This window comes from Mauremys reevesii, linkage group 1 (genome assembly GCF_016161935.1).
Source record: "Mauremys reevesii isolate NIE-2019 linkage group 1, ASM1616193v1, whole genome shotgun sequence".
Classification (NCBI taxonomy): Eukaryota; Metazoa; Chordata; order Testudines; family Geoemydidae; genus Mauremys; species Mauremys reevesii.
The window spans coordinates 140,645,612-140,933,969 of record NC_052623.1 but is presented as its reverse complement, the minus strand read 5'-3'; the positions used below and the strand labels follow the sequence as shown (position 1 = coordinate 140,933,969).

General features: G+C 43.3%; 2 protein-coding genes and 2 long non-coding RNA genes across 15 annotated transcripts; 2 read left to right on the top strand and 2 right to left on the bottom strand.

Moving 5' to 3' along the window:
• Window positions 1-46,264: 46,264 nt before the first annotated feature.
• LOC120391446 lies at window positions 46,265-62,064 on the top strand. Its single transcript, XR_005591325.1, has 3 exons — window positions 46,265-46,315; window positions 53,587-54,017; window positions 61,709-62,064. It is a non-coding gene; the product is annotated as an uncharacterized LOC120391446 (long non-coding RNA).
• Window positions 62,065-80,318: 18,254 nt separating this feature from the next.
• Window positions 80,319-233,281, bottom strand: REPS2 (RALBP1 associated Eps domain containing 2). 9 transcript variants are annotated; one of them, XM_039515106.1, is made up of 20 exons: window positions 232,612-233,008; window positions 183,914-184,037; window positions 180,634-180,782; window positions 176,280-176,403; window positions 171,775-171,872; window positions 166,755-166,890; window positions 161,510-161,573; window positions 159,653-159,795; window positions 154,702-154,796; window positions 142,724-142,801; window positions 141,200-141,266; window positions 139,136-139,210; window positions 132,286-132,328; window positions 128,270-128,406; window positions 110,651-110,712; window positions 109,120-109,200; window positions 93,504-93,587; window positions 86,060-86,205; window positions 82,990-83,095; window positions 80,319-81,336 (listed from the first exon to the last, which is right to left on the bottom strand). In XM_039515106.1, exons 1-20 carry the CDS (start codon window positions 232,819-232,821, stop codon window positions 81,268-81,270), a joined length of 2,091 nt encoding a protein of 696 aa, XP_039371040.1. In that variant the 5' UTR covers window positions 232,822-233,008; the 3' UTR covers window positions 80,319-81,267. The 9 variants fall into 9 exon arrangements, 8 of the variants coding, with proteins under 8 accessions (XP_039371040.1, XP_039371019.1, XP_039371009.1 ...); XM_039515085.1 differs by having other exon boundaries at window positions 176,280-176,406; window positions 232,612-233,007; XM_039515075.1 differs by having other exon boundaries at window positions 82,990-83,098; window positions 109,120-109,197; window positions 176,280-176,406; window positions 232,612-233,005.
• Window positions 233,282-250,644: 17,363 nt separating this feature from the next.
• LOC120395975 lies at window positions 250,645-270,988 on the bottom strand. Of its 2 annotated transcripts, none has more exons than XR_005592907.1 (5): window positions 270,928-270,988; window positions 257,441-257,473; window positions 252,632-252,680; window positions 251,591-251,643; window positions 250,645-250,861 (listed from the first exon to the last, which is right to left on the bottom strand). It is a non-coding gene; the product is annotated as an uncharacterized LOC120395975 (long non-coding RNA). The 2 variants fall into 2 exon arrangements; XR_005592906.1 differs by lacking the exon at window positions 250,645-250,861 and adding an exon at window positions 251,148-251,276.
• Window positions 270,989-272,597: 1,609 nt separating this feature from the next.
• RBBP7 (RB binding protein 7, chromatin remodeling factor) lies at window positions 272,598-286,844 on the top strand. 3 transcript variants are annotated; one of them, XR_005589186.1, is made up of 13 exons: window positions 272,598-272,855; window positions 273,203-273,347; window positions 273,914-274,059; window positions 275,774-275,947; window positions 276,413-276,528; window positions 279,329-279,489; window positions 281,398-281,524; window positions 281,720-281,797; window positions 283,115-283,191; window positions 283,802-283,859; window positions 283,927-284,043; window positions 285,121-285,231; window positions 286,319-286,337. XR_005589186.1 is itself a non-coding variant. In XM_039504072.1 (12 exons), exons 1-12 carry the CDS (start codon window positions 272,840-272,842, stop codon window positions 286,385-286,387), a joined length of 1,278 nt encoding a protein of 425 aa, XP_039360006.1. In that variant the 5' UTR covers window positions 272,599-272,839; the 3' UTR covers window positions 286,388-286,844. The 3 variants fall into 3 exon arrangements, 1 of the variants encoding a protein (XP_039360006.1); XR_005589185.1 differs by having other exon boundaries at window positions 283,802-284,043; XM_039504072.1 differs by lacking the exon at window positions 283,927-284,043 and having other exon boundaries at window positions 272,599-272,855; window positions 286,319-286,844.
• Window positions 286,845-288,358: the final 1,514 nt, after the last annotated feature.

Genomic DNA, 288,358 nt, shown 5'->3' with positions numbered 1-288,358 from the left:
AAACCATATCTAGGTCGGTGTCAGGCTGATTAAGACATGAGGTAGCAGTTAATAGTAAAAGTATAAGATTAAATTTAAACTCTCCCACAACTCCTTTTCAAAACTCTTCTTTTGCACAGATATCACCATGTGGTTATGACAGGGCCAACTGCCCCACTACCCAGGGTATTAGGAAGCTTGTTCTGATATGCACTCATTTATGATGCTCATTATGAGCATCCCTAGATCCCGTTCAAGTCACGGGAACTGCAGTTACTCAGCAGCTCTGAAGATCAGGGCCTTTTTATCCAAGTCTGAGGCGCCCTTGAAGTCGGTGATGCACAGGGCAGACATGCAGAGCTGTTCAGGTGGGAATCAAACTGTACTGTCTCAAACAGATCTTCCTATCCTATTGTGGAAATATGCCATGACAAATGCTGCCATAAAACACAGAGAGGCATTTAGGAGTTGAACATTAGAACTAAGACAAGGTCCCCTATTGCTTAAATGAGAAGTCAGAATGAGGCAGAAAGGGAGTTCACAGTATGGGGAGTAGGAGGTCCAAGAAAGTTCAGAGTATTGGCAACTCCAAGCGTTCAAACATCATGAGGCAGGACTCCCAAAATTCATGTGATTTTTAACATAATCACGAGATTCTTTTGAAAACTTTGGTTCCTTTAGATTTGCCTCTGAGGCTTTATCATGCATTTAGGTCACATTTTCAAGTTCTCTCTCTGCGACCACCAGGGCTAAACTTTTTTTTAAAATGAAAATTGAGATTCTCACAGAAACAGTTGACTTCAAGAGATGGGGCTTTAGGAAAGACATCAAATATCACAAGTAGGGCTGTCAAGCAACTAAAAAAATTAATTGCAATTAATCGTGTGGTTAAAAAATTAATCACAATTAATTGCACTGTTAAATAATAAAATACCATTTATTTAAATATTTTTGGATGTTTTCCACATTTTTAAATATATTGATTTAAATTACAACACAGAATTCAAAGTGTGCAGTGCTTATATTTATTTTTGATTACAAGTATTTGCACTGTAAAAAACCAAAAGAAATAGTATTTTTCAATTCACCTAATACAAGTACTGTAGTGCAATCTCTTTATCATGAAAGTTGAACTTACAAATGTAGAATTATGTACAAAAAAAACTGCATTCAAAAATAAAACACTGTAACATTTTAGAGCCTACAAGTCCACTCAGTCCTACTTCTTGTTCAGCCAATCGCTCAGACAAACAATTTTGTTTACATTTGCAGGAGATATGCTGCCCGCTTCTTGTTTGCAATATCACCGGAAAGTGAAAACAGGTGTTCTCATGGCACTATTTTAGCTGGCGTCGCAAGATATTTACATGCCAGATGCGCTAAAGATTCATATGTCCCTTCATGCTTCAACTACCATTCCAGAGGGCATACGTCCATGCTGATGACGGGTTCTGCTTAATAACAATCCAAAATAGTGTGGACTGATGCATGTTCATTATGTTCATGTTTCATTATCTGAGTCAGATGTCACCAGCAGATGGTTGTTTTTATTTAATTTATTTATTTATTGGTGGTTTGGGTTCTGTAGTTTCCACATTGCTCTTTTAAGACTTCTGAAAGAATGCTCCACACCTCATCCCTCTCAGATTTTGGACGGCACTTCAGATTTTTAAACCTTGGGTTGAGTGCTGTAGCCATTTTTAGAAATCTTACATTGGTGTCTTCTTTGCGTTTTGCCAAATCTGCAGTGAAAGTGTTCTTAAAATGAACATGTGCTGGGTCATCATCCGAGACTGCTATAGCATTAAATATATGGCAGAATGTGGGTAAAACAGAGCAGAGGACATACAATTCTCCCCCAAGGAGTTCAGTCACAAATTTAATTAACATATTATTTTTTTAACGAGCGTCATCAGCATGGAAGCATGTCCTCTGGAATGGTGGCCAAAGCATGAAGGGGCATATGAATATTTAGCATATCTGGCGCATAAATACCTTGCAATGCCGGCTACAAAAGTGCCATGCAAATGCTTCTTCTTACTTTCTGGTGACATTGTAAATAAGAAAAAGGCAGCATTATCTCCTGTAAATGTATACAAACATTTTTGTCTTCACAATTGGCTGAACAAGAAGTAGGACTGAGTGGACTTCTAGTCTCTAAAGTTTTACATTGTTTTGGTTTTGAGTGCAGTTATGTAACAAAAAAAAATCTACATTTGTAAATTGCACTTTCATGATAAAGAGATTGCACTATAGTACTTGTATGAGGTGAATTGAAATATACTATTTCTTTTTGCATTTTTACAGTGCAAATATTTGTAATAAAAAATAATATATACTTTGTATTCTGTGTTGTAATGGAAATCAATATATGTAAAAATGTAGAAAAACATCCAAAATATTTAATAAATTTCAATTGGTATTCTACTGTTTAACAGTGTGATTAAAACTACGATTAATCCCGATTAATTTTTTTTAGTTAATTGTGTGAGTTAACTGCAATTAATCAAACAGCCCTAATCACCAGACATGCGATAAAATCATAAGAAATGGCAACACTGAATTAGATCCCCGGACTCTAACAAAAGAGTAGACCTAAAAAGGAAGGGTGTAGGTTGTTGATACAAGTGAAGTCAGGGCAATTCTCTCTATAAATCCTGTCTGAGCCAATGATTCTCTCTATGATCTTTGGCGAGTTATTTGATCTTAGTTTGTTCCTCTATCAACTCAGCTGGAAAACTGGGTTTAAAAGGGAGAGAGAGAGAGAGAGAGCAGGAACTGACTGAAAACCAGATGCTGAGTATGAGCTAAGCCTTTCCAGGTAAATAAATTATTTTAAATAAAAAAGTTATGTTAGATTCACTTCACATTTCATTTGGTATATTTAGTGCTGGCCCAGCGCCCATTTACCCTGCACGGCTGAATATGACAACACTTGAGAGAAAGGATGTGGTGCCAAATCAATAGTGAGGACCATCAATCCTTGTAGGGAATATCATCCGACTGCCAAAGACAACACAATGATAACTGGGAGTTCAACACACTTTTCCAACCCTGCCCGAGGCTTAGGCCAAATTCAAGGCCAATTTGTCCCCTTCTATGCAGAAATATGAGAAGGATACAGGGGGACTCAAGAAACCCCAGGAATTTAGTGCAACAGAGTGCCCTGATGCAGAAGGCCATGAGTGAGGCTCTCCAGGGATCCCTAATCACAGGGAGGGCTGGGCTCTGTGCTGCTTCTATGGGTACTCTTAACCCTGGTAGTAAGGGTCACACTGGAGCCATGCTGCCAGCAGATAGGCAACCCTTTCTAAATCCTGCCAGGGTCCAAAATAACCCAGCGCTGCTCAGCCCCCCCTCACAGAGAGAGGACAGCCTGACTCCGAGACAGTGGCTAGTTTTAGCTTCAGTTTTGAGCTCAGGAGCTGAGAGAGGCAGGACAGCTCAAGGAGTCTCTGATCAACTCCCATCCCCACAAAGGGAGACTTTGAGCTGCTTTGGGATCTAGTGCATGGCTGGGGCAGTTCCTACCCACTGAGGGGCTAAGCAGCCCTGGTAGGGTGACCAGATGTCCCAATTTTAAAGGGACAGTCCTGATATTTGGGGCTTTTTCTTATATAGGTTCCTATTACCCCCCACCCCCTGTCCTGATTTTTCACACTTGCTGTCTGGTCACCCTAAGCCCTGGCTCATTATGACCCAGCTAACTGCCTGTCTATATCATCCCATGCAGAGGCCTCCCTATTGGCAGCAGCAGGAGTTTCTAGCCATTCTATCTTCACCCCTTACTCCAAGCAGGCTGGGAAATGCTGCCAGTGGGCTCTGGCAGCCTCACTGCTGTAGTCCATAGGGTAGGACCTGTTAGAGGCTCACCCCAGATTTCCCGGAGCTGGGGGTGATGCTAGTTTTTACTTTAATATAACTACGTAGTTATTGTGTTCCTTGCCAAATGAAAGGTAGCTGTGGTTTCAGATTCCCCAGGGGTGTTTTCGAGTGGGGAAGAACACACTTGTAAAGGAGACATGGGGAATTTACATTTTAGAGTTCTGAAATCTAGGAGTGAATAAAACTTCAGGTGGGGGCTTGAGCCATATGTTTTGCATATTATAGAAAGGATCCCTTAGATGTAGTAATGAACCCAAGCCCTTTTACTCTCATTTAAATAAAAACCCTACTTCTACTGACCGGTCTTTCCGTTCAGGTAGTAGAGGTCTGTGATTTTTGGAGCAGAAGGTCACAAGGCCAGTTCCCCACTCTTCATGGTGCACATGTAATTAAAGCTGAGCAAAAAACTGATTTTATTTTTTTTTGGATCACTAGCTGAACTAAAGTCCGGCTTCCCCTCACAAAATTACGGTAGTTTTGGGTCAACTCAAAACAGAAATTTTTGTTTCTCACATGAACAAAACAGAAAGAGAAAATCCTTGCAGGTAAAACAAAACATTTCCTCTGACCCTGAACTAATTTGATTCATTTTCAGGCATTTTTCCATCCTTTTTGTTTTTTAAATAAATCTAGCTAAATGTAAACAAAACATCATTTCAAGACAAAGTCAAAATGTTTTATTTCAAATACATGGAAACAAAATTTGACTTTTTTTTAAGTCACAGTTGAAAATACTTGCTGAATTTGACCCGAATTTGCAAATAGTTTTGGTCAACTTGGAACTACATTCTTCAGAAAATAAACTATGGGTCTGTATTTTTGCCCAGCTCTACATGTGATCACAAATCATTCGAAGGTGCATGGACAAAACTTTCAGTTTGCACCTACATTAGTCCTACCCCCTAGCATTCTTTGTTCCATGAGCATTGCAATTTATTCCTCAAAAAAACTGCAGTTGAGAAATATTGATAAAATCGTATTTAATCAGTTATAAATGTTTTATCAGAAATGTTATTTGGCTTACAGACTACTAACTGTGTATATTTCTACAGCAAGTAGGCTAAACCCTAGGTTGTTCCACACTCATAGCTTGGCTGAGAATTGTAATATCATAAAAGGAGGTGGAATAGATTTTAAACCTTCACCCTACAAAGTGGCCTGTGTATCTCAATGTCCATTGCCTCTCTAAAATGGCAATGGGAATCTAGGATACTCAGCACCTGATAGGATTGGACACGATGGCCACAATTCTTCAAAGAAATCTACCACGTCATAAGAATCTGCCTGCCTTGACAAGTCCCATTAACTCTGATACTTTACAGTTGCAAGTGTAGCCAAGCCCAGAGGGGTAGCCGTGTTTGTCACTTTTTACAGATCAAGACTAAGAGTCCTGTGGCACCTTATAGACTAATAGAAGTATTGGAGCATAAGCGTCTGATGAAGTGGGTATTCACCCACGAAAGCTTATGTTCCAATTCTTCTGTTAGTCTATAAGGTGCCACAGGACTTTTTGTCGCTACTTGCAGCTGTAGAGCACTTTAAGTTAAACCAGCCTTCGGAGAGCACACTAGGGAAAGCGCTCCAGTCTGTCCACACTGACAGCAGAAAGTGAACTGGTGTGGCTACATTTGCAGCACTTGCAGCTGCATTGGGAGCAGTGCATTATGGGCAGCTATCCCAGCATTCAAGTGGCTGCAACGTGCTTTTCAAATGGGGGGAGGGGAGTGTGACAGGGAGTGTGGGGGGAGAGAGAGGGGATTTTTGGGGTGCTGAGTGTGTCAGCACTCTGTCTTGTAAGTTCAGACTCCCCTCCCTCTACGGCTTCTCCCTCCTCACTCAAAGCAAACATTAGCTGTTTATTTTTTTCTCAGACCAGATAAGCAGCCAGCGCTCCGAAACAGAGCTTTGAAAGGGCACTTCTGCATCCTGAGTTCACAACACAGACAAGAGAGGCCACTTCAGTTAAAGGGATTATGGGATGTTTCCAGAGGTCAATTAGAGTGTTGTAATGTTACTTCTCATTTACACTGACACTGAAGCATCTCACCCAATACGCAACAGCTGTTAATCCTCTTGCAGAGGTGGAGTACCAGGAGCGCTCCAGCCAGGGAGTCAGAGCGCTCTACGTGTCTTGCCAGTGTGGACGGGGAGTAAGAGAGTGCTCTGAGAGGCTTTATTGCAGTATAATGTGCAAGTGAAGCCAAGGCCTTCACTAGGACTCTGCACAGTGTGACAAAGTTCTGTCCTTGACTCCATGGGTCCTGCGTTTCCTGGCAGATTTTTTGCTAGCCTCAGAGGCTCACTGTGACCCTCCACATAGCCCTTCTCTCTCTAGAGGCAAGGGTCACAGCTTGCTGAGCCATTTTCATCATAAGCCAACAATGGAGGTGAGGAGAAGCAATTCTCCCTTGCACAGTCTCTCTTGTCTCCCAGTCTCCATGATTAATCAGGGAGGGGAGGGGGGAGCCCAGGCCCACCCTTTACTCCAGGCTCCAGCCCAGAGACCCTAAAATTAGCAGCTATGGTAGCTGACTTTTTGGAAATAGTCCATGTACATTTCCCTGGGCCACTTCCCCACAGCAGCCCCCACTCAATATCTCCTTCACCATTACCTCAGGGCCTCCTTCCTTACACCTGATATGGATTCATACTGCTTCGTTCCTCCAACAGCACAGCTCACTGACTAACTGGGAGGCTTTTAACTAGTTCCAGCCAGCCCTTGATTGACTTCAGGTGTCCCAATCAATGTAGCTATCTCCACTGCCTTCTAGAAAGATCTTAATTGGCCCCAGGTGTCTTGATTAACCTGGAGCAACTGCCATTTGGTTACCATGGTACCAGGGATTTGTTTAGCCTGGGGCTAACATACCTGTTCCTCACCACTTTACTGTAGCCATCTGGCCTTGCCCCATCACAACAGGAATAAGCCCTAAGTAAAAAAGGGGGAAAGCTTCATGCTAATGAATAAGATAAACAATATGAAATTTCTGATTAAAATTTTAAAATTTTATTCTGGTAACAGCATGAGCAAGTGAAGGGGCTGGGCACAGTTATAGTTTTTGAACACCCTACACTACTACCAAGGTCATCCCCAGGGGGGTACGGGGCCTGGGGTGGAAGTGACCCGTCACTTCCAGGACCGACCATGCCAGTCAATCGTACCGGCCCGCCGGGCCCCCCAAAGTGCAGGGCCTGTAGTGGTCACCCCAATTCACTGTACCCAAGGGACAGCTCTGACTACTACTCAAGTTGAGTACTGATGTCAGTGCTAGATTCCCCAGAAAGGACAAGGCAGAGAGCCTGCATTCTCCACAACAAATAGAGAAGCGAGGTATGTGTGTGGAGGGAATAAACACTACACTGTCTTCAGGGGTGCACAGAAACTATGCTTCTGAAGGTCTGCAGACCTGAGGCACAATGCCGTCTGGTGCTCCCATGGGAGGTATGTGTCCATTACACCCCCTACTGCGGCTTAAGGCACAGTCAAATATAGAAGAATACAGAGAGAACAGAGAGTGCATTAAGTTACCCCAGGGATACCATAGGCCAGCCATTTGATGCAACCAGTGAAGTGAAAGATGGGGAGGCGTTTCTCCCTCTTTCTCCCCCACCGCCGTAGCAATGCAAATATGAGCTGGGCTTTGGACAGTGGCAGCACAGATTAGACTTTGGCTGACTTTGCAATGTCCATGCAGACTGGATTGACTAGTGAAGCACAGAGACTTAATGGGATATACTTTTAAATTACTTTTTCCAAAAATCAAGATTTATTAGGGTCGTGTAAAGCTACATCTTGCAGTCCAGATGCAGGGAAATCTTCCCACTGACTTTGGGGGAGGGGGAGCGTGGTTGTATGCAGGGCCGACTCTAGGTTTTTTGCCGCTCCAAGCAAAAACCAAAAACCTCCAGGAGCGCAACTGCTGAAGTGTCTGGAATGTCTGAAATTGTGCCACCCCAAGCACGTTCTTGGTTTGCTGGTGCCTAGAGCCAGTCCTGGTTGTATGAATGAATATGGACTATAGTATCTGGCCCACAATTACTGCTTTTCATGTTTCAAAGTTATTGTAACAGTGCTGATGTGTAAGTGTAAAGCTGCATGAAACTACAAATTCTCACTGCCTGTGTAAGTGTGTATTCTGATGAGCATTTATAAGTTTCATCTAGGGGAAAGTCTCTCTGGGCTTGTCTAATATAGAGAGTTAGTGTGTGGCAAGTTGGGGTGTTAGTTTATAGCACTCTAGCGTGTTGCACATTGATGATGTATGGCGCCTGCTACTGTGAGCTAAAAGTTCTGTAGTGCACTTTGACCTACTGCTGTTTGACACACATGCGCACAGCTATTGGGGCAAAACTGGGAGAAGAGAGAGAAATACAACATTCTCTTTTTTGCAGTAAAAAAAAAAACTCTTACAAGCAGAAAGCTGCTATTTTGCAACTCTCAGCAAAATTGAGACATTCTTCATTGTGAAAATGTCATCGTTTCACCTAGGGCAAATTCACGGAAATTTGCAACAAGAAGGAAAATTTTCATGTCCATGAATTTGCCCCAGCTGAAATGTGACATTTTCACAGAGGAGTGTACCATTTTCTCTCAGCAAAAGAGATTTGTGACAAAACAAGAGTTCTCCCGCTGTAGGCCTTCCATTTTATTCTTTAAAATGTACCTTGGAAAGTCTAACATACTCATAGAAACCTCTTTCTTTCTGAGTTTGCCAACAATTTGAAGCTTCATTATACCTTGTTATTAGTATTTACTATTTTTTTATTGCAGCGATACCTAGGGGCTCTTGTCATAGAGCACAATGACATTATGTTAGGCACTGTACAAATACCGAATAAAGATGGACTTTGCCCCAAACAGCTTACATGCCAAGTGTAATACAAGAGACATCAGGTCAGGGGAGTACAAAGAAACAATGAGACAAGATGGGTCAGTATGACGGGCAATTGTCACAGCAACCTAAGGTACCTATGGATATCATGGAAATTTGTATTTATTTCTATTACAGTAATGCCAAAGGAGTCATTATCTCATTATGCTTGTGTAACCTACCACAGTACAGACATATAGTAGTATATATTTTCCAAAAGTAACTAGTGATTGAGTGCCTGCCATATCCTTTAAGGCACTTCTTTTTCAGAAAGTGTCAAGCACTTAGCCTCTGAAAAATCAGGCCTTCTAAAGATGTTTCAAGGTGGGCGCCCAAAGTCACTAGTTGCTTTTGAAAATTTAGACCATAGCGAAAGGCCATCCCTGCTGCAGACTCCTTACAGTCTAATTCACAATAAGATGCAACCAGTGGTTGTAGCAAAGCAATGGATGGCATACAGAGAAAGGATGAGTGTACCATCAATCAGAAATATGTGGTTACACAGACTAGTTGTGAGCACACATAGTGATATTTGGATACAACTTTTAATACTTTAAAATATATAAATTAAGCTTTAAAAGAGATTCTATGTACAGCAATTTTAATCTACAATGGTGGATACAATCGTTATTTAAGTGCCAACATTTGGTGTGAGGTGCAATTTTAGGATAGATTACGTAAATTGCAGATAGTTGGACACGAGGGCTGGTGCAAAGCTTCACCACATTTGGGAAAACTCCAGGAGGGATTTATATCAGGGGACTAAATCCCTCTGAGGTCCTTTTTAGCAAAGGGTCAAGTGTTTACATTGCACTATCCTGCCACGTCATACTTGTATTTCCGCTCTGTTGCTGTTGGACTGAGAGTTTGTTTGGGGCCCACAGGTATCTATATCTTAGGCTATGTCTACACTGTGTGTAGTGAGGCAATGTGGCTAGAGGGGAGGGACCAGGCTGTGCTCGCCCCTTCCACGAGCAGTCAGGAGGCGGAACAGGAAGTATAAAGGGTGGGGCCTGGAGCTCAGTTGGGCTGCAGCTGCTGAAGGAGACAGATGCCTTCTGAGCTGGCAGACTGCAGTGGGCTCCCACTGAGCTGAGGACTGTCCAGAGCTGCTGAAGCCACCTGCTGACAGAGGCATCGAGGAGTTGCTGGGACTGCCACTGGCCTTCTACTCAGATGAACCGGAGGACCAAGTACAACCTGAAGGGAAGGTAGGAAGTGGTCCAGGGGCAGCCAACACTAGTCTGGCTGCATTGCTGCCAGAGACCTGGTCAGTGTGTTGCGGCTGGAGTCCCCGCTGACGCAGTGGTGGAATACCTCGCTGCTGTTAGAGCCCTGGGCTAGGACATGGTGGAGTCAGGAGGGCCCACATCCCCCTACATCTGCCACCCCACCCCTGGCATTGGTAGTTCCCTCTCTTTAGGCCATGGCGCCTGCATTTGTTGGCCATCTGCTGGAGCTAGGATGCCTGATCCTCTTGCTGCTCAGCCCTGAATACAGGTTTGAGACACAGACTCCTTACTGCCCCACCCTAACTGCAGTCCTGGACCCATAACTCTCTTCTGATCTGCCCTGATTGCAGGCTAGAGACCCCAACTGACTATCGCTCTGCCCAGACTGTCAGCCAAAGCCACATGCAGTGTGCTGCTCAGCTAATTCCCTAACAGTGGGTGATGCCCAGAGATGTAGTGAGGTGGAATGGCCTCCCACTGCCCCAGAAGGGGAGGAACCACCGCTAACCCACTGCACTGCATACCTTACAGCAGCCCAGCCATGCTGCTACAGTTGTGTTACTGTAAGGTATGTAATGTAGCTGCTCTTTGCCAGCAGGAGAGAGCTCTCCTGCCAGAAAAATAAAACCACCCCCAATGAGGGGCGGTAGCTTTGTCAGGGGGAGAGCGTCTCCCACCAACGAAGTTCTGTCCACACTGGTGCTTTTTGTTGTTAAAACTTATGTTGGTCAGGGGTGTGTTGTTTTTTTTCCTCACCTCTGAGTGACAAAAGTTTTACCGACAAAAGTGTAGTGTAAACATAGCCTTAGAACAGGGATCGGCAACCTTTGGCTTGTGGCCCGCCAGGGTGCTGGGCCGGTTTATTTACCTGCCATGTCCGGAGGTTCAGCCGATCGCGGCTCCCACTGGCCGCGGTTCGCCGCTCCAGGCCAATGGGGGTGGCGGGAATCGGTGGCCAGCACATCCCTCGGCCCACACTGCCACCCCCATGGGCCTGGGACAGCGAACCGCAGCCAGTGGGAGCTGCGATCAGCCAAACCTGCAGACGCAGCAGGTAAACAAACCAGCCCGGCCCACCAGGGGGCTTACCCTAGTGGGCCGCATGCCAAAGGTTGCCAATCCCTGCCTTAGACACTAAGGTTTGTGATTTATATAGCTGTACAATCCTTTTGCCTCCTTCCTGTGGTATTCAAACAGGGGAAAACACTATTTTGTATAACTGAACAATAAGCAACACAACAGTGTTAACCAAATTGTTTAAAAATAGTGTTATTTGATTTTAAAACAAAATAGTTGTCCAACTTTGAACTTTGTCTTGCATCTGAAGAAGTGGGTATTCACCCACGAAAGCTCATGCTGCAGAACGTCTGTTAGTCTATAAGGTGCCACAGGATTCTGTGTTGCTTTTACAGATCCAGACTAACACGGCTACCCCTCTGATACTCAACTTTGAACACTATCTTGTTTCAATTTATTTTCAGTGTAAAATCTAAAATTCTGTGCTGAGTAAGTAACTTCTCTGCTAATTAGAAAATAATCAAATATTGTAAATAAAAATATAAAATAACTTACAGACCAGGAGTCTTTTTAATGGAATGGATGTGCCTGCTTCTTCTTGCACAGTTTTTTCCAGCTGGGGATATGTTAGGCAGTTCAGGGTGCAGGGAGAGGGATAACTAGGGGCTGTGTGCAGGCAGGGTATATAGCTCAGAATGCAGGCAGGGGGAAGCTAGGTGCAGGCATGGGAGGTATCTCAGGATAAAGGTAGGTGGATAGCTAGGGGCTGGGTGCTGGGGGAGAGGGGTTCAGGGTTCCAGGAGGGGCTGTGTCCAAGGGGGGATGCTGCTGCTGCAGGGCCCAGCTGTACACTCAATCCCTAGTTGATGCAGTGGGGGCTGCTCTGCTCCTCGTGGCTGTGTGCGCAACTGGCCAGGCTGTGCTGTCCTACACGGTCACTGTGACCACTGGCAACCAATGGTTCACGGGCACCAAAGATTACATCTACCTGAGCCTGGGAGGTGGGGTGGCAGTTACCCGGCCCTTGTGGGGGAACTAACCTGGGTGCACAGAGTGCCTGGCGTCACTGCTCTTCCCTCTGAAACTCCACCCATGATGGCAGACCACCTGGGACTGTGTCACGGCCCATCTTTGGACCCTGGCCCCACAGTTTGGGAACCCTGGGCTGGAGCATCTGGAGGATGTGAACACGGAAAAGAAGTAGGGCACTTGGAACATTGCTCTATGGAATATCCTACCACACAGAGCTGGAAGAAACATGGACCAGCCAAACTGGTTACACAGCCACAGTTAGGAGTGCTATTCACATGGCAATAAAACCTCGGACCTATTACATGCCAGTTCTGTTTCTGAAAGGCTACCGGGCCTAGTCGATGGTGAGTTCTTCCTGAAGTGCTGCCACTGTTGGTCTGGCACCAGTGCAGCTCCATTGATGATGGCAACAGAGGAAGCACCAATGTAGGCCAGCAGCAGATTTTCAGAGAGAAGATCCTGTCCCTGTGTAGGCCTAGAGCCAGCTAAGAAGGAGTATACGTGCAATGTATAAAGCCATGCTATAGATACTGTCATTTATCCTTCATGTAATCACGTAAAAACCAAGATGACCATGTGGCATCCAAGGACTTCCTCACTGAAAATGTCGAAACCTAAAATTCCCTGCATTTTAGCACATTAAAATATTTCTTCTGAAGTACTGTACACAAAAGCTATATGTACCTCCTCACAGGATGAGTATCTTCACTTTTCCTCTGATGAGGAGCCCCAGGGAGTTCCACCTACTGGCACGGGCAGCAGGTTTGTAGAAATTTTGGTGGCACCCAGAACCCGCCCCCACCCAAACTCTGCCCCCCCCCAAAACTCCGCCCCCCCCACCTGCCCAAGGCTCTGGGAGGGAGTTTGGGTGAGGGAGGAGGTCTGGGGTGCAGGCTCTGGGAGGGAGTTTGGGGATGGGAGGGGGTGTGAAGGGAGGGGGTGCAGGCTCTGGGAGAGAGTTGGGGGAAGGTGGGGGTGCAGGGATGGGGCTGGGTTTGGGTGGGGCTGGGGATGAGGAGGTTTGGTGTGTGGGAGGGGGCTCAGGGCTATGGCAGAGGGGTGTGGAGTGGGGCTGGGGATGAGGGGCTCATGATGCAGGAGGGGGCTCAGGGCAGATGGTTATGGTGCGGGGGGGATGAGGGCTCTGGCTGGGGCTGGGGCTGGGGATGAGGAGTTTAGGGTGTGGGAGGGGCTTAGAGCGAGGGTAGGGGTGTAGGGGGTGACAGCTCTGTCTGGGGCTGGGGATGAGGGATTTGGGGTGTTGGAGAGGCTCAGGGCTAGAGCAGAGGGTAAGGGTGTGGGGGGGTGAGGGCTCTCTCTGGGGCTGACAGGGTTGGGGTGTGGGAGGGGCTCAGGGCTAGGGCAAAGGGTTGGGGGGATGAGGGCTCTGGCTGGGGCTGGAGATGAGGGGTTTGGGGTGCTGGAGGGGCTCAGGGCTAGGGTAGAGGGTTTAGGGTCCGGTGGGGAGTGAAAGCTCTGGCTGGGGGTGTGGGCTCTGGGGTGGGGCAGGGCTGGGGATGAGTTTAGGGTGCAGGCAGGCTGCTCTGGGACAGGGGCCAGAGAGGAGGACTCCACCCAGCCCTTTCCCTGTCGGCAGCAACGAGCTCTGGAGGAGGAGCCTCCCTTTCCCACCCCACTCCCTAGCAGCACACTCACCCCCACCGTCACTGCCTGTGCTCCTAGGGCCCCTCTCACGTCCAGGAATCTTCCTCACCTCCCCCGTGGTGGGTGCCATGGGGTGCTGCGTGCGCCTCCTCCCCTGATGTTGCCCCTGACTGTAACTTCACCAGGGGTGGGGGATGGGGCTGCCTCCTTGCCCAGCATGGGGCAGGAGCGGTGATTGGGGGGGGGGGGGGCTGTGCTGGTGGAGGGTCCTGCCGGAAAAGGGAAGGGTCTGAGGTGGAAGGGCAGGCTCAGTCAGTCTTTCCTGGCAGTCGATTTGGGGGGCACCAGGACCCTGCAACAGCACTTCTGCAGGGAGGCAGCAAGGAGCTGCACAGAAGAGGCAGGAACGCTCTGCTCCCTGTGGGGACGTGCACGGGGCCAGCAAGAGGGGACCGGGGGACACTCGAGGGAGGTGGGGGGGCAGCAGGTGGGTCGGGGGGGGGGGAGACCCAGCCCCAAACATTGGTGGAGCTGGGCCCCTGGGCTCTGAATATTGCTCTGAATTATTTTTCCAACATTGTTACACAGAAAGTGTTGTCGTTTGCTTCACAGGCTCTGCGTTAGCACACAGAGTTTGTGGTTATTTCCGTAAATAAGCACCTGCTTCAGTAGGTTCCAATATTCTATTTTAAACTCCCTTTCAGACAGGCTAATTCACTTTAGAAAGCCAAAAATCAGATTAGATCATTATCAGGACAGCATAAAATGTTTTAGCAGTTCATCTTTATGGCAGAGTTTGGATTAAGTCCAAACACTGGCAAATTCTGTAAATTTACTTTAAGTGCCCAGTGGGTTTTTTCTTTGGAAAGAGCTACAGTATATGAAAGAATTCATGAACAGTCAAGTCCATTTACTACAAAGATTTAAGATTATTTTAGCACTGTTTTGTGGAAACCTAGGTACAAAGCAACAGCCAGAAACCACTGTGCTGTGCTTAATAAGAAAACAAGTGTACTAGATTGAAAGCTGTAGGAAATTTATTTTTGATTATAATAAATCGTAAACTGATTAAGACAGGAAGGAATCATTATGATCTAGTTTGACTTTCTGCATAATACCCGCCAACACAATGAGAGAATTTTTTTTCTTTTTTGTTCAGCCGCAAAACAAAAAGCCCCCCAAAAATCAAATTCATTTTGGATCAATCCAAGATAAAAACTTCATTTTGATGAAGGAGATTCCTAAAGGAAATATTTCCATAAACAAAACACTTCAATTTTCTTGAAGTGCCAAAATTAACTGTTTATACATTTTTAAAATGTTCTCTTCCCCTCCTCGCAACCCTCCAAGACAATGTTTCATTAGACCCAACTCTGCGCTGCTCTGGGAGCAACTTTGCCCGGCTCTAATGATAACCTGTTTTAAGTGACAAGTGTTTATCTTTTGTTACAGAATGGCAGAGCCCTTAGCACTGTCGGATTAAAGATGGATTCCAGTTCTGGTGACATGATCACATATCACTGTAAGACTTCATTACCCACTTGCCAGCACACATATACAGGAAGACTTACAAATAAACAGAGCCATTTACAACAAATTGTCCTGTTTAATGGGAGCCTTCAAGATTCCAAGCCACCATTAATGGCCCACACTTTGCATAATTACAATAGGACCTCAGAGTTATATTTCATATTTCTAGTTTCAGATACAAGAATGATACATTCATACAAATTGGATGACCACACTCAGTCAGTTATAAGCTTTGTAATGATACCTTACAAGAGACCTTTTGCACGAAGCATATTCCAGTGACATATTCAAATGCATTAGCATATTTTCATAAAATTGTATAGAGTGCAATGTCACAACCTTTAACTAGCTGGCCACAAATATAAAACCTAGCCAGTTCCTTCCTTTGGCCATTATGCCTTAATCATTTTACATAGCCTGGCTCCCTCCCACCTACCTACCGGCCTACTCCAGTAGCTAAGAACACTGTTGACATAATTTCTCTTCAAGAGTTTATAGAAAGTGATCCTTCCTTCCTCCCCTTACATTGTTTCAGCATTTCTTGCACAGAATTTATTTCTATATTCAGAGGTAGATCATCAGCTTATATAAAGGAACATAAATAATACATGCCTGTCTACCTATCTCATAGAGCTGGAAGGGACCTTGAAAGGTCATCAAGTCCAGACCCCTGCCTTCACTAGCAGGACCAAGTACCGTCCCTGAAAGATTGTTTTGTGGTTTGTTTTTGTACCCCAGATCCCTAAGTGACCTTCTCGGGGGCTTGAACTCACAACCCTGGCTTTAGCAAGCCAATGCTCAAACCACTGAGCTACTGCTCCTCCCTATGGGCTTTCATTGGTGTAGAAGGAGAGAGTCTGAGCTAGTGTAAGTGGACCTATGCCAGTTTTTGCCGGCTGAGGCTCTGACACTGTATGACTGTCAAACCTCATTCAGATATAATGGCACCTTCACAGCCACGTCTGTATTGGACAATTATGCCTTTTTTTTCCTGCTGTTGGTGTGCTGCTTGTATAGCTGATCTTATATTTTATGGTATGTTTAACATTCAGATGAGTTTTTAACAACATTTAATGTGTATATGAAAAACATAAGAGCAATGTAACTGCTAAGAACAGTAGTTTATCATTTTTAGCTTCACCAAGAGCCAATCTGGCAATTTGCCAAGATCTTGAAGGCAGCAGTAAATTTGCATATAAATTACTTAGGATTTTAATCAGATATTAATAAACACAGGTTTATATAATTTATATAGATCACCCCAAGTGTAACTGCTTTACAAAGCCCATCTGCCAGTATCATTTGCTCTGAGGGCTGCAGGGAAGAAGTACTGCTTGGTAGATCCGCACTGCTTCTCCAGAGTCAACTTCTAGAGGTGCAGCTTTGGTGTTTGAAGGTGGCCACACACTAGAATGCAGCTTTGAGCAGGAGCGCCGCCTGCTTTTTTGGCGCCCTAGGCAGCGGAAGGTCCCACCCCCGAAATGGCGCCCCCGACAGAGGCAGCGTACGGTCCCGGCCCCTGAAATACCGACGACTGGGGCGGCTGCCGCCCCCCAAATGTTAGTGTCCTAGGCGACCGCCTAGGTCGCCTAATGGGTTGCACCGGCCCTGGCTTTGAGTCCACTAAAGGACTCAGAATGTATAAATTCATCATTTAATTTTTCCTTTTAAAATCATCTGTCCAGAACCAGTTGACCACAACTCCCCCCTCCCCCGCCCAATGATTTACATGTGGATCCTAGATTATGCAGACTAGGTTTAGAACACATCTTAATACACTGCATCCAGGGTAACTGTGGGAAAGCAGCAGCTGATGAAGATGGCTGAAAAGTGCAGAAGGATCTGTGCACTTCCAGAAAATGTTGCATCATTCAAGTAATTGATAACACACTATATGTGGTCCAAAATTTAGGGAGATTTATACTTTCAAGTATTAGTCCTGAAACGTTATTTGGTTGTGTTGGTAGATTTGTCCTATTGATTCCTCTCTAAAAGCTCAAGTTTTTAAATAATCTAGAACATTTTATTTTTTGCGTACATGCTGCATTTTATCCAAAAGCCTCTACCTTGTGTTTCTCAGTACCCTTAACTGTTGGGTTTATGGTGTATGTTTTGCTGTATTAAAAATAAAGGATCCTAAATAAATCAATACAGCTTTGAAATTGCTCTTGTATACGTGGGACAGAGGGACTCTAAAAAGAAACCCTGTACTATTTGGATCACTGTCAGAAGTCTTTAAAAAACAAAAAAACAAAACAAAAAAAAAACACACACAAGAAAACACCTGAACTGGTGGTGACCCATAATCCCCCTAGATATTATCCCATATTCTGCACCAGATACAACAACACTTTCCCTGCAGAAGCCTTCCTGAAAGTGGCAGGAGCCTCCCTGAAAGCCACTCTGACCCTTGGCCCACCCCTTCTCCCCGAGGCCCCACTCCCTCCCCCTTGTTGTTCACCCTTACTGCCAGTAAAAAGTGATGGGATAATGGTCCCCTGGCCCCCACATTCCAGCACCCCTGTTTCCAGGGTTAGAGTTCTTAGCTAAGCTAGGTGCAGGTAGAAGAGACATTCCCTACACTTCAGCTGCAAGCTTTTGGGTGGTAAGGACTGTCTCTTTGTTCTGGTTGTACAGCACCTAATGAAATGGAGTCCTGGTCCATGACTATGGCTCATGGCTGTTATGGTCATACAAGTAAGTGGTAATGACAAAAAAAAGACCGTATGGCCTGGTCTATACGTAAAGTTTTGCCAGTACAGCCATATTGGTTAGGGGGGTGTGCTGGGTTTTTGGGCCATCACAGCTATGTCAACAGACGCCCTAACGTAGATACTGATTTTGCTGGCATAAACTGCATCTTTGCTGATATGGCTAATTTTGCTGAGGGAACTGCTGTAAGCTATTACTGGCAAAAGGACTGTTTTGCTGGTATCAACTTAGTCTCCACTAAGAAGGTTTTGCAATATGGCTATACCAGCAAACCTTTTGAGCACAGACAAGGCCTAATCTTGTCCAGTTACAGAAAGACCACACTGGCACTCTCTCTCTCTGCTCATACAATTCTGTCAGCCTCGCTCTCTAGTTTTCCATTCCTGTATTGTTTCCTAATGCCCAGCCTGTAACTATAAGAATACAATAATTATCCTACAGACAGCGGAGAAGTTCATCTGGTGAACCATCTTCTCAAATTACAAAAAAGGTTTACAATTAGAAGCATGCCTCCGGGTCTGAGATATTATCACTCCTTCAGGGCAACTGCACCTGCATTCCCCATCCATGGTCCACCAAAGGCACCCACTCTAGGCTCCCTGCTCCTCAGCAATCACCTCTCTTGAGCAGAGACCCACCTCTCTCTCGCTCGGTCTCTTTCCTGACTGGAGTTTTTCGACACTGCACATTTCCCTGCCTTACCCTGTGATATTCCCAACAAGCCAGACTGCCTAAACAGGTCAGCGTCTGCACTTTGCTTTCTCTCCAGAGGTAATGCCCAGTATATTTGCTAGCAGTTACACATTACCCACAGCTCTTTGTAAGCAAGGACATTTATTTTTAAGGTGACAGCATCACAGAGAAACCACATTAAAAAAACAATTAAAGAACCAACATGCATGCTAAAAACTTGCCAGAAATCACCCTGTCTCCAACCTCAGGCTCTGGTAAGTGCCAGCCCATTAAAACCCACACTGGGTTTTCCCCCCATGGTTAAAGTTAATAACTTTCTCAGATTCAGTATACAAGCTTTTTCTATATACAGCTCAGGGCTTTGATTTTGGCTTCAGGAACATGTAATCAGCAGACAACGACCCACTCTTCAGGACATAGCTTCAAAAGACTGATTTATTTTTTATTTTTGCATAACCAGAGGTGGGGAATTTGCATTAACCTCTCTAGGTATTTCCCTGGAAATTCACTTCACACTTAATATCCCAAAAAGTCCATTCTTCACTGGCACAATTTCAATATAGTCCCTTGAACTCCCATGCCTCATATCACATCTCCCCCAAGAGAGGTTGCATATAGTCCCAGACCACAATAATACATAAACTTTGCATTTAATACAATAAGGTTTTCCAAGGATATCACAGGGAATTGTCATCTTTCACAGATAAGTCTAAGGTTTTTATACAGCTCCTGTCACCCCAGATAACTACACTGAAGAAACTGAGCAGAACAAACACCCAGAACACAACACCGTTTTTCTCTTTCCATTCCTATGGAGCAGCAAGCCTATTTTAAAGATATCCTCTACCTCTATTTTGGAAGTATCTATTGTGGATGAATAGATGCTCTCCAATGTATCTCCCCAGTTAAAGCAGAGTAAGAGAAGAGAAGTGTTATCTACCAACCCCTATCTAGCTATGTTCAACAAACACATTGAAATGGGAGTTAGCATTTTAATAAGTACAGTTTTGCTTTCTTCACTTCCCAATTAAGTGCTCCAGCATGCAGATTTGTGAGACCTAGACCTTCCTAAGGAAGGACACTAATCAAATAGGAAAGAGTTGGGATGTATGGCCTTCGTGAAGACAGAGGCATTATTAAAATAATTATTTTGAATCAGCCCAGGCCTCTTAATTTAATTTTCCAAAGTGGATAGGTGAGATCAGGCATAGCAAAACTAGTTTTGCTTTTTTGTTAGACATTTGCAAACAGAAATTCAATAGCTTAATAGTTTAACCCAGCTGATGTATTCAGCTCCAGTGACTAAACATACGTTAAAGAGTTGTCACAGCTGACTTAGCTGGATGTTAGATTTATTCTACCCACAGATTCTCTCTAATGCTATTTTGTCATTATAGACACGTGATCCTTTCCACTCTTCAGGGACAAGCCAAACAAAGCCCCACATTCTCCTCTCTCAGGGTTAAGCAGAAGGCTCTTCTCTCAAACTCTCTTTCCTCAGAGTTTAAGGAAAAACTCACAATTATTTCAGAAGGGACCCTTCACCAGGCATGTTCCATCAACATAGCTACTTGGCTCTCAGCCAGTCCTAGCAGTCAGCACCTACCTGCCACCCCCTCTTCCTTTTATGTGCACCAGGATGTTTTTCTGGAAGGCAAATAGGTTCCAGCTGCTTCTGGGCCTTGTCCATTAACTCTTGCTTCCTTGCACAGAGTCCTAGCCTGAAAATCTGGGCCTTGATCCACAAAGGCACTTAGACTCCACTATGATCCACAAAACTCCCAATGAACGCTTTAGGAGCCTAAACACATGCAGAGCCTAAGCTTTCAGGGTGAAAGTTCCCTTAGCACTTAAGTTTCTGCCTCTGAGCATATGCACTCTTGACTCAGTCTAGGCTTCCAGATGCCTATCTCCCGCTTAAGCCCAAGAGCAATCCACAAACTGGGGGAAGATAGGTGTTCATCCACCTAACTCACACGTGGGGTCTGATATAGTAGGTGTTCTCGGAGGCTGCCTACAGGAAAGTCTTGCCACCACAAGATTTAAACCTTCAGTAACTCAGCCAGAGGTTAGGGGTCTATTACAGGGGTGGGCGGGTGAGGGTCTGTGGCCTACAATGTGCAGGGGGTCAGACTAGATCAGTCTTTCTCAAACTGGGGTCGCCGCCTGTTTAGGGAAAGCCCCTGGCGGGCCGGGCCAGTGTGTTTACCTGCCCCGTCCGCAAGTCCAGCCGATCGTGGCTCCTACTGGCCACGGTTCGCTGCTCCAGGCCAATGGGAGCTGCTGGAAGCGGCATGGGCCAAGGGACTTACTGGCCGCCGCTTCCAGCAGCTCCCATTGGCCTGGAGCAGCGAACCATGGCCAGTGGGAGCCGCGATCGGCCGGACCTGCGGATGGGGCAGGTAAACAAACCGGCCCGGCGTGCCAGGGGCTTTCCCTACACAAGTGGTGATCCCTGTTTGAGAAACACTGGGCTAGATGATCTTTGATGGTCCCTTCTGACCTTAGAGTCTATGAGTCTAAGAGGAGGTAGTAGTGGCTACCTTATAACTTTTAACCCAGTGGTTCTCTCATTCACATGGCATGTGGGAGATCCAGATTCAATTCCCCCCTCCCCACCTGGTGAGAAGAAAGGATCTAAACAGGGGGCTCCCACTTCTCAGGAGAGTGCTCTAACCACTGGGCTTTTGTAGCTCACATTCTAAGGTGCTTGTCTCTCCCAGGCATTGTAAAAGGAGCCTAGGCACCTAATGCAGCTTTGTGGGATTGCAGCGTTGCTCCTGTGATTTTTCTAGGCACTTGAAAGTTAGGTGTTGCAATGCTCAGCATTGCAGTGCCTAAGTCTTTGTGGATCCAGACCCTGGTGCTTTCTGACTCATGGGCCAGATGGATAATGTACCCTGTGAGTCACAGGTGGAGGGAAATTCCTGTTCCCCTTTCCAGCACTTCACTTCAGCAAATACCATATGCACACCAGTTAAACAGTTTCCCAATCCTGATTTTTGCAAGTAACTAGTGGGCCAAGTTTCCCACTGCAAGAAGGTAACATATATAAGAACACTGTTGATATTCTCATCCATTCACAACCCACTGGAAATAGGAATGACAACAAGCCAACAGCCTCCTCATAATCAATTGCTTGGAAAATTTTCAACCCTGAAACTTCTGTACAAAGTAGGACACACACACACACACACACACACCCACACCCACACCCACCCTCTTCAGGGCTCAGTCTGTCTTTGAGGCACATCATGTAATAGTTTACAATTACAACCATCAATGGCAAAGAGAACCACTCCACAATAGCTCTGTAGTCAATTATAAATCATATAATTAAATAAGCGGGATTGCAATTCACTGACTAGAAACTGGGCTGTGTACTTTGTTCGCCTGATTCTAAAAAAAGAGTTGGGAATTGAGGCTACAACATATACTGCATCTGTAATTTCTGTCCTCTCGAGCAGACTGTCTAGACAGCGAATGGGTTAGAACAAGGTAAGTTTGAGGATGCAAATTTAAAATATAACCATAGCAACAACAACAAAAAACAAGAAAAAACAAACAAATTATGTCTATGCAAATTCCTCAGTGAGCTGTTAGAGGTGAGAACCCTTGTTAGCAATGAAATCTAGTGGACTAAAGATAGAGTGACCAGACAGCAAGTGTGAAAAATCAGGACGGGGGTGGGGGTGGGGGGTAATAAGAGCCACTGTAAGAAAAAGACCAAAAATCGGGATATCTGGTCATCCTAACTAAAGATACAATTTGTATTGTAACTCAAGTGACATCTGCCTTGTTTAATGGTCTGAGAGCAGGCTTGAAAGAAAAAGCCTTCATGTGGTGATTTCTTCCTATGTTTATTTATGTTGTTCTCAGCTTCCCAGCACAATAGACAACACCCGGTTTTATGCAAAAAGAACAGGAATTGGGCAAGGAATAATCTGATTGGCCGGTGAGGCTTCTGAACTAAATGACAACCAAACTGTATCTGCAATATCCAGATATTTCTCGGATTTCAATATCATTGTTCTATAGGAGTAACATAATCTTTTCACGTCTAGGCCACTGTTGCAAAATCCAGTCGTGGCTAGGGTGACCGAACATTCTAACCAGCTGCCGGGCTATGTGAAATGAGCTAGTTCAGCCCAGTTGCAGTGGGCAGATGTCCACATAAAATAGACCCACCATCACTGTTAGCACTATAACTGGGATCCCTCCTAGCAGAAGTCAAGGTGGAGGCGTATTGGAAGGACAGTGTAGTTAAAGTTGCATTCCTGATTTTTGAGCTCTATCTACCCGATAGACAGAGCACTTCAGTATGAATTTAAAGTTAAATAAAGAAGAGCATGCCAGATTGTGTGATGGTGTCTTACATCTGGCTAAGGTGCTAGACTACATCTTGTTTAACTCTTAGAATCCTAGCATTTCCCAGACTACTAGCCAAATAAATGCCTGAGGTGAATGTGTCTAGTCTCTACATATGGTTAGACAACTCTTTACCATTCATCCACTCTGCTTTTCTTTTAAAAGGCATTTCTATTGTTAGTTCTAGTAGCAACCTCCTTGAGAATCATGGCATGACATCAAAATAGGATACAGGGTCTATCTACCAAGCAGAGACATCAGTTTCAGATCACTCTAAATATGAAGAAAGGTACCTTACCTACTGATTTGTACATTGGCCAGTCTTATATCTAACTGCCCCATAGCTTACTTATAGTGATGAACTATTCCTGTTAGTCCTGTCTGCCAGTTTCAGCATCAGAAGTACCCACCTCCTCTCACATGATACTTCAAGAAATGAAATAATCATCCCTCTTGGGAGATATTTTGAGAAATCAGGTTTTAGCATGGTAGGATAGTGAATAAAGGACTAAGGATATAGCCTTCCTAAATATACATAGTTGCTGTTTTCTCATGTCTAGCCCAAACATACTATCCAAAGGTTACGTTTATTATTTCTATAGTGTCATTGCTGTGCACGGTGTTTGGCAGAGAATAATGATCCTTGTTCTGACAAGCTTACAATATAAACCCCCAATCCTGCATTCAGATTGCAAGACTGGGGCCTGAGTGACATCTAAGAAGTGACAACCTGAGAATATTGTTCTAGTTTTCAGTGAACCAGCTAATGTAACTGCACACACACATCTTGTTAAACTTTCAAAACAGATACAAATTGGAAAAAAAACATTTGTAGATTATATTGCTGTTACGTAAAGATCCCTCATTTTAAAATAAAGAAATTTAAGACAGACAATATATAAAATCTCCACAGGGAGAAAGCACAGTGTGTCTTGTTCCATAAATTCCTTGAGTTAAAATCCTTTGTAGCCATGTCCCCAAGCAGATATGCAGCAAGACTTTTATATTGAAAATTTAGTTCACAAAAAACATTCAATAACCCAAAACAGCAAATAGTAGAGTTGGGAGTTGGACCTGTCCAGTAAAGCTACATCCTATAGTGATGTAAATTATTAAAAATAAAATCAAGATTACATAGCCATATTTTCCATAGTTCATCATACTGCCATTTCCCCTAAATTAATTTTTCAGCTGCACAGGATGGCATTTTATGAATGAAGTAGCCTACTGGGGATTTTTATGACTGTATGTGTCCCACAGGGCATGGGAAGTGTTTGCATCATGGTCGGAGTCCTGAGAATCCCTCATTATTTCCAAATTATGCCTCGCTCCCAGAGAACCCATGTGTTGTGGCCAACATTCCGTCTTGCTGAGGGAGGTGTACATGCTCTTCCGAACCCACTTAATTGGTCTTGGGTTTTGCCAATGAGGCATGAAAAACACTTCCTCGTCCTAGCAACACAATACTCCTGGCATGACTCTCTGCTACCCTTCTCTTCATGTAATTGGCTATGTCTGTGCCTACTGAGTAGAAAATGCAACCGTTTTGATTTGGTACAGTTTTATGCTGATTCTCCACCCAATTTGCATAGGTCTAATGGGCTATGCAAGGTGTGAGGGACTGGAGAATAAGGCCCAAAACTTCTGCAAAACTCTCAGCCTCTGAGAGCGGAGGGGAAAACCATGACCTGAATTGAAACCCAGGTCTTCTAAATGGCATTGTGGATCATTACCCACCAGGCCAGCCCATGTATTGTGCTTTGAAAACAAGAACATTGTCTTGTGTTCAGCAATCAAATCCTTATGTTATTAAGATCATGAAGGCGCAAAACAAACCAGAGCTACTGTTAAACTGCAATCTCCAACTAATAGACTGAGAGAGAGTATGGGTATGTCTGAATTCCGAAGTAGAAAAGAACGTTTGGACCTCAGCAGCTACATCCAACGTGTTTATGCAGACATTTAAGCCTCTCTGTACAGCCCATAACTGTATTTTCATGTCACACTTATGTACCAAGGTGGTGAGTTTATACACATCGAAGCAGCAGTCTTCTGAGGTTTTATATAAGAAATCACTTAGAGCATCTAGTTAATCTTCTGATGATGCAGGATTGTTGCCTACAGTATATCCTCCAGTGCTTTGTCCAGTCACGTTTTAAGTGACTTATGGAAAAAAAATTAAGACTGAACCAGGTCACCCACAGCAGCTGATTACATCCAATGGTTCTGAATTCCATCCCCTGGAGCTCTAATGTTACATTCTCTGCATTTTTCTTGTAACTAGAGCACCTCACTAACCTAGGAGCCAGTTTTTAACTTGGACACAAAAAATATAACAGTCCTAGCTGATTCCTCCATAAAACTAGCCATATAATTCCTTTTCATTGGCCGCCACGCCAAAAGCATTTCGTATAGCCAGGTGCCTGGTTTGGGTTTGTTTTTTTTACCAGTGTGACCTGAGTCTCTCGCAGCGATCCACCCGCTCCCAGGGTTATGAGCATTTCAGACAAGCAACACGTCCAAAAGTCTGTAGAAAAACAACTAGTTCCCATTTATAATTAGTACCAAAATGGCTGCCTCTTTTCCATTCTGAGCAAAGACTTACTAGAGCTCATTACCAAGACTACATTTTTAGCAAATATACCATTGTACATTAGTATTAAAACTAAGAGGCAAAATAAAGTCTATTTTACGTGAAGCATTATATCTTACTTTTTTTATTTCTTTTGTTCAGTCACTTGCAAAATTCATTCACTTACTTACAGGCGAGCTCAGAGTCACGAGGGAGAATTAGAGAGGATTTACTGTAACTGAGGAAAAAAAGCTAAAGCATCTGCAGAGAAGAGAGGGGGAGAGAGAGGTTTCTGTGCTGGTTTAAGATTGTGTAATTGGGACTGTGCATGTATGTCAGACAATTTCTATTCTCTGAGGACTATGCATGTTGTCCAGAACCAACAACGTCATGGAAATGATAGTCTTTGCCATGTGGTTTCTCAGCCACAGTTATGATAATTAAACCTGAAGACTCATGAGCATGTTGAAAGCAGTCATGGGTTTGCAAAAGAAAGCACAATGTTGACATTTTTTAGCATCTTACATTTGTAGTTAAGGATTCAGTCTGATTACATTTGCTGGTACTAATCTTCCAGTCCCCAACACCTGGGTCTTGCAGGGGTTCTCCTGATATAATGAGGAGTGACATGCAGTACAGAGCACCAGCTCTATCTAATCTGCACTGTCATCACCACTGTCAAAGGGAAACACTACAGGCGATACTTTTAAACTTGAACTACAGTTTAGAGGGATTCAGATGTTGTTTGTTACTATTTTTACGCAGCTCCTTTAACAAAGAGACTTTGTTGCTGGAGCAGAATTGCTGCATTACAGACTGTAAAACAATCCCAACTAATTAGTATTTGGAGCTCACAGTAGAGCAGGGGAAAAAATCCTGTATGTGTTTTAAAATTAGTCATACAGGATTTATCCCAGTATATATGGGAAAGGAAATTGTCATGGTTGATAAACCTAGCCTCTGACCTACCTTTTCTTTGTATCTCCTTTGCAAAGCTCATGTAATTCTCTCTATGCAGTTTTCCCAAAATATGCTTTTGCTTTTCATACAAAAAAAAAAGTGCTAATGGCAGTGGTTCAGCTCATGAAAAAACTTTACATAACAAAACAAATGCGTGAGCAGGCAATTTTTTTCCTTAAGGAACCAGATTTCAATGTCAAGCTTCCACGGGGTTATTATAAACAACTGTGGGAAATTATGAAAAATGCATTCAATGTCCTTTTACTGTTTGGACAATGAGAAATAGAACAAAAAGAAAATCCTGCATCTCTTATCCAGAACATTGCTCTACATTTTCTTGTAGAATGATCTGGGCTAAAGCTATACTTGTATTAGCAAACCATTTTCTTTACAGGTGGAAGTTATAATGGACAGTAGACAATTCAACGCAAGCCACTGTTGCACAGATAATAATTTAGGCCCCGGTCCTGCAAAATTTTACAAATGTGTTTTACTTTTCACACTGTGCATAATCCCACTATGTCTAATGGAACTCCTCACAGTACACAAAGCTAAGCGTGTGTCTAAGTCAGTGGTCCCCAAACTGTGAGTTGCACCTCCCTAGAGGGGCGTGGAGAAATATTTGGGGGTACAGCAGTGCCTAGACCAGCCCCCCTGGGGGGCAGGGACGGAGCACCACCAAGCCCTGCTCTGCCCCCAGCTCTGCTCCGCCCCTGCCCCGCCCCCCAGTGTAGGCCCCAGCTTCAGCCCCCGACCGCATGCCCAGCCCTGGCTCCGCTCCTGGGTGAGGCTCTGCTCCCGGCCGCAGCTCTGGCCTTGGCCCCACTTCCAGTCCCCGGGAGAGCATGGACAGATTACATTACAGGTGTGGGAGAGGGGACATCACATAAAAAGTTTGGAGACCACTGGTCTAAGTCTTTTGCAGGACTGGGGCTTTAAACTAGGATTTTACAAGGCGTTTCTAATGGGTGTGCCCCTTCTCCTGCATGCAACCCTGTTAGCTTCACTGGAGTTCCATCCGGTAACAGGAGTCTGCCCACACAAAATGAGCTGCAGGATTGTGACCTTAATCTGTTGCAATTTAAGATGAAAAATTGAAAATATTTTATCCCTTGTTCCTTAGGGATCCAAGGACAAGAGCACTTGACGGTTTATGTCCTTGACATTCATTAACATTTTGGAACACACAAAGCATTTGCCATAACAAATATAATTACTGTTCAAAAGACAAAACAACTAACTACTTGTAAGTGAACTACCTGTGGGCTCTTTCCAAATTACACCACCTTCCACGAGCTTTACTGCATGTGGAGCTGTAGAGGGTACTCTCGATTCAGAGGGGTATAATGAGAGGTGGAGGTGGGGACTTCCAATGAAGGGCAGAATCAGCAATAGGACTCTTAGGGTCATAGGAATATTCCACCCATCTTCAGCCTGCCATTGGTGATGTTCGAGACACGTTCTTCCTTGATGGAAGAGTCCAGACAGCCAACAGGTACCAGTATTGTTTGAAGCCTTAGTTAAATAATTGTAGAATGAGGCTTTCTGACGCCCACTCCAAATTAACACAAATAGAGCTTTAAAATAGAAGTGCCAAGAAATCTTTTTGGCCTAATTTCTAAACGAACGTATCACAGTCAAATGACATACAGACAAAATTGGAACCTGGGCGGGGGGTGGGGGGAGAAGGAGAAATCATTCAATCCAACTAGGCCCAGCCATACTTCCCCCACAAACAAGTTCCCTGGTGGTTCCTGACTCAGGACTTGCAGTTTTGGGCTTTCCTCTACTCAGAAAGAACGTTAACCAAACCCACTCCATGCCAACCCTGGAAACAGGTCAGTATGCCCTCCCACATGCTGATGCTTGACAATAATGGGAGGGCCTATCACCAGCACGTCTCCAGATGACTGGGAAGGAGAGGAAAGAGGCACCCCCTAAGATAATGTAGTTAATGGTCCATAGGCTGACTGCCCTTGTCCCGCTTCTTGATTCTGAATACTGATCTTATTCCTGCAGACTATTTTGCTCATGAGGGGCAAGAGTCAGGTCTGCAGAACTCAAAAGGCAAAGAACAACATCTGAATCTCTCTAAACCATAGTTTAGCACCCTACACAGCAGCCAGACCTAGAGCCCAAATAGGTTCATCTGTTTCTGAGCCAACATCCATGTAACTTCTGCAGCCTGCCCAGCTCTGAAGTCTGGGGAGATTTGCCGATGGACATCCATCCAGATCAAATGTTTCACAAAAGAGTTCTATTGAGTGACAGCTGTGTGAGGTTAGCGTTCCCTTCATGATCTGTGATGAGTCTGAACCACAAACATCCACATCCTCATATTGCGGCTTATAGCCAACTCCCATTTTAACAAGGAAAATATCTGCCTCTTTAAAGAGACGCTGTCACATTGTTTCATTTTTTGAACAGAAAAAAAATCCTTGTGTAAAACTTGGGATAATAGTCCACATCAGCATTTTCTGGTGCTGTATCTCATCTTGTCTAAGCCTTTTTTTTTTATTAAGAAGATTTTGCGTAAAAAAACAAGATCCAAATTTTGCTCTCCCATACGCCCAGGTAACCCTATTTGTTTAAATAATAATCAAGAGTGGGTGTAAGAGCAACATTTGGTTTACAGTATATTTCTTTAAGGAATTTATCTGCTGCTCATTCCCTACCTGAAGCCCCTTTCTCTGTCTGGGATATAGTAGTGAATAGCTGTGAAAGTAACTATACTGTCATAGACAGAACACCATTTCTGCACACTGCAACAGGCTGGACAAGATGGACTACTTTGCCTTTTCTGCCTGTTTTTCCATCAGCCTAAAGTCAAAATTCTCATTGAGTTCTATAGGAAACTCATGGCACTACAGCAGAATGCAGCTCTTGTGGTTCTGTGAATATGCATCATGAGCAAATGAATTCTTAAGTAACAAAGATCCCATTTTTATGCAAATATTCCAAGTCATAAATGAGGGAAGGGAAACAACGATAGGTACAGAATCCTATTCAATTACATAGAGAGTGTTTTTCAAAGTTTATCAGGAAGCTTGGGCTGTTCTCTGTCACCTTTGTTCATAACGTTCTTAGAATTCAAAGGGCTCCTTAAAGTTATAGAAGGACCAGCTCTCACTGGTGACTGAGCCAAAGGAGTGAGGTCTGGGAGAGAGGATCCCTGAAGGTACTGGCCAAATTCCAAAAGACACTTGAGTGGTGAGGAAACTGAGGCAGGGAATGGCATTCATGTGTTTCTTGTTTTGCAAGGATCGGTGTATCTCTTGTGCTGTGTAAAGAGTGATTGATTTAGAAATCCCTCTGTCTTAGCTGCTTCAACTATCACAGATCCCTGAATGGTTAAACTATAAACAAGCACACCCATAAGGGTGAAGATCTAGTAAGGGTGCACATAAGCTCCTGGGGAGTCTTGGAGGGGTTGAGCACTGGTCTTGGACTAGGGAAGCTGGACCATGCAGTCTCAATGCCAAGAAGGGGTGCCACACAGGAGTCCCTGCCCAGGGAATGATCTTAGAGGCCAAAAGATAGATAGGAGCCTACCCAGACCCAAGGGCAGTTTAAAGCACATGTGTGTGGATCCAACCGCAGCAGCCTGGTGAGTGTCCAGCCAGAGGAAGCTTGACAAGACGGGCATAGAAGAGTCCAATACAGATGGACCCATAAATCCATCTTTATTTTTCCATTTAAATTGAGAAAGTGAAATGAGTCCTTTACTTGTCTGACATCTGTGTTATTAGCTAACACTTGCCATGGCAAACAGAAAATCTGAGAGTGGATTTTTAGTCACTTGAAATGAATTTGCTTCTGAAATAAGCCCCCTCCCCCAAGTTGCCTGTAGTTAAATTTCAGTAATAAAACAAAGCAGATTACAGAAGCCCAATAAGCTTCATGTGCTGCTGCCTTATTTCTGATTTAGAGAAAAACAAGGTTGACTTTGCAAGTATTAAAATGCTTTCCATTATTCCGTTAACCTTTTTTAAAGTGAAACGTCTGGTGTCCAGAATAGATAGATTTCAGTTCTATGTGGTACGTTGGCTTCAGTTGTTATGAAAACTATGTTTTTGCTGTTTAGATGAATATTTATATTACATTGGCACCCAAAATGTGTTAGGCAAGTACAAGAAGGCACAGTCCCTGTAATACCACCAAGCCCATGCTGACCAACCCGCACAATGCCCACGATAGTTGTCTTCTCTGAAGGTGAAAGTCTCAAGCCAGCATCTATGATTTATAATTAGTGCTGTTCCACTAGTGCTCCAGGGACCAGAGGTTGCATAGTGTAGATAGATTACACAGGCTGCTAATTGTGACAAGAAAGAAGGAAAACCGGTGATGGAAAGACAGAGCAGAGTCCCCTGTGCCTTGGGTCAATGATTCCTGGATATTCCAGAAGCCCCTCTGTGAGGCTGGGACTCTGGGATGGAGAAGAAGAGATTTTGGTGCAGTCATAAGTATGTGTGAGGTCGGAAGGAGGAGGGCAGGGTGGGGAAAGGGTATGATTTACATAGGAGAGGAATAAACTTATGAACTGTGAGACCCACATGGCTATTCAGCTTTCTAGGTTAGATAGATTTATACATATAAAAAGCATAAAATATAAGTGCGGTGTATAGGAATTGTAGAATATCCCTCCAAATAGTTTGTGAGCCTTCTAGTGGTAATCACTGTGTTCGGAGAAGCTGCCAGAAACTAGCCAGAGTTTCTGTATGTATGTAGCTAAGCCAGTTCAGGGCCATCATCACAATTTGAGTTCTGAGACAGGAGTAAAGCAAAGATGTATTTCTCAGCTCTGTACTGGGGGCTTGGATTACACCCCTGGGTGAGACAAAAACAGCAGAAGACCATCTAAGGGATGATTCTTTACTGCCTTGCTCCTTGTACAGTCATTCACATCTGTGCACAGTGGGTGTCAATTGCTACCAGTCTGATCGGGTAGCTTTTTACACCCACTTTGCCTAGGGATAATTGACAACACAAAGTGCAAGGCAGTGAGAATCAGGCCAAGAATTTCTATGCCTTTACAAAGGCTGAAATATTGAGAGAAGTTTTCAGATTTTTAATAATGAAGACAAAATATATGGGTGGTAACTAAATACTTTTTATACTGCAAAGCTGCCAATTGGTCACCATGTTGCTAGCATAGGTTATGGTGAAGCGCTTAACAGGGAAGATTGCGTGATAGTTGCCCTCTTCCTCCATCTTCCTCCTCCTCCTCTTGTAATATGAGAAAATAACTGCATGGTAATGAATCCAGACTTGTCCATCTCTGAAGCTCTCCAATGCCCCCTCCAGATGCTGCCTTAAATCTAGGAAGCCCTTCTGGTTAGAAGCCACAGCTCTTAAGAACGTGGGACTCTTATCAAAAGACAAGTGGCAGAGACCGTGGGAAAACAGCAGAGTCAAGAATCAAGACCACTTCACCCATCATACAGACCCACCACCTGACTTCAACATGCCACGGAATATATAGGTCACAGCAAGCTGCATCAGAACCTCACACAGGCATTGCATTCATCTACTACAGAAATGGAAAATGAAGGACAGTCCCCTATGCCAATGTGGAGAGGAGACCCAAACCATGGCACATCTAATGACTTGCTGCCTTCTCTGGAGGGACAGCCTTGATTCATTCTGGGGCACCAGAGGCCATAGAGCGGATGACAAACTTGTATGTTGATCTTTAATGTTGCTTTTCAAGAGAAAAGAAGTCTAAATATTATGGCTAGATTCACGAGGAGATGCACTTGTCAGTGATTTTTAGAATTTCTAATGTTGGATTCTCCAGCTTTGACAAATAGGGCTAAGGCAGGTGTTCCAAGCCCATTGTCACTGAGGCCTAGTCTTTAATAAAAGTTGCACTGATTTAATTAAATCTCTTTTAATCCACTACAAATCCCTAATACACAGACACGTAAACTGGTTTAACTCTTGCTTATAGCAGTTTAGCTTGCATCAGTAAATAAAGTTAAGGCAAGCTGATTTAAATGAGGGTTAAACCAGTTTAAAGGTATCTGCATTTAAGCACTTAAGTCCATATCCTGCCAACATTTACACATATGCTTAACTTTACAGGTGGCAATAGTTCTGTTAGCTTCAATGGGACTATTCACCAATGTAAAGTTATATGTATAGTTGGGGCATTAAAGACCTTATGTCAGGTGCTGCCTCTCAATAGTCATGCCTAGTGGTTAGAGCAGAAGTCAAAGTTCAATGTAAGGTCATGCCTAGGCCAAGAGTTGTGCTGGAATAGAGATCCAGGGATAAGCAGGGGTCAGATCTGAGATCAGAGTCCGGAGTGAAGCGGCCTGTCAGGGAAATCTGCTGACGGGCCAGGACGGTTTGTTTACCTGCAGCGTCTGCAGGTTTGGCCGATCGCAGCTCTCACTGGCCGAAGGTCGCCGTTCCAGGCCAATGGGGGCTGCGGGAAGCGGTGGTCAGCATATCCCTCGGCCCGCGCCACTTCCCACAGCCCCCCGTGGCCTGGAACAGCAAACCACGGCCACTGGGATCTGCAATTGGCTGAACCTGCCAACGCTGCAGGTAAACAAACCGTCCTGGCCCACCAGCAAATTTCCCTGATGGGCCACATGCCAAAGGTTGCCGATCCCTGATCCATACCATAGCCAGAACCCAGGAACAAGCCGGGGGTCAAAGCTGGGTGGTCAGAGTCCAGGGACAAGCCAAGTCAGTATCACAGCCAGGGTCCAGATACAGGCTAAAGACTGAAGTCAGAGTCCACGGAAGGTCAGAAAGCAGAGGCAATGCTGGAGTGGGTCAATAACAGGGTTGGAGCAAGGTCAACGTAGGGCAAGAACAATACTGGAACAAGAACCGGATCAAGAACAAGCTGAGATTCTCAAGAGTCTGATATTCTGCGAGGAAGCAGGAGGGTTCTTGGCCAGGTAGTGCTGCTGCACAGTGATCTGCAGCACTAGCAGGGCTGGGGAAATACCTGGGCCTGGGGGTCATCTGACCAGGCTCTACTGCCACTTCTCTGAAGACTGTCCTGCAGGCTCTGTCTGAAGAGTAAGTTAGTGCAGCTGAGTTGTTGCAGCATGGCTCAGTGGTGACTCACTGCAGCTCTGTTGGAGGGGAAAGAGAGCAAGCAGCTCTGGTTTGGCGGTGGGTTTGCCTCACACCTTAAACATCTAAATAAAAGTGGTCAGATTTCCAAGAGGTTCTGCTGAGTCTTCTTATTTGCCATTGAATTCAATGGGTTTGTGCATTCTTGGCACCTTTGAAAACCATCTTGAACAGTATTTACTTTATCAGAATATACCCACCAATTATTTTTAAACAATTTTCTGCATTGTTTTTCATTCCTCCCTCTGTCCCATTTTTCAACTTATTTTTCCATTGGAGTTTTCCCCCTCATCTCTGCCACTTTTTTCAAAGTCTCTGCAAAGCAGAGTGTCAATCTAATAACTTTGAGTTGAAGTTAAAATTTCAGTCCTACAGTGTTAAAGGAGGGGGTTGAAATTAGGCAAAAGAATTGCCTTAAAAAGCATGTATGTAAATTATATCGCCACTCCCCACAAAAATAGCTTTCAGCCCCTTTTTTAAAAAAAATAAAGAAAGAAAAACATGAATCCTATTTCTATCGCTTTAAGATTGCTCATATGTTTGCTCTACCAACTTTGACATTGTCTCTTTAAGTTTTCTGATGTGTGTAGGAGATCTAGCCGTAGGTTTTTTTGGCTTAGATACAGTCCTTCTCAAAACCCCTCTGATTATCTCACAGGAGTGGCTTATGTTTTTTCCTCACACTGACCTCGTTTCCAGCTCCAGTTGCATGAGAAAATGTGATCTTGTCAGAATCTTCCTTTGGAGAGAATTTTTATTTTACAGATCTTGACAGATTTACAATTTCATGCTTTCATTTGAAATTTCTCAGATCCTTTCTCTGATGCATTTTAACCTGACAGTTTCTCAGTCAGAGCAGCTGTATTCTCTAGTGGTTAAAGCACAGGACTGGGAGTCAGGATGTCTGGGTTCTATTTCTGGTGCTTCAGCAAACAGCAGGCTTCTCTGTCTGTGCCAGCTCTGTATATATCGTACGGAAGAAATAATATTTATCAACCTCACATCCATTAATATTTGTAAAGGGTTTTGAGCTCCTTGGCTGCAGTAGAAGATGGACTTAAAGCTGAAGCTTGCAAATGGCATTTGCCAAAGTGTAGCATTTCTGAGTAAGCCGTACGAAGTCCCTATCTTTCTGACACTGATAAACTCAATGGGCCTACAAGTATACGGGTTTGTGTTAACAGAGTCAGGCTCAAAGAGGGGTGTAACTGTAATGGTGGATCTTCAAGAGGCATTTCCTTTAGAAAGATGAAATATTCTTTTATTTATAGATTCTTAGATGATATCTTTTTTCCTAAGAAAACATTCTTATATTGGTGGGGGAGGGATGGAAAAGGTGATTAATTTTGTACTCAAGACAAATCCTCAACTGATACACAACTTAACTCCACTGAAGTCAATAGGTCCTCACCCTGGCCGAGGCACCTGCCCTTACCTATGAACTTGCAAGATCATGGCCTTCTCTTTTTTTTCCCAAATGGCCCTCAGACAGTAGGGCCGCAAACCTGCATTAAGAATAGCAGATTGGGAGAATGAGAGAGATCGATTATTGATCTATCAGGACCCTGAAACCCAAAGCACAGCGAGAGGGTAAGAACTAGAACCACCCGCCATCCCTAGTGTTATGCTTCGCTTATAAACACTTTGGGGCACAGGGTGACCAAGTGTCCGTTTTTTGAGCGGAACACCCGGTCGAAAAGCGACCCTGGTGGCTCTGGTCAACACCACCGACTGGGCCATTAAAAGTTCGGTCGGCGGTGCTGCACGGCTAAGGCAGGCTAGTCCCTACCTGTCCTGGCTCTGCGCTGCGCCCAGAAGCGGCCCTCACCCCCTCTGGAACCCCAATACCCTGCCCCAGCCCAATGAGAGTGAGTGAGGGTGTGGGAGAGCGAGCCACTGAGGGAGGGGGAATGTAGTGAGTAGGCAGCAGGGCCAGGCCTCAGGGAAGTGGGGGGCTAGGGTGTTCAGTTTTGTGCTATTAGAAAGTTAGCAACCCTTTTGGGGTAGGGACCATTTCTTTGTTACATGTTTGTATAGGGCCTTGTATGGGGCTGGAGACCCTAGGCACTTGTGCAATACCAATACTACTACTAAATAATGCAACACACCACAATACAAACACCTAGGTACAAAGGGAAGCATGGGAGTTGGAAGTCCATTGTCTAGCTGGGAGCTGAAGAAAACATCATTGCGAGGGAAACATTTCTTAAAAATAGATAGCCATTTTGACTGTCTAACTGTAAAACAATTAAAGGCAATACCTCACAGTGAAAACAACACATTTTAATAGAATCTATTTGTTGGTATTTCTAAGAAATAAGCAGAAGCAATGGACTTATTTGTCCATCGTCAGCTAGGCACAATGAAAGGAGGCAGGAAGATAAAGGAGAAGACAAAAAGAAATGCAGCCCAGTGGCGGAACAACTTAACTTTTGTTCATTTGATCGTTACAGCAAGCTAAAAGACAACGTCAGAAAGGACACCCTAACAAGGATTGTGAAGTAGCCGATCTTCAGAGACCTGAAATCTTTACATCAAGATTTGAGGATTTCAATAACTGAGTCAGAATTTATGGGTCTATTGCAGGAATGGGTGGGAGAGGTTCTGTGGCCTGTGCTGAGCAGGAGGTTGGACTAAATGATTATAATGGTCCCTTCGGGCCTTAAAGTCTGAGTATTTATTTAAAAGACTTTGAATGAGAGCTACACCAGCTCAGTACCAAACTAATTATTCAGCCTGTCACTTATATTGCCTAAGTGAATGTATTTCAACTGTACATAATCTGAAGCTCCTGGTGTTAATTTGCCATTTTTCAATCTCACCTGCAAAGTAGATTTATTATTTATTTGGTCAAAAAGCCAGCTGGTTCGAAGGGCCACTCTTCTCTTGGGAACAAAGGTGTTAGAACTAGAAGTGCTAACCCGGGCTTGAAGTGGTGTCCCTTGTATACAGGGTTTATAGTTTGGTTCAGTGGGTTTCAGCACTCACGCTATACAAATTGTTCCAGCACCCCCTGCTTGGGCAGGTGAAAGACCACAGTTATCTTGTCTAACATGAGGCAATAGTTAAACTAAGTAGGCCTACAAGAAGACTGGTCTCAGGCCGTGGACTAGGATTCAGAAGACCTGGGATTAATTCCTGGTTCAGTTACAGACTTCCTGTGTGATCTTGACAGAGTCACTTCATCTAGCCCATTCCTCATCTGCAAAAGGGGGATACCACCTTTCTACTTTGCAATGGGGTTGTGAAGATAAAATCCATTAGTAACTGTGAGATGCTGAGATACTACAGCATCTCAGCATCTCTACTACCAGCATCTCTATGGTCATAGAAATACCATATTAGACTTTTCTTATGCCAAACAATAATAAAATACTAAAACACTTGAAGTTATTAAATAAATCCCAAAATGTTTGAGATAAGGGACCTAAATGATGTTAACTTAGGTTATGGCAGTATGGGCTCTCAAATCTTTCCAGAGCAGGCTGACTAAACTGTGATTTTGCAGGGCAGGAGGGCATGGAAAAGGATATTTGATACTAGATTGATTTATTTTTAGCTGTTCCCTTTTTGGTAGCAGACCATTTACTTCTGACTTTAGCAGAATTCTGTCAAAAGGAGCAGGTGAACATGCAGAACCCCCAGAAATACTGGTATTCCCCAAACCTTAAAATGCCCTGGACAATTAGGAGTGGTTTATTCTGTATTTGTAAATAGGATTATTCCCTCTGGGCTAAATCTTCCAATCACCATCCTCAAATGCAAAGCCTATTTAACCAGGGATAGTCCAGGGCATCTCACATGGGGTGGGTCCTTCCCCTCCTGGCAGTGGAGTTACAAGGGAGCAGTTTTATTTCTGCTAGTGCAACACTGAGGCTGCAATAGCTCCTGCCCCTCCTGTGCCCCTACTCCAAGACGACAGTGGCCTGTCAATCAGTATAGTGGTAAATCACCCATCACTTTTGTCCCCCAAGCTGCCCACCTCTCCCACCACTCAAGCCTTGCTGCCTCTGCTCATGTAGGATGCCTACTGAGTGGGGCTTCTGAGGGAGAATGGAAACCTTCTGCAGCCTCCCCAAATCCTGCTCCACACTGGTTCCCCTACACTAGGTTTCCTCCACGTAGAAGGCGGCATATTTTTTTTGGTTGTAATTATACCTTCATTTCAATACTAAGTTCAGACAAAAAGAACAGGAGTACTTGTGGCACCTTAGAGACTAACAAATTTATGAGCATAAGCTTTCGTGGGCTACAGCCCACTTCATCGGATGCATAGAATGGAACATACAGTAAGGAGATATATATATACACATACAGAGAATATGAAAAGGTGGGAGTTGCCCTACCAACTCTAAGACGCTAATTAATTAAGATGAGCAATTATCAGCAGGAGAAAAAAAACTTCTGTAGTGATAATCAAGATGGCCCATTTCAGACAGTTTGACAAGAAGGTGTGAGGATTCTTAGCATGGGGAAATGATTTCACTGTGTGTAACGGCTCAGATCTTGGGAGATAGACCTGTCCTCGCTTACAGACAGCAATGCCCCTCTGCCATGTACATTGGCCAAACCGGACAGTCTCTACGCAAAAGAATAAATGGACACAAATCTGACATCAGGAATCATAACATTAAAAAAAACAGTAGAACACTTCAACCTCTCTGGTCACTCAGTAACAGATTTAAAAGGTGGCAATTTTGCAACAGAAAAGCTTCAAAAACAGACTCCAATAAGAAACTGCTGAAATTGATTAATACGCAAACTAGATACCCTCGATTTAGGCTTGAATAGAGACTGGGAATGGCTGATCCATTACACACATTGAATCTATTTCCCCACGTTAAGTATCCTCACACCTTCTTGTCAAACTGTCTGAAATGGATCATCTTGATTAACACTACAAAAGTTTTTTTCCCTCCTGCTGATAATAGCCTTTCTTAATTAATTAGCCTCTTAGAGTTGGTAGGGCAACTCCCACCTTTTCATATTCTCTGTGTGTGTATATATATCTCCTTACTGTATGTTTCATTCTATGCATCTGATGAAGTGGGCTGTAGCCCACAAAAGCTCATGCTCAAATAAATTTGTTAGTCTCTAAGGTGCCACAAGTACTCCTCTTCTTTTTTGGATACAGACTAACCCGGCTGCTACTCTGAAACCTAAGTTCAGACATTTATAGATGTCTTGTTTTATAGACAGACTTTTTTTTAGCATTATTGAGATGCTCCCCCATAAGCATTCACAGGAATCTGCTCTTCCTTATTCTATTGTTTCTAGCAGAGGTGTCGAATCCTGAAGGCTTTCTGCTGTCTTCCCAGTTCTGAATTCTCCCCTCCTTATTACTTATACTTAGAAATGGGCCCAAGCCACAGAGCTGAATCTAGTATCTGGATCTGAATTTTCCCCAACATCTGAGCAGTATTCAGTGCCAGGAATTTGGTTTGGCCTTCTCAGGAGCTGAGGCCAGCTATGAAGGTTGGATCCTGATGAGAGTTTTCCTAATGGTCAGAGGGAGTTTGGATCCAGAGTTTGGGTCAATCCCACTTACATTTATTAAAATAATAAAAATCAATATTCTTATAGTAGATTTATTCTGAGTTTACTATGTGGATGGTCCTCTTTCCCACCCTCCATTCTTTTCTAATTAATTTAATCAAAGTAAGTTTTCTACAGTTGCCCTCTAATTTGGTTACATTTCCTGACCCCTCTAATTTCTGTTTACCTCACTACTTTTGCTGCTCCTTGTTCTGAAAAATTCTTTAATGTTCTATTCATAGGCCACCCATCCAGCTTCTCCACGAGCATTAAAGGGGGTGAAATATAACAGATGATTCACTTTTTGACCATGTAAAGGTGGACAGCTTCTTCCCACCAACCCATGTGCAATTCCCTTTCAATAATACATGCAGCCAACTCAAAGCTCCTCTTCTAGATAACTTACAACTACTATCACCCGTTTCCCCCGCCCCCTCCTCTAATTGGTGCAAAAGTACAAGACTTCCTGTGACAGAGTGGCCAAGTCATCAGCCAATATTAGAACTCTGCCGTGGATTTTTGCCTCACTTGGGTTAAATATTTCTTAAATTGTTTAAAAAATTATGATGTTCACTGTGTTATATTGAAGTATGGTGTTATATGAGAACAACTGAACAGGTTTTCAGTGGAGATGGGCTGAAACCAAAACCCCAGTTCCAAAATTCTTGAGCTTTGGGGAAATTTAAATCCAGATCAAAACTGAGTTTCAGGCCAATCTGAACTTTTGAGGGTACCACAGATTTTTGCTTTGTTCCTCTTTGGGTAAGTCTAACCTCGCTTTAAGTGCTTTTTGATTTATAGTCAAATCCTCTTATTTTAATCTTGCAGGAATGTGATCATGCTCTAACCAGAGGGTATATAGAAAACATGTCAGCATGTACATAATACCATATGCAAGAACTTACCTGAGAAACTATGGCATGATGACTACAGTATGTTGCTGGGAAGCAGGAAGACTAATTGGTGGCCGTAGGCCTAGCAACCTTTTATGGTTAAAACTGCCTGCAGGGTAGGGGGATGGGACAGAGCAGGAATGCATACAAGGCCCCATGCATAACATCCACTGGTTTATTTTTAATCACTCACCTAATATGTAGAATCTACTTCCTCAGAATGTTAGAATTATGAAGAAAATAAAAGCTTGCTTCATTTGTTGGTTTTCTTTAAAACAAATTGGTCCAATTATTCAAATCACGTGACTAGAAGTGTGAAAGGTCAGCCAGCCATGTGGAGCAACTTTAAAAAAAAACAAAACACCACGCACTCTCCAATTACAGCAGGGGAAAGAGCTTCAGAGCAAAAAAAAAAAAACACGCAAACTAAATTTACCAAAACCTTGTGGCTGGTTTTTCTTTCTGTTCCAGCTGAATTGCTGTGAATGTTTTTAGGGTCTTAGTCATTGTTTTAAATTTTGTTGGCGTTACTGCCTGATTTGCACTTGGACATTTTATTCATTCTTCCCGTGGTAAATAAAGAGTTCTCTTGTATCACAGCTCATATTGTTCTGTGACATTTTTTGATCACTGTCTTCCTTACAAAGCAGTCTCCAAAATGATGATACTTTGCCATATATGTATATGTATTTCACCCCAGGATCTCCAAGAGCTTTGCAAACACTAATGAATCAGGTCTCATACCTCTGAAGTACTGTAGCTAACTATTATCCCTGTTTGCCTTTCTGTATCTCAATTTAAACTCACTTGGCCAACACAACAGTGGAGGCCAGTGATAAGGCATGGAGTAGAATGCAGTAGTTCCGACTCCCAGGACTGGTCTCTAATTCAGCAGAAGCACTCTACGCTTACTTCTCTGGTTTACCTACTAAACTAGCTACTGTGGATGTAGCTATCCCTCTGTAGGCAGATACAGCTGCTGAACCCTTCTAAATAGGGTGACCATATTTCCCTATGCGGAACACGGGACACCAAGTAAAATTACTCTTATTCAAGCCAGGGCTTTGGAGCTGTGCTCCGGCTCCGCTCCAGCTCCAGTCAAAAACCTGCAGCTCCACTGCTCCAGAGCTGCTCCGCGCTCCAGCTCCAGGCTCCGCTCCAAAGCCCTGATTCAAGCGAGTTTAATGGCAGTCAATCAGAACTATGTAGTACAAACATTAAAATTAACATCTAGTTGACAGAGCCCCCCTTAAAAAGAAATACTGCGTAGTTGAATTCTTTTTATTTACCTTCTTATCTTTAAGGCTTTAGGGTTCACATGGGGAAAGGTGACACACACATCCCTACCCCCCCCACACACACACACACAGGGAGAGGTAACACACACACATACCCCTTTCTCACACAGAAGGGTGACCAACTGACCCGACCCTCCTTGCCTGGCATGCTCTGCCCTCCATGCTTGGCTGGGGCCCTGGGATGGACCAACCTCTCCTAGTACCTGGCACTGCATTTTCCCGAGGCAATGCGTGTGGGGGGTGGAATGCAGGATCATGTGCCCTCCCCCTACCCCAATTTCTGCCAAGGTTCACACCAAAATGTGGCCAGCAGCAGCCTTTTGGCACTATGCAAGTGTGTGGGAGGGAAGGGACTGGAGCTGCTTCCAGACAAGGGGGGGTGGAGGGGGTGGTAGGGAGGAAGGGATGACCTGGCCCATGTCTTTGCAGAGCTCATTCCTTCCCTCCCCGCCATGGCTGGAAGCAGCTTGTCCCTTCCTGACCATGTCAAAAGGCAGCTAACACCTCCAGGCTGCTGCTGGCCACCGACAGAACCCAGCCACTTCCTGTCCCCCAGCCACAGCGTGGGCAGGAAGGGGAACCTGACTGCAGGGACTTCAGCACCCCAGAGCCCGACCAGAGAGGTGGCTCAGCAGGGGAGGGTGCCTAGGGGACAGAGCAGCCCCACGCTCCCTGGGGGCAGGACCCAGGGCAGGGGTGAAGAGGGTGCTAAGCCCCTGCCCTGGTTGGAACTACTGTGGAGCCTGCAGATTTGGGGCAGAAACAGGCTGGAAATCACTCCGCCCCCCGAGCTTAGCTGAGAGGCTTCCCCGTGCCAGTGCTGTGCAGGGGCTTTGGCACATGCAGTGCTTGGCTCCTCCAGCACCAGCACCCCAGGCCAGAGGGTCTTGGGTTTTCCCGGGGTGCCAGCCCAGCCAGAGGCAGTGGGGGAAGGAAGGAGCCTGCCAGCCAGGCTGTTGGTGAGCTGAGCTCTCTGACTAGGGGCTGGTTCTCCGCATAGCGCTCGGAGCGGGACACTCTCCAAGCAAGACACACTCCACCGAGGGGGCTATGGAAGAGCAGTGGGGCGGGGGGGAGGGGGGTGAAGGGGCAAAGCAGGGAGAAGACAGCAAGAGGTGGAGCAGGTAGAGGGCTGATGGATGAGCAGCAGAGGCAACATGTAACTGGACACCCCCTGGTGCCTGCCTGCACTCACCAGCTGCCACAGAAGGGATCTGGCCAGCCACAGGACTCACTGGTACTGAGGGGGGGGAGGCAGAAAATATAGGGCAATTTGCCCGTTTCTAAAAAAAAGTTGGGACACATGCAGGAGGGCTTAAATACGGGACTGTCCCTTTAAAAATGGGACGTCTGGTCACCCTTTCTAAACCCTTTTGGTAATAATGACAATATGCACTTAATACAGGACTTTTTATCTCCAAAGCACTTTACAAATATTAGCTAACTCTTTTCCAACACATACACTGGTCCCTTTATCTAGCAAATCCTTTTTCTATGTATTCTTGCCATGATCACTAGTCAGACTAATTCTAACCACCTTACTACCTACTTGCATTTTCAGTTTCCAAGGTCCAAATCCTGAAATCAATGTGAGTTAGGCACCTACATACATTTGAGGATCTGGACCCTTTTAAAGTGTTGCCAACTCCACATAGCAGGAAGTCACCAGACAAACCCTGAAAAGTTGCTAGATGTAGCTGTTTAAGCACTCAAAAGGAGTAAAAAATGTCACCAAACAAAACGTCCAGAGTGTGTGTGTATATGTATATATATCTATATCTATCAATCTATACACACACACACATATATATATCCAGGCGAGTACAGCCACAAAACCATTCACAAGAAGCTCAATAGTGTTAATAAAATCCATTCCATGCTCTTCTTACTACATTCTGCTGTGCACCAGAAGCAACTACACCAGTACACTGTCAGTATCAGGAGGGTGCCCTCGCTCATTGGGAAGGAAACTGCAGCCCTCTGCTCCTTGGGAAGGGCATTCTGTACACTGCAGCCCTGGTTGGCTGGGGTTGGTTAATTTCAGCTGAGCCTTCAGCCTGGATTTGAACCGACAGGTTAGTGAAAGGGAGAGTCCAGAGACCCAGGGGAAGAGAACATTCACCTGACCTGAGCTCAGCGCTGCCTGGAGCCAAGAAAGAAGATTTAAAAACAAAAATCCTCTAGCCGGACCCCTTCCCCACACTTCCAGGGTTTCATTTCTGAAAACAGCTGGGCAGCTAATCCCAGGCGGCCAAGCCAGGGGAAGGAGTAAAGGGGAACTGAAATCAAGCTAGCTCCACCTTTCATCCTGTAGTAAGGGCTTTACTCCTGGAGGCACGGTGCCTCCTGTCTCATTCCACCCCACCTTCCATCCATGCCCCTCGCCTTGCAGCCTAGCCTACCTCCTCCACCCAGCCCGCTTCATTAGCTATTTTTCCCTGCATCACAGGGTGTGCTACCTACTACAATGGAGCAGTGAGAAAGAACACATTTGGGTAAAAACCCTGACTAATGTGCTGCTCTCTCCAAAGTGCACCTGGCTTTAGCAAAGTATTTAATTAGCCTCCACAGACTTCTTTTTCTCACCTGCAGATTATAGTGATCTCAGCCCAAGAAGCCCTGGAATGCGATTCCTTCTGAGGACATGCTCAACTGAGACGTAATGACATTGACTTGGTGTGCAACAAAATGTAGTAAGAGGAGCATGGAATGGATTTTATTAACACCACTGAGCTGCTTGTGAATGCTTTTGTGACTATACATATTGGTGACTTCTTTCTCTGAATGTCACTAATTGGCAGTGGAAGTCACTAGATTTGTCACTGGTCACTTATTTTCTCGCTAAGGAATCCAAAAAGTCACTAAATCTAGTGACAAAGTAGCTAAGTTGGCAACATTCTCCTGGGAATTAGGGTTGTTCTGTGGCAGCTGTCCAGAAGTAAGCAAATAAAAACTAGACCTCAAAATCCAGATATGTAAAGCATGTTCCACTCTGCACCTTAGGACACCGTGTAAGGAGTATCCCAGCATATAGAAAGTTGCAGGAAACAGTCTCGCTTTGAAACAATCAAGGCTTAAACTGGCTGAGCTGTCTGGAGTCACAGAACCAGTCAAAAGAAAAGATAGTTTAGTTGCTGGTTAAGGGAACATTATACTAGCTGTCCAAACTGTAAAAACTGCATTGGTGGAATTTTATTAATCTGTAGAGAATGACAGAAGCTTTTCCTTACAGATTATTATAAGCCCTGGTGACAAGAGAAACCCACAGACACACAACTCTGCTGGCCTCTCAAATTCAGACAATTTAGGATCGATTGCTGATTTTGCTAGATTCTCCAGAAGTCTAATAATGAATCTTTTTATACCTTAGTCACTATGCAGTTTATTGCATGACCTGGCTGGTTTGTGTGGCCTCATGGTCACAAATACATCCAATTGTTACCCTATTTACCATGTGTGTATTAATTCTTTCCTTGCAAAGTATACATGTACTGTAGGCTTATAGCAAGAGGATGGTTCCCTGCAGCTTTCACTCCTCAGCCCAGCCTCATCCTCCATGCTTTCCTTGCTGCCAGTTCCTTCAACTTATATCTGCCCAATTACATGAGTAGCCTAGTGATTACCACCCAGGTGCTCATAATCCCCCTACAGAAAGTATTTAATTGCTCATAGCTGAGCTTGCAGCCTTCTTCATGCTGCAGCAACATCAGTGACCAGGATGCCACTAATAGTGCCTTGTCACACGTTTCCCCCACTCCTCATTTCACCTGAGGCCTTTTCTTGCCTCCTGAAGAGGTCTTCTTCACTGCTTCTGTTCCACCCTCTTTACAGGGTTGGGATTCTACTAGAGTGCCTGGGCCCTTTGGGGCTGGCCTTCTCTAGACCACCAGTGACGGTCTCCTGCCTCCACCTTCAAAAATTATATTTTGAGGCTGGAGGTTTCCCCCACAGCTCAATCTCAGCCCATCACACCAATCACATCCTGCAGATCTCTCCTCCAGGTTTATATCTACCTGTGTCAATTGTCCCTCTAGAGCAGGGGTCTCAAAGAACCACCCCAATGTGGCCCATGGGGCTCCAGCAATTTTGGGGCCAGGTCTCTTGCGTGGCACCGCCTCCCACCCCGGGTTCTTCCCCCCCGTGTGATTTAAAATGGCCCACATGGGTGCCAGTCCCTCCCTGTGGCCCAGGGCGGGGCAGGGCTGTGCCTCTGCACCCTGCCTTGCCCCATACATGGGAACAGGCTGCTACTGAATCTGCAACACGCTTTGTCATTCTTCAGCCTACTTTGACAGGGATCATCCTTAGCCCAGGTGCCCCTTTTACACCTGTCCACCCACAGAACTCCACGAACCCACAGTCCCTATAGGGCCAGTCTCTCTTCATGTGCCCTTTGCCCCCACAATGGCAGGAAGCAACTGCACAGGTAACTGGGACACCCCGTTTGCCCCTTGCAGCCCCTTCCTGGACTTAGCTGCATGAGGTTCTTCCACCTTCTTTCCCCCATCCTTGGTCATAGGGGTATGAAGCTCTTTCCATGGAAGAACCACCTCCACCAACTCCTCTCTTAATTTGACTGCAGTGCTGCCTCTAATGATTTTGGCTGATGCCTACAACCCAAGCTCCTGTAGCCTTGGGGGGACTCCGTGTAAAGAGTTCCAGAACAATGGAGCCTCCATGTCTCATCTATCTGGCCAAAGCCCAGGGCCGCCCAGAGGGGGGGGGCAAAGGGGGCAATTTGCCCCGGGCTCCGCAGGGGCCCCCAAGAGAACAGGGGAGGCTCCCGCCTCCGCCCCTCTCCTGGAGCCTCAGCGCATCAAGCGCCGAGACTCCGGCCGAGCCCCTGAGCCCCGCCCCGATCCGCGTGGTGAGGGGGCGGGGCTGGGAGCTCCAACGGGGCCTGAGCCCCGCCCCGCTCAGAGCGGCGTGGGGAGGGGGCGGGGCAGCTGCCTCCGCTCGGCGTGGAGCTCCCAGCCCCGCCCCCTCACCACGCGGCTCTGAGCGGGACGGAGCTCAGGCCCCGCCGGAGACGCGCTCGGTAAGGGGCCGAGGCCGGGGCCGCGGCCGGCCGGGCGGGAGAAGCTGGGGCTGGGGCTGGGGCTGGGGCGGGAGGCTGGGCGGGCGGGCGAAGCCGCGCCGGGGCGGGCCGCGGCCGGGCGGGGAGAAGCGGGACCCGCCGCTGAAGCACAGCCCAGTCTTCGGCGGCGGGGGGCCCCATCTGTTCCGGGACCCGCCGCCGAAGTGCCCCGAAGACCCGCGGCGTGGGGCTTCGGGGCACTTTGGCGGCGGGTCCCGGAACAGAAGGGCCCCCCGCCGCCGAAGACCCCAGGCCCCCGGAATCCTCTGGGCAGCCCTGCCAAAGCCATCAAGTAGCCCAATCTGACAATTGCTGTGCAAAGGCCCTGGGACGTATCCTGCTGTTCCACGTGGCTGCCCTGAATTTCTGCAGGGTATTTCTCCTCTGACAGCCCACCCTCTCTAAAGTAGAGGTCTTTGGCAGATCATAAACTTTGGCCCATTGCTCGCTCAGGGCCATAAAGGCCACCTGAGCCTCACCAGCTAGATAAGGGGCCCACACACCCTTGTCCCATCTGGCACTAGTAGCCACCAGCTCAAAGGTTAGTAAAAAGATGTCAGGGTCATTCCCCAGGCCCACCATTTGATTTGCAGCCCCCTCATTAGAACTCACCAGCCTCTGCAGGAACTGTTGCTGTACATGGACCTGCTCCTTGATGAACTCTGGTAACTTTTGCTGCTGCTCCACTTGCTCACCCAGAAGCACTTTCCTCTCTGCATCTCTTTTTGTTGTTCCACTAACCAGCACCGTGTCTCATGCATAGTGCCCAGATCTCCTGCCTCTGCACAAGGCACCCCTCAAATCTCCTCTGAGCTGAGAGGGTTAATGATCCTAGACAAGCCCCCAAGTCACTCTGTCACTATCCAATGTACCACACTGCCTGGCCAATTCTCATGGTCACAAACACACACCCAGTTGTTACCTTATTCACTATGTGTGTATTAATTCCTTTCCTGCAAAGTATAACAGGGTGCTGTAGATGTACAACAGTAGGCGGCTTCCCCACAACCTCTGTGCAACAGCCCAGTCCCATCTTCTGATATTTCCTTTTTTACTTCCTTCTGAGTCTCCTGTTTCTTCCACTTATATCCTCCTAATTACATCATTAGCCCAGTGATTCCCACCCAAGTACTCACGGTCCCCCAACAGAAAGTGTTTAATTGCTCATAGCTGAGCTTGCAGCCTCCTTCATGCTGCAGCAACATCAGTGACCAGGGTGCGACTCATAGTGTCCTGTCACATACCCCTTCTCATTATGAGTCTGGGCCATGCAAACCTTAAGGCACTGATATGTTTTTAGTCTTGTATCCCCTGAACAGGGTTAGATAACATGGTTAAAACCAATAGTGGTCCCCATGTTGCTAGCACTGGTACTCTAGCAACCGTGGGCTTTCTTAGGCCTGCCTCTAGGCAGATTGAAACAGCAACACCAAGAGAGGTGTTAACTTTGAGGGTGAAAGGGGAGGTTGTATTGACATCAGCTAACAGGCATTGGACTCCCACCATGAGAGCTGGAGGATGTCATGGATTCTCAAAAATAAAAAGGTCCAGCAGCAATGGAGTCAGGTCCATTGAATCAGTTAATAACTTGTATTAGAATATAAGATGAAATGTAAGTACAGCAGAAGCTAAATATTTCACACAGGTGCCTATCAAATTCCAAAGATTATTTACAGGGAGGGGAGGAAAAGGAAGGAATTGCTCACAGATTTCTTTTGACTCATTCATGTATCTAGGATGATAATAGGCCATGTCACTCTGTCTGGTGTGGCTCCCCATCATGCATGCCAAGGGCAGACGGTCAAGAAACAGGGCACTGACCCCAAACTGATTCTATCATTAGATTTCACCAACCCAGTAACAAGTGTGAATTCCTCAGGCACTATAACAGCCTTAATAGGAAACCACAGACAGTCCCTTCCTTGAACGCCGATCTATCTTGCCACCCAGGCAAACCTGCCTCTGTGATAAATGGTCCTTTACACTGCACACAACCCTCCCCTCCCCAATAATATTTAGCTTCCTTCCAGTCCCAAAGAGCAGTCACTTACCCCAGGTCAACTCTACTCAGATCTTCAGATCTCAAATCAAAGAGATACTTGCAGCCAATCCTGCAACAAACTTAACTAAAGGTTTACTAACTAGGAAAAAGAAATGGAAGTTATTTATGAGTAAGGCCTTCCAAGTTCATGGCCACAAAAAACGTGTCTCAACCATGAAATCTGGTCTTTTGTGTGCATTGACCCTATTCTATACAGATTTCACAGGGAGACCAGCATTTCTCAAAATGGGGCTCCTGACCCAAAAAGGTGTGGCAGGGGGGTCACAAGATTATTTTAGGGGGGATCGTGGTATTGCCACCCTTACTTCCACACTGCCTTCAGAGCTGGGCGGCTGGAGAGCAGCAGCTGTTGGTTGGGCACTCAGCTCTGAAGGTAGCGCAGCAGAAGTGCAGAAGTAAGGTTATCAGTACCACAACCCCCTCTTACAGTAACCTTGTGACCCCCTCTCCCACAACTCCTTTTTAGGTCAGGACTCCAACAATTGCAACACCATGAAATTTCAGATTTAAATAGCTGAAATCATGAAATTTACAGTTTTTTAAATCCTATGACCATGAAATTGACCAAAATGGACCATGAATTTGGTAGGGTCCTATTTATAAGGTTAAAGCAGGTAAACATACGCACATAAATGAGGTAGAATCTTGCATTCAAAATGTAAGACATTTCTATAATAAGCAAGCTTTTACATCCTTTAGGGTGGTAAACACAAGCCAAGGAGCATAGGGTTTAGGAATCTTTGCCCCTCAGAATCCAGACAGCATAAACATAGCAAGTTCTCCTTAACAGGCATTTTTATTCCCTTCCCCCAGCATTCAAGCTGTGATGGGACATGGGCTTGTGCACAGAACCTCTTCAGGGGTGTGGGAGAAGCAATCAACAAAGTCTTTTGTCCACTGATGTCTGTAGGCCTTCTTTTGTTGGGGAGAAGATAACACCTCTTGTGGTGAACTAGCATTTTGCACTTGATAATGCTTCTCCCCTGGCTGTGCCAGGTTTACAGGCTTAGCAAACATTTTTGTGGTTACAGAGCAAACATTTAAACATTGCCCTAGAACACAGGATACAGATATTATAAGTAGGAGTAGAACATGCAGCATCCCACAAGCATTCCATAAAGTCTAAACACAACACACATTCTCATAACCCTAATATCTATTTCAATAATACTAACACACAGGTGAACCAGACTGATTTCCAACTATGCATTTGTCAGTATTCAGTAAGGCCCTGGCATGAGCTGGCACCTGGTCTGCCAGCCTCATGGGCCACATCTCATTCCAACACACACGTTATACAGAGAAATCTTGTTATTAAAATGAAAGCTTTTCTTGTAAGAAAAGCTATATGGGATCAAGTTCACCCTTGGAGTAATTAATGAAAGGAGATACACCATGGCTGAATTGGTGCCCATCTCTCTATGCAATAGTGGTTTGTTAAAGAGGGGTGTATTTTTACTGAGAAAATGTTTGTTTCTTCTTACGCTAATTGTTTTCTGGCTGATTTTCATTAGAAGGGCTGATACTTCTCTGGTATTTAATCTGTCCTACTGCAAAAATAGCTAGACGTGTTATAGCTGAGACTCTTTCTTTCAGCATTTTCATTATAATCCCCTCTTTCCAGACGGTTGTGACGCTGCAAGAAAATTTCCTTCTGACTGAAACTTGGTATAAAACAAAATCTCTGTACAAGAAAGATTTTTTAAAAAATTAAAAGCTTAAAAAAAATCAATCAAGTCACTTTAGAAACAAGTGATCGGGGGAAAAAAAAAACCAAATTCTTTGTGGTTCCAGATCAATAATTGCTCACCACTCTAGAAGAAACAACTGAGTTTTTAAAATCTGACATTTCAAAAGCTCTTAGAGCAACCCCAGGTGCTTAAAGTGAGGCTCCTAAATCTAAATTTAGACACATGGATAAGAGGAGAGCCTTCATTTTCAAATGTGAGGAACACCGCAGCTCCCATTGACTTCATGGGATTTGTGAATGCTCAGCACTTGGGCCAACCGGGCCACATTTATTTAGATGCCTAAACATGGGTTTAGGAGTGAAATCCTGGCCCCTTGACATCAATGACAAAATTGCTATTAACCTCAGTGAGGCCAGGATTTCACCTTAAGTCAAGAGCTTTCCTGAATCAGGGCTTCAGTTAACTTGGTGTGAGAACCATAGAGACCTTTTGTATTCTGAAAACTCACTCCCCATTGCTGTGAAAAAATTTAATTGGGTTCTTGTATGATCTTGTGGGCAGTTGCAGGGTTTTGCAAACGGCATCACTCCACCATTTTGACTTGTCATCCTGTTCTGCTCCCATTTTTTCAGCGCTATAAGTTTTGATATCAGATTTAGCAGGGTTGTCATTCCTGGGGCTTAAAAAGGATTCCAAATAGGTGTGAAAAGTTACGTCTGTGGTGACATTCATTAGAGAGACAAAATTTAATATTTGAAATGAATACTGAAAGGATTCAGCTGGGAGCTCATGGAGTCACTACTTAAAAGTGGTCTACACTGAGGTTTTGCTTTTGGACTTTGTTTTGTTGTCAACTTTCCCAATTTAATTGTGAGTAACCTGTTTTTAGCCCCTGCTGGAGACAATTTCCCAATGAGACAAGACGTTCCAGCTAGGGTTGCCATTCCTTCCAGTTTCGCTGGGAGTCTCTCAGAATCGGGCTCTATCTCTTGGAGGCTACTGAAGCCAATCCAGGAGATTTTAGGCCACTAAAAGTCTGGTGGCACAGTGGGGCTAAGGCAGGCTCCCTCCCTACCTGTCCTGGCTCTGCTGCACCCCCCAGTGTCGACTCAGCAGCTCCCATTGGCCAGGAACTGTGGCCAATGAGAGCTATGGGGGTGGTGCCTGTGGGCAGAGGCAGTGTGCAGAGCCCCCTGCCCCTCCGGGCCGCAGGGACATGCTAGCTGCTTCCGGGAGCGGTGCAGGGCCAGAGAAGGCAGGGAACTTGCCTTAGACCCACTGTGCTGCTGACCAGAAGCCACCTGAGGTAAGTGCCTCTCACCTGAAGCCTGCACCCCCTCCTGCACCCAAACTCCCTTCCAGAGCCCACACCCCAATTCCCTACCCCAGCCCTGAGCCCCCCTCCCGCACTCCAATCCCCTCTCCTAGCTCTGAGCCCTCTCCTCCACCCCAACCCCTTTCCCCAGCCTGGTGAAAGTGAGTGAGGGTGGGGGAGAGTGAACGACTGATGGAGTGAGTGGGGCAGGGCCTCTGAGAAGGGGCAGGGCCAAGGGGCAGGGGGAGGGGCAAGGGTGTTTGGGTTTGTGTGATTAGAGAGTTGGCAACTCTAGTTCCAGCCCTGACACAATTCAGTCCAGCCCATGGGAAAACACATTATGTTTGATTGCATTCCTCACTTGCTCTCCTCCTGGCAAAGAACAGCCATCCAGAGTTGCTGCAGCAGAAAGGCAGAGCTCTCCCCACTCAGGTTACTCAGAGACTCCTCTCAGCCCCTAAGGTGAGGGGGGAGAGGGAGCAGCTGACACCATTCTCCCAGGAGCTGAGAGGAAGGTTGCCACCTGTCCAGGTTTTCCCAGGATCGTCCCATTTTTGAGGTAGCTGTCCCAGGAAATCTGTAACTTCTGTAGATATTAAAAGTCCCAGGGTTTTGGCCATTGAGTCATCTCTTGAGCTGTTGCTGGAGGGTCTTGTCTTCCTTCTCCTCCCTCCTTGCTGTTCCATGGCTCTTCCCCTCCCCACCACCCCAGCAGCAGCCATCAGGCAGCAAGAAGATACTGCTGTAGCTTCCTACCTGACCAACAAGCTGTTAAGGGCAGAGAAGAGCTCCAGGCAGCACCTCTGCAGTGCCCAGGTCCTCACCACAGTGGCAGCTGTTCCTGCTTAGCGGGTCCCTGCTCCTCCTGCCGGAAGCCATACCCTTCCCCTTCTGTACTCCCCTTCCCCAGCTCAGGGAGCTTGCAGAATCTGCTACTCACTTCTCCCTGCCCCACTGAGGGAATGTGGAAGGAGCCTTGCTTCCCCTCCCTCTTAGCTTTACCAACATGGCTTCTAAGAGGCAGCTGGTGCCAGGCATAGGTGGCCACCTTGATCAAGGCATCCAGCCCCAATGCTGGTCATGAGAGGCTCCTGCCTCATTCAGGGGGCTCAGTGTCAAGATGCACAGGCCAGAAAAAACTCAGCTTGTAGACCTCATTTGTGGTGCACCGATTGGCCCCTGGCACACCAGGCCAGGCCAGCCCCATGCGGGAATCCTGCCAAGAGGGCTGTCACCACCTGCCTTAGGGGCTGCATCTCACACCTGTCATTCCCCAGCCCCCGTTTGCCTTTCCCTCGGGTTTCTCTTCGTGCAAGGGGTTGCCATTAGGTTGGTCCTTGCTTACTCTGTGCCCTGGGTATCACGTCGGGGGGCACTTATTGTGGAGGAGGCCAAACTGAGAAGTGGGGGGGTGTAGGGCCCGTTGATGGCTTAGTGGGGGAAAAACAGGGCCATGGCCAGGTACATGGGGCCTGACAATGGCTTGGTGCTCTCCCATCAAGTGCCTCAGCACTTTAAATGGCAAAAGGTGCAGGGAGCAGAGGGAGCGAGCAGCACTGAACACACTGCCCTCCCCTCGCCAGGCCAGACTGCCCACCCCCATGCCCCACTTTTTGGCACCTCAGAGGTGGCAACCCCAGGGGAGGAGGGCACAGAAAGACCCAGCAACTTACAGTAGCTCTGTTCCCTCCTCCCATCCTATGAAAAATGGGTAGGCCCCTCTCTGCTCCTCCCATCGCTATCCCTGCAACACTAGGCCTGGGAAGAGGGATAGGGGTGAAGAATCTGAAACAGCCCCTCCGCCATCTTTGGTAGGGGCAAAAGGGCCCTTGCTGCACCTGTCCCTCTCACCCACTGCCCAGGCCTGGAATAGGGGTGCTGAAAGATGTGGAGCTGCAGGAACAGCATAGGTAGTACATTGAAGGAAAGGGGGATATGGGGCGAGTGGGAGCAGAATTGATGTGGGGGCTGAGATATGGGGATGTGACCCTAAGAGCATCCCAATGCCAAAGGGCAAGGGGCACTGGGATTAGGCAGTAAGTTTCACCAGGCCTGACTAGTTTAGTGTACCCCAACTCACTCATGTCATAATCTGTGTCATGTAAGGTATCTCTGGAAAATCAGTAACATGCTGATCATTAATATTCTTGTGTGGTGTTTGTAGGGAAAACACCCAAAGGACTCTACAAATGTGAAGGAAACATGGGACTAAAATGTTGACAAGTCTGGGGAGTGGGCACACAAGTGTTTTCCAGACAAAGGTCAACACTTCCATCCAGGTGCTATCACAGACAATTGGCAATCACCGGCCAGAGCCATTCATTGGCATATCGGAGACTGAAGGGACAGATCAATTTGCATTGCAGAAAGTACCAGCAGGGAAGAAACCAAAGTGGAACCTTCTCCATCAGCCTCCGTGGCACTTTTCATCCAAGCAGGGGCACTGGACTTTGAGACAGACACATTTCAAATGTTCGCTGGCCTATAAAAGAGAGGGGCAAAGAATCCTACTTTACCTTTCACCTAAGAAGACAAAGGAAGGAAGCACTTTGGACTTTGTGGGAGTGGTCAGCCATGTTGCTGGAAGGAGGAATGGTAAGTCACTTACCTTAAACCCAGACTGTAATTTTGATAAGTCAAAGTCACTAGATAGCATTTTTCACTGGTATTTGTTTGCAACCATTTCTATCTTTCTCACATCTCTGACTGACAAAACAGGGAGGGATAGCTCAGTGGTTTGAGTATTGGCTTGCTAAACCCAGAGTTGTGAGGTCAATCCTTGAGGGGGCCATTTAGGGATCTGGGGCAAAAATCTGTCTGGGGATGGTCCTGCTTTGAGCAGGGGGTTAGACTAGATGACCTCCTGAGGTCCCTTCCAACCCTGATATTCTATGATTCACCGACAAAAACTCCAACATGGACAGAGTTATGTCAGCGGGAGAGCATCTGATGTTCATTGGGGGTGGTTTAATTATGCCGGCAGGAGAGCTCTCTCCCATTGGCATAGAGCAGCTACACAGCAGACCTTACAGCAATGCAGCTGCAGTGGTACAGTTGTGGCACTGTAGGTAGTATAGACATAGTCTGAGTGTCAATAATTTTTTTAATTGCCAAAGAAACTGACGATAGAAAATGTGGCTGTTGTGCACGCACTGGAAATACCTTCTTGTTATGTCTTATACACCTCGAGGTAAGACCTATTTAAATCATCAGAAAGAAGACTCAGAGCTGTTAGAAATTACTCTCTGAAATTAGTTATTTCAGTCCAGAATAGAGTCTTTAGAAACCAAAGAATGAACAAGTTGCATTAAAAAAAATGAAATAAAAGGACATTGAAGTCATGACTTTAACTTTGCAAAGAAAAGAAAAGACACTCATAGGTAAGGCTGATAAAATGTAATATCTAGTCCCAGGTGGGGGGGTTGTCTTCTCTAAGAAGAAACAACTGCCCTTGTGAGAATAGATGTTTGAGGTCTGATTCTTACTGGTGAATTTCTTTTCTTTTAAAAGTTTCATCAAGACTCATAATGCATTTTTAATCTAGCTTTTAATAAAGCGACTAGATGACAAACTCTAAATGACAGTATGTACAGTACAAAGTATGATAGAGAATAGCTTTAACGCATTCTGTTTATCCATGAGATACAGAGCGATGTAATTCCAGGCTCTTTATTCCAACCAAGAATTCACATGTTTGCGTGTGGAAATGCAGTCTGTATGATGGCTCACTCGGCTAGGGTCCTGCTTTCCATCTCATGGTGGGTGGGTGGGTGTGTGTGTGTGAAATAGCAACCCTTGCATTTATCTAGCAATATACATTTTTAAAGCACTGTACTAAAATATTTACTAAATCTAAGAGCAGCCCTGTGACGTACATGATTATTAGTGTCTAAAAATGCACTGGACACTTCACAGAGACAAGTAAAGATGTGGTCCCTGTGCCAAACGTCTTCAAGCCAAGGCCCCAGTTTTGCAATGTGTAGCATCTGGGCAGATTGCTGAGTCTATGCAGCTCTTCAGTGGGGCTCCATGGAGGTGCAGCAGCATGCTTGTCATACTACACATCACAGAATCCGGGCCAAAGTTCAGGCCTGGTCTACACTGATGGGGAGGTTCGATCTAAGTTACGCAACTTCAGGTATGTGAATAACGTAACTGAAATTGACGTTCTTAGATTGACTTACTGTGGTGTCTTCACCGCGGTGAGTCAACTGCTGCCGCTTCCTCATCGACTCTGCCTGTGCCTCTCGCCGAGCTGGAGTACAGGAGTCGACAGGAGAGCGCTTGGGGATCAATTTATCGTGTCTAGTCTAGACACGATAAATCGACCCCTGCTGGATTGATCGCTGCCCCCCCAGGTAGTGAAGACATACCCTCAGACATAATGAAAGTTCAAGTCATAAAAAGGCAAAAGATAGTCTGGTCCTTCCTCTTGCGTTCTGAGAGTAATCAGGTCACATGGTTCCTCGGTAAGGCACATGCACATTTGGATAGTCCTATTACATTTAGGGTTTTGTTATTTGTTTACACTCACTCCTCAAAGTGACAAGGCAGATGCAAGGCTTTAAGACAAGATCTGAATATGGCAAAGGAGATGGCCTGGTGAATTGGTGTAGGGAGCATGTTCCATGTGCAAGGAGCAGCACGGAAGAAGCACAGAAGTGGAAATGGGGAAGCAATGCGCACATCAGGACTAGTGTCACTGGCAGAATGAAGAGAATGGGGAAATGTGAATGGAGACAAAGTATGAAATAGAGCAGGGGTTGGCAACCTTTCAGAAGTGCTGTGCCGAATCTTCATTTATTCACTCTAATTTAAGGTTTTATGTGCCAGTAATATATTTTAACGTTTTTAGAAGGTCTCTTTCTATAAGTCTATAATATATAACTAAACTATTGTTGTATGTAAAGTAAATAAGGCTTTTATAATGTTTAAGAAGCTTCATTTAAAATTAAATTAAAATGCAGAGCCCGCCAGATTGGTGGCCAGGACCTGGGCAGTGTGAGTGCCACTGAAAATCAGCGCACGTGCCGCCTTTGGCACCTGTGCCATAGGCTGAAATAGAGCCTGGAGCTAACTGGTGTAAGGCCTTTTAAGTAATGAAATTAAGCTTAAATTTGACTGTAGAGCAGTAGGACTTAATAGTTACATACTGGATTTGAAATGAGCTGGAATGAGCCAGAACTCTGTTCTGTCATTTCTCTGGCTGTCTTCTAGTTTATATTGATTTTAAAATTTTCATTGGGGGTGGGGGGAAATGAAGATTCTAGCCTTTGTAGCTGCAAAGAACACATTCTCTATGTGACCCAATATAGGGCTATCTTCCTGAGTCTGCAGAGAAGCAGCCAGTCAATGAGGTGTTAACTCTGAAGCATAATGTTATGTACATTTCCACCAATGCTTTTAACTGTTGAGGTTCTTACTCAGATGAAACTCCTGTTGCAAAAAAAAAAAAACCCCATAACAAAAAAACTGCTGCTGGCCTATGGCAGCCGACAGCCTCCCGGGGCTTGGGCTGCAGGACTGTTTCATTGTTTTGTATACTTCTGGGCTTGGACTGGAGCCTGGGATCTAGGACCCTACAGGGTGGGAAGGTCCCAGAGCTTGGGCTGCAGTCTGAGCTCAGATGTCTATGCAGCAGTGAAACAGCCCACGCCCTGCAAACGTGAGTCAGCTGGCATGGACCAGCTGCAGGTTTTTCTTTGCTGTGTGGATGTACCCAAAGAGCATTTGACTATGTAAGAACTGAATATAAACTAAGCAAGGCCCTCAGAATTCTGTCAGATATTAATTCATGTTCAGGCTAGAGGTCTGTAAAAGAGAGCTACTAGGCATGCAAATCATGTGGGATCACCTCAGCTCTGTTGATTTCATCTGTTGATGAAATCTATACTGTCAGTGCAAAATTATATTGTGATTTTGCTGCAAAAAAATATTGATGACAACTAGATTTCACCTTGAATAAAACAGAGACAAATCACACTATATTTGCTGGCAGAAATGTAGTGAACAAACTTGCAATGGCAGGGAGATGGGTTGGATGACCTAATAGATTGTCCAGTCTCTGAATCTGTGAAAATGTGGAAATCTCACTCTGAGTCACATCCGAGAATCTTTCTAGATACTCACAGATCTGTCCAGGTTTGCCCAATGAATACTCGCAGTATTGAGCTGTTCAGCAGACGCAGATCAAACTCAGGTTCCCTCTCTGGTTTAAAAAAAAAAACCTGAGAAGGAAGGACCCCATTTCAGTCACTCCATGCTGGTTTATGCTTCAAACTCGAATGTGAACCGTGTGGGTTTGAACTTTTAGGAAGGAAACTGCCCTGGAGAAAGAGCGGAGATGTTTATCTGATATGGCACTGAGGACAGTTTTCTGATGCTATAGCTTCTGGTTTAATTTAAGGACATTGTAATGCAAACTAAGGGACATTTCATGTTCACCTGCTGTACTGGATAGCAGATGTGGACTTCATGCTATGAGAAGGACAAACATCGGAAATGGTTGAAATTTATTTCTAAAGACTGGCCCAGATCTAAACCCTGGATTTAACCATCTCCAGAACTCTGAAATCTGAAGCCAAATCTAGTTCAAAATTTTTTTTAATAGTGGGCCCCTATCTATCTAATGGACCAACCTAAAATGCTGGATCTAAACACTCCTAAGCCTGGAATGATGGAAAACTGAATCCCAAGCCACATTTTACAGCTTGAGCCCCTCTCTGTTGTTTTATGTCTCAACAATACTGAAAGCAAGAGTATTGGTAGGCAGGGTATTTAAAGAAAATGGGACTGGATTATATTGCTTAACCAATCATAATAGTGTGACCTTCTTGGATAGCCGCCCCTTGCAAGAATGTACAATGCCAAGACAATTAACAGTTGATAAATACTTTTTTCTTAACAAACAAGTGTGATTTCTATTTTGTATATAGAGACCCTTAGGCTCTTTTCAGAGTGGAAAGAGGGTCCAGTAGTTTGAACCCAAATCAGACTCAGGAAAGCTGGGTTCAGTTCTTTGATCCACCCAAGATTTTGTGTGTAACTTTAGGCAAGCCACTTAGTCTCTCTGAGTGCCTCAGTTCTGCCTCTGTAAAATGGGGAAGACAGAGCTTAAATAAAGATACATCAAAGACTGTGAGGTGCTCAGTTACCAGGGCCGGCTCCAGACCCCAGCACGCCAAGCGCATGCTTGGGGCAGCGTCCCGCAGGAGGGCAGCAGGCAGCTCCGGTGGACCTCCCGCAGGCATGCCTGCGGAAGGTCCGCTGGTCCCGCGGCTCCGGGGGAGCATCCGCAGGCATGCCTGTGGGAGGTCCACCGGAGCCACGGGACCAGCGGACCCTCCGCAGGCACGTCTGCGGGAGGTCCTCCGGAGCCGCGGGACCAGCGACCGCCAGAGTGCCCCCCCGCGGCGTGCCGCCCTGCATGGGGCGGCGGAAATCCTAGAGCCACCCCTGTCCGTTACTATGGTAATGGGGGCCATATAAATCATTTAGATTGAGCTCAGAGGGGTTTCCATTTCCCATCGGAATATACAGGTGCTCCTCACTCCACAATCAGAACTAGAGTTAGTGAAGGCCAGGTAGGACTTGTCAGGGGGACTCATGATGCCAGGCATCAGAACAGAGGGGACTTATTGCGCTGCAAAGAAGTGTTTTTGGAAGTGTCCCAAATGGTATCCTCAAAGAGTGGGTAACAGATATTCTGCTGGTTCAAAACTCCAAGAGGAAGGGGGACGAGGGGTTGTTGTTGCTATTCTTTTTGCTGATCCCATAATCCCATCTGGAGCCTATCTTCTTTCTTCCAATGGAACTCCCGATGTGGGAGATGCAGCAAGCAATAGACTGGTGTAAAAGTGCTCAGTTCTGCAGCATGCCCTGGCTAAAGCTGGGGGAGATTAGTTCAACCTACTTTTTCCTTTCTCTCCTAAAAACAAACAAAATAATTCAGCAATCTTGCAAACCGGAGGAGATTTTAATCCCGTCCAAAGCAACCAAGAAATGAGGGCAGGAAGAAATTATACCAGCAAATGGGTCTTAGTACAAATCAAAGAGAATCTTGAGGAAACAGGTGCTGATCATTAGTGATTCAGAGGTTTGTGAGGACAACTTCCCTCAACTTTCAATGCTTGGGATTGTTATGATAGCAGCGCACTCAGAACCTGGGGGAAAGGCATGCCATGTGTTTTGCTGGAGTGAGCCCTCTGACTGACACAGGAATAGCATTGCTGAAAGTAGCCTTTTAACAAGCTAAATACACCATCTAATCTATGTAATTCTAAGACACTAGAGTAGGTTATGTGATACGCACATTTTTTTAAGAACAGTAGGATTGCAGCTTATGCTCAGTCCAATGAGTGTGCCTGCAATAGCTCATTCAGCTGTCATGGAATATCATTGATTATTAAGTGCAATATGCAAAAATTAGATCCAGATCTGGACTTTGAACACTCAAAGTTCAGGAGGGAAATTGGGAATATGGACCTGGACTTTGTGTTGGCTTATTATAAAGATAAGGGACACTTGAAAAATGTGGATCTGGATCCAGGTTGATATTTTAAATACTCCCGAAAGTACAGGGGTGTTTGGATCTGGGGTTCTTGTTCAGGCCTATATTTAGTTATTGATAGATACTTATAGCTATCCTGTCCCAATCTTCATTTTTCCCCATAACTAAAGCGGCACAATTAGCTTAGAATAGGTCCCAATTTCAGTAGTGGTCTTTTAAAGTATTTTTACAAAATGTGATGTTTATAGAAATGTTATGATTTTCTACAATGCCAATTAAAACAGGTTCTTCCCTGATATTAAAATTTCCTCACAGTGTTATGAGCCAACATATAGTGGCCTTCCTCTAGGGAGGTTAAATTGCCAAGCTCTTTGAGATAAGGATCTCAAACTCATGGGTGTGTAAAACTCACACTACTAAATAACTAATAGCGTCAATAAAGCATCGTGCGCGAGAGTCAAAAAGTGTCACTGGTGAGCATGTAAGCTGAGTGGAATGCAAAATAAATCTGCGTCACTAATTAATAAAAAGAACTTATTTTGCACATTCTTTCAGTCTTAATAGGTTAGATGAGTCACTTCAAAAAATAAAAGAAATGGGCTAAATTTTCATAAGCGCTGAATGCTCTTGGTTACCTAACTTGACTATGTCAAAAAGCGCCTTATTTTCAAAGAGCAAATGCTCAGCATTTTCTAAAACTCAAGCCCCTTTATGGTGCCTTAAATGAAGCACCCATAAATAGAGGGTCACTAGTCACTTCTGAAAATGTACATCATAAGGGAGGAAGGAGGGCCTGGTGCTTAGGGCATTAGCCTAGCACTTGGAAGGCTCTGGTACAATTCCCTATGCTGCCATGGATTTTCTGCATGATGCTGAGCAAGAGCTGTACAATGGGAGTACCCCCTCACAGGGAGAGTTGTGCTAAAATACAGCATAGCCCTTTGGAGAGATACAGGTAAAGAACTAGAGACGGCATTTTTATAAAATATTTGCAGAGTGCCTATTTTTTATTTCCTCTACAGGGGATTTTAAAAGCCCATGGGAAGATCTTTGGGGGAAGACAGGGTTCACACTTACACACACACGCTCGTGTAGGAAATAACTGAATGTATAACTGTCTTGGCCTTTTAGGGTATGTCTACACTGCAATTAAAAATCCAGGGCAGGCCTGTGCCAGCTGACTTGTGCTCATGGGGCTGTTTAATTGCAGTGTAGAATTCTGGGTTTGGGCTGGAGCCCGAGCTCTGGGACCCTCCCACCTCAGGCCAGCCTGAGCCCAGAATTCTACATTGCAATTAAACAGCCCCTAAGCCCGAGTCCAAGTCAGCTGGCATGAACCAGCCTTGGGTATCCAACTGCAGTGTAGACATACCCTCTGTCAATCATCCCCATGTCAGGAATATGAAGTGTATTTCTGATTCATGTACCTTTGGATTCCTTTTTCACTAGGACATGTCCTCTCCTTTCAACTGACATTATGCACCAATCATGGCTACCCATGTTAAAAGCTAGGCCAGCATTTTTAGCAACAGCTACTTCTCAGTTAAAGGCCCATGTTTGCCTTTAAAAATGCCAATCATTCTACAGACTCAATATCCAAACTCTGCAGGGCTTGTTAATAACAACATTCCCTAGCTGCAGTGAAAATTCATTCTGAATAAACTTTGCAAAAGAGGGCAGCTCATATATTGGACAATTATCTAGGGACTCTTTTTCTTTCCAAAACCATGCCCATACTGCTAATGTTCTCTGCTCATTTTGTTTGCTTTCCAAACAGCAAGAAGCTTAAAGAAAACAACAACCCATCAACCTTAGAACAGTGTACTCCATACTTGTCCTCTCTGAGTTCCAATTCAGATGATGAAGTTGCTGGAGTTGATAAAAGAACAACAGAGACTCTTGCCAAATTCAGCTGTCAGTTACACTTGTGTAAATCTGGACTGGAATTGCTGATTTTTAGAACAGAGCAGAATTTGGCCCTCTATTTTGAGATGGCTGGTCTCAAGCCGGAATAAAGTTCTGTAGCAGATTCCCTAGATTGTGCAGCACTTTGGTTGACAGACTGGAAAATCCTCAGCAGTCTAATTGAAATTAAAAAATGATGGGTCTGAATAAGATATGAACATGAATAATAAAAACAGTACAGTAGATCCAGTGTTATTTTTATATTAGATTTATGCTAACCCCACATTTTCAGTTTTCAATATTTTACAGTTTCTGCACTAAAGATGTTCATCATAGAAGTTGTCATCAGGGGGAGTTAGATATTTTCATAGCTCGTGGTAGGGGGGCATTTGTCACTTGGGAAAGTGTGGGAGACAGTTTGGATTGTGGGATAAGCCTGTTAGCTGATTATAATGGCTGGGAATGATTAGTGAGACAGTTAACAGTGTTGACATTTCAAACATCCATCTTTAGGTTTCAACAACCCATTGAGATGAATGGTGCTGTTCACCTCTCTCTCAGAGCTATCATTCCATGTTGGCTGCAGACTCAATAAGAGAATACTGCATTTGTTTACACTCAGTTCATATTTTCAAGGTTATGGTTATGACACTATATGTTAGAAACATCAGAGCTGGACTATAATTCTGCAAAAGGTTGATTCTGTAGCAAATTCTGCAGCCATAAAATACACTGGGACCTGTACGTAGTCTCCACTATGCTCTGCAAATGGCAAAAATATGACATTTCATAGTTTAAAAGGACCAACTCATAGACTTTAAGGTCAAAAGGGACCATTATGATCATCTAGTCTGACCTCCTGCACAATGCAGGCCACAGAATCTCACCCACCCACTCCTGTAACAAACCCCTAACCTATGTCTGAATAACTGAAGTCCTCAAATCGTGGTTTAAAGACCTCAAGGTGCAGAGAAGCTTCCAACAAGTGACCCGTGCCCCACACTGCAGAGGAAGGCGAAAAACCTCCAGGGCCTCTGCCAATCTGCCCTGGAGGAAAATTCCTTCCCGGCCCCAAATATGGCGATCAGTTAAACCCTGATTATGTGGGCAAGACTCACCAGCCAGACACCCAGGAAAGAATTCCCTGTAGTAACTCAGATCCCAACCCATCTAACATCCCATTATAAGCCATTGGGCATATTTTCTGCTAATAATCAAAGATCAATTAATTGCTAAAATTAGGCTCTCTCATCATACCATCCCCTCCATAAACTTATCACGCTTAGTCTTGAAGCCAGATATGTCTTTTGCCCCCACTACTCCCCTTGGAAGGCTGTTGCAAGAACTTCACTCCTCTAATGGTTAGAAACCTTCGTCTAATTTCAAGACTAAGTTTTCCAGGCCACCCATATATATTTGTTCTTGTGCCACATTGTTTGGAGCTTAATAATTTAATCCCCTCCTCCTCCTATCTATTTTATATATATTATATAGATATATATATCCCTCAGCCTCTCTCTTTTCTTAGTGTAAACAAGTAAGCTCTTTTGAGTCTCCTTTCATAAGAGACATTTCATCCAGGTCGGATCATCCTATAGTAGCCTTTCTGTGTTCTCTGTACAATTTTCATTCATCCTTCTTAAACATGACCTGAACTGAACCTGAACTGAGGTGTTCAAGGTGGGTGAGGTCCAGTGCCTTATAACTACTAACACCTCCTTATCTTTACTGGAAATACACCTGATCACCTCATTCGCAGATTTATTTTTTAGCTTTTTTTTTACCATCACATCATCATAGCATCCTGTCATCCAATGAATATCTATTCCCTTCTCCTCTCCTCTCTCTCCCCTGTTACTGTGTCCTGTGTCCAATTTAAAATTCTTGTTATTAATCCCTAAATGCATAACCTTGCACTTTTCACTATTAAATTTCATCCGATTACTATTACTCCAGTTTACAAGGTCATCCAGATCTTCCTGTATGGTATCCTGGTCCTTCTCTGTGTTAGCAATACCTCCCAGCTTTGTGTCATCTGCAAACTTTATTAGCACATTCTCACTTTGTGTGCCAAGGTCAGTAATAAAAAGATTAAACAAGATTAGTCTCAAAAGTGATCCCTGAGGAACTCCACTAGTAACCTCCCTCCAGCCTGACAGTTCATCTTTCAGTATGACCCATTGCAGTCTCCCCTTTAACCAGTTCCTTATCCACCTTTCAATTTTCATATTGATCCCCATCTGGAAGGTTCTCTTTCCAGTTTATAGAATGCACTCCATCTAGACTTGAAATGTTTGTACAACATAAAACTAGATACAAAGCTTACAATCAGTGATGAGCTGCCAAAATCTTAACAACGGGTTCCCTATAAAAAGTTCTGATTTAACAACGGGTTCCCTATAAAAAGTTCTGATTTAAGGGATGTGCAACAGCATGTATTTTTTGTACCAATAGGGTTACCATACGTCCATATTTTCCCAGGAGGTGATTAAGAACCAAAAAGCCTGACATGTCCAGGAAAATACAGATGTATTTTAACCCTACCTAAAGTTCTTTTTTAAAAAGATGGGGCTGAACTAGAAATGAGCTCCGTTTCACATGTGTGGGTGGTGATTAGGGACAGTCTCAATTTTTGGGTCTTTTTCTTATATAGGCTCCTATTACCCCTCACCCCCGTCCCGATTTTTCACACTTGCTGTCTGGTCACTCTAGGGTGTGCACATGTGTGGGTCCCAGCTGCTCCCTGCCCCCTCATTAAAGCAGGTGTGCAGGGTTACTGCCCTGGGAACTGCAGGGCACCAGTGGATGTGGGGCTGGCTGCAGATAGGGGCGTGGGGCAGGGCTAGCTGGAGGCAGGGAGTGACACGGGCTGGCTGTGGGCAGGTGATGCAGACGGGCAGGCTGCGGGTGGCTGTGGGCAGGGGGTGGCTGTGGACGGCTGCAGGCAGGGGGTGGCTGTGGCAGGGGCTGCAGGCAGAGGCTGGCTGCGGGCAGAGGGTGGCTGTGGCAAGGGCTGGCTGCGGGCAGGGCGGCTGTGGGCAGGGGCTGGGCAGGGGCTGGCTGCAGGCAGGGGGTGGCTGTGGGCAGGGGCTGGCTGGAGGCGGCTGTGGGCAGGGGCTGGCTGTGGGCAGAGGGGTGGCTGTGGGCAGGGGTGGCTGTGGGCAGGGGCTGGGGGCAGGGGCTGGCTGGGGGCGGGGGGGCAGGGGGGTGGGCAGGGGCTGGCTGGGGGCAGGGGCTGGCTGGGGCTGGCTGCGGGTGGCGGGGGGCAGGGGGTGGCTGCGGGGGGCTGGGGGCGGCAGGGGGCAGGGGTGGCTGCGGGCAGGGGAGCGGGGAGGGGCGCAGACACTCACACGGGGCTGGGAGCAGCAGGACACAGCCGGGGACTCACCAGGCAGCAGCAGGAGCCCCAGGGCCAGAGGTCCAAGGAGCAGGAGCAGCAACAGGGCCAGGATGCAGCTCACATGGCTCCCGCAGCACAGCGCCCCCCGGCGGCCGGGAGGAGGAATTACAGGATTCCCAGGCAGAGCCCATCAAAGCTTCCCTCGCAGGGAAGCTAGTTAACAAGGGGTTCTAAACCCGCTTCTAAATTTAACAACGGGTTCGCGCAAACAGGCTCCAGCTCACCCTTGCTTACAATATAAGTCATTGATATGAAAACTATGAAAACACCTCTTCAAACACTGAGAAATTACATTTGACACACACTCCCATGTAACACATTTATGTGTTTCTCAACCCATCCCCATCATGTAAGTCTGAGATATTACTCATGACTCGTATTGTTGCCAGAAGGTCAACAGACCTGGTCTTTGTTAGGGATAATGCCTGAAAACATCTCCATTTAAACGAGAGGCTGTTAGCTTGAACACCTCTGCTGATCTCAATTGCTGGGTTGTCACTCAGGGAGAGTGAGGTGGTCTTTCAGATAACCAGGATCCAAGCCATTTATGATTTTATAGATTAAAACTGACAACTTGAAGTGCACCTAAAAACGAACTGGAAGCCGGGGATCATGGATCAGACAGCGTAATGTTTTGGTGGTGAGAAATACTCCCAAGCAAACTGGCTGCTACATACTGTACCACTCCTGCTGAAACTTCTACATGGTCCTCAGGTGTAGCTCCCGGTAGAGCATATTTCAATAACAAACTCAAAGTGATAAAAGGCATGGGTTGTTCTGGCATATCCAAAAGAAAAAGTCATGACTTTCTTGCTTGGACAACCAAGATTAGCTTGGGCTCCAGCAAGAACCCCGAAGTTTGAAAACTTGAGTGGAAAATCCTGGGTGTACTCCCTAGTCAAGACAGACAAAATTACCTTTCCCTATTCAGAGGACACGTGCATTACCTATGAATGGGTGGGGGATAGATCACTAGATGATTCCCTATTCTGTTCATTCCCTCTGGGGCACCTGGCATTGGCCGCTGTTGGAAGACAGTCTACTGGGCTAGATGGACCTTTGGTCTGATCCAGTATGGCCGTTCTTATGTTCTTACCACCTGTCTTATCCAGGTTGAGTCTCAGCCAGCTAGCTTGCAATGAAGTCTAGATACTGCAGAGGTCACTGAACTGCACCAGTAATGCTTTTAGAGCTGGGTGTCATTTGTACACTGAAGACTCTACAGTCAAACATCTTCAGCTTAGGCTACACTACTCTAGGCACCTCTGGATATGCCTACATTTCAAAAAGACACCCGCCGTTGGCCCATGTCAGCTGACTCTAGCCTGCAGGGCTCAGGCTGCGGGACTATAAAATTGCAGTATAGATGGTCTGCAATTGTGTAGCCCCACACCCTGAACCCAGTGACCCAAGTGAGCTGTGGGTATTTTACTGCAATGTAGACATGCCCTCTGAGTACACATTCATGCCTTTAATTGTTTATATGCTGAAAGGAGGAATACAAAGCCCCAGCTTCACTTTTGTCTCAATCAGCACCTGGATGGGATCGTTTTTCTAAAAGATTGTTGACCTTTACTGAGCACCTACGGTGGCTGCGGAAGTTCCAAGCCTCTGCCAAAAGAGGTTTAACAGCGCTACAGATTCCTACCAAATTGTTGCACCAGCAGCTTTAAACAATGGGCAGAATGTTTCGTGACCTTGGTTAAATCTAGAGCAGTGAAACGCAAACTGAACCTTTTGAGCTTTGCTCAAGCATCTGTATAGATGAGCATGCAGTGTTCTGCAGCACCCCCTTCTGGCCCTCACATGGTTCTGCAGGGCCCAGCCTCATTTTCTGAGGGGGCATCTAATTCCCTTTCACAGCCTCTCTTCTCTGAGGTCTGGCTTCAGTTCCCCAGCTAACACAGCATCTCAGCCCTCCCTGGCTGCTCTTTGCTCTTTTTCCCTTCAGAGTACTCTGGGTTACCCAGGCCCCTCTTCTTGGGCTTATGCTTTCTGGATTCTCAGACTGTCTCTCTAGAAGGCTTCCCCCAACTGCTTCCCTCCAGCATCAGGAGCTTAGCCCCAGCTCAAACAGCTCCTCTTCTCTGTACCCAGCAGCTCTCCCCTGCTGCTCCGTTGCTCAACCTCCCTTCTTTCTGGCCCACTCTTCCCAGCCTTATATCACCCAGGTACCTTCCCTTTCAATCCATTAGCAGCTGCCAATTGGTCACAAGTGCTTTCCCTTTCAGTCAATTGGGCCACAGGCAATCAAGTCACAGGTGCCTTCCCCTTGCACCCCATGACAATCTGCAAGTTTAGCTCCTTATTTCAGCATCTTTAATCTTCAGAAGTGGGCTGGAAATCTCAAGAAAACAGATTCTCTTGTGTGATATCTTGTATTTAATTATAAGCCAAGCTGGAAATCTTGCAAATACAGCTGCTTTTACATTTCAGTGCTTCCATTTCCAGTCCCAGATGGAAAGAACTGAGCAAAAATTGAGAGGAAAAAAAACTTAAGCAAACTTTCTCAGACTTTAAATATGACTTGATCTGATTGATGGGCTTGGACAGATTAAGCAGGCACGAGGACCAGATCAGCCATCATACTGATGAGTCACATCACACCACCACAAAATTGTGACGCAATGCGACATTACAACACCCCTACAAAAATGCTGTGGGAAAGGGCCCTTTTGGAATGTGGGTCTGGACTAAATCAATTTCTGGGAATGGGTGAAGATTTGCATCTGTCCTCATTTGGTCAAAAGCAGTTAGCTCATTGCAAAATTAGGGCCTGATGAGAAATTGCTCTATGAATAATCCAGCTGAAGTCAATACGATGACTTGCAAAGTCAGGTATTATTCAGCATAGGTATGGCTGGCAGAATGAGGCCCTTAGATATGTGATTTATAGCTCATTTGTAAAAGTCACAGCAGGAACATCACTTACAATAGCCATCAGTCATGTCATTCCCATTTGAGTCAGCCTGGAATCTTTTCCCTCTGATGAGCCACCTTGGAACTGAGGGTCCAGTCCCCTAGTTAGATCCTCCACTGTAACCCCAAATAATTCAGTCTGACCAAGTAGCCAGAAGCCAGAGACAAAATTTGAGCTCACAGTACTGATTTGCAGACAGGGAACTGAGGCACAGAGACACTAAGTGACTTGCCCAAGGTCCAGGAAGGAAGTCTGTGTTGGAGCAGGGACCTGACTCCAGATCTCCCAAGTCCTAGGCTGGTGCTCTAACCAGTGGACCTTCCTTCCTCTGCTGGAGTACTCACCTAGGGGCAGGGATCTTGTCTTCCACCATGTTAGCAGAGTGCCACTGTCAGTGCTTAATAAATAATACAACATCATAATAAATGCAACACAGGTCACTTTTTGTTCTCAGAATTAATCAGCTTTCCTCAGGATTACAGTTTATAAAGCAATGCTACTGTAATCTGTTACATTAATAGCTTTGTTTACCAGTTGGAGCCCTATCACAGACCTCAACTATTGACACTGATTGAAATGTCATCATTTTGGTTTTTAGGGTTTACAAACCTTATTCTGAGCCTTCAAAGGACCTGATCACACACCTGTTAAGTCAATGAAAGTTTTGCCATGGTTTTCAATGGGAGCAGGATGAGGTCCAAAACATCTTTCCTCCCTGACTGGTTACAGAGATTACAACAATGAAATCCACCATCACCAAGAAGAGCCACGGGATTCCAAGTTACAGTTCACAATATTGAAGGGGCTGATTTCCAGGAACTGAGACAGCTTGTTGCTCTGTCCATTGAGCACATCCAAGAATAATCCCTTTTGCTAGTTCATCCCCGTATTAGTTTCATGATTCGTCTCCCAGACTCTTGAGCTGGTTCAGCCCGTGATTCATTAGTTCTCTGAGCTCTATTGCACCTGCCACACAAATGTTATTAGGTCACTGGTGATTAAATAATTCAGTTATTCTGGGGTGGCAGTATTTTGACAAACTGGGTTATACACGGAGTTCAAGCTGTTGTCATTGGACTCTACAAAGGATGATGGTATCAGCCATGCAAAAATTGTTGGGGTCAGGATTTTTAGGGCCAAGAGAAAGAGCTGGAATAATTGGATGGCTTCTTCCGAAATATATGCTGTGTGATTTAGATCTATGAAAAAGGAGGCTGCCTCCGAACAATGTAATTTAGCAGAAGAAATCTAGAGTTACCCCAAAAAACTGGTTTGAGAACTAAGGTCCCAGTTCAGCAAGGTACTGAAGTAAGTGTATAACTGTAAGACTTTGACATCAGTGGGATTAATCATCTATTTAAAGTGATGCACATGCTGCAGTAACTTGCAGAAATGATGCTTAATTGTCCAATATATCCAGCTTACAATACATGTACAAAAATAGTAAGGAATATGGAAGTAGTGTGCGCAGTCTGGTTTCTTGCTGGACAATATTAACTCACTACAGTGACTGGCACTAACTGCCCAACCTTGTTGACAATTTTAGTAGAAAAGCCACGGATCAATATAGAAATGCAGCTACTGTGCCCTTTCAGTCTTACGAGAGGGTACTTTGATGTCACAGTTAAGGCACCATGGTAGGCCAGTGGAAGGAAGTTTACTGAAGAAACATTTCCTCTGTATATAACTATAGAAGTTCCATTTCTGATCAAATCCTGCTGACACATTTCCCAGGCTCTAAACTTCATAGGGAAACCAAACAGAGAACGGGATCGAATGAAATCTCGGTGATTTTGATATTGAAATTATTTTCATTGTGGCAAAGCAGAAAGTATTGCACAGATTAACTAAATCCGGGCTTCAAAAGTTTTTCTCCCCTGCTGATAATAGCTTCTCTTAATTAATTAGCCTCTTACAGTTGGTATGGCTACTTCCACCTTTTCATGTTCTCTGTATGTATAAATATCTTCTTACTGTATGTTCCATTCTATGCATCCGATGAAGTGAGCTGTAGCCCACGAAAGCTCATGCTCGGATAAATTTGTTAGTCTCTAAGGTGCCACAAGTACTCCTGTTCTTTTTTCTAAATACAGGCTGTTATTTTATAAATACTGACATTTCGTTTTCATAATGTAGCTATTTATGTGCCCTATATAATGCTCTAAGATTGTTATATTATTAAGTGTAAGTCATGACTCAATTTCAGTGTTGCCAGTTCATGGTCACAAGATATTTGGTGTGTTTCTTAAAGCCCCTGATGCAGGAATCAAGTGATTATATCAAAATCCTAGATTTCTTAATAAAAGGTTTGTAGCCATCATAGTTGTGGAGAAAAGCTTGAAGATGTGACTCAAGGGCTCAGAAACCAGAAGGCAAATAAAGAGTCAATATGAATTTTTTTTGAGACAATCAAGATTTTGGGGGCCTGACTCATGAATTTCAAATAGTTGGGGTAGGCAATACCCCAATTTAAGGGACAGGATCAAACTGAAAAATCAAACATTTTAAAATAAAAGTTCTCTTACCTTACCACCACATGGGATTCTCAAAAAACTGGAAACAATTTTAGTTTAATTTAGTTTTCACCATTTGTGCTGTGGTTACTTCACTCATCTGGGACAATGAAAATAGGCTGGTTAATTTCACTTTTGTTTCTAGTGTGACCCCGGGGGAGTACTGGTATAAGGCCAGTTTTTGTTTCCTGGATCCAATCACCTGACATAGGCCAAGGTTACAGAAAGTTACTTCCATGGCTGGGGTCAGCATCCCTCATGATCTATGGCTATGCCTCCACCTTCCTTTTTGTTTAATAAAAAATGTAAAACAACTGTATATCTACAAAAAATAACCACAAACATCAGAGACATCTAGGCTGGAGATTGGGCTAGATGACCTGAATCCTCTGGACATAGAAGATGATTATTCTGCCTCTTATTGAGCAGTCAACAAATACTACATTTTGTAAATTCTTTGAGGTTTTTCTAAATTTGGGATCTAAACTATCTATTTAATCTGATGTTTGGAGGCACTTATACAAAGCTCACTATAGAGGTATGTGAGCTCATAACTGAGAGTGACCCTTTCAATGTTTTGTTAAATTCACAGAATACCAATCAAATATTTTAAAAGAGGATATAGAATTGGATTGTTCATTAATTTGACTAGCAATATTTCAGATATCTTGCTCCCATTATGCCTTTGATCTTGTCCCTCCTCCTCCAGACTAGATTGGATTGTCACTGGGATATTTTACAAAGTATTATTACTTACAAAAATATTGTTCATTCCAGGAATGTTTAAATCTCTGGTTCTGCTTTACCATTAGCATAAGCTACAGAATAATTCCTGATGTTGCACTTTGCATTCTCAAAAGATACACACGGTCTTATTGTTATCTGAGGTAGAAGAAATCGAAGAGCACGGGGGTCAGAAGAAAGTCTTTATTCATGTGAGCGGACAAATACAGTTTTTAGCAATATTTTTGCAATGAATAAGATAAGGCCACTCAGTCAGCAGGGGATAGGAATAACCTCTTCTAGGGAAGCAAAAATGTTACAACACAATTCTTCTCTGAAAAGTGACTATATAAAAATGGCACCTTTGTACTCAGCAGGCCTGCTCCATCTGTCTCTCTGCTGATGTTGGTGACGAAAAAGCTTTAACTATTTTGTAAATTGTAACTGTTGTTAGCCACAGGGCTGGCTCCAGGCACCAGCCGAGCAAGCTCGCACTTGGGGTGGCAGATTCTGGGGGGCGGCATTCCGCTCAATCCTAGGGTGGCACGGCCAGGTTTTTTGTTTTTGTTTTGGTTCGCTGATCCGGCCACCCTGTAGGGGGCGGCGCCGCGGAGGAGGGGCGTGCCCTGCTGGGAGCGGGCTGCACGCTCCGTCTGCCCCAGCCGGTGCCAGGTCTGCAGCACACCCGGCAGCCCGCGTCCTTCCCTGCCCGACTGGAGAGGCGCAGAGCCCTCCTGGCAGGTGGCGCGGCGGTCTGGGCCGTGTGGCGAGCGCCCCGCTGAAGCCCTGGCCGCCCCCCTTCTTTCTCTTCCCCCCGCTCCCTCCCTCTCCCCTCCACTAGCCGGGGCATGTCTGCAGTGCAGGGAGTCCCCCTGCACCCTGGCTCCGGCCGTGCCGCAGGTTTTTGTTGGTTTTTTTTTTGCTTGGGGTGGCAAAAAAGCCAGAGCTGGCCCTGGTTAGCCAGCATAGCTATGGGGAGTGAGCTCGATTCTATTCCCTCTTGTACATTAACAGAATGATTTACTAAGTTCCAATCAATTACACTTGTACAAACCCTTTAGCCGATGGTATTGAACAAGTATTACTGCAGGCAGAATTTGGTTTGCATCCACCTAATCTATTGGTAATGATACACAATGAAAACAGGATATAGCTTGACTTTCAGGATCCCAGCTTGTGTTTCACCATCCATGTAGAAACCTGCAATTCACATTTCTAAGGGTGGGACATTATTATTATTTACTTTATAGTAATGCCCTAGAGGTCCTAATGAGGTTCAGAGGCCTGTTGTATTGGGTGCTGTACAGAGATTAAAAGGAGAGTCCCTGCCAATTACAGGCTAAGGCCTTGATGCTGCAATTGATTGTGTGTGGGTGGATTGCTGTACATGACTTCAATGAGGCTCCACACTGGCTCAGCAATCCGTCAACATGCTACCAACTGCAGGGTCAGAGCCTAAATTAAGACAAGAAGCAACATGGATGTAACAAACAACGGAAAGGAGTAAGGAAGCCTGGATGAGTAAAATCCAAGTAAGAACATGCATTAACTTAGGCCAGCTGTGTGCACAGATGTGTCCTGCAGGGTAGCATAGTGTGCTCTTCCAGTCATTAGAGAAGCTCTGGCACACTTCTTTGAATGTCATCTGAATGGAGCAGCTGTTAAAAAGAGGGTAAAAGTAAATATTTATATTATGGTAGCACCCTTTGCAGTGTGTTTAAATATCAATGTTAGTATGTCAAATTAATCAGGTAATTAATAGTGAAGGGACTGAGCCATGAAGTTCAGCCCCAGATCGAAGCCTTCCCCATATTCTTGGATGCACAGAGCTAGGTTTCTGGTTTGGTATCCCTGGTAGTAATTAACTGACAACACAGTTCTAAGAAAGCACCTTTTGAAATATATGAGTTCGTCCACTGGTTTGGAGAGTAATGAGCACAAGAGCTCATGTTGGCAAGTTCTTTTGCCAGCCGGTATGCCGCTAAATGCTAGAAATAGAATGTTGCCAAGGGCCATTTTCACTACACATATTGTGAAACATTTTGGCCTAAATTTTCAAGAGTGACTAGTGAATTTGGCTGGCCCAGCGTGAGACACCTTTAAAAGGGCCTGATGTTCAGAGGGTGAGTGAACAGTGTCTCACGTTGGGCACCAACAATCACTAATAACTTTTGAAAAATTATGCCTTTGAGATCCAGTGCAAATGAAAGATGTTCTGCTCTCAAAATCCATTAATATCACTGGCTCAAGTTCAGAATTTAGTATCCTTTAGGAAAAATGGTGATTTGTGAACTAAGACACAGGTGAGGTCATCCATTAGGTTTTTTTCCCCCTTCTAAAATAAGAATGTGGAATTTATAGTAAACAATGCAAGCTTTGTGCCAGCCTGATGAATGCAGGTATGACTAGCTTAACACACCCTAAATCTATGACAAATAGAATGAACTGCTTGATTGTTTGACTGACCTGGGAACAAAATGATTTGGATATCAAGTGGCAGCCTTGCATCTAAACCTTACAAAGCTGCAACCAACAAAGCTTTTTAAAAGGCCCTTCTCTGTGGGGCCTAAGGAGTGTGAGTACTGCATCTATCAGTGTTTCTTTTCTGCCTTCTCTCTGGGTGCTGTCAGTGTGGACAGACATGATAAATTGCTCCTTCTTTTTCTCCACAACCCTGAACATTAACACACACTGCATCTTGTACTCCACTACCAAATGGTTGCAGGGCTGGTCTACACTACAGGGGGAAATCGATCTAAGATACGCAACTTCAGCTACGTGAATAACGTAGCTGAAGTCGAAGTATCTTAGATCGAATTACCTACCGTCCTCACGGCACAGGATCGACGTCCGCGGCTCCCCATGTCGACTCCGCTACCGCCGTTCAGGTTGGTGGAGTTCTGGAGTCGACAGGAGCTCATTCGGGGATCGATATATCGCGTCTAGATGAGACGCGATATATCGATCCCTGAGAAATCGATTGCTACCCGCTGATACAGCGGGTAGTGAAGACGTAGCCACATTTTTGCCATTTTGTTATGCCTGTTTGTATGGTTGGGACTGGGAGCGAGTGTCTGGGTAGCATTTGCAAGTGGACTTCCCAGTTTATTTTAGAATTTTGTCTGTCTTGGGGGCCTGGTTTGTATACAGTAAACGGCTTTTGCACCCTGTCCTGGTGGCTCCTGCCTGTGTACTTCCAACTACAGCAGCTGCACCCCCTATGATAGCCACAAAATAATGGATTAGAGGGTTGAGAAATGTTGCTATGAACTGAGGATATGGAGTACCAGAAGAGGAAATTGTTGGTGAAGGCCTGGGTCCTACTATCTTTGCAGAGGGTATGGGGAGGTTAGGTAGGAGACCTCTCCCCCACCTCCAAATAGACCAGGTGCAGTATGTGGCATTTAAAATGAGTCCTATTGATATTGTCTAGGATATCATCTCTCTGGAGCACGGACATCCTCCGACTAACCTCATGTTCTTTAATGTAAGTTAGCAACTGGGTGACTTCCACATTTACATGCTAAATATGCATAGTCCATACTATTATATCGCCACCAGTACAACTATGAAATTATCCCATGTGGTTTCTGGCTCAACCCGTCTACGTGGCAGACCATGGATTTTATTTTGGATTGGGACTGTGGCTGTCCGGGTGCAGATTGACACCCTTATTGTGGTCTGACAAGTCCTTGAGCAGGCATAGGTCCGACTCACTTTTTCTCCAGTTCAGGGAAATTAAGCTATTTCATTTCTCTCCCCTTGCATGCTAAGGGACCCAGTTGAGGCTCAGAACTCTCAGAAGGAAAATGCTGGTCAAGTCTGAAAAGGACACAATGGACAGACAAGAAAGGGAGGACATGGATAGAGATTTACAATTAAGGAAACTGGTATAAAAAGAGAAGGGAGCACTTAAAATGGAATTTATTTTCAATGTAATAAATTGAAGAGAAAAAGGCCTTTAGCTTTTTTCCCCCACTTTCCCCTCATTCTTTCACTAATAAATATTTTCCATAGTGGAAGGATACTTGTAAAAGAAAAAGGGGGAAAAAAGTATGTTAAAAACATTCATTTAAACTTGGGGAGCCAAACTAGAATCACATTAAGGCTCCCCAGAATATCACAGAAGCATAAAAATTAAAGAATGGAAGAATCATCTAAATCCATCCTGTTGTCAGTGCACAATTGCTCCCTAGAGTATATTCACAAGTTCTTAGTGCCTTGGCTTTGTTCCTCACATGCACCACAGACATATTTTTAGGCTAATAAAGCATCCCTTGTCACGCCTTAATACTGTAAGAATTTATTTACAACTCATCACTAATTATGTCCTCTTTTAAAACCCCATTCTTTGGATAGCAGTGAAGTTAAGCAATACAAATCACAGTAGCCAAGATACTGAAATAATCCATTAGTCCATCTCTCTGCCAATGAAAGATTGTTCTCCAAATACCTATTGTATAGTGATCTGTCCTGTCTGATTTTTATTGTCTCAAGTGATGGGGCACCCAGCACTTTCTTACAGTCTAACAGAATTCACCGTTAGGTTGAATGAGAGAAAACACTGCTTAATTTGTTTATCATTTCATCCCATTACTCCTGGTTATGCACCCTCAGACCACCTTAATACAATTATTCTTCCTTACTGGTGTTTATACTAGGCACATTCTTAAAAGTTAAAACTGGTTCCATTTAGTAGTTAACTTCGTGGCAAGGTGAACTTTTGCAAAGTAAGAGTGAAGTCCTGACTCCACTGAGGTCAACAGGGCCAGGATTTCACTCTAAACTTTTTAATAGTCTCTCTCTCTCTCACACACACACACCCCTTGGCATATGTGTTTGCAAATTAAATACTCAAATGTCAGCCATTTCAACACAGCATCTTTCCATGCCAAAAGTTTCTTTTCTATTTTCATATCATCTGTACAAATAACATCCTCAACAAAACACAAGTAGCAAGACAATTGGAAGCTATTGTAGCTTTTTATTTTAACATAGCACCCAGTTTCATACCATATACATTTTCCAAAATTGGATGTGCATAGTATAGAATGTTATATATCTTGCAATCTACCACACTAACATTTCTGCAGCTGGGAAAACAAGTCTTCTGGAATATGGTTATCAACTACACTGTATAAGTAAATATACAAATATATAGTAACCTGAGGGGAATGTTTTGAAAATTTTAGATTAACAATAAGGCTTCCAATACCAGTTTTATATCAAATGATCAATAGCAGACAAAGATGTAGTACATAGTTTCATGAAGATAAAGAAAAGCTTCAAAATATATATTTCTTCTCATTTGGGATAGTCATGTCTTGAAAAAATAAGTTTTCACTCTAGTTGCTAAAATACGTGGGTTCATTACCCCTCTTTCCCATCCTGACTTTTATAACGACAACTACTTCTTGTCAATTAAGGTGTATATGTGCTGAAGGCTAAAGGACTGGCAGTGCTGGAGAAGTGACGCTCCTCCCTTTCAGACTGGAAGCTTTTACAAACTGTCTTTGTTATGATATGCGATTTAAACTTGGCGGAAGCAGCTTCTACAACAGGGAGAGAGAATTGCCATATTAAGCTTATCCTAAAGCTTCTTGTGAAGAGTTCCAAATCACAACCACCCCCCAGGGTAGTTCTGTAATGCAAATAATTGTCCTCCAAGTCTTGTTAGGTATGAAGTAGGGGTTGAGGTATGAAGTCACTAACCTCCCTCATTGCATCTCAAGATTATTTCTAATTTTAGGCCAGGCCACCACCTAAATAAAATTGTCTACCCTGCTTGCATGTGCAAGCGTAGTATGTGAAATGACAAGATATACTCCGAGACCCTGAGTACAATATGAAGCTTGGAATGTTTAGAAGGAAGCTGAAAAAGTTCCTCTCGCTGAAGTGACCATCTCCCATCCTATAAAACTGTGCTTGAAAATAATGTTTCAAGTTAAAACTGACATTTCTGAACCTAACAGGGCTGAACTTGCTAATGATCGATATTTTTAAATCCAGCAGTATGGGAGCCATAATTAAAGATATATAAATTTCCATGGTGTCCTAATACTAGTTTAATAACCAGAACATTAATCTTTAATATTTAATATCTTTAAACAATGTTCTGGGATTGTATAGTCAGACTGTTCTATCTTTAAACAGGTCCCCACAACTTGTTCATTGTGTCTGCTGTTGAGCCATTATATACATTTAGAACAGAAATAAAATGGCCTGATTTTCAAACAGTTCTTAGCACTTCGTTCCCATTGACTTCAATGGGATTTATGGATGTTCAGCACTTCTGAAAATCAGGCCATTACAAGTGCTTAATTTTAGGCACCCATGTTTGAAAAATTTAGCCTAAGGCTACAATTTTCAAATTGCCCATGTGACATAGGAGCCAAAGTCACATTTTCAAAAGTGACTTAGGAGCTCGGGAGCCTACGTCTCATTGAAAGTCCTACGTCACTTAAGCATTTTTGACATCTTTTCCTTACGTCTCATTGAAAGTTAATGGGACTTAAGCTTCTAAAGGCCTATAGCACTTTTGAAAATGGGACTTAGGCACTTTTGAAAATGTTAGCGATATGCACCTAAATAAATGGCCTGATTTTCAAAGGGGCTGAGCACCTGTAACTCCCATTACATTTTTTTTTAAACCAAAATAACAGCAGGAGCAGATTTTACATATTCTGTAGGCTATCAGAACTGTCAAAGTACTAGGAAGATACTCCAAGTAACTTACTTCCTGACTTCGAGCTTCACAGATAAAACACATCTTAACCCTTCCCTTGCTATTTTGCTTTCCACACTGTGTAAAGTGGTACACCATCATCAATAATATAATAAACGACACATAAAATGACTGAATTAGGATGGCCCCTTGAGCTCAGTAGAACATTAGAATGCAGCTCTAAAAGCTCAGCATCAGAAATGGTATAAACCCTTCTATGTATTAACCCCTATGATTCAGGATGACTACGGGCCTGTCTACACTTAAAAGGCAGCAGTGGCACAGCTACATCGATGCAGCTGTGCTGCTGTAGCACTTCAGTGAAGAGACTATCTACCCTGACAGGAGGCCTTCTCCCATCAGCGTAAGTACTCCACCTCCCCAAGAGGTGGTAGCTATGTTGACAGAAGCAGCTCTCCCATCAACATAAGGCTGTCTACACCAGGAGTTAGGTCAGTACAACTGCCTTGCTCAGAGGTGTGAACTTTCCACACCCCTGAGCAACATAGTTATACCGACATAAGTTGCTAGTGTAGACCAAACCGAAGTAACATATTCCATTGATGGTCATCCAAGTATCCCGATTCATAGTATAAGGAATAATTATAATAGTACTTTGCGTGACAGATCTTTGAATAAGCCCTATGGACTACCTTTCTCCATCCTTACTTAAGCGTAGCATCTTACTCCATGAGTAGTCCCACTGAAATAAATGAGGCTTCTTGTGAAATAAGGTCCTACTCAACATGAGTAAGGTCTGCAGAATCTCACCCAAAGTGCTTAATAAAACATTTGCACATTTCTTAAGAGTTGAAAACCTTTTTCCAAACATTCTGGATCACAAATATGGAAAGTGCCACCCAACTCTGTCCTTTAAAATTGTCACTTTGTTACTTAATAAAACGACGAAACAAGAATTAAAAAAAAATTAAGCTCATTCAAATCTAACAATTCAATTTTGTAAATGAAAAGAATGACTTGTGTATGCAGTGTTGATCCCAGGATATTAGAGAGACAAGGGGGGTGAGGAAATAGCTTTCATTGGAACTACTTCTGCTGGTGACAGAGACAAGCTTTTGAGATACAAAACATCTCTCTTTCACCAACAGAAGTAGGTCCAATAAAGGATATTACCTCACCCCCCCTTGTCTTTCTAAGAATGACTGGTGTAAGTTCCGAAAATTGTCCCTAATAGGGAAGATGATGGCAGATTTCTTCCGCAGCTCACTGGGAGAAGCTGTGATTCTAACTTCATTTAGTCACACGCCATGGTCATCTCTCTGATTCCAACTGCAGAGCATTAACACAGAAGTCAGAAATCCAAAAATTCAGTTCTTTGTCATAGACACAAACAGTGGTTAGCTAGCTAAGGAGTGACGTATTACCAAACAAACTTTCAGTTAACGTAGTTTTACAAATGTGAGGACTGCCCTCCCAACATTGGAATAATGTTGTATAAACTCTGAATGCATATAAACTTCAGCCAAGGGAGTCTGTTCAGTCACCATGTCAACTTTAAACATTTACATTGATGTCATTCTTGTTTTACGTCTCGATAAAACTTCTGGCTGCTCTGCTATTCCGCTACAGCTTTTTCACATTTATCCATTTTGCACTGTATCCTGACCGGAGACTGGCTAGTTATTTCTAACCCACCCTTGGGGAGCATTCCAAAACAAGATGGATAAAACATCAAAAATAATAGAAGAAAATGTACGCAGAGCTTTTGCAAACTTAATGCAGACGCTTAGTTTACATCCTGAGCAATGAACTATACAATGCATCTCATATGGGGCTGCAAGGGGGGAAGGAAAGAAATAGGACGGCGTGCATGCTATGTTTTTATCAATGAGGCATATGTCAAAGGGGACAGGCTGATTTCATTATTTCTAAAACTACCTGTTATAAGAGGATTGGCCCAATAACTAAAAAGTTCACTAGAAAGTTTCCATTGTCAGAAAGTCTCATAGAGGACTTAATCCAATGTCCACTGAAGTCAATGGAAAGATGCCCATTGACTTCAACTGGCCCTGGATCAGACCCAGATAGCATACTACAGCCTTTGACTCTCCCTTTGGAGAAAGGAAAGGTCCTGGGAGCCTCATCCTGTAAGGAGCCTCTCCTGTGCGGTATTAAGGCCACTCAACGGACAACCCCTTGTAGGATTCATTTCTTCACATCATAATCATTAAAAATCCTACCTAGAGCATAGACATATGTTTATTTCATTTGGAATCAAACATCTAGTTCAGGTCCTTTAAAAAACGCAATAGCTAGTAAAACAGGAATGCAGACCAATGCAAACAAACGTGAAATAAAACCCATGTCTCCAAAGACAAGCACAATATACAGTATGCTTCATTTTAACTTCCAGTGGCAAAATTACAATGCTGTTATTTTAACAAGCACACATTAATTACATACAGAGAAACATGCCCATTTCTAACTTTCTCTGTGGGGTATAGCTTAAAAAAGAAAGTTTCTAAAATCAGCAGGTTTCAACACTTTTTAGTTCTCAAAACTGCATTTTCACATGATTTTTAACTTATAAAACACAAACCCTGCAATATTTATAAGGCATAAATGACCAATAATCATAAATGGCACGAAAAAGACAATTAAGTGACAGCTGATTGTGAATATAGACTATCTGTACAATTATTTTTCTCTTTTGTGTTTTAAAACCACAGACACTACCTTCCTCGTATAAACCTATGTGAAATCAGAAACGTCCAAGAAACCACCTTAGAATAGGAATTTTGAATATAAAGAAGAATGCATGAAACTTTTAATAATAGGTTTTCAAGAAAGTACATAAATCAGGAATTCTTTAAATAAATAAACGACTAATAATTTCAGAGTTAGATGACTGATTTTGGTGATTAACTGCATTTTGTAATATCCTGAAGGACAAGTCGGAAACAACTTTCATTTCTTAGACATATCCTACGGTTTGACATTTATCTCATCTATCCTCTTCATCTGAAAGGGAAAATGTGCAAGGTGGTGTGCAAAAAAACCCAACAAACCCAACTCACATTCCACTTTGCCTCACTGAAAACTTTACATAGACTTTACATTGTTGTGCTAATAGAGTCAAAAATTCTTGGCACAAATGTCCATTTATTGCCATTAAATAATGTACTGAAGGTCACAAGACAGTTACAGGACGAAGCTGTTCCAACTGAGTCTCCAATGCAATTCGTTCTTTGTGAACTTCCTAGAGCACAGAGAAAAAAGAAATGCTGTAACTTTTGTGACACCCACACATACAAAGCTGCATTATTAAAGAGTAGTCTAGTAACAGCTGGCATTTACTGCAGATCTCAAGTTCATACCACTTACATCACGCTTTATAGTTTCAAGGCACCATATAAACGTTAGACAATTAACCCTCACAACAACCTACTGAGATAAGTAGAATCCCTTTTTACAGATGGGGAAACAAGCAGAGAGGCCAGGGACTTTCCCAACCTGGCTGATGAGAGGAAGGATGGTCCAATGGTGAGTGCATAGACTTGAGACACCTGGGTTCAATTCCCTGCTCCAAAACAGACTTCCTGTGTGACCCTGGCATGCCACTCTCTCTCTCAGTTCCCCGCCTGTAAACTGGGGTTAGCTGCACGACCTGACCTAATTGGAGTCTGGTGAGGATCAATACAGTAAAGACTGTAAGGTACTCAGATGTGCAAATGAGGGACATATAAATACCATAGAGAGAGTCAAAAATGTAATGGTGGCAGAGTGTTTGCTATTAAAACTTACGAGTGTGACATCCTTCCCCAAGGTCAGTCCATTGGGCCATACTTCCTCTTTTTACCTTGCTATTGAAGGTCGCATACTCAGCTCTGGTGGGGAGAGTCTGCCTTGCACTGCTCCTGAGAGATCCTTGTAGACAATTCAGGAATAGTGGTAATGATAAACTCCTATGTGGAATCATACTTCAGTCCTGATCCAAGGAAGGCGGTTGTAACATGGGATGTTGAGTGAGTGGGGTGGGATGTGAAGCTAGGAAAAATATAGCATGGGGATTTCTCAGGAGTGTGACAGAGATGCAGAGGAATGCTAAACGAAGGAAAGAAGGTCAAGGCAGACCAACTCAGTGGCAGTCCACTGCGCTATCAGGGTTCAGTTTCTGGTCCTGGTCTCACATTTCCAGACCATTATAGAGCTGGAAGTGCTGGAGAAGGTGGCACTTTCAACCCGGTAGGGAAAAGCAACAGCAGTCTCCTCTGACTGATTGGCAAGCAGTGCTGATGATCTCTGAAAGGATTCCCAGTACGTTCAGACCTTCTTACATAGAATATGATAGTCTATGTAAGTGACATGAAGCTTCAGCAGAAGAAAAATTAAGGAATTTATTGACTTCATGATTGGACAATTAAAAAGAGTAGAATTTATTTTTATCAGGAACTTACCAATTTAAATACTCCAAGAAGTTCTCAAATACAAGCCAATGGATAGTGTTTTAAAATCACTCTTAGAAGCTCATCTAAGGCAACAGTACAGCCAATACTTTGTATACTGAATGACTGAACATAAGAAGCTAAATAACAACTGATCAGGACAAAGAAAACTATGTCTGAGTTCCTCTCATGCATGAGGAGACAGCATTAAACACTCCTGAAGCATTCAAAATACAAGAATTATCATTTAAACTCAATCCTATCAACAACACAGCCCTTTGCACTTAACGCATTTTCTTATACAGGCCACTCACCCCTAAAGGTACAGCGTAGCCACTCTTTCAAAAGAGAGTCTGGAAACAAAGCAGTAGGTTTCATCTATAAAGAGGAACTAGATCCTCAGCCAGTGGTGAAAAACAACCGATTGCATCAAGCCTTGTAATTGTGATATTCAATGCGTTCTTTACCTTCAGTTGCTGCTGGAGTTCGCTGTTCAACCTGGCAAGCACCGCATTGGCTTCTTTGTTTTTACGAATAGCCGTCTGAATAGCCCTCTTCTGCTTGGAAGACTGTCTGCTGGAGATAAATACAAAACATTGCAATGAACAGTGACTGTGCCCAGGAGACCAGACATCCACTTTATGTACATGTGTACTGAACCTAAATCAAAAGAAAAAGATACAAATTTACAAGAAAATGTAGTGAATAAGTGTAGACTGAATCAGATGGGTGATTCAAAAGCAAAATGGTCTCATTTTTTAATCTGAACCATCGACCTATTTTAGGCCCATTTCAACTATTTTATTTTCAATGTACAGTACTTGTATTTACTGCAATATCCCTGCTATTATTGTTTTCAAACACTTAATGGGGGTTAAAAACTCACTAATGCTGAATGGAAAATGTACAGAACATTCTATTTAGAAACAATTTTACTTATTTTTAGTATCTTTTAATCATTTATTATTAAGAACATCTGCATGAAAATAAAATCTTTGTTTTTTCAAGAGTTTAGCTGCTTCTGCTGCTTTTTTCTACGCTTGAAATACTAATCTTCCATGTTCATACCAGTCATTTCCAACACAGCTGATTGTGATGTCACACACAGAAATGATCAATTATGGACATTATTCATCTGTCCATGACTCTTAAAGAAACAAAGATTTGTTTAAATGCAAATGTTGCTAGTAATAAAAAAACAACAAGGAAAGGGAAATATGATAAATATAGGTTAGATATGCAGAACTGTTTCTAAATAGACATTTTAAAGTTGTATTTGAGGTGTCAGCAGCTCTTTAATGACAACGTGCTCTAAGACAGATGCATATTTAAACAGAGCGCATAGCGGCAAGCAGTTGCGAAAAGCCAAAGTTAGCTCTTTCTCTGAACAGAGCGGACAGCTGTGATCTTTGCAATAGAACCTGTGCCTGTTTCTTATAATAGGTTGGCCCTTTTGCTATTATTTTTCACCTTTTCACCAACTTGTTTATCTAAAATTTGCCCCCAATCAATCTTTATAATAAAATTAAAAATTAAAATAAAATAAATCAAAGCATTCACGTATCTCTGTGTGGTCACTTAAATGTTTTGGAGAAAATACAAACATCTGCATCTGACAGGGCTGATTAGGGATGTTAGCAGGTGTTGCAATTTTCCTTGGGCCCTCAAAAACATGTACAAGCATTCTCCGGCCATCTCAGGAGCCCTATTTTCTATTTTAATCTTCCATGTTATGTAGCACTATGGATGTAAATATTGTTTTAAAAGTTAACCGGTTAAACGATTAAAATTATATTGTTTAACTGAGGCAGCCGGGGCTGGGGTACCTCCGGCAAGTGCAGGGCCACCAGAGCTGGGGCTGCTCTGGCCGGCAAGTAGCGGGTTAATGGTTAAGGTCAGTTAACAGTAAACCTAATGCTTACCAGTTAACCTTTTACATCCCTATGTAGCACAGATTCAGGCCCTCAACAGCTTGATTGTATACGGATTGTGAAGAAAAGACTGGATGACTCAGCTGGCCTGGTTTTGGCTCAGATTACCTGGTCCAAAATCATAGAATCATAGGGTTAGAAGGGACCAAGGGTCATTTAATCTTCTCCCCAGCCAAGATGCAGGATTTATTGTGTCTAACCATCAAGACAGATGGCTAGCCAGCCTCCTTTGGAAAACCTCCAGTGAAGGAGCTTCCACAACATCCCTAGACAATCTGTTGATGAGACACAGAGGATTTGGGCTAAGCACAGCCTTGTTTTTTGCGTACAACTTCAGCTGCAGGAGATGTGCAAACCCAAAGAAAGATTCAACTGCACTCACCTCGCATATGAATCCTGGGATAAAATAAATTTGACTGAATACAGCCCTTTTCCCACTCCATCATTTGTGCCTGCATTACAGTTATTGGAGTCACTAAGACTCTTTGGTCCCGGCGATTTCAATATCTATGCTTTCAATCTGCACACTGGCAATAACTGTAGCATGCTGACTCTAGATCTCATAGCCATCATGGCAATCATAAGATTATCCCAGGTGGTTTATGGCTCAACTCATACGGACGTTATACTCTTTTCTTTGGGATGGATCTAGAAGTGAGCGTTAAACATCTATTGTACTCATTTTCTGATCGACATCTCCCCTAGGCTGAGGGTGAAAGCCTTTCTTGACACCTGTCAGCTTATTAGACCCCTTTCTATATTTCGTCGTCGTAAACTGTTGGAGCCAATGAGGTTGCAGAATAGATGGGGGAAATATTGCTTTTCAGTGTTTGGGCCTCTCTTTGATGGAGTGGAACATTATAACTACCTATTGCTCAGTATCAGTGAAGACACTTTGACACCACCTACCCTCAAGTTAGTCGTACCAACGGCGGCGTCTTAGAATGCTTGGGACTGAAGAGACGCGCTTAGTCTGACCAGTTGTGTCAGAGAATTTTGGCACTCCTGCACTATGGCTGAAGTGGTGGTGAAAGCAGTGTTGTTCTCCTCAGCCACTGCATTTGCAAACACCTGACCAGTGGTGTTGTTCAGTGTTGTAAATGCCTGTGTAACTGAGACTGTGTTGAAGTTTAGTTCCTGGCTGTGGAGAACTGCCCTCTTATTATGATGACAAGACTGAAGGGATTTGGAGCCATTCCCCGCATGCTCATCTTGTTTAACAAGTCAGAACTGCCAGTATGAGTGAGCACAACTTCAGCAGCGTTATGCAGGCTTCAACCACCTGCTAACAGGGTCAACACAAGATCCCTGCCACCTTGTTACAAGGGGTAGTTGAGTGGTAGCTTTTGTGATGTGGACACATATTTGTTGACTGAAACCATCAAGTGCATTTCAAAGAGGGCATTGTTCAGCTATCAGATGTTAACAATTTTTGGTCACTACTGACCTGGCCTGCATTTGAATTGGCAATCAAGAGTTGAGGTCTGTATCTCATTACCAATGCCCTGAGTCATTCAATCATTAAATATGAGAATGAGGCAAAAAACAAACAGTCACGTCATAGCTCATGATGCAGCTTGATGTAGTTTTTAGGTGTGTGATTTACTTTTGGGCTGGAAGATGCGGTTTGACTGCAGGCAAGGAAGAAGTCACACTGCTAGTGGGAGTAAGCTCCTGGTTTTCCAACATCTGATTTTCAGAGCGGAATTTCCTGCGGATTGGTTTGGATGGTGGCTGAGTAAGCAGAATCTCCTTTGGAGAAAAAAACAAACAAAGATTCAGTTAGTCCTTAAATAAGTCAGCATCCAAAGACATGCTAAAATGTTGATGTGGTGAAAGAAAAGGCTATGATGAGTGAATGCTTTTGACAAAGAAGCTGCTGAAGTATGGCCTAAGCTTGTGCTGTTTCAATTTTGACTATAACCTGCTTTTTAAAAACTGCATTCTGTCATTTTAATATTAATTTTCTATATTTGCAGGTTGGATATTTTTGTTGGTGTGTCTTTCCCTCCCTCCCTTCAATTGTCTTGCATGCATTCCTTCTGTTTTATCTTAATTTGGCCTGTATGCTGTTTGGGGCAGGGACTGTCCATACAAATGTGTGTACATGCATATGTGTACATGTAGCATACTGGGGTTTCTGGACATTACCAGAATATAATAATTAAAAAATTATGCTCTGTGTAATATGAGGATTTTGCCTGCATACGCTTCCATTGTGGGTGAATACCCACTTTGTCAGACGCATTCACCCACGCAAGCTTATGCTCCAATACATCTGTTAGACTTAAAGGTGCCACAGGACACTCTGTTGCTTTTTACAGATCCAGACTAACACAGCTACCCCTCTGATACTTGCTTCCATCGTGATCAACACAGGACACCTTAACTTTCCCAGGAATGACAAATCCTGATCGCCAGCTAAGGATTATAAAGCATCTACCCATTATATGGCCTCATTTCATCCCCATAGAATCTGAGTGCCTCACAAACATATACATTTATCCTCATGACACCTCTGAGAGGTACAGAACTACTACCAACCTCACAGTACAGCTGGAATACAGTGTCAGAGAGACCGACTTGCCCAAGGTCACACAGAAAAGCTGTGGCACAGCTAGGAATTGAACCCAGATCTCCTGTGTCCCAGGCAAATGCCTCAAACACAAGACAGGCTTCCTCTGTCCTATGAGGTTGGTCCCAGAAAGACTTTCCCTTTTAGAGACAGCTCAGAAACTGGCTTACAAAGACGTACATGTAAACCCTCGTTGCAGAATGAGTGCACGTGAGGCTAGTGATTTGTCATGGAGAAGTACACAAAAAGATGTGGTCAGGCTCAGGTAGAAAAGACAAAATACATTAATTTTTAATAAACAATGCCAGAAGTGCTTTCATTATTTTAATTAAAATATCCTTTATTTTGCCCAAAACTTCAACACCACTGCAGTTTCAGGCAGTTAATATATTACAGTTGAACCCTGTTATGTCGCTGGCCTAGGGGTTTGCCAAACAGCGTCGAGATAACCAATGATCGAGATAAACCCCTATCCACCCCTCCACCCCCTCCCTGCCCCCTTACCGCGCTGCCTGCACGTGGCGGCTGGCAAGCAGGAGGTGGCGGCGGGGGCGGCGGGGTGCGGGAGGGACCCAGCAGCCAGGCAGCCGGCAGAAGCGGGGCCCGGGGCGGGGCGGGCGGGGGGCGGGGGGGTGGGGGCGCGGGCGGGGGGGCGGGGCGGGGCGGCAGGTATGCGGGGGCGGGCGGGTGGGGGGGGGCGGGAGGGGGGGGCAGGGCGCGGTATGCGGGCGAGCGAGCGCGGGACGGCCGGGGCGGAGCGGGCGCGGCGGGCGGGCGGCGAGGGACGGGGGCGCGCGCGCGGCGGCGGGCGGCGGCGGCGGCGGCCGGGCGGCGGGGCGCGCGCGGCGGCGAGGGCGCGGGGACCGGCCGGGCGGGGAAGCGGGGCGGCGGGCGAAGCGGCGGCGGCGCGGCGCGGCAGCGGGGCGCGCGGCGGGCAGGGGCGGGGGGGGCGGGGCGGGCGGGCGGGCGGGACGCGGGCGGGTGGGGGGGGAGGGGGCGGGGCGGGGGGGGGGGGGGACGGGGCGCGCGGGGGGCGGGAGCGGGCGGCGCGGGCGGCGGGCGGGCGGGCGCGCGGGGGCGGGGGGCGGGGGGGGGCGCGGCAGGGGGGCGCGGCCGGGCGGGCGAGCGGGCGCGCGCGGCGGGCGCGGCGGGCGGGGGCGGGCGGCGCGGCAGGCGGGCGCGGGCAGCGGCGCGCGGGGGCTGGCGAGCGGGGCGGGACGGCGGGCGGGGCGGGGGCGGGCGGGGGGGGCCGGCGCGGGGGGCGGGCGAGGGGCGGGGGGGGCGCGGCGGGGCGACGGGGGGGGCGGGCGGCGCGGGCGAGCGCGGGCGGCGGGGGGGGGGGGGGCTGGGGAGGTGGGAGCGGGCGGCGGGCGGGGCGGGCGGGCGGCCCGGGGGGCCGGGGGCGCGCGGAGGGGGGGTCGGGGGGGGGGGGGGGCGGCGGGGGGGGACGGGGGGCGGGTGCGGACACGGGGCGGGGGGCGGGGGGGGGGGTGGGGGTGGGACCGGGGCGGCTGGGCGGGGCCTGGGAGACGGGGGGGCGGCGGCCCCGGCAGGGAGCGGGGGAGGCGCGGGGGGGAGCGGGGCGCGGCGCAGCGGAGCGGGGCTGGGCGGGCGTGGGTCAACGGGCGAGGAACCGGGGAGAGGAAAGAGGAGATGGGAAACCCACAAGACAAACGAGATACTTCCCATAAGAAAAAGAGAAGAAGAGGGGTTTCTTAAGGTTCCGACTCTAAAATAGGATTTTAATAGGATTGGAGACTATTATTATAAAGCTTAGCTTTCATAGCACATTGCATCTGTAGATCTCAAAGTGCTTTAACAAAGAGAGGCCAGTGGTATCATCATCCTCATTTCACAAAGCAAGAAGCTGAGGCACAAAATGGTAAAGTGACTTGCCAAAGGTTACATAGTAAATGAATGGCAGAGCCAGGACTAGAACCCAGCTTTCATTATATGGTCTAGTGGTGTATTCACTGGACCAGGCTTCCTTACTTTCTATGTCTTAGGAACCAATTAATACAGTACAAATAAATTAAACAAAGTAATACACCTTTAAATGACCCAGTGAAGTGCCCAAAAGGCTGCAATATGTAATCTGAGTCAGCAGAGGGCTATTGTGGGTGTTTTGCAATAAAAAGTAATTTAAGGCTATGAATAGAGTTAGCGTTATGAGAGGGTAGAGTCTCTAACATTCCAAAATCCCAACAGGGTTCCATGACTACTTTAAAAATATTTAAAAGAACCAACCAAAAAAAACCACACCAGGATCTGTTGCACACAACCCAACATGGAAAGCCACTTGCCTTAAATATGTGGAATACCACACTCCAAATAATCACATGGCATTGTATAATTAATGTATTTGCTTACTGCTTTAAAAAAAAATGTATCCCCAGGCTGAGAGTGATTACATCTACATACCAGATTTTCACAAGATATTTATTGCTAAAAACAGCAGACATTTTCAGACTGTACACTGTTTTGCTTGTTTTCACAATGGAGATGGGTCCCTTAGCATTTGTTAATTGAAGTGAGTGAATGTGGTCCTTGTGTAAGTTGCTGGTTTGACAGTGTTAGTGGCTGAGTCCCCCACTTACATAGAGAATGGCTGCAGTGTGAATCATTGCAATGTAAGCTCCCCCACCCTGTCTCATTAGCATGTCCAAATCTAGAAAGGGTAGGACCACCACTTGGGGCAGAGGATAGTTCAGCCTCTATGCGTATTCAGTCTTGGGCCTCCTATATGGCTGCCAATAGTGATGCTGGTTTTATGAATGTGGACACCAGGCTGCTAGAATCTGAAATGAGATCAAGAGCTCATTTCCAGGACCTCACTGAACAGCCATCAAATGGTAATACCTGTCACTCACCATTGCTGGCATGAGTTGGATTTCCACCACTAACCTTTAGGAGAAAGGCTCAGAATCTCATTTCCAAAACTCAGTCCTCTGGTTCCCCTTTGTTTTTTTTTAAATAATTGAATAGTATCTATGTTTGCCATGTAATTGAACAGGGTAGCAGAAGAGTGTAACTATTATATGGTTATAGATCTGGAGTAAGATTGTGCTTTGTGGCCTCACACTTGGCAGGGCTGAATAGCTCTCTCTGAAAATGTCACGTGAGATGACTAGGGAATCTGTGTGTGATTTCTACATGCTTGAATGAGTGGGAGCTGGGGAAATGCAAAACACACAATCTCTGTTAGTATGGCAAAAAACAGCCAAACCTGGATGTCAAAAAGCCCCATTTTCATGAGTGCTATTTGAGGGGCTGGCACATTCCTAAAGCCAGACAAACAGAAAACACAGAGAACCTTACTTGGCAGGATGATAGGGAAGTTGGTCCTTTTGAGAACAAAAGAAATTTGAGTTGCACAAACTGATCTGAAAGCAGTTCTACTATCCTGTAGTTTGTTTTGCGCTGAGACAATATCACCAGTGCTAACTGAACTTGGAAACTAGCCTACAAGAAGTTTGTTGGTTAAAGATAGACACATTGAGCCTGCCAGAAGATGCCAGGCAGATAAGTTGTGAGCATCTGGTTAAAAACACACCTGGATAAGACACTGATGACAAAGCTAGCTTTTTAAGAGGCAAGTTAGATGGACTTTTCAGCTATGTCCTAGACAACATGCCTGTAGCAGGGTGCTGGTGCAAAGGCACCTAATTAGCCCCTGATCAGCCAGCCCCAATCAAAGGAAATAGATTGGGGCTGGGGAGAAGTCTGGTGCCTGGCCTTTAGAACTGGCTGCACCTGCCGGCCTGAGGGTTGAAGGGCTATAAAGGCTGGCTGGCAAGCCAGAAGAAGGGGGGGAATGGCCAGTCTCCAGGCTGAGGGCAGACTGTGTGGAAGAGGAGATTGTAAAGCCTGCAAGCTGTATATAGTATATCACTGGCAGTGGGTGTAAATAAAGCCACGGGTGCTGAAGAACTAGAGGCCTCTCTGAGTTTTATTGGGGCAGCCAGTGGGCCCCAGGAAGAGGGGTGGGCAGAGGACTTGTTACAATGCTATAATTGTAATTAAGCTTCTCACCCTCCTAGTGACTAGGGGGAAGAGTCTCAGGGGTCTCTCTAACAACTGGTTCTTTCTATTGTGTTTTTCTAATAAATTTGCTTTCACTTAAAAACTACCTGCATGTAGTTTGGGGAAACTGTTGTGCTTGTTTGGAGAGATGAGCACTGCTGGTTGTTCTAGGAGGAAGGAAGCTGTCTTCAGAGCAGCAGTCACTGGTGCCTAGTGCAGGTGGTACATTTGTTGGTGCCAGAGTCCCCACTCAGTAACAAAGCAGCACCCAAAGGGAGTTCGAAGGGAGGGAGGGAGTGTGTGTGTGTGTGTGTGGGGAGAGGATGTGGGGGAACCTGAGTGAAGCACCAGGAAGATGCACATGGGAGAGGGTCCAACCCCATAAAAAAATTGGAGAATGAGGAAGAAAATTAAAGAGATTCATTCCCTGGTAAATTCTGGAAGAGCAGCTGTAAGTTCCTGCATTTTAGGAGATGATGGCATTTCAAAACAAGCGTTTTATGCTCTAGAAGTCAGCTGTTTTATCTGAACGCTCTGCTATAAAAAACTTCCTAATGACAAGTTCTATTGATAAAATAGTTCCTGAAATGGACAAGTAAACACGCCATAACCACTGGGCCCTCCTGAAACTTACAGTTCCCAGAGGCTCACTTTGCCCTGCTGCCTCCCTACTCCCATCCGAAACTCTCCCCATCTGTGCCCTGCTGCCCCCATATCACTAAGCTGTGCCTTGCGGGGCGGGGGAAGGAGGGCTGAAGTTCTGCAGATACTCCTGCCTCCTCTTTCATTGTACTGAGAAGGAGGAACTTCAAGCCACTGCTGCAGATCTCCTGCAGGCCTGTGCCCTGGGGACACACTCCAGGAAGTTGGAGTGAGTGGGGCTAGTGCCTATTTAAGGCTGCCAGTTTCAGGATCCCAGCTACATATGGTCAGCTCTATAGTGGGCTGGGTTGGCTGTAGCTATGCTCTCTCTGGATTCTTCTCTGCAAAGCTGCCTCCGTGGCTGAACAGCAGGAACAGCTGTAGCATCTGGCACAGGAGCTACCAGCCAAATAAACAGGTCATGGTGCTCATTTGGGGAAGAAACATCACCGGGCAGGGAGAGGCAGGGAGTACAGAAGGAAAGCAGAAGAAAGCCCACTTTACCACCTGTGGGGGTGTTTTAACAGCTTCCTCTCCCACCAGTCATCACCCAGACTCTCCCGACTCTCCTAGACAGGCCACCTAGACTCTCACCTCCACCCATGCATCATGCAGCTCTGTCCCTTTCAAGAACACCCTCTGTGGCAGCACCTGGTACCACACTGTGCCGTACATCAGTACTAAATAGACATTACGTAATGTCTGTTCTGCATTAGTACTGGTGGAGTATTATTGGAAATCTTAGGCCTCTAACTCCTAATTAACAACTGCCCCTGCTGCTGATCTTAGATGGAAAGGACTGAGGTGGCAGCCAGAGTGATGGCTCAAAAGCAAAGGCACAAAGGGGTGTGACCCTAAAAGGCACTAGGAGGAAAATGACATAAGCCAGTCCTTTGGAGTCCCTCCTTCTCTTGGTTCGTAATAGCCGGAATGTGTTGACGTTCCCGGCACGCTGCAAAGCCCGTCTTTTCAGGAGGGCTACCAAAGAAGCAACTGTTGTTAGAGGAAGACATACAGGGGAAGCGGAAGTTGGGGGCTGGTTTGTTTTTGTGGTGCCTGATTATTTAGTGCACATTAGGGGGTGTTTCCTAATCCCAGCATTTGTCAGAAGCACCTAGAGCATTCAGAGAGGTGCCTCTTGTTGCTTCATAAATCTAAAGAAATAAATAAGCCAATGTGGGCACATGGAAACCTTAAAGAGCATGGGTGAAATCATGGCCCTGCTGAAGTCAATCACAAAACTCCTAAAGATGTCAATGGGGCCAGGTTTCACGCCTGGAAAATGCAAGGCTGTAGTTACAGCGTATCTATTTTATATGCCTGCACGCATATAAAACCTGTAATTCATGTTTTAAACGAAGTCCTGCAATTCTATGCATATTATATAAGAGATCCTGAGCTCTAATAAACTAGTGTACTTATGCTGGATCCTTAATATCAGATTTTTAAAATGCTTCACGTTGGAAGGGCTGGAAGGAAATGAGGATCAGACACCATTGATCTCTTCTCCCCAATTCTTTAAGGACCCGTGTGTTTATACTGTAAACACACGGCAAGTTGTTTTTCTTAATGCACATGTACTGACGTGTGGATTGAAAGCTTTCTTAACAATTTATCTGAGCTGATGGTGGATGTCACATGAGTCCAAGTCCCCCTGGTGTCCTGACCTCCAGAAAAAGTAAACATGTAAAAATGTAACCCTAAACCTCAGTTTAATTGCTTTAAAACTTAAAACAACTAAGGTCAGTTGATGAAGCCAAAAAGATAAAGGCAGATCATTCAACAACAGCATTAGACATATTGGCCTTACCTTTCTCGTTGGGCTGCGTTCTTCTGTCTGTGATGGAGCTCTATTCATCTGAGGATGTAATTCAATCTCAGATACTTGTTCTGTCTGTAACAACAAATCAGTCACCGCTACACCCAGAAAATGACTAGCAGCCATGTACAATAAAGACAATGAAAGCAAACACGAGGGCAAAAGGAAAGTTACTTTAGCAATTTAACTCTGAGGGGGAAAGTTATGGTGACAGCTAAGTGAATGACACACGTCTTTTGTGTATTTTTAATTAAACCATTTCCTCCCTCTATTGTGATAAGAAAAGAAGAGAAAACTTTTTGTGAAAAGCTAAAAACGGCAACATCTCTGAACATAAATGGCCTGCTTCCCAGGAGTCTTTTCTAGGGTTTGGTTCCTATTATATAGCACATAGAGCTCTTCCATTATGAGAAAAGAAAAGCCACAGCAACAACTACAAAGGTCAGGGGTGCAGACTGTCACTGGATCCTGAATACTCCAGTTGAAAAACTGAACAAATAGTAATATGAACATATATTGAGATCAAATGATATTCAGTGGGAAGGAGGCATTTACAGGGGAGCCTCTGACTGTGGGTGCTAAGGCCTAGAACAAGAAAATGGGAACTACCGCAAAAACTGTGATGATGTCACTGTATATATGATATATAAAAGGAGACAAATCTACCTCCTTCCTGCCCTAATCCAGCTCCAAATAGAAAATAATTGCAACCGTCAGAGCACTTCCAAGGAAAAGTCCTTAAGAGCAGCAGGCTAGGCTGAAAATTAAAACAGGGGGTTACTGCACTACAGCATGCTCACTTCTCCAAAATGGTTTATTTCTGTGTGGTTACATTTAAAGGGTTAAGACCCGGCTCCACAGGCGTCAATGGCAAAACTCCCATTAACTTCAGTGGGGCCTGGATTTCACCTCAAGACTCTTACCAATAATTTATCAAGCACGGAATAACCTATTCTATTATTGCTGACCGACTCTTGCTGAGAGGCTGGAAGCAAGGACAGTCCCTACATTATAAGCAGCAAAGAATCCTGTGGCACCTTATAGACTAACAGACGTTTTGCAGCATGAGCTTTCGTGGGTGAATACCCACTTCTTCGGATGCAAGCAGTGGATGCAAGCAGTGGGTATTCACCCACGAAAGCTCATGCTGCAAAACGTCTGTTAGTCTATAAGGTGCCACAGGATTCTTTGCTGCTTCTACAGAACCAGACTAACACGGCTACCCCTCTGATACTCCCTACATTATCACGATCTAGAGCAGTCGAAGTTACTTCAATGCCCCTGATTCAGCACAACCCATAAATCAAACCATGTCAGAATTTTATATAAGATTATAACATATTTAAAGAGGGGCTTTATCACACCACTTCCACTCCCTTCACAACAGCACCACGACGGAAGCTGGTGGGGAGAGGAAGCTCTGTCAGGTTTGCTAGTGCTCTACAACTGAAAGGGATAGAACTAATGCTAGGAGAGGGATTTGTGATCTTCCTTTAAATGCATATGTAATTCCTCAAGACAGAAGGGAAAATAAAATGCCATGGCTGACAAGATTTCCCTTTTCCTCCTCCAAGTATGGTACATTTGAACTGCACACCAGTGCTAATATGCGTACTAACATTTTGATTCCGAAAACCTTCCAGGTATTGCTAGGCTGAGACGATAACTGAAGGCTCCTGACATACAGAGGAATGAAAGGGGGAAAATGGCACTCTTTGCTGAATCACTGAAATCAAGGATTTAATTTTTTCTTAATAAAACATGTCTCTCTGCTATCCAGTGAAACAAACAATAGATTCCCTACTTTCCAGAACCATTTCTTATGTAACTGAAAGAAATTCAGGACCAAAACACAGGCTTCAGTGGCTTAGCAACAGCATATCGGGCAGGCACTCCAGGCATATAAATTCTAATGAATGATCTTGGGACAGCAGAGCTCAAATGCATCACAGAGGCAATGAATTTGGACAGTGGGGGAATGAAAATCTCTGCCCTCACCCACATTCCTTTGATAAAGGGTTGATTCACAGAGAAAAACCAATGATGATGGCCCCAGAGGGAGCCATGTGGTATGTCGTCCTGCTCAGAAGAAATGTACGGAAGGGGACCACATGTAACTGAGTGAGAAAGGAAGCAGGGAAAAATAGAGTAAAAGATTCTAGGAGGCTAGTTTGAGATGGAAGGAAGAGAGAACCAGAGAAGCACCATTTGGTTCTGTCTACTGATTAGATTTTGGCAGGTGCAAAAAGAATCATACTCCAGCTGCAAAGCTACAGCACTTTACTCCCCTCATCCCCCTGCCACCGACTGCCTTCAATGGTAAAACTCTCACTGAAGTTAATGGGAGCAGAGTTAGGCTGCCTTTGACCTTCCCAACCTACAACTAAACTGATCCAAACAGAAAGGCCTCACAGCAGAACAATGTTACTTAAAATAATATTTGTAAAAGGAAAGAAAAAAGTACAAGTTTTGGACACTATCAGATGCAAATATTGAACCAAGTGTTGATGCCAATGCTAAAGGATAAGATTTCAGAATTTCCTGCCGATCTGATGACACAGCATTTTTTATGTTTATTGGCTATTTGAGTGCTGTGGGCATGGGCCACTCATTAGAATGCCAGCTTCAGTGATTGCAGGGCTACATTTCTATTGTACTATTCGCTGCTGCCAAAAGCCATCGGTGTTGGTACCGCCCTGCCTATTCATTTGTGATCATGAGGATCGTACCCCAGTGTGGAATGCGGATCTCACAATACAATTAGGCACGGCTAACTAGAGAGGTCAGATGGTTAAATACATACACGGATTTTATAAAAGAAAGGAATCAGTTCTGGTACAGGAGCTGATGTAAAATGAATACAACCACTGGTTGTCGTGTCCTTAAAGTGCCACCTAGTGGCATTTAGAACAGGTCATTACTGTGTTTCTCAGAACACAGTACAGCACAAGAGATGCATGCATATTCATCAGCTTGGGACTGATCTGGTGGTTCTGAATTCATTCACAAGCAAGGGTGAAAGTAAGGTGGTACAGGCCGGTACAGCGTACCGGTAAAAAGTGGCCGCCTGTACCGGCCCATACCGCTGACTTTAAAGTGCTGCTGCTACCCGCAGTGGCTGGAGCCATGGGACCTTTAAATTGTTGCTGGAGCCCCAGGCGGTGCAGGTGGACTGGCTGGGGGACACTGAACCCCCCCCAGCCTCGCCCCTTCTGCCCAAAGCCCTGCCCCTCCTCTTCCCCCCCCCCTTCCCCATAAGAGAGAAATTTTACTTTCACCCCTGTTCACAAGGCAGGTGGACAACAGGCTACACTGGAGACAGTGTGTATGAACTCTTCTGAGCTTTCCATTTCCTCTTATAAAAAGGAAGCCTGGTCTATACCTAAAAGTCTTCCTAACATAGCTACGTTAGGCGTATTGAAAAAATCGGCCCCCTAACCAACATAGCTATGCCAGCAAAAGCCCTAGGGTAGAAGCAGTTATACCAGTAGTAAAGTCCTTTTACCAGTATCACTTATTTTGTTCAGGGAACTGGTATAAGCTATAGCAGCAAAAGCATTCCCCCTCACTGGTCCCACTCAGATTTTAAAGGAATAGTCATACAGCCAACGGGTGTTTTACTTTTTCATGAGCTGCCTCTGCTGGGGATTTCCCCTTTGAGGAAGATCCAGAGAAGAGACAACAGTCAGGAGGGTCTGGGCAACACCAGAGACACAGTGGACCTGAGGGGATTCATGAGATTTAGGAGCCAGACCTCTTTCCTCATGGTGGTAGCAATCTCTCTCCCCCCAGTAAAAGAATGCAGAGGATACTCCACAAGAAGCAGCTACAAGTATTCTTACATGGGAATGATCTGTTCTAAAGTTATTCCAGAAACAGTGTGGCATTTACAATGACAGCTTTTTTCTTTTGGCAGGGGATTTCCTGCACCCCACCCCCCTTCATTTCACTGCCTTCACCTTTGGGCCCTACATACCAGCACCTGTCTCTCTTGCTGTGGGCTGAGTGCAAGTTGCTCCAGAATATGTCACAATGCCACTCTGAGCAGCTGCTATGATGCACAGGGAGAAGGTGATCACTGACAAGCAATGTGTGGTGTGCTCCCTCTATTCTGTTCCATTCTAGCTTTTTTCCCATGCTCATCAGTGAATACCTGGGCACCCCTCCTTCATTCGGGAGCTGAGCAACATGTTCCTTGCTTCCCATGTGATTTTACAACTCTATGGTATGAGGAATTCTTCCTTGGTGCTAAAGACTTCAGTCTTCTACTGTAGAGTCTGAAAGTCTTCAGCATGTAAGCACCACTTTACAACTTAAATGCAAGGCCTTGTCTACACATGAAAGTAGCACCATTTTAACTACATTGGTATAATTAAAGCACTGCAACCTACTGAGTGCGGATGCAGTTAGACGGATATATAAGCTATACTTGTATAAGGCATCTTTATACTGTTATAACTACGTCCACACAAGGGATTATACCAGTATAACTATTTTGGTTTAAAAAAAAAAAATCACATCCCTAACTGACACAGTTATAGTGGTACAAAACCTGTGTGTATACCAGGCCTAAGACTATACTATTCTTGGAAAGAGCAATAAAGGACTAAACAAAAGACTAACTAACATACTCTTCTATTTCAAAATTCTTCAAAAGCCTCACTGCTCATCCAGACCAATGTACAGCAGATCATATTCCAAAGAGATATTCCTCCTATGTTCCTCAGCTGCATATCATATTCATAGTTTCTGAGGATACTCTTACCCTCCAAGCAGGGGTTTAAATCTGACTGAGGGCATGGCTACACTTCCGAGTTAGAGCGTATTAAAGCAGCCCAGTGCGCTCTAACTCATGACCCATCCACACTGGCAAGGCACATAGAATGCTCTGACTCCATGGCCAGAGCGCTCCTCGTACTCCACCTCAGTTAATGGAATAACGTTTGATGCGCCCCCGCTGGAGTGCTGTGGCACCAGTGTGGACACCCTGGTCTGTTAATGTGCTCTGATCAGCCTCCAGAAGTGTCCCACAATGCCTGTTCTAGCCACTCTGGTCATCAGTTTGAACTCTACTGCTCTGCCCCTCAGGTGACCAACCGTCAGACCCGCCCTTTAAATTCTCTGGGAATTTTGAAAATCCCCTTCCTGTTTGTTCAGCCAGGCGTGGAGTCCTCTCAGCGAATCTTTCCAGGTGACCATGCCTCCACGCACCAGACGATCGCCAGTATGGAGCAATGGCGAGGTGCTGGACCTAATCAGTGTTTGGGGGGAGGAAGCTTTCCAGTCCCAGCTGTGCTCCAGCCATAGGAATTACGATACCTTCGGGCAGATATCAAGGGACATGATGGAAAGGGGCCATGACGGGGATGCTCTGCAGTGCAGGGTTAAAGTGAAGGAGCTATGGAATGCCTACTGCAAAGCCCACGAGACAAACAGCTGCTCCGGTGCTGCCCCCACGACCTGCCATTTTTACAAAGAGCTGGACGTGATACTTGGGAGTGACCCCACCTCAACTCTGAGTACCACTACGGACACTTCAGAGTCTAGTCCAACAAGGCAGGAGGAGGAGGAGGCTAGGTGGGCTGGTGCCAGAATTGGAATATCGCCCCTCCACAGTTAGGGAAACCCATTTGTGCAAAGCCGGTCATAATGTCATGCACGTTACCCAGAGTCACAGTTCTTCTGAGCAGGATGCGATTAATGGCCCTGCAAACTTGCATCAACACAATTCCAATTGTCGACTTCCCCACTCCAAACTGGTTAGTGACTGATTGGTAGCTGTCTGGAGTTGTCAGCTTCCAGATTGCAATAGCCACCCGCTTCTCCACCGTCAGGGCAGCTCTCAATCTTGTGTCCTTGCACTGCAGGGTGGGAGCGAGCTCCTCACACAGTCCCATGAAAGTGGCTTTTCTCACTGCTCGTCATCCCAGACTTGCATGATGATGTGATCACATCACTAGTGCTTTTTTCCCGAGCCCAAAAGCAGAGTTCCACAGTGGTGAGCATGTGTGTGAATGCAACAAGCAATCTCGTGTTGTATGCGTTACTTGAGTCGATATCATCATTGGAGTCCTCACTATCACTTTGGATCTTAAAGAATAACTCATCTGCCAAATGTGATGTGCTGGCAAGACTCATCAGCATATTCCTCAGCAGTTCGGGCTCCATTCCCGCAGACCAAAAGGTAAGACAGAGCGCACAGTACAAAAAACGTTGAAGGATGGCACCAATTGTGGATGGAAGCAGAGGGATTGCTGGGATGCGAGCTGATGCATCACGGGGTGTTGGGACAGGACCCAGAATGCCCCGCACCCCCTGTCCCCTTCCCACAAGCCACAGCACCAGAATGGGAAGAGGTGCTCTGTGGGATAGCTGCCCAGAATGCACTGCTCCCAATGCCGCTGCACGTGCCACAAATGTGGCCACTCCAGTATGCTTGCAGCTGTCAAGCTTTCCCTACTGCACTCTCCGAAGACTGGTTTAACTCAAAGCACTCTACATTTGCAAGTGTGGCCATGTCCTAAGAAGCTTCCATTCTACAGGAATGTACTAGCAAGGCTCAGATCTCAATCTCCTACTGAGCAATCAAACTTTTAGCTCAGCAGCCAATATTAAGTTTTCCCTAATGGACAGAGAAGAGGACAGTGTCAGGGCCCCTGGATTTTATTCAGACACTCACTATTTCATTCTGTGACCTTGGGCCAGTCAGCCATAATAACCTCTCTAGTGTTATCTGTAACAACATCTATCTGATGGGTTGTTGCAAGGCTTGCTTAATAGTTTAGTACTTTGAAGTCCTCAGATGACAGGTTTAGATAAATGTAAAATTACATTATTTTACATTTCATTTTTTAGGTTCCAGTCCTCAGTTCTCAAGCAAAGCAGGATTATACACAGATTCCACTCTTACTTTGCTGGAAGTAAGTGCATGATTGACCTTCCAAAGCAAAATAGATAACACACTTCATATTTCAGTTATATTGAAACATTTCTGCAGGAGAGAAATACATATGGAGGGCCTGATCTTGCCAACACTTACAGGAGTGCTGGAACAATTTTTATAGTGGGGGTGCTGAGAGCTATTGAACCAAACTATAAACCCTGTATATGATGGAAACCACTTCAAGCCAGGGGGTGTGGCAGCACCCCTAGTTCCAGCACATATGAACATTTATGCACAAGAGTAACTTTGCACATGTTAGTAGCCCAACTGAAGTCAACGAGACTATTCAAGTGAAAAAAGTTACTCATATATGCAAAAGCGTTCACAGGATCACCCGATGCTGATCACCTATAGTGCCACTTCTTCAATTTACGAAGAGGGGAGTGCAGAAGAGCTTATCTGTAAGGTGAGGTGGACTATTCATGCTTTATACTCTATAGGATACTAATTATAGCCTTCGGTCACCTATAAATAGATTAATTTTGAGGGGCTAATTTTTCTGTTTAAAGGCTATTTCCAAAAAAACCAAGCCTTCTCCCTTCAGTTTCAGTGAGCCTGGTATATACCACATTGAACTGTCAATTCTTTTTACAGCTTGTTACAAAAACTGTAAGTGATAAGGCAGAAAGAAAACCTATAGGGATGCAAATGCAACAAGCTTCCAAGATATTAGAGTGCTGACTGCTTTCTCAGCACTGTGCAATCCTGAAATTTTGATAAGCGCTTTTTTTAGAAAGCTATCTGAGAGCTGGTGATAAGGTTTGGGGAAAAGGCAGTAAATATGCACAAAGTTGCCACAATGTTCAACCCAACTGCAAGTAATGCATGGGACCCAGATGGAAACATTAACCATCTGCTTTAATACTCCACTTTCACAGAACCATATTAATATAAGCTGAAAGGGGGCATGTGCGCTCTGTTAGAGACACAGGCATATGATTCTCATTTAAACAATTTTTGCAGCAAAATACAAAATTAATTTTTTTATGATTTAAGAGATTTGTCTCCCTATGGAAACCACTTTAGAAAAGGTTTCATTGCATCTGTCACTGAACCCCAAAATAACTTATTAAAGGTGCTGGTCACTATCATTTTAAACCCTTTTTATTTTTCTGGTCTGGCTATTCTGGATTTAAGATATAATTTTCCCCTGACAGAGGAGGATAATCCACTTGTCTTGTATTCAAAGTGACACATGGCAGAATATTTCATACTACAGACGATTTATAGTTTTATTACAGTCACAGTCTTCTTTAGCATCTAACACATTGATTATATATTATATGTTAATCCACAGCACATAGGGTGGACTGCATCAATCCTTTATAAAAGGATTCCTTTTTTCTAATACAATGTTTGTATATACAGGCTAAAAAAGGGTTTACCATGACTTAATAATGTAAGAAAAGATTCGCTCTACTTGTACCACTCCGTGTGCAAGTACTAGGTTGCCATAACCTCAATACATTATTTCCTTTTGATTTCTAAAACAAAAAATGTACTTATCTAGAGCTCTAGATGTCCTGCCAGCACTTACAATCACATGCACAAATGTCATCAAGATTAAATATAAACAAGCACACCGATTATCCTAATGTTTAAACAAAAACACAGCCACAATAGAATAACAGAAACAAATCAACATATTCTGTCCCATTCACTCAATGACTTTACTTTCCATGAATGCCTGTGCAAACAGATAGGTAATGCCAGATCCTCTAAAGGTCAGCAGACCTGGGCTATTTGGAACCAAACGGGTGGGAGAAGAGAATTCCACATTCAAGGGACCCTCACAGAGATTATCCTGTTGACAGCTCTGCTTTTAATTCAGGTAGTATTAAAATGGAATGCACTTTCTTGATTTTCTTATTTATCACACATGAAGGGGCCTGGTTCCAAAGATCATTAAATTCAGCAGAATGACTCTTCTCGATTTCAATGGTGATTGGATAGTTGATTAATAATTACTTAGACCCTGATTAAAGGAAGCACTGAAGTCTGTTAATAGGGTTAGATAGTAGATATCACAGCTAACGTTTAAAAAAGGAACAGTGTGAAAACTTTAAGGAATTATCCAGTACCAGATTACATTTTTAGATCTAAACATTCTAACAGTTGTAAACATAATAATGTCTCAGTTTTCAAATGTAACTCGTTTCAAATGAAATAACTGAAAATTGTTATTTTCTTTACTGACTGTTCCTGACAAGCCTTGCGTTCAGGATCCATTTTTGCACAACAACAGCTGATGTTATCACAGCTACTGAGAAAAGATCTGCACTGATTTAGGGTTTGTGATGTCATGAGCAGTTCCAACAGATGCATGGTATCCTGATCTCAGCAGTAAAATTAGAAAAATATTTTTTCAACTATTTTGCTTTTAAAAATTACAGATACAAGATTGTGAACTCTCTTTGTCTATGCCAGGGGTGGGCAAACTACAGCCCAGGGGCCACATCCAGCCCTCCAGACATTTTAACCTGTCCCTTGAGCTCCAGTTGGGAAGCGGGATCGGGGGCTTGCCTCGCTCTGCGCGGCTGCCAGAAGCAGCAGCATGTCCCCCCCTTCTGGCTCTTATGCATAGGGGTAAGCGCCACCCAAGAGCCTGCTGCACCCCGACCCCCTCCCATGCCCCAACGCCCTGGCCCCCTCCCGCCCTCTGAACGCATTGGTCCCAGCTCGGAGCACCCTCCTGCATCCTCAACCCATCATCCCCAGCCCCACCCCAGAGCCCGCACCCCCAGCCAGAGCCCTCACCACCCCTGCACCCCAACCCCCAATTTCGTGAGCATTCATGGCCCGCTATGCAATTTCCATACCCAGATGTGGCCCTTGGGCCAAAAAGTTTGCCCATCCCTGGTCTATGTTGTACAGTCCCTGCTGAAATGGGGCCCCAATCTGATTGTGACCTTCAGGTTCTGATTCAATACCTACTGAAAGTAATAGAAAGACTCTCACTGACTTCCAGCAACTTGGATCAGGCCCTTAGATGCTACTGGAAAACAACAATTTATACTTTCACAGCCAGATTGCATAAACCTTACTTACACTGGCGAGAATGTAGTGATATAATAATCAAATTAACCTCATTGAGTAAGTGCTTAGCAAGGTGAAGAAAGGCTACCAAACATTTATAAGGGTTGCACAATCTAACCTTCAGTCTACAGAATGCCATATTAGAAACTCAAGATTTTAATCTTTTAAGGCTCTGCAGCTCACTAGTCCTCTGGTGTTAATGACTTCTTAACTATTCCATTTATTTTAAAGAATTTGCCAGAAGCTGGGAATGGGCGACAGGGGATGGATCACTGGATGATTACCTGTTCTGTTAATTCCCTCTGGGGCACCTGGCATTGGCCACTGTCAGAAGACAGGATACTGGGCTAGATGGATCTTTGGTCTGATTCAATATGGCTGTTCTTATGTTCTTATTTACTTGTGTGAATGTATACTTTTTAATCAATGTGTGCCGAAATCACCAGTACAAACGAGAAAATAGTAATCAAGTTTCCAAAAATAAATTACAGAAGAATCAGCATCAATTTACAAAACCAACCATTTTGTAAACCAGACTATGGGAGAGGAGGCTAGGAATAATTGGTTTTTCAGCCAAAATATACAGTCCCTCATTTTCCACATCTCCCCTCATGTAGTACATGCAGGACTTGAGATGGATAGTGATTTATGCAGTGGAAGATACCAGTATAGTGCAATTCAAGTTAGGAGTGCTAATTTAAGTGTGATATATGCTGCATTTATTTAGCTGACTCTGGATAAAACCCTGAACACCTATTTTCTGTTCAGTGTATCTCAATAATTCCTATTAACATTAATGTGCTAATAAATCCCCCACACTATGCAGCTGTTGAAGCCGGCTCCTGTAGACCCAAAAGCCAACTGTAATAAGGTATTATTTTGTTTTACGTAAAAGAATAAGGGCCCTATCTAATCTTTGGGTGCATGTGTTCAGTTCAGTTTAAATGGAACCTCATTCATGTGTGTTCAAAGTCAATTCCAGTTGTAAATATATATTGTTACAAATTGTTATTTTGCTTAGTTGATTATTAATTTCACCCCTACTCTCCATCATTATTAGCATGGATCCCTGCTGCCACTAAATAACATGTATTTTGTTTGTATACACTGGCCAGCTTGTTTCCCTAACCTTCTGTTGTTATTAACGGTTTGTATTACTGTAGTGCCTAAGAGCCCCAGTTCTGGACCTGGACATCATTGTACTTGGAACTGTACAAACACAGAACAAAGAGACGAGGCCCAGACCCAAAGAGCTTAGAGCATTACATACTGGACAATCTAGTTAGACTGATTCCATCCCTCCTTAATTACTGATCCTTCGAGTTATCAGCTGTAGACACAAGGAGGAAAATTTGAAAAACACGTTTATTCCTACATCTAAGAAAATACTGCAGGAGGAGTATGTACAAAAACATACGCCCACAGAGAGAGGTACTGGCGGCTCCCTGGTCCTTCCCCGAGCATTGCTCTCCCTGCCCCGTCCTGCCCCACTCACTCCTCCACCCCCAGAGCATGCCTCTCTTTCTGTGAGGGAGGGCTAGCTCAGTGGTTTGAGCATCAGCCTGCTAAACCCAGGGTTGTGAGCCTCAATCCTTGAGGGGGCCAGTTAGGGATCTGGGGCAAAATCAGTACTTGGCCCTGCTAGTGAAGGGAGGGGGCTGGACTTGATGACCCTTCGGGGTCCCTTCCACTTCTAGGAGATTGGTGTATCTCCATTAATTTTATTTTTATTTTTTATTTTAACCACCACTGGATATTATACGAGATAGCAGTGGAACTACATACACCCAATATTAGAAGGAAACACACTAGATCTGTAGATGGAAAATACTTCAAAATAATTTATTAGCCAAAACAGAAGACTAGCCTTTATGTAAATCTAATCCTATTAAAAAGTCTTTCCAGCAAACTTTCAGTGACTTGGATTGCCTTTAAAAAATACAGAAACACAATATCAGTGAATGAAGGTAATGCAGCTGATGTAATATATTTGGATTTTAGTAAAGCATTTGATACTGTGTCTCACAAAATCTTACAGGAAAAATTAATTCAAATTGTCTTACAGAGGAAAACAGAGATGTGGATTGTAAACTGGATTAAGAGACCATAAACAATAGTTTAGATACCTCTCTACACTACAGTATCTAAGCACTGATGAAAGGCAAATTTATTTATTGCAGTTACCACAGGAACACTGAGATTTATTTCAGAGCATTAGGAAAAATGTTGGTGAAAATTATATTGAAACGGGTCCATTGTGTAAACTGGTACAGATGAGGATTGGACTCAGTGCAGACTCTGACAACAGATAAGATCACAAAGGACGTGGGTTACAGTAGTTCCTCAGGGAAAGTCAAGAAGAAGTAAATGCATGGTTAAATCAACCACTTCCTCAAGTTCTATAGATAGATTACAAGGATGCATGCACACCCACAAATTTATCTACAGGGCTACGAGTGACTTAGTTCTGGGGAACAAACCCAGCTGCCATTTCCCTCATTATTAGCTCACCCGAAGACAACATCTCCAACTCCTTTAGGCCCAAGAGAGAAGCTGAGGAACAAGGTCGGTTTAAGGCAATGCAGTGCTCTAACGACAGCTCTGGCAAACACTTCCAGAGCTCTGCCCCCAAGGCTCTGTGCCCAGCCACACCTTTCCCTAGTTGAAGTGATAACAGAACCCTCCTTCCCCTCCCAGGCAGCGACAGCGGTATGATGATCCTTTCTACACAAGAGAAGCAGCAAGATGGGCCCCCTCTGCCTCCTAAGAGACAGGAGTGGCAGCAGCCCCCTACACCACACCACCACTAATATTTACCCCAATAACCAGGGTATATCTGCTTTGGTTGGTGGGCAAGGCCTGCTGCATTCTTCTTCCGCTACATGCAGAGTCCTCTGCTGGGTTGGCCTTGTCGGGGGCACCCAGAGCCGCAAGCCATTTGGATGCATGGGACAGTGCACATCACTCAAAGCTGTCGTTTCAAGCTGTCTGCAGATTCAGGCAAACATCTCTGCATCGGCTACATTTGGGGGGCATAGCCCATACAATTTCAAAATTTTCTTCACAACTATGAAATCTAGCAACTTTCCTTTAAAAAAAAAAAGAAAAAAAGAACTGAGATTCAGATGTAATCACAAGCCTCTAGGAGCAGAGGTCCTTAGCATACGCCTCTGGTGCCTATGTAGGGTGGCCAACTTTCTAACCTGTGAAAACTGGACACTGAGTGCCAGAACTTCCCCCACCTCCTGTTCCGCCTCTTCCCCCGAGGCCTGCCCCCCTCCTCTTTCCACCCCACTGTCGCTTGCTGCTCTCTCCATCACCCTCCCCCTGCCAGCTGAGCAGGGCTCTAGGGGTGGAAGTGTGACTGGGCAAGACTCTGGAGAGAGAGAGAGATGGACTCTGGGGGTGAGTAACTGGGGCAAGACGGGGGAGAGAGAGCCAGGCTCCGGAGGTGGGGGGGGGAGACTGGGGCAGGCTGGGGGAGGGAGAGGCATGCTCTGGGGGTGGAGGAATGAGTGGGGCAGGATGGGGCAGGGAGAGCAATGCTTGGGGCAGGACCAGGGAGCCGCCAGTACCTCTCTCTGTGGGAACTGTTGCTGAGTGCTCCTCCAAGCTGCAGCAGCAGCAGCTGCTCTTTCCCACCCCCCAATGGCAGAGGTGGTTACTACAAGTAACTGGACTTTTAGTGTCCGGACAGCACTGCTGACTGGACACTGCCAGGTTCCCTTTTCGACCCGACTGTCTGGTCGAAAACCAGGCAACTGGCAACCCTATGCCTTAATCCAGCCATGATGGGTTTTATTTAATAGGAAACAGGGTACTTTGCCTGGAAAGCAGGACCAGGGTTGAGGATACCTGTGCTATATCCGCCCAAAGCTATTAAGTGTGCTAAAACTGCCCAATGGCCCAATCCTGCTTATCCACCATTTAGCTAAGATGAACTATAAATCAATAAATAATGTGGTGGGTTGGATGTAACACAGTTTAATGAATTTCTGACACAACTAGAAGTGTTTAGTGCTATGAATTACTGTGTTGTTTCAATAATATAGTGAGGTTGGTTGCCTAGGAAGTACTGGCAGGAAGATGGAAGTTTAACAAAAAAGCTGAAACAATTTCTGAAAACTACAAAAGTACAGGACCAAAGTTAAAGCTCCATTTCTACATTGTTATTGATTAATCTCACACAGGAGCTTCTGCCCAATTAAAATATAACTACTAAACTTCTATCCTACCATAACTTGCTGATACACAACAGTACCTGGAGTCCAGTGAATCCCTTAATTTCACTCTATGAGTATGTCTTAACTGCACAGTTAAACTGGGCACTTACCAGGCTTTAGCCCACACTCCCCTACCCTCTACACAGGAAAACCTCTGGAGAGGTCTGGAGAGTCTTTAAACCCAGACTAGTTTACACAGTTGTGGGGTGGATTAGAACCTGAGCTCTGCTTTTGCTTGGGTTGGAACCCTCCCAAACTTTGCAGTGAGAATGCCAGCTAACTCACTCAAGTACTGATAGTCCTCAAACCCTTCCCACAATTCCCCCTGAAGGTCAAAGTTCTCCCACAACTGACTGGGAAAGAATCCTAGAAAGTCTCAACACAAAGGACCATGGGCTATGCATCCAGACACACACAGGTGAATGCAGAAAGAGAGAGGATGCAGTAACGTGGGTGGGGCTTTCCTGTGGGGACTCTCACCCTGGACTAGGCTAAGGTGGGTGCCAATCACCCAGTTAACTGTGCAGGGAACACAGACTCTAAACACCTAACCAATCCTAGCTGCCTCCCAGTCATCCATGGAAAACTCTGGTCTTCAGAATAAATTGTTTCCCTCTTCCTACACTCCATCAATTGATTTACAAACCACCACCAAAATAATTACACCATAAGCATGCACAAGTGGTGCAGGGCAGCCTTAAAATACTTGGGACACATTTAGTTCCCAAGCTACAACTGTACATTCCAACTACATTCAGGGTGCTTAGCTATCTATGGAGATTGACATGTTAAGGCAATGAAAAGAATTTCCAATAACACTGTAGAAAATTAGTTGAAACAGAAATTTAAGAAGAGCAAGAAAAGTCCTAAACCAGGTAAAAGCTGAGTATGTCACGCCAGTTTCAACGTTTTACTTCAGTTCTTCCTGATCCTCCCTTTATTTTGAAAACAGATTGGCTTCGCTTGAATTTATTCATGCTCTTTAAGTCAAGGGCCCATTTGGGTAATGTAATCCATATGTTTGTGATAGCTGTGCTTGCTATAATTAAGGATCAGATAAGTTGAATTATGAACCCCATCCTCTATATACAATCTTGACCATTTAAAGGCACATTTTGATGACTAGGCACAGAAGATGTGAGCAAGGATGCAGCTGACATGGTCTAAAATATTATTACAATTATTTTTCAATTTGAAGTCAAAATAACAGTATTCTGAGAAGGTAGAAATACCTTTTTTTAAAAACCCTGCTGTAACGCCATCCAACCCCGATAATTTTTAAAAGTAAAGTGTCATGTGTTTCTCCAACACTACATATTTTGCAAGGAATAGCGTATTGTAATGGGAGAGAAGAAAGCATTAGGAACTTTACATGGGAATTATAGTTTACAATTTTAGAGCATACCTGTTCCTTTAGTCTGAACTCTGCATAGCTGGATTTGGCCTGGGCAACAGGCTCGGTATTTGTGACATGGTGAGGACCCTGCTGGATAGGGAAATACATATGAGTCTCTCCTGTTGCATGGTCAGAGAGAATAAAATCTATCGCATGCTGAGAAAATAAGCAATTAGCAAAAGTATTACCTGTAGCACTGGTTTGATCCTCAAGAAAAGGGTTTTGTTTTGCTCATTTGTTTATTTTCCAGACAGTGGTGACTGTAAGACTTTTGAGTGTGAAAGGGTACATTGGTGATAGAGATGCAGTGAAAGGGTACAGCTGATGATGGCAGTGATATAAGGGAGGCAGGAAGCAATAATTCAGAGTAGAAGGGGGTGCAAGGAATAGACACTTCTTACAGGAGATTAGGCAAAGCAAAGCTTTGATGGATGCACTAAGGTGCGCAGCTAAGGTTGTAGTTGGATCAAAGAAAGCTTAAGGCAGCAATCTATATAATCCTCCAAATGAAGAATTTAGCAAACTCCAAAGATAATTTAGGGGAGAAGGGGATGGAGAGAGAATTGTTGTTTGTGACCCAGCAAATGGCAACTTTCCCTTTAGAGAACACATGCCCTAGGCTACCATTAGGGGGCACTATTCTGCTGGAGATTCTGACTTTTATTTGAGATTTAAAACTGAAGTCCTGACTGCTGATGACAATGCACTTTTTACAGGGAGTCGGAATGTTAGCTCCACAGTGGTCAGGGACTCAGTTCTACATCTCATCTGAAAGATTAACATAAAAAATTACTTGCCATGTAAGGCCAACTGGAGCCAATGGTAGAAATGAGTAAAATAGCAAGACTGACATTTTTATAGAAGAGGATTAAGAGAGGTGGCAAACAAGGAGGTGAAGATGCAACCACTATGATAGGTCTTGCTGAGCTAAATGGCCTTTGTGTATCCATCATTCCTCATGAACACATTGTACATTCCTCGGGACCACTGCTCATGATTAGATCCATTTGCTTTACACAATGGTCGTGTGACACTGATGAACCAAAAGCCAGTAAATCACAGCATGCCACTCAATAATGTAGCTAATGTGGGATTTATTTCCTTTTAGCATGACTTTTCACACTGATATGTAACATATCATAATGTGATATGCATTTGCTTCCTGCATTGCTGCCTTGACAGCATTTACAGCTTGAGAAGCAAGAAATAGGCTGGGAATCAAACCTGTGCCTTCCAGATAGCAAACACTACCATCAGGCTTGTAAATTACAACATTTTCTACTGGACATACCCAGCTCCACAACGATGAGCTGGAAGGAGTCAAAATTATGACATCATGGCATACTGGATAGACAGACCAAACAAAGATAACGTTATCCATACACAAAAAGCCTGACATTGTAAAGCATTCTATAGATGAGTATTAGCTTTATAATGAGAATGGTTAGATATCCAAGCCCGCATGTATTTATTACCACAATATAAAAACAACCACCACCACCGTACACCAATTATCCACATACTGAAATTCTGTACATACCTGTGATACAAAAGGCCTAGGGGGCAGGGCAGGTGGTGGTGGTAACCAACCTGACTTCACAGCTGAAATGAGAGAAACAAATAAAATTAACTAATACAACTAAAAACTAGACCAGTGGTTTGCAAACTTTTTGAGCTGAGCCCCCTCTTTGAGTTACAATTTTTGGATACACCCCCCCAACCCAGACAAAAATAGACACATGCAAAAGTATGCTTGATAGCCTACTCATAAACCTAACAGAGACCTTGATGCCGACTTTTAATTAAATTACCTACATCTGTAAGTTTCAAATACACAGACACTTTCCAATTGCACAGCCAAGGCTTCCTCAGCAGCGGGCCACTTCTACCTTGCAGCCAGGCTGCACCACTAGGGCAGGGCCAATACCTGTCCCTCTGCCCCTCTCCCCCCAGGTTTTCAGGGTGGGGGAAGGCATGTGCCACTGTGTCTGGGGGTGGAACAAGTGCTGGGTGCAGAGGCTGATGGGCACAGAAATCGGTATGGCAGCAGCAGATGTTTACACTGACCAATAGGCTGGGTGGCCCGCTGAGGTAAGTCAGGAGGGAGCCCTGGGAGAGCTGGCCTGGGCCTCGCCACATGGTGCTGGCACGAGACACTTGGCATCGCCACTCACCCACCCACCCTGAACATTCCTCCATCCCCTCAGGGAGGCGTGCCCCACAGTTTGAAAACCTTGGAACTAGACTATTTTCTCTGCTCACTGTCAGTGAACAGGTGGTTTTCAACATTTTTAATGATGAAAATCAGATTGGGTCTTTACTGAAAACAAATCTGAGCAAACACTGTTTGAAACCTCTTCCTGCTACAGCACACCCTCTGAAAAAGATCAGAGATTTAAATGCTATAAAAAGCTTACTGTTAAAATAAAAGGTAAAGATATATTCAGTCAGCCACAAAGGTATATACAGTCAGCTGCCTGCAGCTAAAACAATTTGACTGTAGTTAAAGTACAGAGCATGGGTGAAAGTCTACTTATTTTTAGGACACTGTTCTTTGTCATTAACATTATTGCCTTTTTTTAAAAAAACTAATGCCGTGTACTAATGTAGACATTAGGGTTTGCTCAAGATAAAATACACTGACAAGTCACAAAGCCCAGTCAGAGAAGAAAATATCTCCCATGGAATTAGAATGGATGCTTAATCGAAGCATACAGAGATCAGTTTTAGCTTTGATTTGTTTGGGGGTTTTTTTTGAGGGAAAAAATATTTTAACAGTCAATTTTGGGCCCCTTGGGTAATGTAACAAAGCAACATCATGTGATCTTTCATTCTGAGCCAGTGAACTGAGTTGGTGGTAACCTTGTGGGCCCTGTATTATAATTCTCAATCTGGCTCTTGTTAAATCTATAAAATCCATCTGAGGGCAGAACTGCAGGGAAGATGAGGCTTTGTAAAGGCAGCTGTGATGAGGAGGACTAGATTAACACATAGATATCAAGTGAATTTGATGGGAGTCTTGACTGATTTTCCCTTCTAGAGGCCCCTATGCTGTGTAGCCTTCCCAATACTTGCCTTTGAAAAAATACAAGTCAGCCTATCTCAGATTTGTGTTTATTTGTAATGCCTAAAATGTAGTGTTAAAACAATAAAACAGCCCTTTTACTATAATAATGCTAAACAAGGGATTATATATATACACATTTATGTTTAGTTTTGTCCATATTCTGAAAGACCACATAGACCATTACACGTTTTGTTACAGCATAACCATTTAACTTATTAAAATGCATTCGATCTAAAATTGTCCATTTGTTTTCCCTAATGAAAACCTGTTCGTTTCCTTAAAAAAAAAGAAAAAGATCTAAAGCACTAAGGCCCAGATTTTTAAAGTTATTTAGGCGTTGTTGCACTCAGTGTCGCAACAATGGGATCTACACTCCTAAGTGCCTAAATCCCTTTTGAAAAGGAGATGCAAGTTCCTAAATCAGTTAAGTATTGCAATGCTGAGTGCAGCAATGCCTAAATCGCTTTAAAATCTGGACCCAAGTACACAGAGATGTTAGTGTAAAAATGCATGGGTAAAACGTTGAATACAGTTGTACTGGCTAACTACAGCTCCAAAGAGGGGTGTGACACACAAGATGGAAAAAACAAAGAAGTGCCAAACAGGGATGCAGAACTACTGAATCCTAATTTAGGCTACCTCGGGAAGTCGCTTATATACTGAATGCATAAAAGACTAACCATATTCACAAAGTATCTAAACGGGCAAAGATTAAGTTACTAGAACCTTTCACCCCATGTTCAGTTAGATTTTTTAAAAGCCACTACACAGTTGTGATGTTTTCATCTGTCATCACTCACCTCATCCACCCACCTAGTCTTTGGTAGGAGCAGAGGGGTGAGAAACCTTCCCTTCCTGACTCCAGATTCCTGTTTATTACTGTTTATTGAGTGCTGACAGTGTGCCTGGCAAGTACAGACTAATAGTCCCTACTCCAAGTGGAATCTAGTTCAGACACAAAAGCTCCCCAGGCCAGTCACATACATTCTATGTACAAGATGATTGCATATGCTCAAAGTGATGAACTTATCTTGGGGAAATCTTACAGGAGTCATGCTTAGGAATTAAACTGAAAAATCTGAATATATTTTACATTGCCTGATGTAGGAGAATGATAAGAATATCATCATCTATGGCTTTCCACAGATGTTTTGCAAAGGAAAGGAAGTGTTATTATCTCCATTTTACAGATGGAAAAGACTGAGACTGAGCTGAGGTGACTTGCCCAAGGTCACCCAGCAGATTAGTGGCAGAGCCAGCTAAAGAACACAGGCTGATTCCCAGTGCCGTGCCCTATCCACTGTATCATACTGTGCACTGAGTGATGAGAGATCAGATTGCTCACACCACAAAAGCAAGAAAGGAGCAATTTCTGAAGCCTAGGGAAACTCTTAGTTAGACTAACATCATGATATGCACCATTCAATAACAAGGTGGTAAAATCACCATAGGTCAGTCCTTCCAGTTGCGATTATTTCTTAGAATTATGCTGTGGGAGCCAGAAATTAAAGCTACGGAGGACATTACAGTATGAGTGGCAGGACTGGTGAGGTAATCCAAACTCATGGGTCTAGGCAGTGATGGAGTACAGTACTCATAGCCAACGGTCGTTGGTACTGCATACTGTGTTCGGTTGTTCCTTTAACTTTCTGACTAATTTGGCCCACTTCTTGTGCCTACTAATTTTCTCTTTAACTCTGACATGTCCTCATAGCCATTTGTACAAAAAAGGCGCCTCACCTCCTCTTCATGCCAGAGCTGGCTTTCATAGGCACCGACTTGTGAGTGCTTTGGGGCTGGAGCACCCATAGAAAAAAAAATAGCTCCAGGGCTTAGCACCCGCAAGCAGTCAGCTACCTCAAATCTCCCCCAGCGTCTCCCGCCCGCCGGCAGCCCTGCCAATCAACTCTTGCCCCTCCCTCCCAGCACCTTCCGCCTGCTGCACTCGGCTGTTCTGCAGCATGCAGGAGACACTGGGAGGAGAGGGAGGAGTGGGGATGGAGCGTGCTTGGGGGAGGGAATGTAACTGGGCAGGAAAAGGCGGGGCAGGGGTGGGGCCTTAGGGGAAAGGGTAGAGTGGGGGCAGAGCCTGAGCAGAGGTTGAGCACCCCCGGGGAAAGGAGGAAGGAGGCGCCTGTGCTGTCTTTAAACCTCAACGTTGCTCCAGAGAATACAGCATCTAGTGTATATTCTGTATCCCCAACACCCATCACTTTATCCCAGTGATACACTTGATCCCCAGAGAAATGATGAGATTCTATACAGAGGAAATGAGTTTGCCCAACAGGGAAAGCATGTTCTGAAGTTGCTCCCAAGCTCAGAACTTGTACTTGGCACCCACACAACACTGCCAGAATGGTCCACACAACCTTCCTTATTAAAATTACTTTACTCTGAAGCGGTCAAGTAGAGCACAGAGCATCTTATTTCAGCTTTTAAAATATGACACATTTGAGAGTTTAGTATTTTAAGCTAGTGAGATACTTAACCATGCAAATTTGACCCAGTTTCCTCTTTTTTTTAAATCCTACAAATTCTAACTTAAGCTATTCATGAAATATTCATAAAATCCCTGCTATTTCAGAACATCTATGGCCTGTTGTTAGAAGGAAATCATGCTTATGTTAGCACAATTGCCAGAGAAGATTTGGAGTCAGCTGACTATTAAGAAGTAATAACTTCTTATAATAAGTTATTACTTATCATGCACTGTTTTTTCCCAAAGGGGAATGAAAAGAGTGTTAATGACAGGTGATATTGACTTGGACCTTCTCAAGGATCATTCCCCTAAAAAAGGAGCATTCTATAAAACAAATACATTTTTGCACATTTCAGCAGCTGTCTTGTAATTGTAGATGACTCTGGAAGGACAGCCTTTCTTGGAAATCGGTCTACATAGGGTTTGTCGGTGTTGGGGTCTGTCTGTTAAAGATGATATTGTGGTGTGTACTTTGGAAGTATAAACTAGCAGAGCAAACAGTTCTTTCCATGGTGAACACAAATACCACGCTTCTTTCATAGAAAACGGCGGCAAGTAACTGGAAAAGAAGAGGTTACTTACCGTAACTGGATGTTCTTTGAGATATGTGATCCCTAGCTGTATTCCACTGGGGTTACATATGCGCATCATATGCCCAGAGAAGGAGAATTTGGAAGTAGTGTCCATTGGTCCATGCATGCACCTTGTGCTTCCGTCTGAGGCGACAAAGGGTGAGGCAAATTGACCGTGTCTCCAGTTTCTTTTCCATGGTGAATCTGAGAGATCCAAAGCAGAGGGGAAGGAGGGCGAGAAGTGGAATACAGATAGGGACCACACATCTCAAAGACCCTCCAGTTACAGGTAAGTATATTCCATTGTGCATGACAGACAAGCAGGACCTAAGTTGGAGGAGGGTGCAAGGATAGGGATGGAAGGGTCATGTGGAGAACCGTCGTGCCAAAGGAGGCATGCACTGCTGAGTCCCATACCAAGGCATAGTGTGTTGCAGATGTATGGACAGAACTCCATGTGGCTGCTCTACATAAGTCTCTGAGAGGCACATGCCGTGGTCATTGCTTCAGCTTTAGTGGAGTGAAGCCATACCCTTGTGGTGGGAGGTAGGTCTGACAGCTGGTAGCAGAGTTTATTGCAGACAGAAATCCATTTGGAGATTCTCTGGGTGGATATGGCCTGTCCTGATTCTCTCTGCTACCACAACAGCCTAGGGGACTTCCTGATTGTTTTTGTTCTCTGCAGGTAAAAGGCCCATCCTCATCGGACACTGAGGGACTGGAGTCTACATTCTTCTGCAGACGCATGCAGTTTCTGGAAGAAAACAGGTAAGTGAATGGATTGGTTAATATGAAACTGGGAGATCACCTTTGGTAAACATTTTGGGTGTAGGCGTAACAAGACATTCTCCTTGTGGAATACTGTAAATGGCGGGTCCACCATCATAGCTCTGAGTTCCCCAACCCTTCTCACTGAAGTGACAGCAACAAACAAGGCAACCTTCATGGAGAGGAGGGACATGGATCAAAACACCATTGATTCAAAAGGGGAGGTTGTTAATCCCAATCCTTGTTGTAATAAGGCATTCAGCTCTTGGGTGAGAAAACGGTCATGAGAGTGGTCCCCGAAGGGGGATGGGGCAAAGGGTCTTGAAGCATTACAAACTTGATCATATCTCCAGGGTGGATGATATTCAGCACTCATTTGTCCCTTGTTATGGCACTCTGAGTGTGAAAAGGGCTGCTAGATAACCCCTGAAAAGAGTCAAAGAAGGGTCATGAAGTGTTAGACTCAGTGGTTGGCAGCTCTCGAGCTCACATCAAGAGCTCGCATCAGAAATACCTCTTGGGTTGGGTTGGGTTGGAGACTGAAGCCTGAGGTGGGGGGGCAGGGATATGAGACCTTTGGATCTTTTGTCGCTTGCATGGAGGTTCATAGGGCCTACGCTGGTAAAACTGTGGAGACCTGTACCTCTCTGTGGATGACAGGCAGTGGGACTTTCATTTTGAGGCAGAAGTGTAGCTGTCCAACGAGCGAAGAGCAGCCCTAGAGTCTTTTAGTGTATGCAAAGACTCATCTGTCTTCTGGTTGAAGAGATGGGATTCACCAAAAGGGAGGGCCTCTATTGTGTTCTGGACCTCCCTAGAAAAACCAGAAGCATGAAGCCAAGACTCTACATATCACAATGACTGTAGCCATGGCCCTGGAGAAAGCAGCAGCCACATCCACTGTGGATTGTAGGGAAATTCTGGCTATGAGTTGCCCTTCCTTGCCAACTGTCTGAAAGCAGACACAGTTTTAGCGAATTCCTCTAATTTAGCATAATTCAAGAAGTCATACTGAGCCAACAATGCTTAATAATTGGCTGTCCTGAATTGTAAACTGGAGGAAAAGATTACTTTTCTCCCCAGTAGATCCAGATGCTTCCTTTCCTTGTCTGCAGGTGTGGCTCGAGGGTGTTTGTTGTTTAGCCATTTCTGCAGCAGCCTGAAATACCAGTGAGTTTGGAGCTGGGTGGGAGAAGAGGAATTCTGATCCTTTGGCCAGGACACAGTAGCGTTTCTCTGCTCCTTTAAGTGTGGCGGTACATGTGGCAGGAGTGTGCCACATGTGTCCTGGCTGGCTCCAGTATGACTTCGTTGATCGTAGTGCTATTCTGGTCAGTCCCGAAGTATGGAGAACGTCCAGAAGCTTATGCTGATAGTCTTGGATCTCTTCCAGAGGAGTGTGGAGTTCCCCCCACAACGCCCTGTAAAATATCTTGAAATTGTCTGAAGTTATTCAGTAGGGAAAGGGGTGATGTAGTCAGAGCTTCGTCAGGCGATGAGGATGGGAATCTAGCTGGCTCCAGCAGAACTGCCAGAATTGGGGTATAAAATTCTTCCTCCGCTATCGGACTCAGGGGAGGTGGGGAAACAGGTGGCGACTCTTGCAGACTGGGTGGGCTGCAAAGGAGAATACTGTGCTCAGGGCTCCCAATATGGCCAATAAGCAGGATCAACAGGGGGTTGCAGGAGTCCCCATGGCATGGGGCACCAGTGGCTCTGGGGAAGGTGAGGAGGTAGTTGCTCCCATGGGTGTCAGTCTATGTGATGGTGCATAGAAGTGGTATGGTATAGACAGTTCTTCCCCCAGTTCCAATTCATTAGAAGAGGAAAAGGCGGTCTCTAGTTCCAATAGTGGTACCATTGGTGCCGATAGAGCGGTGCATAACACATGTGAGGAGGCCGTACCATAGGCATATCCCGTGGCAGGGACATGAGTTCTCTGGAAGTGGAAGGACTGAATGGAGGAAGAGACTCTGGATCCAGTAAGGCGAAGACATCACAGGGTGCAGCCACATATCTGGATCTCCCTAGCGTAAGGGGCACTCTCTCTTTTTCGGTTGCCAGTAGCAGTGCTGAAGTCTTTCCTGGTGCAGGAGGGTCTCACGTTGTGTGAAGTGCCAGAGATGGCAGTACGACAGTTCACTGCCCAGAACCGCTGTATCCCATTGTTTGTGGGTCTTTGTCTCATGCCTGTGACACTTAGAACATGCTATGTCCCCTTGTGCTGAGCTGGTGGAGGGAATGTCCAGTTTCTTGGACTTGGAGGAAGACTTACTCCAATAAGCATGGAACTGCTTCCTAATCTCCTGACTAGGCTCTGCCATTGGGCCTTTGGGGGTGGTTCCACCAGCACTGGAGTCAGACGTAGCAGCAGGAGGCACACTCCTTGCTGAATCAAGCTAATATACATGGAGGGTTCCCCGGCCTGGGTCTGAATGTTGCCTCATGGCCACCTCCACGAGATGCCTGCAGAGACAAAGTGCTTAGACTTCTTGGGTACAGCTAGGAAAGGACTGGCAAATACTGCACCTAGCCATGGTCTGAGCTTCTCCCAGGAAGTAGAGGCAGAGTTGGTGTTTGTTAGTGACGGAGAAGGATTGCAGGCAAGAAGCACAGAGTTTGAAGCCCGGAGTTCTGCGGGGGACAGGGACAGGGAAAATCCCCCAAGTCTGCTCTAATCTAACTGTTAAAACTAGCAACTACTAAAACTAGGAAAGAAATAAATCTAGTAAAACTACAGCTAAATCTGATAAAACTATTCGTAACTGTAATTATTAAAACTGCGTCAGAGAAAATTACACTGAAGGCTCCGACCCGGACCATGTGGCGGGGAGAAGAAACTGGAGACACGGTCGGTCCGCCCCATCTTTTTTTCGCCTCGGACAGAAGCACGCAGCAAGTAAGGGCGCATACGTGGACCAACGGACACTACTTTCAAATTTTCCAACTCCAAGCACATGGTGCGCATGCGTAACCCACAGTGGAATGCAATAGGGATCATTACTCGAAGAAGCAGTAATCCTTCCCTCGGGCTGCTCAATCACACCTTAAGAGTGCAGCAGCCCCCAAGACTGCTGCACTCTCCCTATTCCACAGGTGGTGGTGAGGTAGAAATGGCCACTGGATCCCGGCTCTCTTACTTGACTTATCTGGTGTAAGAGAATTGGCAAGGAGTCCAGAGGAGGATGTGGCTACCACTGTAGCCTCATCTAACCCAGGAAAATTGGAGCCGCTAGTTCTCCACCAATCATAGCAACAACGGAAGCTGTAGTGTAGATGAGGCTGGTTTTACCAGATTCTGGGAGACTAGAGGAAAATAGAGATTGTGTCCCATGTTTAATTTTAGGCATTATAAAGATTCTTGTCTCTACCAATATCTCATGTAAGAATGATATCCCAAAGCTTCATATGGCAAAGCTAACAGATATAGACAAAGCAGTATGGCACTAACCATTGTATTTTCAAACTGGCAAAAAAACTAACTGTGAAGCTTCCAGTAAACTAGGCAGGAGATGCATGCTAAAACCCCACTTAATTATTTTTAAAATGTTGAGGTAAAGGCCTATGTCACTTTGGCACATCATTCTAAACAACTATAAGTCTGAAAGAAAAATCACTTCTCTTGATGGACCCCACACCACTCCCAAAAAAGTGTGTATACACACGGCTCAAAACATTTTGTAGTACTGCACAAGGTCAGTCACAGAGTACTCCTTCATTCCCAGATACATGGGGATATAGCAAGACATGAGGAAATAACTAATTTAAAATAAATCATTTAAAAGCTTTCATTAATAACAGTTCCCTTTTTCAAATTTAAATAAAATTGCTTAAGACAAAAATCATAAGAAAAATGGGAGTAAGGGGAAAAAAGTGAATATAATCATTATCCCAAATTATTTCTACGATAAAATCTGCTTTAATTGTATTTGTACTGTGCCAAGGAATCAAGCCAGCATAAACTTTTACCATCACAAGGATGGAACAGAGCAAGAAGATATCCTAGATATCATTTATGTTGAAATGCCTAAGTAGTTGGGGGGAGGGTGTGTGTCTTTTTAAAATCATTGTGATATTTAAAATCAGAATGGAGGTTGCACTACTGTAGACAACAAATGTTGATAAATGCAAAGTAATGCTCATTGGAAAACATAATCCCAACCATACAAAATGACTGGTATTAAATTAGCTGTTACCGCTCAAGAAAGAGATCTTGGAGTCATTGTGGATAGTTCTCTGAAAAACATCTGCTCAAAAAAGCTAACAATGTTAGGAACTATTAAGAAAGGAATAGATAATAAGACAGAAAATGTCATAATGCCATTCATGGCATGCCCACACCTTTAATACTGCGTGCAGTTCCAGTCACCCCTTCTCAAAACAGATATATTGGAATTGGAAAAGGCACAGAGAAGGGCAACAAAAATTATTAGGAATATGGAACAGCTTCCGTATGAGAGATTAAAAAAGACTGGGACTCTTCAGCTTGGAAAAGAGATGACTAAGGGACGATATGATACAGGTCTACAAAATCATGAATGGTGTGGAGAAAGTGAATAAAGAAGTGTTATTTACTCTTTCATGTAACACAACAACTAGGAGTCACCCCATTAAATTAATAGGCAGAAGTTTTAAAACAAATAATAGGAAGTAGTTCTTCAAACAACGCACAGTCAAACTGTGGAACTCCTTGCCAGGGGATGTTGTGAAGGCCAAAACTATAACAGGTTCAAAAAGAACCAGATAAGTTCACAGAGGATAGATCCATCAATGGCTGTTAGCCAGGATGAGCAAGGATGCAACCCCATGCTCTGGGTGTCCCTAGCCTCCGACTGCCAGAAGCTGGGTGTTGACGACAGGGGATTGATCACTTGATGACTTCCTGATCTGTTCATTCTCTCCGAAGCACCTGGCATTGGCTACTGTCGGAAGACAGGCTACTGGGCTAGATGGACCACTGGTCTGACCCAGTATGGCCATTCATGTTACACTTGCATTACCAAGAGGACTTTTTTGGTTGTGCATGTGTGTGTATGTGGAGTGCCTACCACAATAAGGCCCTGACCTCTGATTGGGGCCAATTAGATGCTACTGTAACACAAGTATATACATTCATATAGCAGGGACTCAATCTTGCCCTGAACCCTCAATGATCCCGAAGGAGCTGAGGGGGCACTCAGAAAGTGCTCAATACCTGGCAGGATCAAGCCCAACATAGTCTAATGGATCTCCTCCATTTCTACTTTCCAGCATTCTATGATTAACATGCAGGAGTGTGGCTGCTGATTTTATTTATCTTCAGTCTATACTGGGCACTTAGTATTCTTTAGCTCAAAATATAAGAACAGCAAGCTGTGCACTTCTAACGAAATGACAGTGACATATTTTTATTGAATAAAATTGCCATAATGCATTCAGTTGTGAGGTGCCATAAACAGTTTTATTAATGAAGCATTTAGTATGGTTTTTAACATGAAAGAGGAGTAGCACCTCAAACTAAAATTACTGGAAACTTTAGAATGATGCTTATTGTATTCCTTGGCAGCTGCCTTCCTTCTCACTTTTATGTGTCTTTCATGACAACAGATTTTCATATTAGCAAGTGTGTAATGCTGTCGGGGTAAGAAAAAAAAATCGTCCTGGCTCTCCTAAACTAAGATATAATGCATGATTCTGAAAATGAGGCCTGACCCCTCAAATTGTGTCCAAGTGTGTGATGTGCACACACACACCCCTTTATAGACACTCAGGCTCTTAATATAGACATGCACATTTCATATGTTAATCATACATAATGTTATGTCATATTAATATATATTGCAGTAGCATCCAAAAATGAATTAAGCACTTTCCAAGCATGTAGAAAAAATATTGCCAGCCATGAAGTGTTCACACTTCAGGGGGCTCAATTTATAAACACCAAGTGAGTAACTCACTCACGAGAGTAAAGTTACTCACCTACATATGTGCTGGGTCAGGCCCTAAAATGGGAAGGCAAAACAAGCAAGCAAGGAAAATGTCTGAAGTGATGTAAAGCACACTGGCTGCTAGACTTGCTTTATTTTTAAATCCCTTGCCCATATACTTATTTTAATACATTTTATACTATTTTAGTATATTTTTTCATGTCCATTTATCATTTTTATTCATGTCTTTTCTTTTTCAGTTTTTAAGCCATCTCATTTTCTAATTATTGTTTTTTTCTATTTTCTAAACCTTATCTACTTTCCTGTTTTTTAATCATTATCTAGTTTCAGATTTTGTAAAACTGTTTTAAAACGTGTCCAGTGTCCTGTCACAGGGAGGCTGCTGGTTACTTCTGTCAGCAGACAGTGTACCACCCCTACTCCCATCTCACCCACCATGGTGATGGAAAACCGATACGCTGCTCTGGCAACGAGCGATGAGGAATTGCCCCCAAAGGTGGAGAAGGAGAAGCCATGTACCCCCAAGGCTGGAAGGATCGCAGCCACCACTCCCAGTAGGAAACATAAGGTAGTGGTGGTTGGTGACTCTCATCTGAGGGAGATGGAGGCACCCATCTGTCAGCCTGACATGGCATCCTGGGAGTTATGCAGCCTGTCAGAGCCCTGTATCTGAGACGTTATGGAGGAATTGTCAAGAATCTTCCAGCCTTCTGACTACTACCCCATGCTACTCATCCATGTGGGCACTAATGATACTGTGAGGTATGACCCTCAGCTGTTCAGAAGTGACTACAGGCCTCTGGGAGTACCACGGTGTGAGGGAGTTGGGAGCGCAGGTAGTGTTCTCTTCGATCCTTCCAGTCAAGGGCCCTAACAGAGACAGATGCATCCTGGAGGTGAATGCCTGGCTGAAAGGATGGTGTCACCAGGAGGACTTCAGCTTACTTGACCACGAAATGCTCTTTCGGGAAGAAGGACTGCTAAGTAGAGATGGGGTCCACCTTTCAAGGAAGGGGAAAAGTATGTTTGGATACAGACTAGCTAATCTAGTGAGATGAGATTTAAACTAGGGTGGATGGGGGCAGGAGACAAAAGCTCACAGGTAGTCAAAAATATGGAGACCTGGGAGAAGGGTCGGTATCTGTGGGGGAGCATGGGCTGTTATAATAAGGGAGAAACAAAAGGGAACATAGGAGGGAATCAAATCAGTATCTTAGATGTCTGTATACTAATGCGAGAAGTATGGGGAATAAGCAGGAAGAACTTGGAATGCTAGTTAATAAACCCAACTGTGACTGTTGGCATCACATAGTGGGATAATACACATGACTGGAATACTGGTATAGAAGGGTACAGCTTGCTCAGGAAGAACAGGAAGGATAAAAAAGGGAGGAAGTGTTGCCTTATATATTAAAAATGTATATACTTGGACTGAGGCTGAGATGGAAATAGGAGACAGACTTGCTGAAAGTCTTTGGCTAGGATAAAAGGGGTAAAAAAACAAGGGTGATGTCATGGTAGGGGTCTACTACAGACCACCTAACCAGGAAGAAGAGGTGGATGAGGCTTTTTATAAACTAACAAAATCATCCGAAGCACAGGACTTGGTGGTGGATGGGGAACATCTGCTGGGAAAATAACACAGCAGGGCACAGATTAGCCAACAAGTTCTTGGAATGTATTGGAGACAATTTTTATTTAAGAAGGTGGAGAAAGCTATTAGGGTAGAGGCTGTTCCAGATTTGATCGGGAAGAAATGGTTGAGAATTTGAAAGTGGAAAGCAGCTTAGGTGAAAATGATCATGAAATGATAGAGTTCATGATTCTAAGGAATTGTTGGAGGGAAAACAGCATAATAAAGAAAATGGATTTCAAGAAGGCAGACTTTAGCAAACTCAGAGAGTTCGAAGGTAAGATTCCTTGGGAAGCAAGTCTAAGGGGAAAAACAGTTCAAGTGAACTGGCAGTTTTTCCAAGAGACATTATTAACGGCACAAGAGCAAACTATCCCATTGTGTAGGAAAGATAAAAAATATGGCAAGAGATCATCCTGGCTGATCTAGGAGATCTTCAATGATCTAAAAATCAAAAGGGAGTCCTACAAAAAGTGGAAACTAGGTCAAATTACAAAGGATTAATATAACAAATAACACAAGTACGTAGGGATAAAATTAGAAAGGCCAAGGCACAAAACAAGATTAAACTAGCTAGAGACATAAAGGGGAACAAGAAAACATTCTACAAATACATTAGAAGCAAGAGGAAAACCAAGGACAGGGTAGGGCTGTTACTCAATGAGGGTGGGAGGAGAGGGGAGAAATAACAACAGAAAATGTGGAAATGGCAGAAGTGGTTAATGACTTCTTTGTTTCGGTTTTCACAAAAAGTTTAGTAGCAATTGGACGTCTAACATAGTGAACTCCAGTGAAAATGAGGTAGAATCAGAGGCTAAAATAGGGAAAGAACAGGTTAAAAATGACTTACCACATATACTCAATCTTAAGCCGATTCATTTATAAGCCGACTCCCCCAAGATGGATAAATAAAAATGGAAAATTTTTATAACCCGTTCATAAACCGACCCTATCATTCAGGGGTCAGCAAACTTTGGCTCTCAGGCCATCAGGATAAGCTGCTGGTGAGCCAAGATGGTTTGTTTACCTCGAGCGTCCGCAGGCACAGAGGTAAACCTAAGTAAACAAAGTGTCCCGGCGCGCCAGCTGCTTACTCTGACGGGCTGGGACAGCAACTGGTGGGGAAAATTTTTTGGGGGGTGGGGGGGGGAGAAGCTGGGAGTCAGGGAACTAACCCCTGGGACCACCCCCCACATGACCCCACCCCTAGCCTGATACCCTCACACTCTCCCCATCCCATCCCATCCCTTCCCATCTGATATGGGGAGGGCCAGGGGAAGATGTCTCTGGCCTGGCTGGAGCTGCTCCGGTGGACCAGACCTGGCGGCGTGGCCACAGCATGTTCCAGCGGGCTGGGCCGGGTGGCATGGCCACAGTGTGCTCTGGTAGGCCAGGCGTCGTGGCCACAGGCTGCTCTGGGGCGGACGGGGCTGAGCGGCACGGCTGCAGGCTGCCGGCCCTGAAGCTGCAGCTGCCTCTGAGGCTGAGGGGAGAGCAGCATGGCCAGAAGCAGAGAAACTCTGGCCCCGCCTCTTCCCTTCTGGCTCTGCTGCCTCTCCTTGCCCCCTCTGTTGGGGGGAGGGGCTGTGTCCCACTTCTCCCTCCCTATACCCGTTCATAAGCTGACCCCCTTCTCTGGTGCTTCCCTTTTTTACTAAAAAAATTTGGCTTATGAACGAGTATATACAGTAGACAAGTTTGATGTCTTCAAGTCACCAGGGCCTGATGAAATACATCCTAGAATACTCAAAGAGCTGATAGAGGAGATATCTGAGACAATAGTGACTATCTTTGAAAAGTCATGGAAGACCGGAGAGATTCCAGAGGATTGGAAAGGACCAATACAATGCCAATCTATAAAAAGGAGAATAAGGACAACCTGGGGAATTACAGAACAATCAGCTTAACTTCTGTACCCGGAAAAATAATGGAGCAAATAATTAAGAAATCAATTTGCAGACACCTAGAAGTTAATAAGGTGGTAAGAAACAGTCAGCATGGATTTGTCAAGAACAAATTGTGTAAAACCAATCTGATAGCTTTCTTTGACATGGCAACTAGCCTTGTGGGTTGGGGGAAGCAGTAGATGTGGTATATCTTGACTGTAGTAAGGCTTTTGATACCATCTCGCATGACCTTCTCATGCAAGTCTAGATGGAGCAAAACAGGTGGGTGCAAAACAGGTTGGAAAGCCATTCCCAGAGAGTAGTAATCAGTGGTTCACAGTCCAGCTGGAAGGGCATATTTAGTGGGGTCCCACGGGGGTCAGTTCTGGGTCCACTTCTGTTCAATATCTTCATCAATGATACAGAACAGCATAGAGAATAGACTTATAAAGTTTGTGGATGATGCCAAGTTGGGAGGGGTTGCAAGTGCTTTGGAGGATAGGATTAGAATTCAAAATGATCTGGACAAACTGGAGAAATGGTCTGAAGTAAATAGGATGAAATTCAATACAGACAAATGCGAAGTACTCCACTTAGGAAGGAACATTCAGTTGCACATGTACAAAACAGGAAATGACTGCCTAGAATGGAGTACTGCAGAAAGGGATCTGCAGCAAGGGCGGGGTTAGGTTGGAAAACTTCCCTAACAGTCATGGTAGTTAAGCACTGGAATAAACTGCTTGGTGAAATTGTGGAATCTCCATCATTGGATATTTTTAAGAGCAGGTTAGACAAACACCTGTCAGGGATGGTCTAGATCAGTGTTTCCCAAACTTGGGACGCCGCTTGTTTAGGGAAAGCCCCTGGCAGGCCAGACCGGTTTATTTACCTGCCGCGTACGCAGGTCCAGCCAATCATGGCTCCCACTGGCCCAGAGCAGCGAACCACGGCCAATGGGAGCCGTGATCGGCTGGACCTGCATATGCGGCAGGTAAATAAACCAGTCTGGCCCGTCAGGGGCTTTCCCTAAACAAGCGGCATCCCAAGTTTGGGAAACACTGGTCTAGATAATACTTAGTCCTGCCATGAGTGCAGAGGACTGGACTAAATGTCCTCTAAAAGTCCCTTCCAGTCCCACGATTCTGTGATTATTGCCCTGGCCTGTTTTATATTTAGCTTCATCCTTTATCCACCCACATGGAGGCACACTCCCCCCACCTTGCAGCATGGATCTGACAGATCCATGCTATAAGAACTTCCCCAGCTGGTGGTGGCACCCAGAGTTTCGCAGTAAGGATGATGGCAAATCCCAAATCCACATGTGGCAAATACATTTTCTGGTTGTATTAGTTTTCTATGAGAAACACTTAAGGGCATGCTGGTGCAAGGGAACAATGAGTAACCCCATGTATATCCCTGCTCTTGCCCCAATCACACTTCCCCAGCTACTACCCATCCCTTCCTTTTCCTGGATTGCCAGACCCTCAGAAGTCTCTGCAGAAGGCAACTGACTCTCTTTTCCATGTGTGGAAGGGAAGATCCACGCTTAAAGGGTCTCCTCCACATAAGAATTATTTTACTTAGATTGTACACTGTTTGGAGGAGACACCAACATGTGTGCCTAGAGCCTAGCAAGATGGAGCCCCAAGATACTACTGCAATAGAAATAAATAGTAATGGAGGGTGTCAATAACACATACAGAGGTTATTATAGAAGTGAGAGGGAGAGGTTCTGTGGCTTGCAATGTGCAGGTGGTCAGCTAAACGATCATGATGGTCCCTTCTGGCCTTAAAGTCTATGAGTAATTAGAATTGGTCAAGAATTTTTGAACTTTGAACATTTTCATGGAATAAGGGGAAATTTTTTGGCAAACATTTTCATGAAAACATTTCCCATTTTTTGCCCAGCAATAATAAAATAAATAGTAGGTTGTGATCTGGCCCTCACACCTACATAAGCTAAGATAAAATAATAAAAGAAAAAGAAAAATAATACATGGTGAACCTAGCAGTGAGGATTAATGTTGTCAGCTGCTAAACCAAAGACAATGTGGTAAGCAAGGAGCTAGTAATCTCATTTAAAAAAACCCAAAGTCTTATATTGGTATTATTGAACCAAAGCAAGATCCTGTTATGTACAAACCTATGCAGAAATTCACCTATTTTCCCCTGAGTAAATACACTAATGGCCTATATAACTGATGTTGGGCAGAAAACTGTACCTAAGGATATCTTGCAAAATCAGTTTTGGAAAACTTCTGCTTCAAGACACTAAAGCTGTTCCAGCTGCTTTCTTTCACTGCAAAAACTGCTTGCACTATGTTTGAAAACTGTGTTATCTTGAAAGCTTAGTCATCAGTGAACAGTTTTATAAGAAAAGATTAGATCATATGCACAGTGTTGTATAATTTTACTACTTGCTGACACCAATACTGAACTTTTTATTTTTTGTTTAATAACATTATTTCATTATTTAATGTTGTGCTACCATACATGTTTTCTAACAACAATATTTTAGCTATGAAACTATGTGCTTAAGTGCCTCCCTATTTAGGGAAAACACTTAAGGATGTGCTTAAATCCCATTGGCTTCCATGGGACATCCTGCTTTCCCGAAAAGGAATCCTTTCCTGAATCATAGCCTCAGTGAACAACAAAGAAAATATGTATAAGATTATCTTCTCAACATCTGATGCAGAAATATATTGGTAACATTAACAGTTGTATATGTAAATATTTATTAAGGATAGCTAGCTATTTAGAATAGATGTATTTCTGAAGCACCTATCACAGTAGAACCTGAGTGATAAGCAATAAGAATGTTTACCTTGTGTGTTTGGCTGGAAGATTTTATTTAGGTCCAAGGAGGAGGCTCTGGAATGTGATTTCTGCGGCCTTGGTGGGGGCATAGGGGGCTCTTCCCCCTTTTTCATTGCATCTTCAATAGATGTGCTGGAATAGGACCTAAAGGAAAATAAAAGAATCTCAAAAGGAAAATAAAATCAACTGATATTTTTAGACCATTCATGTATACAAATGTAGTAAATATTGACTGGAGTTGAGCTTTACAGTGGAACATCATTGCCTCATGGATTGAAAGGGCAGCTGATGGCAGTGGGATATAATATTAGATGGTACAGACGGAGGGCACTCTTGCTCTAGAGAGTGGGAGGGTTACTTTTAAACACACATAATAAGTACATGTGTTAAAAATGCCTTTTAGCCTCATTGTTTTAGTTTTATAACTTCAGGCTCCACTCCTTTAACTCAGAGGGTCATGTGACCTCAGCCAACAGCAGAATAATTATAGTAACTATCTTGAATACACCTGAATGAAAAGTTCTTTCCTCTCTACCAACTTTCTTCCTCTCCTTCTCCATAAACTTTAATTTGAACTCTCAACATGTTGGGCTCTGGCTGCCGCTAGGAGTATATTAAAAGTGCTAACTTGCTTCTGAAGCATTTTCACTATGATATTTATTTCCTACAGTATGGCTGAATTCTGAAAAGCACAAAAATAAATAAATGCAGCCAAAATGTTGCATTAACTGTAACATAAGGTGTAGTATTAAAAACAACAAGGTGTCCTGGCAGGAGACTACTTTCAGCCTGCAGTTTTGATGTATTCTGTCAGCATAACCCCGGGCACAGGGTTGCTGGCAATGCAAAATCTCCCTGAGAGGATCTGTAACAGTGCAACATGCCTGCAACCCCATCTCCTTTGCAGGGTCTGCAGCTTACAGACCACTGGCGAAATTAAAAAGCTGTCCTTCTCTAATGGAATTCCTGGGGGAGGGCAGCATTAAAAACACTGCCTGCCCTCACCATTTCAGGGAGGAGAAATCTGTACCTCCTTCAGCAATCAGGCCAGACAAGCCCAGGGTTTTTTTGCCCTAAATCTGTTGTAGCAGAGACAATCTGAGCTGTCAGGTTCAGATCACATGATTCTCCTTCAGCCAATGAGCTAGCTAGTTGGTAATTTGGGGGCCTAAACTAATAATTAAGTGGTAGGACAACAAGGCAAAACTATTTGAACTCACATTACCATGCCTTAAACTGGAATGTGACTGTCTATTCATAGGTGCAATATATGTATCACTTGAATTCACCGTTCACAATGATCCATTTTCATGATACTGCCTGTGCATTATGCAATGTATGTTCTAAACACTTGTAACAAGTTTCATTATCTTGAGTGGAGTCCAATAATTTCTGCTGTTGGAGTCACAAGTTTTTTCTGCAAGGCTGCAGACTTTACTCAAATCAGAATTGACAACATGAAGTGTTATACTTACTATAACACATTATGCATGACAAGCAAGACAAAAAAAGATTAAGCAACAACAGGCAAAAACTCCAACTAATGGGAAAATGGACCAGCAGCTTTTGCCAAACTGGCAGTAGTTAGTAGGCAATTCTTTGTTAACAGGTTGGACACTGGCAACTGCAATCTTATATTTTTGATTAAACCAATACACATGAGGTAAAACCAAACTTGTTTCAGAGTTCACATGCAACATGTTGCCTTTGCTTCCACTGCATTTTCCCCCCCAGGGTTTAGAATCCTCCAACCCAACTCATTTAAAATCTGATCCAAAACACATTAAAGTCAGAGGGCTTTGGATTAGGCCCTTAAAATATTGCACTTCAAATCTATACAATAAACAATGGAAGGGGAGATATACTGGAGAAAAAACAGGCAGCTTTATACTTTATCCTTCATTGTAAGGAACTGTAAAGTAGTGCCTAGGAGGCAAAAATGCATCTGGCCTTGCAGAGTTAATACAATGCTACTTGAAGGCCACCATATTGACTGACACCAGGGACTGAACTGGGGACCTCCAGAACTAAAAGCACGAATCTCTAACGACTGAACTAAGCTAAAAGCAGTAACAGACTCCTCTCTAGAGTTGGTCAGATAAACTTCAAGGGAACCATATTTGTCACAATATGCAGGTCTATCAAACTCGAAATGCCGTCTATTTTGCAGGAATTTGAGTTTTAAAATAGTTAATATTCTGTTGCAACATTATTTGAATGAAATCAAAATTTAAAAAAAAAAGGGGGAGGGTGGAGAGAATTTTTGAATTTTCCTCTGCAGAGAATTTCAAATGTTCAGGTTTTGTTCCTAATTAAAACAAAGCCAAATTCTGAAACTTCGAAATCCTTTGCAAAATGCAACTTCTATCCTCTACACATATCCTCTGTGGATCAGGCACAGAGGGGAACACGTAAACACATACAGACCTGTGGGTTATGCAATACATGCTAGACAGGGGTTCTGAGGTTAAAAACGAACTTAATTCATACTTTTGAAGTATTATATCAAAGTCCCTTAGTCACATGATTTTCTTTTCAAAGTAATTTAAGGTCCCCCCCCCATTTTATGATTTTAAACCACAATTAAATGAATTTTAAGACAGTAAACGCTCCAGCTTGAGTTGGGCACAAAGCATGCAGGTGCTGTGCAATCTTCCTGGACACAGACTCTGTCAGCCATGTCTCTCAGCCCTACCCTGCCATTCTAGTCCAATGTACAACTCATGACCAAAAATCTATCTGTGTCTAGTTACATGGTGATTCTATCATGTGGCTAAACAGCCTGTAGGGACTGAGAACTCCAACAAATCACATTTTCTTATGCAAAGTAAACTCAGCTCTCCAGAAGTAAAAATTTCCTTATCACATCACATCACCCTTGCATTCCTCTTCTCCGACTAATTCATTTCCAGTTTTTGCATACCTGTCCCAAGTGCATTTTTCCTTTTTTATTTTCTACTACTCACTTTACTATCCTATTTGATATTCGTATTCTTCCCCTCTCAATACTTTTTTCCAGCCGTGAAGTATATCAAACTTCTGTCCTGCAAATACCGTCTGTCTGCAGCACCAGCTTTGCTGTAGTAGGCCAGTCAAATTCCTTTCCCTCCCACCCCTCAATTTACTGCCACTTCGGGAGCAAAAATACATCTGCTGCAGTCCTGCAGAGAAGTCTGCTTAGTACTTTTACAACTCCTGGCTTTAGAGGCTACATCTACAATCCTTGAAACAAACTCTAAACAGGCAAGCATATAATTTTGTTCTCTATAGCCTTTAGTTTAATTTCAAAGTGTTTATTTCTTTTAGTTTCTCCCATTCTTTGGTTTATCCTTCTTCTCTGCCAGGCTCCTTTTTTACTCCTCCTTCTTCTGTTTTTGTTCAATTAATTATAAGCTTTATGAGGAAGAGACTCGTGATTAAACATTCATTACATCAGAGAAAGAAATGAAGCACTAAAGTAGTTAATCTGACTGGTTGAAAAAGACAGCCTAAAGTCTAATACAAGATGTGGGCATACCAGAATGCTGATCAGCCAAAAACACTGCTTAACATAGTTATTGTATTTTTCATTACACAATATTTTCAGACACCAGTTGCCTTTTTCATTCCCTGCAAGTAACCAATCTTAGCAGCTTTAATTTTTAATCCACATTCTTATATGAACCATATACTATGTTCTGCCACACACCAACTGGTTACTGTTGGATATGATACTACACAATTCAAAAGGCAGAACACACTCAGCCGCATCAGATGCTGCCATTATTGGTGCTCTCTAGATTGTCCAATGTGGCTATCCATATGTAGCATGCAACTTTCAATTAGATGAAGTCTCGAGACTGTTCCTGAAATGGGATGATGACGGGTGTCCCAAAATGAAATTAGGCTGGCTTCTATTTCCACCGCAGTTAATAAAATGCAATATCAGCACCTTCACTCCTACACAGTTTGATGTTTAAATAATACACTGTTGAAGATCTCTTCAGATGGGAATATTTCTTTGACAGAAACAGAAACAAGTACCTGGATCTTGGTCTTGCCTTGAGTGTGTTCGATTCCTGAACAACTGAAAACAAAAGATTACTTGTTAAAAACATTAAAAAAAAAAAGAAGAAGAAGAGGATGTTCCTTTATCTGCAGAATGATAGGTAGTTAGAATTAATTACAAACAAATGGAGGATGTCAGAGTGATGCTTATCCCTGCATAATAATGAGGATTTGATTGTTTTCACTCCTCACTCCCCATCTGTCACTGTGCATGTTATCATCCACATAAATCTCTAGTTCTTTTTTTTAATTCCATTGAGACCGACTATTCCAACTCTTGGCTTCAGTTACACCTTGCAGCAATAAGTTCCACAGTTTCAGAGTTGTTTAAAAAGTATTTTCTTTATTGATTTTAAATTTGTTAACTTTAGTCAGTTTAACTGTTCTTGTTTTATGAGACAAGAAAAACAGCAGTGAATGATTTACCTTCCCGGAACTATTCCTTATATATGTACATCCTTTTCTATGAGTCTCCTCTCTAAACAAAAAATAATGCTGAAAAACATAACTTTGTGATTGCTTTCAAATCTACTTCCCTCAAAGAGAGATTCTTGGGGTATTACACCTGTGTAATCAATTTTAAAAGTCTAAGATAGGTGAGTTCCTTTTTTTAAAAAATTGTTATACTAGATAGAATTCTAAAGAGAACCCAGAGGGATGGTACTAGAGAGAGACTTTCGGTGTTATTTGTTACCTTCAGAAAATCAGCATTTTGCCAAAGGTTACCACACTCCAGTATCTATCTGATCTTACCATAGATTTTCCTATACAGAATCTATCTGTGGTAGCAGCTGGCAAATGTTGACTTTTTAATGGCTTGTATTATTCTCTTGTATGCACATACCAGTTAGGGGGTTTACAGCCATGCAGAACAAATGAGATAGCAGGCATCATAATGTAGATCCACAGACATGCACTTTTTCCTCATAAGAGAAGTTGTTTGCATGGATTTTACATTATTGACTGAAGCTCTGCATGGAGGATATACAGATGCAACTGGTAGTGATAAATGTTCAATAAGAAAACCACTTATGAATGAATCTCTCAGTAGATTAATGTCATCAACAAACTGACTCAGCATCATTCCATATTCCAGTGTAACCAACTCTTAACTAGCAACTAAAAGAAGAGAGGAGAGGGAATTACCATTAAAAATGAGCAATAATGAATATTTTTTTAGGTTTGAAACACCCACAGAATACAATTTTAGTAACAGATTTCTACAATCTTATGACCCAATTTTGACAGTACTGACAATGATAACAAATTATATGTATAATTTTTGAAAGATTTGCCTTCTCATTTTATATCATTCAAGGTGAACCATATTTTTAGAATATTTATGTTTTCTTCAAATCATCCCCACAAAACTATAGGGAAGGTTGACATCAGAGTCCTCAAATGATGTTTTGTTGAGGTGAACATGGGGACATAGAGGGAAGACAGAATCCTATTTTGAACTGATTATTGTATTAAATAAAGAACTATATCAATGCAGCGTTGTGGTCAAGGCCTTTTTTTAAGCAAGTGAAAGTCAGGAAATTCAAGATTAAGATTCAATGACATCTACAACTCAACCGGGGTGGGGGAGTGGGGTAGGGGGAAAACTATTTGGTTTTTTTCTCCTAAATAAGAAAGACAGTTTATTTGTATGTGCAACCATTAGTTGCAGAGATATTGCCAGCAAATGTAACAATACTTCAGTCCATTGCCTCAATGCACATAAGCCTGCATCTCACATGAAAAATACAAAAGAAATGTCAGGGACACTAGCAATTCCCAATTCATTTATTTTTGGAATCTTAGAATGGAGATTCTGGGCCTTTGGGCTGTAATCTAATGTCTTGGAGTCTGTTCAGGTTTGGAAAATTAAAGAGTGTGGTGGGTCTGCTTTAGAGGCTGAAGACTGAACTGAAAGCCATACAGTAAATGGTGTAATATGCTAAAGTGGTAGAAAAGAGAAAGGAAGAAACAAAGGATTTCTTGACTATCCCAAAACACTCGTTCACAGTCTGCAGCACACTGAGCTGCTTTGTTCTTGGCTTAAGCAGCAAGAACAGAATTTAAGCTGTTATTTGGAAATAATTAAGGACCAACATTTTTAAATGTGGGTGCCCAAATTCAATAATGTAATTTCCTTAAGGGCACCTAAATAAGTGGCCTGATTTTTAAAGGTGCTGAATCAAACAGTTTGCATTGACTTCAAATTACTAATCTTTATGATTGTGAACAAAACCTTCCAAATGTGAACCAATGAAATGCTGTCTTTCCTGAGTTTATAACACAGGTAGATAGCCTGAATCAATAGCTGCAAGAAAGATCTGAACTTTCCCTATTCATTTCAATTGGAGCCCTGCACAATTCAAAATGTGTATCGCCATCTGATCTGTAATCCGCAAACATGGTCCGCAGATATCTTCAGATTTGCAGGACTCTAATCTTAGTTGAGTTTTAGTCCTGAAGCCTAAAGATAACAATGATGATATTTAAACACTGATGATCACTATAGGAAAACTGTCTATTATTGTGGCTTGACAAAACAGGTCTTTTGCACCTCTTATCTTCTGTCACATCATCTAACTCAATCCCTTTGCCAGTACAAGGACACCTATAGGATATTCTCTAGTACTCTGTCCGGTCCAGTTTTAAATAACTCAATGTAATGAATTACCACTACTTCCTTGGTGGACTATTCAACAGTCTAATTCAGGGGTAGGCAACCTATGGCACGCATGCCGCCTAATTTTTGGTGACATTCACACTGCCCAGGTCCTGGCCACTGGTACAGGGGGCTCTGCATTTTAATTTAATTTTAAATGAAGCTCCTTAAACAGTTTAAAAACCTTATTTACTTTACATACAACAATAGTTTAGTTATATATTATAGACTTATAGAGAGAGACCTTCTAAAAACGTTAAAATGTATTACCGGCACGCAAAACCTTAAATTAGAGTGAATAAATGAAGACTCGGCACAGCACTTCTGAAAGGTTGCCGCGCCCTGGTCTAACTGATTTCATAACAATTTTTTTCCTGACTTATGAAACCTAATTCTTCCTCCTAAATTTCATCCCATTTATTTCCCTTTGGAGTCACCAAGTAAGGGGAAAGGGATTGAAGGGCAGCAGGTAACGAAGGAGACAGAGAAGAAAAAGAGTTGCATCATCTATCCAGGAGAAGGAGACAAAGGGAAAGCCAATGTGAGTTTTTACTGCTGCCTTTCCCTCTGTGGGGTTTGGAGTGAGAATTAAGACTCTGACCCTAACCTTTTCAGGGGTACAAAATTGTGCCACAAAAGAACAGAACAGCAGCATCCATTCCATCTTCATGGAGAAAAGGTGAGGGGGGGCTAGAACTTGCAGTGGCTTGGGGACAAGTGTCAGCAATGACAGTTTTTCCGAGGTGTACTGCTAGGAGTCCTGCTAAACTGAAGTTCAGAAATCCCAGGAGGAGTACAAAGAAGGAAAGATAAAGATTCTGCCACTAACTCTCCCGCCTAGAGGGAAGTGTGTATGTAGGAGACCACGCAATCAGTCAAGAACATGAGCTGAAGATAGGAAATCTTGCAGTTCCCAAGTGTTTGGGAAGGAGCCAGGAAAAAAAGAGTTGAAAATGAGGCACACAGCTGTTGAGGGGCCATTAATAAACTTGAGTTTTAAGGCACAGCTGCTAAGACGGGCCCTTGGGGTCAGTTTGATTAATCAAGGATATCTTCATGATTAAAAGGATGAGAAACTTCTTTTTTTTTTTTTAAAGGGCAAACCCAGATTTGCACTAATACCTAAGTGGTTAACCACTGAGATTTATAAGCTCTACTGAGACCTGATAAAGTTTTCAAATATTCATAGCTTTGCAAGGAATATTTTTAGGAATGTTGGGTGGTTAATTTTAAAGGCATCACTTCTCACTGAGGTTAAATAAACAGAACAAGTATGAAGTTTCTGGACCAAGCAAGCGATTTTTGACATATGCCATTCCAGAAATAAAACTTTCTAAGATGATAGGGGTAGGGAAGGGAATCAATAGCTACAGGAAAAGAAAGCTACTTACAGCCTGAACTATTGCACCGGTGCTATAGCACCATAATTCCTATCACAAGGTCTAATTTTCAAAATTGCTAAGCACCCATTGACTTCTGTGAGAATTATGGGTACTCAGCGCCTGTGAAAATGAGGGTCGAAATGACAGTCTGGACCTATACATTGAATGCTTCCGCCGACGTGCACAGGCAGAAATTGTGGAAAAACAACATTGCTTGCCTCACAACCTAAGTCGTGCAGAACGCAATGCCATCCACAGCCTCAGTAACCATCCTGACATTATAATCAAAGAAGCTGATAAAGGAGGTGCTGTTGTCATCATGAACAGGTCTGACTACCAAAAGGAGGCCGCCAGACAACTCTCCAATACCAAATTTTACAGGCTACTTCCCTCAGATCCCACAGAGGAATACACTAAGAAACTGCACCATCTACTCAGGACACTCCCTACACTAACACCAGAACAAATCAACATACCCTTAGAGCCCCGACCAGGGTTATTCTATCTACTACCCAAGATCCACAAACCTGGAAATCCTTTGACGCCCCATCATCTCGGGCATTGGAACTCTCACTGAAGGACTGTCTGGATATGTAGACTCTCTGCTCAGACCCTATGCTACCAGCACTCCCAGCTATCTCCGTGACACTACTGATTTCCTGAGGAAACTACAATGCATTGGTGACCTTCCAGAAAACACCATCCTAGCCACCATGGATGTAGAGGCTCTCTACACAAACATCCCACACACTGATGGAATACAAGCTGTCAGGAACAGTATCCCTGATGATGCCACAGCACAACTGGTTGCTGAGCTCTGTGCCTTTATCCTCACACACAACTATTTCAAATTTGATGACAATATATATCTCCAGATCAGTGGCACCGCTATGGGCACCCGCATGGCCCCACAATATGCCAATATTTTTATGGCCGACCTGGAACAACGCTTCCTCAGCTCCCGTCCACTCACACCCCTTCTCTACCTACGCTACATTGATGACATCTTCATCATCTGGACCCATGGGAAGGAGACTCTGGAAAAATTCCACCACGATTTCAATAGCTTCCACCCCTCCATCAACCTCAGCCTGGACCAATCTACACGGGAGGTCCACTTCCTAGACACCACGGTGCTAATAAGTGATGGTCACATTAACACCACCCTATACCGAAAACCTACCGACCGCTATGTCTACCTTCATGCCTCCAGCTTCCATCCCGGACACACCACAAGATCCATTGTCTACAGCCAAGCACTGAGGTACAACCGTATCTGCTCTAACCCCGCAGACAGAGACCAACACCTAGAAAATCTCCAACAAGCATTCTCAAAACTACAGTACCCGCACGAGGAAATAAGAAAACAGATCAACAGAGCCAGACGTGTACCCAGAAGCCTCCTACTGCAAGACAAACCCAAGAAAGAAACCAACAGGACTCCACTGGCCATCACATACAGTCCCCAGCTAAAGCCCCTCCAACGCATCATCAGGGATCTACAACCCATCCTGGACAATGATCCCACACTTCCACAGGCCTTGGGTGGCAGGCCAGTCCTCGCCCACAGACAACCTGCCAACCTGAAGCATATTCTCACCAGTAACTGCACACCGCACCATAGTAACTCTAGCTCAGGAACCAATCCATGCAACAAACCTCGATGCCAACTCTGCCCACATATCTACACCAGCAACACCATCACAGGACCTAACCAGATCAGCCACACCATCACCGGCTCATTCACCTGCACATCCACCAATGTAATATATGCCATCATATGCCAGCAATGCCCTTCTGCTATGTACATCGGCCAAACTGGACAGTCTCTAAGGAAAAGGATAAATGGACACAAATCAGATATTAGGAATGGCAATATACAAAAACCTGTAGGAGAACACTTCAACCTCCCTGGCCACACAATAGCAGATCTCAAGGTGGCCATCCTCCAGCAAAAAAACTTTAGGACCAGACTTCTAAGAGAAACTGCTGAGCTTCAGTTCATTTGCAAATTTGACACCATCAGTTTAGGATTAAACAAAGACTGTGAATGGCTTGCCAACTACAGAACCAGTTTCTCCTCCCTTGGTTTTCACACCTCAGCTGCTAGAACAGGGCCTCATCCTCCCTGATTGATCTAACCTCGTTATCTCTAGCTTGCTTCTTGCTTGCTTATATTTACCTGCCCCTGGAAATTTCCACTCTTGCATCCGACGAAGTGGGTATTCACCCACGAAAGCTCATGCTGCAAAACGTCTGTTAGTCTATAAGGTGCCACAGGATTCTTTGCTGCTTTTACAGAACCAGACTAACATGGCTACCTCTCTGATATGTGAAAATGAAGACTCTTCAAAATCATTACTGGCAAGATATAATGTTTACTCTCTGTTTGGGAAGGGTTTCCATCAACAGTTATATTACCTACTTTTACCAATCTTGTGTGCAGAAAAAAAATGGAACTTTACAATATGCTATATTACAAAATGTCCTTTGTGCTTAAGAAATTAATCAGAAGAAAAGTAGAGTAGGTGAACCTTTTTGAGAAATTCAAATCCTAATTTGGATTAAATTTGCAAATAATGGTCATTAACTCCTGGGATGGATCATTTTTTAAAAGTAATTTTATTATTAAAAATTATTACTAGAGTAAAAGGAATGTTACCAGTAAAATGAAATAAAATTAAAAAAAACAATTAGGCTTATTTTGGTAAGAAAATTGTTTGGCTGACAAGTTCTTTAAAAAAAGCATTTTTTGTTAAAAGACATGAAAATTTTCTCCTCTTACCTGTTTTGACAGACAAGTGTTGAGATGGTTTAAAATCCTTTGGTATTGTTTTGGCAGTAGTGCTTATGTTCAGAGCTTAATTAAAAATAAACGGAAAGTTATTTTAAATTAATTATGTACTTGAAAACAAAACAGTCCATAGCTCTCAACTTTGATTAAGGCCCTATTAATAATACTTCTTACATGCTGAAAAGAAAGGTACACACTTTAGGTAAATTATTCTTCACACCATCAGTGTGGAGTCACTATTATCTTTATTTAATAATAACAACAACAAAAGTGAGGCACAGAGAGCTCTAGGCCCAAGCTGCCAACTGACCACAAATTTTCGGTGCCTCAGATTTTGGGTGTTTAACTTGAGAGACCAAGTATACAATTTTCAAAGGTGCTGAGCACTTGCAACTCCAGTTAATGGGAACTGGGCATGGTCAGCGATCAATAACTCTGAAAGTTAGGACCTAGGTGTCTCATGTTAGAAACCTAAAAACTGAAGCATTCAAAATCTTTTGATAACTGGGTCTAAGTGACTTGCCCAAAGGCACATAGTGAGTCAGCAACCAAGCCGGGATCAGAACCCAGGAGCGCCCGGTCCTCTGGGCTTACTCCTCTAGAAAAGGTTTAGATCATAATATCCCTTTTCCACCAACACCTAATACATCTCACATCAAGGATGTGAGCAAAACACAAACCAACCAAAAAAGCTGTACTCATTTTGCCGAGTACTGTATTATACGAGATCACTATGGATGAAACTCACTTCACTGCAATATGTCCTGAGTAAAAGGACTTTATATGGACGTAGTCTGCTTCTTCAATCCCATCTCTGTTTCCACTATTATATACGTTTAAATATATAAATAACTGACAACTCAGAACTGATTTATCTGTGAGATGATGCAAATGAATGAGAATTTGTTTCACTTACAACATCCTAAGCTACAGAATTCTGAATCCTCAAGAGTAAAGCTAAGCAAACAATTGATTTTTCAGTTCAGAGGCCGAACCAAAAAATTTCTGGAAAAAAAATCAGTTTCAATTTTAACAAAACATTTTGTTAGACCTCAACAAAACGCAAACATGAAAAAAAAACCCACTTTTTTCAGCTTTTCATTTTGTTCCAGTTGAACAAAATGTTTAGTTTGACCCAAAATGAATTTTTTGTTCCTATTCATTTAGGGGTGTTTTAAAATAACCAAAATTTCAAAATGAAATGCCATTTCAAAATGAAAAATCGAAACATTTCAAAAACAAAAAGCAGAAACAAAACATTTTAATTTTTCCCCTGAAACCATTAGGCAAATTCGCAAAAAGGTTCAGTGCCTCAAAAATGAATTTTGGCAAATTACTATTCGACAAAAAAAATCATCCAGTTCTATCTGGGAGTTCTCCTTCCAGGCAGCACCCTGATGGAATATTCCCTTTTCTTTTGACATCCCATTTATAGTAATAACTTGAAGAATAAGACTAAGTGTACCTTCCATGCCTGCAACTGTGCTTTAGTTAAGAAAAAGAGGTAGTTTTCCATAGTCATATATAAAACAATTTGCAAATATGTATAAAGCAAAACTTCGGCCTTATGGGACCATTACATACCTAAAGGCTTTCTATGTTACCTAAGAATGTCAGCTACAGAGAATGAGGCAGATCTGAGGCAGGCCTAAAAGAAATCATCACTGGTCATTTTATTACCTTTAAGGTTCAGATCCTGCACTCTTTACTTAAGCAGAATTCTTGTTGATGTCTTAGGCAAAAAGTATATTATTAGGCCCATTTGGAACAGCATACATTTAGAAGGTGTATTTTGGTTTTAAAGTTTATGCAAATATGAGGGGTTCATTTTAAAATAACAGTCCATCAATTTGTTTTTCTTCAGCTCTGTTGCTGTCAGTAAGTCCTCTCTTTGGTTACTGTTACAAGCCTTTCTTTCAGATTTGCATTAATGCATAACTGATTCAGAAGCTAGATTTGCACAGATTCTGTTAGCAAAGGGAATTTTATAAAGCGCCTATTTACATCTAAAACCTAATGAATGAAGCAAAAAGACAAGACACTTTGCTCTCATACCTTGATTGTCATCACTATTTGCATCTTGTGTCAGGGCAGATTTATCAGGCATCTCCTCAACCGATGTCTTCTCACAGAAGAAAAAAAAGACTAATTTATTATACAGATTGCTATATCAAACGTGCACAAACACTTCCATAGTCAAATGCTTAAGCACATGGACTAACAGAAATACAGCCCCATATTCTCTCCTGCACCAGATACACTTGAAGAAGTGGGGAGGGCCATTATGAAGACAATTATAGGCTCCTGCTTCTCAAGCTGCCTCATTTTGCAGTCCTGACATTAGAAAGAGCAGCCTGGGGCAGCTATAACTTGCCACAGCTGGCTAGAGTGCCAAAGGGGCTGTAAGTCAGCTGAGAATTCTCATAGTGGAGCAGAGTTCTGCTCTGTCCCCTTCTTTCTGAGGATGTGCCCCCTGTGCTAGGAGTGGGGAGCCAGCTCTGTCAGCTTTACACTAGTTGAAAATTCCTCTCCACCAGAAACAGTACAACAATCAGAATAGCCCCTTTAGTCAAAGTTGGGGCCAGACTTCTCTGTGTCCTATGCCTCTTGTGCTTGAGGAAGTCTTCCTGATGCGTTAACTGACCTCTGGCCTACTCTTTCCTCTCACTGAATACTTTAGAAGTGGGGAAAGCTTGGGGTCCATAGGGCACAACTTCAGGTCTCCGTGGCAAAGACCGGGAACTTCAACCCAGATCTGACAAATGAGGCCAACTTCTTTGATTACAGTAATAACCCATAATGTGGGCATTTGCTACTCCTATAATCTCTGCTAGTGCCCTCATTAAAAAGGGAGCTTTTCTGTTACTTGTCTCAGTAAGAGCAGTACCTGAGATTCAGTGGGCAAAGCAATGCCAGAACTGGGTTCAGGTTAGTACAGCCAAAATTATTTACAGGCTTACTGATGCTGTTATTAACAGCCTGCCCCATGAGACCAAGCTTCAATCCATTAAGCCCATAATGGTGGGTACAGAAGTGTAGACTGAATTCACGGTTAGGAATTAGAGATCTATTATATGAAGTAGCATGTGGGTTTTTTGCAGCACAGTTCCTGTAGATTTCAGGGGAAGTAACATTCAAACCCATTGTGGAAGTGCTTTGAAAAAATATGGACAAATGTCAATCTCTATATTAATCATGATTGTCTATGTCAGGGGTCGGCAACCTTTTGGAAGTGGTATGCCGAGTCTTCATTTATTCACTCTAATTTAAGGTTTCGCGTGCCAGTAATACATTTCAACATTTTTAGAAGGTCTCTTTCTATAAGTCTATAATATATAACTAAACTATTGTTGTATGTAAAGTAAATAAGGTTTTTAAAATGTTTAAGAAGCTTCATTTAAAACTAAATTAAAATGCAGAGCCCCCCAGACCAGTGGCCAGGACCCGGGCAGTGTAAGTGCCACTGAAAATCAGCTCGCCTTCGGCACCCATGCCATAGGTTGCCTACCCCTGGTCTATGTGAACTAGAAAGTAGTTTAGTCACAATAATATGCTAGAATTAAAAAAATGGTCACTGACTGGCTCAACAATGGAGGTCGCCACATCAAAGAGAATCAACGGCTCTGAGTTGGTTGGATCTTCACAGACAGTTTCAAGCTGATTTTTTTTTTTTTTACACAAAGGTGAAAACATTGGGGAGGAAAAGAAAAAAATCTATTTTTATTAACAGTTCGATAGCTTCAGTTTTCACCATCATCAAAATCTACCATGAATTTCAGATTTATGTTGGGATGCATGAGACAAATGTTTCAAGAACCTAAATATCCAACCATAGTGGCCTAGCTGCAATGTACTAGAGGCCCAGACTGGCTTTTCCCCACCTTCTGAGTCAAGGAAACAAAGATCAGAGGAAGAGGCTAAGGGCCTGAAGCAATGCCCATTGAAGTGAATGGAAACACTTCCGTTGATTTCAATGGACTTTGGGTCAGGTGCTGTTTCAAGGAGGGGCTTAAAGCGACTGCTGGCAGTTTCATCGACCTCATGAGAAATCTTCTGTCTTGTCTCCCAAGCTATTTGTTGCAAGGAAATATGCACTGGTGTCAGGGCCGGTGCAAGGATGTTTCGCACCCTAGGCAAAACTTCCACCTTGCGCCCTCCCCCGTCCCCAAGTCCCCGCCCTGAGGTGCCCCCCCCCGCAGCAGCTCCCCCCCTCCGCCCTGAGGTGTCCCCCCTGCAGCAGCTCCCCACCCTCCCCCCTGCGGGGCCCCCCCGGCGGCAGCTCCCCACCCTCTGCCCTGAGGTGCCCCCCCTGCCCCAGCTCACCCCTGCTCCGCCTCCTCCCCGAGCATGCTGTCGCTGCTTCACTTTTCCCGCCTCCCAGGCTTGCGGCGCCAATCAGCGCCACTCTTACTTGCTGCAGGCGGCCCTCCCCGCGCTCCCCTGCCCCAGCTCCCTCAGCCTAAATGCCGGCAGCGACTGGGGCGGCCGAAGATCCGGCCGCCGCGGTCGCTGCCGAAGAAAATGCTGCCCCCCAAATCCTAGTGCCCTAGGCGACCGCCTAGGTCGCCTAAATGCTTGCACAGGCCCTGACTGGTGTGTGTGTGGAGGAGAGGGGGCAGAAAGGAAGAAAGTATGTAAGAGGAAAAAATAGGAGACCAGAATGAAAGCGCCAAGGGTCTCAGAATACTAAAGAGAGAGAGAAAATATGGGCAGATAGTACTTAATGTTAAAAAGGGAAATGAATTGATATTTTACAAAACATACCAAAACTGTTAATTGATATTTCAAGATTATTAAAAATCTCTGCTTTTGAAAAAGCCTATTATCCACATGACCCACCTCTTATCATAACCCTCTTCATACATAAATCCAAGAAATCATTTCTGTTGTACTGTATTTCAACAATTACAAATAAGGATGCTCTTTAAACTACCTGAATTTATGAGGGATGAAAAGGGAAGAAGACAGGAAGAAAACATATAATTGATTGCATTGGTAAAAAATATGTTCAGTCGCTTGTGATCACATGTATGAACTCTATTTCCTGAATAGCCCAAGCCACAAATTAAATTATGAAAGTGAATCACTGCACTCCCAGGAGACAAAGCTGAATTACTCCCTTTCTGAATCATATTTACACAGTACATTATTTTTCAAAATAAAAAAAATCAGGAAAAAATCATTTCGGGTCAGTTTTGAGGCAAGGTTTTACAAGCCATTAATCATGGATAATTGGGCACATCTAAACCCAGAGAGCACTGGCTACAACAGCGCAGCACAAATACTGTAAATCCCAGATTGGGAGGAGAAGATATAGACTAGAAGAAAAGAGTTGAGTCTGCTGACTGTCAAATAGTCTAATCAACTGCACTATGGTCAGGTGACACTATTCTATCTCACCCAATGGCTATACCTCCATACATTCAATTTTTTTTTAAATGAACTAGTTAATAGAGAAAAAGTATTTCTTGGCATGTTTCCAGGGAGCACTGGACACCCTCACACCAGACACCAGAGGACTGAGGAAGAGAGAAGCTGAATGTGGGCCCTAGCTACCAAAGAACAGCTCATAGATTGGGAGAGTGGAGCTTTTTGGTTGTTGTGGGGAGCAGGATGTTTTACAGGGCAAGACAGAGCCTGGTGAATTACAGGCGGGGTGATCAAAAGCTTAACTTGAAAATTAAATTAAAAATTAATTTACAATATGGCATTTTGAAAGTCTTCTGCTGTGTCCCCCACTGCTAACAATTGCCCAGGGGAGGATTTCACCTCACCATCAGATAACAGATATTTTATTACTACTATTCTACTCCTAGTATTACTGCTGTGATGCTGGCAGACCCAGTCAGATCAGGGCCCAGGCCAATAGACTTACGTATTAGTATTGATCAAAATGAGTGTAAATGTAAGAGTGTATTCAGGTGTTTGAACTTCATGAAAATTAGCGGCATGTTACTTGTATTGTTTTCATTCATTTGTTCCTGTTATAATGTAATAGCAAACATTTACATTGTGTACACCCCTATATAACTAAATAGCCCAACAAAGAAATCTTGTGAAATGCCAATGAAGGATTTAAACAGAAAATCTTAATTTCAAAGCAAGTGGCCATTATGTATGATGGTTTCTCTCTGCCATGTACATTGGCCAAACTAGACAGTCTCTACACAAATAAATGGCCACAAATCACAACATTCAAAAACCAGTAGAAGAACACTTCAACCTCTCTGGTCACTCAGTAACAGACTTAAGGGTGGCGATTTTGCAACAGAAAAGCTTCGAAAACAGATTCCAGCGAGAAACTGCTGAACTTGAATTAATATGCAAACTTGATATCATCAATTTAGGGAATGGCTGAGCCATTACACACATTGAATCTCTTTCCCCATGTTAAGTATCCTCGCACCTTCTTGTCAAACTGTCTGAAATGGGCCATCTTGATTAACACTACAAAAGTTTTTTCTCTTAATTAATTAGCCTCTTAGGGCTTGGCTACACTTACAAATTTGCAGCGCTGCAGCAGGGTGTGAAAACACACCCTCTCCAGCGCTGCAAATTGCGGCGCTGCAAAGCGCCAGTGTGGTCAAAGCCCCAGCGCGGCTCCCAGCGCTGTCCGTTATTCCCCACAGGGAGGTGGAGTACGGACAGCGCTGGGAGAGCTCTCTCCCAGCGCTGGCGCTTTGACTACACTTAGCGCTTCAAAGCGCTGCCGCGGTAGCGCTTTCAAGTGCTAAGTGTAGCCACAGCCTTAGAGTTGGTATGGCAATTCCCACCTTTACATGTTCTCTGCATGTGTGTATATATCTCCTTACTATATGTTCCATTCTATGTATCCGATGAAGTGGGCTGTAGCCCATGAAAGCTAATGCTCAAATAAATTTGTTAGTCTCTAAGGTGCCACAAGTATTCCCGTTCTTCATGTGGGTAGAGACACTGTCAGCTTGCTTTTGGAGTGAAGAAACTACAAATATGGACTCCTGGAAAGATCCTTCATCTCTGGACTGTTTGGACTTTTACAGGGACGTGTACCAGATGCAAAGCAGAGATCCCCAGAGACAATCTGGGTAACCTGAAAACACTTTTGGGAGACTGGCAGTTTATTACATCACTGCCACCATTTGGAATTACAAACAGTGACTCACCTGTTATATTTTACCTGCTTTTACCTCTCAATAACTCATTTCCTTTTCTTAACTAATAAACCTACAGTTAGTTTACTATAGAATTGGCTGCCAGCATTGCCTTTGGTGTAAGCTCTTGAGTACCAATTGATCTGGGGTAAGTGGCTGATCACTTGGGATTGACAGCAACTTGATGTGGTGTGATTTTTGGTTTAAGTGACCATTTTATCACAAAGTCCAGACTATGACTACATGGTAGAGTGATTCAGGAGTTCACATTTGTTACTGGCTTGATGAAATCTAGTTATAGAACATAACACCAGGTTAGGGTATCTCATCTGCCCTGTTTTCTGACAGTCTGCCCTGAGGTAGGCACTCAGGGTTGAGAGTCACTGCAGACAGCAAGACAACTGCTACTGCTTCTACTATAGTAGGAATTACTAAAAACATGCGATTTCATTGTACAGCAAATCTACTTCTTATAGGTTTACTCCTTTATTGTGTAAACATTCAAATCTACAAACATAAATGTCACTTTCTGTGCATCAGCTTAATTGGCTTATGGAATTTTATTGGGTCAGGTTATTAGGATGATATTTTTAATATTAGGAAATTTAAGAAGAATGTGAAAGGAGAAACCCTGAACTTTCTGAAGTATAAAATGAATTTCTGTTTATGTCCCAGCATTTACACTAGCAGGGAGCAAATTTAATCACCACTCCATGGAAATAGGAGAAGTTGCTTTGGACATCTGGGTAATAATCTGTGAAGCTAATAACTTAAAAAATAATAATCTCACAAAAATGAAGGTGGATCCTGTAATCAAAGAATTATATGAGCTAGAGCGTGTGTGTGTGTGTGTGTGTGTGTGTGTGTGTGAGTGAGTGAGTGAGTGAGAGAGAGAGAGAGAGTTAAAATGCGGCAGCTGGAAGATATAGGGACAAACAGGGGACCCACCTACTGACAAAACTGGTGCATCAGAACGGCCCAATCGTCAGTCTAGTCTGGTAGCCTCCCTCCTACTGCAACCAGCATCACAGTAATACATAATATGCCTAAGGCTATGGCTACACTTGCACTTCAAAGCGCTGCCGCGTGTAGTCAAAGCGCCAGCGCTGGGAGAGAGCTCTCCCAGCGCTGCCCGTACTCCGCCTCCCTGTGGGGAATAACGTACAGCGCTGGGGCTTTGACCACACTGGCGCTTTGCAGCGCCGCAATTTGCAGCGCTGGAGAGGGTGTGTTTTCACACCCTGCTGCAGGGCTGCAAATTTGCAAGTGTAGCCATGGCCTAATTGTGCAATGCTCTGTTGTGAAAGGAAGCTTCTCCTGACCCCAGCTGCTGACTAGCTATATACCCTGAAGCATAAGGGCTGATAACTTTCCTCTTGTTATTCTAGCTAGTTTAATTACAGTATTGCCCTCCATAGAAATCTAATCTTTTCTTTTTATGTGGACACTTACTAAGCTATTTGCCCCAGTAAATGAATGCAGCAGCAAGTTCCACATGATCCTGGATGATAAAAGTACTGTAGAGTAAGGCCTCATCCAAAGCTCACTGGAGTCAGTGCAAAGACTCCCATTGACTTCAGTGGGACTGGATGAAGCATTACGCCCTCCTAGAAATATAATAGGCCTACTTAAGGTGACCAGATGTCCCGTTAAAAACTGGACAGTCCTGTTTTTTGGGACTTTTTCTTATATAGGCGCCTATTATCCCCCAGCCCCTGTCCTGTTTTTTCACAGTTGCTATCTGGTCACTATGCCTACTGTAACTTAGTGGTGGGATCACATCGTCATGCACATCTGGGATGATGAGCAGTGGCTGCAGAACTTTCGGATGAGGAAAGCCACATTCGTGGGACTGTGTGATGAGCTTGCCCCAGCCCTGCAGCGCAAGGGCACAAGAATGAGAGCTGCCCTGCTGTTGGAGCAGCGCGTGGCGATTGCACTGTGGAAGCTGGCTACTCCAGACTGCTACCGATCGGTCGCTAACCAGTTCGGAGTGGGAAAGTCAACTGTTGGGCTCATGTTGACAGAAGTGTGCAGTGCCATTAATTGCATCCTGCTCCAAAAGACCATGTCTCTGGGCAATATGCGTGACATTGTGGATGGCTTTGCATAAATGGGCTTCCGTAACTGTGAAGGGGTGATACATAGCATGCATATTCCAGTTCTGGCACCAGACTACCTAGCCACCACGTACATTAATCGGAGGGGGGATTTCTCTATGGTTCCCCAGGCGCTATTGGATCACCATGGGCGTTTCACAGACATTAACGCAGGCTGGTCCGGAAAGGTGCATGACGCACGCAGGAAGCTGAAAGCAGGGACTTTCTTCCCGGACCAGAAGACCACCATAGGGGAAGTCAAAATGCTCATTGTGTTCATGGGAGACCCTGCCTACCCCTTAATGCCGTGGCTTATGAAGCCATACATGGGGCACATTGACAGCAGGAAGGAGCAGTTCAACAACAGGCTGAGCAAGTGCAGAATGAGCATTGAGTGTGCTTTTGGCCATTTAAAAGCCTGCTGGAGCTGCCTACATGGGAGGTTGGACTTGGCCAATGACAATATTCCTATGCTTATAACCACGTGCTGTACGCTCCATAATATTTGTGAAGGGAAGGGTGAAAGCTTCACTCACAGCTGGACCACTGAGGCTCAGTGCCTGGAGGCTGAATTTGAACAGCCAGAGACCAGGGTTATTAGATGGGCGCAGCGTGGGGCCATAAGGATCAGGGATACCTTGAGGCAGCAATTTGAAAGCCACTAATATTTGTTGCTATGCTCGGGAGTGCAGTGCTTGTAATGCTAGGAGGTGATTGGGATTGGTGCAGATGATGCACTATGAAGGTTTAAAAATACTGCCTGTTGCTTTGCAGGGCTCTGTTTGCTTTCAGTTAATGGAATAAAGATTGCTTTAAACCAACACAATTCTTTTATGAAAAAACAACAACCGGAGGAGAGAGACAAACAAAAAACACACATCAGCACTGTGGGGGATGGGGAAGGGAGGGTCCCAGGAGGAAGTGGGGTCCCGAGATGGTTAAAGAGTTATGTCTAAGTATCATATGCAACCTTGTCCTTTGGAGTACAGTGCAGCTGGTACTGTACTTTAGCAGGGCTAAACTGCAGAGGGACAGGTGTTGAGTGCAGTGGGTGCTGGGAGTCCGCAGTGCTGGACTGTGACGGGGCAGGAGTGGAATGCAGTGGGTACAGACTGGAGACAGGAGGTTGATAAGAGTGTGTTGGTGGTGTCTGGGGGGGCACATGGGAAAGAGTTTTGCGACGGCAGCTGCAGGCCAGGGTGGGCACAGAGCTGCTCTGTTTGCAGTGCTAGTAGCACCTGGAGCTGTCCACTTGTCGCTCCATAACATTTAAGAGCCGCTCCATGGCTTCGTTCTGGCACACCACGTTCTCCTTTTGGTCCCTATTCTTGCTATCTTACCACTCCTTCAATTCTTGTTTTTCAGCCGTGGAGTGCATCATGGCATCACGCAGAAAGTCCTCTTTAGTTTTTCTTGGCCACTTTCTAATTCTGCATGGCTGATCAGCCGGATCTCAAGGTCATATCCGTGAAGCCAAAATACAACATTTTACAGAAGCAGTATTGTTTGCAACACAGTGACCAATGATTCAGTGATTTAAAACACAGCCACTATTCATATACCTGTAACTACCTGGCTGACCCCAGGCAAGCACATATGAGCCACAAGACTCCCAAAATGGTGAGTAATCGCAGGGGCTGGGGAAATCAGTGTCCCAGGACCGTACTGTACACTGGGCATGTGGCTCTTGGGGAGAGCCACCACTGAAGTGAGGGGGGCTGATAATCATTCCTGTCCCCACATTTTCCACAGGCTGTGTTCATTATGGACGATATCTCGCTGCTGCGGGTGAGCAGAGAATCAAAGGAGGGTCTTCTCCAAGACTGCGGCTTCTGCCCTGGCCCTTATGCGGCTCGCCAGTGACGGCAGAGTGGTGTGGGAAAGTTACCTTTAATGGGGCAAGAAACAAAGCAGCTCTGCCAGAGAACCTATGGCAGCGGATTGCCTAGTATCTCCATGAGAGTTTCCTGGAGATCTGAGGCAGATTCCCGTGAAGTGAGGGAATCAATCAACACCCTGTTCTGCTGCTCAGACTAGGCATGGTGGTACGCGCATCACACAGACACAAGCCTGCTTTCTGCAACCCTCCTGCTCCCAACAACTTGCTTCAGTGATTCCCAAAATCAAAGCCACTAACCAGGGGCCTCCTCTCCTGTTTGTGCTTCGCCAAGCTCAGACAGCTGTGACTGACTAGCCTCCTCTAGGGTGGAGAAGAGCTCCTGGCTGCCTGCATCTTTGACGTCCGAGTCATCCTCTGCCTCTGGGTCCTCCTCCCCCTCCACATCCTCATCCAAGATTTCCTCCTCCTGGCTCAGTCCACTCTCAACTGGGTCATGAGCCACCAAACTATCCCCAGAGGTCTTTGCTGTGGTGGTGGGGTCACCGCTGAGTATTCCGTCCAGCTCTTTGTAGAATTGGCAGCTCGTGGGCACAGCACCAGAGCAGCGCTTGGCCTCCTGTGCCTTGTGGTAGGCGTTCCGCAGCTCCTTCACTTTGACCCTGCACTACAGTATGTCCCAGTCATGGCCCCTTTCTGTCATGCATCGTGAAATCTGTCTGTAGGTATCATAATTCCTATGGCTGGAGTGCAGCTGGGACTGGACAGCCTCCTCTCCCCAAATGCTGATGAGGTCCAGCAGCTCGGCATTGCTCCAGTCGGGGGGATCGCCTGATGTATGAAGCAGGTGGGTCACTGGAAAGATGTGCTGAGACCACTGCACATGTCACCGAGGAAACAGGAAGGGGACTTTTAAAATTCCCACGGAATTTAAGGGGTGGGGTTCACAGTTCGTCACCTGAGAGCAGGGCAGTAGAGTTCAAACCGATGACCAGAGAGGTGAGAACAGGCATTGTGGGACACATCCCGGAGGCCAGTCGCAGCACTGTAATCAACCAGAGTACCTACACTGGCACCACGGCACTGTACCCCTGGCACAGAAAGCTGTATGCCTCTCACCAGGGTGTTGTTTTTTTTTTTTACAGTGCTGCAACTGTGCAGTTTCTGCACACTAAGAGATTTGGCAGTGTGTACACCTCAGGAGTTACAGCACAGAAAGTTGCTTTACTGTGCAGAAACTTGCCAGTGTAGACAAGGCCTGAGGTACAAGAAGTTGAACTGCCCGAGGGCAGATAGGAATTAAGTGGCAGGACCAGAAAAAGAGCTCAGAAGTTCCTAACTCCAGCTGCTGTGCTTATTTCTTTTGGCCATACTGTTTCATCTCTCATATGAGCAAAACCAGAGATGGTGGGAGCAAAGAACAGTCACACACACACAATTGGTCACAAAAATTATAATCGTCTAGATAAATCTATAAAGATCAATGAGGAAAAATCATATATAATACTTTAGTAAATAAAAGCAAAGACAAAAATACTCTATGGCAAAGAAGATTTTAAATAAGAACATAAGAATGGCCGTACTGGGTCAGTCCAAAGGTCCATCCAGCCCACTATCCTGTCTACCGACAGTGGCCAATGCCAGGTGTCCCAGAGGGAGTGAACCTAACAGACAATGATCAAGTGAGCTCTCTCCTGCCATCCATCTCCACCCTCTGACAAACAGAGGCCAGGGACACCATTCCTTACCCATCCTGGCTAATGGCCATTAATGGACTTAACCACCATGAATTTATCCAGTTCTCTTTTAAATCCTATTATAGTCCTAGCCTTCACAACCTCCTCAGGCAAGGAGTTCCACAGGTTGACTGTGCGCTGTGTGAAGAAGAACTTCCTTTTATTTGTTTTAAACCTGCTGCCCATTAATTTCATTTGGTGGCCCTAGTTCTTATATTATGGGAACAAGTAAATAACTTTTCCTTATTCACTTTCTCCACATCACTCATGATTTTATATACCTCTATCATATCCACCCTTAGTCTCCTCTTTTCCAAGCTGAAAAGCCTAGCCTCTTTAATCTCTCCTCATATGGGACCTGTTCCAAACCTCTAATCATTTTAGTTGCCCTTCTCTGAACCTTTTCTAGTGCCAGTATATCTTTTTTGAGATGAGGAGACCACATCTGTACGCAGTATTCAAGATGTGGGCATACCATGGATTTATATAAGGGCAGTAAGATATTAATGTATTGAGCTGATACAATATTTGATATGCAGTTCATATTTTATTAAACTCTGGTAGTGGAGCTGCATGTATACGATCAAGTATGTGTTTTCAGCATGATTTCTGCTTAAGCTGCAAATTAATAAACATATATGCTAATCAGTCAAACTGACAAGGGACTGATTAGTTTTCCATCACTAGAACACAGTGAAAAAGTTCTAATGAAGTGTTGGCCTGTGGCAGAATCCGGCACCCCACTGTTAATCAACCTCTCACAGCATGTGAACATATTAATAGGACCAGAAATCTGTGCTTCAGTAAAAGACCTGCCTGCACTTCTAAAGTAAAAGCACCATTTTCAAAAGCCAATAGTAGTGATATTCTGAATCAAGCTGATGTACCCAGAACATTGCCCTGTGAGCAGAAAGGGCACTGGTAAGATCATACATAAATAGTCCCACTAAATAAACACACCATGAAAGTGAGAATAAAACTCAGCAATATTATGAAACATTGCCTATTGCCTGGTGGTGACACTGCACAGTTGCATTTGACAAGAGAAGAGCTGTGTTTCGACCATGGAGTTTTCTCTGTAACAAATGGGAGGATGAAGTGATTGGAGAACAGCCTTACACCAGCGCTGGGGCTGAGCTGGTAGAAAGTACCATTATTCTTTAATTTGGATGCAGAGTTTGAAGGGGCTTCCACAACAGCATGCATGCCAATCTTCAGAGGCCTAACAATTCTGAGCCATAGCCCTGTCCACAAATTGGCACTTGATTCACTACCCTAACAAGCTAAGACCTTCAAATGGCACAGTTTACAAACTCTGAATTGACATATCCAGGTGCAACGGGTTGGCAACAACCATGAGGCAGGTAAGGTTATTCCAGGTTTTAGGCCTTTAACCCTCTCAAGATTACAAATGTCATGAGACCACTTACTTTTCTAAAGTCCCTCTGACTGAACTATTGTCCCCTTAACTCAGTTATTTGGCCTGTACTTATATTGATATAAAACACCATTCTCTTTTTAGGCAGTCCATCAGGCCAGGATTAGTCCAGGGCTGGGTCCTGAACCTAGGGAGGTGCCGGGTCATTCGAAAGTTAGATGTGCTGATCCACTACTGGTACCTAGGTAGACTGTGGCATTATGACCAGCGGCAGAGGCAGATAGCATGGGCTGGGGTGCAGCGGCCCACCACCTCACAGCCAACTGGGTGGTGATATCTTCACTGCTGGCACTAGCAGGACCATGGATGAAATATATTTCACAGGGAAGCCAGAAGGAACTAGGGACCAAGATTTTTGGAAGCACTCAGTACCCAGCAGCTCCCATTGCTCTCTTGTTCTCCATGGGAGCTCCTGGGTGCTGAGAAATTTTGAATCGCTGCCTGCTTCATTTAGATACCTGAATGGGGATTGAGAGTTTTTAAAAATATGTCCACTGGAGTGGAAAAGGGGAGAGCATCAATTAGCCTCTGTTCCAGGTCACACCAGAGGCCAAAAAGTTAACCAGGGGAAGGAGGAATGAAGATGCAGCAGGCAGCACATGCTTACTTAGACCTGTAGACCCAAACTCTTGCTACATATTGCACCAAATCTGGGGTAACAAGCAGTCATCAGAGATGGGGGGAGGGAGGGCAAGGCCAGAACAGCTGAGAAAGGTACATTGTATTCCCTTTCAATGGGATTTCTGGGGACAAGATGGGACTTGGGGCTCTGAAAAAGGAAAAACGCATCTTTGAGGAGTGTGCTGATAAGGTGACAAGAGTCTGGAAGGAGATCCTGACAAGAATGAAGTTTGTCCCTGACAAAGCCCAACATTTTGGCCAATCCAATCCCCAACAGCATTAACATGCCTCAGTCTATCTGGATTCCTCTGATCAATTACCTTCCACAGTAGCACAGACCTTCCTTTCCATTGTCTGCGCCAACCTGAGCAAGGCAGGAGCTTGACAGGAAAAGAATATTCAACTTTCTCCCAGCATCTGACCCACAGACTCCCAACTTGTCTGTCATAGCATAGGGTTCTTAGGAGGAGGCTGTAGACTCTGCCACTCATGCACACCTGTTGAAAGGTGGCCAGTTTACCCTCTACAGTCACTGAATGAATTGCTGAGAGAGGAACAGTAAGATGGAAAAAAGGCAAGCTTAAAAACAGATAGCCCACTTGAAAATTCCACAGATATGTATGATGTATTAATTGCTAGGTGGTCTACTAATGTAAATTCCTTAACGTAACTATAGTCCTCGGGTAATTTTCTTACCTCAGTTCGATTAAAGTCCCTGGTCTGTTGACTGCCTGGCAATGACTCAGAATAAGAATCCAATAATGCGCAGTCACGTTTAGGCTTAAGGGAAGCTGGAGGGAAAGCAAAGATAGATGTCTTTTTTTGATAATACGTATATTTTACATGTATTCGATTATTATTTTTCCTCCCCACCTCTTCATACTGCAATAGATCTGGATAACAAGGTAAGTACTGTACAGAGAAGCATTTTCTCTTGTATTATTTTTAAGTAACATGTTGTGATGTACAAGTCTAATATATTGTAGAAACAATTGGGTGGGACTGAGGACAGATTCTGATACTATTCAGCCACCCAAAAACAACTATGACTGAAGTTTTATTTGTGTCTTTCCTTCATGGGATCTAGAGTCAATATAGTAGGCGTAACAGATTACAGACTGGAGTGCTAGAACTATAAAACCTATTGACAAGCCTGCAACTTCCTGTTTGTGTTATCTAGAAATGGAAAATGTATTAGAACCAACACTATGCAATATAACTAAATGTCAGTGAAAAGCATGAAGACTAATCACAACATTTGCTTCAGTCTGTATCATCTTTAATAATTTTCAATCAGGTAAATACTGGGAGCGGGAGAAACAAACCTGCAATTTGTTAAGGTAATATTTGCAACACCCATGTTTTTGTTCTATATACATGGACCCTTCTGCTAACATTTCTCAGGGATTAGTCCCTCTAAATCATTAAGCATCTTGGTAGCTAGAAAACCTATTTTTCTTAAGAGTAATATGTTGAGTAACAGAATAAGCAATTCACAAGTCCAGTTTCTAGTTTCTGATTAGCATCTGGTCCCTCCAAACAAACTAAGCTTTTACAAATCTGTATTAATTTAAAACACAGTTAGGTTACTAGACAGGGCAATCAGCTTTAGGGTTTTTTATTTTAATTCAAGAAAAGCTTTCAAAGCTAAACACTGTGGGTCAAGTTCTTAAGAGTACCCCAGCACAGAATTTAGCCCTGAACTTGTAGCTCATAAAGCAAGCCATATAAGTAGCAAAATCAATTCATCCTTAAATGCTTCTTTTGAAAGTCACTTTTTTATTTTAAATTTTAACATTTTGATTAAATGCAAAAAATTCTGCTTGAGCCTTATGAATAAAGGACTCAGTCTACCTCATACTGGACTTAATACAACAGGCTAATGAGAAGTGCTATCAAATAGACTTACATTCCTAAATGGCCAACCAAAACCTTGATTTCATAGACATTAAACTATGGTATAGGACTTCTCCCATAAAAAATGTTTCATACCAAGTTGTCATAAATTCTAGTGTTGTACTTGGAAGTGAGTATAAAAAGAGTCCATTACATATATGGGGAAGCACACCATACTACTTTATTTAAATGCATATTCCAAAAATTGTTGGTTCAGAAGCCTGTACTGTATGTGATTCACTGTGCAAGGGTTTTTTTCAAATACACACTTCTCCTTTCAAAAACTCCATCTTTATTTGTGAATCTTGTCTAAGCAGAGCTGTAAGTATTAGCTAAATGTTAAATCCCTCAACTACTCTGCCAAAATCACTGCTAGAATTAATGGTTAGCCCTTGAAAAGCTTTGCTGCTTAAAAGAAACAAAACAGAGCTCATTTAGGAAGATAGAAGGCTACAGTGCAAACGGGAGCTCAGAACAAAAGCTAGGTGCAAATGAGAGGAAAAAATATATGGGAAAAAAATCTCCCAGACAACTATCTGCCCTACTCTTTAAAACGTAATGTCTGCAGTTACATGAGTGGGCCTACATGGCAGATGGCTACAGAGGCATGTTGATTTCAGTTATTATTAATTGTATGTATTATAGTACTGCCTGGAAGCTAGTACCACATTGTTCTAGGCACTGTACAAATATGTAATAATGGGGCAGTCCCTGCCTCAAAGAGCTTACAATCTAAATATAAGACTATAGACATCAGGTGGCTACAACAAGCAGATAAGGAAGCACAAGGACATAGTGAGACACCATCGGCCAGGACAGTAAGCAGCCATTTTCATCTGCCTTTGTTTCTCCTCATGTATTTTTTTTAATTAAAATTAAGATATTAGAAGTACCAAACTGACATAATGAAAACTGATGTCCTCTATCAACAGATCAGATATTAAATGGACAGCAATAATGCAAGCTTCCCCGCACCATCCTGCCAACATGCCTCAACTCTGACCTGGGGGAAACACTTCAAAGGATGGAGGAACACAGACACTATCCGTGCTCATTCAGTCCTCGCTCTGTGCTCAAACTGTCAGTAAAAGGTGCTAACTAGTGCAAACTGCCGTGATGACTTTTCTTTTTAATATTGGTACCTGTCTTCTAGCCAGGAATGAGACAGAGACAACCAAACTCGCCTCATGTAGGTCACCGGACTACTCTCAGCCCAGGTCTACACCACAGACCTATAGCGGTATATTTACATCGCTCACCCCCCTGAGCAACATAGTTATACCGACCTAACTGCTGACATAGCTACCACTTTGCAGGGAGGTGGATTAACTACGCCGACAGGAGACGCTGAAGACAAACTCTCGGTCACTAGAAGCACAAACTACATTCTAGCTAGTGACCTAGACATGTCAGATGTGGCATTCCAGTATCGTCTTCCTGAGCTATCCATTCCCAGTTGTCCCTTCTAGAGAAGTCCGAAACAATGTAATACGGACAAAACCATTAGTCTCCACTGAAATTTTCTACTGAAATGATTCTAAAACTCTATACTTGTACAGAAAATTGTACTAACTCTAGAGGATTTTGGTTTTTTTAAACTATCTTATAAAGTTCTCTTGTAAGGGTATGTAATTGCCTATTAAATTCTATGAGATGGCTTAAAAAGCCTAGAGAAAGGTTCTTATTATCTATTAAATACTATAGTATTTTTGGTAAGTTTTTTTAAAAGTATTAGTTAGCAGGATGACAAACATTCTGCAATAGCTAGAAACAAACCTGTTTGCAATTTAGCCTTTTGTTCTCAAATTTGCAGTGGAAATGCCTTTACTTAATAAAAGCGTGGAGGATATTTATGAACAGCTGCATGCAATTCAAGTATTTGGTTTTAATTCAAGACATTAGGAGGAGGCCAAGAGAAAAACTGAAGACATTGAGATGAGGAAGGCTAGCTTAGACAACACACAACCTGATTCATGCCAAGTGAGAGGTTCATAGTGTGGTCAGAGAAATGCCCTATTATTACTACTAATTCTTTCTATTACAGTAGCATCCAGAGGCCATAATCATGACATGCTCAAGGTTCTACAGTGAAAGGCACTGCATAGAAAGACAAGATCTGTGTCTCGACCATCTTACAGTCTAATTTAAAAAGAGACTAGAAATGAGCACAACAAACAGGAAGGAGATCCTGAGGGAGGGAAGATGGAGGTGATAGTGATAAGGACATCTTAATAGTGTGAACATCTTGAAGGTTGATGTTTCATAAATAATTTATACCCTTGGATATGAAGATGGTGGATTGTAGAGAACAGGAATCTGACAGAAATTACTTCAGTGAATTGATACATGGGGGACATTTAATTTTTTAACTACAACTTGATTTGCTCTTTTCCTCTCCCTTTAAAGTGCCAGCAAATTTAATGGAGATTTTATTAGCTCTCATATATTATCTCTTAGCACTGTAACTATTATCAGCAATTAATCCTCTTCACCCTAGAAAGCTGTGCACATTTTTTAATTGAAGGGTATGCACTTCAGTGTTAATACGTAATGAAAATTGACAACACATGTCAATATCTCTCAAATGTACCTCAGTTATGAGGTACATCACACATTGTAGACTCATTTATCCCCGCCCACACAAACTGGTGAAATCTCAATGTTAATTGTAAAATATTAACAGCAGGAATGGCAGATCAGGAAAATGAGTTACAGAAAAAAGTGAGCTCTGCTAAAATCAGTAATCCTATACAGCATTCAAGACAAGTTGTAAAGCAGGTCAGTAATATTCCATTGTTTCAAATATGCCTCCAAGAGTCATTAGAGCAAGACAACACATAAGCTAAAAGTCACCTACTTCATATGTAAAGGCTTGTGACATCCAAATTTGCCACAGATAACCATCTGCCACTCCTGGCTATGCCTCATGTTAGTAGAATCTAGACAGTAGAATTCTAGTAGACACTAGTATTTCAATCGAGCATGGAGACAGCCTGTCGGGAACAGAGACTTTGGAGGGGCAGGGGTCCCCCTCAAGTTCCCTCCAGACCCCACTTCAGATCCTCGTACTGTCTTTCTCTCCCCACAGTATATGTCTAAGGGGTTCTTGGAGCAAATAAACAAAAAATGAAAAGTCCTCTCCCCTCTCTCTTCCCTATAGGGGAGAGGAGAGCACAGAAAATTGAAAAGCAGCAAGGGTGACCTGGAACTTAGGCAGTCTTCCTGGGACAGCCCTTAGAACTTAATCTACACAAGGCCCACCTCCAGCCCCTCTTCATGGGGTGCGCTGCTCTGAGGCTGGGCCATGCAGCTTCAGGAGAGGGGAGGCTTATTGCTGTCTCCCCCTGGGCAGGCCTGTCTCAGCTGTCTGGGACGGGGCAACCTTCTCCCTGTTCACATCCCCTGCCCTCTTTCCTGTGGCAGGTTTTCCCTTTTGAACATCCCTGCTCCCGCCCCGCTCCAGGCCTTGCAGGGGTGCCTCGTTGGTGCTGACCAGGCCCAGAGGAGCTTATTAGTCCCTCTTTGTCAGTGTGCAGGTGTGCTCCTTCACAGAGACATGCTGCCGCTGCTGCTTTTTTTTTTGGTTCTTCTTTAGCCTTTTCCCTTTAAGCATAACTAAAAATCAGTGTTTTATCAAGCTACATTGTGAGGTACTACTCAGCTTCTAGCTAAATCTTTGTCTCTTACTAAAAAAAGCTGTTCTGGATGAATGAGGAGTTTCTGAAATGGTACAGGACTATCACAGCCTCACCTGGTTGAAGGTAATCTGGCAGTAAGGTCTCCGGCAGCGTATCTGGCAATGGATAACCATTCTTCCTAGCAACAATGAGGTGAAATGCAGCACAGAATTCTGGCAGTGTCAGCGCTCCATCACAGTCTACATCGCTCAGCTCCCTGTGAACATGGTATTCACACATGTCCTGAACCATTGCAGGAATGAAACATATACACACACACAGTATATTCTTTATGTAAAAAGGTAACAATTCCCAAGAGGGATTTTTTTTTAAATACTGCTTATTTTTTTAAACATTTCCCTTTGGGAAGTGGAACAATCTGACTTTCCAATACAAAGAAGATTTTATATGGGAAAAAAGTGCTTTCTCTTTATGCCACATCATACAATATTTTCTATCTGGTATTTCAAAAACTGACATTTGTCTAGAAATTACATTTGAGTACCCAAATTCAATCTCTCTTTCCAAAATGGTGTTGACAACTGTTCGGTTGGTCTATGCTAGCACTTAAACCCTATTCAGTACTGTTTCAGGCAGACCGATCAATGCAAACAGTTTTCAGAAAGTGCTTAATTATCAAGTGTAGACTGGCCTTATGAGCTGCACAGCTGGATTAACCAATGCTGGTGGCAGTTTGGACTGTTAGTGTTAAACTGCCCGTTAGCACTGCTCCCTGTTTAGTTTTACTTTAAGCATGAAACAATAGCAGAGGATTTCAGAAGCACACGAACACAGATTCCGAGACTACACATTCTGGAAAATATTAGAATTCATTTAGTATTAATGGCTAAAATGGAGCAATAGTTACTTCATCAATGACTGAAAGTGAAGGGGCAATGTTTCAAGCAGTCAAGGTTACAGTGAAGATTGAAATGCTCCTCAATTTTAGCAAAGGAGTTTTTGCCTGATAAATTATATCATGCAAGATTTCAAATTGCTCCTAGAAAGGCACATTTTCTTTTGTAATGCTACACAGAGCACAATTAATATATGTAACATAAATAAAATGTTTTTGGTTATCATAGTGGGTTAAGCAGTTTTTCTTAAATAATCTTTAAATTAAATTCCAGTGCTCATTTTTCCCCAGAGAATGTTTCTTTAGCCTTCCCTCCCCCCCCCCCCCACCCCCCATGATTCACAACTAGCTTTGAAACTATTCCAGGCAAATTCTCTGAACCCAACAGATGTTTGGGCTCTTGCAAGCTTTTCTTAAAATCTATCTTCATAAAAGTATATAGCTATAGTGAAATAAAAGTTCCCTTTATCAGCATTTTTGGTGAATGTTTAGAACAGTTTGTTCCTCGTATCAAGACAGGACGACGATACAAGAACCATTATGTTTATGGAAATATAATAAGATCCTTAAATTGTATTGTATACAAGTGCCATCTGCAAACTCATTAAAAACAAGAGTGCTGGCTCATTAAGAAAAGCACTGGTGAATTATGCAGATGCACTTATTAAAAATTAGGTATTAATTAGGCCTCATCTGATAAATCACAGCCAGAAACATAAAGCTAACTGAACACATCTAAAATATTCCAAATGTGTTTTTCTTCTAAACCATTTCATGAAATATATCTTTTCATTGAGCTAATGATGTTTCTTATAATATTCTTAAGAATGGCTATCATTTATATTGCTATTCAAATATCTGCAGTCCTGTTGAGTAAAAGAGTAGCTCTAAAAAGATAACAGGCATGCCAGGAAGATCAACACGCACCCCGCTGCTTGGACCTGAAAGTGATTTTGATGATAAGAGCAATAATTATAATTACTCTAAAGACACTTTTTTAATTTAACAAGAACTCTTGAGCTAAAATGTCTTTTAAAACAAGCATACATATTCTGGGTTACACTACAGTACTCACCATATGTGAGAAAGTTCTGGGATGGGAAGCTTGGATTTTGTGAAGAAATTCTTAGCCACGGAACCTGTCAAGAACAGTGAAACAGGCATTTGATAGGTTTCAGAGGGGTAGCCATGTTGGTCTGTATCAGCAAAAACAATGAGGAATCCTTGTGGCACCTCAGAGACTAACAAATTTATCTGGGCTTATGCCCAAATAAATGTGTTAGTTTCTAAGGTGCCACAAGGATTGCTAGGCATTTGATATTCATCTTCCAATCTGATTTTGTTTGTTTTTCTATAAAGCTGCAACAGCATCAGCAGCTTGTTATTTCACATTCAACAGACACTCTGTTTGCTTGGTTTCAGAGTAGCAGCCGTGTTAGTCTGTATCCGCAAAAAAAACAGGAGTACTTGTGGCACCTTAAAGACTAACAAATTTATTGTAGCATGAGCTTTCGTGAGCTAAAGCTCACTTCTTCGGATGCATAGAATGGAACACACAGACAGGAGATATTTATACATACAGAGAACATGAAAAGGTGGAAGTATGCATACCAACAGGCAGAGTCTAATCAATTGAGATGAGCTATCGTTAGCAGGAGGAAAAAAAACTTTTTGAAGTGATAATTAAGATGGCCCATAGAAGGTGTGAGGAGAACTTAACATAGGGAAATAGAATCAATTGGTGTAATGACCCAACCATTCCCAGTCTTTATTTAGACCACAGTTAATGGTATCTAGTTTGCATATTAATTCAAGTTCAGCAGTCTCTCTTTGGAGTCTGTTTTTGAAGAAATTTTGTTGCAAAATTGCCACCTTCAAGTCTGTCACTGAGTGGTTAGGAAGGTTGAAGTGTTCTCCCACTGGTTTTTGAATGTTATGATTCCTGATGTCAGATTTGTGTCCATTTATTCTTTGCGTGCGAGACTGTCCGGTTTGGCCAATGTACATGGCAGAGGGGCATTGCTGGCACATGATGGCATATATCACGTTGGTAGATGTGCAGGTGTACGAGCCCCTGATGGTGTGTCTGATGTGATTAGGTCCTGTGATGGTGTCACTTGAATGGATATGTGGACAGAGCTGGCATCGGGCTTTATTGCAAGGATAGGTTCCTGGGTTAGTGTTTATGTTGTATGGTGTGCGGTTGCTGGTGAGTATTTGCTTCAGGTTGGGAGGCTGTCTATAAGCAAGGACTGGCCTGTCTCCCAAGATCTGTGAGAGTGAGGATCATCTTTAAGGATAGGTTGTAAATCTTTGATGATGCGCTGGAGAGGTTTTAGTTGGGGCTGTAGGTGATGGCTAGTGGTGTTCTGTTATTTTCTTTTTTAGGCCTGTCCTGTAGTAGGTGGCTTCTGGGTACTCTTCTGGCTCTGTCAATCTGTTTTTTCACTTCAGCAGGTGGGTATTGTAGGTTTAAGAATGCTTGATAGAGATCTTGTAGGTGTTTATCTCTGTCCGATGTATCTTAGAGCTTGGCTGTAGACAATGGATCGTGTGGTGTGTCCGGGATGGAAGCTGGAGGCATGTAAGTAAGTATAGCGGTCAGTGGGTTTGGTGGTATTTATGTGACCATCGTTTATTAGCACAGTAGTGTCTAGGAAATGGACCGCTTGTGTGGATTGGTCTAGGCTGAGGTTGATGGTGGGATGGAAATTGTTAAAATCTCGTGGAATTCCTCGAGGGCTTCTTTTCCATGAGTCCAGATGATGAAGATGTCATCAATGTAGCGCAAGTAGAGTAGGGGTGTTAGGGAACGAGAGTTTAAGCGTTGTTCTAAGTCAGCCATAAAGATGTTGGCATACTGAGGGGCCATGCGGGTACCCATAGCAGTGCCACTGACTTGAAGATATATATTGTCCCCAAATGTGAAATAGTTGTGGGTGAGGACAAAGTCACAAAGTTCAGCCACCAGGTTAGCCGTGATATTATCGGGGATACTGTTCCTGATGGCTTGTAGTCCATCTTCGTGTGGAATGTTAGTGTAGAGGGCTTCCACATCCATAGTGGCCAGAATGGTGTTTTCTGGAAGATCATTGATGGATTGTAGTTTCCTCAGGAAGTCAGTGGTGTCTCGAAGATAGCTGGGAGTGCTGGTAGCATAGGGCCTGAGGAGAGAGTCCACATAGCCAGACAATCCTGCTGTTAAAGTACCAATGCTTGAGATGATGGGGCGTCCAGGATTTCCAGGTTTATGGATCTTGGGTAGCAAATAGAATACACCTGGTCGGGGTTCCAGGCATGTGTCTGTATAGATCTACAAAAGGAGAGTCCCCGAGATAGGATAGATTCTTCTGCTGGGCTAAGAGAATAGCTGGAAAGATTAACAATATTGTTGGGTGGGTTAAGGGAGCTATTGTTGTGGCTCCCTGTTTGCTTGGCCACTTGTCTCTTGGTGAGTCACTGACATGAGACAGGCCAAGCAGAGCGGTTGACCTCATTTCTCTACTTCTCCTCTCCACGTGGGAAAAATATTAATGGATGAAAACATGCCTCAATATTACTATTATCATCATCAGTATGCCATTATGACTACAAAGAAAGGAAAATGGAGATAAATGGCTTCCTTTCCAGAGAAAAGGATGCTTCTAATCACATGCCAAGTATGTGGCCGCAAATGGCACTGCACCGTCTATGCTACTCCCACAGTGACTTTCTCTGCTTTCAGGCCTGCTGCGGCCCTACCATCATGAAAGAAAAACTAAAGCAGAGATGGTGAACCTGTGGCTCCGGAGCCGCATGCGGCTCTTCAGAGGTTAATATGCAGCTCCTTGCATAGGCGCTGACTCCAGGGCTGGAGTTACAGATGCCAACTTTCTAATATGCTGGGGGGTGCTCACTGCTCAACTCCCTGCTCTGCCCCAGGCCCTGCCCCCATTCCACCCCTTCCCCCAAGGCCCCTGCACCCAACCCTGCCATGCCCTCATTCCTCCCCTTCCCCCACAGAGCCTCCTGCACATGCGAAACAGCTGATTGCAGCAGGCAGGAGGTGCTGGAGGGCTGCTGACGTATTACTGTGGCTCTTTGGCAATGTACATTGGTACATTCTGGCTCCTTCTCCGGCTCAGGGTGGCCACCCCTGAACTTAGAGGAACCAACTAAGCATCCTGCTACAGTCTTCACTACCAGTTGTAAACATCCTCTGTAGCCGTCCCATAATAAGCAATCTGATTTCCCTCCCAGCCAACAAACCCCTGCTTAGCCCTCTGCAGTGATAAGAAGCTCACTACACATCCAGCTGCCAAACACTGTCTCAGGCAAATAGGCTACAGGGGTGGCAAAAGACTGCACCCTTGCACATTTTACTTCACCTAGGCCTGCAAAACGTAAGGCCAACCCCATCAGAGCCATTATATACAGATCTATAATCCTGCCTCCCCCTGCAGTTAATAGTAACTCTGGGTGTGCATGAAATGCAATGTCTGGCCCTATGAGGCTCTCTCTCGGAATAGATAGAGCAAACATCTTGCATATTCTAAAGAGTGCATTCTGTTATAAACAAAGTTTACTATATGCAGCTTCACTGGAAATCCACTATGTGCTGAACTTCCATTTTCTTTTCCCTCCTACTAGGAAGATCAGTTGGAGAAGATTTAACCAAGGGGAAAAAACTGATGAAGTGCTAATTTCTGCCAAGATCAAGCAATTATTTTAAAACTTTTGTCTGAGGTCAGAATTCCTGAATCCCAAAGTGTTGGATTGCAATAATATAACCTCAGAGGACATGGTCAAAATGCCTGTAGTTAAAATCTGTGGCTTTTCCTTGCCAGACTAACTCTCAGTACCTAGAATAATTCCTCTCACAAGAAGTCTGGTCAGAGTGAAAATCTGATTTTTAAGATCAGTTACCATGTGTGTGCTAGGCAGGGTTTACATTTAACTGCTTAAGGGCCAACAACACAATCCTACAGAGTGCTGAGCATCCTGAAATGATCCTGTAGAACAGTTAAACAGATCATTAACTTTAAGCACGTAAACAGTCCCATTGACTTTAATAGGAAAGTAGTTAAGTACATGCTTGTGCTTTTATGGATCAGGCCACAGCTTGGCATTTTGCAGGACTGAGCCCCAAATGCTGTCATAGAATCATAGAATATCAGGGTTGGAAGGGACCTCAGGAGGTCACCTAGTCCAACCCCCTGCTCAAGCAGGACCAATCCCCAACTAAATCATCCCAGAAATCTGTCTTCAGATTCAAACCATTCATTTTAACTTCCCACTGAATTTTTAAAGTGTGTTTCTATTCTGAAAAATGCGAAACTCACACATTCTTCCTCAAAAGATCTACTCCCAGTGTGTGTTTAGAATCATATCTATTCATTTTAGTGACAAATATACATTTCTTTTATATTTTTTATTCCTTTTAGCCCTGCAGCCACCATAGCTGAAAGAAATAGCTGGACTCTAGTCCTCCTTGTGCAACATCAAAAGATTTTCTTTTTGTTGATAAATTCCAGTCAATGACACTTGTATAAACTCTCTGAAGACAATGGGGTTGCAAAGTTGTAAGTGAGAACAGCATTTGGCCTGCAGAACATTTATTTCTGATGATGACACACAAGAAAGAATTAACCCAGCTTGGCTCTCAGATCCCAGATCGAGTTTGCAGGGATGGCAGTTAAGAAAAAATATTTTACCTGTTAACAGAGAGCATGTGGTATTAAAATACACATTTAACCTGTACCCCATTTTGGAGTCATCTTTAACAGTAGAACCACGCTTTGAAGAATTTTTAAAAATTATTTAAAGAAACTATGTTACCCACTGTATTATTTTAATGCTTTAATTCAGTGGATCACAGGAAGGTGGTAGATGGGTTGTGGGCCTAGGGTTGTAGGCCCTGGGGAAGAGAAAGAGGATTTGGAGGGCGAGGTGTTTGAGTATGTGGCGTTGTGACCTGGTGCGCCGGGGTTAGGGTTGCGGTGTTGGGTGCTGGATGCAAGTAGTTGCTGCCCCCTCAGTGGGGCAAGGAGGAGGCAGCAGAGGAGAAGGACGACACTGGTCTATATTTTTGGGTGCCCCCGTGAATTTGAATCCTGGGTGGGTAGCAAAAAAGAGACAAAATGCAGTGGGTAGGTTGGTAACTTTTTTAGAAGTTGTTACTTTAAAAAAAATTTTTTTTTTAAATCAACCTTGTCTGGGGCACAAACCTGATCTACAGATAATTCAAGAAGCTTTCCCTTATCTACTGTACTTTGCTTTAATTTTCAGGCCTTTCATCCTGGTTGTTTTGCTGCACATACATATTATTTAGTAAATGTTACCTGAAATGAGAGAGTTCAGATCAGGCTGTAGGGATTTGAACTGGTTGATGTAATATTCTCGCTGTTCCTCAGTTATCCTCCAGGGGTCATCTGGGTAATTACTGCTGTCCTGTGGCTCACTTTCTACTGAAAGAAACTTCAAAAAAATAGCAAAAAGTCACTTACAAAAGTGCGGGGAAAGCAGCACACACAGACATTTTAAGAAGTCAGAGTCAGTCTGCACATCTAGCAGGCCCTTTTTTAAAGAAACGGGAGAAGAAAGGCCCAAGCCAATTAATATCTGTTACAGTTAGGGCTTATTATAAATGCCCATTTGCTCAGAGAAATACAGTAACTCCTCACTTAAAGTCGTCCCTCTTAACATTGTTACGTTGCTGATCAATGAGGGAACATACTCATTTAAAGCTGTGCAATGGTCCACTCTTACGTTGTTTGGCTGCCTGCTTTCTCCACAGCTGGCAGCCTCCCTATGCCTTTTTTTTTACTTTTTTAAAGGTTGATTTGTATAAGGTTGTGTTTGTTTGTTTGTTTGCTTGCATAGAAGGGGACGTCAATGTTGTGAGCTTCACTCTTATGGTGGAAAGAAGCAAACATTTAAAATGCTTTGACCTGCATGACAAATATTTCAGTGACAGAATGTAGGAAAGAATAAGCTACACGCTCCAGCAAAGTTTAAGACCACTCCTCTGGCTAGGCTGTCAATGTGCTCAAACTCAAATATGTGACTTTGTTTTTTAAAATGTGTTAAAAGATCCCCAAAACAGGAAACATCACAAAATAGTACTTTGTGCTAGTTTGAAATTATGTGAGATTTATTGGTTTAAACTACATGATGTTTTAGATAGCTGATTCATGGGAAACAGTGTAAGTTTTTCCCAAGTGTAAAAAAAAAAGAAAAAAGTAATCATTGATTTTAAAAAAAAAAAATCAAATTCCTGAGGTTATATTATTTCAAGCCACAGTCTACAGTTCAACAAACATTATTTTAAAACTGTTTAATATTAATGAGACCATAGTTTAGAACAGCTTAAAAAACCTAGGCCACTCTTCCATAGAGGAAAGTTCGTAAAAATTCATGGAGAAGTTTTGCTCTGTGGTAGACAGACAAGGGGAACAAAAAGCATGACTGGTGATTAAAAAACAACAACCCTAATAGTCATGGGGCTTTATTCTCATTTGTATTAAGACCCTTTTAGAAAGTACTGATGTGTAAACGTGTAATTCATACCCACTTTGAGGCACCTTTACACTCCAGAGCAGTGTAACAAGGCCTTAGTGTAAATGAGAATCAGGCTCATAGTCTTATTCATGAAATCAGCGGCAAACTTACTGCCTTGTTAATTTGCAATGGCTTTGTCTACCCTAGGCATTTTTTTATTAAAGTTATTATCCACCATTGCTGCCATTGGTGAGGTGCTATCATGGACAGGCCACTGGTAACATTTGACATTTTAACCACCGTGGCATCTAGATTTGCTCTTAGCACGATTAGAGAACTCGGTGGCTAAAAATGCCAGTGGTCAATCTGGTCTATACAAATTCCCACACAGTTGGTTCTACTGGTGAAGCTGCACAATTGGTTGCCACAGTGAGAAAACTGAAGAAATATATCTAATGCACATCTTACGCAGCCAACAAGATAAACAGAGCGTGCAAAATCCAACTAAAAAATTCTCAGAAGAACCAGGACTCTGGGCTTGTAACTCAAGTATGCAGTATCTTATCAGAAACATTTTTGTGGTCATGAAATTTTCATCAAAGTTGGACTCAAAATTTGATACACTATTTAGATTCTTGAGAAGCTTGAAGTATTTTAGACTTCTCTCTGATACCCCAGAGCTCAAGGAATCTGCATAGCCTAGTGTCATACAGACAATGCCACAGCCTCACAGCAACATTGTTTGCCAGTGCCAACATAGAACCACTACAGTATTGGCAGCTCAAGAAGGATTTGGCCTGCTCTTTTACAACTAGTCACCAGTGCTGGCCTTTATTGGCATCGGTACTTCCATTAGTTCTTGTGTCACTGGGATGAATTCTCAGAAGACCACTATAGGGGCATTGTGTTTCTGGTCCTGTGTCAGGCTGATGCTCTTGATGGACCAGATGCTGGGGATCTTCTTTGTGAAATAAGAGGATAATTTCTTGCAGCAAGATGTGCTGGGTCCTGAGGTTGAGCAAAGACAGGTATGTTAACTAGCCAATATCAGTGGACTCCTGGGTGGGCACCAGACAAGGAGTATAAATGTGTTACTGCTATTTATTTTAGACTTTGGTTGTGGAGTCAGTGGAACAGACTCAGTCGTCAGTCTCTCTCTATTGTTAATGCAGCATGTGTTTCTTTCTTGCCTGACTTACTGGTACGGACATATTTGTGTACTTTGATAAACTAGGTATATTTTACCCATTTATAGTGGTCTGTTGAGTATTAATACTCCCTGCAACAAAGGCGCATTTGGGAAAATGGAACTTCCATCTGACCCATCTCTTTGGAAGTTCCTCTTTTCAAAACCCTAAAAGAAAGATGACAGTCATCTGAAAAATCACTGAAGAACTTAATGCTCCATCAAATCATACTCGTTAGTATAATTCCACAGCTGGCCCTAGCCATGTACCAAACATTTAGCCATAAATGGTCCTGCATATATCTCACTCTCTCACACATACTTTGTCAACACCCAGGACTTTGTCCAACCAATGGGCTGCCACAACTTCCACTTCTTGAAAGATGAACTACAGAGCCAACCACCTCATTTTAAATACCTGCTTGCTCCCCACTCTAGCTAGTTCAACACATCTGATCACCACCCCAGTAATAACAAGTACACTGACCATCTAATCCTTTCTCAAAAATGACCATTTTATCAAAAAGCCATTTTGCACTGAAGAAGATTTTTGATTAAAAACATTTGACTAGATCTAGTAATTAATCTTCCTAAAGCTCTTTAAGATCCAACATGGAAAGGCTTTAGAAAAATATCATCATCATCAAGGCCAATGACAGGCCACAAAGTTATTTTACTTGGCTCCTACATGTTTGGTCTGAATTCTCCATACACACCAGGCAGGATTTCCTTATGGAGTGCTGCTTCCTTTTTTATTTTCTGCAGCAGCTGAGCTGTGGAAAAAGGGTAATTGCTTTAAACTGAAGCAGAGCAAACATCGAAGGAAGGAGGCAGAAGAGGAAGAGAAGCTGATAGGTCAAAGGCCAACCCTGTCTGTCTTCATTAGTGTCTTTGATCCCCATAATGCTACATTCTACAATTCTCTCATGCATACTACTTTAGTTGAACAGCTATGTTATTTTGTGTAATTTCTACATAATCCTAGAAAAAATGGTGGCAGTACTGAAACAATGAAAACTATTGACCTTATTCAAACCAGCTGATCAAGCAAACATAGTCCTAATTCTTCAAGGCAGTTTAAAATAGAATGTAAGTAACAGAACAAAGCAGAAATAGAATATTACAGGCCAACCTACTCTGCTCCAGTTTAGAGTGCACTGTTTTCATAACTTCTGTCTGCAAACTATAGATATAGTTGGCAAGCTTTAAACAAAAGGAAGCATTCAAAATTATCCCCTGGCTACTATGTGATGGAGCTCCGGATAGCCTTGTAGAATTCCTTTGGTGCGGAATTATTGAAATCCATAAATGGAACACTGACAAATAGGTTTTACGGTGCACCATATTTGCTTGTAAAGTAAAAAATATGAACACAAGCTAATCAATATGGCAAGATATAAAAGATTAATAATTCTTGTAGGAGCTGCAGTCCATTGCGTTCTAAGTAGACATAGGCCAGAGGGAGGGGGAAACTGACTTTGCTTGAAAAACCCATTCCATCCCTAATCATCTATCCATGCCTCATGTTGTTCTTATGTTATGGGGTAGACACAGTGAGAGCACAGTCAAAAAACAGCCACTTTCATTTAAATAAAAGCAGTTCTGCTGGTAAACATGGCAAGATTTTACACCTTAGACCAAAAATCTGTTGCTGTAATCGGAAATTTACAATAGAGAAATTGGAAAGTTTGCAGAGTTATGGTTTTGAAGCCAGCAGGGAAACTCTAGACCAGTTCAAGTAAATCAAATAAAACATCCCACCTAAGCTTCTTTATCAGGATTGGGATGATTGAGACAATAAACTGGGTCTACAAATTTGAATGATTTCCTGCACAGGAGCTGGATATCAGGTCATGGCAGTGTGAGTGTCTCAGGGATAACACATTAGAATAAATCAAGAAAAAAAATCTCAATTAAATGCATATATTTTAAAGATGTTTTTCTTGTGTTATTAATACCTTAAAATTCTTTCACTTCTGATCATCTAAGAATCTCAATCTAATTTTTCAATATTTATGTTGATTGCTTACATTTGAATTTCACTCAGCTTAAACAATGAAAATGAACTACCGGTACTCATTTTCAATTGGCTTTCTAGTCAGTTGCGCTTTATACTTCTCCTACACTAGAAGGATGCACCAATCAATGAGCTGCAAATACGAGCGGGGAGTGTTGTTATTTAAACAAAAACAAAAAAATCATTGGAAGAACTTTTATATTTAAATTTCTGAAAACATTTGTATTCATGTTAAGCTTTGTAAAATGTTGTTTTTATAAAACCAAAATTTGGGCTTAACTGAACCCCCCAGTCTTCCTTAATGTGCTTACTTGCAAAATAAAGACTGTATTTGCCTGGCAGTAGAAACGAGGAGGAAACCTTTGCAGAAGAGAAACAAAATGAAGATTATATAAAGTGAAAATAATGAAGAATACTTTACTCAGCTAAAACTGTGGGGAGATTTTGGTCCTGATTTATTCAAAATGGAATTTGTCTATGTTACTGGGATTAACATCCCCACTTATTTCAAAAAGCACCACTAGAGGGTCAGAGCCTAAGTTTTGTGTGTCAGTAACAAGCCGTGTCCCAAATGAGAAGTCACTTTGACAAGAACTAGAACTTCATGCATTTCTTTTTTTGTTTTATTTATTTCTTTAATCCCCAAGCAATTCATTACCCGACTAAGAGAGGAATGTACAAGTGCAGATTTGGATCCATAATTTCCCGTTGCTGGTCCATCTTGTTGGTGTGTAGAATGTCTAGCTTCATAAGAAACTATGAAAGTTAAAGAAAAAAAAAATCAGAGGACTCAATAAGGTTCCACAAGCTCAAAGTGAAAATTAAGCATTACAATACAGAGGTTCATTAAGTTTAATATTATTGTACTACTATTAATTCTGTCCCCTTACCAAAGCCTTAATTACATGCTCACCTCCTATATCTCTTCTTTAATATTTAGCCATTAACAATAGAAGTTGTCATTTCATCCTATCAGATTGGCATTAATTGCTTTAATAGTTGTTAAAATGCACATTTACATGACAACCAGCAGCAGCCCAAAAATAAACTATTACAGTAAATCAGCTAACTAATGAATGTAGTGAATTCTCAACTGTCATTTTAGGTTTTTCACTTTATTATTATTTAAATCTAATTTGTTTAAAGAGGACGTTGTCAAGGAAGAGCATTAGACATTGATTTGATCTGTAACAAAACTGTTGAAATTTGACTGCGGAAAATTCTCTGGATCCTAAATACCTGGGTTTTTCGGTTGTTGATCATTCAATTGCCAGAACTTTGAAAACAAAAACAATAAGCTTCCTACTTTTAGAACCTCCTAAAACCCAAAGTTTTTTGCTTCCTACTATGTATACAGCAATTACACCTTTTTCTAGGCGACGTGCTGACATCAATAATGATTTTCTTATTCAAAAACAGATGCTTTGCCGAGAAAAGTTACTATAGACCAAAGTTACTTTTAAACAAAATAGTCCCACAATTTTCAGGTAAATTCAGCATTTGCTGAGTGGAAATAGAAAAGGGCTCTAACAGGAGATATTTCCAGGGTCCTAAGTATGTACTACAAATACAGATAAGAAAATAATAGTTAAACTGAGCTATAAAAATTTTGCTCTTGGCAATGTCTAAATGTTCCACCCTTTAGCTTTGTCTACTGCACATTAAGAGGCAGAAGAGTAACCAGAATGCCAAATACAGCAGCAGAATAGTACGACAAATAATCGAAATGGCTGGTATTAGAACTGTTAATTTCCTCAAAAATACACACCCAATAATCACTTCTTGATTTGAGACATATTTGATTGACAAGCAAATTCCAAACTGATTTTTTTTGCGGGTCATCAATAGGCCATTAGTCTTGAATATATCTTTTAGTTTTAAAACCCAAATTAATATTTCAAAACAGAGAAGGCCTGATCCTGATGGTATTGCAGGTGCTCAGCACCTCTCCGAATCTAGACTAGAGTTAGCGAAGAAAAGCAACAATAATTTCAGTTTTCCTAACGTGAGAAGAATTCCATTCCATCTGCGTAATTTAGGAACAATCCTGTTTTTAAATGAAGATAAATAACTAGACATTGAAGCAGGGCACGTTGGAGCTCTCCTTCAAATCTGTTATTTTGAAATCCTACTTCTTCTGCTGAAGTGTTCAAACTGTAGCACTGTCCTAATGCTATTCAGCATCATTTATACAAAATTTTAGTCTCTCCTGAAAAATGAAAATCAAGGAAACTCAAAATCTTACTAAGGTTACAAAGCAGCTTGCTTTTTAAAGTTATCTTTCTACCCCCTAGTATTGTTATCTATTCTTATCCTGTGCTGGTATCTAGTTTTTTCCCTTCCAAATGTGTTTCAATGTCAGAAAGAAGACAGGAAGGAAGTTGTGAAATACACTGCAGTACTTGGAGGCTGAGTATGGGGCTCCGTTGCTATGTGGTTACCAGCAAACAGAACCTTAAAAAACTAGCAAGAAAATAAAATGCATGAATGGCCAGATAAAGTTCTACTTTAGAGGGATGGGGAAAAACTGAATGTTCAATAAGCCAGGATCTCTACTTTCTGAACAACACATCGGAGTATAATCAGTACAAAAAAGGTTACCACCACACACGCATACACAAACCCAATGCTCGATAGGCCCCTCCAGAACAGTATTCAGTGTCCTCAATGCAATGGTTTCAATGAAACCGGAAAGTTAACAGATTCCTGTATTTTTTTAAGGCCAGAATCAACCAGTTAGATCATCTAGTCTGACATCCTGCCTAACACAGGCCATAGAATTTTACTCAGTCACCCCTGTATTGAGACCAGTAACTTGTGTTTGACTAAAGCATACCTTCCAGAAAGGCAACCAGTCTTGATCTGAAGACATTAAGAATCTTCACATTCAGACTGGATGCCTTTCTGGAGGACATGTTTTAGTGCTCAAGGGGCTCATGGCCTCGCAGGATTTTATCATCTTAATGTTTATCTACTTATATTAATTTTCAGAAGAAGCTGACATTCATGTTAGACTTGATTCTACAACCCTTGCTCACTTTGAATAGCACCTTGCTGGAAGTATTAACTGGAGTATAAACTACTGTTCAAAGCAAGGTAAGCCAATAGAGCATGGGACATTCAGCACTCATTACAAGAACCTGCAATGGTGGGGGAAGTACATGAATATAATGGATTGTGCCATACAAAACAGAATCACTATTTCTGGTAATCTTAAAGTTCCTGTTAACGTTAATACCTAGTGCACTGCATGAGAATTGTAATCCAGGATATGTCCTTACTGTTCTGTGGCTGATTGATTTGGACAGGGCACATGTTGGTACAGTGGAAGGGAATTCCACGTGCAGTGCTTATATTGAACATCAGAAATCACTGCGTTGTTATGACTTACATGTGGATAACTAACATATCAATGTGGATGACAGTCTACTTGCTAACAAGTGACTATCACTCAATACTAACATGAACCTTTAACTAGAAGTCCATTTGATTGCATCAGACCGTTGATGTTTACCACCAACACACATTTTACTTAATTAAAATTTTTTATAAGAGCTTAGTTTAGTTTGCTCACTTGTAACTGAGGACAACAGCTGAAGAACCAATACATCCCACTCTTCATTCACAGAGATCATGTAAACTCATGGTACTCACACTTGGAGTTGGATGAGAAATGGTTTTCCTATCCCACAAACATTTCCAAGATTTAGAAAATTCTCCCAATCCATATCAGGACAAAACCAAGATTTTTAATTATTTCTTTTTAATGAAAACGAGAGAATGAGAAAGGGAGCCAGCCTCCCACCCACCAACCCGAGAAATGCCAAATGGTTAGGGGACGATCCTGGGATGCGAGAAACCCTGCCTGATTTGGAGCAGACACTTGAATGTGGGTCTGCCACATCACAGGAGAATGGCCTGACCACTAGTCTATTGGCTATTTTGGGGTGGGTCTCTCTCAATCTCTCTTGTTGGAGAGATTATTATTAAATTATTAAATAACGACTGGGCCAGTGACAGAGACTGACTCTATAGCCTGGTGATTAGGGCACTCATGTGGCAGACCCTGGTTCAAGTCCCTACCCTGAAACCGGCAGAGCAGCAACTTGAACCTGGGTCATCCACATTGCAGGTGAGTGCCCCAACCAACTGGCTCTTCTGGCGTGGGTAGCATTCTCTTTGCTTTTGTCCAGAAATTCTATCCAGGATCTCATGAATCTTTGTAGTCTAACTGGATACCCATTCAATGTTTCAGTTTCAACAAATCGGAATTTTCCAACAAAAAATAGTTTTGGCAGAAGATTCCCAACCAGCTCTACCCACATCAGCTGTCTAGTCCCTTTGAAGAAATGATGTTAGATTTTATGCTTTATCTGTGACAGAGCATCTACTGGTCACTCACTATCATTTTTAATTATTTTATATTACAACAGTTGTTAGAAGCCCCGGTCAGGACTGGCGCCCTATTCTGTTGGGTGCTATCCAAAGATATAGTAAAGACAGCTCCTGCTCCAAAAGCTAGACTCCGTTACACAGCTTACAAAGTAACCTGTAAAAACCTATATTCTGCAAGTACTCAGATGAGAGTTATGCTACTGACTTTTATAGCAGCATGATCAAGCCCAAAGTATCTAAATTGTGGTCATTTGTTTTCTTCTGGGTTCCCATTACATTTTACATTCATACCTTACTGTTATTTTTGTTATGTAACCAGGAAAACCATTGTTCTCCCTTGCAAACAAAGCCTCACTGTAAATCTGAAAACTAGTACAGCAGTTATTGAAATCAGGAGTGGGGTTTTTATTTTAATATTAAAAAAAACATGCTTATGCACTGAAACATTCACAGTATTCAATCATTAACATCTACTGCACATAGGTTTGCCAAAAATGTGGCAATTAGCATTAATTTGTGAACAGTTGCACACAAATCTACACATGATAATTAATTTACTGGAAAGCAAACAGGAAGAGAGGACTAAATAATCAGAAAGCAAAGCTTCTGCATAAAATAAAAAAAAGATGGCCCGCTCATTTACTAAAAGACAGATGTAATTAAGTCCAGACATTATTAGGCTGATTCCTTAATTGCATTTGAGATTTAAAGGCACTGGAGGGGAAAAAACAACAGTGTATGACTTGTGCATCCCAGATTTTATCCTACCTCCATGTGGCTGTTCAAGCCTACTCCTTGACTTGCCATAGCCATAACTCAAGGGTATTCTCTGGTAATTAGATGGAGAAGCAGGAGGTGAACACATCGGTGACATGGGAGGAGACTTGGTTTCCTGCTTCAGAAACAACAAAGTGGAATTCTGAGGTGACTACAGAAATAGGTGGGGTAATACTGCACACCAGTTCAATCACATACAGCATGATGTGCAAGGCATAGTAATAACTGAAATTCTCATGTCCCAAAGAAACGTTTCCAAAAGAAACGTGATTATAAATGGAAGATGGCAAAGTGATGCTTTGATGTTGAACCTTGTTTTGGGGGTAAAATACAGCCATATTCATCGGAAGGGGTTAGAATGAACTCTAAGACATTTTACTTGCATATATGTCTGGAGAAATATTTTTGTTAAATCTTATTATTACTGGGTATTTTTCGATTTGCATATTGTATTTAGGTGTTTGAATGCATTCCCCATTTAAGAAAATACTTTTCATTTCAGAAGAAGGCAAAAAATGAAAAATAATTAAAAGCACCAATTCAAAGATTTATTTTAAATATTCTGTGAACTGTCTTTGTGAGAAGTAGATTTGTAGATGTTGTCAGATCTAACTTGGAGTTTGTTTCCTTTTTCCTTGATGATTGAGCTTTTGTAGAGGACACAATAATTTACTATATAAACAGAAAAAATATTACTTCACAGTGCAACACCAAGGCAATAAAAGTCACCTAGGAAGAGCTATAGGTTTGGTGGCAATGCTCTACTTGAATGGAATTATTCACAGAAAACAAATATTTGCAATCTTATTTCCAATTTCATTATTCTATATGTGCATGCCCCATTAATTCATTAATAATGGTTAGCCTCAGGCCACGTTTGTTATTACTAATACTGGCAGTGCCATAAGTGCGCATGTGCTCTACAGATATATACACTGCCTGCCCTAAGGAGCTTTCACCACAAAACATGATGCACAATGAGATGATGTCAGGCAAGGGAAAGGGTCATGCAAGTAACAGGGGCTGTGAGATTGCTTTTTCTTTTTGTACGCATGTAAGCATCACACTCATTCTCAGTTTTTATAGATTCAGACAATATGAATCTCTTTATGATTCAGCTGTTTTTAATTGGGAATTCAGAATATTTCCCTGAGGGTGGATTTTCAGAACTAGCCTGGTATAACACCTCAAAGGAGATTAAAGGAGAAAGAATATGGTAGGTTTTTTAAGGCCTGGCTTGACAAAGCCTTGGCTGGGATGATTTAGTTGGCGTTGGTCCTCCTTTGAGCAGGGGATTGGACTAGATGACCTCCTGAGGTCTCTTCCAACTCTAATAGTCTATGATTGTAGGTTTCCTCAACCCAAAAACAAGGAGTTGTGATGATGGCAGACCAGTTGCCAGGTTATGCCAAGGCCCTAGGCATCAACTGGAGACTGACAAATATATAACTGGAACCGGTTTGGTGCATGTTAGTGTTGTTAAACTAGGTATTAGAGTTATAAATATGTGGTTAGTGTTTAGAATTTACAGAATGCTTGTAAATTACTGCATGCATTAATCTCACTTGTTATATCTGTATCCAATGTCATAAGGTTTGCTCTGTAACTGTAAATCACCAGTCAGGAGAGAAGCATTACCGTGTGTGAAATACTACAGGAGGTGTTATCTCCTGCCCAACAAAAGAAAGCCATAAACACCAAACAAACCATTTGGAACATCAGAAGACAAAAAAGATTTTGTTGATTGCTCGCCTCCCGCCATGAACAGGAGATATGCAACTGAATTCCTCCCAGCAGTTGAACTTGCAACTTGAAAGGGCAAGGAATAAAAGGCCCTAACAAGGAGAAACTGTATCTCTATGTTGCTAGGACTTTAGGAGGGCAAGATTTCTAAGCATAAGTGAGGGATCCCAGCTGCTTAGCCTGGGTTAGCCCTACCTAAAGGACATACAGAGTTTGCACATTACAGCAGCTTCTATCACCTTTTGGAACCTACGACTGTATGTTTATCTGCTTTTAACCTTGTAAATAACTTTCTTATTTCCTTTTCCTAGTTAATGATTCTTTCGATAGTTTATCATAGGATTGGCTACAAGCATGGTCACTGGTGTGAGATCTAAGGTGCAACTGACCTAGGGTAAGTGACTGGTCCTTTGGAAAGGGGACTAACTTGAATACTGCTGCGATCTTTGGTGTTAGGGACCATCTATCACTATCTGGGTAGCCAGATTGATCGGAGAACCCAAGGGGACTGTCTGTAACTCCATGCCTGCGGAGTTCTCACTTGATAATTAGCTGGTGAAATTTAAGTATAGAACTCACAACCCATCTGGGGGCCATGGATCAGCATTCACATTGCACTCCCCATCAGTACGCATCCTGGGGCAGCGAAGCTAATGATCCAACCAGTGGATCAATTTTGGGGTTGAATCCTGGTCACATGCCACCTGGAGCATGTTGCACATACACTAAAAACACAACCAATCTGGGGTTTGTATCCTGCTTCTTAACAGTCTGCCCTGATGTTGTTACTCACGCTCTTGAGCCACTCCAGACAGCCTGACAGGAGTCATGAAGGGCTGTCTGTTCTCTTAGCCTTCCAGCATCACTCTTTTCATTAATTATGTTGTCACTAGAGACTGTACTAATGATAGAGACTCATTAGTTTGGTTGTTGTTTTTTAAACCAAGGCAGTTTTCTACTTTTCCCCTCTGCATCCTTCTCTCCCTAAAAAACAGCAACCTTGAACTACGTAAGCAAAGTTTCTAAAACATTTGCAAAGAATATTACAGCTCTAACAACTGATGACCCACAGTGATGACTTTATGGTAAATATGGGTGGAGGGAGAAAGAATGTGTGCATTTTGCTGGGTGTGACTAGGTGGGGGATGTTCTTAGTGTTTTGCATGGATACTGTGTGGGTCTCGGTTACCTGTGTGCTTAACGAGGTGGTGGGAGAGGGTTTGTTGTTACAGAGGACCAAGTGTGACCTCGCCTAGCAGCCAGGACCCCAGACAACTGCCTGGAAATGGGAACCCTAGCGACCAGTGACGTGGTGACCAGGAGCCCCCCTCAGCTTGGCTGTCAGCAGGTTCTGGCCAGTGGGAAGACAAAGGGCTGAGAGAGGACCCCGGTGACCTGACCAGCCGGTTCCAGCCAGTGGAGAACAAAGGATGGAAGAAAGAGGGCCCAGGCAACCTGTTTATCTGGGACCAAAGACAAAGGACAGGGGAAGAGTTGTTGGGGAAGATGATATAGGATGATCAGCTGGAAGGAAGAGGCTTCTGGGCTGGGGAGAGGGAGCAGCCAGAGCCCATCTGGATGCAGGAGAGACCTAGATGTACTGTGCTGAGGGTTGCTAGGCCCAAGAGCCCGGAGAGTTTCCTGTGCTGGGTTCAGATGCTCAATAAACCCTCCTGCTTTACGCTGGCTGAGAGTCACCCCAGTCTAGAGATCAGGGTTGCATTATTGCCTCTGGGAGTGGAGGTCCCGGGGGTCCAGAGCGAGTGGACTCCCTGAGGGGGCCCATGCTGAGAGACAGGCATGCTGAAGGCTCAGAGAAGTGACGTTCCAGGAGGCGGAGGGGCCTACGGCTTCACCCCCGAGAAGGACTGGCACACTGACGGGGGTTCCTCCCAGGGACCATATGGAGTCGAAAGAGAGCACAAGTCCTCTGAGTCCGTGACACTGGGCAAGTTATGTTGATTTGTGTGTGGGATGAACTGCAGCACTTGAACCAAGTGATCCACCATCTGTGCAGTCTCCCTCACACAACCAATAAAACTGTTGCATAAAATTTGCTTTAGAGTAAGGGTGGTGATTGATTGAGTTACCTCTGATATCACAATGGCCTAGGATTCTTGGCATGGCATAGACACAGGCCTTATTACAGCTGAATACCTGTGTCACAATTAATGTAATTTGTTAAAACGGATGAGAATTTAAAAACTGGATAATAACAGACCATGAATCCCAGTGATGATGGAACCTGGTGATATTCTAAACAAAAAGAGCTCTCGAACATGCTTATAGCAATTTCCATCCCGTTACACCGATTTAACAGACATTGTAGGCTTCAGATTGACAGAGTTACAATCCTGGAATCTTATAGATAGATAATAGGCAAAATACATAATTCTATAAAAGTTCTTGTAAATAAAATCCTCTTGGGATACAGTTGGTACAAGAGAATATCAAAATAAGAGCAAAATCCTGCCAACAATTATTCACATATATAGAGTTAACTTTGCATGGAGTCTTATTGAACTAATGGAATAAGCATGCATGAGTGTAACTGTTTGCAGGATTGGACCTAACATATTTGCCTTAAATAGAGCCTTGTTACCTTTTTATCCCCTTCATCTGATCTTTTGAAGGAATTTTTTTCCAAGGTTGGATGTGGAATCTGAAATTTAACTCCATGTATTTCTGCTGCATTTCCATATCTCATTTCAATGTCATTTTTGAGTGCCATAAACCGAGGAAGAGGCAATTCTTCATTAACAGAAAGAAAGAGAAGTTCAAATGAGACTACAGTATATTAAAATTCTTGAAGCAGTATCGCAGTGCAAAACCAATGAAAAGTTAAACTATAAAATAAGAAATATCACTAAGAATTGCAAAAAAATAACCTATGGAACGTCTGGAATTATTTTTGTCTTAATGGCAAATATTATGAGATTTGCACATACTTTATTACTGAAGACAGAGAGAGGTGCCTCATTCACAGTATGAAGCCAAGTCTCAAGCTCATTTCTGGTCTTAACCCTAGCCAGCACTATTACATATGTTGTTCATTGTTGTCTACAAGTAGTATCCAGAAGAAACTATGGGAGCAATCAATTTATTAGGGCAAGATCATTGTATCCTCCATGCTGTCACTAGAACAGAAAAAAAGCACCGAGTTAAACAGATCTATTCAAAACCTAGTAAGACTGTGGTGTCAGAAATGCTATCATTTGCCATAGCTCAGAAGAACTGAAGAGTGACACTTACAACCTCATGCATCATCCAAAAATCCAATACTGTTCTAAGGAAATTTATCATCTTGTTGTTGCAAACTTCCACTTCTCCACATAGTAAGTTATAAGATCAATACAACAAAACAAACAGAATAAAGGCTCCTGGAATCAAGTAAAACACAACAGCATCTTTATAATCACTTATACATATAGCTGTTTCTATTAAATCAATCTACTTTTGCAGTACATCACTCATACATTCCAACAGCTCTACTGTGTTTCTGAGGACAATGTAATTAGTGCTTTTGAAACCTGGAAACATTTAAGTGGGATATCAATCCAAAGACCATTGTTCATTCACATCTATGCAGTATTTCCAGCTGCTGTATTTATGAAACATACACACTGAATCTCACTTGATTCAGATTGCTGGAGTAGCTAGTTTCTTCTAAAATGAACCTGATTGTCCTAAAAAGATGCTTAGGATAGACAGAGCAGGAATCTGACGGAAAGTTCCCCCCAAAATTCTATTTAATAATGTCCCCTTGGCAGATTTATGATTTACTTGTTGGTTTGGGTTTTTGTTTGTTTGTTTGTTCTTTTTTTAAATGTAATCCTTCAAAACAAATGCAGAAGCAATGTGAAAATCCCAGCTCTCAGGCCTGATGATCAAACAACATATTTAGTCTTAAAAGTGCTTTAGATAAGATTCTTGACAATTTAATTTTCACTCCCCTGCTGGCTCACAATGATGCAATAGCAAAGATAGCAGGAAGAACTGGGTCCAACATGCATACACACATCACCAGTCTCAACAAACTGCAGTGCTCTTTAATTTTACTGGTGGAAGATCACAAAGGCTAAAAACTGGGATCTTTTTCAAACACAGTTTTGAAGGTATAATGGCAAATTAAAACACACACACACTCACACACACAGTCATGGGGATAGTTTTAAAAAATTAAAGTTTAATTTGTAAGTAAAAATGGCATCAAATCTGTGATCCTGGTACAAAACACATATACAGTAAGGTTTTGAAACATGGTACTACATGTTATATGTTTCTCAGGCTTATTTCTGCAAGATCAATATAAATACCTTGATACCTCTAATTCAACTGAAAACCTATCCTAATTAATAATGCCTTGATTCTGATTGACACCCAAGTGAGTTCTTTTCAAGGATTTCAAAAATATTTCATTCAAACAGAAGGATCAAGAATGACAAAATGGCACAAGATAGCTATGGAAATGAGACCTTGGAATTCCTATTCCACCTGAAGCAGTTTACATTTTAGCACTAAAATCACTTGATTACAACAGATGCCTTTGGATGGCTCCCCGGTTAGTGGGAGTTCAGCTGTGCTAAACTGGATTGACACTACACAGTTTCTATGTCAAACTGACATAATAGGCCCAGCAGAGGGTCAGAATTTGAGATGCCCACTTTGAAGTTTAAATCCTTTGCTTCTGGGCTGGCAGTGCAGGTGGCACAATGGATCTAATTACTTCCATTTATTAGCTATTAGGATCTCACCAGTAAACATGTTCTTCCATCCCATCCACTTGGGATTTTTAAGAAGTTTCTTTTAAAAAATATTTTTGTCTGCAGAGAGGGTGTACTTAACATCAAGTTACAATGGAATCCAAACAGCAAATATGTTTGAAATAATCTCTAATGGATACTCTAACACAGCAGTTCTCAAAACTGTAGGTCGGGACCCCAAAGTGGGTCACAACCCTATTTTAATAGGGTCGCCAGGACTGGCATTAGACTTGCTGAAGCCAAAGCCCGAGTCCCACAACCCAGGGCCAAAGCCAGAGCCCAAGGGCTTCAGTCCTGGGTGGCAGGGTCCCCTGCCTGGGGCTGAAGCTCTTGGGTCCCCCCCCCCACCCCCCTGCCCAGGGCAGTGGGGCACAGATGGGCTCAGGTTTTGGTCTCCCCTCCTGGGGTCCTGTAGTAATTTTTGTTGTCAGAAGGGGGTTGCAGCGCAATGAAGTTTGAGAACCCCTGGTGTAACATTTACTGACACAGTGAGTGATTTTGCTACCTGCACCCATTCATTTCAAAGTGGGTCTACTTGCAAAGAAAGGCCTCACTCTGGCAAAGTGTTCTGCACAGACAGACCCCTGACTTCCCAAGGAGCCCCAACTTCCATAGGGCTCCATGTAGTTGCACAGATCAGCCTGAGCAGAACTTTTAAGCCTAAAGTACCATACAGCATGAGTGACGGTGGCAAAAATGGACCCAGAACGATGATTGCCAACTGTCCTGTTATTTCTATAATGCTTTTATGGATGCAGAAGCAATTTGTACTTTTCTATCCATGTAACAACTTTGCACATAGAACCCAAGAATTTCATTAAAAGCAACAAAGAATCCTGTGGCACCTTATAGACTAAGAGACGTTTTGCAGCATGAGCTCTTGACAAGGATTTCATTGTAAATTTCTACCCATAATTTATGGATTATAAAACTAATTTAACCTCTTCCCCGCCTCCCCCTAAAATATAAATAAATAAATAAAGATAGATAGATAGATAGATAGGATTTTGCTTTACAAATAGGTTGGAAGAAAAAGGCAATGAAGCAAATAATGTACAATGAATGTTAAAGAAATTAAAGAACAAGCTCGGAGCACACTAAGTAATGTGAGCTACTTACCACTCTTAATGCTCTCTATCCGTACTGGAAGGCCAGACTGCGCTGCAGCAATTAGTTTCAAAGCAACATAAAATTGAGCCGGACCAAAATAACCCACACGTTTTGCCCCACAAAGTTCTGTGATCTAAAAGAGAAAAAAATACACACTTTGTAAAATACATCTCACTCTTTCCTCTTAGGAAACTTGCATTGAGTATTGAAGCAGAGAAGTCTTCTAGAACTAAAAACCTCACAAGTCTGTTTGCAGTGCCTTATTAAAAGTGAGCAATCCAGTTCAGGTCACTCTGTATACCTGAATATCCCTCAATTTAAAATAGATAAGTAGTTATTTATTACTCCTTCAAAAAACACTGCAGTGTACCATTGCTGCTATAAAATAGTTAACCTGTTTCTACCCAAGAGGTGACTGCATTTCATTAGTAGGGGAAAGGATCCCTTTGAGTATACAGTCTATGAAAGCTCTTTGGGCTGAAAGCTGGATTATAAATAGGAAGTATTAATTTTTACTATCTCTGTCCAACAATAATTCAGATAATCATTCTAACTACAAAATAAAAAAAAAAAAAAATACCCTAAAAATATCACAGCAGATTATTTTTGTGAAAAGTTAGCTAGGCTTGAAATTAAACTCCTCTCTCAAACACACACACAAGTTAGCAACTACTAGTGCAAATTCACCTACTCTGTTTATTAGACCTCAACATCCTTGTCTATGGAGAAGACAAATTTAGTTTTTCCTCATTCGGTTCACCTGGCCTTCAGGTAAATAAATATTCTCTATGGGCAAAGTTTGAAATGCAGACCACAACTGAGCGTATGTCTACCCAGCAAAACAAAACAAAACAAAAAAAACCCACAGCAGCGAGTCTCAGAGCCTGAATCAATTGACTCAGGCTCATGCTGTGAGACTAAACATAGCGATGTAGATGTTCGGGCTGGAGCCTGGGCTCTGAGATTCTCCATTCTCGCAGGGTTTTAGAGCCCGGGCTCCAGCCCAAGCATCTACACTGCCGTGTTAGCCTCATAGCATAAGCCCAAGTCAGCTGACCTGGGCTCTGAGACTCGCTGCCATGGGGTTTTTTTGCTATGTAGATGTAACCTGAAATTCAGAAAAGCTCCCAAAACAGACTTCAGTCAGATCTTCCGGTTAGAACGAAGACACATTCCCCGGGGTGAACAGGGAAGCCTCAGTTTACTTGATAAACTGAATGATGATTCACGTCTCCCAATCTTGCTGAGATTTTACTATCTGAGTGCAAAAAGGAAAACGGAACCTGACCCATCACTCCATGGGTAAGCTTGACCACCTGGGAAAACCACCAGAGTGGGGTATTCCTAAAGCAATAACAACAAGGGAGATTTTGTTGTTATTTTTCACTAGTACTAACAAATGAAATAAATGAGTAATTAGTTTTCTGAATTTATTTTAATTATTAGAGAATGTAAGGGGAAACAGTAATTAAAGAGTGAATCCCTGGTCCTCTAAAGATGGATCAAAACAGTAGACTTGAATAATCAAGGAAAATTATCAGTACATTAACATTTTCCTTCCTAAAAGCTTCTCTACATGGTGGGGTTTTTCCAAGTTTGTGTACACTAACTGTTGTGGAACACTAATCCAAAGTAATTTCATCCATAAGGCTGGCTTTTTACCTCTGAATCAGTGCATACACAAGACACTGACCTTCTTCAGAGTAAGCACCCAGCATTCTTAACAATCTCGAGTAATTTTGTATCATCTGCAAACTTTCATATCTCACCGTTTACCCCTTTTTCCAGATCATTTATGAATAAGTCGAACAGCACTGGTCCCAGGACACATCTTTGCGGGACCCAGCTATTTAACTCTCTCCATTGTGAAAACTGACAATTTATTCCTACCCTTTGCTTCCTGTCTTTTAACCAGTTACTGATCCATCAGAGAACCTTCCCTCTTATCCCACGATTGCTTACTTTGCTCAAGAGCCTTTGGTGAGGGATCTTGTCACAGGCTTTCTGAAAGTCCAAGAACCCTCTATCCATCCATTGATGAGGCATGATTTCCCTTTACAAAACCATGTTGACTTTTCCCCAACATATTGTGTTCCTCTGTGTGTCTGATAATTCTGATCTTTACTATAGTCTCAACCAATTTGCCTGGTACTGAAGTTAGGCTTACTGGCCTGAAATTGCTAGGATTGACTTCTGAAGCCTTTTTGAAAAAAAATCTGTTACCCTAGTTATCCTCCAGTCATCTGGTAGAGAGACTAACTGGCAGGTTACATACCACAGTTGTTAGTTCTTCAATTTCATATTTGAGTTCCTTCAGAACTCTTGGGTGAATACCATCTGGTCCTGGTGACTTATTACTGTTTAATTTGCCAATTTGTTCCCAAACCTCCTCTACTGACACTTCAATTTGGGCCAGTTCCTCGGATTTGTCACCTAAAAAGAATGACTCCAGTATGGGACTCTCCCTCACATCCTCTGCACTGAAGATTGATGCAGAAAATTCATTTAGCTTCTCTGCAATGGCTTCGTCTTCTTTGAGTGCTCCTTTAGCATCTCAACTGTCAAATGGCCCCACTGATTTGTTGGCAGACTTCTTGCTTTTCACTTTAAAAAAATATAGTTTGTGTCTTTTCCTAGTTGTTCTTCAAATTCTTTTTTGGCCTGTCTATATACTTTTACACTTGACTAGCCAGAGTTTATGCTCCTATAAATAAAACAAGAATAAATGTATTAACAAAGAACAGATATTTAAGTGATAATAAGTAAGACCAGAAGATACTGATGTGGTTATAAGGAAAACAAAACAAAACATGCTTTCTAGTTACTAAAACTTAACTTCAGCAAGTTACAATCTTTGCCTATGCAGGTTTCTCACTGATAGTCAGTTTCAGCTACTCTTAGTTTTCAGGCCAAGAGGACACACTTTTCATGGGTTCAAAGGGTATTGCTCCCCCTTCATTTCTTAGATGATAGATGCTAAAATGGCTCTCTGCTTCTGCTTATAATTCCCCAAACTCTACTGTCCCTATTTCAAGAGCCAGGAATGCTTGCTGGGGGTGCAGGCTCCATCCCCTGTCATGATCTTTAAGTGGTCTTCCCCCCTGCTCATTTAGCTTTATGGCTTTGTTTACTTTATATGTAGATGTATTTTAATTCGTCCTCTGGATTGTTACCTGGCTCAATTTACATTGGAGACACAGGAAAACAGGCAAAACAATATTCCTTTGTCTAGGACAGGTTGGGCAGATGCACTGCCTGAAAAACACCTTTTAAGAACATACTTCCAGCACACATGTATAACTCTTTACACACTGCCATACGTACAACATGGAGTAATGACCAGTGTCTTATCAGTCTGCATATGCTATTTTAAATTACACCTTTATATACAGAATATGACAACAATGTGTTGGGGAAATGAGTAGGTCAGGCCTGATGTGAGTTATGATATGGTGTGCCCTCTGCCGGCTAGCACTGAGAACATAGAATGGCCATACTCATAGAATCATATCAGGGTTGGAAGGGACCTCAGGAGATATCTAGTCCAACCCCCTGCTCAAACCAGGACCAATTCCCAACTAAATCATCCTAGCCAGGGCTTTGTCAAGCCTGACCTTAAAAACCTCTAAGGAAGGAGATTCCACCACCTCCCTAGGTACTGGGTCAGAACAATGGTTCATCTAGCCCAGTAGCCTGTCTTCTGACAGTGGCCAATGCCAGGTGCTTCAGAGAGAGTGAACAGAACAGGGCAATCATCAAATAATTCATTCTCAGCTTCTGGCAATCAAAAGCTAGGGATATCCAGAGCCTGGGGTTGCATCCCTGACCATCTTGACTAATAGCTGTTGATGAACCAATCATATATGAACTTATATAATCCTTTTTGAACCCTGTTATAGTTTTGGCCTTCACAACCTCCTCTGGCAACAGGTTCCACAGGTTGACTGAGTTGTGTGAAGAAATACTTCCTTTTGTTTGTTTGAAACCTGCTGCCTATTAATTTCATTGGGTGACCCCTGGTTCTTATGTCATGTGAAGGAGAAAATAACACTTACTCATTTACTTTCTCCACACCATTCACGATTTCATAGACCTCTATCATGTCCCCCCTTAGTCATCTCTTTTCCAAGCTGAACAGTCCCAGTCTTTTTAATTTCTCATACAGGAGCTGTTCCATATCCCTTATCATTTTTGTTGCCCTTCTCTGTGCCTTTTTCCAATTCTAATATATCTTTTTTTGAGATGGAGTGACCCGAACTGAGGGATGCCCTGGGTCATAGCAACACTCAGTCGTCAGTACAGGGCACACAGGTAAACCGACAGGTCAGTCCTGGTGTGAAGCAATGCAGTGTGCTATACCAGTGGGAGGACTGAAAAGTTAACTCAAAATAGAACTACATTCACATAAACTTTTTCCAAAGTGGATTTATCCAATTCACAATAAATAGCCAGTCAGTTCAAAAGAAGAATTGCATCATGTGGATGCAGCCCCTTTCAATTTAAAAAAAAAAAGTCCATTAGTCTGAAATTAATCACCCATGTAGACTAACCCTACATGGCTACTGCTCTGGCTGAACAAGTCTTGACTTTCTTCTCCTCCTCCTCTTAGCTTCTGAGATGCCTGGCTGAAGTCCATCTTGTGATCAAGAAATTAAGAAGCTTCCTTCCTTTGGCTACCTGACGACGAGGGAGGTGGATACTCTGAAGCTATATTTTTGCAATTAATCAAGGAAAGTTTGCCATTACCTTACTTGAATGTATTTACTTTTCTGGTTTACTTTTTATAACTGACCACATCTTATTTTCACATTTTTTTCCAGCAGGAATCAGAGGACTCTGGTCTGCACACGGACTGGAGTTGGGAGCATCCTGTGTGGGGAGATGGCTCTCTCCCCACCCCTGTCTATTTCTATAGAGAGGAGCTGCACTCTGCACAGTGTGCCAGGGTACTAAGAGGAAGGATGAAGGTTTTGGTTGGGGGCTTAGGGAAACCTAGTTAAGGGGACTGGGGCTGTACAGGTGATCAGTAGTAATGGAGAGATTCAACATCTCTTCATCAAGGCATCAGCACCTGATGACCTTCCATTTGCTGCTGCTTTGGGTCCCCAGGGTGCTGAGGCAGCAAATGGTAGGGAGTCCTTGATGAGCCACACTGTCATCACAGAGTGAGTCTGACCCCCAACCCCGTGCTGCTGCCTAGTGCTGCAGAGCCAGGGCGGTCTCTGCTTCAAGTGCTGGCTCCCAACAGTGCAAAGAAGAAACAGCAGCCCTTCAAATGCTGATGCCTCAGCAGAGACACCTGGATCACCCCACCCGAGTTTTCCTATATATATCCCTGATTTCCCCACTCCAGGTCCTGCTGCACAAATCCCCAGGTCCTACACAATCCTCCCCCACATCCCAGCTCACTCTTCTGCTCCCCAGGGGAGGGTAGCCCTGCAAATGTGAAAACAGAATAAGGTCCAAATATAAAGTTTATATATATATACATATTAATTTTACAAAGCTTGGTCTCTCGATCGATAGATCGATAGATTTGTGAAATTAATATAACAACTTTCAGGCTCTACTAGCACTGCAAACAGAGCAGCTCCGCGCCCACCCTGCCCTGCAGCTGCTGTCACAAAACTCTTTGCCATGAGCCCCCCTTCCCCCCTCCCCCCCGACACCATCAATACACTCTTATCAACCTCCTGGCTCCAGTCTATACCCGTGGCATTGCACTCCTGCTCCATCACAGTCCAGCACTGCAGACTCCCAGTACCCACTGAACTCAACATCCATCCCTCTGCAGTTTAGCCCTGCTAAAGTACAGTACCCACTGCACTGTACTCCAGAGGACAAGGTTGGATATAATCCCTGGACATACACAAATCTTTAACAGTTCCAGCATCCCACCTGCTCCTGGGACCCTCTGTTCCCTCATCCCCCACTGTGCTGATATGGTTTTTTGTTTGTCTCTCTCCTCCGGTGGTTGTTTTTTAATAAAATAATTGTGTTGGTTTAAAGCAATCTTTATTCTATTAATTGAAAGCAAACAGGGCCCTGCAAAGCAACAGGCAATTTTTTTAAACCTTCATAGTGCATCGTCTGCACCAATCCCAATCAACTCCTAGCATTACAAACACTTCACTCCCGAGCATAGCAACAAATATTAGTGGCTTTCAGCTTCAAATTGCTGCCTCAAGGCATCCCTGATCCTTATGGTCCCGCACTGCGTCCCTCTAATAGCCCCGGTCTCTGGCTGTTCAAATTCAGCCTTCAGGTGCTGCGCCTTAATAGTCCAGCTCTGAGTGAAGCTTTCACCTTTCCCTTCACAAATATTATGGAGCGTACAGCACACAGCTATAGGCATAGGAATACTGTCATCGGCCAGGTCCAGCCTCCCATATAGGCAGCGTCAGTGGGCTTTTAAACGGCCAAAAGCACACTCAACACTCATTCTGCACTTGCTCAGCCTGTTGTTGAACCATTTGTTGTTGCTGTCAAGGTTCCCCGTGTATAGCTTCATAAGCCATGGCATTAAGGGGCAGGCAGGGTCTCCCACGAACACAGTGGGCATTTCGACTTCCCCTACTGTGATCTTCTGATCCGGGAAGAAAATCCCTGCATGCAGCTTCCTGTACAAGCCAGTGTTCTGAAAGATGCGTGTGTCACGCACCTTTCCGGACCAGCCTGCGTTAATGTCCATGAAACACCCACGGTGATCCATAAGCGCCTGGAGAACCATAGAGAAATACCCCTTCCGACTACTGTACGTGGTGGCTAGGTGGTCTGGTGCCAGAATTGGAATATGCATGCTATCTATCACCCTTCCACAGTTAGGGAAGCCCATTTGTGCAAAGCCATGCACTATGTCACGCATGTTGCCCAGAGTCATGGTCTTTTGGAGAAGGATGCAATTAATGGCACTGCAGACTCCCATCAACACGAGTCCAACGGTCGACTTTTCCACTCTGAACTGGTTAGCAACCGATCGGTAGCAGTCTGGAGTAACCAGCTTCCACAGTGCAATCGCCACGCGCTGCTCCAACGGCAAGGCAGCTCTCATGCTCATGTCCTTGCGCCACAGAGCTGGGGCGAGCACATCACACAGTCCCATGAATGTGGCTTTCCTCATCCGAAAGTTCTGCAGCCACTGTTCATCATCCCAGATGTGCATGACGATCAGGGGCGGCTCTAGCAATTTCGCCGCCTCAAGCACGGCGGCACGCTGCGGGGGGCGCTCTGCCGGTCCCGCGGCTCCGGTGGACCTCCCACAGACGTGCCTGTGGAAGGTCTGCTGGTCCCGCAGCTCCAGTGGACCTCCCAAAGGCATGCCTGCGGATGCTCCACCAGAGCCGCGGGACCAGCGGACCCTCCGCAGGCATGCCTGTGGGAGGTCCACCGGAGCCGCCTGCTGCCCTCCCGGCGACCGGCAGAGCGCCCCCCGCGGCATGCTGCCCCAAGCATGCGCTTGGCGTGCTGGGGCCTGGAGCCGCCCCTGATGACGATGTGATCTCACGACTCAGAGTTTGTTTCCCAACCCCCAAAGCGGTGTTCCTCTGTGGTCAGCACCTCCGTGAATGCCCCAAGCAATCTCATGTTGTAGCTACTGTGTGTGGCAAGATCGATGTTGCACACCTCTTGTCTTTATAGTTTAAGGAAAAACTCCACTGCCACTCGTGATGTGTTAGTCAGAGTGAGCAGCATACTGGTCAACAGTGCGGGATCCATTCCTGGAGACCGAAGAGGCAGAGCGTGCAGTATGGAATGCATATGGAAGCACAGGAATTTCTGGGATGCGAAGCAATACACCATTGGGCATTGGCACAGGACCCAGGATGCCCCACGACCCCCTCCGCCTTCCCACAACTCTTAGCGGCAGAAGAGGAAGAGATGCTCTGTGGGATAGCTGCCCAGAGTGCACCACTCTGAATACCGCTGAGGTTAACTGTATGGTATACAGCAGGAAAACACTATGTGCATTCCTGCCAATGCACTGGGTGCACAAAAGTATTTGTTGCCTAAGTCATCTAAAAATGACTAAAATTCAGGAATAACTGAATTTTATCAAGCATACTGGTAGGTATTTAATTACAAAAGAGGGAGTGTGAAAGATTCTTCCAGTTCAAACAATTACTCCCGAGGTTAAGGATCATGTTAGACAATTTCTGCCATCTCCAGTATCATAGTTTATATCAGTAGCTCTCAACCTTGCCAGACTACTGTACTCCTTTCCAGGGCTGCCGAGGGGAGGGGGAGAAGGGAGCGGAGAACAACAAGTGGGGCAATTTGCCCCAGGCCTCACAGGGGCCCCCCACAAGAATATAGCATTCTATAGTATTGCAACTTTGTTTTATGGAAGGGGCCCCCAAAATTACTTTGCCCCAGGCCCCCTGAATCCTCTGGGCAGCCCTGCTCCTTTCAGGAGTCTGATTTGTCTTGTATATCCCAAGTTTCACCTCACCTAAAAACTACTTGCTTGCAAAATCAGACATAAAAATAAAAAGTGTCACAGCACACTATTACTGAAAAATTGCACACACTCTCATTTTTACCATATCATCATAAAATAAATTGATTGGAATATAAATATTATACTTAAATGTCAGTGTATAATATACAGAGCAGTATACACAAGTCATTGTCTACATGAAATTTTAGTTTGTACTGCCTTCACTAGCACTTTTATATAGCTTGTGTAAAACTAGGCAAACATCTAGATGAGTTGATGTACCCCTAGAAGATCTCTGTGTATCCATGGTTGAGAATCACTTGTTTATATAATTCCTTCTGAACTGAGCTGTAGAACATCCACCAGTAAAAAAGCACTAGAAACCAGTCCCTTCATTAAGTCAAAACCAATCTCCTGATAAAAGTGATCATAGCATTGGTAAGAATTTTTTCACAATATTCTCTAGTGTAGACATGACCTGAGAATGAGGGACATGTATAAATGAGGCTGCTTCACATCACCTCTATGTCTCAGGAAGAAAAGTGCTCCTCCACAATCCTATTTTATCCTTTTATGGCCAAATGAGTATAGCTGCTTTATTTAAAAACGTTCAAGGAGTTCTGAGCAGTGTAAAAAGATGCCAATACTGAATATTATTACAAGACCTGCAATTTAACATACCCTGGAGAGGATCACACATATTTATAAAGGTTTTCGAGGATTTTTTTTAAAGAATATTTTAGAGATAGATTTAAAAGGAAAAGGAAATACTGTGTATACTGTAGTTTTATAGATACAATCTCTGAGCATAGGCAGAAAACTGTTAGCAATAAACAGACAGTGGAAAGATTCTTACAGCTGGGTAATAGAAAAGAGACTGTGCACAAATATTATAAAAAGAATGGTAAGTTAGGATGTGTGGCCAGCATGGTTGGACAAAGGATTTCAAATATTTTGAGCCAGGGCTGGTTATGAATGTTACGTTGATTTATACTAATGACTTAGTGACAGAAAAACTTGCAAGATTGCTGATACACTTGTTATATTTAAAACGGTTTTCACAGAGCTATAATGGTGAAGGAATCCAGTTCCTCTGTGCTTAGCTCTTCCTGTTTCAGATAGGAGAACTGTCCAAACAAATCTCTATTTTCCCTATCTGCATGTTTTGCTGAAGATGTGACTGGATCTTCCAACACGAACCATGTCTGAAAATTTAGAAGGCCTCCATCCTGAAAGATATTCAGAAGTCTCTAAACACAGACAACGGGAAATTGTTTTCAGGAAAACAGGGTTCCACATTTCTAATGGCTCCTAACAATTCAATTTGCTGATGTTTGATTCTACCTTTCCTTTAAAAAGGAAACCCAAGTGTCTTCACTAAACTAAATTTTCTAACACATGTTTTTAAGATAGTGTAACAAGTCCTTGCAGATAAAAGAGAGGAAGCTGTAATATATTTCGAAACCTATTTGGCCAATGGCTGATGCATCTGGCAAAAAAATTTCATCAATTTGGAATTATTCTATGTATTTCTTTCTCACATAAACTGGTTGTATTAAATTTATACAAAAAATAGTCAATTCAACTTGTGTGAGCAAACACAGCATTAGGTAGTGAGATTTTAATACACAGGTATAGCTCATTAGACTGGGAAAGTAGCAATAAAAAGCATGTCAACATTTTTACCCTTAATTTAAAAGACTTCCTAAAAAGCTATATTTGAAAATTAACATCCTTTATCAATCCATTATTTTCTTATCTGCTTAACCAGTTCATATATTTTCCCAGAGTATCAGCTCACCCACATTTGGAGACTTGTCACCGTCTGAATACAGCAGTACATGGGCCATCCTAATTTCATTATTCAGGTGCCTAGTCTGATTGAAATCAATAGAACTATGTACCTGATTGAGACAAACAGTATTTAGTCCACAACGTTATTTATTTTTTTCCACTTTTCCCTCTTAGGACTAGTCTACACTAGAAGCACTACATTGGTGCAGCTGTGCTGCTGTAGCACGTCTGGTGAAAACACTCTATGCCAACAGGAAAGAGCTCTCCCGTTGGCATAATAAATCCACCTCCACAAGAGGAGATAGCTATGATGGCGGGAGCAGATCTTCCCACCGACATAGCTCTGTCCACACAGGCACTTAGGTTCTGCAACTTACTTCGCTCCAGAGAGTGGTTTATTCACACCCCTGAGCGACATAAGTTATATCAAAGTGGTAGGGTAGACCTGGCCCTATAGTCAAGCAAATGAGAAAACATATCAACTTCTCAAGTAAAATGAGGTTCATCTAGCACTCAAAGGCAGTCATGTGTGTTTGTCAGTGCATGTCAGTCTTCCCACACAAGTGTGGGAAAGCTTCCACAGAGTCTGTCTTCTGTTTGGTGCAAATCAGTATCTCAGTAATATCATCCATTTCATGAACATTAGGATTCCTTTTTTTAAATATATTTCTTTTTAAAAAGTTATGTCTCTTTAAATTCATTAAATATCAATCTAAATATCTCTGCTCATTTGTCCATTATCTTCTACTTTCAACATATCTGTGAAAAATTGTAGAAAATGTCTGTGGTATAGCTGTCAATAGAACCCAGATGCCCTGACTCTCAGTTTTGTATCTGAGCCACTACACTATCCTTCAGTTCCAACTGAAATTAAAAGAGGAGTTTTATGTAGGCAGAACACAATTATCCACGTTGGAATTTGACGAGGACTCTGAGGTCAGACCAACTCAAGTATTCATCTATTTTTAAAAATCTAATTTTATAGAGGTTGAACTGAAAAGAGGATATAAATCTTTCTACTGCTGACAGTCAATTGAGATTTCTGCTTTAGCTCAAGTGCAAAAGCCATGTGTTTTGCAGCAGCGCAGAAGTAGGAGTGTTCTCTGTCTCTATTGTATACAGCCATGCACTGTTACATTAGTTCAGTAGGTTACAATATTAGTACCAAGGAGACAAAAAACTGCAGATTGATAGGCAGCAGAACTGGTCAAAAAGTGTGAACAAAAATGTATTAACTCTCATTAAATCTCAGTGAATCAGGCAAGACATGTGACGTTAAATGCCTCCAATTCACCTATAGCCTCTCTTGATGGTACACAACAGTGGCAAGGTTTTTCTGTAACAGAAATGGCAAGTGTATCTGAATCTTTTTCTGTCAGAGCCAACACACTCTCTGAAAATCAAAACTGAAGGTGGAGCATATCAACTATAATTTATTATGTTATTAAAGAAGTTATTAATCTTTTATTATACAAAATGTTTTTAAATGTTAGCTATCCCAACACAGATAAGTATTTTAAATACAGTTCAGCAATGGATTTGCACTTACTTCCATTAAACCTTCCCTCCTAACTTTTTACACCGTAATAAAATATACAGTAGGTAGTAAAATTATGTGGATCCTGGCTACAATAAAATGGGTTTGATGAATAAAAAACAATAGATTTATATGAACCATGGCTCTTGTGGAAAAGTCTCCCTTAACTCTATGTAACTGCACAATCACCCAAGCATGAACTTTTAGTGTCCTGAGTTTAAAAAGACCGTAAAATATTTATCAAAATTAATCTCAGCTGCTTACATGACAAACTCAATTCTGGAAATTAAAAGAAACAGGCAGTATGAGAGAATAAATTTATTCTAATGCCCATGAGGGAAAGACTTGAAGATCCCTGGTACTGATTAATTTTATTAGAATTTTGTGCTCATTTAAAATGGCTACAGATCTTTGCAAGCCTGTAATTCTAAATTGAGGTTCTACAAGCAAGTTTCACTTGACCCGGTATCCCCTCGCTTTGTCCATACTGTGCTACTGTGGCTCTACAGACAGTTTTGAGTTGAGTGGATGGTTAAGGTGCATGCTTGGAAAGGAAAAAAACTCTCTAGATTTCCCAGCTCTTCCACAGACCATGTCCTCCACCTGGGACATGTCATTTGGCCTTTCTCAGCTTCGGCTTCCCTGTCTTTAAAATGAGGGGTGATTATAGCTGCCCACCTCAGGGGCTAAATTATATTGGGAAAGTGCTTTGAGATTCTTGGATTGAAACCATCATAGAAGTAAGTTTATCATAACATCTCTATCTAGACTGTGGAGTCTTTGAGCCTTATGAGGAGGATAAAGGGAAAAGAAACTATTTGGTTTCTAGTCATTACACAGAGGGTGAGTAAAATTGATGGCTAAGATTTTCAAAGCAGAGTAAGGCAGGTAGTCTCACAACTCCCATTCAAATTAGAGAGGTCTCTGTTCTCACTCAGCTTTGAAAATCTTGATTAATGTTCTCTGATTCAAGCATGGAACAGCAGATAGAGAAGGATACTGTACAGGGTTTGGGGAAAGATGCTTCTGCATTTCACTATGAATGGCTTGGTGAAACAAAGGAGAGTCCCATGGCTGATATGAGATGGGTGTCTTTTAGATCTGTACATGCACTATGGCGCGGAGGACTGAGGGAAATGTAGGTGAGTTATGCTGTTTGAAAGCAAGGGGGGGGAAAGGTCACAAGAAGACCTGGCCAACGTTTTTCTATTTTTGAACAATGTCATTTTATTGTTTTTTAAGGAAAATTTTCAAAAATTTTCAAACAAATTATTTTTTTAAAAACCCAGCTGTAATCACAAGGGAGGTGTCTGATTTTGTAAGCAAGTAGTTTTTAAGTGAGGTGAAACTTGGGATACACAAGACAAATCAGACTCCTGAAAGGAGTACAGTAGTCTGGCAAGGTTGAGAACTAATGACTTAGGCAATGAATACTTTTGTGCACCCAGTGCATTGACAGGAATATACATAGTGTTGCCCTGCTGTATACCATACAGTTAATCTCAGTCAAAAATGGAACCAGAAAAACCAGATTTTCAAGATGGTTTACCTCCGTCCTTCCACTGGCTTCCCTGGAAGCAGCTGAATAACTGGCTAAAGCCTTAATAACATCACTCTCACTCACACACCACCATTCCTCTCCCCACCATTTCCACCAGAGTAAAGAATGATCTCCAGAATGGTCACAGATGAGCATTGTGGTACACCACCTGGAGGCCAATTAAGTCGAATTACACAACGCTGCATTTGCACTACTTCGCAGTTGATCCATGAAAATCGAATTAAGCACTATGCCTCTTGCAGTGGTGGATTACAGAAGTCAACTGTGACGTTGTGCAGTCTATATGGTTTTATAAAATATGCTAATGAGTGAATATAATGTAATTGGAATATGCTTCATGCAAAAGGTCTCTTGTAAGGTATCATTACAAAGCTTATAATCTACTGTGTGTGATCATCCTATTTGTATAAATGTACCACTCTTGTATCTGAAACTAGAAATATAAAATATAACTCTGAGGGCCTATTGTAATTATGAAAAGTGTGGGCCGTTAATGGTGGTTTGGAATCTTGATGACTCCCATTAACCAGGACAATTGTCTACAGATGGCTCTGTTTTACCTGTAAGTCTTCCTATATAAGTGTGTGCTGGCAAGTGGGCAATGAAGTTTTGCAGTGACATGTGATCATGTCACCTGAACTGGAATCCATCTTTAACCTGGTGTCTTTCCATTGAGAAGGAGGGGGTGGGAACCCACGGCATGGCTACACTTACAGATGTGCAGCGCTGGGAGTTACAGCTGTCTTCGTACAGCTGTGTAGGGAAAGCGCTGGTGTGTGGCCACACTCACAGCTACCAGCGCTGCAATGTGGCCACATTTGCAGCATTTGCAGCGTTGTTGGGAGCGGCGCATTATGGGCAGCTATCCCAGCGTTCAAGTGGCAGCAACGTGCTTTTCAAAAGAGGGGGGTGGGGTGTAGTGTGAAAGGGAGCGGGGGAGAGAGAGAGAGAGTGGATTTTTGGAGCCGACACTGTGTGTCAGCTCCCTGCCTCGCAAAATCTGAACATTTCCTCGACCCCTAATTCACTCTTAACTGCAAATAGCCTGCAGACCAGATAAGCAGCTGCTCCAACGGACTCCCTTTCTCCCCCTCCCCCCCACCCTGTTTCTCTCCTCAATCACAGCAAGGTAGTGGGTTATCTCAATTGATTGTTCACAGTCAGTTACAGATTGATCACAACAAACAAGAGCTGTGTTTGTTTTTAGATAAGCAGCTCCCGGAGCCCCAAGTTCACAACAAAACGAAGAGGCATCATAACAAAACAAAGAGAGTAATTTAGTTAAAAGCATTCTGGGATATCGCCTAATACCCTGGAGGCCAACAACAGCGCTAGTGTGTGGCCACACTTGACGAGCAGCGCTGCATCACCAGCACTGCACTCGTTATACCCCAAGCAGACAAGGCGTACAGCCAGCGCTGCAGCCAGGGAGTTGCAGCACTAGATGTGCCTTGCAGGTGTGGACAGTTACTAAGTTGCAGCGCTGTAAAGCCTCCACCAGCGCTGCAACTCTCCAGTGTAGCCAAGCCCCCAGAGAGGGACAAAGAATTCCTGCCTTATGCAAAAGATATATAAAGGGGTGGAACAAGGAGGAGAGCAATCATGAAGAATCCCCTACCACCAACTGACCTAGAACAAGAGCTGTACCAGGGGAAAGAATTGTGCCCAGGCCTGGAAGGCGTCCAGTCTGAGGAAAAAACTTACTGAAGCATCTCTGAGGGTGAGATTATCTGTATTCAGTTTGATTAGACATAGATTTGCGTGTTTTATTTTATTTTGCTTGGTGACTTACTTTGTTCTGTCTGTTACTACTTGGACCCACTTAAATTCTACTTTCTGTATTTAATAAAATCACTTTTTACTTATTAATTAACCCAAAGTATGTATTAATACCTGGGGGAGCAAACAGCCGTGCATCTCTCTCTATCAGTGTTATATAGGGCGAACAATTTATGAGTTTACCCTGTATAAGCTTTATACAGGGTAAAAAGGATTTATTTGGGTTTAGACCCCATTGGAAATTGGGCATCTGAGTGTTAAAAACAGGAACACTTCTGTGACCTGTTTTCAGTGAAAGCTGCAGCTTTGGGGCAAATAATTCAGACCCTGGGTCTTTGTTGGAGCAGACGGGCGTGTCTGGCTCAGCAAGACAAGGTGCTGGGGTCCTGAGCTGGCGGGGAAAGCAGGAGCAGAGGTAGTCTTGGCACATCAGGTGGCAGCTCCCAAGGGGGGTTCTGTGATCTAACCCATCACAGTCAACATTAGAGGCGACTTAGGTTGGCATAAAGGACCTGGTAGTGTAGACACATACTTTAACAGGTCGACTTAAGGTGACTTCCTTTGACCTAACTTTTTAGTGTAGATCAGGCCTTAGAAAATGTTTCCTGAGCTCCACCTGCACATACAAGTTTCAGCACTGACACATTTTTATATGATGGCTTGTTGTAGCCTGTTCTACAGGAGCCTCTCTGTAAGAAGTAGCAGTGAGTGGAAACTTTGTGTGACCTCTCTCTTTCTTCATAGCCTTGGTGAGCTCTTTTCCTTGGTGATGGAACAGTGTGGAATATTTGTTTTTATGTGGCTATTGAAACTGATAGTAAATATTATCCATGTCGTGGCAAGTTTCATAAAGAATACGAGACAATAATCCTCCTAAGACAAATACAACTTTATGGCCCTCAGTCAGTAAAGTATCTAAGCTTGTGTGACTTTAAACCCATGGGAGTTCCATTTATTTCAATGGGACTACCTATGGGCTTAAAATTAAGCATTTGCTTAGGTATTTTGCTGTGAAATGGAATGTATATCACAGAAGATTACTGTAATATTCTTAAATTATTTTACTTATGGAAGTCTAAGGCGGAAACAGAATGGCAATCGTTTGACCAAGATAAAAAAGCAAAGTGATTCTATATTTATTGATCTCGTACAATGGCCCCTTTATTTTTTCCCATGACTGACAGCTGGAAATGTGTCCTTCAGCGTGTCATCAACACCTGAAAGCAGACTTCCACTGATTAGAAGGAGGAGAAAGAGAACGCAGGAGCACATGTTCATTGAGATAATGATGCCTCCGGGACAGCTGACATAGAGCAGGAAAGTTTCCAATGAGCAAGAGCGTACAGCAGAGGATGAGATGCTTCGGATTATGAGGGACCAAGCAAACATGTTGAGGCGTCTGGTTCAACTGCAGGAACAGAAGCAGTAGGGTAGAGTCCCTCTGCAGATGCTGGTGGACAGCCAGCCAGCATTGGCTGGTGCAGAATCACCCTCCCCCAAGCGTTTCCTGAGGCATGAGCCATTATCCCTTTCACATAACTCAGGTGGAGGGTACAAGGAACAGAAGGAGCCCATGCACAGACCTTTGATGGTCTGGAATGCGGTATTATGTTACACAGCTGAAAATGTTTCTCCCGTTCCAACTTTACAACCCCTTTTCCCCAAGGTTAACTTTTTTTTCTGTTCTCTTTACTTATGTTTGTTAAATAAAGTAAATGGATTCGAGAAATAAATGTTCTTTATTGAGTAGAAGCAGTGGGCTTGGGTGGGGGGGTGGCTTTATAGGGACAGTGATACAAGGCAGGTGAAGGTTTGGGAAAGCACAATGCAGACAAGCAGCTCATTATTGAAATGACTTTTCAAAGCTTCACAGATACACAGTGCCCCTTGCCGTGCTCTTCTTATTGCCCTGTGTCTGGCTGCTCAAAAATGGCTGCCATGAGATCTGTCTCGACTGCCCACCCCTGTGGAAAATTTACCCCTTTTTTTCCCCCCACAAACGTTATGGAGCACACAGCAGGCAGCTATCACGATGGGGATGTTCACTTCGCTAAGGTCCAACCTTGTTAGTAAATTTCTCCAGTGCCCTTTCAAATGACCAAAGGCATATTCAACCACCATTCTGCACTTGTTTAGCCTATAGTTGAACAGTTCCTTACTGCTATCCACACGGCCGGTGTATGGCTTCATGAGCCATGGGACCAAGGGGTAGGTTGGGTTGCCCAGGATAACTATAGGCATCTCAATATTGTCAGTGTTCATTTAGTGGTCTGGAAAGAAAGTCCTGGATTGCAGCTTTTTTAACAGACCCGAGTTCCATAAGATGTGCGTGTCATGAACCTTTCCTGACCATCCTACATTGATGTCGGTGAAATGCACCCTGTGATCCACCAGTACTTGCAACATCATTGACAATTCTCTCTTTTGGTTTATGTACTCTTTGGCAAGGTGGTCTGGTGCCAAAATGGGAATATGCGTGCAATCTATCGCCCCACTGCAATTAGGAAACCCCATCGTGGCAAACCATCCACTATGTCCTGCACATTTCCCAGACTCACTACTCTTCATAGCAGAAATTGATTAATGGTCCTGCACACTTGGAGCACAGCAACTCCCATGGTTGATTTACCTACTCCAAATTGATTCTCCACTGACCGGTAACTATCTGGTATTGCAAGCTTCCAAATAGCGATTGCCACTCGTGCTCCATTGTCATAGCAACTTTCATTTTTGTGTTGCTGAACTGCAAGGCAGGGGAAAGCTCTGCACAAAGTTCTTGGAAGATGGCCTTCCACATTTGCTCATCATTCCATACCTGTAAAACAATGCAGTCACACCAGTCAGTGCTTGTTTCAAAGGACCTGAAACAGCGCTCAACAGACTGCAGCTGCTCTGTGACTGCCAGCAGCAACTGTGAATTGCTTTTTTCAATGGCTTGCAGCAGGGTTGCTTGCAGGACATCGCTATGTTCCGTGAAGCGGCCCCTACTTTGGATCTGGAAATACTGCAGGAGAAGGCGCACGGCGTTTGAGATGCTCACAGCAAGAGTGCACAACTGAGCAGGCTCCATGATTCTCAGGTTATGGCATACACGCAGCGGTTTTAAGGTGCGAAAACCACTGGGTTGTTTGCCATTGAGCACAATGCATCGTGGGATGCTGACACAATGTTCCCATTCTCCCCTGCCACAAAGTTTTGGTCCCATGAGGCATTGCACAAACTTCCGAAAACACACTGCGGCAAATTGCACTTTGGGATAGCTACCCACGATGTACTGCTTTGTGCATCGATGCAGGCACTGCTAGTGAGGATTCACTTCATCAAGACCACGAGCATCATCTGGCCACGCACAATCGACTTAACTAATTTGGAGGCTCAAGGTCGAATTAGATAAAGTTGACTTAATTTTATAGTGTAGACAAGCCCTAAGTTATGCAGTGTTGATTGTTCTGTTGGTCTTTAGGGAGCTAATGTTTATAATGAGTATATTACTGTATCGCCTTAATTGGGACAAAATGTAAAAGCAGTTCGGGTATTTTAAAACTGTACGTGAAGTTTGTTAGTCCTTTTAATAGTGACAACTTTCAGGAATAAAACAGATGGGCTAAAAACCCAACAAGAGACGTCTGTATATGTTGTTATAAATAATATAAATAAACAAGGTATACAGAGACTAGCAGCTTTTCCAATTCTCTAATGAATTTTGCATTGAAACAAAAAAATGAATTTGATTTTTAACAACATTACACTCACACACTTGAACAGATGAATGATTGCTAAGTAGTTCATTAACCATTTTTCGTTTCCTTCTATTTTTTTTCTTATTCTCTAACTTTAGTGAACCTTGACTTTTAAATAGAAATCATTAGGACACTTGGGTGACAGGTCACTAAGAATCTAGAGACAATGGATGCTGGATAGTAAGCATGGAAACATAATTAAAAGGTACATTTTCTGATTAAAACTAAGATCAGTAATCCTATAATATAGAGATATTTTATATAAAAATATTATCTTTTTTCCTAACTTTGATTTAGTATGAAAACCCTGTTCAACCTCTGAATGTTTAAGACTTTCTATCCTGACTACATAAATTGCTCTCTATTCTCAAAAATATTCAGTAAAAATACCAGTCAAGAAGTGTAATAGTTTAGAACAGTCAAAATTATGTTTGGAAGTGCACGTTCCATAACGGTTACTGGAATGGTAAGAAGAGAATCCATACTTCTTCCACCTTGGTGCTGCAGCAGATTCTTTATTCAGCAGACAAAAAGCTATAATGGTAACAGCAGTGTATTTACCATTTATATTGACTTACCATACGAAAGCTAGTATTGCAACCAAAAGAGCTAGATTTTGTTCCTTAAAAAAAAATTGAGATTTTGTTGTATTCTTCAAAATCTGCGGCCAGACCCTATATCTGCAGAATGTTTGGAGTGCCATACAGCTCTGATCCAAAACCCACTGAAATTGGAAAATGTCAGAATTAAGGTTGCTTGTATAACCTTAATTCAGCCCCATTTTGAGTACGTATGATGATAATTTTTCCAACTTCAAGTAGGGAAGTCTGCAGCAGAGTTAGGAATAGGACCCAGTTCTCTTGGGTCCTAGTCCAGAGCCTTAAACAGCAGAACATCCTTTCTCTTCTTGCACTTCTCTTCAGTCCTACCTGTGCACTGAATGAGGAAGAGGTCTTGTAGCACAAATATGTGATCACATTATTAAACACTATACACTTGTTAAATTATTTATTTACATTTATTTTCTCTCTCAATTAAAGCAAAGTTGGGTGTTTTACAAAAGCAAATGCAAAAATCCTAATTTCCTGAAGAGTTGGTGGACAGCATAAGAATTGTTCTAACATTTGGGGGAGGAAATGGTGCGTCATTGTTATTGATGTTTAACAGTAGCATGAACAGTACACTTCAGTTCTTACATGTCTGGTCCTCTCCATGGATCACCACTTTGTAGCGGTGGAGAGGCTTGCGTGTCTCAATGACCCCGAGAGTGATGCTGCCTAGAGTTATGCTCCCTTAGGGCTACCCATGGCAGAATGGTCAAGGGTGAAGTTCCAGACAAAGTGTGATCCAAGAAGTCCCTAACAGCAGAGCAGACGGAGGATAACTGCACAATGGAGTTGAAACTATTGTGTAATGTTACAATGGCTGTGAAGGTGGATGAAGGCTGCAACAGATAGAGGATCTCCAATCATCATTGTGTCCATACCATTGGTTTCAAGTCCTCTATCTGTCAAAGATAGCGTGGTGACTGTTGTGCACCAGTCTCCCCACTTTAAAAGAAGTCCCGCACAGGCACCTTCCAGTTTTTTGGAAAATAACATTTGCACAAATCCAGTGCCGATCAGCGAGTGGCGACGGGAACAGGACAGTGAAATCCAGAAGTTCCTAGTTACAGACTGACACACAGGCAGTGAGTGTGTGATACAGCCATCTTGATCGAGGATTGAGGCGGGTCGAGCATCTCACAACTGAGCAGTCCTTTTTAGGATCCATTCTGCTCAACCCACATGGGGGGGGGGGTAGAAAAAGTACCCTAAAAATAGTCTTGCCTCTGTTTTTCCTGGCTGGATAGCCACATCCAGCAGGATCACCACCTCGAAAATGTAAGAAACTTTTCAACTTTGGAACTTGGAACATATGTATCCTGTTGGACAACTCAAACAGCGACCAACCAGAGCGACATACAGCCATTATTGCTTGTGAACTGAGTTAGTTTAACATTGATATTGCTACTTTGTCTGAAACTAGAAGAGTTGATGAAGGACAAGTGAGGGAGGAAAAAGGAGGATACACCTACTTCTGGAAGGGAAAATCTACAGATGAGCCCCGATTGCATGGAGTGGGCTTTGCTATAAAGAATAAGCTCGTAAGGTGCCCCTCTGAGGTACCAGTTGGCATCAATGAGTGGTTTATGACACGCCAATTGAGGTTCACCAAAAATCAACAGGCAACTATTGTGAGTGCCTATGCACCAACACTGGATGCAGATCAGAACATAAAGGAAGATTTTTATTCTCAGTTGGAAACCATTTTATCGGAGAGCCCTACAGAAGACAATATCGTCCTTATGGGGGATTTCAATGCACGTGTTGGACGAGACTCAGACCTGTGGAAAGGAACAATCGGGAAAGAAAGAGTTGGCAAAAGCAATTCAAATGGAATTCTGCTCTTGACCAAGTGTGCTGAACCATGAACTTATTATTACGAACACTCTTTTCCAACAAAAGGAAAAGTTCAAAACATTTTGGAGACACCCATGGTCAAAGCACTGGCATCTCCTCGACTATGTCATAGATCGTGCCCAAGATCGTAGTGATCTACTTCTCACAAGAGCAATGACAAGTGCTGATGACTGTTGTACTGATCATCGCCTTCTTCGATCCACAATGAAAATTAAGATCGCTCCCAAATGGAGGCTGCAAAAGAAGCAGGTCAGGTGCAAATTGAAGGTTCAAGATTTGAAGGACCCTATTAAGCGTGACCACTTTCAAGCAGTCTTAGAAGAAAAGCTCCCATCAGAGTTTCCGGAAGAAACTGAGGAACATTGGAGCCAGTTGAAAGCAGTAATCATCAATGCCTGTGAGGAAACCATAGGCTACCAAACCAGAAAACATCAGGACTGGTTTGACGAGAATGATGCTGAAATTGAGCAACTCATCAATGAGAAGAGAATGGCATTTCGTGCTTGGCAGAACGACAAATTGTAATATAAAGAGAGAAGCCCATGCCAAGGCAAGGGCAGAAGTCCAACATAAAACCAGAGAACTCAAGAACAAATGATGGATTGAGGAAGTGCAATAACCCCAACATCTCGTGGATATCCACAATACATATGGGTTCTTTGACCCATAAATAGCCTTGATGGCACTAATTTGCCATGGTATGAACCCTCTTCGCTCTAAGGACGGAACCACACTTCTGAAGGACAACAAAGCCATCAATTTTTGCTGGAAAGAACATTTTGAAGAGCTCCTTAACTGTAATTCTATGGTGGCAGATGAAGTCCTTGAGCAAATCCCTCAACAACTATTTAGGGATGAGCTCAGAAACTCTCCCAATTTGTATGAGGTACACAATGCCACCAAACAGATGAAGAACAACAAGGCAGCAGGTCTAGATGGGATCCCTGCTGAAATCTTTAAAGACAGTGGATCAGAGCTAATATGGCAGCTTTACCTGCTTATCCTTAAAATCTGGATAAAGCAGGAGATACCCAGTGAAATGAGGGATGCCCTGATTATCCCCTTTCTTGAAGAGGGTGACAAAGTGGATTGTGGAAATTATCATGGTATCTCCCTCATAGCCACTGCAGGCAAAGTTCTAGCGTGGATCCTTGCAACCCGCCTTCTGCCCCTGTCAGAATAACTTTTACCGGAGTCACAGAGTGGTTTCTGACCATGTTGTGGAACTTGGATATGATCTTCACAGCATGGCAGCTGCAAGAAAAGTGTCAGGAGCAAAACCGACCACCGTACATGGCTTTTATTGCTCTAACTAAAGCCTTTGATTCAGTGAATCACCGTGCCCCCTGGACTGTACATCAATCTTAGAAAGTATTTATCAGGACATCCAATGTCCTAAAATTGCTTCATAACATGAAAGCGACTGTTCTGAGCAGCACTGGCTCCCAGAGTGAACCTTTCAAAGTACAAACAGTCAAACTGGGCTGTATCATTGTTCCAACCATGTTTGCGGTTTTTATTGCCATCATTCTTTACCTAATTGCTGGGAAGTTTACAGCTGGCGTTGAAATCATTTACAGAATGGACAGAAAACTGTTCAGGCTTAGCAGGCTGAAAGCCAAGAGTAAGATCTCCACAACATATATTGTGGAACTTCATCACGCTGATGACAACGCAATCTTTGCCCACTATGAGAAAGATCTTCAAACTATCTTGAAAGTGTTTGCCGATGCTTATGCATGTCATGGCTTCACTCTTAATATCAAGAAGACTAAAGTGCTCTATCAGCCCTCTCCAAATGTAGTATTACATGCCCCATCTATCAAAATCAATGGAGTGGCACTGGAGAATGTCAATCATTTCCTCTACCTTGGAAGTCATCTTTCATCCAAGGCAGATATTGATGCAGAAATTCAACATCGCCTGAGTTGTGCCAGTATAGCTTTTTCTTGTTTATGGCACAGCATTTTTGAAGATCACGACATTCGAACAGACACTAAGCTTCTTGTTTATCAAGCCGTTATTCTCCCAGCACTGTTGTATGGGTCCAAAACTTGGACAACCTATAGACAGCACTTGAAAGTCCTTGAGAGGCACCATCAACGCTGCCTTTGTAAGATTCTGAAGATCAAGTGGGAAGACAGGTGCAACCAGTATTGAGGTAATGATCATCCGTCAGCAATTCTGCTGGACTGGTCACGTTGTCCAGATGCCAGAACATCGACTCCCAAAATAGGTCCTGTTTTCTCAGCTGAAAGAAGGGAACCATAACATGGGTGGACAACGGAAGCATTATAAGGACTTGCTGAAGGACAACCTAAAAAAGTGTAATATTGACATTGACACTTGGGAGACACTTGCCCAGGATCGCTTAAAATGGAGTGATGTCCTGTGTGATGGTCCCCTGCATTTTGAACTTGCTCGCCAACAAGCTGAAGAGGATAAGAGGTGCAGGAGGAAGGAGAGACTGGCTTCTAGTCATGGTCAACAGCCTCCTGCTGAGCCTGAAAATATCTGCCCTCATTGTAATAGAACTTGTGATTAAAGGGTTGGCCTTATTAGCCACCTGAGGACCCATAACTCCCGTGGACGATGATCATACTCAGTAATGAGTGATCGCCCATCATCACCATATGTTTGGGGTATAGTCTCTCCTTGATACACACATGCAGATACACAAAATGAACAGACTTACTAAAAACTTTTAAAATCTACACATGTAGTTAGGATGCTTTTCCATATCATTACCTGATTATAGCCTATCATATTTTGTTTGAGTTTCTGCACTGTAATTATTTTATTAACATGGAGAGTTACGTGTCATCCTTGATTAAGGTATAATTATAAAAAAGAAAAAGCTACAGTACAGTGATTTCCCACTGATGTGTATACAAAACCAGGACTGTTTTAGTTCTACCAAATCAAGGTAAAGTTTGTTTCCATTTTCTGTTCAAAGCCCTCTGAGGAATATGGAAATTATTATTTGCTTGTAGCTTCCTAGGGAAATAGGCATGGGAAAAGTTGTGACAATTATAAACATTCCACTGAGGAGCAAAGCATGCAAAATGCCACAAAATAATGCAGAAGAGCTTGATACCAAAAATGACTTGTTAGAAAATGCTTAATGAATCCCAAAATAACTTACAATAAATAAACCAATGACTGTGAATTTTTAGACTCATTATTGCTCAATTAAGTAACTGATGTAACCTTCGGTCTAAAACAAACAAATGAAGGATATCCAAAATAAATACAATTTTTAATGGAAGATACTTGTATTTTCCACTCCCTTTACAATCTCTGACATAACAATCTCTCCAATATTTGGGCATTGTACCTTAGCTCCTAATTATTTTTAAATCATTTATGATTGCTTTCATAACAATGCATCTTGCAACACTCACAATCCTTGGCTCCATCAGATAGTGTTACAATGCCAATATAAAGTAATTAAAATAAAGGAATCCATACATTTTCCCCCCTCACATTTTTACAGAAAATAAAATAGTAATGAGGTACCACACTCATGAGGATTATAGGTCAGTAGTACAAGAACAATTAATTTGTATTGCATAACAATACAAGACTTTTTAACCGGTTAAAAAAAAATTGGGAGAATAACCAGATAGCACTGACCTCAGAAACCTTGACACCGTGCAGAGGAAGTTCATTTTCTACAAAAGCTATGAAAAGGATTAGACTCAGATTTAGGCCAGAACGAGATTTACATTCCATATGGATCCAAATCTATAATATGACACACAGATGGGAGCACAGAGTATACAAGAGCTTATTCAACAAACTGGAGTACAGAGTAAAATCAAGTTTTCAAAGGAACAGACTGGAAGATGATAAAGCAAAACATTTAAGACTAACAAGTTTCTGTTAAAAAAAAAAAAAAAGGTCTATTAAACATTGCATAACAAACATTGCATAACAAAACCATTTTCACAGTAAATTGTCTGCCTTCCATAGTATAAATCTTGACAGGCATGAAAAACAACAATTGTCTAAATTATTTTTTCCCCAATAAGTTTTAGCATATGGCTCATTTTTCAAAGAGTGCCCAAGAAATGGTTCACTTCAACAATGGATGAACATTTATTATTACTTCACTCCATGAAAGAAGAGATAGTTTGCAAAACAGTGCCAACATTTTCAGCCATAATCCTTTGAAATTTGGCCTGTGATAACAAAGTCAAGTATATTTGCCCTGGATTGTAACCAAGGTTGGGTTTGGGGGCAAACAGCATATGTGACTACATGAGAGAAACTGTCAGAAATTGACGTAATCCTTTGTATTTTTTTTATTCCGGTTTAAAAAAAAAATCTGCAAAACTTACCAGATGTTCCATTGTTTTACTAGATTTGTGTGACCTACAAGTTAAAATTTGCATATGTGGAAATTAAAATGCTTTCATGAACACAAGTTCAGCCTTTTTTGATCAAAGACACAGGCTCAATTCTGCAAAGACTTATACACATGCTTATCTTTATACACTGTGGGTGGAATCCTGGCTTAGTTGATGTCAACAGCAAAACTCCCATTGACTTCAACGGTGCCAGAATTTCACTCTCAATGTTTAAAGCTATGCACGTGCATAAGCTTTTGCAGGATCCTAGTCATAGTTTGTACGATTCGAGTGTGGTGTTTCATAAACTGAAACCAGGATAATTTCTTACCCACAAATGCAATTTCATGTTTCTCATAAGCAAGATTCCCTTTTAAATTACTTTAGTAAGATTCATTGCCAAAATAACCAAAAATGTAGGACATGAACTGACAGGTCCCAACATTATCATTAGTGAAAAGCAGACAATGTGTTTCAAGTGCTCCATAAATGAGAGACTAATTTTAATGCCTATCTTGAAAGACACTCCATGTTGCATTGAATAGGAAAGCATTTTTCTTCAAAATAACTTTAGCTGTACCACTGAAAAACACACACGCACACACCACAAAATCCTTGTCTACCTTATTAGCTTTGTTGTAAACAAATAATGTGATGGCACATATGCACAAGTTTATTCACTATTTAATACTGAGATGGAAGGAGCTTAGTCATCTCTATTCAATTTTCTGATCTAATTTCTATACAATTCAGAAAATAAGGCAAAAAAAGCCATTAAAGATTCCAATGCTATTTGAACATCTTCTACACATCCTTACTTATTGTAGACACAAGCAATAGCTTAACTTCCATTGTTCACAAAGCAGATCTGGCCACACCAAATAAACTATTAAAATGTATCAGTTATTAAACACTATGAATATTCAAGGCACTAACATATCAAACACTGATGGAGTACTGGTCAGAGGAGGAAGAGGATTACAAAAAAGAGCTAGTCAATTTCATTTGTTACTAAGGGCATATCTTCACTGCAGAGTTAACTTGAGCGTTGCGTCTAACTTAAGTCCCATCCACACACAAAATCCCTTAACTACAGTGTGCTGCTGCTTTGAACTCAAGTTGGCTTGTCTGTCAGGAGGTATAGGCCATAGCTCGAATTAGCTAGCACAACCACTCCGTGCAGTTTGAGTGTCAGTTCTCAGTATGGCTGTTCTCACCCCAGGTAGGCTAACCTGAGCATAAATAACGGAGTTAACTCTGCAAGAAAAACAGTATTTTTTTTAATTGGAAATTTCAAAACAAAAATATTTGTTTTGTTCTGTATGAAATTTTCATTTCAGATGTCAACAGACAAAATATGTTGAAATTTTGTTTTTTCCTCCCTTTCCTCACTGAATGCTAGAGAATGAAGGATGTCTAAGTATCTTTTTTACTTTTTCTGTTTTCCTTTTTTCGTCTATAACTTTTCAAAACTTTTCCAACTTTGGAAAACGTACAAGGTGGCAAATGGGAAAATGGCACACTCTTTTTACTGCAGAGTGGCAAAGTTAAAGATAGATAATAGTGGTGATGGTGCAGGAACTGGACATTATTTTATTATTTATTCATTTAGTAGCAAGGAGGAAGAAAAAAAAATGAGACGCAAAACAAAAATCCAAGAGCCAATATTTCAATTTTCAAAATCTGAAACAAACAATAATTTCAATTTACTTTAAAATTTCCTCCCCCTCCCCCATGGCCCTCCAAAAAAACACAACTAAACATTTGGAATGAGAATTTGTCATTCGGGATTTTTTTTTGCACCAAAAAAAAAGTTTGTTGACCAGCTCCAGTAACAACATACCACTGGAAACTTTAGCCTGTCATGGATAAAGAACAGCTTGTTGAAGCTGAGTCCAAGCAAGACAGAAGCATGCTGGTGGACAGAGAAAAGCACTTCAAAGAGTTTGTAGCCATGATGCAGTCTCTTTTGATTAAAGGTACACAGCTACAATTGCTCAATTCAGTCTATAGTTCAGGAGTGTTCCCGGATGCTGATGCTAAACTATCATATAACTGCATGTGTGAGTAATGCGTTCTACTGCCCCTGGCTGACTGGCAGACTCCATCCCATCCTGGTAACTGATGAGTTGGCCTCACTTACACATGCCTTCTTCTCCTCCTGTCTTGTCTACAGTAATGCAACATACCTTGGCATGAAGCCATTAACCCTTAGGAAACTCCAACTAGTACAGAATACCATAGCATATCTCCTCACAAACACTGGCTACCACAAGCACATCAAACCTGTCCTCTGCTCTGTATATTAGCTTCCTATAAAATACTAAGTGAAGTTCATGGTTTCAGTCCTTATCTTCCAGGTGCTTAACGGCCTAGATCAAAAGAACACCTAAAACTCTGGGATAAAGACCATAGTTAACAACTCTGGAACAAGGGAACTTTTTATCATAACAGTAGTCTCTGCAGATAAAGCTAGTCTGTGCAGGAGACAGAGCTTTCTCGGGAACTGGTCCCAGAATGTGGAATGATCTCCCACAGGAACTAAGGCCCACCGCAAACTTCTCCACCTTCTGTTCCAAGCACACGGTGCTCTTCTTTGACCTAACTTTATCATAGGCACAGAGCAGCATATACATTATAATGCAAAACAGTCCACTCCATGCACCCTTCTCCCTCTGGGGAGATGAGAGAATGAACTATACATGATAGATGTTAGTCACCTTGCATATTCATAGATAGGGTCAGAAGTGACCAGTGTGATCATCTAGTCTGACCTCCTACATAACACAGGCCACAGAACTTCCCTGAATTTTCCTGTTTAAACTAAAGTATATCTTTTAGGAAAACATCCAATCTTGATTTTAAAAATTGCCAGAGGTGGCCACAACCCTAGATAAGTTGTTCCCCTGGTTAATTATCCTCGCTGTTAAAAAATTGTGCTTTATTTCCACTCTAAATTTGTCTAGCTTCAGTTTCCAGCCCTTGGACCTTATTATACCTGCTATACAGAAGAGCCCATTATCAATGTTTTGTTCCTCATGTAGGTGCTTATAAACTGCGATGAAGCTGCCCCCTAATTTTCTTTGTTCAGATAAACACATTGAGCTCTTTGATTTTATCACTATAAGGCATGTTTTCTAATCCTTTAATCATTCTGGTGGCTGTTCTCCAAACCTCTCCAATTTATCAACATCCTTGAATTGTGGACACCAGAACTGGAAATAGTATTCCAGCAGAGGTTGCACCAGTGCCAAATACAGAGGTAAAATAACCTCTCTACTCCTACTTGAGACTCCTCTGTTTATGCATCCCAGGATTGCATTAGCCCTTTTGGCCACAGCATCACACTGGGAGCTCATGTTTGGCTGATTATCCACCATGACATCCAAATCTTTTTCAGAGTCATTTCTTCCCAAGATAGAGTAACCCATGCTATAGGTATGGCAATGGATTGATGCAACTCCCCGGCAAATTCCTCTGCTAAAGGTGGGGCCAGCAATGGAGCAGATCCGAGTGAAGTAGCTGTCAGAACTGCCAGGCAGCCAGCTGAGGCAGAAGCAGATGCAGCCTGGAACAGGGTATGGCTAGCACGAAGACAGGCATGGACTAGAGCCAGCTGGAGCACTAGCAAGAACCAGAGCAAGAACAATCTGTTGAAATTACTGACAATGGGGGTGTTCCTGGCCAGGTAGTGACACTGAGCAGTCTTGAGAGACTGCTTCCCTTAGGAGCCTATATACCTGCTTTGGGGTCACCCAGTTGAGTCCTCACCTATGGACTGGCTGAACCCTGGTTGAATGGCCTGGAGCCTATCACAAGACCTGCGCCTCTGATGATTGATCAAACTCTCTGGCTCAGGGATGACTCGTCAGGCTAAAGCAGGGTCAGGGCAACTTGGGTTTAGACATGCTCATAGGTGACTCATCACAGGATGGCCAGACCAACTGACGAAGGCCAGGAGAGGGGACAAACTTATGGTTCACTGGCCTTTTCCCAATCCACACTACTAACCATGGCATTGATGTTTTCTTCACATGGGTTTTCCATGCATGAAGATCCCTTTGGGCTGGAAAAGCGGGAAAGAGGGAGTTAATGCTGCAGTGAAGGGACTGACAATGCAAGGTCAATAAGCTATGAAGGCCAACTGCTTTCTTTATTCTTCCCTTGGTCTTGCCTCTTAGCCACACAGAGCACAGTTCCATTGCAGCAGCCTTGGGAAAGCACAGCCACATGACAGTATTAACTAGCTGCCTTTCTTCTCCACTGGCCCCTTGTAAACGGGAACCAATAGTGCCCTATTACACATTTGCTCTCATTACATAGGAACATGTAAGATCTCACTCATGCATTACAAACAGGGCTTTCAAAGTAGGATGACAACATGTGTGTTAAAATGTCTTGGACAAATCTATTGTATTTCATTTTTATAAAGGTTAAAAAGCAATTCCTCCTAAGAGTGTAAATATTTAGTAAATTTCCCTGAGACATCAAAGTAACAAAAATCTATTACAGTAAGGATTAATATTCTTAAATCGTTACATAAAAGACCGTTACCTTTCATAACTGTTGTTCTTCGAGATGTGTTGCTTATGTCCATTCCATTGTAGGTGTGTGTGCTCGCCACATGCACCAGTGCTGGAAGTTTTGTATCAGTGGTATCCGTAGGGGACCGGCTCTGGCGCGGCGCACATATGCACCTATATAAGGGGTGCCGGCGGCTCCCCGCTCCCTCAGTTCCTTCTTGCCAGAACTCCGAATGTGAGGAAGGAGGGCGGGTCATGTAGTGGACATGAGCAACACATCTCGAAGAACAACAGTTACAAAAGGTAACAGCCTTTTCTTCTTCGAGTGCTTGCTCATATCCATTCCATTGTAGGTGACTCCTAAGCAGTATCACCAGAGGCGGGTAGGAGTTCATGAACGTGTCGATTGCAACACAGGTCTGCTGAAGCCAGCGTCATTTTTGGCCTGCTGAGTGATGGTGTAATGTGTCATGAACGTGTGTACTGAAGACCACGTCACAGCCCTGCAGATGTCCTGGATAGGGACATGCACCAGAAAGGCAGCGGAAGATGGCTGAGTCCTAGGCGAGTGGGCCTTCACTATCAGTGGAGGCGCAGCCTGTGCTGACTCATAACGAGTATGGATGCAAGTGATGATCCAATTCAAAATCCTTTGAAAGGACACTGGAAGGCCCTTCATCCTGTCAGCTATCATGATAAAGAGCTGGGTTGATTTACAGAAGGGCTTGGTACGCTCCAAGTAGAATGCCAGGGTGCCCCTGACATGTAGGGAGTGTGCAACCGCCTCTCCTCGTTGGTCATGTGAGGCTTTGGACAGAACACTGGGAGCAAGATATCCTGGTTGACATGAAAGTGCGACACCACCTTAGGCAGAAATGCCAGGTGGGGCCGTAGCTGGACCTTGTCCTTGTAGAATACTCTGTATGGGAGTTCCGAAGTGAGGACTTTAATCTCACAGATGCCTCACCAAGGTAATCACTACAAGGAATACAACCAAGAAGCCATAGGCTCAGAGGGTTGACCCATGAGCCTGGAGAGGACCAGGTTGATGTCCCACTGGGGAAACCAGGTCCCGGATTGGCAGAAAGAGCCTTTCAAGTATCTGATCAACATCTCATGCAAGAACACCAATCTACCTTGGACGCGAGAATGTAAGGCCGATACGGCTGCCAGGTGCACCTTAATCAAAGAGAAGGCAAGACCATGGTGGTTTAAGAGAAACAGGTAATCCAGGATGCACTGCAGAGATAACTGGGTCGGGGAGATGTTGTGCTCCAATGCCCAGCAGGAGAAACGCTTCCACTTTGCCAGGTAAGTCACTCTGGTGGAGGACTTTCTGCTTTCCCAAAGAACCTGCTGTACTTGACTGGAGCAGGCCTTTTTCTCTAGATTCAACCACGCAGCAGCCAAGCAGTGAGGTGGAGAGAGGTACGGTTTGGGTGCAGGAGCCGACCGTGATCCTGCGAGAGTAGGTCTGAGTGGCTGGGATGTGGCTACGGGGCTGCCCTGGCCAGGTCCATGAGCATGCCAAACCAATGCTGGTGAGGCCACACCAGGGTGATCATAATGACCCAGGTCTTGTCCCTCTTGATTTTTGAGAGGACTTTGCTGATGAGCGAAATTGGCAGGAAGGCATACATCAGGTCCCCTGACCATGACAGGAGAAAGGCATTGGACAGTGAGCCTCTGCTGAGGCCTTGGAGAGAGCAGAACTGATGACACTTTCTGTTCTGCCTGTTGGCGAACAGATCCACTCTGGGAGCTCCCCACTTCTGGAAGAGCACTCTGACGACCTCTGAATGGTCATGTGAGGCTTTGGACAGAACACTGGGAGGAAGATATCCTGGTTGACATTGTGAGAGAAGAAGGACCTGCTGAGGCGATCTGCCAGCATGTTCCAGACACCGGGAAAGCGCGACGCTTCCAGGTGAATTGCATGCTGAATGCAGAAGTACCACAGACGGAGGGCCTCCTGGCACAGAGTCGACAAACACGCTCCCCCTGCCTATTGACATAGAACATGGAGGCCATGTTGTCTATCAACACCTGTACCACCCGACCGTACAGTTGAGGAAGGAAGACATCACAAGCCAGATGAATGGCCCTGAGCTCCCTGACGTTTATATGTAACATAAGATCTCTCAAGACCATAACCCTTGAGTCCGCAGCGTACCGAGATGTGCTCCCCAACCAGGGTCAGACACATCCGAAATCAGGGAGACCATGAGTCACAGGCTCACGAACAGCACTCCTTCCAACATCAACATTGGGTCGGACCACCACTGCAGAGAGGTGACCCTTGTGATGACCTTGTCTAAGTGATGTCTGGCCGGGGAGTAGACCGACGCCAGCCACATCAGGAGGGGACGCAGCCTGAATCTCGCATGGCGGACAACATACGTGCATGCTGCCATGTGACCCAGGGTGAGCGGATGTGTGGTGACGCTGGCAATCAGATCTGACATTACCCTGAACCTGTCCTCTGGCAGAAATGCTCTGGCTTGGGTAGTGTCAAGTACTGCTCCGATAAACTCTATCTGTTGGTCCATGATTTATGTTTATTTTTGTTCGTTTATCAGCAGGCCCAAAGTGTGAAAAGTGGCTTGCAGCATCTCAATGCTGCACCGGACCTGGACCAGTCCTTGATGAGCCAGTTGTCGAGCTATGGGTAAATGTGTATACCCAGACGTCTGAGGTAGGCCACCACCATTGACATGCATTTCATAAACACCCTTGGCGCCATTGCTAGGCCAAAAGGGAGCACTGCGAATTGGTAGTAGGCAGTCCCAACTACGAAACGTAGGACTCGTCTGAGACTGGAATATCGATATGTGAAAGTACGCATCTTTCAGATCGAGAGCGGCGCACTAGTCTCTCTGATCTAGGCCAAAGAGACCATGCGGAACTTCAACTTCTTGAGATATTTGTTGAGGCTCCATGGGTCAAGTATGGGACACAGACCCCCCCCCTCCCCCCCCCCTTTGACTTTTGGGATCAAAAAATAGAGGGAGTAAAAGTCTTTCCCCTCAAATGCAGTGGGACTTCCTCCACGGCTCCCACACGCAGAAGGCCCTGCACCTCCTGAACGAGCAGATACTTGTGAGAAGGGTCCCTGAAGAGGGACAGGAAGTGGGGCTGAGGGGCTGCTACTGTGCTGAGGTCCCACCAGTCTGATGTTATAGCAGCCCAGACAGGGAGGAAGGGGGACAGATGGTTGGAAAACAACAGGGGAGAAGGATCCAGAACACATGCTGGAAGGTTGCCCTCGAGCACACCTTAAAAATACCTGCTTGTTACCCAGTTGGTTACGGGTGGAGCTTGATTGAGCAGAGGGTGCCAGCTGATGGCCTTGCCGGCACTTACAACCCTTGTCCTTTTTGCCGAAGGGCTCCGACTGAGGTTGGCTCCTGAACCTGTGGGGCTGTTGCAGCTTAAACTGCTTCCTCACCAGCCCTGGTATATAAAGGCCCAGAGAGCACAAGGTAGCCCTAGAGACTAGAGTCTTTCAGGCCATGTAATTTACTGTTCGTTTGTTCGGAAAACAGTGCCAGGTCATCGAATGGGAGGTCCTGGATGGATTGTTGAACCTCTGTTAATAGGCCTGACGACTGCAACCAGAATGCCTGCCCTCATCGAAATGGCCGAGGCCAGGGTCCAGGCCACAGAGTCTGCCGCATCTGAGGCAACTAAGGGTTTGGCTGGAGAGTCTTGCCCGCATGCTCGGGGTTCAGCTGACCGCCATTTGGGGGGGGGAAATTTTTTTTTTCCAGGGGAAGATGGCTGGGGCCCTGAGGTTTTTCGCTCCTTCAGCAGGGGCAGGGGGCACTTGGAGGAGTGGAGTGGGGTGGCTTGCATCTTGCAGGAGGTCAGACTAGATGATCATAATGGTCCCTTCTGATCTTGAATTCTATGATTCTATGATTCTATGAACTTGGAGGGCTGCCCTGGCCACCACTCTGCCCTCATCAAGGATAGCCAGGAATTCCTTCCTGGATTCCTCTGGCAGTGAATCTGTGAACTTGGCCATCGACAACCAAATGTTAAAATCATAAGGGCCAAGTAAGGCCTGATGGTTGGCCACTCTCAGCTGAAGGCTGGATGTAGAATACATTTTTCTACCAAAGAGATCGAGCCTCTTTGCCGCCTTGTTCTTAGGCATCGATCCTGGTTGGCACTGTCTATCGCACTCATTGGCTGCCGACACAACCAGTGAGCTTGGGGCAGGATGGGTATTAAGATAGTCATACCCCTTAGCAGGGATGTAGTATTTTCTTTCTGCCCGCTTGGAGATGGGGGGCAGTGAGGAAAGTGTCTGCCACAGGGCCTTAATAATTTTCACCACTCCCTCATGCACCAGCAATGCCACCTTGGAAGGGGCTGCTATACTCAGTAAATCGAACAGGAAGTCTGGGGGCTCCACGAGCTCCTCAGTTTCCAGCTCCAGGTGTGAGGCGACCCTCTTCAAAAGCGCCTGGCATCATCATAGGGAACAGAGTGAGAGGGCCCTGTGATCGCCTCATCGGGCAAAGATGATGAGGTGGCAGGTACAGGCAGGTCTGCCAACTCCGCTGCTTCTGCTATGGGAGTATCAGCCGTGGCTGGCCGGCCCTGGGGAGCCTGCTCTGACTCCATGTCCGAGTCAGGTGGCAGGCGGGAGACTGTCGCTGATCACCTGCGGGCAGAATCTCCTCCTTGCTTTTCGAGCCCAAGGAGGGGTAAACTTGTCTGGGGGACCAGGACAGTACCGAGGCCGCCTGTCTACCCCGATCCTGTCAGCTGCGGCCGCAGACCTCCATTGAGGACCTGTATGGGGACAATGGCTCTCAGTGCCGCGCCCCTGCTAACCGGCGACAGCGTTCGATGGATCGGCGATGGTACCCTAGAAATCGATACCTTACGTTTAGAAAGCGGTGCCGCTCCGTAGATCGTGAATGGGAGCAGGAAGATCGACATGTCAGAGACTGTTGATGCGCCCACGGTGAACCATACAGATGATCTGGTGACCAGTGAGAGGGCTCCCAGGACCGGCATCTCAACCCTCCAGAACCATGCCGTGAGCTGAGAGAGCGGCTTGGGAGCTCCTGGCACCGGGGCTCTGGGGACTGGTGCCACACCTCTGTGGATCTGCGCCAGAATGCTGGCAATCGACGCCTAGAGCCCGAGGAACGCTGCTTAGAGTCTGGGGACCATGCTAGGAAATCTGGCAGGCAAGCCGATCCACGTCTGGGGCTGGTGGCGCTGTTCAGGTGAGCGCTGATGCGACACCCCCTGCGGTGAGGAGCAGTGCCGCACTGATGGGACCTCTGGAAGAATCCCAAGCCTCGAATGGGGCACCTCAGCGGCTGGTGTGGGTGACACCGGAAGAGAAAGTATGTCTTTAGCAGCTTGAAAGGCCTCTGGCATGGATGGCACCGCCAGGTGCCAAGTGCCTCTGCCGCTTCCTGGGGTGGCGGGCAAACCTTGAAGTTTGCTCAATAGCTCTGTGGGAGTTGGAGTCCAGAGGGGAAGAGCTGCCTCTTTTCCTTTATCGGACGTAAGGGAACATCCCCTCCCGGCCTTTTTTGTTTTTAGCTGCTACCGGGGATGGGGATCGGTGCTGGTAGCGCACTCTGCACCAAGGCCGCAGTCTGATCTTGTTGGCTGCAATGCTGGTGCAAGGGCCAACTCCATAAGGAGAGCTCGGAGATGAATGTCCTGCTCCTTTTTGGTCTGCTATCTGAAGCTCTTGCAAATGCGACACTTGTTGCCCACGTGGGTTTCCCCTAAACACTTCAGACAGCTTCTATGGGGATCACTGACTAGCATGGGTTTCTTGCAACAGATGTTACAGCACTGTCACTGGCTCATACACAATCTCACTTCTAGACCATACTTGGAGGCAAAGTCTACAGCTCCTCTGAGTCCTGTCAGACCCTCCTCAGCTAGATGACAGCCACTAGAGCTGGTCTGGAACTTTCCACTGAAATGATATTCCAAGAGAAAATGCAATTTCAGCAAAATCTAAATTTTTCATGGGAAAATTTATTTTTTGCTCAATTTTTTTTTATTTCCCTTCAGGAAAACTAAACTGAAATTTTTCATTTCAGGTTAGTTTGAGATTAAATTAAAGTGCTGCTGAACCTCATGGGAGTGAGTACTTCATGCTCCCATTCTCTCCTGTGCGCTGGACTCCTCAGCCAGACTATTTCTACCATGATTCACCAAGGTCTCCCTCTGACCAAGCTGTATCATGGGAATCACATGGACTATGACTACGACTGCATTTTAGTCATGGGTATTTTTAGTAAAACTCATGGACAGGTCATGGACAGTAAACAAAAATTCACCGCTTTTGACCTGTCCATGACTTTTACTATATACCCCTAACTAAAACTTGGACGGGGGGCTGCAGGTGCTCTGGTGGGGGCGGCCGGGGCACCATGGGTGCTGGGGAGGGGGGGAGCACGGACCCTGCTGCTGGGGTGGGGGAGGGTTGGCGGGGCTGGCAGGGGCTCCCTACCTGGCTCCACATCCCTGCAGCTCCTAGGTGGGAGTGAATTGGTGATTGTTTCTGTTAACCTATGTCATACTTTATATCCACATTCCTGCCCTAGGTTGTGTATAAACTTGATTTTATGAAACCTACATCATGAATACAATCTTCTTCAGCAGAAAAGTCAAGGATTCAATGAAAACTAAACTAATGTCTCTAAAAGTGTTCATTCTACATCAGCTTTGCGGTAAATTATAGGGGTAGTATGGAGAGTTTGTATTGCCATTTTCTATATGGAACATTTCCTGAGGATAGATATATTATTTCAGTCTCAAAAAGATTGTCAATTTAGCACCTTTCAAAGAAGTCAAGTAATAGGTTTATAAATAAATAAATAATGCCTTAAAAGTTAAATGAAACCAATAGCTGGGGCTCATTAGGTAAGAAAACATTTTTTTCTAGTAAACGTTTTCTGTGGCGGAATGAGAAAAGAGAAAGAGAGATTTTCATAGAACTGAATCTGAAGAGGTTATTGACAACACAAGTGATTTGAGACTCATCATTTACAGCCTATCCCTATAAACATTTTTGACCTAGTACAGAGCTTAGAATCATGACTAGACACAGTAGTATGCCCTACATCTGGTAGTGTTTGCAAGACTAGGTCCTCACTATTACCTGAAGGAGAAGAGGACCACCTAAGTCACACAGATCATAGGATGATATCAAATGAAAACTCAAGAGTTACTGGAAACAGAAATAGTAAGGGAAGGATATTTTCAGTGAATAAGTTCGTTTCTGTGGCCTATTAAAAAAAGAGGAGATTGCTCACGGAAGTGAGGAAGCTGTGGAGATAGAGAAAAAGAGATTTAAGTAGGTGATTGAATAATGTGCTATGACAGCCACATAATTTACAATGGCAAAGCTCTCAAGATGGATATTTTTCTGAAGACAGCAGTTAGGGTATTATTTTAAATTGGGATTGAATTTGTTGCAGTTGTGTTTGCTAGCTTCTATGAAATAGGAACAGTAAACAGTTCATCAACCAATTACACATTTTCCACTTACCAGCCATGAAATAACTGTTAATTAGTACTAAACTGGACTCAAGCTGGACCAGCAACACCAAGCTAAAAGGTTTAATCTTCCTTTCCCTGTCTCTGAGCCATTTAGTCTCTGGTCAAACTAATCTAAACACCACCATCGTCTTTTTCTAATGACCCAGTAGCTGACTAATAGAGCAGGTAGGCGAAGGCAAATCTTATGAAAACAATTTTCCAATTTCATTCTAGAACACAACACTCATACTACAGCCAAGAGCATGGCAGATGCTTCACAATAAGAAGTTAATGTTAAAATAATTGGAGCAAGCACGCTAAGGAATCATAGACCTAAATGAGATAATGCATCCACAGCATTTTGCCATACTATCACAGTAAAATATTTCCTATGTTATTTGCCAAATATTTCATTTAGTAAAGCATAAAACAAATTCATGGATAGAGCACAGGTCTTTATTTTTGTTCTTTATCACAAATCCAATTTGCCCAATCTTTTGCAAATAAATTCTTTGCATGTAGTTAATCCTTTGTGCTCAGCTCACATCAAATTTTATACATTCCCTCTTACGGGTGTTTATGGACTAAATGCACCTAGCAGATTGCACTTTTACACACATCATCTCCCCTGGGAAACAGACTATGAGCAGCTTTAATATGAACACTACTGATCAAATCAGATAATAGTTTTAGAATAATTATACATGAGTGTTTGCATGACACTGTACACAAACACAGAGTTGTTTACACAATTACATACTGAATACAATAGGTTTATCTAAATATAACTAGGACATAATGAAAAAGGCTACAGAAATACTTAGCTCTCCTAAATCATGCTAGAGCCACCTCTCTCGAAGAATCTGAGTTGTTCCCTTATGCACATCCCAATGGATCTGTGCCTCCCTCTTGCTCAAGTAGCTATTTAAATCCCTGACATCCCCCCAGCCAGGAAAGGAAAGTCTGTGGGAAGTGGTTGGCCTGGTTATGCCAAATCTCAGTGCCATTTATGGAAATACATTGGCCTAATTTTTAAAAGTGACTAGTGGTTTTGGATGCTTCAATTTTGGGGTACCCAATTTGAGACACCATTAAGGAGCCAGAGTTTTTAGAGAGTGGATGCCTACCAATTTCTGCAAATCAGTTCCCCAAGTTATCTCATATTGGATACCCAAAAACTGAAGTACTCAAAACCGTTAGTCCCTTCTGAAAGCATAGGCCCTATGTCTATGTTAGTTTAAGATACATTAAGGCCTTTCAATGACCATTTATATAGAATACATCATGAAACTTGCTCTTATATATCTGAACTCTAAAAATTTAATTTAGACTAACTTCCTTAGATCTAGATTTGCATCTCCCTCTGTTTGTACAAAGCAAAACACACTAGTGATGATTGAATAGCAATAATAATGTATTTTTTCCTCAAAGTTCTCAGTATACTATTGTCTGCCTCCCTTAATTGCTCTTTTAAATATCAGAAGGGCATAGGGTCCAAAGGCCAGAATGATAACAGTTAGGTCTATCCATACATTAAATGGGTATTACACCTCTACTTCCTGTGCACAAAATATCTCACTTGTTTTATGAGAGAGACAGGGTGGGTGAGGTAATATCTTTTATTGGACCAACTTCTGATGGTGAAAGAGATAAGTCTCCAAGCTTACATAGAGGCTGTCTCTTTCACCAATAGAAGGTGATTCAATAAAAGATATTACCTCACCTATCTTGTCTGTCTCATATCCTGGACCAACACAGCTACAACAACACTGCAAGCAATCATTTGTTTTATGTCAAACAGGATGCTTACTTTACACAGACACATAAAACTAACAGATTTCTCACGACAAATATCCCTTCTCCAAATTATAGGCATCTGCTTCCTGTAGACAGAGCCAGGCAGGTCCCCACATCACAACATGCACATTGCTAGAATTCAACACCTACTCCAAGCCAATTAACTAAGTTATATTTTCCGGACCAAGAAAACTTTAGAGCCAAATTCTGTTCATGGATGCACAAACTCAGCTCATGCTTAAGTAAATGGGAAAAAACTTAGCTCTAAAGGAGAGACACATTTATCTGTTTAAAGGAAATGGTAAGCCCACTCTGACTTTCCCCAGTCAGGAATCTCATAATCCTTACATTATTGCTGCCACAATTCTCATTCTTCTCTATCTTGGGAAGTTACGTTAAGACTGACATTCATTCCACTCTTCTCACCTAACAGCTGTTCGGTGGAGCTCCAACACTTGTCTCTTTCACAAACAGAAGTTGGTCCAATAAATGATATTACCTCACCCACCTTGTCTCTCTACCTAACAGTTCTGCAGTTTAAAATTAAGAACCAACTAAATTACTGCCATTTTTCACCCAGAATATCAGACTTAGAGATTTTTTTTTAATCTATTCACACTTCTGTTTTTAACACAACACTGTGGTCAAACAACTCATGGTTACCATAGTAACATGTCACCATAAAGATAAATTAACCTACTAGGCATGTAGAAGAAAAGCAATATAATTTGTCTGAATACTTTGTTTACACAGAAATACAAGGACAGTTCCAGCTCAAAAATGCAGTATTTGTGCAACTACAGTACCATCATACAACTAGTATTTGTAATCTGTGGAGCTCAAAGTAATACAGGTTGTTGATTCAAAAGTTGAAAGAATGCACTTTTCTTTATAAAATATTAGCTATGTGCTTGTAAACTATTTTAAGTCTAACTCTAAAATCTCTCATACATTTACAAAGGTTTAGTTTACAAATAAGGTTTCCTGTATATCATAACGACTTAGTAGAAATAAAATATAAAGTGAAAATTACAGTACAGTGTAAGACTAAAGCATATCATGTAGCCAGTATGTCTGTACTGTGAATCTTACTAGCTATTCTGACTAGCTATACCCGTGTCAGTCCCTCTTTCTAGCTATTCTGAGTCACACATTACAGAAATTACAAATCTTACAAACATTTGATTCCCATCTTCCTGTCCCCCAGATTCTCTGCTCAATGTCTTCAATAAAACAAATTTATAGTGATTATGAAAGCTAGCCAAAACACACCTTCTCACTGTGAAACACAGAGTAATACTACATAAAATACACCATGCAAATACAAATTATTTATTTGTCTAACTAAATGAATTTCTCATCATGCAATGGTACAGCAGATGCTGTACTCACTGCTTGCTTGCAGTACTTTTAAAATCAGGTCACACTTGACTGACTGGAAAGAAAGAAATGCTGCAAAACAGTCATAACAGCCACCTGTTATGCAGCAATTAATATGTGTAGTATCAATATTTCAATTCACTCAGCGAGCATAAACCTGATGAAATATTATTATTGACACTTTGGAAGATCTACTGCTTATGTCTACACTTTCAGAAAAATACACTATTCAACTTTTCTCGAAAAGGAAACTGTCCTTCCAAATCAGAACAGCAGTCTATCTAATCTAGTCTCCTGTTTCCAATAGTGCCCAGAACCAAGTACTTCAGAGGAAGATGCAAGAAACCCTACAGTGGACAATGATGGAATATTCCACAGATAATGGTTTGAAAGGTAGTTCCTTTATCAACTAGTGGTTGGCTTTTGCCCTCAAACTGGAGAACTGATCTGAAGTAAATAGGATGAAATGCAATAAGGAAAAATGCAAAGTACTCCACTTAGGAAGTAACAATCAGTTGTTCACATACAAAATGGGAAATGACTACCTTAGGGTGACCAGACGTAACGATAAAGTCAGGACACAATTTGTCCCGATATTTTGCTCCACTGGCAGCACTCGGGGTTTTTTTTGTTTGTTTTTGATCCACCAGCGGACGCCCCCTCCCGCCCCCCATTGTCCCGATATTTTCTCCCTCTCATCTGGTCACCCTAGACTACCTAGGAAAGAGTACTGAGGACAGGGATCTGGGGGTCATAGGGGAACACATGCTAAATACAAGTCAACAGTGTAACACTGTTGCAAAAAAAATAAAACATCATTCTGGGATGTATTAGCAGCGTAAGTTTGTATGCAAGACACACTAAGTAAATCTTCCACTCTACTCCATGCTGATTAGGCCTCAGCTGGAGTATTGTGTCTAGTTCTGGGCACCACATTCCAGGAAAGGTGTGGACAAATTGGAGAAAGTCCAGAGAAGAGCAACAAAAATTATTAGAAATCTAGAAAACATGACTTATGAATAAAGATTGAAAAAAATGGGTTTGTTTAGTCTGGAGAAGATAAAACTGAGGGGGAACACGATAACAGTTTTCAACTACATAAAAGATTGTTATAAAGAGGAGGGAGAAAAATTGTTCTTCTTAATCTCTGAGGATAGGGCAAGAAGCAATGGGCTTAAATTGCAACAAGAGCGGTTTAGGTTGGACATTAGGAAAAACTTCCTGTCAGGACGGTTAACCACTGGAATAAATTGCCTAGGAAGGCAGTAGAATCTCCATCATTAGATATTTGTAAGACCAGGTTAAACAAACACCTGTCAGGTCTAGATCAGTGGTTCTCAAACTAGGGCCGCCGCTTGTTCAGGGAAAGCCCCTGGCGGGCTGGGCCGATTTGTTTACCTGCCCCATCTGCAGGTTCGGCCGATCGCGGCTCCCACTGGCCGCAGTTCGCTGCTCCAAGCCAATAGGGGCTGCAGAAAGCGGCGTGGGCCGAGTGACATGCTGGCCGCCCTTCCTGCAGCCCCCATTGGCCTGGAGCGGCGAACTGCGGCCAGTGGGAGCCGCGATCAGCCAAACTTGCGGACACAGCAGGTAAACAAACCGGCCCAGCCCGCCAGGGGCTTTCCCTGAACAAGCGGCAGCCCTACTTTGAGAACCACTGGTCTAGATAATACTTAGCCCTGCCTTGAATGCAGGGGACTGGACAAATGACCTCTTGAGGTCCCTTCCACTCCTGCATGTCTATGAAGCATGAGGATTTCTCTCTCAACCCCTCCACATTTTCAAAAAAAAAACAAAATCCTGATCATAGATGTTCTCAATATCCATATAAATGGCAAGCCTTTTTTAATTATACTAAGCACTTGGCCTCATTGATATCTCGTGAGAATGAGTTCCACAATTAATAATTTACTTTTATCAGGTTTAAATTTACTTCCTTTTAGTTTCATTTATATCCCCTTGGTTTTGTATTATGAGAAAGGACAAGTAGGAGAGCCTAGATAAGTTACCATTCATTATTATGTATAACCTCTCTCTCCTCTATGTTAAGCAGTTCTAGTTTTTTTAAACCTCTCCTCATACAGGAGTGTCTCTCTGCCTCTTATCATTTGTCACCAGTTGCTGGAGACCTTCTATTTTTTTGAGACAGGATGACCAGAAATGAACATAGCATTCAATCCTAACAATCTATTTGCTTTTTTGGACCTACACATGGAGAAAATGTTTTCAGGGAGTTGCACACAATATTTCCCCGAGTGGTTACAATTAAATTAGAGCTCAGTAATGTGCATGTGTAGCACTAACTATTCCTTCCAGTGTACATTACTTCGTATTTGTAAACACTGAATTTCTTGCCGTTGTGCTGCCCATTCACTTCGCTTTGTTAGATCTGTCTGATGCTGTTCAGTTTCCTCTAGTCCTGATTAACCTAAATAAATTCTGTCACTTCACTGTCCTCTTCCTTTTCCAAATAACAAACAAAACAAACAAACAAACACTGGTCCTAGTACAAACCTTAGGGGCACCAGACATTTTACAATGTTATCTTAAAAGCCTCCTGCAAGGGATTTTATCTAAGACTTTTTGAAACTCTAAATAAATAATGTCAGTAGTCTCCTTTATGCAAATGTTGTGAGCACATTCAAGGATTTCTAGTAAACGATAGAGGAATGAGTACATAGTTTACCATGCTGGTTTCTCCCTTTTATATCTTGTTCATCTAGGTGATTTATAATTCTATTTTTATCCTAATTTCAACCACTTTTCTACTACTGAAGTGAGGCTTACTGGTATAATTCCCAAAACTGACTCTAACAATTTCCCCAGTATTGTAGCTGATTTTAATGAGACTGCACGTTTGTTTTGTTAGCAATTCATTTTTTCCCAGCATTTCCTCTTTTAACATTTCACTCTCTGACAATATCAATTTATTTCATCTACATTAACTGATGGATTTCTGTGGACAACATCCCTACCTCTTTTCTTCTCCTGCTACACAAGCCATAGCACTACAAGCAAGAAAGAAAGGAAGAAACTTTCCTTCAAGCTCAAAATGTTATGCTGTGATCAACCAGAAAAGTAATGGCTCCCTGCCCCCTCAAAGAATTATCACACTTTTCCCACAACTACAAACCCCGGAAGGCCAACAATTTAGAGACAAGAGATTAGGGCCCATGTTCTAGCCTCTGCTGTGGCCCCTGTATGCCAGCTCTACGGGCAAAAGAAGCCACAAAACCATTTTAAACCAAACCCATGGAATATACCTCCAGCATAAGGAAGATTTCTAAATGGCATAGAATTATCAAAATGGCCCTAATGCTGAGTCTCTCCACAGTCCACACCGCATAGTGGCCTCCTGAGAGGAGGGAGAAGGAAGCAGGCCGGGACATACTGCCTTCTAGCTATTATGAATTACCCGATGCTTCCTGAGGTTGCCATAGCAGTACAATATAAATTAGAGCAATCTCTACAGCCACTCTAGTTCAAGATGGAGACTTCTCCATTCCCTATCTGTAGAGCCCTGAGAAATTATATTATTTTTTATAATTTACTGTTAATTTTGTTTTATTGTAGGAGGCCCAGGGGGCAGGAGGAGGGTCTACCTATCTGTTTACAGAATCTGAGGCGCGCAAACATTACATAAAGCGCCTTCTCCTTCTGGCCTATGCAGAGCTCAGTTTAACTGCAATCCAGAACTGGAGCATAGGATTCCAGTCTATGTCTCCTACATGGCAACGACAACCAGTACTACTAGCTCCATGAGGCAGCATAAAAGCTTGCATACTAAGCACGAAAACTTCCTTTAAATAAAAAAAGTAAAAGTCCTGTTGTCAAACAACTATTTCAAAACAAACGAGTTATCTATTAACACAAGCGAGCCACCTCTTCCTAAAATGGGTGCAACCTTTATCACTGGCAACCACATATTATACACCACTGTTTTATTTTATGTTTCCAGCATTGTATTCTCTGAAAAACTGATCAAATTGTTTTTATCATTCTTAAAGCATGCGAAGTAAAAAATGATTTAGAAAACCAACTATAACATTTTTCTTGCAACAACTTTCCAAAGCTTTTCTTTGTTAGATTTTTTTTTTCCTGGAGTTTCAATATGTTAGCTAACACCTTTGATGGAGGTGGTTGCTAGCATGGCCAACAGAGGGAATTCAGAGTAAAATTAGAGGACTGAAGTAATGTTGTGTGTAAGACTTTGGACTCCAGAATTTCTTTATTTTCATTAACTGTAAATAAAACCTGAGGTCAAAATCTCTGAGAAACTAGATTTTAAAACATGATATACTATAGTTAAGCTTTGATCCATAGCCAATTAAGAAATTCAGTGTTGTGAAAAAACTTACAAAACTGTAGTTTGGGGTTGATCATATTTTGATTTTGTGAATTAATGAAGATGGTCTTGTTACTACAGATGATCTAGAAAGACAGAATATTTGACTTAACTAATTATTTTTATCTGAATGTGACACAGAAAGCAATTTTACTTTTTCAGTTCTCTTTTTTATGAAGTTCTTGGTTACTGTTATTTTTTGATCCATCTTCATAAACTCCCCAGAAAGTCCATCTCTATGGAAAACTTTGAGACAATGATGATAAAGCCTGCCTCAATTATTATAAATATGGTCACATGAACAACTTTTACAAAGCCTGTAGTTATAACAGTCTGCTAATTTAGGGTCTCGTCCTACAAGCACAAAGGGCAAGATCCTGCTATTGGACCCATTCAGGCACAAGGGTTCACTTGTATGGATGCCCCACTGAAGTCACTGGGGCAGGGCAAGTGTGCAGGGGTTCGCTTGTGTGGATCCAGTTGCAGGATGCAAGTTTACTCAAACAAGTAGTACTAGTGAAGTCAATTATAAACCAGTTTATGAATAAACTTCTCTGTACATCATAAGGACCTGGAAGGAATTCTAAAATAAACAAGTAAAAATCACAAAACGTTGCCAGCTAAAGTCACATCCCAGAGCAAGAAAATGCATGCAATACTATAATAAATCACACTCAATTGATACAGTGCTAATATACTATGCTTAAATAAGAGCTATGGAATAAAAGTGTATTAAGAAAAATCACTAATAGATTTGATTTATATAAGTAACTTCAAGATTATCAATCCAGTTTTCCTTTTAAAAATAAGTTCCTTAAGCATTCTTTGTTGTTTGAAATTCTTTTTCCTCTTTCCCAAACGTTAGTAACTTTAAGGCCCAAACCCTGCAAATAGATCCAGGTGGGTGAATTCCTGCAAGCATTCATAAGGAGCCCCACTGAATCATGGCAGATCCAAACACACTTTGTCCTTGTCTCAGGGGTGGCTCTAGGATTTGCGCCGCCCCAAGCAGGGCGGCACGCCACGGGGGGCACTCTGGCGGTCACCGGAGCCACGGAACCAGCGGACCCTCCGCAGGCATGCCTGCGGGAGGTCCACCGGAGCCGCCTGCCGCCCTCCCGCGGGACGCCGCCCCAAGCGTGCGCTTGGCACGCTGGGGTCTGGAGCCGGCCCTGCCTTGTCTACACTTGTAGCAGTGTGTAGGATACTTGTAGCTACACACTGCAGCAAAACGCAACCTGCGTCCACACTGCGATGAGTAGCTACACATGGCAGTCAAAGGCTCTGGCAGTGGAGAAAGTTCTGGCAGTGGGAAGGCAGCAGGAGTCAACACTGCTAAAAACCATCAGTGTAGATGGGGGAGGCACTGCTTGGATGCATAGAGAGCCATGTAGGGTATGCACCCTAAGGTTCTGGCGTGTCTGTACCCTCCTCACCTAAGCAGTGTCTCACCCTCTACACTGCTGTTTATACCCATGCCGGAGGGGCATGCAGTGTATGTACTCTACATACCATCATGAGTGAGTAAAGTAGACATACCCTTTGACTCCCAACGGTGGTACTACAAGTGATTGGCAACATTTTTTCTCTGGATATTATTAAGTAAGCAGCATCTGGAACAGTGGAGGGCATCTGGTCATGGAAGCAACTTCCCCTACTGTACTTTAGAATCTCCTGGACATTATGTAAATCCAAATTAAACGCTCATTAAGAGAAGGCCTGACTGTTTCCAGGGAAACGACACAGTTTAGTCCCTGCAGGCCATAGCCAGTTATACCTGTTTGTCAACTTAGTCTTGACATTATTTGTTTCTGTTTGATATATAACAAGGATTTCTGAATTACAGCATTTCTTAAATTCCTGACAACAAAATAGAAGTTCGGTGTTTTTCTTCCTAGGTTTAGTTTATTACTAACCAGAGTGTGCTACTAGACTGAGTTAATCAAAATTACTATTCCGCAGGTGGAAAAGAAGAATTAAGACCTGCTTACTATACATAAGGTAATTTCATCATTTGTAAGCATACATAATTGTCTACTCTTTGTATTTACATACATTTTAAATGTTGTATTGTTAAGATTTTTTGTGACAGTCCCAGAATAAAACATACTCAGTATGATTCATAAACCTGGAAATACACAACATTTTTATTATATTTATTCTGGTAATCAAAGTTGATCTAGGAATATGTCTAATGAAATTTATGATAATACTTAATTTGTTTAAAATCATAGTCTATGTAAAAATAAATAATATTGCATATATACCTCCAAAGGATAACAAATAATCTTGTATTCATCCCAAGGGATCCCAAATGACTGTTCATGTACACTGATGTGCAAACAATACACAGGGCTCATTTCACCCACTACTAATATGTAAACACCTAGAGCATGAAACAGCAGCTACTGAACAACTATCGCAATATTACAAGTCAGTTTAGGGCAGATTAAAAAAAAAGCTATTACATATTTGTGTTTGCCAAAAAAACCCAAAACATTTCAAATACAAAGCTGTCTCAAAAAATGCTATATACAAAAGTGACAGTGCAAAGTTTTTTGCTACAATATTTTTAGAGCTGGTAGTAGCAGAGAATTACATAGCAAACAATAAACAGTCTTCAGCTGACTATATACACCTTCAACAGTTAGTGGGATACTAATTTGTTTCAGACTCTCTACTCTTTCAGTAGTCTAAAGGAAGAGGGGTGAAACTAGCTAAAGTTACCAAATACTCCATTCCAGTTAAAAATCTCTGATAAATAATAAATATTCAGAATACTTAGCACTTACAATGCATTATACATTAGCTCGTTAAATAGCATATATGGATTCAATGGCATACAACTTTTCTGGATAGCTAAATTCAGAACAACCTAAACATTTTTTTAAAAGCAATAACACAGCATACGGCCTTACCAACAATCCTCATCAAAAATGTAAATCCTCTTTTCTTTCTTTCTTTTTTAAAGGACAAAGATCACGACAAAAAAAAGTTTCGTTTTTTTGCCACACAACCAAAATCCCAAATCCAACACTCCAGACAGTTTCACCCTGTGATAGGATTTTAATGCACAGCCCAGGGAAGTTCTACACATATTTTTCCAACTTTCTCGAGAGGTGTCACTTGTCTGCTTAAACCCACGGGCTTATCTACTTCGTATTAAAACACAGTATAACTAGTGGGTCGCGGGGGGTGGAGGGAGAGAAGAGCGCGAGTGACACAAATAAACCAGAACAAAAGGCAGAGGAAACTTTCTCCCCAGGGTGCAGCTGATACACCCCCCAATTCCCAAGCCGGCTAAGCTAGGGCAGGAGATTCAGCTGAGGTGGAAATATGTCCTCCCCCCCTCCCGCCAACCTTTCCCCTTTAGTGGGGCACAAGGGCTGGGGAACCCACGTGCCCCCCCCCGTGGGGCAGAAGGGGTGCAAGCAAACCAGCCGGGCGCCCCCGCCCTCCGGCTCACCCACCTGGTGCAGCGTGTCCGCAGGGAGCTGCGATGCCCTGAACAAGTCGCCCACTTTGCTCCCCCCGGCGGCTGGGGCTGGCGCCGAGCCCCCCTCGGGCGCGGGCGAGCAGCAGAGCGAGTAGAGCTCGGAGTAGCGCTGCTGCTCCGTGTCGCTGAGGGGCAGGAGCAGCCCCGCTGCCCCCGCGGCTGCCCCCCCGGGTCCCTGCTCCATGGGGCGGGGGAGACGGGCGGCGGGAGTGCGGAGCTGCGGGGAGCGAGGAGGCGGCGCTGCAAAGGGGGAAGGTGCCGGCCCCGTTCCCCCGCCTCCGCGGTGCGGCTCTGCAGTGCTCCGGCCGGCGAGCCGCTCACTCAGCACCTTTCCCTCCCCTCCCGCCTGTCGCAGGCAGCAGCCAGACAGCGGCTTAGCCCGCGCCCGCCAGCGGCCCCCGCAGGCGTAGAGCGGGACGTGCCCGGCCGGCCCGCCGGGAGCCCGCAGTGTCACGGCTGGGGCTGGCCAGCGGGAGCCCGCCGAGGCGAGGCGCGGGGAGGGGGGCGCCGGATTGAGCACCCCTGAGCGGGGCAGAGCGGCTGCGGAGAAGCGCGCAGCTGCCCCAGGGGCGGCAGAGGAGGAGGAATTGCCGCCACCCCCGCTGGGAAGGGAAGGATGGAGGGAGAGGCGACCAACCCAGAGGGAAAAGGCTCTGCCGGCCTGGAGAGGTTTGGGGAGCTTTGCACAAGCTATTCCGGGGGTCAGTGAAGGGTTCCCGGGTCAGAGCTAAGGGGGCAGCCTTTTGTGTATGATACAGGCTGGAACCACCTGATCCTAGTCCCGATATTCTTAGCTCCCCCCCCCCCCTTTGCATTGTCAGAAAGGTTCAGGATCTCTTCAGTGACTGAGGGCCTGGCTGTGGGGTGCTTACATGCCCCCCTTCGAGGGAGTGTCTGAGGGCCTGCCAGGCTTCAGTGTGGTTATCCTCACAACACTCCTGCTAGGTAGGGAAGTGCCATTATCCGCACTGTACAGCTGGTCAGTTCAGTGTGTAGTTTAGGAGTGCTCCTGGATTCCATGCTGATGCTAAGCTCTCACATAGCTGTACCCATGAATAACACTTTCTACCATCTCAGGCTGGCTAGGACAGGGGTTCTCAACCTTTTTCTTCCTGAAACCCCCTCCCCCAACGTGCTATAAAAACTCCAGAGCCCAGTGGAGGCAGGGCCTCAGGGCTCCGGGCTTCAGCCACTGGGCAAGGGTGGAGGGCTAGGACTTTAGCCCTGTGGGGTGCCAGGGCTCCAGGCTTTTGCCGCTGGGTGGGAGGTAGGCCCTCAGATTTAGGCATAGTTTGACTTCTCTTTTGGAGGGGCAGGGCTCATATCAGCTCCGCACACATGGCGGGACCTGGGGAGGGAGTGCCATCTTCACCCCAAACTCACCTCCGCAGGCCACCCAGCCTGTCTGGATGGAGGGGGTGCAACCAAAAATTATAATTCAAAGTGGGGGCTCAGTTCAGAAAGCCTGAAAACTGCTCAGGGTGCAGGGAGGGGGCAGTTAGGAGCTGTGCACTGTGAGGGGTGTAGCTCAGGGTTCAGGGAGGGAGGGAGGTAGAGTCTGTGTGCATGCAGGAGGGTAGGTCATCATGCAGGTAGAGGATAGCTAGGGGCTGTGTGCAGGTAGGGTGTAGCTCAGGGTGCAGGGAGGGGTAGCTAGGGGCTGTGTGCAGGCAGGGGGTAGCTCAGAGTGCAGGCAAGGATGTAGGTCAGGGTGCAGGGAGAAGGGTAGCTAGGAGCTGTGTGCTGGGAGGGTTGCTGCTCCCTGAGTGCCAGCCCTGAAGCCAGGTCCCCCTGCCCAGGCAGTTCTTACCAGTTGCATGAGCAGTCAAAGGGGGCTGGGAGTTGAGGAGCAGCCGCAGCCCTGAGAACCAGCAGCAGGAGGAGGAGACAGGATGGGAGTGGGGGAATGCCACAGCAGCTGCCCTCTCCCTGGCACCAGCCAGAGCAGCAGCTGCCCTGCACTGCCCTGCTCTGGCTTCCTGACTCCGACATGGCCAGGGAGAAGGACCTAAGTGCTAACCAGAGTGGGGCAATCCCAAGGGCAAGGCACTGCAATTTGTGGGGGACAGCAACACCTCCCCTGTGTCTCCCCCCCAAGTCTGCCCATAGGGGATGCTGGGTTTGTGAACCCCCTTAAACTGGCTCATGGCCCCCTGGTTGAGAACCACTGAGCTAGGAAACATCATCCCATCTGATGAATGATTACTTGGCCTCTGTTATTCATGCCTCAGCATCTCTTGGCTGCATTACTACAGTAATGCAATATTCCTGGGAAAGAAGCCTTCAGTGTTTAGGAATCCCTAACTAGTTTACTTGGTCCTGCCTCAGCACAGGAGGCTGGACTTAGTGACTTCTCAAAGTCCCGCTCAGCTCTATGATTCTAGTACAGAACTCTGCAGTGCATCTACTCAGCAATACTGGCTACCACCATGAGCACACCAGACTTGTCCTCCACACTCTATACTGGCTTTCCATACCCAGAGAATATCAAATCCAAGTTCAAGGTCTTGGCCCTTATCTTCAAGGCATTCAGTGGCCTTGGGCTGAGGGAATCTAAAAGCTCAACTAAAGCTATGGAATGAAGTCTGTGGCCAACATTTTTGCTTCTCTGCCATATGGAACTTTCTACAGTAAGTAAAGCTTGCCTGGGCAGGATACAGAGTTTTCTCAGAGGCTAGTCCAAGACTGTGGAATGAATTCCCATAGGAACCACAGATTATCACAAACTTCACCACCTTCTGCTCCAAGTGCAAGGCACATTTCTTTGACCTTGCCTTCTCTCACACAAATATCTAGAAATGTGTGTTGTGGGCATGCGCATGTGCATAACATTTAATAACTTTCAAAACAAAACACTTCACTGCCCACACCTCTGCCCGGGGGAGATGATAAGAGAAGAAACACATGACATATATTAGTCATATCACTTAATGCACGACTGGAAGGTGATCAGATACAGTGCCGATTAGCACAGTATAAACCTATATAGAATAGAAGATTGCATGTTTTGCACAGAGGTCGAGGGAGGAGACCTGTGTGGTATGAATGGGGGATGTGGGTGTGGAGGTAATATGTTTTAAAAGATGAAATCGTAGGTTGCAAGGAGGAGTTAACTAGTAATTTCCTGGCTCTTATATGGTTGTGTTGGTGGAATATGCACCTGAGCAAACTTAACAGGTTTTTATTAAAGATTTGTTTTGTTTAGTGGAATTTCCCATTTGTTTAAGATGACTGTATCAACACTGATACTGATTGTGACTTGGATAGCTATCAAAGCTGATATATAATATCATCTCAGAGTCCTATTGTAGACTTCTACTTCGACATTCCTCTTACATTGCTCCCATGTTCCTTTTGCCCTCACCCCCAGTCCAGTTTCCCTTTATGTTTCTTCCACTCACATGTTTGATACCCACCATGTCCCAATATTCCCCTACCAAATTCAACTTTTAAACACTGGTTAACATTTAAAAGCTGAGTGTGGGGTGAACTAGGGGTGTGGAGGGACATATGGGGAAGCATGATGTAAATAGGGCTGTTGGGTAAGGCTGAGTCAATACATGTGTGGGTATAGAGAGAGAGGGGATACTTTGTGGAATGGTAAATAATGATGGAGACAGGTTAGTTATACATAAGCCCATTCATTTTCAGTTTAAACCAATTTTTACAGAAAAAATCCCAGGTTTTACAAAAAGTATTATTTTTCCCCCCAATTTTCACCCTACTTTTGTATCATTCAAATATATATAAAAAATTGTTTTATTAGGAAAATATAATAGATTGCATGAGATACATGTATTATGATAATACGTTAGCCTGTGTGTATATGTAAAGCTCTCTGATGAAGGCTATGTATTAGTTTAGAAGATACACACAATAAACGAACAGGCACTCGCACAAGCTCTGAAGTGCATGTGCATCTAAACATACTGATGAATCTCACACCCACCGCGTATACATTTCAAGCTGTTAGCCGATAACAATTTAAACATCGGACACACTAAAATGGCAAGAAAACGAAAATCTGTACCAGAATATGTTTCACAACACAAGGAAATATTCAAAGGTTTTTAAAAAAAAAAAACAGGAGAAAAGGATGACGTTGAGTCTGTGCACTCAGATGGTGTGGCGCAATTATTAAAGGTAAATATTTATAGGCTAATAGTTCTAAGTCTGCAGCAGTAAACTTTATTCAAATGAAAAGTTTTATTTGGGGATTAGAGATATATTGTTTTCTTAAACTCAGAGGTGGCATTATGTTTTGAGTTCTGTTTTAGTTCTGCAATTCCATTCATCAAAGTGTTAATCTACTGAATACTTTTCCCCCCGTCCTTCCATCCACCAAAATAAACCCCAATATTTACCCAGAAAAAATAATAGTTTTTTCCACCAATTTTCACCTCTTTTTGTTCTTGTCCTGGGAAAAATTAAATAAAATAAAATCTGACAACAAAGGGCCATAGTTATACAGAACAACGTGGATTGTTTGGTAATGTGGGGTCATGTAAACAACATGTGTTTTAACACAGCCAAATACCAGGTCATAAACCTAGGAACAAAGAACGTAAGTCATACTTCTAAGGAGAGGAACTGTGTCGTGGGGCAGGGGGAGGGTTGGTGTCCATGCCTGGCAGTACCACCTCGTAGCAATACTCTGGCTATGTCACCGGTGGCAAGAGTCTGCGGCTGAATTGCCCAGGGATAGGTTCCAACCCAAGGCCCAATAAAACAATAGTTCAAAATATAGAGCCTACGGGTGGGCACCCCAAGCCTGCTCCCTGGGCCACTTCTTACTCTGGCTTCAGTTCCGCTGTTGATGCCTCTGGTTTCCCTGTGAGTTCCCCTGGAATCCTCAGAGAGTCTTCTCAGTTGGGGTTCATCGTTGCTGTCCTCTGCAGTTGAAGGGCCTGCAGCAGCTTGGCAGTGGGCCTGGTGGCAGAAGCCTGCACCACATAATTGCTCGCCGGCTCAGTCCATGTAAACTGAGCCAAGCTACTCCCTTTTGAGTTCAGCCTCTATTGTGAGCATTCCCAAAATAGAACTTGTGTATAGACAACTATATACCTGTATGTCAAAATGGTGTTTAGTATTCTATCTCTTGTCCCCTTTCTGATCAAAATAATATTAATTATTACAAAAAACAGATTCTGTTTCCAAAGGTTTGTTAACAAGAACAATGACAACATGATTGAATATATCTATATATTTTTTACTTTTTAGTTAATGATTCTATGATTCTAAAGAATATTACAGTCTAATCAATAAAACGTTTCCATTTTTTAAACAATCTACTTGTGTTTTTATATGGGCCTCGCAGTTCTAGCACTAAAAATGTATAAATCCAACATAGATTTAAAGCAGTGCAGGCTAGAGCAGGAGTACTGAAAACTGTTTCCCCATGGCAGAAAATCCTGGGAGTATCCTTGAGGGGCAAGGGAATTAACTGGGGAAATGTAATTTACATCTTGCACCAATTTGAATGAATCTGGCCCATTGTTCATAATGATAGCTCTTCTATCTGCTTTCTTATGCTGAAGAAAAGAACACAGTTGAGAGAATTAAGCAGATGAACAGGCTTTATATCCATTATATCAGGCATGCTTGGAATGTAATTGACAAGCTTGTTGCTTTACATATTAATTCAGTGAGTCAACACTTCATACAGGGTGTAAGAGATCCTTTATTATTCTTTTCATTGTTTCGTATTTTGAGATGTTTCAGTTTTCAACAAAACATGGAAAATGTTTAACGAACTGTTGAATTAGGTTCCCAGCTTGCTTGTTAAATACAACTAAAACATGAAAAATGTCTAAAAACAAGCTATTTTCCAACATTGACATTTTCCTTGTTTTGAAAAATTAGGTAACAAATTATGAAAAATCCCGCTTTTGAAGGAACCATGGAAAATGTGGTTAATGTCAGTTTCCCTGTGAGTAAACATTTTCATTTGTCGCTCTCCATTATGTAGCAACATAAAATAATTAATATTCTATGTTCTCATATTTGACAAATTTTTATTTATTTGTTACATTTTTTCTAGCTCTATACAAACTAAGGTCCTGATCCTGCAAAGACTTATTAATATGCTTAATTTTACACATTTAGTGTATGTCTATATGAAAGTTTGCTTGGGTATGTCTACACAAGCTACAATCACACCTGTGTGTAGACATAGTATGTGGGCAGTGAATAGTACTATTCACAGTGCAAACAGTTAAGCACATGCATACTTCTTTGCAGGATCAGGCCTGAGATAATGTCATGATTTTGATAACCTTCTGTGAGTTAGACTTCCAGGAAAGTATGTCCTCATCTGTGTACTGTCATTATTTTCCCCATGGCCTTTACAATAGTTTTATAGGAGATTCAAAGAACATGTTTACTGTTTTGTTTTAAATTCTGAAATATTTATTTACTTTTTCCATGTAGACAAAATGCCAATCGCTTAATAGCCTAAGCAACTCAAACAGATGCTTCTGTGGTGCCACTACTTATAGCACATGAAACTGTGCAATACCCTATTCCCTTCTCCTAACCCACGCAGCCTACAGGCTGGGAGAAAAAATGGACCTTGCAACATGTGTGGAAAGTTAATAAATTGCATTCTGGTGGACCAAGGGGGAAGTAATTCCCGACCAAAGGGGCCTCTATAGAGAACTCCCTGCCAGCAGCTCCCTCTCATTTATGATTTGATTATAATGGAGTTAAATCTCTCAGTGAGATGAACAGACTAATGTTCTATAACTTGTTCCTCGTAATGGGCAATTAGTAACAACAAAACATTTAATTACAAAATAATCACACAAAAATCCAGATGCATTAATCATTACAATGAAGACATTAAGTCAAATAGGACACATATTTTCAATTAAAAGCAATCACAACTCAGACACAAATCACTGCATGTTCATTCCGCTATATGTTGTGCAGCTGGTTTGCCCCTCAAATTTTTTCTTTCAGACTTTAAAATATTCTGTAGTATTATTCAGCACTGAGATATATAAAAATCAGAAGGGGGTCATCTAGAAAGACAATGAATTCTAGTAGGTTTACTTAATTTTGTCAATATTAAATTTGCTGGTTCCATACATAGGTAGTGACTTTTCGTAAGAGACTGGCAATCCTTACCATTCCATTTTATTTTACACTAGAAAATAACATGGATAGTTATCACATTTCACACACAGTTTTGGAACAAGTGAGTTCCTTTAAGGAAAATACTGTGCATCTGTGCCATTTCTAGATTTGTATTCTTTAACCTGAGCAAAATCCTCACTCTCTCCCACATTGATTTCTGGATTCATTTACAGACCGTCTAATTTAGCAAATTGCACTACACTGTAACTTCTACTGTTGCTACCACCAGTGGTGAATCACAGGCCTGAATTTTATCAGCAATTGAATTAGTGCTGGCAACACTTGTGTATAGCTGCATTTTTGTGTGTGAACATGAAGTGTATTACGAGTATGATAGATCCTTCTAATGGTGCTTGCAACAACAAGATCCTCTAATATAGTCCGAGCTTAAGAGTGAGTGCATTGTGATAGTGGACTCTGCTAAGTTAAAGAACTAAGTTAAAGAACTTACGAAGTTAAAGAACTAAATGATGTATTAGAGAAAACTGTCAATTTGTAATATAATGATGCAAGAGCTGCTATGACTATCCTGTGCATACTGTGTTTGAAACCACACTAGCAACGATTATGTTCAGACATGGTTATTGTTAGTAAGGCTCTAGCATTGTTTCCTTGAGCAGTGCAGGCAAAGGGTTTCTTTTTCCCTCTCTCTGTGATGGAGCTACACTACCAGGAATACCCCTGCCCTGAGCATGGCTGCACTTTACGTCACAGGGAGGAGGTGCCGCAGAAAAAATATTACAGCCTGAAATTGAATTTTAGTCTCTATAAGGCTGGAGAGGTTGCATTTCAACTACCACCACCTTCAGCCCACCCATTCCGCATCCCCTCGACCCAGTCCTTTATCTCCTGACCGCTGTACTGACGCTTGGGCCCACAGGGAGGCCTCTCCAGAGTTCAGTGAGGGGGAGGAGATGATGCCATAGAGGTTGCTGAGGACAGTATTCCACACAGAATTGGAGAGATCTACACACAAAGGGTTCCTGCAAGTATCTACAAAGCATGATCAGGGCCAGAGCAGTGCCAGGGCACAAAATACTGGTGTATATGTGTCCATACAAGCTATTATTCCAGGGAGGCTACTCTTATTATTTGTGATCAAGATGACTTTTCAATGGCCCTCTTCAAGCCTTAAGAAGACACTTGTCTGTGATAATAGAATACAAAGAGGAATATAACTAGCACATTAAAAAGTAGTGTGGGCCTGATTCACCTCTAATATACCAGCTTTATACATCAGTGTAACAACATTAAGTTGCTGGAATTACTCCTGATTTACACTAGTGCAAGTTGGAAGAGAATCATAGGACTGAATGGGACCTTGAGAGGTCATCTAGTCCAGTCTTCTGCACTCAAGGCAAGGCTAAGTATTATCTAGACCATCCCTGACAGGTGTTTGTCTAACTTGCTCTTTAAAATCTCCAATGATGGAGGTTCCACAACCTCCCTAGACAATTTATTCCAGTGGTTACCCACCTCTGACAGTTAAGAAGTTTTTCCTAATGTCCAACCTAAACCTCCCTTGTTGCAATTTAAGCCCATTGCTTCTTGGCCTTATCCTCAGAGGTTAAGAAAAACAATTTTTCTCCCTCCCCCTTGTAACAACCTTTTATGAACTTGAAAACTGTTATCATGTCCCCTCTCCGTTTTCTCTTCTCCAGACTAAACAAACCCAATTTTTTCAATCTTCCATCATAGGTCATGTTTTCTACACCTTTAATCATTTTTCTTGCTCTTCTCTGGACTTTCTCCAATTTGTCCACATATTTCCTGAAACGTGGCACCCAGACCTGGACACAGTACTCCAGTTGAGGCCTAATCAGCATGGTGTAGAGCAGAAGAATAACTTCTCATGTCTTACTTACAACACTCCTGTAATACATCCCAGAATGATGTTTGCTTTTTTTGCAACAGTGTTATACTGTTGACTCATACTCCTTTCTAGGCGGTCATTTCCCATTTTGTATGTGTGCAACTGATTGTTCCTTCCTAGGTGGAGTACTTTGCATTTGTCCTTATTGAATTTCATCCTATTTACTTCAGACCATTTCTCCAGTTTGTCCAGATCATTTTGAATTTTAATCCTATCCTCCAAAGCACTTGCAAACCGCGCCCCCCCCCCCCCCAAGCTTGGTATCGTATACAAACTTTATAAGTGTAGTCTCTATGCCATTATCTAAATCATTGATGAAGATATTGAACAGAACCAGAACCAGAACAGATTCTTGTGGGACCCTACTCGTTATGCCATTCCAGCATGACTGTGAACCACTGATAACTACTCTCTGGGAACGGTTTTCCAACCAATTATGCACCCATCTTATAGTAGCTCTATCTAGGTTGTATTTCCCTAGTTTGTTTTTGAGAAGGTCATGCGAGACAGCATCAAAAACCTTACTAAAGTCAAGATATACCACATCTACCACTTCCCCCTATCCACAAGGCTTGTTACCCTGTCAAAGAAAGCTATCAGGTTGGTTTGACATGATTCATGCTTGACAAATCCGTGCTGACTATTACTTAACACCTTATTATCTTCTAGATGTTTGCAAATTGATTGCTTAATTATTTACTCCATAATCTTTCTGGGTGCAGAAGTTAAGCTGACTGCTCTGTAATTCCCCGGGTTGTTCTTATTTCCCTTTTTATAGATTGGCACTATATTTGCTCGTTTCCAGTCTTCTGGAATCTCTCCCATCTTCCATGACTTTTCAAAGATAATGACTAGTGGCTCAGATATCTCCTCAGTAAGCTCATTGAGTATTCTAGGATGTATTTCATCAGGCCCTGTGGACTTGAAGACCTCTAAGTCTAAGTAATTTTTAACTTGTTTTTTTTCCCTATTTTAGCCTCTGAATCAGCACCTATATTTCATATAACTTTCCAGTGCTTTTCTTTCCTCTGTTCCTTTACATGTTGCACCTCCTTTATATTTTTATTTCCATTCAGGATACATAACATCAGCATATAAAGCAGAAATATGATCTGGCCAAAATTTTGGATAAGTGCTTGTATTTGTATATACATTTTAGGTTAAGGGATCAATTAAAAATTATTTACTTGTATTCCTAATATCACCATAGATTAATACACATGAAAAAGGTTTACAAACTCTCATTTATTTGTCACTATTTATATTGCTAGTTTTTCTGTCTGAGGTGAGAATTTGCGGAAGCTGACAGAAAAGCAGCATTATTATATCCAGTAGAGTTTAGTATTAAAGCTCATTGTGGTAGGGAAGGAAGGTTCTGACAGTACATATGAGAAAGAAGAAAGATGTTCTTGTGGCTAAGGCACTTGACTAGGAAATGTAGGTTGAATTCCCAGTTTTGCTATGTCCCTGTGTGACCTTACATAAATCACTTAATCTGTGCTTCAGTTCTCTGTTGGTAAAATGAAGATAATATTGCCCTGCCTCACTGGGGTCTTGTGAGACTTAGCAAATATTTGTCAGTGCTCAGATCCTGTGGTGATGTGTTCAAATAAATACATTCAGTACAGGCTGTGGAGTTAGGTGATGTAGGTTTTATTCTTGACATTGATTTCCTGTGTGAACTTGAATACAGGATTAATAATGACTAATAGTAAATGTGTTGGTGAAATCTTTTTCTACAGAATTATACCAATTTTATGTAATTTGGTTGCTCTTTGTTGCTCTTACAGGAGCAATGTGGAGCCACTCCACCCTGCAGAGGAGCTCTAGGAGGGACTACATTATACTTTTTAGAACGAGATATCACCTTCTTTTAGTGCACCTTTGCTCAGTTCAGCTATACTTTGCATTCACCATCAGCAGGTGACTAGATCCCTAACACTGGAGGTTAGCTGGGGACCTGACTCAGTCTGCAGTTGTCTCTCTCACTCATTACTACAGAACAAGAGCAGTAGATGCCACACTCTCTGTTTGCCTTTCAAGGTGTGCTGAGTCAACCATCCCACCCCAGATATTAGGAAAACAATAACGATTAGTCCACTCAATATGCAGCAGACTTCTTTATAAACATTTCCTACAACAGAGCCCCAGGTCTAGTCATCACTAATTTTGTACCTCAAATCTTCCCTGTGCAAGCGCAGTATAATAAAACTCTCTGTCATTCTGCACAGAATCTGGGCATGGACAGGTTTACATAAATTGCCATCCCAAATTAAGAATCCTAGAAAGTTGTGGAGTTTTACTTCCATATATCTATTGATTATGTTAAGAACCTTCAACTTCCATACCTTATAATCTTGTGGGAAAGAAAAGAAAATCTTGTGGAATTAAATCAAAAGTGAGGCTGTCGTTATTGGCATTCCATGGTTCATAGTTATAGTAGTATTTTTAGTTTGCTGACAAGTATTTTTGAACAAAAAACATTGTTGTGATTTCACTATAGTTTAAATAGTACAGACAAACTCTATATATTTGGCAAGGTTTCCTTTCCTGAAGGCTGTAGATGGATTACAAACAAGGATACTTAGTGTATCAGTTATCGTTTAATGGACCTTTAATAAAAGTAAATTGATTTGAAAGAATATATTAGCTTGTTTTGGTTTGGCTGAGTTTTTGTTTTTGAGGTTTGTTTTTACTCTAGAGCATCCAAGGTATGCCAGAAAATCCTTTCCAAAGACTCTTCAATAATGCTGTTGCAAAAGTGTCAATGTATTTCTCATATAAAACTATACTGAAGTTTAGGTCAATATGACATTTTACTGGTAAATAATAATAATGAGATAAAACAATATGTAAAAGTTCATTAATCATGACGCTCTACAGGGTGTAGCTGAAAACGGAGCAGAGTTCTATTGTGTATGTTTTAATTTTTATTATATTTTTATGATTATTTAGCTCAGCCCTGATACACAAAAACATAATCCCTGCACGCTAAAGCCCCAATCCTGCAAACAAACACATATGCACATGCTTAATTTTATTACCATGAGTAGTGCCATTGATTTCATTGAGACTACTCACCGTTAAGTTTGTGCATCTATTTTGCAGGATTAGGGTTTAAGAATTTACAATCAATGTAAAATAGATAACAGTTCAGATTTATAATTCTCCATTGCACCAGATAAGGACCTCTCCCAGAATTGTGCAGTTTCCCTTTTTAAAAACAGAATTTCCTTATTTAATGGATAATCGTAGAAAGCTTGGTAGAAGAAGTGCATGTTGAGTAGGGATGGGAATGAACAAAGAGTTGTGAATTGCTGCCCTAGGGGTATGACTACACTACGGGATTATTCCGATTTTACAGAAACCGTTTTTTTAAAACAGCTTGTATAAAGTCGAGTGCACGCGGCCACACTAAGCACATTAATTCGGCGGTGTGCATCCATGTACCAAGGCTAGCGTCAATTTCCAGAGCATTGCACTGTGGATAGCTATCCATAGTTCCTGCAGTCTTCCCTGCCAATTGGAATTCTGGGTTGAGATCACAATGCATGATGGAGCAAAAACAGTGTCGCGGGTGATTCTGGGTAAATGTCGTCACTCAATCCTTCTTCTATGAAAGCAACGGCAGACAATCATTTCGCACCCTTTTTCTCTGGATTGCCCTGGCAGACACCATAGCATGGTAACCATGGAGCCCGTTTAGCCTTTTGTCACTGTCACCGTATGTGTACTGGATGCTGCTGACAGACACGGTACTGCAGTGCTACACAGCAGCATTCATTTGCCTTTGCAAGGTAGCAGAGACGGTTATCAGCCCTATTGCACTGTCTGCTGCTTTGGAAATTGGCGATGACGGTTACCAGTCATATTGTACCGTCTGCTGCTGTCATGGGTGCTCCTGGCTGGCCTCGCTGAGGTCAGCCGGGGGCGCATGGACAAAAATGGGAATGACTTCCCAGGTCATTCCCTTCTTTATGTTTTGTCTAAAAATAGAGTCAGTCCTGCCTAGAATATGGGGCAAGTCTACTAGAGAACCAGAGAGCACAGCCGCTCCGGGTCAGAGCCCCAGATATCCCGCAGAAATGATGAGCTGCATGCCATTCTAGGGGGTGCCCCTGCAACAACCTCACCCGTTGCTTCCCTCCTCCCACACCCGTCCTGGGCTACCGTGGCAGTGTCCCCCCATTTGTGTGATGAAGTAATAAAGAATGCAGGAATAAGAAACACAGACTTTTTAGTGAGATAAAATGAGGGGGAGGCAGCCTCCAGCTGCTATGATATTCCAGGCAGGACATCTCCATTACTCATTAAAGGGTGGGGGGAGAGGAGCACAGCCTCCCACTGCTATGATAGTCCAGAATCTCCATTAGACATGAAAGTGGGGGGGAGAGGAGCTCAGCCTCCAGCTGCTATGATGAGGACGGTTACCAGCCCTATTGCACCATCTGCCAGGACTGAATCTCCAGGACACAACACTTAAAGAAGGGAATGACCGGGAGTCATTCCCATTTTTGCCCAGGTGCCCCCGGCCGACCTCACAGAGGCCAGCCAGGAGCACTCACAGGATGATGACGAGGACAGCTATCAGTCATATTGTTCCGTACCATCTGCCAGCGGGGAAGGGAGGGGAGAGGATACTGCTGTTTAGCGCTGCAGCACCCCGTCTACCAGCAGCATCCAGTAGACATACGGTGACATTGAAAAGAGGCAAGAAACGATTTTTTCCCTTTTCTTTGAGAGGGGGCAGGGGGAGTAAATTGACGACATATTCCCTGAACCACTGGCGACAATGTTTTTGACCCTTCAGGCATTGGGAGCTCAGCCAAGAATGCAAATGCTTTTCGGAGACTGCAAGAACTGTGGGATAGCTCGAGTCCTCAGTCCCCACTCCCACCATGAGCGTCCATTTGATTCTTTGGCTTTCCGTTACGCTTGTCACACAGCACTGTGCTGAGTCCCTGCTGTGGCCTCTGTCTGTCATAGCCTGGAGATTTTTTCAGATGCTTTGGCATTTCGTCTTCTGTAACGGAGCTCTGATAGAACAGATTTGTCTCCCCATACAGCGATCAGATCCAGTATCTCCCGTACGGTCCATGCTGGAGCTCTTTTTGGATTTGGGACTGCATCGCCACCCGTGCTGATCAGTGCTCCACGCTGGGCAAACAGGAAATGAAATTCAAAAGTTCACGGGGCTTTTCCTGTCTACCTGGCCAGTGCATCCGAGTTCAGAATGCTTTCCAGAGCAGTCACAATGGTGCACTGTGGGATACCGCCCGGATGCCAATACCATCGAATTGCAGCCACACTAACCCTAATCTGACATGGCAATATCGATTTCAGAGCTACTTCCCTCGTCAGGGAGGAGTACAGAAATCAGTTTTAAGAGCCCTTTATATCAATATAAAGGGCTTCGTTGTGTGGACGGGTGCAGGGTTAAATCGGTTTAACGCTGCTAAATTCGGTATAAACGCGTAGTGTAGACCAGGCCTAGGAAAAGGCTGCTTTTCCAGGTATAAGGAGTGCTATGGAAAGGAGTTCAAATACAAGGACAAGAGAAAGCTACAAAGAAAGCAGTTAAGAGGGAGGTTCAGTTGTGAGGACTGCTAAATCCATCAAGATTTTTTTTTAAACTGTATCTTTTGGATGTGATCTATATTTATTTCTTCTAATTTATCTATACAGGAAAAATCTTGGTCCATAAAGCATAAAAGTAAAAGTGCTGGATAGCAAAGTTTAGACAACTGAAACATGCAACAAAAACCAATTCCTTTCTGATATATAGTGAAAGGCAACTTAGAGGTAAGCCACTAGTTGAAGTACTTATAAAATCATGACCATAGCAGAAATGGTGGTGATGGTGTGCTTAGGGAAGATTAAGTTATAATATCTTTTATAAACCTTTTTAAAGCAACTATGTTAAGTCTTGATGTGGCACTGGATCCTATAGACATGGGAAGAGCTTATTAAATTATCAACATGAATACACAGGTGAAAAGTGTCAGCATTCCTAATCAAAGAGACTATTCCTTGCACAATCAAAGGCATCAGGTCTGATTTATCACTTTGTACCTTATGCAGTTATTTACTCCTGTGCTAACTGGATGTAAAACTCTACTGGGTCTGAATTCTCCACTAACTCTGGGAGAAGCATCACTTTGCATGCATTCACTTTGCCCAGTGTATTACCAAAGGTACTAGTAGTGCCATAGAAAATCACATCCATTGACTGAAAATGTAATTATCAATTCTTCCCCCCCCCCTCCCCATTCAGAACTTCTGCCATACAATATAGGCAAAAAGACTTTGCACAACTTAAGAAACTTTATTACTGATGTCTCTATTTGATATCCACTGAAACTTAAAACCACATGTAACTGGAAAAACATATATTTACTAGGATCAGTTAGCATAGCAGCTGTTAGTCAAATCCCATGTTATTAGTCACATTAATAGTGGGGAACAAATTTCTTGACTGTGATCAGGAAAAAGAAAACTAGCTTCCAGTTTGCAAGGGACATTTGAGGCCAGATAGTGATCTCAACTGCATTAGTATAATTAGGAGTATCTCCAGTCTAGCCTTGGCTCTAAGATATTCGGTTTTGTCATTATATATTTTCTTATCTTCATGCTTGACCCTTTCAGAAGATACAACCATTTGAAAATATTACTTAGGCTTGATAACTGAAATTAATGTTTGTATGAATACTGTTTTATGAATATTCCTGGAGCAGCCAGTCTCCTGCATCTGGAGTTGTCCAGGAGAGTCAGTGAGATTGCGTACATATAGTGCAGTCTAACTTCTCATGAATGTTGAATTTTTGAACTGCATAGATTTTTGTTTATTTGTAACTGACTTTTAAAAAATGTAAATAGGTAATAGAACAAATGTGATGATAATCATAAATCAATTCTGGTATGGTAGTATTTTACAACCACTTTGCTCAGGCTTATAAATGACTATACAAGGCAGAAGGCAGAACAGAATCATCTACATGGTCCCTGACATGAAGAATGATACCCTAAGGCCGCCATCCTTCAGCTGGATCTGTGTGGGTATACCCCTGTGGCCATATGGATCTGAGGTTATAACATTCCAGAGTGCAATCCAGATTAGAGGGGGGTTGTGTCACCACTTGCCCTGCAGCCTCAGGTGCCTCACAATGTGTTGTTGCTGCAGCTCCCAACGTGGGCTACCCACAACCAGCCAAACAACATGCAGGTCACACCCTGAGTATCTGTGTATAACTGCAGCCTGCCAGATACACACCAGCCGCACTATGGCTTCCAGCAGCCTGGGTTACTACTTGCAGGGTGACCCCCAACCCACTCCCAGATTTTCCAGTGTTGTGCACTATCCATCCCTCTCCTGGACAGTGTGAATATTTTAGGTCAGTTTGCTACTTTAATTGGAGTTACCACACAGCCCAGTTTAACCACAACACTGAATTAGTTTTGATTAAAGAATAAAACAAGTTTATTAACTACAGAGATCTAGATTTTAAGCAAGTACAAGTGTGATAGGTTGGATCACAGAAACCCCCTTGGGGCTGCCAACTGATGTGCCAAGACTACTTCTGCCCCTGCTTTCCTGCCCTGGCAGCTTAGGACTTCAGTGCCCTGCCTGGTTTGAGCCAGACCCGCTAGCCTGCTGCAAACTCAGACCTAGGTCTGAACCACGTCCCCTAACAGCTGTAGGCTTAACTGAAAGCAACTTACAGAAGTGTTCTTATCTTTAACATTCAGATGCCCAACTCCCAATGCGGTCCAAACCCAAATACATCCATTTTACCCTGTATAAAGTTTATACAAGGTAAACTCATAAATTGTTCGCCCTCTATAACACTGATAGAGAGCAGCAAAGAGTCCTGTTGCACCTTATAGACTAACAGATGTATTGGAGCATGAGCTTTCGTGGGTGAATACCCACTTCGTCGGATGCATCCGACGAAGTGGGTATTCACCCACAAAAGCTCATGCTCCAATACATGTATAAGTGTATAAGGTGCCACAGGACTCTTTCCTGCTTTTACAGTTCTAGACTAACACAGCTACAGCTCTGATACTGACTAGTCTCCTGCTAGTCTGGGTCCAGCAATCACTCACACCCCCTGTAGTGACTGTCCTTTGTTCCAGTTTCTTTCAGGTATCCTTGGGGGTAGACAGGGCGCGTGCCTGTCTTTCTGTCTTTCTGTTTTTTCACATTATTCAAGACACCAAGAGCAAATGTAGGCACTTAGGAATATTGGCATACTGATTTTCTCACAATATTGTAGATCAGACTTTGTAATATGAAAAGCAGCCTTACTTGTTTCTCACCAGTGAGAAGTATCTAATCACTACACTACATTGTTGTTTTGCAGTTGCTACAGCTAGTGACTGCCGGCAGTAGTTGAGGATGTTACTCTCTTGTAATATTACTTGGCAAACAGGTGGTTTTCAAAGCAACAGCTGCATTTTAACAAAAGAGTTACGTTTTCTTTTTACCATTTTCAATTAGATAAAAGCAGCTGGTACCACTTTAGAAAGAAAGGGGTTCATGAATTATGCACTTCATACTGAAGTACTGGTTTCTTCATTAAATACAACTGCCTCCTGCCAGGGGCTGAGAAAACCCTCAAGGAGGAAAACAATATCACTTCTGCTCACAGCTCTAGAAGCTGACTGTTAGTGTCATGAAAAAAAATTAATGACACACAATGTCATCTTGCAACTTTTTATTATTACCCTTTGGTTATTTTAAAATATGAAGAGCATTTGGGTTCAATACATTGGGTAGAAATACTAACTCAGATGTGCTCCGTGCAGATTATAAAACAGTTTTGACAGCTAAAATGAACCGATTGTGTGTTTTCCTATATAGATTTTAAAAATCTGCATATTCTCACACTGTGTATTTTCCAGAACTTTATCAATGTGATTTTTGCCACTAGGTGGTACTAACACACCTTGATGCCCCTTCCAATGCGCTGCAAAGGGCCTATAAGTATACTGGGATAACATTTGCCTTTAACCTGCATCCTTCATTTTGGTGCAATGGCAAGAGTGAGGCTGATGTGCCATAAATTTAGTCATGGTGCATTAATTATTTCTGAAAAAGTAATTCCTGTGTACAGTATGTGGAGAATGGTGGAGTCCATTTTATAATCAGCTATGACCAGCTGGGTTGGGGCCACTATGATAGGATCCACTTGGATTCCTGGATTTCCTTTTCCTGGGAGCACAAATTGGGAAAATTTAATTTCAGTGTTAATATATTTATTGACATGACACTGCAAACAGGTTTTACCAGAATTAATAGGGAACAGGTCTCCAGCTCTTTTTCCATCTGGTATAGAATAAGAGTGGTGAGTGCTGTGTCTTTTCTTTATAAATAGAGCACCCTAAAATAATCTGAAGAGAGAATCCAGGGTTGCTGGTTTGAGACACATTCCAGCTTTGACCTTGAGACACATCCCAATTCATGAGCAAGCATCTGCATTACTGTATCTCACACAAGACAGCAAACCATTTATTGTAAGATGCAATGGGGCACATACACCACACAGCCATTTAGGCAAGGAAACAGTTACCAGCCCATAGAAGGGAAGAAGGAGAAGACTAGCTCCAAACCAGACCTGAGTTGCCATCTAAAAAGGAGAGAATATTTTATTTTTGTAGACTAGAGCCTAAGCTACAATTCTTCAAAACCAAGGGGAGTAAATGTGGAATTAAATATTGCTGATGCTCATCAAATCAAATACTGTGTCTAGATTTTTTTTTAATAGGGCTATGTCATTTTATTGACCACTAGCTATTTGCAAGCTACTTCAATAAAGGTAATCAAATATACCGATTGCTTGTAGAGGTCATGGAGGAGAAATGTTACCCCTTTTGCTCTATAGTAGTGCACTATTGCAAAAGATTAATTTATTACTGACTGGAAAGAGAATTCTGTACTTACTTCCTCTTTTTCCTTTTCCATCTTCATCCTCTTCTGCCTGTTTTAATAGAAACCTACTAACACAAACAGAAAAAAAACCCAAAACAAAAACCCATCAACCCCTAAATCCCAATACTTTTTACACCCTTTAAGGCCCCCAAACCAGAATGTCTACAAATGAGAAACTAAGGGATGCAGCCAGTTCCCCACTGCCATGTCATCCCACATCTCTCACTATTTTCACTCCCACTCAGTGTTAACATTGCCTCTTAAAATTTGCAAAAATGTAAGCAAAGATCAAAAACAACACATAATTAAGTGATTATAAGTAAAGCTCCAGAAAGAGATTCAAACCTGCAGCTGCCACGAGTGCTCTAATCACTGGGCTGTTGGATATAAAGGGGAGCACCTCCACTTCCTCAGTTTTTTGAATGGTGCCTAAGTCCTCATATGAATGTAGCCCTTTATTTCCTTTGCATCTATTCAAAAAATGGTTCAAGATGCCCAAAATAAAAACAAAATATAGTGGGTTGAGCAATTTTTTTTCAGCTCCTTGGTTCTTTGAAAATTAAAATGAAAATTAGTTTCAGGTTGACCCCAAATGATTTTTTTTTTATTTCTTAAACTGCCAGTGATTTAAAAAATAAATAAATCACATAACTCTAGTAGTGACTGATGGAGAACTAGATGCAGGGGGGAATACTTGGACCCTTAATTAATCATTTCCAATAATTTTTGTTTAAGATGTAAAATATTTGTAAAAATATTAATATTTTGAATGATAATTAGACTCCAGTGTTACACACTTCAAATCTTTACTCTTGTTAAACTTATTGTGTATGAACAATCCTGTATGGCACTGCCAAAACGCATGGCACCAACTACTTCCTCAGGAAATACATATGCGGTATCTTCAGAATACTGGCCATTTTCAGTTACAGAACACTTATTTACTCTGGTGTAACCCACTGGTATGAATCCTCCAGTGAGCCCATAAACTTTTTACTGCAATACGCCAGCTTCAATTACAAAGAACCTAGGAGCACATATCATAAGACCTACCTTCAGTCAATGTCATTAAGCAGTCACAGATGGTAGAAGGTCAGCATACCTACAGAACAAAAACACTTCAAACACTTAATAAAAAAAAAGTGTTTCTTAAAAAAATAATTTAAAAAAAGGGACCAAAAAACATAAAAATTATGAAATAAAAGCCACAAAAGTTGCCAGGTAACCTAAGCAAAAATTAGATTAAATTGAGATTCTATGGAAGAGTCTCTCTCTATTAAAATAAATACGGTCATTACAATAAATCCATGCTCTGCAGCCACCCTGAGCTGACTGTGTAGCCAATAAAGGAAAGAATCCTGACTCTATGTTCATCACACAAGTACCAGGATATAGAGAGTGTATACAGAAAAAAATCAGCTCCACTTTTTTGGGACTACCCACCTGATCAAAGTTGTTGAATTGGGGCCAGACTGCAATACTCTTGACTTTATGGTGTAACGTACTAATAAGATACTAAGGTGCATTGAGCGTATCACAATCTGGCTCTGAATGTTGACATACAATCTTTATATAGTGAAGAGAGTATATAACTGTCAGAATAACCCACTATTTCTCAATCCATTCAGGCTCATCATTCACAGGGGAGTTTTTCCTCTTTGTCCATAGGATTCTTTGTGGCCAGATTAAGTAAGAAACTAACCCTCTGTGTATAGTTCAAGCCAATGTGCATGGATTCTTCTTGAAATGCATATTTTAGAACTTAGAACTGTGCATGGTTTATTGCACTTCAGAGTATATTTTACACATCTACAAATTTAACTCTGAAGGGGAGTATTAAATTATACTTTCAGTTTTGTGCCCAGGAAAACCTTTTTTTTGGTATATGTGACATTATGTACCCCAAAGTAACACCCTGGCACCCCCATATTTAACTTGATGATATAATTATGATATGTTTTGTGCAAAGTATGCCTTGTAAGGTATCATTCTAAAAGTCTTGATCTGTTGAACGTTAATATCCTGTTGGATTGTATGTGCTGTCATTGTATCTGAAGTTATGAATATTGACTATGTACCAGTATTTCAAATGTGTTTGCTTCTGGGTGACATCCATAAGGTAGTTTACATCCAGTCTAGCCAGCACATTTGGGATGAGCCATTCAAGGTAATGGCTCATTGTGTTTCTTAATAAGCTTCTTCTATGGCCTATCCCTACCTGATGGACTTTCCTGTGAATGTTCTAGCCAGGATATGGGTAAATGGCCTCTGCTATGACTCATTGAAGCATGCAAGGGCATATGACCAGCTCATGTGACACTGGACTCCATCTTGTGCCTGTACTTTTCCAACAAACTGTGCTGGGGACTTTGCTTAGAATAAAGTTTTCTCCACGGGGCAGAAACTATAAAAGGGGGAAGTGACATCACCACTTGGCCTCACTCCCCCAACAACTCAACACCTGGAAGCACCTTAGGAACAAAGACTGAACTGGGAATGTAGTCCCTGACTGAAGGGATTTCTAGCCTGTGTGTGGAAGGGCTTATCTACACCACCCACTGGATCGGCAGGTAGTGTATCGATCCAGCGGGGGTCGGTTTATCGCGTCTAGTATAGACACAATAAATTGACTGCTGAGTGCTCTTCCATCAACTCTGGTACTTCACTAGAATGAGGAGTGCAAGCGGAGTTGATGGGAGTGAAGACACTGCAGTAAGTAGATCTAAGTATCTTGACTTCAGCTACACTATTCATGTAGCTGAAGTTGCATATCTTAGATCGACCCCGCTTGATAGTGTAGACAAGCCTGAAGATTGGTGGACTGTTTGTACCATCAGGGTGAGACATTGTTTGATTCAAATCCTGTCTAGAGTATAGAATTTAGATTGTGATTTTGTTTTATTTCTTACGTTACAAACTTTGATCTATACACATATAAACTTAAAATTTATCTTTCTGTAGTTCATAAACTACAGAAAAGGGAAATCTGCTCAGGAACAGGGGCTGGTGCATTGTCCTCTCCACATTGAGGGAGGGGTAGACTGAGTAATGAACTTACACTGGTCAGGCTTTTGACCAGGGCAAGATGGTACAGCTCTGGGATCCTAGGCTCGGGGGCTGGGAGGAACTGGCTGAAACCTCTCTATTGGTGGTTCGTAAGTGGCTAGCGAAAGCATTCATGTAACTGCAGCTGGAGGTGTCCTAGCTTGTGTATGGCTGTGTAAGTGCAAGACCTGGCGAGGATTGCAGCTTGCAACAGCCTCACAGTGTGAGAGAGGACCCAGGTTGGTATGCCAGAGAGTTTAGCAGTACCTCAGTTCCAGGTTGCACCCTGGGGAGCCCATCACAGTACATGTTCGCAAATTTCACCCACACTATTATCTTCTTTTTTTATGAGATGCAGCTGCATCCAATATGCAGGGCTGGTGCAACCATTTAGGCGACCTAGGCGGTCGCCTAGGGCACTGGGATTTGGGGGGCGCCATTTTCTTCGGCAGAGACCGTGGCGGCCGGATCTTCGGCTGCCGCGGTCGCCGCCGGCATTTAGGCGGAGAGAGCTGGGGCAGGGAAGCGCAGGGAGGGCCGCCTGCAGCAAGCAAGGGGGGGGGCTGCACGCAGGGGAACTCCCTGCCCCAGCTCACCCCTGCCCCGCCTCCTCCCCAAGCACACCATGGCTGCTTCACTTCTCCCGCCTCCCAGGCTTGCGGTGCCTAAGCTGATTGGCGCCGCAAGCCTGGGAGGCGGGAGAAGTGAAGGAGTGACAGCGTGCTCAGGATGCTCGTGCTCGGAGCAGGGGTGAGCTGGGGCAGGGGAGGGTGCCTCAGGGCGGAGGGTGGGGAGCTGCTGCAAGGGGGGCACCTCAGGGCGGAGGGGGGGAGCTGCTGCGGGGGCGGGGGCACCTCAGGGCAGAGGGGGGCGCAAGGTGGAAGTTTCGCCTAGGGCGCGAAACATCCTTGCACCGGCTCTGCCAATATGGCAATGAACAATTCTTTACGCATGTCTAGAGAATGAGCTCTCCAGTTCTTACCAAATACTATTTTTGTTACTATGCTTTTTAATTAATGATAAACGTGGTGTATTGAAAACTATATTTACATTGTAAGCCGCCACTCTAAATGCTCAAGGGTTTTTCCTGGTTGGGCTTGCAAGCCAAAGGGCTCTGTAGGGAAGTGTGAGATCTGGGACTCGTAGCAGTCTGTTTGCAGAGACCCAGCCTAGAGTAAGATGAGGTGAGTCGTGCCTCTGTTTTTAGGGAACAGCCTGTTTCTTCTCTCTCTGTTTTGGGCTTCTTGTGTTTTAACTAAGAAATATAGTGTTATGTTGCAGCCTTCCTGCAAGAATATTTATGTTTTTATCTAACTTCTCTGTTGTATGCCATGAAACATAATAAACAGAATCGTTAACACGATTCATTTTCTTATTTAAGCAATAAGAGAGAGAGTGGCAGTTTTTGTCCCTCCTGAACTCTACCGAGCATGGAAAAGGTACTAAGAATGGCTTTGACACCTTTGTACTTCCTCATATACTCTGGTCACATCTAGGGACCTAACTCACCCCTGATATATTAGAGCAGCCTCAGCAGCTGATGTATAAGAAGAGGCTAGCATAGAATGCTCTGGCTTTGCATCATTCTTCCCTGAAACAGACCCTGCACCAGGGGCTGCAGGACAGCATCATAGACCCTTTCCAGCAGCAATATGCTACTTGAGCAATCCCCTTACACCAGCAGTATTTCCTGGAGGCTGGCTCCACACAGGTTTATGACCTCTTTAGGCCACTGGATTGCAGAACCTTGCCTGATGTCTCTGGGAGCGGACAGGCTGTATTTAGTATGCAGTTCAACTTTCCTAGAACATTGTTCCAAAATATGCATGCCTCCCAGCAACACAAGATGAGCAAGTTTACGTTTCAGGACTATTTGAACAATGCCAACAAAGAATGATACAGAACTTCAGGGATCCTTTTTACGTAGCCATCTGACATACCGTGTCTGATCCCCAGTAGGGGGAACATGCAGTCTGATCTTTTGGGGGCCAAAACAACCTTACATATACAATTTTTTAAAAGATGCAACATACAGAAATACCGCAGCATCCATTGTGCCCCTGCCTCTCTAAGCTTAAACCAGGGGCAGGCCTTGCATGGGTAGAAGGTGTGAAGGACATCTGTTCAGCCTTTACTGCTCTGCTGCCCCCACAATGCACCTCACAACAGTAAAGAAGGAAAAAAAAATTTAGTGTTCTGGGCACAAAACTAGGTGAGATTAGAACTCAGCAGTTTCTCATTCCCTCAGTTATCTTGGCCAAATCACTTAGACTCTGTTTACGCTACATTTTCAGCTATACTGAGAAATAGTTTAAATACATAAGCCAACAGTATCTAGAGATGAGTGATTTTGAGTGCCTCAACCTCAGACATCTTAAAGGGGTGTGACTTTCTGAAAGTGCTAAGAAACCACCCTCTTGAGTTGGACAATCTAAAATTGAGGTATCTCGTCACTAATCGCTTTTGAAAATCAGTTGTGCTGCCACTATGGACAAGCAGGCACTTTGTTATACAGATTTAACAAACTTCTCACAACCAGGCAGCCTATAAACATAGTTTTAACTAAGACCCCAACCCTGTAACCTGCTTCATGCAGGCAGACTCCTGTGCTCACCAGGAATCCCATTGATTTCAATGGGGCGCTCAGAGGTACACCCACATGGAGCAGCTTGCAGGACCAGGACCTTAGTTATATCCCAACCACACCAGTGCAGCAATTGTAATCTAAAAGATTTCATAACAAGGCAGCAAAGTGAAGCATGCATGGCATCTTCACTCTCCTTCTCTCTCTCTCTCTTCATCTGTATTAGTACTTACCTGTTGTGATGATTGATTAGCTATTGTTTGCACCTGAAAGATAAAAATAGCTACATAAGTGCAAAGAAGAGCAGGGCAGATAGTGAGAGAAAGTATTCGGGTACCTTTCATCATGTTCTAAATACACTGTTACAGTCATACATTTGAGCCAAGTTTTATTTGTATGCATATTTAATGAAAGTGAGTTTCAGGTATCTAAGGGTATGTCTACACTACCAGAGTAGTTCAATTTTACTTAAATCGAATTTGTGGAACCGATATTACAAAGTCGAACGTGTGTATTCACACTAAGGACAGTAATTCGACTTTGAGTCCACACTAATGGGGCAAGCGTCGACATTGGAAGCGGTGCACTGTGGGCAGCTATCCCACAGTTCCCGCAGTCCCCATTGCCCATTGGAATTCTGGGTCGAGCCCCCAATGCCTGCTGGGGGAAAAAATGTGTCGAGGGTGGTTTTGGGTAACTGTCGTCATTCAACCATCATTCCCGCCCTCCCTCCCTGAAAGCGCCGGGGGGCAATCAGTTCACGCACTTTTCTGGTGAGTGACAGCGCGGACGCCACAGCACTGCGAGCATGGAGCCTGCTGCGATCATCGCTGCAGTTATGGCCGTTGTCAACTCCTCGCACCTTATCGTCCACCTTTTTCACAGTCAGATGCTGAGAAATCGGGCGAGGAGGCTACGGCAGCGCGGTGAGGACATGAAGTCTGAGAGTGGCACAGACCTCTGACAAAGCAAGGACCCCGCGCCGTGGACATCATGGTGGCAATGGGTCATGTTCATGCTGTGGAACGGTGATTCTGGGCCCGGGAAACAAGCACGGACTGGTGGAACCGCATAGTGCTGCAGATCTGGGATGAATCACACTGGCTGCAAAACTTTAGGATGCGTAAGGGAACTTTCCTTGAACTGTGTGAGTTGCTGTCCCCTGCCCTGAAGCGCAAGGACACCCGGATGCGAGCAGCCCTGACTGTGCAGAAGCGAGTGGCCATAGCCCTCTGGAAACTTGCAACGCCAGACAGCTACCGGTCAGTAGCGAACCACTTTGGCATGGGCAAATCTACCGTGGGGGTTGCTGTGATGCAAGTAACCAACGCAATCGTTGAGCTACTGCTCTCAAAGGTAGTGACCCTGGGAAACGTTCAGGTCATCATAGATGGCTTCGCTGCGATGGGATTCCCAAACTGCGGTGGGGCTATAGATGGAACTCACATCCCTATCCTGGGACCGGACCACCAGGCCAGCCAGTATATTAACCGAAAGGGCTACTTTTCAATGGTGCTGCAAGCACTGGTGGACCGTAGGGGACGTTTTACTAACATCAACGTCGGATGGCCGGGCAAGGTTCATGACGCGCGTGTTTTCAGGAACTCTGGTCTGTTTAGACGCCTGCAGGAAGGTATTTTCTTCCCGGACCACAAAATAACTGTTGGGGATGTGGAGATGCCTATAGTGATCCTCGGGACCCAGGCTCAGAGCTAATGCCCTGGCTCATTAAGCCCTATACAGGCATCTGTTTGCCGCTTTGGTCTTCTGGTAGCCTTGTCTCAGCTCCTTGATTTTCACGCGGCACTGCGTTGCATCCCGGCTGTATCCTCTCTCTGTCATGGCTTTGGAGATCTTCTCGTAGATCTTTGCATTCCGTTTTTTGGAGCGCAGCTCCGAAAACACAGACTCATCGCCCCACACAGCGATCAGATCCAAGACTTCCCGATCAGTCCATGCTGGGGCCCTCTTTCTATTCTGAGATTGCATGGACACCTCTGCTGGAGAGCTCTGCGTCGTTGCCAGTGCTGCTGATCTCGCCACAATGTCCAAACAGGAAATGAGATTCAAACTGGCCAGACAGGAAAAGGAATTCAAATTTTCCCAGGGCTTTTCCTGTGTGGCTGGTCAGAGCATCCGAGCTCGGACTGCTGTCCAGAGCGTCAACAGAGTGGTGCACTGTGGGATAGCTTCCAGAGCTATTAGCGTCTAATTCCATCCACACCTACCCTAATTTGACATGGCCATGTCGAATTTAGCGCTACTCCCCTCGTCGGGGAGGAGTACAGAAATCAAACTAAAGAGACCTGTATGTCGAACTAAATAGCTTCGTTGTGTGGACGGGTGCAGGGTTAATTTGATTTAACGCTGCTAAATTCGACATAACCTCCTAGTGTAGACCAGGCCTAAGGAACACATGGATGATATTACACTTGAAAAACATATATGACTCTGTAATAAATGTATACATAGAAGGTGATAGTTAAGGCTATGTTTGTGATCTTAGCTTTCGTATTTGCAGACTCTTGAGTACTTTTGCAACCTTAACACCCTTTAAGCATAGCTTTCTGTTTGTGATGGTGATTCGCAATAACATCTAAGTCAAGCTGCTGAGTTATGTTATGAACATTCATTTGCACCATATAATGTATAATAGGTACAGCTTCTGCTAAGCCAACTTATTCTTTTATGGTAATAAAACAAATCAGTACACTTCTACTCAAGCTGAAAATTAATAACTGCAAATAATTCTTTACAAGTATATCTGGCACGGTGATGCAAGATGTGCCGCATGCACATGTACAAGATAGATTTTATTTCCCACTGAAACACATATTGGTAATAGAGTTTTTCTTGGCTGTGTTTGAAGGAAGTATAGTCTAATAAGATTACCTATGATTCAAGTGATTGTGCTTCACAAATAATTTATCAACCGTTCTAAATTCATCTGCTACAGTGAAATCGGATGCCAAATTCACATACTGCATGATAAACAATGGCCTTGTATAATTTTTGTTACATAAATCTGGGAATCAAAGGATATGTTTAACTTGTGGCCATAGATATAACCACACTGATAAATTGCAAATAGCCTGCCATACTGTAGTATGCTGAGCATTCTTAAATAACTGTATTGTTCAAAAATAAGATGTCCTCGCCCTGGCAATCCTGATATAATGAAAATATTTGACAGTAGAGTTACTTTGGATTTACACCTAAGTTCCTTCTAAACTGTGCAGCCATGCAGGAGCCATGCAAGCGGGGCAGGGCCAGGGCAAGATTAACTCTCCTGTGGGCCTGCGGCTATTAGATTTTGCGGGGCCCCTGTATACAAGTCTTTTTCCTAATTTAAAACAAAATGATCACAGTTATGGCAACGAGGCTATTGCTATACTAAACTTGCCTTTTAATTAACAAAGCCATTGTATGGTTCCATTTCAGTCTTAAACATGTAGAATATAGTTGGTAAGTTAATTCAAAATAGCCTACTTCTTACTTTAGAACAGCTGTTATATCAGTTTCTTTCTGGGAGGGACTTTGGGTGCAGGAGGAGGCTCTGGGCTGGGACAGAGGGTTGGGGTGCAGGAGGGAGTGTGAGGTGCAGGCTTCAGCCTGGGAGACGCTTGCCACAGGCGGCTCCTGGCCGGCAACACAGCAGGGCTCAGGGTAGCGCTACCCACAAGTGCGGCCCTCGCAGTTCCCATTGGCCAGTTCCCAGCCAATGGGAGCTGTGGGGACAGTGCTGGGGGCGAGGGCAGCACACAGCCCCCCCTCTTCCACCAACCCAGGGCCGCAGAGACATGCCAGCAGCCGGCTGCTTCTGGCAGTGGCATGGGGCCATGGCATGCAGGCAGCCTGCCTGAGCCCTGCTGAGACGCTGGACTTTTAGCGTCCAGGAGATCGCGATCGACTGGCAGAGGCTCCAGGATCGACCAGTCGATCTCTATCGACGGGTTGGTGACCACTGAATTGTCTATAATGATGGATTTATTTTTCGGGGTCCCCCTTAGCCCAAGGTTGCAGCCCCTAAAGCATCTGTGTTAATCCGGCCCGGGGGGGGGGGGGGCGAGATGCCTCTCCCCCAGCCCCAGACCTGCCATGACAGGGAGAGGTGTCCCTCCCGTGGCCCCTAACCCAGCTCTGGCCCGGACCTGCCGCAGCTAGGGAAGAGGCGCCTCTCCCGCGGCCCCAGTCCCAGAGCTGCCGTGGTGGGGAGAGGTGCCTCTGCCCCACTTCCCCAGCCCAGATGCTGCTGCAGGGGGAGACAGCTGAGGGGAGTCCTCTCTCCCCACCATAGCCCCAGGGCAGCCTGCATCCCAAAACCCTCCTCCCCAGCCCTGCCACATTAATTTTGTTATGTGCACCAATATGGAGGTCATATGTCACACATCACCTCTGTACTGGTGCACATAACAAAATTCATTCCACAAACGCATAGGAAAAATTAGAGGGAATACGGATTTACACTGGTGTAGTTAAATGTATCTGACAGCAGAATTTAGCTTGCAAGTGAATACAAGTATAACTGGGCAGAAGGGAAGAGAATGGAATTGCACAGGTATCACTTGGGGTGTAATTTGATCCAGACTTGTAAGGAATGGAAGAATTTGGCCTGCAAAAGTGTTCTTACTAGTAACGATGCTTGAGCCATTAAGAACCCAGCTTGACTCTGAAGTTGAGTTTGCAAGACTAGCAGTTAGGGTGAACAATCCAACTTTTAATTTGTAAATTAAGCAAGCTTTATAGGACATCACTGAGAGACAATAAACAAAGAATCTCACAATGCCAACTTTAGCCATTTCAGAAATAAACTGCACTTTAATAATCACATACCAGATAAGCAATCTGGAAAAAATCTACTCCTACATACAGTAAAATGCTGCATCCAGCTCTCCTCACCCCCACGCCCAACTGTTCACACATGACTTAATCCTGCAAGGATCCCTTAACTTAACCTCAATGGGAGTTGAGGGAGCTCACTCTTCTGGCAAGTGCTGAGCACTTTTTACGATCAGGCCTATATTTGGCAGCTGCAGGCATCTACACAACTAATAAATAAATGCCATAGTTGCAAAATAGAGGTGGAAAATTTATCACATATGATCAAGGCACCATGTGTGTCATAGCAAGCTTTACTTAAATTCCGTGATAAGGCCCCTGCATTTAGTGCACCCCAGTGTGGCAGACTAGATATTATACAGCTTCTAAAAAATTAAAAACACAAGGCTTTATTGAATTAAGTATGAAATACATAATTTTAGTTTCTAATTTCTGAAGGATAGGGGAGGATAATAATACTTATTGGCTTCTTCACCATAACAATTTTATTTGTCAACACCACAGCCAATATTGAACTGTTCACTACAGAGGAGTTTCCTTCTCAGAAGCTGTCTGCCTACCCCTCCTGGCCTATCTCCTTGGCAGGGCCGAATTAACCTTTTGTGGGACCCCCTGGGGAACAAGTGTAAAAGATGGGGAGGTCGGTCCCCGGAGTGAGGCAGGGGCCAGGGGCAAGCACGTCATGGGGTGATGGACAGGATTCCCCTTGTGGCAGCACAGAGCCAGTACCTACTTCTCTCTGCTGGAGATGGGTCCTTGGGAGCCAGTTCTTTCTCTCTCCAGCTGAGCTGCACTCTGCAGCTTCTCCAGGCAGCAGCAGCGGCTGTTGTTCCCACCCTCCAGGTGGGGAGTTACTCCTGTAACTGGACTTTTAGTGTCCAATCAGCACCAGTCCACTTTTCAACCAGTCTTTCCGGCACCTGGAGTTTCCAGTCAAAAAACAGACACCTGGCACCAGGGGCACCGGAATGGGGGGGGAAACAGGGGGACATTGCCCCCATCATTTTTTTCCTTAGGGCAGGTCTACACTTAAAAATGAGTGACGGGGAGAGAAGAGGGCAGAGAGGAGCAAGCAGCAAGTAGGGCCTCGCAGGAAGAGGCAGAGCGGGGGCGGGAAGGGGTGGAGCAAAGGCAGGGTCTTGAGGGAAAGAGGCCGAGCAGAGACTCCTCAAGGTGGAGGGGGGGCATGGTCCAGGTGCCTGTGGCCCTCCCACTTCTAGGGAGCTTCCAGTGCTCCTGCCTGGCAACCATAATGGGCCTGGTGCGATGACACCACTGGCGCCATTGTAAAATCCAATACTGCTTTTGGTAGCTTCTAGTTGCCTCTGTGCCTTCTTCCTTCCCACTCCTCACCCCCTGCCTCTCCTGGTTTGGGTACCAGTCTGTTGAACCACAGAAGTTCCACTAGATGAAGAATCTAGTCCCAGAGCAAAGGTACAAGTTCTGGTTCTCAGACAATTTGGCAGCACGTCCCCCTCTCCCCTCCAACCTTGTCCTAGTCCCTATTCTAGCAACATCACTACAGGTGATTAAGCAACATCACTACAGGCTTAGGGCAGGTCTACACTTAAAACGCTGCAGCAGTGCTGCTGTAGTGCTTCCTATGCCGACAGGAGGGCTTCTCACACTGATATAGGTACTACTCCACCTCTGTCAGAGGCAGTAACTATGGCCTGGTCTACACTACGCGTTTAAACCAATTTTAGCAGTGTTAAACCAATTTAACGCCACACCCGTCCACACTACGAGGCCCTTTATATCGATATAAAGGCCTCTTTAAACCGGTTTCTGTACTCCTCCCCAACAAGAGGAGTAGCGCTAATATCGGTATTACCATATCGGATTAGGGTTAGTGTGGCTGCAAATCGACGCTATTGGCCTCCGGGCGGTATCCCACAGTGCACCACTGTGACCGCTCTGGACAGCAATCTGAACTCGGATGCACTGGCCAGGTACACAGGAAAAGCCCCGCGAACTTTTGAAATTCATTTCCTGCTTCCCCAGCGTGGAGAGCTCATCAGCACAGGTGACCACGCAGAGCTCATCAGCACAGTTAACAATGCAGTCTCCTGAGAATTGAAAAAGAGCTCCAGCATGGACTGCACGGGAGGTACTGGATCTGATCGCTATATGGGGAGAGGATTCAGTGCTAACAGAACTGCGTTCCAAAAGACGAAATGAAAAAGTATTTGAAAGAATTTCCAAGGCTATGATGGAAAAAGGCCACAGCAGGGACTCAGTGCAGTGCAGAGTGAAAGTTAAGGAGCTCAGACAAGCCTACCAGAAAACCAAAGAAGCAAACGGAAGGTCCGGTGCAGGGCCAAAAACATGCCGCTTCTACGCTGAGCTGCATGCAATTTTAGGGGGCTGCGCCACAACTACCCCACCCCTGTCCGTGGATTCTGAGGTGGGGGTTGTAATCTCAGCCATGGCTGAGGATTATGCGGACGGGGAAGATGACGATGAGGAAGGTGAGGAGGACGACCTTGCAGAGAGCACACAGCACTCCATTAGCCCCAACAGCCAGGAGCTTTTTCTGACCCAGTCGGAATTACCCTCCCAGCCCTCCCAAGCCACTATCCCAGACAATGAAGCCATGGAAGGGACCTCTGGTGAGTGTACCTTTGTAAATATAAAACCTGGTTTAAAAGCAAGCGTTTTTTAATGATTGATTTGCCCTGAGGACTTGGGATGCATTCGCAGCCAGTAAAGTTACTTAGAAAAGTTTAACATATCTGGGGATTGAGCGAAAATCCTCCAGGGACATCTCCATGAAGCGCTCCTGGAGGTACTCCAAAAGCCTTTGCAGAAAGTTTCTGGGCAAGGCAGCCTTGTTCCGTCCACCATGGTAGGACACTTGACCACGCCATGCATGTAGCAAGTAATCTGGTATCATTGCATGACAAAGCATAGCTGCGTATGGTCCCGATGATTGCTGGCATTCAAGAAACATCCGTTCTTTATCTCGCTGTGTTATCCTCAGCAGAGTGATATCGTTCAGGGTAACCTGGTTAAAAATCAGGAATTTAGTTAAGGGGACAGAGATGCCCATTTTCCTACTGGGTTTGTGGCCTGCTGCTTAAAAAAAAATCCTTCCTTGCACGTAGCCAAGCGAGGGGAGGGGAGGAGTGAAATAGCGATGAGCTTTTTTGTGTTTGGCTAGCAGGGATCTTCCCAGCTACTAGCCACGCGGTGGAGGGCGGAAAAAGGGGGGTGATTAGCAGTGAGCTTTCATGATACCAGCCATGCGGTGGGGGGAGGGGTAAAGCACTGTATATATGAAGGTTGCAGAAGCCGAAAGACAGTGGCTTACCATGGCCGCATGCAAGCTGAATTCTGATGCCCGGACCTGCGTCTGTGAGATCTGTAACACCAGAGCCGCAGGCACTCAATATTAAGATGCAAAATGCGACCTTGTAGTGAAATCACATGTGCTATGTAAGGTGAATAGTGCTGTTCACTGTGAAAGAGTATAACCATTGTTCTGTAAAATGTATCTTTTTAAATACTTCTCTCCCTTTTTTCCCCTCCCTCATGCAGCTGCAAATTTTTCAAGCCTCCCTATTCCGTCCCGAAGGCTATCTCAGATAAGGCGGCGGAAAAAAAAAATACGCGAGAAGAAATGTTTTCCGAAATCATGGAAGTGACCCGCAATGAAAGAGCGCATCTGAATGAGTGGAAGGATGTGGTAGCAAAGTACAGGAAAGATGCCAGTGACCGTGAGGACAGGAGGGACCAACGTGAGGATAGGAGGGACGAACATGAGGACAGGAGAGACGCTCGAGATGAGAGGTGGCGGCACGAAGATCAGCGGTGGCGGGATGCAACTCTGGGGCTGCTGCGTGATCAAACTGACATGCTCCGGCGTCTGGTGGAGCTTCAGGAACGGCAGCAGGATCACAGAGTGCCACTGCAGCCCCTGTATAACCACCCTCACCATGTTCCTTAGCCTCCTCACCCAGACGTGTAAGAACGCGTGGGGGGAGGCTCCGTGCACCCGCCCACTCCACCCCCGTGGACAGCCCAACCAGAAGGCTGTCATTAATGTGAAATTTTTTTAGTGGCCTTTTCCTTCCCTCCTATCCTCCTCCCAAACCACACCCGGGCCACCTTCTCAGTTCTCTCCCTCTTTTTATAATGAATTAATAAAGAATACATGATTTTTAAACGATAGTGACTTTATTTCCTTAAGCAAGCTGTAATCGAAGGGGGAGGGTGGGTTGCTTACAGGGAATGAGTCAATCAAGGGGGTTGGGGGTTCATCAAGGGGAAACAAACACAGCAGTCACACCCTACTCTGGCCAGTGATGAAGCTCGTTTTCAAAGCTTCTCTGATGCGCACCGCTTCCTGGTGTGCTCTTCTAATCTTCCTGGTGTCTGGCTGCACGTAATCAGCGGCCACGTGATTTGCCTCAGCCTCCCACCCCCCCATAAAGGTCTCCCCCTTACTCTCACAGAGATTGTGGAGAACACAGCAAGCAGCAATAACAAAGGGGACATTGGTTTGGCTGAGCGAGTCAGTAATGTGCGCCAGCGCGCCTTTAAACGGCCAAAGGCACATTCTACCACCATTCTGCACTTGCTCAGCCTGTAGTTGAACAGCTCCTGACCACTGTCCAGGCTGCCTGTGTATGGCTTCATGAGCCATGGCATCAAGGGGTAGGCTGGGTCCCCCAGGATAACTACAGGCATTTCAACATCCCCAACTGTTATTTTCTGGTCTGGGAAGTAATTCCCTTGCTGCAGCCGTTTAAACAGAGTAGTGCTTCTGAAGACGCGAGCATCATGAACCCTTCCTGGCCATCCCACGTGGATGTTGGTGAAACGTCCCTTGTGATCCACCAGTGCTTGCAGCACCATTGATAAGTACCCCTTGCGGCTTACGTACTGGGTGCCCTGGTGCTCCAGTGCCAAGATAGGGATATGGGTTCCATCTACCGCCCCCCAACAGTTAGTGGATGGCTTTGCTGCAGTGGGATTCCCTACGGCCTGCACGTTTCCCAGAGTCACAACCTTTCGTAGCAGCAGCTTAATGATTGCTTTGGCTACTTGCATCACAGCAGCCCCCACAGTAGATTTGCCCACTCCAAATTGATTCCCGACTGACCGGTAGCTGTCTGGCATTGCAAGCTTCCAGAGGGCTATTGCCACTCGCTTCTCCACTGTGAGGGCTGCTCTCATCTTGGTATTATGGCGTTTCAGGGCAGGGGAAACCAAGTCACAAAGTTCCATGAAAGTGCCCTTACGCGTGCGAAAGTTTCTCAGCCACTGCGAATCGTCCCACACCTGCAAAACTATGCAGTCCCACCAGTCTGTGCTTGTTTCCCGGGCCCAAAATCGGCGTTCAATGGCTAGAACCTGCCCCATTACTATCAGGGTCTCCAAAGCGCAGGGGGCTGCGATTTGAGAGAATTCTGTGTCCATGTCCTCATCACTCTCATCGCCGTGCTGCCGTAGCTGCCTCCTCCTCGCCTGGCTGTGCAGGTCCTGGTTCAGCATAGACTGCACGAGAATGCGCGAGGTGTTTAAAACGTCCACGATTGCGGTATTGAGCTGAGCATGGTCCATGCTTGTTGTGCTATGGCGTCTGCACGGTTCACCCAGGAAAAAAGGCGCAAAACTGTTGTCTGCTGCTTTCACGGAGGGAGGGGTGGGGCTGTACCCAGAACCACCCGCGACAATGATTTTTGCCCCATCAGGCACTGGTACCTCAACCCAGAATTCCAAGGGGTGGGGCAGACTGCAGGAACTATGGGATAGCTACGGGATAGCTACCCACAGTGCAACGCTCCGGAAATCGACGCTAGGCTCGGACCATGTACGCACACCGCCGAATTAATGTGCGTTGTGTGGCCGCGTGCACTCGACTTTATACAATCTGTTTTACAAAACCTGTTTCTGTAAAATCGGAATAATCCTGTAGTGTAGACGTACCCTATGTCAACAGGAGAAGCCTTCCCATCAACATAGTACTATCTACACTGGATTTTTCACACCCCTGAGAGACAGTTTATAGTGCAGACCTGGTCTTAATTTAGCTATCACACAAGCCTCCTGTGAGGCTCCAGTTTGACGAATATTAGCAAGCTGGTGACTCTTATTGCTCAAACTTAGCAAGTCTCAGTGAGGTACTGAAGCAAGAGCTGTTCTACCCCTCTGATACCTGTTCTGAGAAAATAAGTGTCATGTGATCAGAAAACCAATGAAATTCAGAGACTGTTACAGAGAAATGTCCAATAGGAGGAAGAATAATCCTCTGATCTGTCAGGAGGATTCCATTAGTCCAGTGTTTCCCAAACTTGGGACGCTGCTTGTGTAGGGAAAGCCCCAGCGTGCCAATTTGTTTACCTGCCATGTCCGCAGGTCCAGCCAATCGCGGCTCCAGGCCAATGGGAGCTGCTGGAAGCGGCGCGGGCCAAGGGACGTACTGGCCGCCGCTTCCAGCAGCTCCCATTGGCCTGGAGCAGAGAACCGCGGCCAGTGGGAGCCGCAATCAGCCAGACCTGCGGACGTGGCAGGTAAACAAACCAGCCCGGCCTGCCAGGGGCTTTCCCTACACAAGCAGCGTCCCAAGTTTGGGAAACACTGCATTAGTCTATCATCATCTCCATCCTAAATGTCTTTGTTTGTATTATTATGTTAATGAATACCATCAATTACTGGCCTGTTTAAAGCTGATGAATGTACAAAGTCCTATTTCCCTGAACACGGTTTGTAAATAAACAAGATAGCACCAAAGAAATCCTGACTCTTTTCATCAATTTCTTCTCCTAATGGAAACAACCCAAATATTAGCTAACTGCTTGGGCCAAAAGGGGGGCAATAGTATATTTTATTTACTGGCTACATTAGCTTGTGGTGGTTATAACTTATTTGGATAGTGTTATGTTTCATTTGCATTGATTTTCTTAAAGTACGATACAACAATAACCACAGGAGTCAATGAATATTACTGACCGTGCTGACAGGGGCATATTATACTTTTGTAAACCTGACCCATATCATGTAACTGGGGCCAAGAAATAAAGTTCAGACTCTTACTAACATTCCTGTGTGACAGCTTTATTACTCTAACACACAGTTCCAACAGTTATTTCAGTACAGGAAAACTGATATTTTCAATACTTCTGTTGGAAAACATTAACTTTTTAACAGTGACCACTTTAATCTTTTACCAGTTTCTATACTTGAAAAGTGGGTCTAATATTTATGTTTGTAAAGTAATTTTGAGCGTACTGATTGCTGCATACATGCAAAGTATTATTTATTATCAAACAAAAAGTGGTTTCAACTGCAGAGGAACTGTCCAACGGAATTTTGATCTCTCAGGAGTCTGTTTCAGTCCCAAAGCCAAAATGTTTCATTTTCTACAAACATTATATTGGAGCACAGACCACATGAGCACTGGATATAGTGGGAAGTGGGATGAAAAAGAGAGAAGTTATTCCCCTTCATACTGTGCATCCTTCACAACGTAACTGAGAGGAGAATTTTCCTTTCTTCTTTGAGCCTCTTATGTGCTGCTCGGGCTGTCTCGTCAGTGCCAGAGTGTTACCATCTACAGGCCAGAGTCGTAAATTGCACATGATTGCAGTCCTTCCCTCTACATCTCCCATCCCCCTTTACGTCTTCCCCTTCTTTTTTGCCAGTCCTGCTACATTTTCTCAATTTAATTAACTCAGTTTATTAGCATGCTGTAAATGTTACTATCCATTTCTCATTCAGTGGGAGATTACTAGACAGCATGTTGCTCTATCTGCTATCTTTTCCCTCTCTCCAACCTTTTCCTCTTGACTTTTTAACATGGGAAATCTAGTAGTGTTTCTGATAATTGGAGGGAATCTTTTTCTTCCATTTCCTTGTGTTTTGGACATTGCTGTAGGAAGTATCCTTTTGTTTTAATTTATCCTGTTATTGATTATATAGGTTTCAGAATAGCAACTGTGTCAGTCTGTATCCCCAAAAAGAACAGGAGTACTTGTGGCACCTTAGAGACTAACAAATTTATTTGAGCCTAAGCTTATGCTCAAATAAATTTGTTAGTCTCTAAGGTGCCACAAGTACTCCTGTTCTTTTTATTGATTATATAGTTCCTCCTCTCTGTGTTTACACTGAGATCTACAGCTGAAAACTGCTATATAAGAGTTAGATATTATTATATTAATTCCCCCCCCCCCTTTGAGTTTATGGTTGCTGATTCTGTATTTGGTAAGTCCTCCTTAGATCTGTGCATTTTACTAATGTGATAATTCTGCACAGGGATCTATAACACTGTAATTTCTTGGTTTTCCATCTGTTCTTCTAAGTGACTTGAACAGTTTTTGGGGTGATAGTTTATTCCCCTGGTATGCACATTTGACATATCAGAGGCACAATCCAGACTAATGCCATACAATGCCCTGCCATATAACCTTGGTGGTTTTACAATGCCTTGCTGTATTAGCTCCCACTCTGGGCCACTCAAACAGCCTTCCAGCATACAAGCCACACCCTGAGTGTCTGTATCTGCAGCCTAACAGCTGTACCTTGGCTCTCACCAGCCTTTGTAATAATGCAGGGTGACCCCCAACACATACACCCATCCCAGATTTTCCCCCAGAAATGTCTTGTACTACCCAGCCCTCTCCTAGGCAGAGCAAATACATTAAATCCATTATTCCTTTAAAGGAATAATATGCCCGTTTGTGACCTTAAATAGTTGTCCAAACACTTCAATTTAAACATGCTGGATTAGATAAAACAGTAAAACAAATTTGTTAACTACAAACAGATAATTTAAAGGGTGTACAACTAATAAAGCTTAAAAGTCATAAAAGGTTACAATAAAAATAAAACACTAACATTTAAAACCCTATCTTAGTTGCAAAGCAAACTTTCTCACCACATGCTCCAGCAGATTACTGATCAAACTCTCAGGTCATGACCCCTCCCCTAGAAGTCCACTGGCTGGTCCTTTTATCTTCTCAGGTGCAAAGACTGAGCTGGGTAAGAAGAAGGGAGGATTTTCTTGCCCACTTCAGTCTTTGCATCCCTTGAGGTGTTTGTCCCTCCTATTTATAGTTTCAGTCCCCCTCTTGAAAAACATTTCCAACTGAAACCCAGGAGACAAAGAGTCTGCGTAGAAGGATAGTACCTGCTGGGTTTTTTCTCACCTGTTTGAACTTCCTTTGTTTTCTCTCCTACTTGATGACTCTGTTTACTGCTTAAATGCAAATTAAAGCAAGCACAAATTCCTACCTTTGTTTGGAGCTGATCTGATTTCTGCCTGGGCAGAGCTGTGGGGTTTGGAATGTGTGTTAATAATATTATATAGAGGAACCTTGTAATTTCACATGCAATGTTACCACACATATTTTACCAGGAAAATATTAACCAGCAAATTATGGGTTTTCAAGTGATACCTTATGAGACAAACTTTTTACAAAGATTATTACAATAATGTGTATGGTGTGGATGTAGGCATATATTCCATCATAGAAAATTAGTATAATTAATATCTGGGGAAAATGTTATATGTGAGCGGATTTGTTTTGTAACTGTGTCTGGAACTTGTAGACATTGTAGTGTTTGAGAACTGTAGATACGTTCCTGTTGGTGCTTTGTCTAATTGGAGTAGCTGATTATTAAAACAGGACCCTAGATTTTGCTTATATTGCAGAATGATTTGAACTATACTATTGAACAGAGTAAGCAGTACTCTATATAAATCTATATAGTGGCTTCTTTGTAGCAGAAAAGAGGGTTTTTTTGCCAAACTTAAAATTCCTGATAAACATAGGAGGAAGCTCACATCCATGCATTTTAGAGCATGTTCAGTTTGTGTCTCCCTAATAACAAACTGATTTTGCTTGTTGCAGGCCTCATCTGAACAACCCTGAGTTTGGGTATTGCAGGCTGACCCGTAATGCTGACATACACCGTTGTCAACTCTCCCTGCTTAAAACCAGGGCATCTCGCTGCCTGTATTTCACCGGGAGCCCCGGCTCCGGGCACAGGAGCACTTGAGGCTCTCAGCGCTCGCTGTTTTTAGAGACGTTTCTCTTTCAGGGAGGGGTAAAAACCTTCATAGGCCAGGCCCGAAGCTTGGAAAACCCGGGAGTCAATCAAAATGCCCCTCCCCCCCGACTCTGTTTAAGGAAACTGACGGTTTTCACGCCAATCTCCCGCTCTGTTGGGGGCGGGGCGCTAGGCACGTGGGGGGGGCAGGTGCTGCGGGGGGAGCAGCGGCCGCCTCGGGCGCTTGGCCTCACAGCTGCACGGGGCCCTAGGAGCGCTGACGTCACTGCTAATGCGGGCCGGGGGACACGAGCTCTCTGCGCGGGTTGTTTTGCAGCATCAGGCGGGGGGAGGGGCTTGCTGGCCCTGTCGCCCCGCCCATCCTTTGCCCCGCCCCCGCTGTTGGGCGTTCTCCTGCTGCGCATGCGCTTATCTGCCCTGCTGCCTGAGCGAGCCCCGGAAGAGGTGATGGCCGGTGGGCGGGCTCGTTGAGCTGTGGCCCGCCTTACACGCGCGCTGCTGCGCGTCACAGCCTCGCCGCCCCCGTTCATTGGCTGCTGCCTCGGGGTCGTGGCGGTCTGACCCGGGAGCGCAGCCGGGTCGCTGCGCATGCGCACTGGCGGCGGCGCGGGTTGGAGAGTCTCTGGGAGTCCAAGCCAACGGTTTGGAGGGAGAACGAGGCCGCCTCGAAGCCCAAGGCCGGCGCGCGAGCGGCCGCTTCATCCGCGGCGGAGACGGCGGCGCCAGCTCCGCCGGGGGGAGGGGAGCGCAGCGCGGGAGGGAGCCCCACGCACAAAATGGCGAATAAAGAGAGTAAGAGGCGGCGGGGCCCGGCCGGTCCCTGTTCGGGATGGAGGGTCGGGGGTCGGCGGGTTCTTCTCCCCGGGCGAGGGTGGGGCGCCTGGCGGCGGCGGCTCCGGGTCTCTCAGGACGGGCCGCCGCTGGGGGCGGGGCGATCGCGGGGCTGAGCGGCCCGCAGTGCGGGCAGGGGAGCGCGTGGCCGGGCGGAGCCGCCGCTGGGTCTCGCCGCGAGCGGTCTTCGGCTTAGGGAAAAATAAAACGTGAGGCCGCGGGTGTTTCCCCCTCCCCCACCCGGCCCGGCTCCCGGGAGCCGCCCGCCTAGCGCGCCTCTGTCTGTCTGTCCGTCCCCGCCCGTGCAGTGTTCGAGGACACCGTGGAGGAGCGTGTCATCAACGAAGAGTACAAAATCTGGAAGAAGAACACCCCTTTCCTGTATGACCTGGTGATGACCCACGCGCTGGAGTGGCCCAGCCTCACTGTGCAGTGGCTGCCTGATGTAACGAGGTGAGACTCGCCTACCTGCGCAAACCCCCCTGGAATAGACTTTCTAGTAAAAGTAACCGCTTGCAAGAGGGAAATCATCTCTATTTAAGCAGTCAGGCCTGTCTTCAATATCCGAACGACTCCTCTTGCTTCACTGTAGAATAAAGAGCTGACTGCTAGGAGTACCAACACTGGAAAAGCTGTTTAATGTCAAATGCCTTTGACTGCATTGACATGGATTTACCATAGCAGGTGCTGATGTCAAAATGCCTCTACTTAATGTATGTGCACATAGAAGTCTTATTTATACTATTCAAGTGATAGTGACAAACACTCTAAAAGACTAGGATGTCAGTGTTGTTAAGGATGTACTTGTCAAATTTATTGATGTCAAGAACACCTGGAGTTCAGCTTGTAAACATTTATTCTGATATGCCTAATGTGGCAGGGAAAATATTTTTCCCAGCTAATCTGTAGTCTTCTTCTGTATCATCCCAATTTCTATGGAACTTTGCCTCTAAAAATATTTAAAAGTACAACATAACTATTTTTAACTTTTTGTAAGACCCATCTGTTTTATTGAACAGGCCTGAAGGAAAGGATTATGCCCTTCATTGGCTAGTGTTGGGAACACATACCTCTGATGAGCAGAACCATTTGGTTGTTGCAAGGGTCCAGATTCCTAATGATGATGCTCAGTTTGATGCTTCTCACTATGATAGTGAGAAGGGAGGTGAGTATTGCAGGAGTTTTTAGATTAACACTGCTGCTAGAAGAACACAAACAGTGCATACCTTGTTTAATTGTGTTCCAACTTGGGTTTTAACTTTAAAAATATTTGAAGGGTCTGTTTATAAACTATAAACAAGTTTATTATACAACAGTGGCTCTCAGCCTTTCCAGACTACTGTACCCCGTTCAGGAGTATTTCACCACACTTAAAGACTACTTGCTTACACAATCAGCCTTAAAAATATGAAAGTGGCACAGCACACTATTACTGAAAATTTGCTTATTTTCTCATTTTTTACCATATCATTTATAAAGTAAATCAACTGGAATATAAATATTGTACTTGCATTTCAGTCTGTCGTGTATAGAGCGGTATACACAAGTCAATGTCTGTATGAAATTTTAGTTTGTACTGACTTTTGATGTCAGTGCTTTTTATGTAACATGTTATAAAACTAGGCAAATATCTAGATGAATTGATGTACCCCATGGAAGACCTCTGCATACCCCCAGGGGTATGTGTGCGATGGTATATAGTGTAGTTCTAGAGCCTTAATATATTTTACTCTGACCCTTTTAAAAAAAAAAAAAAATCTGAAAGCTGATAACAATTCATGTTAAGTCAGTCTTAGAGACCCTCCTGCAAAAGTCTCCTATTTGACATACATATTGACTTTATTAGGTCTTTCATTTGTGACGCTTAAGCTAACTGGTAGACTCTCTTAAGCAAGAGATTTACCCCTCGGAAGGTGTTACGGCTGGTCACTACTTATTGTGATGACCTGTTCAGATTAAGAATACAGTAACTCCTCACTTAACATTGTAGTTATGTTCCTGAAAAATGCAACTTTAAGTGAAAGGATGTTAAGCGAATCCAATTTCCCCATAAGAATTAATGTAAATAGAGGGGTTAGGTTCCAGGGCAGCTTCCCCTGCTCTGCAAGCCCCAGGGGCAGGGGCTCAACCTCACCCGCCAACTCTACCCCTTCCCCCAAGCCCACACCCTTGACCCGCTTCTTCTCCCCCCACTTCCTCCCCCTTTACTTTGCACACTGCATCCTGGTTCCTTCCCCCTCACTCCCCTCCCTTCTAAACGCCACAAGCCAGCTGATCACCCCGTTTGGGAGGCAGGGAAGGAAGGGAGGAGGCGCGCTGAGTCCTCCCCCCTCGCTCCTGCCCGGGGCAGTCAGCTGGCTTGCCGCGTTCGGGAGGGAGGGGGAGCCTGTGTGCCGAGTCCTCGCTCCTCCCTCCTGCCTCCAAAACGCCGTAAGCCAGCTGATTGCTGTGGACAGGAGGTGAGGGAAGGAGGAGGAAGGTGCTGTTCTGTGGGATCTGCCTGCGGGCGGGAGGCACGGGGAGGGACACACGTAGGGAGGCTGCCAGCTGTGGAGAAAGCAGGCAGCCAAACAACTAAGAGTGGAGCATTGCACGGCTTTAAATTAGTATGTTCCCTAATTGATCAGCAACGAAACAACATTAAGCGGGACGACTTTAAGTGAGGAGTTACTGTACTTCACTGCTTTCAAGGTAAGAAGATAACTTTTAAGATTTTATATTAAAGGGCTGTAATGTAATTAATCTTCCATGTGAGTTGTATTACTACATTAAACAACTTGCAATTATGAAAAGCCTGAGAACACTGGCTTAACACACTTGAAATAGTTGATACGATTTTAATCAAAAACATTTTTTATATGTATTAAAAAAAAATCTAGAATTTGGCGGCTTTGGATCTGTAACTGGTAAAATTGAAACTGAAATTAAAATTAACCATGAAGGTGAAGTAAATCGTGCTCGCTACATGCCTCAGAACCCCTGCATCATCGCTACAAAAACTCCTTCCTCTGATGTGCTGGTTTTTGATTACACCAAACATCCATCTAAACCGGGTGAGTCAACCTGCTTGAATTTGTATACAGTATCTTCTCTAGTATTATAAATGTAGTCTAGATGTAGACATGAGTCTGACAGTAGTCCAGTTTATTGTATTTTGATGCTAAAGCACTAAGTCTGAAGGCGCCTTAACTCCCGTGCTAGTTAAAAACAATTTGGATTAGTTAGAATATGCTTGGGGTAATTAAGCTCAGGAAGTTTGCCTCAGTATTTCAGACTTGAGGTGATAGAGTAGGACCCTCTGTGGCTATCTTTAGCTATCAAGTGTTTTGTAACCTACTCTGAACATGAAATTGAAAAGCAAATCCTGCTTCTCCCTGTAGTAAGCGCATATGCAGACAATTTTGAAATTTTATTTTATTTTGCAATGCAAAAATAAAAATTCCATCAATTACAATCCATCATATTCTTCTTATTTAAAGGAGCTCTAAGAGCTAAACAATGGCTTGTTTCTTTTTTAGACCCAAGTGGAGAATGTAATCCTGACCTTAGGCTAAGAGGACATCAAAAAGAAGGCTATGGTTTATCATGGAATTCCAATTTGAGTGGACATCTTCTCAGTGCATCTGATGATCATGTAAGAAACTAACTTCCCCCTTTGTTAATACAAAACAAAAGGAAGAGTTGCTGATTCACATGGCCTAATAGTATTTTTCCCCATAAAATCTCTTTCACTGGTCTTCTCTGTCCAGGGTGCATCAAAATGCCTTCATAATTTTAATTCTGGATGTTCATGTTTCTATCCCTTATACCCTGAAAGTCCACTTACCATGACACATCCTTAACAGGAGGAGGTTGGGATACCTCTATAGCCAGTTAATGCCTATCCCATAATAGCTACTCCTGGGGGTATTCTGTGCCCAAAAAAAAAAAATTCTTCATATTTTATATGTCAAAATAATGCAATATAATCACATCAATTTCGGTTGTTTCTGTAATTTATTTAAACTACAATACAGAAAGAAGTCACTAACTATTCAGCATTTCCTAAACATATGAAAGTTGCAAACACTGTAACTAATACCTTGCATTCCACTTAAATTACATTACAGGACACCAAACAGCCAAAAAAAAAAAAGTAGAATGTAATTTTAAATTGCTCAGACTTTCACACATGAAAGTCGTACAGTTTTGCTAATCATTGTCCTGGACCTGGCTGGGTACTTTGGGAAGTGCTTGGTTCTGATTGTCCTGATATTTATTGACTGCTTGGTAAATGTTTTATTTGCCCTCAAAGTCTTTTTTTAATAGGTAAGTAAAATAAATCCTGAGCTGTAATCTAACCCCATTGTGCCACTTTGGCACAGGAAAAAAACAGAAAGCACATAGATCTTCCTAGCTGATTCCCTTACTGTCATTTATAAGACTTTACATCATTCTGGTAATGTAGGGGCCTTAACTTTTACAGGTTTTAAGCTCCTGGGGGAATTGAGTGAGACTGGGAACAGTTAACTAACAATAGAAACATTAATAATGGTTTTTTGTTTTTACATGGGGTGTATGTGGTGGGATCTGCCCAAGCGGTCTAGCCTGCTGTGTCCCCCGCCCTTATGAGAGCATGGGGGGCAGGTGGGAGGGACAAACACCGGAGGCAGGAGGGGAAAGGGGAACAGGTCAACCATTCCTCCCCGCTAGGCTGCAGGCAGGGGAGGAGGGCGCTAGAAGGGGATGGCTAGATGGGCGGGGGGGCTATCAAGGACTTGTAGGGGTTCGATCAAGGACTCGGGATGGGCATCTGGCTCCTCTAGCTGCACTAGGGGAATATAATAGCATTGGGGGGGGGGAGTGCAGTGAAACAGGGGCAAACTCAAACGGGAGGGGCACAAGCGCACGGGAGGGGGCATGGGCGCACAAGGGGAGGGGCTAATCAGGGCAAGGGGGGGCCGCAGGGGGAGGGAAACAACCAGGCTGTTACTAGGCAGGCAGGCTGCTGCTACATTTCTGCCTCAGAGAATGAGATCAGTTTAACCATCAACAGCAACATTAACAATGGTTGCTTTTTTTTTTTTAATTTAAAAGTCTTTATTTTAAAAAATTGTTATGTTTTAAATCCTTAAATTACTCTATTTAAGAGCAGTATACTATCCCATTAGCTTAGCTGTATGATCTTCTGATGAAAGAACAATAGTGGAAAGTGAACTTAAAGGATTTTCATTTGAGTAGAATCTTACACAGCTCCATGCAAATACAGTGACAGAAACTTCTTGAATGTGTCTGGTCGATAGCCATATATTCCAGGAGGGAACTTGACAACTCTCTTCCTGATTATTGAAAGATACTGGATGTAGTCATATATATACTGATCAGAATCAATCCAGACAAGGTTTTTAACACCATCACTAGAGGCCAAGTCTGTTTTATTTAACTGGAACACCATGAATCTGAAAATACAGCCCTCTGTATGACTACTGGGTGCTCTAAAACTTTAGGATCCCCCCCATACAGAATCTTGGCCTTTTTCTAGGCAGGCAGGCTGCTGCATTTCTGCCTTTGGGACAGAGCCTGCATTGTGCATAATAAAATGCCCTACCCCTCCACGCCCGTCCCTCTCGCTTCTTGGCATGCATGCATGCCCAACCCTACCACCTGACAGTGATCAGCATCTCCCACAAAGGCATGCATGCACAGCCCCCCTCCACATGCAGTGATTTGTGTCTCAGAGGCTGGTCCAGGCACACTGGAACAGATGCCCAGCTTGGGCTGCCGGGGAAGAGGCACGTGTCCCCTCACAGATTTTATGCATTTTTCTGCGTGGAGGGCACAGAAATATGCAGACCATATGGAGGTGCTGAATTTTGTCAGGAGTAAATAGCCAAAGGGTTTGTTATTGAATGGCACGATACAGTCTCTCTCTTTTCCTCCCCTGTCTCCTAAAGAAATTGCTGAATGGATGTTATATTAGCACTAAAGACACAAACCTGTGAGATGAGGTTAATGTCTTGGGTTGCAGCAGCATCTGTGGAAATCTTTTCTTTTAGTCTCCCTTTCTTTCCCTGTCCTTCCTTCCCCAGCAAACCCAGCTTTGGTATTTGGTGGACTACAAAAACTACATTCTAATAAAGTCTGGGCAGAGACCCCAATAGGAATATCAGAGACTCCCTTTGGCTTTAGTAAGCTTTCTTTTTATAGGCAGTTATGATGGTGATGTGTAAGGGCATGTCTTTTAAAAAGTCTCATTTAATAAAGTTAAGAATGATGGTCTCAAGTTACAGAAAACACATGAATGCCAGCAGTGTGGCATAACTATGTTAACAGTGCTAAAACCAACATAATTGGAATACAACTAGAGTACTATCCATATACTGAAATATTTACACCAAGGAAAGCAAGTCTGAACAATAAATTACATTGTATTAAAATGTGACTTTTGTCTGCAGACTGTTTGTCTGTGGGATATAAGTGCAGGACCAAAAGAAGGCAAAGTTGTTGATGCTAAAGCAATCTTTACTGGACATTCTGCAGTAGTAGAAGATGTGGCATGGCATCTGCTTCATGAATCTTTATTTGGATCAGTTGCTGATGATCAGAAGCTTATGATGTAAGTTTGGGCGGAGAGTTGGGGATGGGGAGAAGTTGAGCAGTTCTCTGGAACTTGTAATTCCCTGCTTGTCAATGCAACAGTCTAGACAAGCACTGCACACTGCCTAATTTAAAAAAAAATCTATTCAGGCTATGAGGTGGCCTGCAATCCTAAAATACTCCAGCCTTCTGTTGCATTAACATGAAGATAAATCACCTAGATTTTACAGCATTACTTGTATTTCTAGGAATCTGGATAGGAATAATCCTAAATGTGCATTTCCTTCCATTTGTTTTACTGTTCAGTGTTGCCTTTCTTACTAAGACTATATTGTAAATCTAGACCTATGGTTAAACAAATGGTGAATGGGAATCCTGATTCTACAGTTTCTCTAGTGACCTACATATTTTGGGTACTTTTATGATCCCATCATTGTAGGCCCAAAGCCATGTTGCTTTGATCCACAGAACCCCTGCTCAGCTGCCACCTAATCTTGTGGGTGTCTAAAATCACTAGATGCCTAAATTTCCGCTATAAAAAGTTCCTTAGCACCTAAGTTTCTACCTCCAAACATGTGCATTTCTTCCTTAGGTAGGCATCCAGACACCTAAGCTCCACTGCAATTCTCAAACCAGGTGAAGATGGGTGTTGCCCTCCCTATCTCTCCTGTGGGCTGGATCTGGCAGGTGTTTGATCTGAGTGCAAAACAACCACTTGGTTATGGCATATACTGAGGGGTAGAGGAGAGAGTGTTTCTCAGTCTCGCCTGTTGAAGCTGTTCCACTTTAGCCCAATGAATGTTTGTAATATAGAGACCGTGAGGATGACTCTGTAGTCCAGTGGTAGGGCACTTGCCTGAGAATTGGGAAACCCTGCTCAAATCCATTCTTGAAAATCATGCAGAAGGAGGAATTTAACCTGGGTCTCCCATATTCCAGGTGAGTACCCTAACCAACGGAGCTAAAAGTTAGAAGGGAGGCTGTCACTGCTGCTCCCTCCTCAAGTCCTTTTGTTTAGCTGAGGCTGTGTTCCTCAATCTTATGTATTTATCCTCACAACACCTAGGAATTACAGTAGAAGGGGCACAGAGCGGCTAAGTGACTTGACTAAGGTCACAAATGGAGTCTGCAGTGGAGCAGAAAATTGAACCTAGGCCTCACCAAGTTTTACGCTGGTGCCCTAACCCGTGGACCATCCTTCCCCTTGATTGACCTGATAATTCTATTTAAAAACAAGCTGTAAATACCGTCAGGTGGACTGACTAAATATTAATCTAGTGCTGTGAACTTTTTCAGACATGTGAGGAATCCAATCACATCTGTTTGCTCTAACAAATTACTTGACAGACTAATCATTCCCCTTGATAAAAGGGAAAACTCCTGAGGTTGTACAGTGAATGCTTTGCTTTTGACAAAATGTGAAATACCTTGGTGCTATAAATCTTCTAACTGATTAGTATGTTCTAAGACAGATGGGATTGTACTAGTATTGTATGACAAATGACTCTCAATTCTCCCTCTTCCCCCCCCCCCTTTTTTTTTTTTTTAAAATGTTGAAACTTGTATACCAGGCTTTTCAGCCTGGAAGGAATGTTTTAGTCCCAAAGTAAAGCATGTTAACTTTATACAGATACTTAATATATACAGTTTTTATGTAGTATGAAATGAGTGCTAACTTCGTGACCAGTGTTCATTCTAATTGTAGCCTGTTTAGATGAAAAGTTAGTGCGCAGCATACTAGTGTGCTGTAGATCCACACACCCTAGCTTGCTGGATGCGAACTTTTCATTTAGACAAGTCTTCAGACTGGGCTGTTTCAACTGCTGAATAGGGTTTAGTGTGTGAGAATTGGTTCTCCCTTCTAGCACCTTTGACTGGCATTTTTTTTGTTTGTTCTTCCTTTTTCCCATCCCTTCATCCAAAAAAGTTGGGACACGAGGTCCAATACTACATCCAAGCCAAGTCATTCTGTAGATGCCCATACAGCCGAGGTCAACTGCCTGTCCTTCAATCCCTACAGCGAGTTCATTCTAGCAACTGGTTCTGCTGACAAGGTGTTTTACTTATGTATATTTTTAACATACTATAAAAATTGAATGTATATGCTCCTAAAAGTGTGCTTAGACACTAGTCACAAATGTCAATAAAACAAGTGCAAAGGGTAGCTAAAATGTATTAATTTAAAATTGAGTAACTTCAGAGGCTTTTGGAGTAAAAGTACCTTATTTTTTTTTCCCTTTCCCTCACAGACTGTGGCTTTGTGGGATCTACGAAACCTTAAATTAAAACTTCATTCTTTTGAGTCTCATAAGGATGAAATCTTTCAGGTGGGCAGAAGACAAATGAATAACTTGAAGGTTTTAGAATAAGGTTGTGCATATTGCTGAGAGCTCCGGATCAGGTGGGAATATGGTTTGGTTTGGAATTCTGATATTGTGATCAATTGAAATATATCTGATCACTGAGATCTGTTGCAAGAACTAATAGCTGAACTAATGCCACCATTAAGCCTTTGTTTAAGCAACATAGGTAATGTGAGTAGACTTTTTTCTCTTCTCCCACAAAGTATAATCACATTATCATATTATCATATTAACAGCAGCACACAAACTGGCATTTTATAGGAAATGCTTAGATGCTCTCTCACTGTGGTTAAAATAAAATTAATAGGGCAAGTATAAAAGCCCAGCAGCTTTTCTCAGAATAATTTAAAACAATTCTTGTGTATGTATCTATGCTTTCCCAAAATCCATCAGTGTGCCCTGAAAGATAAGAGGTTTGGGCTATTTCAGATGGGTAAAGAATAGATTCTGAAGTTGAGGACCCCTCTCAAAGAACTCCTGGGCACCAGTTTCCTCTCAGAGGGTTCTCCAGCTTTGAGCACTCTGCACCATGGCATGTGGGGAGAGATGGTCCTTAACATTAGCAGATAACAAGCCATTTTATGGCTTTATAGACGACAATCAGCTCTCCAAAACCAACTGGTAACTAATCAGCCAGTGTAGCTCCAGAAGATTGCTTTCATGTGCACCTGAGAAGATATGCACAGGGAAGCTGTCTTTTTATTTGAGTCAAAAAATTTCCTAAAATATGTATGATTGAAGTCAGGCGTATAAGACTTAGTTTGACCCAGATTCGTGTTCCTAAAATATATGTTTCCAAAAAAAAAAATTTCACAAACAGAAGGCAACTCTAATTCCAAATATTCCCTTAAAACTGTAACTTTATTCAATGACTTTCATTTTATGTATGATTAGGCAAGTTTAAAAGTGATTTGCAGACACACTTGACCATTGTAGGAAATTGAACTAAATAATACCGACACTTTATGGTGGTATAGCAGTTTTAATGGTATAATTCTTGAGGTTGGATTTCTTCCATGGGGAAACTTAAGATCCTCTGAATTGTAGGAAAGCCTTGATGTTGGGGTACATGAAGTGAGAAGTAGTCTATATATTTTTTGGGTCTATCTTCTCTAAACTTTTCTTTTTTTATTAAAAATGTTGCTCAGTTATGGCTGTAGCAGTTCAAGCATTGATAGTTAAAACTGGCAATGTTGGTCATATCTAAAGTTACTAGTTCAGAATACATACAAAGTCAGTAACATTATACTCCTATTTTTGAGAAATGTTCTCTTCTTACAGGTTCACTGGTCTCCTCATAATGAAACAATTCTTGCTTCAAGTGGGACTGATCGTCGGCTAAATGTATGGGATCTAAGGTAGAGAGGGATTCTGTTCCTTTATTTAAAACCTATGTGGAGGTAGCAGACACGTATCCAATATATGCAGTAGGCTTTGCATTTGTACTTAAATAATTAAGCCTACAATTTAGGCATAAGCTATTTTCTGTTTAAAAACTAGCAAATTTCAGTGTAGGAATACTTTGCTGTCTTTTTACTGATCTTTGCCAGTTAAGTTTAAAAAAAAAACAACACAAAAACCTTCTGAACAACTATGCATGTCTCCCTCCCCCGACCCCCTGGTCTTTTTACTAATAAGTGATCTCTGCCCCAAGGGTCCTTTATTGATCTAATCTGCAGAATCTGATTTTTTCAGCAACCAGTGGTGATGACCCATGTTTGAAGATTAAAACTTTGGGTGAAGAATAAGCCGCAAGAGTAGGAATTGAAAACAAAGATATTTTCTCAATGCAAGTGTCCCTGATAGGAGAAGGGCATAGTCCTCCATTAGCTATTATATTTTTTTAACCCTAATTCCCAAATTGACTTCTTGCCCACTTAAATGAGATAACTATATTGATGTTGTAACTACTTCAAGATTTTAAGGGTTTAAACATACTTCCTTTAAACAGCATTGTTTTCTTTACAGTAAAATTGGAGAAGAGCAATCTGCAGAGGATGCAGAAGATGGCCCTCCTGAACTTTTGGTACGTATTTGCTGTCTTTAGCTTGGAGACCTGCTGATGCCTCATAAGAATTTATCTTATTTCTTAGACTAAAGAACTGCAATAGCAGACCAGACCAATAATCTGTCTAATCCAGGAATTTACTTCGGGCAAATTCTTCAACGCCTCACTATCTCTGTACTTGATTGTGGCTCTCAACTGCTAAGTGAGTTTTAAGGCAGTGGTTCTTAATGCTCCTTTGAATGAGTGCTTCACAGAGTGCCATTGCTGCAATAGGTCTGCAATGTTGCCTATATCCAAGGTCAGGTAAAGTGTAGAAAACACAGCTGTAGGTTATACTTTTAACTATGTATAAACCAAAACTAACCTAGTTATCATTGAAACAAAGTATAGTGTTTAATGTTTCCTAGATTACGTAGTCATTTAGGGTTCTTAACAACTTAATGCTGCTATAAATGGCCATGTTGCTAATAGCAACTTTACAGGAGGAAAGGAAATAATCTGAAATAGCTTCTTTAGTTCATGTTAGGCTCTTCATCAAATGATTTACAAGCAACCACTATATTTTCCGCACAACTATGCGGGAAAACAGTTGTTATTGGTTGACTTCCACATCCAGTAATAACACTTCATCTTGCTTCTGGGTAAAATAACCTAATATAGAGCTTTTTGAAAAGGCAGGAGGCTGCTGTGCCAAGTAACACGGATAGCAAGAATGCTTTTTTAAATGGTGTTTCCTGCCTTCTCCTCAACAGTCCTAATCTGAAATGTTTGTGTGTGGGCGGCATTTACATGTTGTTTGTGGCGTATGTGTTAAGGCAGCTACTTTTAAAACTGCACCTCAGATCTCCACTTACAGCAGAATGCCAGAGTTAAGAACTGACTAGTCAGCTCCACGCACCTCATTTGGAATTAGGCAGCAGCAGAGACATGGGGGGCGAAAGGCAAATACAGGACAGTACTGTGTTTAAGTGTAAACTACTAAAAAAGGAAAGCATTATTTTTCCACTGTATAGTAAAGTTTCAAAGCTGTATTAAGTCAGTGTTCAGCTGTAAACTTTTGAAAGAACAACCATAACACTTTATTCCGAGTTTCGAACATTTCTGAGTTACGAACGAACAACCTCCGTTCCCTAGATATTTGTAACGCTGAGGTTCTACTGTACATAGTTATACCTTAGTTTTACTTAGTTTGCTAATGAGAATAGTAAATTAAAATATTTCACTACTTTGATAATTGTCTAGAGATGTCTTGGGTCATTAAATTTGATCTTATTAATAGTTTATTCATGGAGGACACACTGCAAAGATTTCAGATTTTAGTTGGAACCCTAACGAACCCTGGGTAATCTGCTCTGTATCTGAGGACAACATAATGCAAATATGGCAAATGGTGAGTGTCAGAACTTAATTTCTGCATTGCTTTCAGCTTCATTATATAAATGAAAAAGGTTATTCTTCTCTTTAAAAAGTCTTTAAAAAAGACAGACCATGTCTCATGGAGGCAATCTTTTTCCTCTAATTAAATGGATTTAGCTTATGACTTGAACATTAAGACTAATATTCATACCAAAAAAAGTTATCTGTTATGACTTGTATATCATTTTGAATTTTATTGAGGATAAATTGAACTAGAAATGGCTAATTTCTAATATATACCAAAAACATCAATTTCGACAGATGAGATAACTGCAGCTAAGTTGATATTTTAGTATCTTCAAAAGAAGAAAAAATAGATCTTCAGAGTGAGTTTGCAGATATTGCAGGTTTATATGTGCTATGCTATCCAGAATCTAAGCTTTTGTTTTACAAATAGCTTCTAGAACTCCTAATTGCAAATTTAACTGCATTTTTAAGACTTCTGGGAGTCATGTTGGCAGTCATTAATCCTAGTTAGTTATAAGATCTTAGTAGTAAAAGAGGAAGCCCTACATTATCAGAGTCCCTGTAAAGCAGGACCATTGCCTGACAGCAGTCATTTGATATAAATTAACACCACATGAGTTTTGCCAGAAAACCACAGCTACTTAAATAACATCAGCTAAATGTATATACAGATGTACCTCCCCTTCGGTCCACTTGAGTTTTTTTGCTTGTAAGTTGAAGGATGTGTGTTTTGGAAGCAATTACTACTGGGATAGTAGTTTTAAAGTAAGACTGAAACTGGATATGAGAGAGGGACAAAATCTTTTGGGTAAAGAGCTAAATGGATTAGGATTAGCCTAAAGTGCATCAATATTAAAAGTATGTAAATGATACTTTATATTAGTGTTGATTAGTCTAGCCATTTTACATAATCTTGAAACTGACTTCCCTCTTAAAGTCAGGGAAAGGGATACTTCTGAGAAAACAATCCTGTTCTCAAAGTACCTACTCCTCACTTCTGCAATCATATGACTTCTAAGATTAGAAAAAAATACTGTTAATCAAATGTGCCTATCACTTTTTGATACTTGTAATGCAATAACTTGTGTCTCTAGGCTGAAAACATTTACAATGATGAAGAACCAGATATAGCAGCATCAGAACTGGAGGGTCAAGGAACATAACTTTCTCCTTAGGAAAAGGAAGACAAGAATGTTGAGTGTTTGTGAAGTGGCTGACATTCATATAAATTATGTTATTGTTTGTTTTTTTTGACTACTATATACATTCAAAATATTCTCAGTTGAATGTAATGCTTATACCAATGCTTGATTTTTATCAAGCACAAAGCTTGTATAGTTGAATTTAATGGGATATCCCTGATTTTTTTTTTTTTTTGGCACCTTGAAGTGAGCTATAGCAAACTGTACAGCATTTAGGTATTGGGGAAAATAAGTGACTGAATACCATTGTCTATTTTTAAAACAAGCTTGCAGATTCCTGTAAATGATTAGACAACTCAGAATCCTCACTTTTCCTAGACTAAATGCATAAATGTTTTTATCATATGTAAAATGAGCTTTTCACTTTTACAGAACACTTCCTGATTGGCTTTGCATAAATAAACTTTTTTGAAGAAAATGTTTGTATTAATTGAAGAAGAAAATCTAACTACTGCCTAGTGGCAGTGCTCTCCAGAGAATAGGGTGGCTACCTTTCCATGTTTGTCTGCATAGATGTAGAAAGTTGTGTGGAGGGGCATGAGAGTTACCTATTGCCTGATGCTAAAGCTTAATACTTAAACAGCTGTTCCCATGGTTTCCTCTCTTAGTATTTCTAATATTTAGCTGTAGGGATAATGTATAAATGAGGTCTGGATGGAGAGACAGATTCTGATCTCAGAGGCACTTTAATGAAAGTCAAAACAAGTTACCTGTAGATATCTTTTTGGAAAAAAACATTTTCCTTGTACTTGAACTTTATAAAGGACATCTTGCTCTGTGGCTAGATGGTCAGCTTTCAGATCCTTGTGTAAGTCTTCAGCAATGCTGTCCATGAGGTTACTTTAAACCCAAAATCTTCATATTAAAATCAGTTGGTGTTTAGGTATCATGGGAGAGGCCTCAGACAAATATTATAAACTGCTATGTAGGAAGACCTCATTATTATAATAGTCATTCATATACTTGTGGCCATAGTGCATGCTGTATTATCTGGCTAGTCAAATATATTTTTGTAGCATCCTCACTGTGTGGAGTGAAATACAAAAATAGACCTAGGAAAGGAGAGCGGATGTTTCACTCAGTATATATCTGAAATGGCATCTAACTGTTGGAGTAAACAATGTATTTTAGCTAACTAAATTGGATACATCTAGACACTTCTATTGAATTTGGATGCATCAGCCTTTGAGGCAACTGTCTCCTTAGCTGTAGAGGAGTTACATATTCTAGTCCTGTCTCTGAAATTAGAGTTATCTGCAAGCTCTTTAATTTCACGGTTTTAATAGGGAAAATATACCTATCCTCAATACATGTATGAGTTCCTGTGAAGAGAAAGGATCTCTGCTTTGGGGTGGGCCCATATCACACACAAGAATGACCATACTGGGTCAGACTAATGGTCCATCTAGACCAGCATCCTGTCTTCTGATAGTGGCTGATGCCAGATGCTTCAGAGGGAATGAACAGAATAGGGCAATTGAGTGATCCATCACCTGTCATCCAGTCCCAGTATCTGGCAGTCAGTTGCATCCCTGACCATCTTGGCCAATAGCCTTGATGGTCCTATCCTCCATGAACTTACTTAATTCTTTTTTGAAACCAGTTATGCTTTTGGCCTTCACAACATCCCTGGGCAATGAATTCCATAGGTTGACTGTTTTTTGTGTTTGTGAAGGGGTAAATAACACTTCCTCCACACTATTCATGATTTTATAGATATCTGTATATAGCCCGTCAGTCATCTCTTCCAAGCTGAACAGTTCTACTCTTTTTAATCTCTCTTCCTGTGGAACTTATTCAGTTCCCCTAATCATTTTTGTTGCCCTTCTCTGTACCTTTTCCAATTCTAAGTATTTTTTTGAGAGAGGGCGACCAGAACCACATGCAGTATTCAAGATGTGAGTGTGCTGTGGATTTATATAGTGTCATTTT

Bases quoted from the DNA above. Each gene is read 5' to 3' on its own strand.
- REPS2 (XM_039515057.1), bottom strand. From the start codon at position 232,821: ATGGAGCAGGGACCCGGGGGGGCAGCCGCGGGGGCAGCGGGGCTGCTC. The intron at 171,873-176,279 runs GTAGGATAAAAT...TAACTTTCATAG, and splicing joins GCTTGAACAGCCACATGGAG to TTTCTTATGAAGCTAGACAT. The intron at 86,206-93,503 runs GTAAGGCCAATA...TTTTCTCCAAAG, and splicing joins AACGCAGCCCAACGAGAAAG to GAGATTCTGCTTACTCAGCC.
- RBBP7 (XM_039504072.1), top strand. The intron at 274,060-275,773 runs GTGAGTATTGCA...AAAAAAATCTAG, and splicing joins CTATGATAGTGAGAAGGGAG to AATTTGGCGGCTTTGGATCT. The intron at 285,232-286,318 runs GTGAGTGTCAGA...TTGTGTCTCTAG, and splicing joins TAATGCAAATATGGCAAATG to GCTGAAAACATTTACAATGA.